Below are 286,640 nucleotides of genomic sequence, written 5' to 3'. Positions count from 1 at the left end.
GTGGGATTAGGGTTGAGTAAGAAATTGTAGTAGTTATTGAAAATCTTGAGGGAAGAGCCTTGAGGTAAGTCCCTCGGTTTGTTCAGCCTGGAGAAGAGCAGGCTGAGGGGAGGCCTCATGGCGGCCTGCAGCTTCCTCATGAGGGGAGCGGAGGGGCAGGTGCTGGTCTCTTCTCTCTTGTGACAGTGATAGGACTCAAGGGAATGGCATGGAGCTGGGACAGGGAAGGGTCGGGGTGGGTGTTAGGAAAAGGTTCTGCACTGAGAGGGTACTCAGGCACTGGGACAGGCTCCCCAGGGCAGCGGTCATGGCCACAAGCCTGCTGGAGTTCAAGAAGTGTTTGGACAACGCTCTCAGACATAGGGTCTGATTTTGGGGTGGTCCTGTGTGGAACCAGGAGTTGGACTCGATGATCCTTGTGCGTCCCTTCCAACTTGGGATATTCTATGATTCTAGGAGATGTGCTGAGAAGGATTTTAAAGATGGTGGAGTATTCAAGGTAACCATTAAGACACATCTATACTGCACTTGTAAGAACTGACTGAGTGAACTATGGTTTAGCTACATAATTTCTGGATTTGCTTAGAATGGTAGGTAAAGGAGTTCTGATCTCTGAACCTATATTTTCCCCTCTTAGGCTGGTATGACAGACTTGCAATCTGACCCGTGTGTACTCTTAGTTTCCTTGACAAGGCTTATAGTTAAATCCTGGCCATTTCTGGTACAAAAGAAATTGCAAGGACAGGAATGAGAGAAGGGTTATTTGTTGTGTTCACCCTTCATTAAACAAAACCAAACCAAAACAACAAAACACGAAAGAAAGTAGCTTCTACTCGGGCTACTGGTATCTATCTGCAAGCTCCAGAGGTGGTCTAATAGGTGACTACAGAAGAAGACCTGCTATTTGCTTTACTTGTAATGGAGTGGGAGAAAGATAATGGAAGAGAAAAATCCATACAGTGTGATAGAAAGAAAAAGCAGCCCTCAGCGTGAAAGAGCCATGCTGGGAAAAATGTGAACAACTCATAAAGATGTTGCTGTTATTTGTTCCAGTACTTAATATTCTAGACAAAGGGCTGTTCTCTGTACTTCTTTGTGTGACCTTATTGTGTATTTGGATGTATTTGCTGATGACCTGGAGTTTTGGATGGGCATTGGCTGGAAAATTTTTCCTTACAGACATTGTTTTCCTGTTTCATAATAGGAGAAATTTAACTCTTCTAAGAAAGGACAACTGGAGCCTTAGTTCTGTGATAATGCCAATAATAATAGTTACTACTTTCTTGTCCAAACATTCTTTCGACACAAATGACATTTTGTACAAAATATATATTTTTTCAAAAAAATATAAATTCTTTTCTAAATGCAGTGGGAGTTTTGACATTGATTTAATGGTTGGAGTATCAGACCCTAGAGGGAAAAAAGCAGTATGTTCTCCTTTGATCTTCTATTCATCTTCTTGCTTTTGTTATCTTCGTTTCAGTTCATCTTTTCTGAACAAGGATGAAGTTGCTGTCCTCTGCTGGCCCTCTCTCGTTTTGATGCACATGATCATCACTGCAGTTACGTTTTTGGCCCAAGCGCACAAGTAGTTGAAGGAACTTCCTCTGTCCTAGTGGAAAATAGAGATGAGGATCTCTCTTCTAACAGACATAGCTGATGAAGTGGCAGATGCCAGGTCAGTGTGCAAATTGTAAACAATTCTGGTTAATGTTCGCTTTTCTGCTTGTTTATACCTGAACTGTTGAGATAAGCTTGCACCACACATCCAAATTCTCATTTTCTGGCTGCTGGACGTGGCCACTGGAAACAATTCAGGTTCACAAGAGGAGTATGGGAGGAGAACAGAACAGTGGAGTTGCAAAAGCATATTAGATATTATTTGGCCTTGAGGATAAACTTGAAAGCCTCTCCAGGATCTGGGGAAGATGGAGATGAAAAATTACATATTTAAGGCAGCAAATCAGTGGGCTGTTTACTGTTTAAATTCCATAATCAGTATGGTCTGGGGCTTCAATTATATACTGTGGTTGAAATGGCCCTGCATGTCTTCCATTTGTACAGTTTCCTCTCAGCAGAATTCAGCTGATACGTGGTTCATATGTCTGACATGCCAATATAGCACAAGTTCTGTTGCTGTCCAGTAGAGAGAAGCTGAAAGATTAGAAATACTTACATAAATATGACCAAAAGTGCTTAAGAAAAATGAGTTTTCCTACTGGGTCACTAACAAACACTGATATGTCATGCAGCCAGCCAGATGCTGGCTGAACAAACAAACCTTGCAATATTGCACTCTTGAGCTGGTATACTACACAGGGAGTGAGGGCCAGAACTGGGGACCATTCTTGGACAGGACCCAGCCTTTCCTAGGAATTCCTCCTCCAGCGCATCACAGACAGTTCCAAGTGCTGCAGTAAGAGAGTCATGCCTCAGACCTTCCCAGATTCTATAGGAAACAGCTAGTACCATGAACCAGATCCATATGTTGTTGGGGCTGGCTAACCATTTTGTAGTCAAAACTGCAAACTGAATAACTGAAACCTTGCATCAGATCTGGAAAACAAACTATTCTGTTCTGTACCCCATCACCATCCCCGGTACGGATAGCAGGGATAACACTTCAGCTGGCAGCATAGGCCATGAGGTTTAACAGAATGCAGCTTATTCTTCCATGACTCTCAGTCCTGGAGTGCTGACAGCAAGAGACTAGAAGTGGGCCAAGGAAATTGATGCTGGATATGAGTCAGGTACAAGGCTGAATTCAGCTTGGATTTAATATTATTGAAATACCACAGGTGGTTTCTGTTAGGATTTGGCCTCATATAGCAAGGCTGAAGTCAGGTCAGCTGTTTAGTGAGATCCAGCCTTGAATTCTCATGAGCATGGTGAGTTGAGTGAGATTTCAGTCACACCTGAAGCAAAAAATAGTCCCTTTCCTGTCTGGGTGCGAGCTTGTGACCAGAAATCACACGGGCTCATGTGAAATGTACATAGAAGAGTGGGCTTAGGCGTACACACTTTAGTTTCCTTTAGCTTAAGTAGGATTTGTACCAATGAGCTGTAGCAGAGGTCTGACACTGGGTCTTGTGGCTGAAAGTTGACCCTTTACCTTGTTAATCCAAAATTGGTTGTTTTATCTATGTCCAATTGGTTGCAAAGAAACCTCAAGGTGTATTTTAAGAAAAGCCGTGAGAATTAAGATGTGTGAGTAAGAAACCGCAGCAGCTCATCAGGTTATGAATTATGTCCATAAATATGTTGAGGCTGAGCCACGTGGGTGCTAAGATGCCTTTCTTGCAGTTGGCTCTGGTTTATCCCACGCTTTTTGGACCTTACTTTTCTTGTGGCTGTTCTGACACATTGTGAAAGACCCACCAATATAAAAAGAGGGACTTTCCAAGCTACTCAGAGCTCCACTTTGCGGCTTGTCAATCAGGGTTGGCTTTTGCTGACCTGGTTTGGTTAGAAATATTCTGGAGAAGTTCCAGAGAGTGGAGCAATATGGACTTGTAACCAAGGTTAGGTATGAACAGAATAGGGTCATGCTCCCACACTTCTAATGATGCACCACAAAACAAGGGTGACTTTTGTGCTTTCCAAGACAGCGCATGTAAAAGGAGAAAAAGCATGTCTGTTCTGGGTCAAACTGATCGATCAGGAGCCCAGAGAAACCTCTTGATGTGAGATACAGGCTAGAGGTGACATCACCAAACTCTGATGCCATTACGCTCCAGTGTGTCATGTCAAGCTTGTCTCTATTGTTTGTCATGAAGTCATGTTACTCCCTTTTTCCCCCTATTTTGTCACTGTAGAAAGTACACTGGTTGGCAGTTCCCTCAGATATTTTTCACCTATACCTCCGAAGTGTTAAAGTGAAAGTAAGAGTTGGAATTCATAGCCTTTTGTACAGATAAATGTATTAGAATTGCACCGTTCATCTGTTCCTAACCCCATTTCTCAGCAATCCTCCCTCAAATCCAGTGGACCTTACAGTTGCTAACTGTTACATATCAAAGGTAGGTACGCTGGGAGGGAATGAAGCATTTCTTTGACTATTTGGACCCTGGAGGAATCAGTAATGGCTTCAGGGGCAGAGAGGTGACACCAACCACATGCTCAATTTTCCAGACTCAGTGTTTGTAGTAACTGACCTCGCTGTAAGCCTCACGTCTGCTGTATTTTTGGCTGACTCAGTCACTGGAGATTTGATCCAGTATGGTTGTTAATTAGCTGCATTTACTAGCTCATTTGCATTTTTATCCATGATTTAATAATTGTATTCTGTTAGCCTTGATTAGTTCAACAGCAGAAAAGTGTCAGTTATTTCAGGGAGAAGTCAGCTGGCTGGCTTATTCATCTCTAATCAGTAAGAAGCATAGAGGGCTGGTTTTTTGTTTGACTTTCAGTAGGGTCAGTCACAAAGGTGCAGAGTTGTTGAGCTATTTGACTCTTTCTAAAAGACTTTTCTCCTTCACACGAGTTTGATTTTACATATTCACTCTGCCTTCTCTCCTCCCCATGCACACAGGGTTTGGAGGAGTTTGAATCTCAGCATCTGGTTTTTGCAATCCTTAGCCAGTAAAATGATGATTGAATATGGCTTCCAAAATACACAAAATGTGCATGAGCTGGTTTTTACCAAAAGGCTGTTTTTTTGCAGAGTCATTTTTTGCTTATAACTACGTACTAGCAAAGCCCAGGGGAACTGTAAGGTGGGTTTGTGGAGCCAGAGAGGTGGTGGTTTTTTTTTTTTCCCCTAACCCCTTGAATTTCACCTGTGTTTCTGAGGGTGAGTCATGAACAAAAGAGTTTCTATTAAAGAAAAATGAGAAGTGCGAATCCTTCTTGCCCAGCTCTGGGTTTACCCAGGTATGCAGCAATACCGTTGTATCACTGAAACATCCATTGTACTAGAAAACCTTGTTTCTTAGCTCCTGGCTAAGAAACGAGCCTAAGCCCCCAGCTGACGGATAGAGATGTTTCAATTTCCCTCAGTCATTCTCACTACGGATTGTATATTCAAGGGAAAATCCTCACCGCAATACTGGACATGCCATGCTCTTAGCAGACTGACGTTTATTAACTAATACAAAGTTGCAAATGATGTACAAACACAGCTAAACAAAAGAGCCCAGTGTTGAGCCTAAATCAAGGTCCTAAATCATAAGCCGTGGTGTGACAAACTGCACAATGTTTGCCAGTACTTTTAAAATGGGGCTTTCTTGCCAGGCTGAGAATCCATAGAGCCCGGCCAAAGAAAACAATGGGAGGGAGCCAGGGTTCTCCCAAGCCTTGGCATGAAATCCACAATAGTAGCTTTGGCCGAGGTCCACGGACTCGAGCACATGCTCCAGAAGGTCACTTCAGAACACCATAATTACTTGGTATTTACTTCAGCGGGTTTTGCAGACAAAAATAATAATAAAGACAAAAAAGTGCCACCAACACAGCTTCGGGACTCCGTTACAAACCCAGGTTCTTGCCGTCTCTCTGCCCCTGTCTTTGGCACCACGTGGGCGAGGGTGGAAGCGCGGTCCCTGCTGCCGAAGGGTGGCCCTGAGGATAAGTAGCGCGGCACGCTGGTCCTTGGGCACTGCGAGTGGACTTTTTGTCCTGGCTCGTCCCCGAAGTCGTCAGCAGTGTTTGTCACTGCCATTCAGCGCCTGTTTACTGACCTTTGGGGGCTGAATTGGGGGGTCACTGCCGAGTTCATGTAAGGCAAGCGTTTGCTTTTTCAAATATCCTCTCTGCATCCTCTCCCTCCTGGCAGTCCTGCCGGAGAGGTCAAGATCCGAGCAGATTGTTAGGGCTGGAAAGCAGCCCCGAATCCAAAGCCTGGTTCTGAAACAAATGGGAGCATTAAAGGGGCGACCGAAAGGCCAAGTTTATTCTAAATTTCAGTGTCTGGATTGGATGGTACAAAAAATCTGTGATCCAAGTATATCCGGTCCAGAAGCTGACAACTGAGGATGCTCACTACCGACCCTGCATGTCCCTTACCCCTAGAAATGATCCCTCCGCAGGGCGCTGCTGCACTGGGGCTGAGGAGCCGCATCCTGCCTCTGTCCAGGGCTAGGTCTGCTCACAGGCATGTGGTCTCCAGGACTCAGCCTCAGCTCCCTAATGCTCAGCCTTTACTATTTACATTCAAAAAAATAAACCACATTTGATTATTCAGCATTCTTCTTTTACATTTTTATTGCTGTTTGCAGAACTCTTATGAAGGCCAGAGGAAACCTTTTTGCTTGACATCTTTAATATTTTAGCACTTCATAGTGTCTTTAGACAAAAAACGTCCAACAAGCACATGTGTTTTGGCAACTCTGCTTGTGGCCTCTGTTCCATCTCTGGCCTTGAAAAGCGAAAGAATGAAAGAAAAAAAAATCAAAACTTAAACTGGGTCAGCGCTGTTCTCTATCTTTTTGTTGATAGTTCCATTTGGGATTTATGCATTGATAGAGGACAAGTAGGGAAAAACATATGCCCCAAGCACATGCCCTTGAAAAGCAATGTCACATCTTAATTTTCTTGGGCTGGCAGTGCATACATTCCACGCTCTCTGTGATGTAGAACTAATGAAGATAGAAGTGCAAGAAAACCTATAATCAAATCCAGTACATACCAGGCATAGCACACCAAGAAGCACACCCGTCTGAAATCTCATGGTGCTGGAATTAAAATCCAGGCCGCGCGGCCACGACAGTCAAGTATTTCTCGCTGGGGATTTTTTTAGGCAGCGCTCTGCATCCACAGAAAAACAAAACCCAGCAAAAGTGCTTCCTGGCATCGCCTTGTGTCAAATACTTGTAACCAGCGATATTCGGAGAGTGGCTCAAGTACGCAGAAGTGCAGTTGTTAGAAAAGACGAAAGGCGTGAATTGAACATTTTCTTCTGGTGGTTTAGGATCTGGTTCCCTGTGCTTTAATCCCCTGTGTGCATCCCAGGAGCTTTGTGCACATAAACTGTGTATTGCTGGTGCCATGGTGATGATTAGTAACCCGAAAAGAGACCGGCCCTTTCAGCCAAGACGTTCTGCGAGCCCGCAGTGACGGGGGCAGCGCTGCCTCCCTGGAGCCAGTGCTCTCCTATCTGGCTGTTTCCACCTGTTTCTGTGTTTTAGGGCATAAATTTCCCCCAGGAGATGAGGTTTGAGGTTTCTTTTTTCTTTATTTCTTAAACAATTGTGTGCACAGAGTGATTTGCACAATGAGGTCCCGCTACCTGATGGGGGTTCCTGTGGTAGTGCCTGTAGCAGCAGCAGTAATAATAGTAATAAGAATAAAAACCTAAACCAACAGCTGGTGGGGGAAGAAGCAGAAATGTGATGTGACTTTTCAGGAGTCACGTAACAGCTCAGTGTCAGAGTCCTCAAAATAACCCCCCGTGTCCTGACCGCCTGTCTGGTGCTCCGGGCTGGGGAGGATAGCACGCGCTGGTGATGTTTCCTGATCTGGGTTGATTTACAGTCTGTGCAGATCCAGGGAGAAAGCCTGGAATGATACAGATTGTTCCTCCTGACTGTGGATTTCCATTTTTACTGTTTTATTTTAAACCGTAATCTTAAAATCCTGTTAACCTTCAATCCTGTTAAACCTAGCCCTGTAAATCTTGTTATCTTTTACCCCGTACTATTGTAACTCAACCAGTGTCCTAGCTGCCTTGTGCTTTAAGAAGTCGAGGTATTAGCCCAGGAGCTGAGAAAACTTTTTTTTTTCCCTTTTTTCCTTTTCCAAGTCCACCTCGTTTTCAGAGATCTCCTGAAAGTCACTTTGCTTTTGTGTCTTAGGTGCTAACATGTAAAAGAGGAATCTTGTCTGACAAGTGTTTGATAAATGCATGGAAATATGGGGATGCCCCAAATTTCTTAGCTTGTTGGTTTTATTACTGTTTTTATTTTAATTAATTAATTAATTAATTTTATTTTAACCATCGTGTTTTGCAAATGCTACCCATCATGTATGGCTGGTCCCTGCCAGCCCCGTGCCGGGCAGCCGGGACCTGCTCTGGCTTCATTGCCGTTGAATTGTTCAGTCTTCCATAGCGAGCTCTTTTGTCCTTGAGCATCGTGATTCCCCCACCCTCTTCTCAAAAATGGGCTGATGTGCTGCACACTTGTCAGTCCATCTTCTAAAGATTAATCCTTCAAAGTAAAGGTGATGTGCTCACCTTGTACCAGCTCCTCTCACTGTGCTACACCCTGGTCTGTGATCAGCTGGGGTCCTGCTCCCTCCGTTCCTCCCCAGCACGCTTGGTGAGCTCCTGCAGAGGTGGAGGCTTCTTCGTCTTCCCTCTGGCTCAGTCCTGAAGGGAGCCACTCTGGGGAATATCACAGCATTGCGTTACTACTGCTTTGCAGGAGTGTTAAAGTCAACACACCTTTAATGTTAGCTTTGGCGGGGGTAGGATCCTGTCTGTTGATACTGCCCCAAGTCGGGGGAGAGCCTCCACAGTCTCCAGTTATTTACCTACCACTCACCAGCGCGACTTTCCAAGGTTTACCCAGGGGAGAGCATGGAAGTGGTTAATCCGAGCTGGCTGGGCAGGCATCCCCCTGCCTGTCAGCTTTATATCCCTCCCAGATGGGACAAGTGATAGGGAAGCCGCTGGTGGGAACTGACAAAAGGATACAGAGGAGGCAGATAAGGGGTAGCATGAAATTGTCTTTTGCTTCCCTGTGAGTGCAAGGGAAGAAAGCAGCAGGTGTTTTCAAGGAGCAAATGGCTTGAACTGAACACCAGAAACCCAATTCTCATCTCTCAGGATAGTCTTCCTAAGCCTCTTGTGAACCTCACTTCTTGGCTCTGGCCGGCAGCTCAGTATGGCTGTTGAGTAGATTCAGATATCTGCACATCTGTAAATAATGAACGATAGCAATTACATGTTCTTTCTGAAAGACAAAGCAGTACATTGAATGCTGTTGGCAGGGAGCAAAGCCCAGCAGGACCAAGCTTAGGGCTGCTGATTTGAACCGTCCCCTCCACTAAAGGGGCACAATTGTCGTGGTGGACTTGTCTGAAACCCAGGGCTTCCAGCCTTCATCGTTCCTTGTACTTCTGCCTCTCCCATGGTTCTTAGTCAGGCATAGTAGGGGCTGACTGATACTGGAAGGACTTACCTTTCCATTCCTTCCTCCCCTACTTCATTTTTCCTTTCAGCACTCCTTTCTTTATAAAATACACGTAGCAGCTTTGATCTGCAGAAGACGGATGGGGAAACTGAGGCACGGAGAGATATTCAGTGCTGAAAGTGGCAGCGTGTCGGCGTGTGAAGGAGCAGCAAAACCAGGCAGAGAGCCGGTCTCTCCCGATTCCTCGTCCTGTGCTCAAATATTGGAGGTGTATGCCATTTCACTTCTGGCAAAATTAATAAATCCTTGCATGTGCTGTACCTGGCACATTTCGTACTCATTTTCAGCATGCAAAGAGCCACAGCCTGCTGCAGTGCAGCAGATTTCAGGGTCTGGCTTACCTTTTGCACATTTGGATCCCTCGTGCTTGCCCGTCCCAGGCCTTGTTTGCGTTGTACATTTAAACCCAACGGCGTGGACTAAGTCTGTTTTGGTGCAATGAGTTCATACATGGAACCATGCCAAAGCTTAATGAGCAATCAGAAAGGTGAAGGAACATTCACCATGCTTATTTGTTGCTGCTGCTGCTCCCAGGGGTGTCCTTTAACCCTCTGAATTCAACAGGACATTATGCAAGTTTTGTTTTTGTGCTTAGTGGAGTGTGTAATTGTCCCTTCGGTGACTTGAAGAACTCTAAATGTTCAAAGACCTTTTGGAGCTCTGGGGAGGAGGGGGAAACCCAAGCAGATAAGTGACTTATTTAGGCAAGGTTAACGCTGATTTCACTTTCTGTTTGGTTCGCCTGACTACTGCTGGTACGGGCACCTCTTCCTCCTGCACCAAACTCCAGAACTGCCAGCAGGAGGTTGGTTACCTTACCTCTTGGTCACTGCTCATCTCTGCGTTACGTAGGGAAGCCTTCCAGGCACCGAGCCTGATACAGGTGGAGCTAGGTTCCAGCTAAAAGAAGCTAATAAGTAAGAATAATTGACTCTTTTATCTACAGCTGGAATAAAATCCCCAGTTTCTCATTCGGTATTCTGGAATATGAAGTGACAAATTCAGAAGGCAGTTAGCTTGGGAGTAACTAAAAGGATAGAAGGAGCTCTAGAAATGAGTGTGTGCTGTGAGATGCCTGGCACCATTTCCTTGCCCCCATGTGGAGCTCAAAGCTGTTCAGGTAGCTCCCAAGGCTGGGATTTGCCCCTGTATAAAAGGAAAGGAGCAGAGTTTGACGGGGGACAATTGAAAAGCGTTTTTGCCATGCATAACAAGCTCCTGGGTTGCTTCTGCCATGCGGATGGGTGATCTGAGCTTACTCCAACTCTGCATGTGGACTGCGAACGCGGGAGCCAGCAAGATGCTGAGCAGTGGGGCGAAAGGTGTGGGCTGGTTGTGTGCACGGAGATGGGCAAGCAGTTGACCTCTGATGGTTTACCCAGTGTATGGGTGGCAGTGGTGTTAGCCGTGGAGACAAAAAACTGTGTCAGGACACTTAGAGATGTGGGCCATACAAACACGACGGGTTTGGAGAAGAAGACAGAGGGATGGGCTGGCTTGGGGACCTGGCCCAGGATGAGGAACGTTGCTGAAGGCAGGGTGGAAGCTCGCTGTTATAGACAAATGCTGCTGTGGTTAAGGTGGTTCTTGAGGGCAGTCTTTGTTCAGGCAATTTAACAAGGAACGTGTAAACTTACACCTGCAAGGAGCACTTTGGTGTGGGCCTGGGCCAAACCCTGTAGAAGTCGAGAGGAATCTTTCCACTGACTTCAATGGGCTGGGAGTCCAGGTCCCCAGTGGTTGGTCTGAAGTGACACATAGACTGTTTTTGTCTGACAGTTTTTTCCTTTCTATATTTTCCAAAAACAGTAAGAGACGAACAAGCAAAAACTTCATCTGTTTTGCTGAAGAAGAACTGAGGGTTGTATTATTCACTAGTATCCCAGGGCTGCCTTTTCAGATTGTGGGCTGTATCGCTGCAAAATTGAGAGGTCTTTCCTTTCTTTCCTTTTTTTTTTTTTTTTTTTTTCCCTAATGAGATAAGTGATCTAAAGCTATTTACATTCTTGTTCTACAGATTGAACCACTGGAATGGAAAGATCTCTGAAACATTAACAGCTGCGGGATTTCCTTGCTTTAGAGCATAACTGATTGCAGTAGGAATATGAGAGATTTTAAAAAAATAAATTTGTAGAAACTAGCAAATTCTGCAATGATCTGTGAAACCGGACACTCAGCAGAAGTGTTCTAACACACTTGCTGGTGGTACAGGGCTCACTGAATATTTCAGTTCTTTTTTCCTTCAAGTTCCCTTTACCTTGACTTTTCTTTTTCACCCCTACGTGGTGTGGGCCCTCCAGCTGCCACCAGCAGTACTGCTCAGTGGAGGCCTCCAACTACATGGTGAAGGTGTTAAGACTTCTCTGCTGCCTAACTGGAGAAATTGTAAGGAATTTGGTTTTGTGGGTGGATGGAGTTCTAAGGGATTTTACAATTGAATACCTGTAGGTAGGTCGGTATCCAAACTTTGCTGTTGCTGGACCAGGGAATGTGTAAGAAAGCACTGACTGATGTATCTCTAGAGACATCAAGCAAGAGCTTAACTTAGTCCTCTCTTTAATAGAAACTTGGATCTCAAGCACTACTCTTGTGTAATGACGGGTGAAAGGAAAAACTAACAGGCTTGCTTTCTTTAGAAATCCTTCAGTAGGCTTTGAAGAGGGGCTTTGCTAATGGCACCACGTAGAAGGGTGAAAAGATGACCGAAGTGCTGATGAAAAGCATTTTAACTGCAGTCAGAGCGGTGTGACAGATGAGTGCATCGGGACTGGCAGCCTTTGCAAGCTATGTGTGAGGCTGTGTTTTTCGAGGTCTAATGACAGGGAGTGCCCTTCCCAGAGTCATGACGATCTGGATAACCAGTGCTACCTCCCTCAGCAGGAGACAGTGGCTGCCCTTGAACCTGGAGGGGAGGCTGCGGAGCTGGGACCTGTCCTTTCTGCTCCCCTCTTTTAGCCCAGCTTAACTCCAGGTAATGGGAATCCGCCTGCATGCAGGCGTGGTGCTGGTGCCCCGGTGTGGATTCCTGGAGCAGGGGACAGCAGTGACACGCTCTCACATGACAGCAGGTCTCAAACCTTCCCTGCGAGCCCTAATTCCAGCAGGAGACTGGAAGCCTTCTGGGCTTAGAGTCTGTAGCTGCCCCCTTATAATATTTGCTAAATCACAGCCTTCCAACATTCAGGTCACACTTTCAGAAAGCTTCACACTCCATCCACAAGAATTTATCTCTATATTTAATATATCTTGTCCTTTGGTTATGGCTTCTGCTGGCAGCACGCCTGGCAAGGGATGCACCAGCTCACAGAGCAGGGTATAGGATGGCGAAAGAAGTTGTGCTCTGAAAGAGCTATTATTACTGCTCGCATTTTCAGTCACATAGCTGGACTTCTGCTCGCTACTTCACAGATTCCAAAACCATAATTACTGGCTGCTGCCTCTGCTGTGAAGCACTTTATTAAGTCTTTGAAGTCATTAAGGATTTTCAGGAAATTTATGGGAGCTCAGGTCATGTTGCCTGTTTGTTTATATAGCCCAGGATCTGCCAAAAATGTGGCCTGCAGAGTTTCTGTAGCGAAGCCCGCTCTCACCCGCATCTGCTTAAGAGACTGATGCGAGCTGCCTGTTTTGTCTTATGCTGCCCTGTCTTGGTGTGAGCTACGGCAGGCAGAGGGATGCAGCCCTGCGCTGGAGCAGCGGAGGGGTCCAGCAGCACGAAGCCCCTGCAAAGCTGCTGGATGCTGAACGGCGGCGATTTCTTGCTGGAGGCAGCAGCCTCAGTGGGAGTAAGGGCTGAGCCTAGGAGGGGTAAGAAACCTGGGAATCGGTCCTGAATGTTTTAAGGGGCTGTTGTTTCCTCCCACCTTGGATCTAAGGGAGCCAAGGGGAATTTGGGGCTCATGTGGCTGTTTGAGCCAGACAAGGTGCAGCTTTATATGAGATCATGGTGACTGGCAAGTATTAGTATTCAGCAAGGTGGCTCAGAGGTACAACTAATGACCCTAAGCCCCCAAGTCTAATTCATCTCCCTTTTTTTTTTTTTTTTTTGTTATTTTGGACAAAATTTACAGTTTGGGCTTTGTAAATGTCCTGTTGTGCCACAAACATGTGGCATCACACAAGACTTACCCAGTTGTCCCACAGACATGTCTGCCATTCTGAGCCATATTAACAGTGGAGCCTCCCAAATATATCGTACCGTGATGACATTGCACAATGTTCGGGGTACATTTGCAATCCAGTTATAAGGGATGTGGCATTATGGACGTCAGAGCTAGATTCTTCCTCCACTGTTAGAGATTTGTATTTTTAAAGCTGGAATCGAGTCCAAACCGGCAGTATTTAGTGTGAACCAATTATGTCTTGGTCTGCAGAGCGTTCATTTATTACAGGATCAAAAGCACTTGTAATGAAGAGGGCCAGTTACAATTACAGTCTCTCTATAATCGTGTGTTGCACAGTCTAAAGATATCTTTGCTGCAACCAGCTCACTTCTGACACCAGCCCAGCATGTTCTGTGCTAATGTCAGAGCTGGGGCTGGTGGCTGCTCCTACAGAAAAGGTTTGCCCTATGCTTGTGGAGCAGAAAAGCCCGGTGTTTCTGCCGAAAAGCCAGATTAGTGTGTCTGAGTCTATGTTGCCTTTGCGGCCAGTCTGCATTCCTTATCTCTGGGTGCTTCCTGGGATTTACCCAGAAGTGGTCCCTGAGGATGGAGCTGTGGGGCTGCCCTCTGCTTTTGAGCACCCGTAGCAGCGTGGATGCTGACTTGTTGCTGGTGAGCTCCGTGTCTCCCATCTGGACATGCAGTGACAGCACATTTACAACCACAGGCAGACCCAGTGGTCTGGGGTCTTTCCTGACACCTTTTGGGGTTGCCTGTTGGAAGGTCGATAGCCTGAGCTCAGCCTGAAAGGAAAATGCCAGTGTGCACCTCTGGATGCCGGGAATGGCTCAAGGTGCTCCAAACTCCCGAAAGGTAAGTTCAGGGTTGGCACTTGTCCAACAACACAGGCACGATTTCCATTATCCTTGTGTTAATGATAATTATATTTAGCTATGGCCCTGAGCCTATAAAAACTTTTCATCCTCATTTGTCTTTACAGACCAGTAGGTGTGTAATGTAGGCTCCTAATGATACTAATTACTATCTGTGAATTTCAAGGGCATAAAAGTCCATGCCAGCAGAGGATTAGATAGCTCCTGACTCTCAGACCTTTAACACGCCACTGGTTTCTTTTTCTCACCAGTGTTAATCGGAACAGCTTTGCTGACACAATGGAAGTGTCTGCAACAGCAAAGGCGGCTCTGCCTTGGCAGCGTGCCTCGGGGAGCTGCAGGCAGGGGAGGATGAGATATACCATACGCCTCCATTTCCTGATTTGCAGTGTATCAAATATAGACATATTTTTTAATTATTTTTTGTAATGTGAAAGCAGAATGAAAAACTAGGTTAAATCAGTCTTGAGGGATATGAAGCCAGTTCTCAGGAAACCTATGCAATTACTATGCCTCATCCCAGCCTTCTTGATTGGGAACATGCCTTTAAGAACATGATCAGCCCCAGGAGATCTCCCCTGTAGCCTGGGAATTCCACCCTGTCTGCTGACGAGGAGGGAGGCTGGGCCACAGAAACTCTCCATTCAGAAAGGAAAGCTTTTCCTTTTTTTTTTTTTCTTCTCCTTTTTTTTTTTTTTTCTTTTCTGGCAAATTATAAATGTGCGCTCTGGATTCTTTTGTCAACCAAATCTAATGGGACTGGCCTGAGCTGAATGGCTGGTCTGTGTGATGCTCGGGCTGGATTTCTTTTCAGGTGCTCCTTGCCTGTTTCCACAGGATGATGATTAGCATCTGCCTTTGGGCTTAGAGCAGCTGTGGACACTGTGTTGTGTTCCTGGCTGGAGGATGCTTGTGGGAGATGCAATTTGTCATGTTAGACTGGGTCAGAGGAGGTGCCTCCTCAGCCTCAGTGTTATCACAGGGGCTGCAGGGCTGTGAAAATAGCGCAGAGCCAGGAGTGAGGCTATTTTGTTCTTTTTAAAGGTGGTAAAGGCCTTCAAGGTTGGCCTTTCACGTGTTTCTTTTCTGCAACCTGAATTAGGCTGCCAGGTCAGATGGGATGAACTGGTTGTAGGGACAGTGAGTGGAGTAAAAAAGTTCAGCAGATCTAAAGGGGCAGCCCAGTTCTCCAGGCCAACACACCTGTGGTTTCCTTTGCTTCCTCTTGAAACTCCTCAGCTAGCTGGGGGTCAGCTCCTTGAATCTGAAGTTTTTTTCAACAGCATTTAGAGAACAGGTTCCCAGGTAGAGCACCTTATACACTCTATATTCTGGTAAAAGCCACCCAGGTCTGACATTCCAAGTGGAGAAAACTCCAGCCACTGCAATAAAAAGAATGTGAAACCTTCAATCTGCAACTGGAGCGGGCTTCCCTCTCATCCCCTCCTGCAGCCCCCAGCCCCAGGAAACATGGTCCTTGTGCACGCACACACACACACTCACCCACTCCCTCTCTCTCTCACAGTCTGTTCTGTTGGGAAATTTGCAGTTTGCCTTTGAGAGTGACCATCCATTACAGTTCAGTGCAGCTGTTCGCATGAAGACAGCTTTAACCTCCTCCAGAAATTGCTGGTGTACGGCTGGGGATGTCTCTTCCTCTGCCCCTTGCTCAGTCCCTCAGGGCAGGAGAGCCGTGCTGCCACCCTCTCCACCCTTGGGGACCATGAGGGAAAAGCTGGTGGCTCTGGGCACATCCTACCCACCTCCGTTGACCAATTTACCCTTGTGCCAGTTCTTTTGTGAATATAACGTCGCACAGAAATCTCCATGCTCTGCTTTCTGAACAATGGCATCAACTTTTAGTTCACGCTGCACGCTCTCAGCTCAGCGTCTCTCTTCCTCTGCACATCCGATGCAAAGCTCTCTATATGCACGAGAACATGCAGACACTTCTGCGCAATTGCTCTCCAGTCATTGCTCACTCACCTTCCTTTTGCCACTGCATTAAAGCACAAATCTTCCCCAGACTATTGCTTTTGATGGGCCCTGTGTGCCTATGGCACAAGCAGTCAGAGAGGGCACGTTAACATCCACATGCTCCAGGAATAGCCTGCTGTCTGTGTAGTCATTTCTCTGTCCCACGACTGCAGGAGGAAGGACGAGACCTAAATACTCATCTGGGTGAATAATGTTTCCCTTCCCATGGGGTAATTTTGCCAAAACTGAATTCCTGGCCTGGCAGTAAGTTCTCTTTTTCACCCTTGCCCTGCCTGGGGCACCTGTGTGGCCCCATTTGGGCAGCACCAGGCTGGTTTTACCCCTTGGCAGACCTCCCTCCTCCCCCGGGGGATGAACGTGAATTCAGAGTTAAGGCTCTGGAGAGGTCTGAAGGCAGGAATCACACCCGCACACCTCCCAAACTTCCAGGCTGGGCTGTAACCTGCTTTGGCACATGTTTTTTGGTTGCTCTTGCTTTCAGGAGACAGGGTGCATGGAGCATCTCTCCCCTTAAGGCAGAGGGTTTGGGTGGCACAGGAGGACACCTGAGGCTGTGCTCAGCTGCACGTGTCGGCCAGCCCACGGCCAGCAATGCTCTCTGCAGAGAGCTGAGCCTCCTCCGATGGTAGGCGAGGTGGCACGGGTGTGAGAGGTGGCAAGGCCACTACTACCACAGCCTGTTGAGAGCAGTTGGGATCCCAGAGTGGGAAAAAGTGGACACCGTATAGCCAAGAACTATACTTTAAAATGTAAAGCAATCCATTCATTTCCAGCCAGCGGCTTTTTCCCAGCTGTTGGTTTCCAATAGAGTATTATGATCAGTAATTGATACTCTCAGATGTCTCTGCACGGTCCCCAGAGAAGAATGGCCAGGGCAATATATTTTTTTTTTTCCCAACTCACTGGAAAATTGAGCCCCAGCTGGGGCTAATAAGTGCTTTCATTAAAATACTGATCTTAATCCAAAACTGAGAATAATGTCTCCTCTGTGCTGCAGCTCTCCTCAGCTCTGACATGGGCTATGCTTTTTAACAAGAAATGAAAGGAGGATAAATAGACACTTCTCACCCCAACATCATAATAACACCAATGTTAGGTCCCAATGAGGTCAATGTTTTTTTGATTGCACCAGTGGAATGTGTTCTTGTTTTTTCCGTGTGATGAGCTCTTTCCAGTGATGGAGACAAGGTGTATGGCCAGTGTACCCCTCCGTCCTCCTCCTGAATCCAACCTCCTCCGCTGCCCATGGGTGGTCTCATCAGGAAGAAAATGGGGAGCAAGAGTCCTTGTCTGGGTGCTGCGTGCATGCCAAGGTGCGCGCGTTGCAAGGCAGAGGCAAAACTGTTCCATGATTTCGCCACAAGCGCTCATTTTGTCCTCCCACCTCTTCATTTTCCTCCAGCCAGAGCAGAGAGATCATTGCTAACATTTACCCATCCAGAGCTCCTCAGATGGAGATGTGGTTTGCAAACCTCATCTTGGAAGGTCAAAGGCTTTTTCCCCTAATTCTCATCTACCTGCATGCAAAGCAAAAGGAGAAATCTCCTCTTTTCTTTTTATTTTATTTTTTTATGTTTTTTTTTATTTTTTTATTTTTTTTCCTAGTGTCTAGCCTCATGGCTACAGCTGAGTACACCAAGTCCTCTCCCTCGTTCACATTCATCCTGTTACCTCTCTGTCATACCTTTGATCTGAAGATGGCCCTGTCTCTGTTCACATCTTTTCTGCTAAGCACTGTTCTGAACCAGAAGGCCCCAGGCAGGGATGCTCGGTGAGAAGCCTCAGATGTCATGGGAAGAGATGTTCTCGAGATGTTTTGTCAGAAGACCGACCTGAAGTCTCAGAAGAGTCTTTCGCATACACATCAGGTTTCAAACATGAAGCTGATGGCTGGTTGAGGATGAGCTACTGTGACTGGGACGGGAACACACATCCTGGTGGTCCTGCGATGAACGCTCCGGGCATGCACAGGGTTATGGCCAGATGAAGTCCTGATAGCTGAGGTGCGTCACGAGGAACAGCTGAGCTGAGGGATGCTTCCCTGAAATGAGCCCTTGTTTCTTCACCTGCTGGCTCTTGGTGTCCAGCCTTATGGCTACAGTTTTGCTTGAGGGGGAAAATGGGCATTCCAGGTACCACAGTTGGAAAGCAAAGTGCACAAAAATAGAGAATTTGTCAGATGCATCTGAAAACCTGTAATCATTCCCTTTTGTCTCTAAGGAGTCATACAGTTCTGGGGAAACCTTTTAAGCAGTTGCTGCACCATTCATTCTCTTCTGCACTGAATCCAGGATGCCCTCTTTGAATATCAGCATGTCCTTTTCTCTCTTGACAGCCAATAAAAGCAAAGAGACGGGCTTTGATAGATTTCCTGACATCAGGTTTCCTGTATTTCATAAGAGCCGCCCTTCATTTCACTGCCACTGCTCAGAACTAATGCTCGCTGCAGTCAGGGATTGTGGAGTCTGGCAGCTGCCCATCTGTACAGCAGTGTAACACCCCAAATTCATACCCAGTGGAAGGCCCCTCACGCAACACTGAATGAAGATGGCAATAGGAAGGACCCGTTCTCCCTATCCTGCTCGTTTCGCTGAAGTGGGTTTCTCTGCTCCCAGTTCTTCCCCACACTCAGACCATTGCACCCAGCTCCGGCGTTGTGATGGCCCTCTAGCTTACAGCGTCCTGCCCAGGTTTTTATTCTGGTATGTAAAAATGTCTGCACTTTTATCTCTACCTGTAGCATCACCTTACATTTAGTCTGTAGGATCTTCAGGGCAAGAACTGCCTCTTTTTTTCTTTTTTTTTCCTTTTCCTTTTTTTTTCTCTTTTTCTTTTCTTTTTTTTTTTTTTCCTGTGGAGCACCTGACACATCTCAACCTGCTCTGCAGTGCTGCAGTACCGCTATGCACTTGCCTTAGGGTTCAGGCGTAGGATGTCTCCTGTTACCACCACAGGGTAACCTGCAGCGAGCATCCCCAGCGGCTCCACCACGCTGCTGCCAGCTGAAATGTGTTCGGGCGTTGCAGCCAGCCAGGGAAGGACAAGCCAGTCATTTAGATTGCACGTAACCCTTTACACCCCAGGAAGCCGAGAATAGCAGAGAGGGGTTGGCAGACTCCCCTGCGGGTTAAGAAGGAGCTGTTTGTTCTCCTAATTACTTGTCTGGGAGAGGGGTCTGTTTGACAGTGCTTTCCTGCAAAGCATCATGTTTGCCCTGAAGCCAAATAAAACCTTGGTGCAAACTTCTGCCCAAAGAGAAGAAAAGGCAACTCAGAGGGAGTTTAAGTGAATAAAAAGGCTGTAGCTGTTTCAAAGCATCTCTTGTGCATCGAGCAAGTGGGATGCCTAATATCTCTGATGCCTAAAAGGCTCTTTAATATCCAGGAATAGACACAAACGTGGGCTGGTTTCCCTTTCCCTTCAGTAAGGGTTTTTCACTCTGTATATGTCAGATGCTCTCCCATCTTTCTCCACTGCCCACCCTGAGGGGTTTGGACAAGTGTTTCTAGAGATGCCGGTGCTGAAAGCCCTCAGGTTCCCCACCCTGGGCAGAGCCAGGAGCTGTGCCTGGGGTCGCTGGAGGGATCAGGTGCTCCCCGCTCGCTGTTCCCACAAACACAATGGCTGGGACGGCTGAGAGCAATTTGGACAGAGCGCCTGCTGCTTGCTGGTAATTGTGGCTTTGGGGTTTTGTGTTACCCACTGACTAATCCTCGGAGATCTTCTCAGGTTTCCCAAGCTTAGTTGAAGTCAGACTGTCCACACTCCTACTCCCTTCCCGCTGTGATGCTGATTCAGCTTCTGTAGGGGAGGGGGCATTTCGCGGCACGCACCGCGTCTGCAGTGCTCCGACTGGGGAAGTCAGGCTTGCACAAGTGACTCTTGACTTCTGAGGTTTTCGTTCTTTTCTAATTTCATCAGTTTTAACCGCTTTACCGCTGCCTCCAGTAACAAATGCACCTAAGCAGCGGGTGGAAGTATCGCTGTCCCCTGCAGGGTATGGTCTGAAGTGCTCAGGCTCCGTTGTGCTGGAGGCAGGGGGGCTCAGCTGTGCCACAGAGGGGCAGGGGTGGGTTTGGGGAGCAGGCAGGGCCGAGCTCTCGGTGAGCAGCACTGGGAAGTTCACAGTAGCTGTGGTGTCTGATCCCAAGTAAGAGTGGAGGTCCTGGGGGAATGCGGGGAGGAAAACCGACTGCTGACCTCTCTGGAGTTATACTGGCTCCTGGGGGAGACAACACCTTGCAGTTTTGCTTTTTGTTGGGAAATTCTCCGTCTATGACTTGAAGACACATGGGGAGCAGGTGCTCTGTGTGGGGAAACAGCAGCTAGTGGCTAAAGGAAAGCCCCTGAAAACTGAGAGAAGATGACTTTTGCAGTTTTTCAACCTCGTTCTTGGTTCCCCTGATATTTCCTATGAAAGATGAGTTTCTTCCCTCCCTTTTACAGTGCCTGAGGCTAGCGCAACATGTGCAAATCAGGCAGGGTGCAGGCAGCTGCCCTGCCTGCACAGGGCTCTTCCAAGCCTATGGTACTTCGGAGCCCTGCAAGGGAAAGATGCCTGGTGACCTGGTAGTTATCCCAAGTTGATACAACTTCTTCTCTCCTTGGATTATTGAAATGCTTGGTGGAAGAATAATTCCTGGGCCAAATCCTGTTATTTTGCGTCAAGGTAATCAAAGTTGTCACTTCACTGGCTGCTCTAGAATAAGCTATTTCCTCTCCTGGAAAGTTCAACCTCCAGTTTTTCTCCTCTTTGAAGACCAGCTAATTTGGTGGCTGAATGTCCAGATAAAACACCTTCAGATGAAGCTGGGTGTAGACCTCTAAAGACATTTGGGCATGTAAGACTTCTTCTTGTGCCAAAGTAAAAAGCAATACTGTCAACTCACTAAAAAGGACTTGTGTATGTGTGTAATGTAGACAAAATAAAATGATGGTCCTCAAACTGATAGGCAGAAGAATTCTGAGGACCTCTAAGGATGTTTCAAATAAACGTTTAAAAGTCTGGATTAACATTTTGCCCACTGACTGTTGTACAAAGCTGATAAAATTCCCTATTTTATCATTTTTACTGTTTCCACAATCTTTTCACCAGCTTCTCTGTTTAGATTTGTTTTTGTCAATGCTAAGTTGTAAATTGTTTATCTGCATGCCCAAAAGTTTCTGATTCCCTTAAGAAGGAGCCTTTGCCTTTTTCTCCAGGAAAGGGAGCCATTTCTTCTGCTGAAGAGACCTTCCTTGCACCCAAGTGATTAGGCTGCTATACCAGTTTATTTTCAGACACTAATCGTAAGCTTTTGTGCCTCAGTTTCCATTCCTGTGAACCAGTTCTCCCCTGTAGCTGGACAGAGGTGGATACTGAGTGGTGTAGGTGCTCAGCTCTCATCAGGTGCGTTAGGATTCACTGATGGATGCTTCTTTCCAAGACAGACGTAATCCTTGGCACACCTTGGGTTATATTCTTTCTTTCATCAGAGGAGGATATACTTTGTCTTACCCTGACAGAGGACTCTTAAGAGATCAGTTTACAGTCCACTGTGCCTCTCACTATAGACCTGTAGTGCAATCCACTTACACTGCCTAGCCTAAAAGAAAGACTGGAGTTGGCCTGGAATGCTACGTTAAAAAGTCTCCAGGAGAGCTGACCGTCGTGTCCTCCAGCCTGTAAGAAACCCCTGCTTGCACGGAGCAGCCATTTTTCGAGTGAGGTCCCTGCCTTGAAACCCACAATTACTCAGAGGTGGAAAAGCTGCTCCTGGAGAGGCGCCAGCCTTTCAGAGCTCAGGTGTGCTCAGATCAACGGGACGGCTTCAGGTCTTCTGCAACCCAACCCCTCCAAGGCCACGCTTCCTTCACCCCCACAGACGCTACGCTATGAATAGGACCACTCTACACTTAGGGAATTTGGCCTTTTGTCAAGATTTATATAATAAAGGAGGCTGGAAGATTCCGGAGGGAGATTTTCCACTGTGCTGGGCACAGATGGGGGCTTGTTCCCGTGAGGAGACGGGACGGGAAGAAGAGGTGGGGCGGCTCATCGGCAAGGCGCTGCGCTCGCTGGTACGAGAGCGTGGCCTGCTTTTAAGAGGTTCACCATCGCTCTTGGGGTGAAAGCACCCAGTGTCCTTGTCTCTCACGAGGACCGGTCCTTAAAAGACCCTCTTTTGCTCTTTGTGGTCAGATACCCAGCAACGATGAGCTGTTTTGCTGTGTTTACTTTATTTGTTATGTCGAGCTGGCAGCGCTGAGTGCCGCAATTGACTGAGCAGCCAAGCTGGCAGCGGAAATGTCCAGACAGCCCATGAACAGCAGCTTAATGCATGTGCAGGTACGGTATGTATTTATATCTGAATGCATAGTCTGTGTGTGTGCACATGTGTTCCTGGGAAAGTTTCTGAGTGAGTGGCTAATGCATCTCAATTACACCCCAGTCTGGAGCAACAGCCTCGCTAAAGAATTGGAAATCTGTAAAGAATCCGCTGAAGTTAAAAACACCATTTGGTTTCCTTCGCCAGAGGGACACTCATCAATATCTCTTTCTGTTAATATCAGAGGGTTAAAGCCTTGGCAATGTTCTCAGTCGCCAGATGCAGGCAGAGTTCAGATGCAGGCAGAGCTCTTTGTGAAAGGCAATTTCATTGCTGGTGGGTTAATGCCCCGATTTTGCCTGACGCTGCAAGTTTTTGAAAAGCAGCGGAAAGGAGATCGGTGTGCAGACTGCTGGCTTTCTCACTTTGTGCATGTCCTGCGAGTGAACTGGCCTCTTGTTCTATGTGCATCAGGATGGGTTTCCTTACAGTTCGCTCTCCGCTCAGGATCATGTGAAAACTTGGGTTCCCCGAAGTCAGAGACCGCTGCTTTGGCATTTGTGCTGCAGCCCTGGGTAGCACAGAGTGCTTGGCGAGCGGCGGTGATCGCTGCATCGGAGGAGCTCAGGAACAGGGAGAAACAAATTTCCTACACCAGCCTCCATCGGTTCCCACGTGGCGAGGGAGGAGGAGATCCTAACTCGGCCTCAAGCTTTGCCCTGCTCCATCCTGCCTCAAAACCACGAGCCGCTTACCCAAGGTTACGCAGCAACTCGCTGGCTTCACGCTAAGTGCCTGAAACGCCCCTGACGGTGCGGTGGCTGTATTCCCGTCTCCCCAGCGAGGAATTTCCCCCGGTGCTCCCCAGTCGGGCGGCGTGCTGCTGTCTGACACCAGCAGCTGCCTGCAGCCCGCGCTGCCGCAGGGTGCGCGGCACAGACGGGGACACCTGGTCAGAGCAAAGCCCCTGGGCTTTGCAGCCCGAGCGTGGACATCTGCTCCGAGCTGAAAGCTGGCACTTAGAAGGGTTTTGGCTTTAGGAGGAATATATTTACTTTGTACTGCCTCATTTTTTTTTTTTTTTAAAGGATGGAGAAGCCCAACCAACTATTTAGTCTGGTAACAGCAGAGCATGGCGGTGCTTCTGGAAGAGCCCCCCCGCCCGTGCAGCTGGTTACTTGTATAACACTTTCCTGTAGCAGAGAAAAAAAATTGCTTTATTTCCTCCTCCTGTTCATCCTTGTCCCACAGCACTAAAACAAGCAAGCAAACAAACAAACAAACCAAACAAAAAAAACCAACAAAAAACACAAACCCCACGTTTTTGAATTCTAAAAACCAAAGGTATTTCCATGCAGTTGTGCAAAAAGCTCTCTCTTCTGGGCAACTTCTGTCCTTCTCAAGAGGTTCTGCCGCAAAGAGCTCTCAGTGTTACTGCCTTTTGCCAGTCATGGCTAAACTTGATCACGTACTGCTGCAGGCTTCGCTTTCACAGAGTGACTTTCAGGCAGCTAGTTCTGATAGCAGACCAAAGGTTGACTTGTTGGGAGCAAGTATGAGGTTGGAACGTGGATCTGTGCCCTTTTAACACGGAACAATGTAGCTGTGACCGCTGCGTGAAGGGACCTGGTGATGTGACCGTGCCAGGGTTAGGATGCTGGAGCCAGAGCTGGAGCGTGCGGGGTGCCTCGCCGAACGGGGGGAGCAGAGCACAGACGGTGCGTGGGGACGGAGCCGCTGTCCCCTGCGGTGAGCCCGGAGCGAGCCTCCCGTCGGAGCTCTGGTTGTGGTGGGGCTGGGCTGGGGTCCTGCCCTCACTCTGTGAACAGCTTGAGCAAGGTCCCATAAGGATAGGAAAAGCTTCCTTCTCTTTTCTGGGAATTTTGTTGGGGCTTTTAAAGTGATGTCCAGGTGCCGTGGGGAGGAATGACTGACAACCAGTGTCTTCTCTAAGAGCGGGGCGGGTTGGGTGGTGTTCCTGGCCTCCATCCAAGCCTGATTCCCCCATTGTCCCTCAGCACACCGTGGAGACCCTGAGACCTTCTGGGGTCTGGAGGCCAGAAGATCCTGGAGGGAGGAGCAGGGGTCCAGAGGGGTGAGAGGGGAGAGGCCCTCAGGAGAGGGAGGTCGGAGCCCCCAAAGGACACCGCAGTTGAGAGCGGGGAGGAAAGTGGGGCAGGGAAGACGGGCAGGTGCCTGGCTGGTCGGTCCAGCAATACATTCTTACGATAGCTGTGAAAAAAAAACACAAAAGAGAGCATGTGGTGCCTGCCTCCCCCTGTTTGGCTCTGCACAGAGCTGATGTCTGCTCGCTTGCATGGCGTTATGCATTGTCTGATAATTACAAAAACATGAACATGGGACTCCAAGTACCGAGCAGGCAGCACGAAGCCCGCAGCAGTCCCATGTGTGCTTTCCTGCTTCCCATCAGGGCATAACTGCCCCTTTGGAAAAGAGCCTCCTGCTTAGTATAAATTTCCCATTCCTTAGAGGGGGTCCTTCCTTGTAGGGCCCTTTCAGCGGGATTAATGGGCAGTGGGTGGCACAGCTCCCTCAGTACGTGGTGACCTAGCCCAAAATTCAAAAGGGCCCGGGGCTACTGCTTGTTTAGTGCCAAGTCCCAAAGGGGGTTGATGGGTGCCGGTGTAAATGCTCGGTCCATCCTGGCACGAACGTTACGGACTGAACTAGGGTTTGCCATTTGTTCCTCCCTATTATCTGTACAATCCCGGGTCCCCTGTGAGCTGCCTCCTTGGGGAAATCGTTAATTAGCTCTTACTGGGTGGCACAAATTAGTTTCTTCGCACAGCTTTCCTCTGTTTCACTGGCAGCTTCCAAAGCAGGCACGGAGTGGGTGAGGCAGCTCGGGAACGGGGTTGGGATGTGCTGCGTGCAGGGGGGAGGTGTCCCTGGGGCCAGCAGGCAGCAGGACATGCTGGCCAGGCTCGCCAAGGCAGAGGAAGCAGCACCCGACCGCGGTGCTCCAGCCATCCCCCTGCTGCCATTTCAGTGCTCTCAGTGTCAGGATGAGACCTCTGAGGCCGCTGGGGTCTTGCTCCGCAGATTTTGCACAGCAGACTGCTCGGAGCTTAGACAGGAGGCTTGCACTTTCCTTTCTTCTCTTTCCTTTTCCATCCGGGGGTAAGGAGAACAGGGGAGGGAACACGAGTGTACTCAAACAGTGGCAGGGGAGCCAAAGGTTCGGGCCACCAGCACAAGCCCTGCTGACGGGATGTGGTGAGTCCAGAAGGTGCAGAAGGATTGGCAGCCGGGGGGTCAGGGCTGCGGGTGGAATAGTCCCGCTAGCCTGGGAAGCTCAGATGATGCACGTTTTAACGCAGCCAGTGACACGGCAAACATCTGCAAAGGCACTCGTGTATCCTGGCAGGAGCGCTGTGCTTGGTGAAAAGGGTTAATGCTGTCAATGTGTGTTTGTGTGTGAGCCCCGGGTGCGTACGGGGTGAGGGTCAGTCAATTCCTGCTGATTTCCAGGGACAGCTAAACAGACACATCTGGACAAGCCTGAGAGGATTATCAGAGGAAACAAGAAGTGTATATGAGACAGATACATTCTGGGAAACCATCCAAACAGGTCAGAAAAAGGATCAAGTGAGAGTCATCAGATGGCTGCTTCTGACCTCAAATGCTTAATCTTGCAGGTATGCAAACTTCCAATCGTGGGAGAGCTACAGTGCTAGTTTTAAGGTCTTCTTTTATTTTCCCATCAATTTTCGTACCCGTTTATCAGCCTCTGTGTCAAGATCACCACTTCTAACCCCTCTCCTTCAATTTGCAATCACAGGCTATTTCCAGGGTAAGAAAAGGGGTGGGGAGCATCTTCTAGCACCACCAAGCTAATAAAATATATTGGTGCTCGTACTGTGGGTAATTTAATGAGGAACATGACCTTGCTATCCAGTTTCTTAATGGGTATTGACCTGTACAACAATTCTTATAGGACGTGTTCCTCTGTGTACAAAAATGCAGGTTTGGGCTATGAGCTGTGACTTAACCTCGTGTTCTCTTCTGGTGAATGCAGGATGGTCCTGAGGGAGCTGAAATGGAGCTGAGGAGTTGCAAGAGAACAAGGGGCTGGTTCTGTTCCATGGTCTGGAAAGCAGGAACCTTTTTTGGGTGGGGATGGCCAGGGCTGCAGTACTGAGAGCGAGAGGGCACATCACGGAGCACCACCGGGACCCCTCCTTTCTGATTTCTGTTGGCACAGGTTCTCGGTTGTCCCAGACAAACCACCATCACAACCTGCACTGGCACTGGGCAGGCTGTCAGGATACAAAAGGGGCTCCCGGGGCTGCTGAGCGCCCACCTGCAAGCTGGGCTCGTGCCTCCAAAGGAGGCGTTTGGCTTTGCCCCCAGTAGGTGTGCAGTGCCGTAGGGCTCAGGAAGGAGAACCGCAGGGCAGCGCCCAGCTCCCAGACCTTTCAGGCTGGTGTCGTTCTGAGACATGGCCTGGGGAGAAGAGCTCTCCTGAGACCAGGAGAAAGCACGGTGAAGAGGATAATTAGCTGCCCCATCCTCATGCCCATCCCATCGCTCCTGGTCTGGTTCCCTAACACTAGACAGAAACGTGGCTGTTGCATTAGGGAGACTTAAAGATTACATTTTAGGTGTTGAGGCTCAAAAAGGCACAACTAATCATGTCTTGAAGGCCGGCCTATGATACGCCCTGCCAAGGACAGTGACTGCGCAGCGTCGAGCGACAGAGGGGAGAAAATATTTGGGCAAGGAACAGCAGCATTACAGAGGATTATAAAGCAGATAGGATCTCCCCACCTGCTGGTGTAGGAAGCTAATATGTCATATGTGTGAAAGCAAATGAGAACTAGCAGAGTGTAATGACTCAAGAGAAGGCTTGGTTGTTATACAACCAGTAGTCCCAGGACCTCCAAAATATTCTAGAGCATAATGTTTCTCCCTATTGTTTCAAAAAGTAAGCAAGGTCTCCCTTTTAACGACCAATCCAGAGGTAATTCAGAGCTGTCTTGCACTTTGAAACTGCAACATATATGTTCTCTGGTCTTAAATAGCTGTCAGGCAATTTTTGAGCAAAATGAGGCAAAAAGAAATGCTGAGGTTTAAAAAACAATGTTATTCCCTGGCACTTTACACTTTCTGCTTTGCTGCCATCCTTCAGGCATGTGGGTTCCAAGAAATACGGTATCGGGGCTTTGTGACAGGCAAAAGGTGATGTTATTTTATTCCTAAGGGAAAAAACAGTCCCGAGAGACTTGTCCAAACCTACTAAGATGAGTTTGAGTGATAAAGAAAGGAAAAGTTGATTGATTAAGTGTGATTATGCACTTGCATACCACCCCTGTAAGGGATGAGGCAACGCTATTGCAACGGCACGCAGGAAAGGGATGCGATACCCATTTTTTTCCCAGAACGATGATAACTTGGGTTAGAAGAAAAATGAACTGCTTTCCCAGAGGTGGTGGATCTGCGATAAGGACCTGTGCGCAGCGCAGCTGCCGCGAGTGCTGGTTCGCAGCTGGGTGGGACGTGGCAGCGAGTAGGGCTGGAGGCGCGTCCCCGCTCGCTCCGCGGGAAGCCCTTCAGCCAGGTGCAAGGACCGCTGAGGTCTCACTTCCAGAGACAGCGGAGCGCGGTCGCTAAAGCTGTCATCGGGTGCAAAGCCGGGCGGCAGATTGCAGGGTGTGATGTGGTAGCACGAGGCACTTACTCCGTGGTGTTGCAAGGCAGGTTATGTTTAGCCTCTTGGAAAAATTCCCAGCCTACCAGGAGTCACTTCTGACTAACAGGCACCCCTTAATCTGTCTTAATCCCTGCTATAATTTTACACTTATTTGGCCTTATCCAAGTAAAAGCCTTCAGTTGCTTAAGTAACGATTGATGCGGCCTCCCGTCTCTCCTGGGAGATAAATGTTATGAACTCCAAAGGAGCAAACTGTCCTTTGGTGAGACAAAGAAATGCTCAAGTGTGGGAAAACCAGCTCTGATGGCACCCCGTACCACCAGCTACCACCGCGTCGCCTCCTAACCCCCTGGTGTGGACCCCGAGGACTGGCTGCAGCTCGGGGAGCGCTCCGGGGGGACAGGGGAAGGGGACAGGGGAAGGGGACGATCCATCCCCGCTCCCCGGCGGTGGAAATGGGAGCAGGGCTGGTGCGTTCCTTGGGGTGTGTTGGGAAACGCTTGTAAAAACAGAATACTCCAGAGATGCCACTGAGTACGGACTGTAATATCTGCAGAATCTGGCATTGTCAGCAAGCTATAAAACATCCCGGCTAGCTTGCTAGCAGCTGCTCCCAATTTAAAAGTTGCCAAAGGTACAGAAACATCGGGGCCGATCGCACGGCACCTTGTGCTGCCCCGCGCTTGAGCCTCGTTTGGTCGAAGCAGCTGGTGGCGTGGCAGGGCTGGGAGGCTTCTGCTCAAACGGAGAGGCTCTTCCCAGGGCTTTTCCAAGCATTTTTTCATCTTAATCATCAGATAACCAGGATGTAACTGTTTTCCCTTGGCGCTGGGAAAGAACAGCATGTGTTCTTCATGTGATGCTCTGCAGTGCTCCTGAGCTGAGGGACCTGCTGTGCTTTTGTGGGTCTCAACTGCGTTATCCGGAGTTGGGCTCCCATGGGCTTCAGAGAAGCTGGGTGTTTTTCACCTACTGTGAAAAATACCAGGAAACGTTGCAGGAGAAGTCCCTGCTTGGTGTTTCCTGACCGCTACAGAGCTACAGGCTTGGAAGGAAGGCAGTGAAGGCAGCTGTGCTCTGCAGCACTCACCGGGAGTCACCAAACACCGGACGGGAGCAGCAGCCGGGTCTGCACGGAGCACAGGAGCTGGTGCAGACGGCGGTCCGGAGATTTGCTGTTCCCAAATCCCAGACACAGGGATGTGAAAGATAGCTGAGCTTTTACAGATGCTCTCTGGAGAGGGCTCACTGCTGCACGCTTGCATATAGTTTGCCCTGGTAGCAGAACAAATAGTATTGGTTGGACAAGGGAGGGAAAAGATTCAGAGGCTGTCACACCTGAAACAAATTCTCCCTTCTATTTTTGTCGCCTGAATCCTTAGGTGATTAAGCTGCTTGTGTACAGCTGAGGGAGGAACTTGTCCTTGTGATAAAAATCTTTTCTGGTGTGGTGGCTTTCTTTCTACAGCACAGGAAGGATGCCAGAAAAAAGGAGTATTAAATCGATGGCTGTAGCTCGTCCTCTGCCCTGCTGGCATGCTGTGTGGTCTCCAACTGTCTCTCCCTAGCTGAGAGAAGGAAAGATGGGAGGACTGACCTGCAAGATTTTCAGGCTGGTGGAATTGGAAGCTCTGCAGCTCCTGGTGCTGCTGGGCCTTGCTGTTCTCGGAGGGGGACACCCTGCAGCCCAGCAGTTCAAAGGGGCGAAGGGATGCTCCACCAGCAGGGTGCTTGCAGAGGTCTTGGTTTTGTTGCCCCTCTTCCTCGGTGAAAGCCCACCGAGCTCTGCTGTTGCTGGTGGGCTGCACTGGGGTTGCAGCAGCACTGGGACGTGCTGGGCTGGGAACAGGGGCTGCACATGGGGATATTAGGTTTGTAAGGGTTGGACTGGGTAGGTGAGGTAGACCTCTCTTTGTCTGCCCTCGCTTCAGACATGAATCTGCTTATGTCCTTTTTTTAAAAGGAAAATACCTTTTTGATTAAAAAAAAGCGTTTTAAAAATAGTTTTTCATCAATCCCTCACCTCAAATGTTGTTCCTTTTTATAGAAGTTCTTCAACTCTGATGGAAAATACGAATACAGCAGGAAAACTCTATGTTCTGGAACTTTTCATGGAGAATAACAAAGTTGTTCTGTGGGTTTTTGGTTTTAAGAGCTTCAGAATACAAGGTAAATCAAGCGATTTGAGTCAGGAGGTGAGATTTCTCCTTGCTTTGACTCTAAAACGTGAGACCTAATTTTGTTTGCTATCATTCTTAGTGACGCAGCAGAGATGGGCACGCACTGCAATAATTACACTTGCAGCAGTACTGGGCTGGGGGAAACGTGAAGGGTGTTGAGGAGACAAGGAGCAGAATAAGACTTAGTGAGATCAAACTGCGTGAGCAGGAAATGGATTAAAAATAAAAATAGAGAAAGCATGATCCAAACTTCAAAACTCATGGCTCTGGTAGTGAGGACTACTTAGCATGGAGAGGACCAGGAGGGACAGTGTGAAGGTGCTCTGCAGCATTTTGGCTGAAGGCATGGGCACGGAGTCCTGTACAAAAATCTAGCTGTGGGCTACGCTTCTGGAGGACACAGAAGATGTGGCTGTGCTGCTCTGCCTGTGAACATCAGCTGTGAATGTGGCTTCTCTCTAAGCCGGTGCATTAAATACGTGCAGTAGTGTATTGGTCACAGTCTGGACACAGCCCTTGGCTGAAAAAGTTGAAAGGAAATTAGCTAAAGCGGAAGAAGCCGCTTCATATGGATGTCTGGAAGACCGAAATCTAATACAGGCCTAATCTCCTGCATTCCCGTCACAGTGTCTGGGCTGGCTCTCGCTGCCGTGCTGGGCAGACACCTAGGGGTATGGCCGTGCTGGGGAAGGGGGCAGCGTTTGGGGCTGTTCCTCCATTGTGCAGGGCAGGAGGGACCTCGGGAGCATCACGGGACTTGGAGGGACCTCGGGAGCGTCAGGGGACTTGGCTGAGCAGGGCACCCGCTGGCAGCACGGGAGCAACCGCTGCTGGTGGTGAAAAGCAGCAGAAGCATCGGCACAGCAAAGACCAAAACTGTGCCAGATTTTGCTGGCTGAGGCTCTTGAGAGTTATGAGGACAAGACCTGGCCTGAGCAAGGTGTGGAGGTGGTTACTGGGCAGAGCTGGTGCTGCTTTGCAGATGTGTCTTTTGCTTAGGCAAGTGCCAAGTGTCTGTTAGACCTCACAGGAGGCTCTGGCTGTGCTAATAATATATTTAAAAGGGCACCTTGAGCTAAGGGCAAAATTTCGGGTCCTGGAGAAAGGCAGAAAACTGTACGTGGGGCATTTGCAAAATTTAATAGCTGGCAGAAATGCTTTTGAGAGCATAAAAACTTGCTCTGGATGGTGAGCCCTAGCCCTCACCTAGTCTCAGGCAGGCTTTGACTCTCCTTCCCTGACAGGGACTTCACTGATTCATCTCTGCCTGGCCCTGGTGCTAAAACTGAATTTCCCCCTTTGCTTTTTGCAAACCAGATGTAACCGGGAAGAGGAGAGCAAAATTGTCATCCATTTTAAGGACCAAATTAATGCTGACAAGTCCAACCAGACTGGATTCTTCTGGTGCTCTGTGCTGCAGAGCTTGCAAAAGTGTTTCTTACAATAAGAAAGGGTGCAGCAGGATGGAGCAGGGACAAACAGGCCTGAGCTTTCCATTCACGAGAGGATCTTGGAGCCACTCTAGCATGAGTCAGTAGATCTTTTGCCTTACTTTTTTCATCAGTTAGGGGATTTTTTCCTTCCCAAAAGATCTTTGAGGTATTATACATTTCTCAGTGCCTACAGAACTTTATTTAAAAAAATGCTTTATCTGCAAGCACACAAAGTAGGTAACTCCAGAATGGCCTGGGGTTGGGAGTAGTTCTGTGTCCCGTTAGCAAGCTGAGAATTTTGCCCTTCCCGTGGTATAACATTTCCTGAAGCTATCTGGCTTACGAGTCAAGGCTGAGCATCATCTGTAGATCATCAAAGCTGTCAGCCCAGGGCAGAAGGAAGAAGAAGAAGTGCCTGGCTGGGAGCTGTTAACAGACGGGTGAGAGGTGGCTGTCCCTGCCTGCTCAGGGGGGCTGCAGGAGGGCAGGGACTTCTTGGGCGGGTGGCACGGTCAAACGTGCCCACAGTGTGTGCACGAGATACAGCTTCGGTCACATCTCAGCCCCAGAGAGCTGAGGTGTGCCTCAGTGCTGCGTGTTAGCCGCAGAAATGATCCGTTCCACTCGCAGGGGCAGGCGGGCGAGCAGCGCGCTGGGCTCTGTGAGCTGGAATGACTGCCACGAGCCAGCTGGACAATTAGTTCCTTGTGTTAACGAGGGAGGTTCAGGAGTCAGAGGGTGCGTTACGGACCTCCAGTGAACCCCAGCCACGGGTTCCGTGAAGCCATCCTCCAGCTTCCAGGCACCTTGGTGCAGCACGAGGTCCGCACCAGGGGCTGGGTCAAGGTGCCACCCTTGGCTCTGCTGCGGAAATGGGCCCCTGCTCCCCCCCGCAGGGCTCTCGGCCGGCGAAAGGAAAATGCAGCGCAGCCGATGTAACTCCCCAAATACTACCACAGTTACCAAAGTGCTCCCCAGGCTTGGGGAGAGACCATTTCTCTCTGAAACGGCACGGCGGTGGTGAGATGAAGCAGACACGGAGCTGCCGCAGAGCGCGTGGGGCTGGAGCTCAGATAGGAACCCGGCTTGGGGGCGTTATTTTGGCCTCTCTGTTGTGGGGGGGGGGGGGGGTGGCTGTTTAATCACTGACCCCCAGTGATTTATGGAGGGTTAGCTCCAGTGGCCGTTGAAGTCAACGGGAGCCTTTTGATGTCGGCAGACGTCAGTTGGGCCCGCAGCCTGCCCTTTCTTGCGGCATCTGGGTACGTGGCAAGGGAAAGGCGTGAATGATAAAGCAGGCGGGGAAAGTAAGGGGGGGGCTGAAAGAGAAAAGCCTTCATCTGAACAAAAGCCTGGCTCAAAGGTACAGTGGTTCTCAGAGCTCTGAAATGCACAAACTGTTGCTTTCTTTTTTGGCTTTTCAGTGCTCTGGTTTGTTTTTTAACGGACAGTCTGTTCTAGCTGCTGTTATTACTTTTAAGTACTGCACCTCCGTTGGTTGGGGGGGGGGTTGTAAATGACTTCATTAGCATTTATTTAGATGTCTGCCTTAGGAAGCAGCCTTGATTGATGGGCTTATTATCTGGACTTTCCAAATGACTCTGTGCCTGTACTTATCTCCGTTATTCCATTCAGTTTTAAGCAACTGTGACTTTTTTGGGTGTGTGTTGGAGCTGGTTTTAATCTTCAGAACACTCTTCAAACCTTAATCCTCGCAAAGCCGGGCTGGGGTGAAGGTTGTTGCCGCTTTCGCCTTTTATAAGTTGGGGGAATGGAAGCAGAGGCGAAAGGTTTTACCCCAAGTCAAGCGTGGCATCCCAGCTGGAACCAGAATCAGAAGAGAGGAGATCCCGGCTCCATCCTCAGCATTCGGGCTGAGTTCTGGCCTTTGTGCCTTGTAGTCGGTAGTTAGGAAACACAAAGATAACGGATACGGGCGCGGGGAGACCAACTCCCATCTGCCGTGAGTTTTGATACCGGTAACAATCTCCCCATTTCACACGTAGGTCTTTGTGGGACACCCAAGTGGACGTTAAGAGGGCGCAGACATAGCAATGCTCACGCAGGAGTCTCCTGCGGTAAACCCGCTGCCGTAGGAAGCGATACGTGTAATTGAGTGGTGGCTCTCGTGGCGGCCGAGAGGCTTGGAGAGGACATCGGCAGTCAGATGGTGAAGCTGGAAGGTCCTGGAGCTGGTTAGTGGTGCTGTGAGCTGGCACTGGCCACTGTTAACTGTGTTTCTCAAGGGATGTACGACTGAGGTACCAGGCTGCTAGCACAATAAAGATGCCACGGCATACTTGGCATGTTTGGGGTTATTACTTATATTTAACATATATACATATATATGGTAATTTCTGCTGCTGTTGTTTTTGTTTACACTCTCCTAAAATTTTGTGGTCTATTTCTGTTAAATGCCTGCCTTTCTCTGCTCCTGGAGGTGTCTGGATTTTCATGAAGGACGAAGCAAATTCCACAAAAGCAGTCTGATTCTGCAAAACACTGCAAAATGCTGCATAATACTGGCAAAATACTGGCTAACCTTGATTTTGGTGGAGAATGGCGTTGTCAGCTGCTTAGCACTTTGCAGGTCTGGAGCCTGTGTGGGGTGTTGGATATAAAAGATGCTATGAAAATAATAAAACAAAATACTTAATACTTGCAAGAGGTTAATGACCACAGTATCTGATGTGACTGTTAGTGGGAATTAGAGCAGAATTCATACCTATAGAGGACAAGAGGAGAAGGCAAGTGGATAACGGACACCTTACATTCAGCACATGGAGCACAGATAGTTTCACAGGGGATAAGGACAGCTGAAAATTCTCACTCTTTCCTGTCGCTGGATCAGATTCCTTCAGTAGAAAAAGGGCAGGCTGCCCCGGGAAATATCTCAGTAGGCCTAGGCCCCCTCTGACATCAGGTCAAATATTCCGGGTCACATAGCTGAAGGCCACGTGATGAAACTCAATATTACAATGGATCAAGTGCTCCTGCCACATGGAGCTAACGTGCCGCTGCGCTCGCGGAGGTGGCGCGCTCAGCAGATGCTCAGGGAGGGCCGAGGCTTCAGGCAGAACCGTGGCTCAGCTGGGATAGGAGGGGAGCAGGGAAATACTGCTGTGGTTTGGGGGATAGTTTCCTCTGCCCTCCATGGAGCTTGAAAAACAGCTTGAAAAACTGGGAGCCTTGAGGTTCCCCAAAAGAGAAAGTGGCACTTTCCTCTTGCCCAATGCCAGTCTAAAGTTAAAATTAAAGCCTATTAAATGTCTAGGTCCAGGGAGGGAAAAATTAACTATTGTACATATTCAGATGTGGCTGATGGGAGTTTCAGTGCAGAGAATGATCCTGCACCAAGAATGTGAAGTGGCCTGTCCCCTCTTCCAGAAAAAAACCCGGTGAATTGTCTCCATTTTCAAAGCTCAAATCACTTTAAATTAACTTTGGCTGCAGATATCAAAGTAAGCCCTAGTTTTTTAAAGTAAAAATGTCTTCCCCTCTAACATCTGGGAAAGGTGAAGTTGTTGCCAAGCACTGAGCTGTCGTAATTTGCTTTCTGAATGTTTCAAGTCCCAGCAGTGAGGTTTTGTTCTTTTGTTGCGGTTGTTGCCATCCTCTGCCAGCAGCGCAGGAGTGTGGCTGATGGCAAGGACTCCCGGGTTCTGCAGAAGTGGCACACAACGTTTTACAAACTTATTCCCGGCCTGCAGCCCAAAGCACGTTGCAGGCTGAAATCTTTAACATCTTGAAAGCTCGAAGCAATGTGGAAAAGTAAGATAGAGCAGTGAAACCCAAAGCTATTTTTACTGCAGAATCGCTAGTTCACCTAATAAAATGCTCAGAATTCCTAGAACTCTTAAGACCTTCTGAAACTTTATTGCCACTTGGTATTGCCTCTGATTTTTACTTTCTTTTTTTTTTTTTTACAAATAAAATTCAGATCTTCAGGGTGATATGCTAAGTGTCAGCTGTATTAATGTGTGTTATTTTGCAGAGGTGAGTGGTAGTGGAAAGTGCTGGACGTGAACGGATGGCTCCCAGCGACGTGCCGCTGTGGCACGGGCAGTTTCCGTGTTCTCCTTTTCAGTCTCCTTCTCCTACTCCTCAGATTTCTTTCTGAAGCTCCCTGGTTAGGGGTGTCTGTGTCCATTCGGTTCTTTTCCCTCCAGTGAAACTGCTGAAAAGCTCTACAGTTATTCCTGCTTGAAGTCTTGGGGCTTTGACCAATTCTTGTCTATGTGTCACCAAGCTGCTTTTCAGTGAGAGTGATTTAATTACTATTATGCGCCAGTATCTTGTAAACTTGTTTCTTTTGGAAGCCTTTCCCAATCCCCAAGAACATTATTTCCATGCCTTTATTTCTCTTGGATGGGATCTCACATTGCAACTGCTCTGGGTTAATGCTTGCAGAAGTCTGAACTGCTGGCGTGGCTGGGAGTGCTCCCCATTGATCCCCTTCCAGTAACTTCCAGTGACTCGGTGTCCTGCGGGCTGGGGCTGAGCTCTGCCCTTGCTTCAGTCCGGTTGTGTTAGCATCCCCTTCATTTCTCTTTCTGCAATCAAGTAGAGCACAATCGCAGAGGTAAAGGATGACATCTGTATATCTGAAAATATTACAAATTATTCGTAACAAAAAGATTCAGACTAGTAAAGAGACAGGCAGATTCTATCCTCCCTCCTCCCGCTGCCTCTCAGAGCTGCTCTCCTCCAAAATGTGAAGCCTGCTGTTCTGGATGTGAGAAGTTTTTCATTTGGGCATGACAGAAGGTGCTGAGCTAGAAAGGCATAGACCAGGGGGCTTGTATCTGCCCTGGTAGGACCAAAGTTCAAGGCAGAACTGCCTTTTTCATCTTTTTTTCGTCTTTCAAATGCATCTAGTGGTGAGATGATAAATAACCAAAGGAAAACCCAAGCTTATCTTTAGACTTGGAATCATGCTCTCCAGGAAGTGCAACGGGGCCATGTTTCTTTATCCTAAGCTTGGAAAATTTCCCTGGCTGTGGGATAATGAACATTTCTCTCAAATGGGGTTTGACAAACTGCAGAGGGACCTTCAGAGGACACCCGGTTCACACCTCCCTGAGTTTCTTGTGTCTGCAGCACTGGCCAGGAGCTCTCCTTTCTGTAGGGGCTTTCAGGGGCTTCCTGTAGGCTTCCACGTGCTCTGTGCTGCGGTGCAGGCTTGCTGGCCTTTGTGCCTGAGGACACCTGTCTGAAAGCAGTTCTTCCGCTCAGGGCAGAACTTCAGCCGTGTTCCTCTTTTGAGCTGACACACAAATTCCCGCTCTCGCTTCAGGCAGCTCTGCAGGCCAGCGAGGCTTTGGTCGGCTGGTGGGACTGTCCTGCTCTGTGCCAGCACCAGGGCCACCCGTGAGACCCTGACAGCAAAAACTTGGGTGATGCAAAACCCTGGGCGATTGAAAACCTGAGGTTTACTCACCAAACCTCCACTTTTCCTTCTGTTTTCTGCTGAGGAGCCCAGCTTCCCAAAACAGCTGATTGTGCATGAACGTGATTTGAGAGTGAGTGAGACCCCTGACCAAGGAAATGGTGAATTTTCTGCCCCAAACGACCACTGGCTCTCGGGAGAGCTGTGCTCTGGCACGACTGACCCCATTTCAGCCCTTTGCTGGAGAGCCCCGTGATGTCCTCAGCAGACCCGCGGTGAGAGCGGTGCCAAACGGCAAAATAACCTTGGGGACGGAGGTCACTGTCGGTCTGAAAAAGTGTTTTTACAACAAAAAAAATAAGAAAAGGAAAATCTCATGTCACAAATGATGCCTTGGGGTCACCCTTTTTATAAAATTTGCTTGACGTGCTTGCTGTTCCCTTTGCAGAGGGGAGCTGGGCTTTGCCATCGCCGTCTCGTCGCTGCTGCCGAGGACGTGCAGGGACCAGGACCCCCGGCGGCTGCAGCCCCCCCCCCAAAAAAGCTGTACCCTCGCTGGCGCACGTCGGCAGTGGCGGCCGGGGGGGAGGGTGAGCTGGGTTAAATCACGGCTAAGTAAGGCGTGCTGTTACCTCAGCAACCCCCTCCCCGCCAGCCGGAGCGCGGGGGCTGCCGGACCCCTGGGGCTCTCTGAGCCTGATGGGGAGCAGGGAGCGGGGAGCCCCTGCCACGGTTTAGGTTTTGGGGAGGCTGATGTAAATCTGTTCGAGATAGAGCGGCATTGTGGATGTCCCGGTACCCTCCTGATACCCCCCCAAAGAAATGATGTTGTAGTGCTGTTTAAAAAGGGGAAAGAAACGTGTCCCTATAAAAGCTGCAGCCAGACCCCCCTTTGCACCTTCATGGCATCCCTGGAGGAAGGTGGTGGGATCTTTTGGGGAGCCAGGAACCCTCAGGTATTGCTCCCGGGGTCAGCAGCCGCCAAATCCCCATTCTCCGTGCTGTTTTGGAAAGAGTGGATTTTTACATCGGATCATGGCCGGTTCAGTCTCCCCTAGGAGAAGCAGCAGCCGTTGAAGCAGCTCTCACCTTCAGGAGGTGAAACTGCAAAGCTCGACCCTGGGGGGGAAGGTGGGCAGCAGCTCAGGTGTGCGCTGGGTGCAGGTGAGCTCACTTTGCGCGGCTGAACCCCTGCAGCTGGGTGGGGAGCAGAGTGTGTGTGTGTGCCAGAGCTTGGGGTGAGAGGAGAGGGTGTCCCTCCGGAGCAAGGTAAGGTTGAACAAGACTTTTTCTGGGTTTCCTTGCAAGGTCTTCTGTTTGTGGTGTTGTTTCTGCTGGTCGGGGAGGCCAAAAAATGGAAGGCAGGGAGCTCAGGCTGGTGCTGGAGGAGAAAGGATGGTTTCTGGGGAAGGCTGTCTCAGTCGGGGCAAGCTTTGGTTTGCTGCGTTTTGGTGGTAGAAGTTGGAGATAACTTAGCTGGAGGACTAAGTCACAACAGGAGGAGCTGGTGGAGGTGAATGCTCATACATGAGGGATCTGGAAGGGGTGACTGAAGTGCTCCCCACAGGGAGTGCTGTGGAGAAGTTTTAAAGGTGGTTTTCTTTTTATTTTATTTTATTTTTTTTTTTGCTATAGAAGTGCTGCCCCCTTGTAGAAAATGTGAGATGTTCAGAGTGTTCTCTGAAGCAGGATTATTTTATCTCTCTTCTGCAGAGTTGCAATGAAATATGAAACTTGTGGATGTCATGGCTTTCTATTTCTGTTACAAATCCCTTCCGAAGTTGATGCATTTAGCGTATGAAGTTGTTCACAATTCCCTAAGGCCCCAACTCTGCAAAGCAAACTGCAGCCCTGTGCCCTTATGTGAATTCATTATAGGACCTGGACCTGAACTGGTTTGGGGATTTCTTTTATTTTACTCCTTTTCCACGCAATCAGAAACAAAAGGTGCTGATTTCCCCGTGCGAGAGTCAGCCAGGCGCAGGGGGTGATGGAGGTTCTCCCACCTGTTCGCCAGCACAGGTGGGCCGGCCGTGCTGCCTGCTGCCCGGTGCCGTGCCCTGGGCTCTGCCTGGTGCTGGAGGCAGCTTTCTGTGGGGCCGGCTCCCAGCCCGGTGGCTGAGGCAGCAGCGTGCTTCTCCTCGCCTCCTGACAGCGTCTAGACGAGGGCAGATAGCGCTGGGGCGGGTACTGCCCAGTCATGTTTCGGAGGCTGACTTGGCACCGACGTGGGCTAGGCACTAGAATTACAAAAATGCAAGAACTGAAGTTTTGATTCTGATATAATCTCACGGCACCAACATCTGGGGCCGTGGGCACTAGCACGGCTGTTTTAACCTCGCCACGTTCATGCCAGACCAGATCGGTGACTGGGGAAGGTCAGAATTTAGGGTTTCACAGCCTAAATCTGCGTTTTTGTCCCTGAGAATTCGGGCTGTTCACTTTCCTCCCTGCGCTCTCCATAATCCTGATTGATGTGTGGTTCCCTCTATTACACCTCTTGAGAAACTGAAATATTTGCTGTGTGATTTGCATTAGGCAAGTATAGTCAGAGCTCGTGGAACAGCTTTGTGAGAACTTCCTCCGCACCTTGTTGAATTGATTCACTCACGAGTCAGCGAGGGCTTTTGAGTCCTGCATCTGCTCTGGGTTTGCAAGGAGACAGCGAGGCTGAAAAATGAAGCAATGGTTTATCTCCCTCTTATGGCCAGAATCAGAATGGCTGCACTGCACACAGCTTTTTGGTAAGGGTAAAGGGAGCAGGGTCTCTGGCACCCATAAGCTTTGGTGGTTGCAGGTGTGGGGTTCACAAGGAATTAAGCTGATCTCTCTCTAAGGAAGCTCATAAAGTACGTTTTTCAATACAATATAAAAAAAGAAGATGCTGTTAAACAGTTAAAATGCTCCGGTTTCTTGTGGGTTTGAACTTGCAATCAGGGAAACTGATCTCCAGTTTAGCAAAAAGCTGGGGAATGGGATCCTGTTTGGCTGTGCCTGTGCCCCATGTGCTGTTAGAGAACTGGGCTGGGACGCAGTGAGCCCTGCAGTCATGGCACGTGGTGGCACATGAGCAGCATGGTGACAGCGTGCTGCTCTCGCCTTCCCTACTGACATGGTGAAAAGAGAATAAAATACTCTGTTAAATGTTCCCAATGTGATTTCTTGCCCTCCTGGCACCCCTTCTTGCAGCTGAGATCAAAATGATATATTGAAAATCTCTCTTCCAGGGATGCTGGCTGTGTCTTGTTAAAAACAGTGATGCTTGCCCTAAAAGCAGAGAAGTGGAGCCAGGTGTAGTTTGGGTTTGAGACTCCTGAACTCTATTGAGATCAGTGTGGATTCAGAGTACTTTGGCAAGGAACATCACATAATTACCAGCATCCCTAACTGACGGTGGGATGTCTTTAACTGCTCATGTTAAATTAATGTTGTAGTACAGAGCCTGAACCAAATGAGCCTGCTTTAATTGAAGGCTGAGGGCAGGAAATCAGGAGCAGCCATGTTATCAAGATTTCTGAAGTTGCTGCTTGTCCATTCAGATGTGTGACTGATACTGTGCAGGCCCCTCACATCTTGTAGCAATGCTTCAGATGCTCAAGAGCCCACTTTGCACTTGCTAAAGGACTAAAAGTGCATGTGCCCAAAAAAAATTGGGCTCAGGTGACACTGTGGTCCTGATGACTCCTGTGGTCAGGAGCTGCAGTGACTAGCTTGCTCTGTTGGTACTTGCTTCAGGTCAAATTCAAATAAGCTTCTATGAGGCTTGGTGCTGGTGCTTTAAAATCAGTTCTCAAACTATTATTTGGATCAGCTGTTGAAATCAGCTATTGAAATGCACACCCTAAGGAGCTGCAGCGCTGCCCATTGCTGTCAGTAGCGAGGTCTGGTTTGAGCAGAGGCATGTCTGCACAGTGCCTGAGCGCAACGGTGGTGAGGGCTGTAGGAAAAAGTTGCACGGAGACTGCCTGTGCTCTAGGGAACAATCGGACTGATGTGAAGATAGCTTAGATTATGCACCTTTTATTGCAACAGAGCTGTTTGATTAAGTGTTCATTAACAAATACGATGTTTATGGCTTCTGTTTTGTGAAGGAAGACGAATGTCCAAAGGAAAGTTTCCCCTTGAACCCGTGATCATCCCCCCCATTCCTGGCATTTGAGACTGCACTGCTCTGCTTATTGACACGGCATTGTCTCTGCTGCTGCCTGAAGGCAACTGCTTAGATGTCAGGATGTGACCAGCTGGGATTCAGACAGCCCCCACCCCCCGATTACTGTAAATGACAAGTTAGCAATTTATAATCCTCCTTTCTTTTAGGAGAGAAGAGGCACAGGGCCAAATTAACCCTTAGCCTTCCCACTCCACCCCACTGCAGCATGCCTGGAGTGAGGCTCGCCTGCTCTACAGGCTGCCATGGTCATCTGTCACTACTGAGACCTCCTCCTAGCAGCTGTACTGTTGTACAGCGTGGTCTGATGCCATTGTAGTCTTCTGAAACATTAAAAACCTGAGCCGTTCTCCTGTGGAAAAGCCAAAGGTTGATCGCTTCCCCCTTTTTTTCCCTCCTACAATTAAAAAGCAAATGCCCTTTCACTGCTCACCCTTCTACTGCTGCAATGAGAGCAAGTCCCTGGGCAAGGTCTGCACTTTGGCAGTTGGTGCGCATCTCAGGCACCATCAGCCAAACTGCTGCTCTTCCTGGCAGGAAGGAACACAGTCTAGTGCGTCCAGAAGGCTTACATTTTGAAAGGCTGCTTGATGTCTTACCTAGCTTAAAACAAAGGGTTACAAAAAGTGTGTTTAAACATTCCTCATATGTTACAGACACCTTTCCTAAACACTGTGGAAAGATGAGTGTGTACAGGAATATTTTGGCTATGTAGAAAGAAGGTATTTGTAATTGCTGCTTTTTAGTTCACTCTTACTCATGTAGTAGTTGTCACAGGACAGCTACATGGTGAGCATCTTATGGAGCGCCCATTACTTTCTAGAACACTTGCGTGAGAGGTTGCAAAAAATCATAACATATCTATTAATCACTTAGAGCAAGAATCAGTTTTACTTCAAGAATGTGCTACAAATGCATTATTCATCACTTAATTACAAGTGCTGAACTGTAGTTATGTTTTGTCTTGACTAAAGCATGCTTTTCCTTCTTCTACTGCTCCCACCCATTTTAAGATCATGATTTTTTTTTTTTACTGTATTTAAGTTGTATGGGATGTATGGTAAATCCTTTAACAGCCAAGCAACTAGAATTTCAGATACTGCCTTATATGCTACTTGGCTGCCATTGATAAGCACAGGGGTGATAACTGTACAGTCATGCAGTCCTTCTAGACAGGTTTTTTTCCCCCCTTTATAGGGCTTTCATACCTGGGTTCACTGATTCATCGTACGTTCTGTCTGCTTCTAATTCTGGAGTCATAATTAGATGCTAAATGGCATAATTAAAACCCTTAGTCTGGCCTGCCAGATGGGGATTTCAAGGTGATTCCGTGGCACGTCAGCTCTAACACAGCCCTTAAAACTTCTACAGTTTATCACAGCTTACCGAAGTGTGTACATACCTTTCGTTATTTTTTTTTTTTTGTATATTGAGCCTGAAGTACAGCATCCAGTTCCCTCCCTGTTCTAGGACTTACTAAGCTATGTACCTCAACCACCTTCCTACATAACATAGAGATTCATACATTATTAAGTGTTACTCAGTGACATAGGCAGTCGCTAGCTTCTTAGAGGACTACTGGCTGAAAGGAAAAAAATGGAACAGGTCTAGACTCTTGCCGGAAGTGCCTTGTTTTCACAAGGCTGAACATGCCTTCACCATCGCTACTATCAGACCGAACTTACTCAGGACTCACACCTTGTAACTAATGGGGCCTCCACGTAAGGTCAGTTCAGTTACTGGATACTTGACATTTCATAAGGAGAATAATGCTAATATCCATTTTACTTCATGATGACATCTACTATCAACACGGTATTGTCAGAGCTCGATTAATCTATGAACCGTGTAGGGCTGCGCTTCCTTAGCGTTCCAGCAATCAGGACTTGTGGATTTTTTTTATCCACTTTTTCCTTAAGAAAAAAATCTCAAAAGCTGGGATTCTTTTTGAAGTTTTTTATTGCAAAAGGTATAGACATTTGCTGGCAGTATACTTGATCACATTCTCTATTTGACTGTCATCCAGAGGACACTGCATGCATTCAAGCTGAAAGCATAGGGCAGTTTCCACTAGGCACCTGAGAAATTTCATGGGAAAGAAAAGTCTTTCAAGTTGAAAGAGACAAGTTTCAAACTGACCACCTACTCTGGTGCCCTGTTTCCCAGAGTTACCTGGGAGATAAGAATTAAATCAGCTATAGTCATAGCTAACTGTAAACATTCTCCTGCAATGAAACAGAAATCATTGGGATAATTGATCCTGAAGTGTTCTTTCCAGTTCTAAACAGGAAATGTGTCTTCCTACAGCAAACAGTGCAATGAGTTACCCCTGACCTAGCACCTACTGCTTGCTACTGCATTACACAGCAGAGGTGTGTGATGCTTTTTCACATTGGGCCTGTATCAAAGAAAATCTTACAACTCTTATGTGGCCTCCAAGAGGCTACCCCACTACCCCAAACATCATTTTTCTCTGTTCCCAAGTCTAGTATCTCAAACCACTTCCCTATTCCTTCCAAAGAAGATCCAATTTCACTTTTCATCCCTCCCCCCTGCCTGAAGGCATGATTAATAAGAATACATGCTGCTCTCTGTATTGCTGTTAACAGCAAAAATATCTTCGCAATTCGGCTGTCCCTCCACACGCAGAACTCCGGGTCCATCTGAATTTCAGTGCCTTCTGACAGGTCTGATAAATGTGGATCGTCTTTGGCAGATCCTGTAACAAATGGAACAAGCAATCCATTGCCAATCTAACAGGATGTATGTTTTGAAACTGCAGCTGCTTAATATCAGGAACTCACTGCAAGAAAGAAAAAGAGTTTAGAGGATGGTACCTTCAAGAGTAAATGCATTTGAATAGAGAATGTATAAAATCAGTTAACAGTAGCACTGAGCTGCAGGTCATAATGGACTTTTAACTACTTGAACCAGACGACTACAGAGATGTTTCAAAGCACTATGGCTGCAAGTCGCAGGTAACTAAATAACTCAGGATGATACTACAGGCACTTTAATTTCTATCAAAGTTAAAAATCCATGCCAGTTGCTGTAATCATTCCAAGCAGAACAGCAGCCACTGTAGGTTACTTACTGCTGTCTTAACTTTTTCCCCAATCTGCGGTTGATTTATTTTCTTCCAGAAAGCACTGGTAATTAGAACAATTCACAACTAAAAACCATACTACACGAAAGAAGTTGGTTCACCAGCAAAGCTGCAGATTGAAATTTCCCATCAAGATAGTGGTTCCTCGGTAATGCGCACGCAGGCCTCGATATTCAAACCGACGCTATGATACAGGGCCTTACCAGAGATGCACAGTCATCTGTGTTAAGACAGAGCAGCAATTATAGCCCCCTGAGGCCCCTTTAGTTATTTTAATCACAAAAGCCAGAACGAACTTGTCTGCAACAAAGGCACCCTCAGTCCTTTCAGCTGGAAAGATACAGGTTGCTCTATTTACACAACTCAATTGGAAATGAAGTTATTCACTCCCAGATCCGGTAACCTCGCTGAATATTTCAGTCACTGGCAAATCAACACTCCAGTGTAAGTTCTAAAGAAGAGCTATCTAAAAATTTCAGTGCTAAGGCAGAATAACTTGTCACCACTCCACTTTCAGATGTATTTCAGTAAAAGATATATTTTTAATCCATTTGGAAGTGTTCTGAAAGCTGTCCAGCCAATTCTATGTCGATCACTGCTCGATATGCTTTTACAGAAATAAAAGACCTTTTGGCCTGATCCAAAACCAGCACTGGCAGAGTCCACAGTGTTCCTTGATAGCTGTTTTACATCATACCTATGTCTTCAGTCCTAATATATTTTTAGCAGACGCTTAAGTGGAAGCAGCTCAGATGACTGTCTGACACAGACAACATGCTCATGATCAAAGTGTCCTCCCTGTTCAGCCAGGAAGAATACAGTGCCTTCTCTATCTTAGGTTATACAAGCTACAGAGATGAGGTACGTGAAAAAGTAGTAAGTGCAGAAATACAAGACCTTTAGGAGGCATCCTGAGATGGAGCAGGAGGATCCTTATTCTCGGGCTCCGGAGGAGGAGCTGGCACACTTTCCTCTTTCTTTTGTGCAGCCAAAAATTCATGAATCGCCCTCTCTATCTGGGGCCTGAAGATGTGGTTTAGTTTTGGATCCACCACCTGAGAAATAATTCTGTCCACTCCAGCTTCCAGCATTCCTGACCTTGAACAAAGACAAAGGAGTCATTCAGTTCCTCTGAAAAACTTCTCCCCACTCTCCTCCAGTAATTCTCCAGAGCCCTCCTGTCAACTGCAATTAGCATTAACATGGTGAGAACTGCGGCCCACTCAGTAGATCCTTAACAGGGAGTTGTTTCAACCACCTATTTCCCCCCTCACCCCTTCTCACTTCTCCCCACAGAATTAACAACTGACATCTGGTCTCTCAGGTACTTAAGTGACAGCTTGGACAGGAGCCACTTTAATAGGGCTCATGTGGAAATGAGGTCAACATGAAAGCAAACAAACACATTTTGGCACAAACAAGGGAAACAAGCTATTCTGAGGAAGGCAGGTGAGAGCAGTCTTTTTTTTGGCTGACTCGAGGGAGAAGAGGCCTTCCCCCTAATAACATTACTGTCACTCACTTCGTATAACTGTTAGTCTAGACAGCTGTGTATTAATTAAGCAAACAAGAACACGTAGCACACGGCAAAGTTTCTGGAACCAAGCACCAGTAACTGAAGTGACTTATTGCTTCGAGGGCTGTGTCAGACTCTTGGATTGTGGGGCACAGGCAGTCTAGCGGGCTTAAGTCATGTCTGTGAGGGACAGGAAATGCAGACAGTGCCTGCTGCTCAGAAAAGCAGCCACAAGACTAACAAGGCTGCGGATGCTGGTGAGTGACTGGGTGCAGGGTCACCACACATCACGTCACCTCCAAGTAACAGCACGTGTATACCTGCATCCAGCAAAGGACAGCTACCCACAGACACGCCCTGACAGCCTTCTGGGCTCAGTCTTGCACCCACAGAAGTGACAGGGACTCTTCAAACTCCCTGATGTTGTTTATTTATTTTTTTTATACTAGTAACCTACCTAAAGTGAGCACTGCATGTTCTGCTAACTACGGGCTCTTTGATGTAACATTTTTCTGTTGCCATTTCACTCTTGTGGCTGACTAACATGAAATACGAGGATGTGTGAAGTGATAGGCATGTCTCAAGGACTTCAAGTACAGGTAGGAAATTCTGTACTTACAGTGGATACCCTCTTCTGTAATTACACATTAAAAACTGAAACTAGTGTTAGGTACTAATGATCTGCAGTTTCCATCAAGCGAAATACAGCTGCTTCTGCGTGCAAGACATTCTAATAACTCTTCTTGTAAGCATAAATGCCATTCTCAAGTTCACTACTGCCCTCTCCCCGCAACACTGTTTATATCAATGACTTTCAGTCAGACAAGCTAGGGCTCATACTTCGGGCTGTGATGAGTTAGCAGCAGGAGGTGCTAAACCTAGATCTCTAAGCAGTGAAGTTCAATCTGGCTTTCCTGCTGTGCTGGAAGTACATCTTAAGTAGCTGTTAAGAAGCTATCCTCTGCTGCATGAAATCAGGCTAGCCCCGTTTCATTACTGCCTGCTAGTGGCTGGAGTCTACTTAAACAAGCTTTGGAATCTTAAAGAGTTTTTCTTTAAGTGACACCGGCTCTCCTCCTTTCAGAAAAGGAAGACCAAGGTTATTCAGCTCAGCATTTCAGGTACAGTTTTACTAAGTGGGCAGTATTGGGCATTTGCAGCAATAACTTGCTAGCTAGCAAATGTGAGTACCTCACCATGCTACCCAATTCATGAAAACTACAAATTTCAGGTAAAGCAGTAACATACGCCTTTCCATGAGAGTATGACTGCATACGCTCTTATAATGAAACTCAAGAGACCGCAACAGAAGGCGCTGTGAGAAACTTAATGCTGCGAATTCTTATTTGACTTAGGTAGTGAGATGGTTATACATTACTTATCAAATAGCATTACCATTGGTTTGCAGACCGGTGCTTACTTACTGAATCACACTCTGTCTGAGCCCATTTCGTAACTGGTTTTTGTTCATTGTTGGATTCCATTCCTGTTTGTCCAGGTGGGTCGATACAAAGTTGTCCACCTTCTGCCTCAAATTTTGATAGGCTGGCTAAACAACAGCAACAAAAAAAATCCAGTTAAACTGCTAAAAGATCCCCAACCCCCTGCCAGAATCCTGCATAGTACTTCTTTTGTTGTGTACACTACTGTTTTGTTGTCTGTATTCCCCATCCCTTCACTTTCTAAACAAAGGCAAGCTTGTTTTACTTAACAACACAACTGGTAATTGCAAAGAGCAGCCTGTCAGCATACTGTTACAATAACTGAAATAGCAGGAGAGATTTGCTTAAAACTTGTTGTCTGTTCATAATTTTACTTAGTGAAATACAAACTGCCTGTGCAGACAGGAGTTGTTCATACAGAGCTGTTCTCGTCTGGAAACCGTCTATCAGAGAATTCCTAGGAAACTCAGTAATTAGCGAGTGCTGCTGTCACCAGAGAAAGTTATTTGCTTCTGTGACACTAACATTAAAGCTAGAAATTTGAAGGGTTTTGTAGGTGGAAATTTAGATTAATTCCCGTTTACTGGAAATAAAAAAAAACTATACAGTACATACGGCCACTGAGATTATGGTACCATAAAAGGAGTGAGCGTGGCAGCACTTAAACTTCACATTTGGTATGAATACGGGGTGATGAATTAAAGTGTCGGTAACAGAGGTGCAGTGCCCATCAGGACAGCAAGACCAAAGGCCGGGTACCTCTGCCCTGGCCGTGGTGCTGTGGCTGCCCTGGGCAGCCCTCCTGGCACCCCCGACAGCTTCAGGAACAGCCGTAGGCTCCCACTGCGGCTTCCAGCACAGGCCTCGTGCTGAAACCTTACAAGTTTAGGCAGGCGAAACGCCGCCCTGACAGGGCAGCCGATGCCTTAGGAACTTGTGACTGAGAAAAAGGCCCGGGGAGCCCCGCAGCGCCCAGAGCGGCCCGAGGAGAGGGCCGGGGCCGGGCCGGGCAGGTCGCACCTTGGTGTCCACGTCGGCCAGGCAGTCCCTGCGGAAGCCGTCGAAGAGGCCGCGGCTCTTGAGCTGCTCCACGATGATAGCGATGAGCTGCGCGTCCCCGGGCGGCAGCGAGGCCGGGTCGGCGGCCCCGGGCCCCGATGCGGAGGCCGAGCCCCCGGCCGCCCCGCCGCCGCCCGCCGCCCCTCCGCCCGCCCCGCCCGGGGCGGCCCCGCCGCCGCTGCCGCTCTCCGACATGGCCGGCGGCCGCCACCCGCTCGCCCCAAGCCGTCGCCGGCGGCGCGCCGCGCGTCGCGTAGCCCCGGCGCGTTGCATCTCGGGGGAGCGAGTCCTCCGCTTGAGGCGCCCTTATAGCCGGCGAGGAGCTGTGAAGATCGGCAGAACTACGACTCCCAGGGTGCATCGCGGCGGGACGGCGGAGGGGAGGGGAGCGGGGCTTTCGCGGTGCAGCTTGGGAGTTGTAGTTCGCGGGGGGGGGGCTGAGGTGGGCCCTGCCAGGCCCTCGGGGGGCTGCCGCAGCCCCGGGGCGGTACGGGGCGGGCGGTGCTGTGCCCCCCCCGGAACGCAGACGTGGGGAGTAGCCGTCCCGTCCTGGTCATGCCCTGGGACCCCCGGGGGTGTTCCCCGCTTTGTGACTTGGGAGTGGTTTTCAGTGGGATGGTGAGGATGGCACTGGTGTGATCTGAGAACAAATCGATTTTCCTGGGATTTCGTTCATTACATCATTAACAAAAGGAAGGGTGGTCCTCAAACCAGTCCTCTTAGAGCCAATCAACCCGCGTTACAGGTGCTTTTCCTGTTGTGTGGCCTTAGGCACACTCTTAGACACTGCTCTGACTGTCTGCGAGCTCTGGGGTACAAATTACATACATTAGTTTAATTTCCCAGTCACGGTGTAGGTAAGGATTTAACACAGCAGGATGTGCCAGCCGCAGGAAGACCCTGCATGACAGCAGTAATGCAAAGACACACCCTGTAGGTGCGTCCTCGCCTCTCTGTACGCTGCTGACTGCGTACCAAGATGGCAGCGTTCTGCATGCGCTGTCCTTCTCTGCCTGATTAAAATTCAGCAGCCCTGACAAGCAGCATAAGCTGTCCCTTTCCATCTGGCACCTCTGAGGAGAGAAGAGGGGAAAAAACCTGGTAGCGTTTACAGAGCCCGAGCTTTAGTCTGACAAAAGCATCTCGTGCAAATGCTGCATTTCGTGAAGATGCACGGGCACTGTTCTGCGAGAGCAGAAGAGCAGTCCCTCCGCCCGGGTGCCCCGTCCCTGTCCCTGGTCAACTCTCTCCAAGATGGGTATAAGCCCCCTCGGCCCACCAGCAGTCCTGCTGGCCAGCTGCCCGCTGCCATTTCTCCCCGCCGCTTGTGAGCAGCTCGCGGGTGTGCTGGCTTTCACGTGGAGGCAAGCCCGGCTGGGATGGTTTTAGCTGCATGGCCGTAGTGCCCGGCCCGGGGGGTCCCCACAGGTGGGTTGTCGCGTTCAAGCCCCGCAGTGGTGCAACAAGAGGCCCCTGCATTCCTCTTTAGTTTCGCTCTGCACAGGCAAGGAGCAAAGGGAAGGCTCGGGGGTCGCCGTGTGGCTTCTTCCACCAGCAAATCGCTTTTTTTTTTTTTTTTAATTAATTGATTTTGAGACGAGGATCTGCTGTCAGCCCGCTCCTCGGTCCCACGCGTTGCTTCTCGGGCGCGGCTGGAGGCGGCTGTCCCGGCAGAGGGCACCCCGTCCCCTCCTCAGCCCAGGCCCGTCCTCTCCTCTGCCCCATCCCGTCCTTTCCTCAGCCCCGTCCCGTCCTCTCCTCTGCCCCATCCCGTCCCCTCCTCAGCCCCGTCCCGTCCCCTCCTCTGTCCCCTGCCGTCCCCTCCGCACCCAGCCGGGGCCGGGCTCCAGCAGGGAGCGGGCGGCAGCAGCCCGAGGCCGCCTCTCCCTGCCCGCACCCACCGCGGGGAGGGCCGGGCCGGGAGAAATCCAGCCCGGGCTTCATTCCCTGGGGGCTCCCGCAAGCCGACATCCCTCCCAATTAACAAATGACTCCTCGGCACGGCACGGGCAGGTGGTTTTTGGGGTGTGCGGAAAGGGGAAACCTGGTAGGTAGCAGGGCGAGTGAGGATTCGTCGTGTTTTTTACAGGTTGGCTGGCTGCGTGACCCAGCTCAAGCAGTGTTTTAGAAAGGGGTTGGGGATCTGTAGCACAAGAAAAGCCCAGCATTTCACCTCATCTGTTGGTATATTTTTGCTTGTCATCATAGCCTGTTAAACCCCGGTGTGTGACATAAAGCAGGCCGGCCCCCAAGGGGGAGAATTCTGGACCTGTCCGTGCGTCAAACCTAGTGCAAAATTTGTGCTGTCTGTGAACTCTTCCCCTTCTGTATCCCTGCCCTCACGGAAAGATCCAGGCGGTTTGCACAGTTCAGGTCAGTAGGAGACTTGGGAAGGGTGAAATCTTACCTGTTTTCTGCTGATTTTGAAGACCCAGTTCTTGTGATGTAATACATGTGTAGGGTGTTTACAGCAAAGCTGTAAGCCTGAGGAGGAAAGTTTATTTCAGGAGAAATACCTATAAAAAAAATTATTTAGAAAGCTATTTGATCAAAATCAAATCAATGTTATTTAGTCTATATTTTCCTGTGTTACAAGCCCCCTGAAATCCATTCCTTTGCTTGACCAGGGGAGATAAAAATTCTTAATCGTGGTTTAAATTGGTAAAGTACCACCCTTCCAGAGTCGCGCGTTCTGTCACAGAAGCTCAGCTCTTTTTGTCGGTGGTTGCCACCACTGCCTCCCTTCAGGTTTCCTCTGTTCACAGCCCCCACTCTCCACCCACCCCCTGCTGCTATCGCAGGAGCAGCAAACCAGCTCCTGTTTTCTTGGAAATTCTGACAACACGGGGAAAAAGTTCCCCTCGGCTCCAGCTGCCTACAAAAAGTCATGGACATGAACGTTCATGGTGAACGTTGTAAACCCTGTTTTATACTGCACTGCTGGTTTTGCATGATTGCTAACATTTCTTCCTTAGATGATGCGTGTAGCTTTTTCCTACGGCATGATTTGAAGCAAAAGCCCCTGCCCATGAGGATTTGGGGTGGGGGCAGTCAGTGTGGCTGGCAAAGGGGAAGGCTCCCTTTCTTCTCTGAGGTTTTCCAGCTCCTGTGTCAGTGTTAAGTGATGCAGACTGGACGGAGGAGACACAGTTGGCACTTTTCTCTTCCTTCTGACAACCTCCAGCCACAAAACTAAAAGCCAGTTACTGAGTCTAGCTTCTAACAGCTTTGGCCATACCAATGATCAGAAAAATGTGGAGCTGCAGAGCCCCACTGCAGGGGCGGGGGGCGAAGCTTCGTATGCACGCATGTGCTCCCTCACGCATGTCTGGGCTGCTAGTGGCAAAATTACTGAACTCTGCTTCGACTGAAAACTTGTAGTGTTTTAGCATCAGTTCTGGTTCTCTTGAAAAACTGGAGCATTGAACTGGGAGCATGATTTTCCCATTGCCTGTGTGTTTTGGGTTTGGGAATAGCATAAGGAGATAGCAAAAGAAAGTCTGTGTTAACCCCAAAGGGAGATCAGACAGAGCTCAGCAGGTATGCAGGCAGTCCCTTCTCTGCATGGAATTCTTCCCCTGTAAATCCAACCACTTTATAAATAAATAAATATTTCCCTTCTAATTTCCATGTAGGAAAAGCCCCCTAGGAATCTTGCCATGCTATCAAAAAGCATTTCAGGCTGAAGTTGCTCATTGAATTTTGTTGTCCCAGCCTAGCTCACAAAATGGGCACCTGATGGATGTGTATTTTCTGCCATGGAAAGCAGCATCAGTGCCAGGTTTCATCACCACCACCACCTTCAGTTTCCTCTGTAGGAAGGGCTTTCTGGGTTGGACATGGGGTCGCAGGAGGAGGAGAAGACCATGTGTCCCTGTGATGTGCTGCTGGAGGCAGAGCTGGTACTGAGACAGCCTTACCCTGTGCAATGCAAAACCAGCTGCTCCCGAGCAGGAGCTGTGGAAGCTGCCTCCCTCCCTCCCTGCACTGGGACCTCCAGCAGTACAGACCCAAATCTGCTTTGCTGTTCTGAGCAGGTGAGCGTTTTCCCTGGTGTGTTTGCAACCTAGATATTGCCCTGATATGGCTGTGCACGAGAACTTTAAAGTACGTTTTAGCGCAAGCTGGCTAGGAACAAAGGTGAATCTGGCAGCAGTGTCAATGAGACGAAATTTACTCTTCCCTGTTAGCAGAATGCAAGCAATGCCCGCCTGGTTTGCCTGAGATAGAGAAAATGCACGTGTGGCAGCGTGGTCCTTTTAGTGTCCAAAGCTCCGGGTTGGCTGTTTGGTCTTTGCCTCAGACCTTGAAGCAGTTAACGCAGCACTCGCCGCGTGGTGGATGGGCTGGGGTCAGTGCTGCAGCGAGCTTGCTTTGGCAGCCGCAGGAAGCGCCAGAGTTTTTAGATCCTGCGGATTTACAGAACGAACAGCTTGGCTGCACAGGTGGCAAATTATTGAAAGAGTTGAGAAGTCAAAGGAATGTTCACCAGCCCATAATTCTCTCCTGAAGAATGCACACCACGCGCTCAGCTTGCCAGCCAAAGCCCCGGAAGAAAATGTGTATTCCCTGCACATTTGCCACTCACGTTGGGCAACATATTATCCCCAGAACATATGCTCTGCGTGTGACACACTTTCTGCATCAGCCGCGACTCAGACTAAGCCCCCAGCCCCACAAATGTGGGTACGGCCTAAGCTCACAGCCAGCTTTGCTCGTGGCAGTGATTCCAGATACAGTAGGTTTACTCCTGAGGTTCAGTGTTAAGGTATTGCTTGCAAGGTTGGGCTCTGTTGCCTTATAAATATTGCTGCTGTGATGCATGACATTGCAATTCATATATGGGTTTATTTTTATATGTAAATACGTATATGTCTGCTTGTATGCATGCATAATGTACCTGCAGGAGTATCGGGGTGTTATAACGGCAGGTACATAGAGACTTTAGCCAGAGTTTGTGTATAATATGTCCATTTCCATCCAGAATGGTGGTCCTTTCTCCTTCTTTTCTCCTTCTTTTCTCCCTTTCTCCCACCGTGACCGAAACCATCAGGAACTCCAGAGCACTGTACCTTTTAGTACCTAAGGAAAACACATTTGTAAGGCCGAGCTGCTGCAGAACTTTTCAGAGTTGTGCATGCTGTGTCCTCAAACAGAAAAGTCGCTGTTGTTCATTCTTAAATCATTGTTTCCATTATTATGAAAGACTAAAAGCATGTGGGAAAAATAATATAAATATTATTGCCATATATGCAGAAGTGGGTAATTTTCCACACTAGATTGTCAACTGAAACCTCAGAGCGCATCTGTGCAACAGAATACAGTGGAGTAATCGGCTTTCATTTGAGGTTTTCACATGTTTTGTGAGTGTTTATAAAAAAAACAGAGATTAAGTTGATGAATTCAGTAACTGCCCCGCTATGCAGGGAAACAGAGGCTTTTTGGTGGTAAAAACAAATTGCTTGTGATTGCTCTGGAATGCAGCACCAGAGATGGGAATAAATCTGAGAGACCTTGGCTCTCTGTGCACGCTGCTGGACACAATCGCGTTTCTCAAACTGCAATGTTCACCTTTCCCGGAGTCCATACGCTCGCCTGAGCAGTGTCTCACTTTCCATACCACCAATTTTACTAGTGAGGGCAGTACTGCTATAAAAAACACCGTGAGAAATGGTGTGCATGGCACAGACTGCTGCTTATTTCCGATCTTTCCCTTCTAATAGCTTTGTCAGGATAACGTGCCAGGATAGCCAGTGGTCCATTGCTTATTTTTACTGCATCACCTTTCTAGAAATTCTTCCCTGCAACTCTGCAGCTTTGAACCTGCACAGGCTTTGACCCTTTTCTTCTCCTTGCCCTACCCTACCTCAGCCTGGGGAATGAAACCCCATCTTTAGAGCTGCTCAGTGGGGGGAAAGTGTGACATGCTGTAGCATTTAGGGACCTAATGCTGTCTGACAGCTGATTGGAAATAGGCTGGTGTCAGAAAGGGAACCAGCTGTTCCCTTACCTTCTGGAGGGAGGTAAAGACTGGGCTGTCACATCCAGGAGTCTAGCAGCAATTACCCTGACGTTAGAGGATGAAAGGATGCAAACAAGTAGGCTGAAAATTAATTTCTTTTGCCCCTCTGTTTCATGCATCCATCAGCAGTACATCTGGGCACTGTGAATCTAATTTAAAAGTGTAATTTCTATCCCAAATGATTGTATTTGCTGTACTTTTTGCTCTCAAGTCAAGTTCAAGGGGGAGCAAACATGGAGTAGAGGTTATCTTTACCTCTGTGCTTTGCTTTAGCCTATTTCTACGTGCACGTGTATATCTTTGCACGGACTACTAACACATGTTTTATGCTCCAAGTAAGTTCCTTGTCCCTTATTTACAGCTTGCAGTTTTCTTTCCTTCTCCAAGGACCTGCAGCTCTTGACCTTTTAGCCTAGTAAATTATTTACACGTGAAACAGTGAATCAAAATGATGGGTCTCAGGAAGATGCTGCTTATTCTCAAGGAACAAAAACACATTTATTCATGAAATCTCCTTCCTGAGGCTTTCGCTGTAGGCCTGTGTGTCCTGTCCTCCTCATCCCTCCGCGTTATGAGAAGGAGAGGCACTCCTTTTTCACACGGCTGGTTCATTTGCAAAGGGAAATGTCTTTCTGCCTCTGATTTTAAAACATCCCCTTGACGTTTTGGGGATGAGGTGAGAGGACATTAGTTTGATATCCTCCTGGAACTGGGAAACAGTGAAAGAATGCAAAAAAATAAAAAATAAAATAAAAAAGGTGTGCAGAAAAGCCCAGGTTGCTACAGAAATCCCAAAGTGAGGGAGATACCAGCAGAATTAGGGATGTTTAACACTCTGAGCTAAAATCCTTCTGCTCCGTGGACCTTCTGGCTGCCCAAACACTCATTCCTTGTATGAGGAACTCTGCTGACGTGCAGGCTGGTTGGTTACGCTGCCCTGAACATGGTGTCTGGAGAGCATGGCCAGGTGACGCGCTTTCCAGCACGTTTGCTTTTGAGGCACACCAGTAGCTGGCTGCCCAGGTGACATGCTTTGGGGCTAATTTTAATATTTTCCAAAGCCCCCAAGCTCCGTGTCAGTGCTTGCAGTAACTTCGTGCTTTTGAAGTCTGAAATAAAAAGTAAAAATAAAAAATAATTAATAAAACAGCTTCACGATGGCTATTTTTTAAAAAACGAAGTTGTTTCACATCAAGGACCTCTAAAAGAAGGTTACTTAAGAAGGTTATTTTTAATTCACTGTAAAGTACACATAACACTACTCAGTAAAGCTCTTTCAGACTCTTTGATGAAAGGCGCTATTGTAAGTGAGACAATTGTGCACATGGTGTGATGGGGAGGTTTTTTTTCGTAGAGCTATATTAATCAAATTGAGAAAATGGTGCCGTAGTCTTTGTAGCGAGTACCTCGCCGAAACTCACACAGTTTTATCTGCAGTACGGAGAAAACATACACTGGGAAACGTGAACCCAAGAAACAAAGTGGAATGAAAACAGAAAGTTATTTAAATACTTTGATTTCTTACCACATAATTTTGCCTATTGAGGGAATGTGGGAAAATCAACAAGAAGCCAACATTTGAAAAGCAAAGGTTTGTTTTGGAATTATCTCTATCAGCTTTTTTATTTTATTTTATTTTTTTCTCAACACTGTTTCCCTTCACATTAAAAGGCTGGGACATGCCAGGCACCTCCTTTGCAGAAACCACCCTGGTTCTGAGTCAAAAAAAAAAGGAAAATAAAGCTTTCTTTCTAATCTGAACATTTCAGATTAAAGTGGTTTATTTTCTCAATAGCATAAGGAATTTCATAAACCATATATATTTCATGAGGAAAATGGCCAGTTTGTGGATATTTCGTGAGAAATGAAATCTCTACATCATTAAATGGCCAGAGAATACATTGAAAAGGAACATGTGTAAGGTTCTTGAGAACTTCTAAACTTGTTTTAGTTTTAGAAATTACAGCATGGTTTGATAGTTCTGCTGTAGCTGCCACTCAAGGAAAGGTGAGTTACACCTGTCCTGCAGTGGTGTATGGCCCCAAATGGTGTACCAAGGGAAAGAAAAACTTTTGTAAAGGCTTGTTTTCATAACATGGCCACGAAAGGAAAATCAGGTTGGTAATTATCTTCTACAGATTTTAAATTTGGAAGGAGAAAAAAGCTGGGCAAGATCACGAAACCCTTGGAGAGAAAAATATCTCGTATCTTCCTCCCTATGTATAACTGCCTTAAAATTGCCTTCTTCTGAGCTTTGTGCAGTGCTCAGTGCCCATCATTTGTCTAACACGGAGTAGCCAAATGCACTGCAGCTGGTATTTGAGATCCTTTTATCCATCCTTCTCCACACACACACACAGAGACAAAAGTTAGTTTCCCTTAGGCAATCCAGAGCCCTGGGAGAGCGGCAATTTCTTTGATTGCTTATTGTAGCTGTAGCGCTGGAGATAAAAGTTTAATGCATCCTTATTGTCTCAGTGCTTTTAAGTATTCAGCTGCACCGAGCAATGCATCTTCATCCATGTAACCGACTGAATGCAGTGGTTTAAGATTAACAGATACAATGTCAGTGCTGTTACCTTTTTTTTGTTAGTGCTCAAGAAATAATTTGCATCGTAGGTGAGCGTCGTTGTAGCAGTCCCTGGCAGATGGGCAATGTGCAGCTCAGGTACGAGACAACGCAGGCAGCCGGGTTAGTAGAGGCCATAGAAACAATCCCCAGATATGATATTAGTGTAACAAACGATGGGCAAAGCAGCTTGGAAAAAATGGGGCTGGCCCCTATTCACCTACGGCAAGCTTCTGGGCTGAGCGCTGGGCCACGAGGGCAAGCTGAACGCCTGCTTCCGAAACAGAGGGGTCTGCTGGGCTGGATCCCCATCTTCATCATCCCCTCCTCTGTCCTAGAGGGAAGCGAGAGCTCTTCTAACCAATGCAGAAATTGCAATGCCACTCCCATTAGATAGGAACAAAAGAAAAGCGAGACCAAGTTTTGTGCTGTCCTAATTTTAGATTGACATTTAAATATTTCTCTCGCCTTTTGTCGCAGTGTTGGTTTCCCCTTGCAGCTCCTAGGAAGATGCTCGTGCTATTTCCCTGGCATTTCCTCTCCCCTTTCCTAACCACCATTCAGCTCCAGTTGGAAAAGGGAGGTCAGGAGAAAAATGCCCTTTAGCTGACACTCGGGTAACCCAATCCCCGCCCTGTTGGTCGGCTGTGCCGAATTCCAACTCATCTGGTTGCACCGAGGGCTATTGTACCAGCCCTGCCATCAGAGCCGGGTAATTGATATGCTTGAAGGGACTTTAATGAGGAAGAAAGCTAATTAGTTAATGTAAGGGGAGAAAAATAAGTCCAACAACCTTGTGGTCCATTTTGTTCCATTGCAGCGTCCCACAGCGCCTAGCATGGAGCCTCATTCCGAGCTGAGCGTGGCGGAGCTGAAGGATTGGCAAACCCTAGCAGCGACTGCAGAGCACGACTGGGTTCAGGGCCCTTCTTTGTTCTTTCAGGGCCCTTCTTCTGATTCTTTGCCGTGCTTGGTGAGGCTGGGGGTGTGCTGGTCTCCTCCAGCAAACATTTAGGAGCTGGGGGAGCTGCTGAAGCTGGCACCTTCCTCTAAAGGGGCTGCTGAGGACCAAAGCCCCTGTGCTGGCCCAGAAGGCTCACAGCAAGCGAGGCGAGTGCTGTTGTGGAGATGTGGTACCGCAACACGCTTACCTGGATGTGTCCTGTGAGCTCTGCTGTCCTCAGGCACGTGCAGGTTCTCTGGGATCCGTGTAGTTTGGTGGGACGCAGCCTTTTCCCAGGAATATGTCCCAGCCTTAGCTCCCCCGTCAGGAGTGGAAGGGGATGTGGAGGGGAGTGCACAGCAGAAGTTATACTCTGGTGGAGTAGGTGAGCAAAAGGGGTTAAAAGAAAATAAGGCAGAGAAGGAGAAAGCATGCAAAGCAGCTGTTAAGGCTGAACTTCACATTCCTAGTGTTTGTAGAAATTAGCTAAAGCTGGTAAAGTGACAAAGCTTCTGGGGGACTGGTCTAGGCTGGGAATTGCATCTTCTGGGCAGCGTGACAAAGGACTAGAGGTGTCGTGGTGGGGCTTAGGATTCCAAGTGATGCTGGTGAAGTGTCCCAAACTGTCCCTTTGTCTGTCTTCTCTTTTTTGAAGTTGATGTTACAACAGAAATTACAGCCAGAGTACTCTCTCCTCTCCATCAAATGGATTAAAAAGAACAAGCTCAGCCTTCAGATGTGTCTCTTCTGTGGTCTCCTGAAACCTCCCTCAATCCATCATGCACAGTCCTCACCTTTTTAGCCCTGCCTGGGAAAAAAAGTCTGAAATGCATCAGAGAGAAGGGCCTAGATAACATCTCTCCTGGCCTTCATTTTGTTCACCCGTTTACTGCTCTCCCCATACTTGGACACACCAAACTGAGATGATTTGTGTCCCCTCTCTCTGGGGGGAGAGAGGTCAGAGGGTCTGAAATGTTTCAGAGACCACTGAAGTCTGTGGGAGTCTCCTCTGACTTTGATGGATGCTGACACTGTCCTTCAGGGAGGAAAAGATAAGGAGGAAGGAGAGAAGGGATGGGAAAGAAGAAGGAAAAAGCTGTGGAGTAGGACTAAGATAGCAAAGAGATCCATAAACAAATAGGGCTGAGCAGTGTTTGTTCTGGATAAATTTTGCTTCCCACCGTGGCCTTCAGATTTGTATTCTTTGCACAGAAATCCAGTTTCTTCTAGCAAGTCCTGTAAACACCACCTGCTTCTGGTGCTTCAGATAATGAGATGGGCTGGAACGAGACCAGACCTTGGGCACAACTGGGGCTGAGGCCGATCAAAGAGGGGAGGCAGCAAGAACTTATCAATTATTTGAGAGAAAAGTCTCAATAAAAAGCCTTTTTCAATACAAATAGTCTTGCTGAATGTGGTGGGACTTTGGGGAGTGAGCAGTTCACACGAGATGAAACCCTTCTGTTTGTTGGCGATAAATAGTGTTTAAGGACATCTTTGAGGTATTGATCTATAGCTGCTGCTGTGTCCTTGCTTGCCTCAGCCGTGTCTTGAGAGCCCAGGGATGGTGCATAGTCACGCTCTGTAGGCCCGTGCATGGTCTGATCCTGCTGGTACATAGTCCTGGTACCTTTTTCCCATCTCCAAATGCTTCATTCTCAGACGTTGTTCATCCTGGAGTCCCATCAGAGCAGGAAGGCGATGAGAAGGAAGTCTCCCTGTTTAGGAAGAAAGTATCCACATAATCAAATACCCTTGACAGTGCCTTAGATAATCTGGATTTATGCCTGCGGGCAGGTCTGCAGTGCTGCGTCCACTTCTGGGCTCCCCAGGGCAAGAGAGGGAGGTGGAGACGCTGCAGAGTCCAGTGCAGGGCCACTAACGTACTTAAGGGGCTGGAGCATCTCTCAGATGAGGACAGGCTGAGAGTTGGGACTGTTCAGCCTGGAGAGAAGGCTCGGGGGAATCTCATCCATGTGTACAAATACCTGACGTGAGGCTGCAGGGAGGACGGAGCCCGGCTCTTCTCGGCGGTGCCCAGTGACAGGGCAGGAGGCGATGGGCACAAGCAAAATGCGGGAGGTCTGAACATAAGAAAATGCTTTTTCACCATGAGGGTGATGGAGCACTGGCACAGGTTGTCCAGAGAGGTTTTGGAGTCTCCATCCTTGGAGATGTTCAAGAGCAATTTGGATATTGTCCTGGGCAGCTGGCTCTAGATACTCCTGCTTGAGCCACGGGACTGCACCGGGTGGCCTCCAGGGGTTCCCTCCAGCCTCAGCCGTGCTGTGGCCGAGATGTGTGTTCATACGGGCCTGCTTCCTTCAGGACGCTTGGTTCCACCTTCAGCCACATGCTCTTAAAGGTGACTGGGGGAGAAGATCAGGCGCACCAGGCTCGATGCCTGTGCCCATGGCGCTGCCACGCACGGCGCATCCACGTGTGCCGCCCCTTGCCCAGAATCACTTGTTGGCACGCACGTGCTGCGAGCGCTCGCGTACCTCCCAGCGCCTCTCCAGGTGCTCCACGCCCACGCTCCCTGTGTTGCTAGCGCTGCTGAATGCCCGTTAGCAACCAGGAGAAAATCTCCCCAAAAGGTCCTTTTAAAGGGAAAACTCGAGAAAGGCAAGGCACTCGCTCTCCTGCCCTGTGGATGAGGTGCAACGCTGCCACTAGCGGGTGGCCGGCTGCACGGCTTGGGTTTCTCAGAGCTGCTCTGTTTGCTTTTGCACTCTGGACCTTGGCATTTGAATGGTGTCTGTGTCATTTAAATTGCAACACCCCGATGTGAATATTCTTTGCAGCAGTGTTCTGCCAGTCATGCTTGCCAGCTCCTAGGTGTGTTCGTTAAATGTGTCAGAAAAACCATCATCACACACAGCTACAAAGGTGACCGAGTATCTGGGATTTAACAAGAAGTGTGTTTTTTTTCTTTTTCTTTTTTTTTATTTATTGCAAAATTGAGGTAGTTCCTTACTGAGTGCACTTTCAGCCTGATTTTCAGACTGTGCAGCCTGCCTGTCTGCCCATCCACCGCTCCCTTTTCCCCTCCGAAAAATCTCATGGCCGGCTTTCAGCTAGGCTCATCAAATCACAAAGGGAATGAAGTTTCTACAAATTTTATGAAAACTGATGACTGGATAGCAGAGAAAGTCCAAAATTAGTCCCCCAGCGAGAGCAAGACAGGCAGAATTTAGCAACCAGCCACTGTTTGTAGCTCCCGGCCAGCAAATAAACCAGTTTATAGTTGTGCCCCAGCTATAGCTTCTGCTCCCTCTTGTGCTGCCAGGCAGAGGAGATCCTGGCTTTTGGGAGATGGAGAGGACATTGCTCTGGGGAAAAAAAATAAAAATATGTTTACGGACACAGGACCAAAGCTGGAGGAAGCCAGGCTTCATTGCTTCTGGTGCATGTGGAATAACTTGTTTTGATATGTAGTTTAGAGACCTTAAAAAAAAAATCAGTAATGCTAACCAGTGCTTCCTAGCAACCCTACAAAAACAAAGCAGTCTGTGCAGCTTCGCCTTCCTGAGCCACAGTATTTGCCTCACTGCAGGAACAGATTTCAGTAGGAGCCTTCCAAGGGGTTCCAGCAAGCAGGGAGCAGGGGAAGGAGTGCTGGCTTGTCCCCGGGCGCTGGTGTCCAACCCCGCATTCCTTGCGTAGAGGAGTTAACGGAGGGATTGGGAACGGGGAATACAGACAATTAGAAAGCTCCTCTGTTTCCTTGCCTTGCCTTGTATTTTGTCAGTGGATCACAAAAGATACAGGAACTTCATCTCATATTTAACGACTTCTTATATAATAATTGCTGTGAGTGTGCCCATGAGGTGCTCTAGTTTGGGTTCAGTGCAGGTTGCTTATCTGAGTGTGGTGCTCTCAAAATCCTCCTCAGGCTGCAACTTCCCAATGGCATTTACTAAAGGCAGATTGATCATTTTAGCAAAGTTTTATGAGATGAAGGAACAAGATTTGCTGTGGGATTGCACGTGGCACGGGGGCAGAAGAGGCAGAGCCCTTCCTGTAGCATTTATGGTTTGTAACTGTGTGGGAGCAGCGACTTTGTGTATCCTGCAGGATGGAGCAGCTCACACGCTGCCATTTACACTGCAAACAGCCCTCGTGCTTTGAGACCTAACGTCCGTGTCTGTCCTCCACGTGGGTGAAGGTGCTGCCAGTTTGCCTCGAACAGGGTGGCGAGCAGTGCAGAAGTGTCAGCTTCCTCCTCCCCATCCTCGCTGCTGGCTCCTCCTGTGTGCTGGAGCAGGTGCCCCGTGCCCTTTCCCAGGCAATGACCTGCCAGCTTTTAGCTCCTTCCTGGGACGTGAGAACAGCGAGTGCTACAGCAAGGAACTCCTGCGGGGAGGGCTGGCCTTTGGCACACAGGAAAGAAGTTGCAACGAAGTGCTGAGGCTGGATTTACCCCAGGGCTTCACGCGGCGTTTGGAAGCACGAGGCAAAAGGCAGAAGCCTTGGGGGGCTACAGTGGGGTGGCAAAATGAGAGCTTGCCCTGTGCTGCTGTGGCAGAGGGGGCAAGCACCTGGCTGCCTGGCCAGCCGCTGGGTGCTAGGGGCTGCTGGGGTTAAAATGGTACCAGATCCGATGAGCTGGGATTGATGGGAGGCAAACCATTTGCATTTCTGATAGTGCATGGCTGTATCTTACAGGCCTCCGGTGTGAATTTCTGAGGCTGTCCCAAATTGCTGCCCTGATTCAGTGGCTCTGGGAGGTTTACAGGAGTACAGGGTAACCTGGGCTTGTTCTGCTTCCACCTGCGCCACCTCCTCTCTCCTCCAGCCCAATCTATCCCATCCTCAGAGCAAAAACAAATCTCATATCTATGGACCAAATATTCAGACAGTGGTATACACACCGATATCCCACTCCATGAGAAAGCATCGTGACCACATGCTGCACAGGATGGACCTGCTGGTGTTCCTGCACCACGCATGCACCTGGCACAGCTGGTGCTGCCCCTTGCAGCTCAGCACAAGCCCCTCTCCCCTGCTTTGTCACCCTGTGCTTGAGACACTGCCTCTGGCACATGGGGTGACGCAGGAACCGAGTGCTGCAAGCAGCCGGCGAGCCCCTCATCACCCCCTGCTCCCTTCAGGCTGCGGTGATCGGCACACGATGCAGCTACAGCTTGCCAGGAGCCCCTGCCCCATCCCAGGGTTGGCTTACCAAACACGGCACTTCGTCTCGTGTCTTGGAGAATACAAAACTTTCCGGGCCTGACAAGCTTCTACGAGCTGTCTTAACAAGACGGTTTGTTAATATTTGCTAAGTTTTGTAATGACCTCTGGGCTCCCTTAACAGTTTTGGGCAAACCATGCGAGGCTTCCTTTCTGGCTGAGATCTGTTGTGTGCAGAGCAGACTCAAATCCCAGCTGAAGGGGGCTTGAAGAGGGGGGTAGGATTGAGCAACGCATGGAACAGACCTGAGGAAGCTGCTCCAGTCCTCCATGAAGGGAACCAGCTGAATTCCACACGCGCTGAGCAGCTACCGTTGTGGGCCACAAAGGGTCCCCGGAGCTGTAAAACCTGCAGATGCCATCCCTGTACCCCAGCATGACGTTCCGGCGCCGTATAAAGCTGATGCATCACAGCATACCTATGCGCCGCCGTCACCACGCCATCAGCCCCGCGGAGCTGCGGCGGCGTGTCCTCCTTCCAGCAGGCGAGCTCCCAAGGGGAGGCATCCCCTGAGCACGCTCCAAAACAGGCAGCCGGGAACAGAAAGTTCAGCGCGAGCTCCGAGCGCCTGCAAGTTCTGCTGCAGTGTCCTTGAGTGCCCTCCCCCTGCCCCAAGCCTCTGCCGTGAATGCTTTTGGCTCCTACAGCCCAATCCATCGCGTGAAACCTTCCCTTCCTGTTTCTCTCCAGCTCTGTTCCAGCCTCAGCTCTTCCAGCCTTTCCCTTCTTCCTTGCCTCTGCCTCTTGTGATCACTCTTTCCTACGGGGGTTTTCCTCGCGCTGCAGCTCTGCATCCTGGTTGTCTCTTATTTTGCTCCTCTGCTTGCTTTGTGGTGCAAAGCAGCGTGGCTGTAAGGTGGGATGCAGAACAGCGCTCGATCTGTCTTGGCACGCTCAACTATCAATCCCCAGTAAAGCTTGACAGTGGGGGGGATTTGAAAGTGAGGATGTTCCGGTTCAAAGGTACATTGCATTACATTTTAAGCTATTTTTCGCTAATGCTTATCTCTCTGGAGCAATAAGGTGCTGTTTGCTTTACTACTCTCTGCAGTATTTACAGTTTCTTTTGCTAATACCCAATGAATTCAGCATGTCTTAGGAGGTTAGGATTCCTGTGTGTGCCTTCTTAGTGGTCAGTGTATCAGGTCATCACAGACTGAGATAGAAATTGGGGTCTGAGAGCATGCACGAGACCAGGAGCTGATTTTATCGAGGGTTAGTGCAAAATGGGAAGTAACAAATACAGGGGAGCGCTGCTTCACGCAGTGTTCGGCATGAGCAAGCAGAGGGCTGTGTATTGCAGCATTCAGCACTCCAGGTGTACTGGGCAGGGAACGCTGGCTTCTCCGGGTGTGTTTGATCAAAAGTGCAACGTAAATGGAAAGCTGTCACTTGGAGCAGTATTCTCTCAAAATTACCCTAGAAATAGAAATAGGAAGCCTCGTAGTCAGAGCTTTTCCATGAAGGCAGAGATGTGCCAGGCTCTTTTTGATCTTCTTCTGTTCTCTGCAATAAAATCAAGCCGGATTCTCATTTCATTTGGACCACTGGAAATTATGAGAGCTGTTAATACTAAATACATAGAAAGTTTTCAAATAGCGAGCTGACAGTTGTCCTGAAAATCAGTACTGTTAGCAGCTCAACTTCACGGCAACTACTCCTTATTGACACAGCTACAAGTCAGACAAGATTTGGCCCTTATTAAGGAAATGCTGTTACGGCTTTGTAGCACATACGGAGAGAAGAATTTCTTTAGTGATTTGCAAATATTCATTTCCAAGGTTTCCTCAGGTGGACTTCAGTGTACACACTCCAGCCTAGTGGCACCTGTACTGGGATCACTGGAGATGAATGGTGGTAGCACAAGAAGAGGAGCAGTGAGGATATTAACATGACATTATCGCTTTCATTGCATCTAAAGCACCTGATGCACAGCAGACATCTGGGCTCTGCAGAACCTGGGTACCACTGAGCTGGGGGATTCCCCTCACAGGGATGCTCCCCACCTCGCTAGTGCTGCACCCAGGAATGCTATAGCTGCTTGGGAAGAATGCCAAAGAAACCATACAATATACGAAGAGCTGACCTTGGGATGTTTGGCCGTGTGCCATAGGCCAAGGCACCGTCATCCTGCAAAATAAACCTTCTCGTCCTTAGCACGGCAACATCTGTGAAGGATAAAGGCCAGCCCGACTGCTGAGGCTGCCAAACTGTCACCCCGTTACAGCGCTGGGGGAATCTCAGCCCCTCGTCCCAGCCCTGACGGACGTCTCCCAGGCTCGGTAATGAGATGCAAGCACTTTGATTTGCACGCCCGCAGCAGGCAGGCTCATCCCGGTGGAGCAGCCATATGGGCAAACTTCAGGTGTCCTCACCGTGGCTGCATATGCTTTAACACGGCTTTTTTAAAAATTTATTTTATTTTTTTAAACTCTGTTTCCTTTGCTGCCAGGCTACATAACGGCTTTTCAGCTTCTTCCCTGGCATCCTAGATTGTATTTGAATGGAGTTTGTCTTGTTGCCCTCTAAAATGAGATGTCAGCGGATGTCTTCTCACTTTTGTTAATGGAACAGATCCTGAGCTCCCTCCCAGCCTACAAATTGTCCCGACAGTGGTGGCTGCGGGTTCCTAGGGTGGCAGATGGGACTCAACATCTAAAAGCTGGTCCTGTTGGTTTGGATTGAGGAAACACACATATTTTGATTCAAATCCATACCATTACGCCCTGTATCGGTCTTAAAAAGCTGTACTGGACGCCCAAAGCACGTGGAGTGGCTGTGGTGTGCAGTACAGGGTGGAGTGACTCTGGATGAAATTGGCTGCACTATGAGGTTTTGGCCGAATTGAAGCTTTGGTTAACAGCAACACGTTTGGGGCATCCCCAGTCCTTACGGCCTCGGGGTGCTGCTCTGTCTAATGCAACAGCTTGAAGAAATGTCCTCTTGGCAGTGGAAAGGCAAAGCTTTGCCCGACTGCTGTGGGTTTTGTGTGCACACAACTGTGGCCGTGCCCCGGAGCCGCTGGGTTTGCTGCCCCAGGCACAGGGGACGTTTGGTGCTGGCACTCCCAGGCGATGCTGAGAGGTCGCAGGTTGAAGAAGGGGCAGTTTGCATGGTTTGCACGTAGCTTAATGTCTTTTCCTCAGTCCCCCTAAGAGCAATCCGTCATGGGGGGTCCGTGTACTTTGTGGGTGAGCTTTAAACTCAAGGCATCTAACAGCGGCGTTGACATTTCTGTGAGTTCATTGCCGCTGATCCTCCTTTCATGTAGCTCTTCTTCAAATAAAGGGTGTTTTGTGAAGGGTGATATACAATGCCGATCAACGTTGACATTGCAGATTTACATCATTTTTGAAGAGTAAAACTTGTCCCGGTGACCTTGCCACGAATTTCACTTTGCCATGTTGTCTGGCTTGCTGTACCCTCTCCCCTCACATAGCTGCGTTTCTTGTGTGCTCCGAAGGACTCTGCTGGTTTGGAGGACACAAGATTCATGTATAAAATTAGCATATTTATAGATTATGTAAATATCCATATAATTTATACCAAAGTACTGTGTGCTGCCCAAATATAATCTCTGCTGCCTCCATCACACAGGTGCACTTCATCACAACCTACCTGAGGCGTTACTGTGGCCTCAGACGTCCCAATCAATCAGTACGAGGATTTTGAGTGCAAAAAAAGACATAAAGCATCTATGGGGAAAAATCACACCTCCTGCCTTCTGTTTTTCCTTAACCAAAAAACTCCCCAAACTCATAAAATTTGTCAGTGTGATACCAACAGAAATGTGTGCTGCGTTTGGATGTGTTTAAGTGACGTTTCTATCACTCGCTGCTTTCGCCTGTCTCCCGTTTATGAAGTTAGTGCGGGGCGTGTATCATGGTGAATGCACAGAAGATTCATACTTGTGCGCGCCGTTTATGCCTACCCTCGTTTCCCGTTGTATTTGCAGCGCGGGGTGCACCAGGAGGCCTGCACAACTGAGCTCAGAGTCCTTCAGCTGCACGTCACGGGCCGGTCATGCAGGCAGAGTCCTGTTTGCTGCCATGTTTCCTAGCTTCCAAGGTACAAGGGATCGAATTTGTGTTATTGTTTATTTTTTGTTTGTTTGTTTTCAGAAGGGGCTACCCCAGGGATGAGTTTTGCCCAGGGAGGAGGCTATAAAGCAACAAGAAGCAACTCAGAGGGGGGATATGACAGCAATTAAAAAAATGAACCTGCTTGACCCTAATTTTGCAAATCTCTGGCTGTCAAAGAACTTAGCCTGACTAATTATGTTTCGATGTGAAATTGTGGAATCATTACAGCTTTGATTACACAGGTCCCCCAGCTCCTGCCTGCCATGGTGCCTGGGTGTGTGTGCTTTCTAATGTCTTCTTTCATTTCATATTTGTTTTAGCCTTCCAGTTCTCTGGTAGTAACCAGAAATAGGCCTCCAAAAAAGAAATAATTGCATCCCACATCTGAGATGTGCTATCCTCAGCTGTCCTCCCACCGCCCTCCTTTCTCTTTCTCCTTTTGGCCTTTGGAGACCGGAGCCACTGCTGCAGTCAGGCAATTATCCTTCAAAGCTGGGAACTGCGCTGAGCCTTGCCAAAAACCGCTGCAGCCAGCGAGCAGCCAGCTTTGAACGCACGGTGTGGAAGTGCAGCCGCTTCCCCATCAGATGCTCTCAGGGTAAGAGCAGGGCAGCTACATTGGAAACGAGAAGCTAATACGAGTGTTGGGTGGTTAGAAACCTGGAGTTCAGGCAGCAGACTAAGTGTAGTCTCTCTGATGCAAAATATTTCTTTGGTTCCAGGGTAAGGCCTGGGGTATGAAGATTCAGGATTTCTGGGTGTTTCTAAAAATAGCATTTTCGAATTTGGTCAGCTCAAAATATACCCCGTGCTTTATTTTTATTTTTTGTTCCATTCTCTAACACAGCTGCTTACAGAGCCCGTGCCCTTTTTCCTTTATTAGTCAGACTGCCAAGATGCTCTGCATAGTATAAGAATAATTTGGGAACCCAAACCTTTATCGGGGTCCGTGCTCTGAGAAATCAATACGGGCTGCCATTCCCGAGCAACTCGGAAAACAAACCCGTGCCTGCAGCTCCGATAATCAGGAGCAGCTCTGCAGCGACAAATGAACGTGCCCAGCCTTGCACTTGTCGCTCTGAGCCGCTGCGTCCGGGCCCCAGAGAGGGCAGCGGGGCAGGGAGGACGCAGTATCCCTCACCTCATCCTCATCAGCGACTTTCACGTTAACAAACCACCTTTCTGTGCCTGCAACAGAGCAGCTGGAGAAAACAAACAAAAGAGCCGGCTGCTGCAAAACACCACTCCCAAAATAGAGATTGTTACATGAAACAGAGCACCGAGAGGGAAGGCTGGTTCAGAAAATAGCTCGTGGCCGGCCTTTAAGCAGCTCGGTATTTTATGGTAAATAATGCAGGAAGGAAGGGAAACTGCAGCCTTGAAATGGATGTGCTGGGAGGTCTTGCCAGCACCTGAGATGTCTTTGGAGACCTTCCAGCGGCAAAGCAGCACACCGCAGGCATAACTAGTTTTTCTAACAACCCCCTTGGCCTCCCTGGCTGCTCGGAGACATGGACTGTGAGCGTTTGGGGGCGGTAGGAGCGAGGTGGGGGCTGCAGGGGGAAGCCCTGAGCTTCAGCTCTCTGCCCCCAGCAGCCACTTGCGAAGGCACAGCGAGGGCTCCGGTGTCTTCTGTGCAAGTCCAGCTGTGGATGGGTGCACAGGGAGTAGCAGAGGGCAGGATCTGGGCATTCAGGGTTCAGAGGTGATGAGAAGCCCAAACTGCCTCGCTGTTTTATACAGACCAGGGTCCTTCATTGCTCTTCTGTACCCCCAGACCATTGCAGCACCCCAGGAGTCCTGGCTGCAGCCAGCTGCCAGCCCGCGCGGTGCTGAGCCGTCTGAGCTGTGGGCATGGGGCTGCCCGCGGGCGTGGGTCTGCAGCTGGTGCCCCAAATTTCTTCTCTGGCAGCCTGGGATTGCTACCAGCTTTCCAGGATTTTGCCTTCCTGGCCGCCCCAGCTGAGCAATCATAGCTATGTCCCAAAATGACGTGGTCTGGCAGCACGGCTAATTGGGTTAACTGAGCTGATAGAGAGCAGGTATCCTGTGCTGCAACCACCTCGGCAGAGAGAAACACTGCTGTTTCTAGCTCTTGTTTGTTGGGCGTTATATATATGTATATTTTTTTCTTCTTCTTTCTTTCTTTCTTTTTTCCTTTTTAAATTTTATGGCAGTAAATTAAAAAAAAAAAAAGAAAGAAACATCTTGAGCTTTAATGAGCAGGCGGCATCCTCAAACTAGGACAGAGCTGGAGACCCGGAGGGTGAGTGCTCTGTGACGAGAACAGAGCCGAGTTAGGAACAGGGCCACATGCCCCTGACCTCTTACCACCTCGCACAACAGTGTGGTGACATGAAAGCAGCACTTCACTTGCAATGACGAGAAGACTGAAAGCAAGCTAAAACTTTACTTCCGAGGCCTCTTTGTCCTCCGCTGGCACCATTCTAGGTGGCGGATTTAAAGCAGTGCTTGCACGAGCTGGGAGAAGTGCTGTGCTGCTTTCCTTCCACAAAGAATTGTTGCTCGTTACAGAAACGAGCAGGAGATTATTTCCCGTATAGATTTTCTGCATACTGCAAATTGTTTGTAGAAGCAGGCTGCGTGCTTCATCATAGTTCCACACTTGCAAATGTATCTTCACCGAGACACTAATGTCTGTCAATGTGCGTGTATAAGCAGCAGCGTTTGCATGCTTAATCGGGCACGTGGCCTTTGTTAATTAGGCAGTCAGCTAATGCTTTATGTCTGTGGGTCTGCATGTGCAATCATTTGCCCAGAACCTCATTAATTTTACTGGCTGCCCCTCCTGTTGGAGTTCACAAATCAAGCTGAGCATGCACACAAATCCCTTTGAGTGGGTTTCTCTAATAAAGCAAATCAGGCATCAGAGGAAACTCTCAAAGAATATTGAAAACAACAAAGCTATAAGGGCTGACCTGGTGATTTTGCAAAGCGGCTTTGTGCGATCAGATGGGAGCAGCTGAGAATTCCAGCTTGCAGCTAGGGGCAAGCAGGACCGCTCTGTCTTGTAGTTACACGCCGTGCATGTTTGTATACATATATACACGTAAACACAAACGTGCTTCATCGTCCCCAAGAATTTTTGGTGTGTATTCAGTGTAGACGTCTCCTCGGAGACCTCTGCCTGTAGGACACAGCATCTGCCAGTCGCCGCATCTAAAGAACAGCCTCAGCTCACGATAACCCAGGTAGCAGGGACCTGGGCTGTACGGGTGGGCTGTGTGCACACAGCGGCACGCTCTTTCCATGTGCCCATTTTCACCAGTGACGCTCCCTCGACCTGCCCAGGAGAGAGGGGAAAGCAGTCAAGGGGCTTTCTTGAGAGTGGAATTAGAGAAATAATGCATCACTCGCCGTTCTAGGCAATGGTTGAATGCAGCAGTGAGGCCCCTGGGACTGGTGGTGCCTGTGCACATTTGCAAGGGATGATTTTTTCCGTCCTGGTGACCAACAGATTAGCAGGGTGGAGGTGTAGGATTCTTGCTTGCTTTTCCCTCTGCATTCTCTCGACTACAAAGCAATGAGAATCACTGGAACACAGCCTCAAAGCGATCCTGGGGTGAAATCCTCATTCTCACCGACTGCAGTGCAGACAGCAGCTCGCTCAGGATCTTCCGGACATCGTTCCGCGAATTTGCTCCCTCAGACAGCCTTCTCTAGAGGCAGAAAGGACAGGTGAAAATTTTTCAGGAGTAGCAGCCTCTCTTTCCCTCCTTGCTGCCGGTGTGTTACGCTTCTTTGAGCTGCTCTGCCTGCATTATACACCTCTACTGGCGGAGACACAGCACGAGTTGTGCCTGTGCTTTTGCCATCTGCACTGCAGTCCCCATTACGGATGCAGCGCTGAGCAGCTTATTTCACAACTGGCTGAGGGAAGGGCATAAGCACGTGTGTGTGCGAGGGTATTCCTCGCAGCATCCAAAACTGCTTTGGGGGTTGGCAAGGTAAGCTGCTCGCTTAAATGTTCTCTGCAGAGGTAAAAACACCTGTTACCATCTGCAAAGGACCAGCCTGCAGCAGGGATTTGGGCACAATTAAGGAACGGGTTCGCCCTGCACCGTATAAAAGAGTGGCTGGATGCTTTTTGCATTCCTAAATTGAGCTGTTTGTCTGGGCTACCCCCGCGCTAGGGGAGTGTTACTTCAGTGCTGCAAATGTATGAGAATATAGGTGGAAAAGTGGCAATGACATGGCTTGGTTCCACCTCTCCCTCTAAACTAGACTGTTACTGCTGTGCAAAGGGATGTCTCTGAAGTCATGAGGGAGAAGTGACAGTGGAACCGAGCTCTTAAAATAGAGAGGGCCTATTTTGTTTTTTTTCTTTTTCCCCAGCTGTGCTTGCATAAATCGAGACGTAGTTCAGACATCACAGGAGTTCCAATTGCCTTGAAAAAAAATTAAAAAAAGCAGTTGTTGTGAAATAAACGTCTCTCTGCCCTGGCTGGGTTGCCGGGAGGACGGCGGTAAGAGAGACAAGCTGCTGTGTTTCAGCTGCCCCGAACCAGCTCCGGAAGTAATGTTTAATCAAAGCAAGCTGACATTTGTCTATTGAATTGTTATCAGAATTGCTTAGTCATTCGTGTGCCATTGTGTTGCAGAACGGGGAGCGGGGGATTTATTCAGCCTGACACGAGCTGCTCCCGGCCGTTTGCGTTTCCCCCGCCTGCTCCCTCCATTTGGCACTGCTGAACAAGTCACCTCGAGGCCAAGGTGCTGCCGGCCCCTGTGCACAAGGCTTCATCTTAGAGCATCCCGGGGAGATATTTTCTTCCTTATTATCACTCAGCACGTCTGATCTCCAGCCCCTTGGAGGAGCCAGGGGGACGGAGGGGTCTGCCTGCCGTTTGCTTACGTGCCGCCATAAATACCGCTAAAGACCTGCAGTAAACCACCACGTCCACCTTTGCTGTAAATAGGGTTGGAGGCTCAGGAGGCTGCCTGTGGGGTCCCTGAGCTGTGAAATCAGTTCTGGCGGGCCCCTCTTCTGCTGGGTCTGGGTTTTTAGGCTGTGAGCAGGAGGAGGAGAGGGGGCGTTGTTTGGGGTGGAGGTGTCTCGGTCGTGTGCGCGCACACGTGCGGGAGATGCAGACAGACAGACAGGACAAGACAAAGCAGGCGTGTTGCTGAACGCACGAGTGAGAAAGCTGGGGAAGGCGTAGCCATAGAAACACTGTATGCTTAGGAGTGATGGCTCGGAGCGATATAGCCCATCTCTTCAGCCTGGGGGAGCCAGAATATTTCGGTGAAATTTTGGGTCTGCTCGTGTGCACCTGCCCTGGGCATGCAGGTGCATATTCTACACATGTCTGTGGCTGCTGGTGGATATACGGGTGTCCACGAGGACAGAACGTGCCTGGATGGGTGGCATGGTGCTGTTTAAAGAGGGATATACTGATCTGAGAGGAAGGAGTGGGAGCCCCAGGCTTATCGCAGGGCTGAGAAGGGGCAGCAAAGCTGTGCCAGCGGACATGGCTGAGCAGAGCGGGGAGAGATGAGAGGTGGCTACCCACAAACACGCCTGTTCCCTCTGAGAACAGAACAGTACCGTGGAAAAAATCCTCTTTCCTTCTGCAGAGAGAGGATCTTTGCACGAATGGTCACAGGGTGAGCAGGGGGTGTTCTCTGTGTGCAGGTTTATGCGTGGATTAAGCTGACCTGAGGCCGTGCTGCTGGGTCATGTGCTCTCCCTTGTGCCAAGAGCAGCTCTCCAGGGATCTGACAGGTTAGGAAGCTGATCTCTCTGAAAACTAGCCCAGCAGAAGGGGAAAAAGGCAAACAGGTAGCTTTCCAATGCATTAGTTCCTTGCCTTGGCTGATGCTCATGCCAACAGAAGGACGAAGGTAAAGACAGGAGTGGGGGCGAAGTGGAAATGCCCCTTTTCCTGGCAGTTTGAACTGGAATCATCTCTGTTACAAAACCACTCATCCCTCAGCCTCTTTCATCTGCCCAGAGAGAGCCAGCAGCTGGACTGAGGAGCACGGGGGGCACCTTCCCCCCCGGGGAAGTATCGCTCTCTTTGCTCAGTGGCAACATTGGGAAGTGAATTGGTCAGCATAGTGCCATCCCATACCTCTGGTTTCTGGCACAGCTTAAGGAGGACGATGTCCACGATCTCCACCGATTGCTCCACAGCTCCAGCAGTCCCACAAGGGCTGGGGAGGAGTCGTGGGGGGGTGAGTGGCCATATAGTGGGCTGATAAATCCTAGAATCTGGACAGGGAGGAAAGGCAAGCTGTAACAGCTCTCAGAGCACACAGCGCGCTCCAGCAGCGTCTTTACAAACAAAATGGTGTGCAGAAAATTTGGGGTCTTCTTGGGGGCATCTTTCCAGGAAAAAAAAAAGTAATCTTTTGGGGTTTGCTCTTTTTGATGCAGTCAGTCCCTGTTTCGATATTGCCATGCCTGTTCTGTTGTCTAGTGAGTGTGCAAAATGGACAAGTGTCTGTGCAAATGGACACCACACATGCACGTGGTGCCACACAGGATTGTTCCATCGGTGCCTGGCAGGTCGCAGTGGCTGATGACAGGGCCCCTGTTACCCGGACGGGACGAGCTGGTGGACCCATGCTCTTCGTCTTGAACCCGAGGCCAGGCTGGGGTTCCCAAGGCCGGACCTGGCTTTCTGCTTCCCTCTCACTCTCCTCCGGGGTCTTCTTGTTCCTCCCCTCCGTGTGCTGCAGCCCAAACCCCAGACAATAACTGGAGGAAACCTCTGGCTGCATAGTTCTCATTCCTGGGCTGAGATGCGTGCGGCTTTGCCCTGGGTGGACAGAACTTGTGCTGGGGAATGAATACAGTCGGAGGTGGGAGCTGATTCTGACCTCTTGTTTTCAATGGTAGGCTGTACCTTGTATGGCCTTGCCGTGAAATAATTTCTGTGCTTCTGTTAAAGTTACTTTTTTTTTAGTGCCACAAGCATGGGGATGGTTTTCTAAGGGAAAGTGCACAGCTGAGACCTTAATTTCTTCTGAGTGAGCAAACAGCAAATGTGCTGCTTTGAAATGTCACTGGTTCCCCTATCAGGAATAAAATGAAACAAATCCAGGGTGGGTGACAGAAGAAAATCACAGATCTTCAAACTCTTTTCATCTCTTCTGAAAAAAATAAAAGTACCTCCAGAAGTTAGCACGAGGGATAATAAAGCTGTGCTTGAAACAGCCGTGCAAGAAAACACTGATGATTTAGCGGGCTGCAGGAAATCCTTTTTCGCTACATGCACTTCTCTCTAATTGGGATGTGCGAGAACACTTCCTATCCTCTTTCTGGCAATGGGATTTATCCCGAATGAACATAACCCCCTGGTTATGTGCTCTCCGGGAATAGCAATGGGCAGGGGGAGCAGAGGCAGCCGTCCTTCGCCAGCTGCGCTTGGGCCTCATGGGAGGTTAACGTGCGAGCTGAGGAGCTGCGACCCCCAAAGCCCTGCCCTTGGTCCCGCCGTGACCTGGCTGAAGTCCTTCGTGCCTGTCTCCTCCCAGCCCTGCTCCTCGCAGCCGGGAGGCGTTACGGCATTTCATGGTAAACCATAAACCTCATTTCGGTTCGTCGTTGGATGCTGGCTGCAAACTGCTCCTCAGCCCAGCCCCAGGGGGTGTCTCTGCCGGCAGGGTGCACAGCCCCACCTTTCCCCTACTCATTCACCGGGCTGCCTCGATCAGACCAGCACGTATATTGGCTTTCTAGTGGCAAATATGCTGAGTGTAATTATAATTGAGATACCGTCTACCTTTTTTTTTTTTTCAGTGCTTCCACGCTATAGTAAAAATAACAATAGATGTTCTCATGCTTGCTTTGTTGTACCTGTTTCAGCTCTTAGCCCTCACCACAAATGACTATTTTATGCTCTGTGGCCCTGCAGCAACGTGGCGAGATCCGTGCAGTCTGGGGCTGCTGAAACGCTGGGAGAAGTGGGGCAGGTGATGCCCGGGATGCTCCCGGGTGCCTGCTGGTGAAACCTCAGGGAAAGGGGGAGCTACCGCGTGGCGCTGCCGCAGGGCTTGTCCTCACCGCCCTGCTGCTTGCTGGGGGTGGCCTCGCTCCGAGTCGTGCCCTGCCTGAAGGCACGGAGAGCCAAAGAGAGGTTTTGTTATCTCCTGAACCCGTGGCTGGGGTCTGGGTAGGATCCTGTCAGGTGGGCCTGTGGCAGCTGCTGGCTGAAAGATGGTCTGGGTGCGCTGCTGCAGCAGAAGTAAAAACCACCCCTCCCCACCCCCAAGATAAGAAATAAAATAAAGTTGGCTTAAGTGTTCTCAGTATTGGTGAACGCGTCCTTTATTTTGATGTCTCTCAGGAAAAAATGTATATGGGAAAGGCATCTTTTTTATACTTTCTCTGAAAGCCCCCGAAATGAGCTCGTTGTGTGCAGAGGGTCACAGAGGACAGGGTTTGCGTGTGCGTAGCAAAGAGCAGCAAACCTTGCCCGAAGTTCTGCCTTTACAGATTGAGACGTTTCCTCGCTTCTTCACTGAATTACCCAGAGCTTGTGGGCCTGGGAGGCTTGGGCTGGATGCTCGATGGGAACAGATGCTCTTCCAAAATTTCCAGGGCGTTTTGTTCCAGATTGAACCAGGAATAGCGTAAGAACAATCGGCCGCAGTGGCTGGCACCTCCCGGCCCTGGCCCCAGCCCCAGTGCAGGCTGATGCTGCAGTGAAGCATGCAGCACGGAGTGAGCTGGAATTCTCTGGGCCTTGGAAAAGGGCTTTCAGCCATGGGCCAGAGCCTGGAGCGGCTCTGCCAGTAATTCTCCTTCCTGGCTTTAGTAACTGGAGTTCCAGCGGGGGTGTGCTTTTTAAGGAGAAACTGGGTACTAGAGACAGGTCTTGTTTGGATCGTGCTGGGTATTTTCAGATTGGGCTCCTCTGGGGTAACGTGTTCAGCTCACCTCTTTGTACCGCATGATGCCCATGCTCTGGAGACATATTGATGCAGGTTTTGCAGCTTGGGTCCAGCTCTTCTCCAGTTCTGACTCTCTCCATCCCTTCTGTGCACGGGGAGGTGCAGCTCTTTGCCCTCAGTCTGCTCATTCACGTCCGATGCCAGCAGCACGTAATGGTCTTGTAAAAGCGTTTCAGGTCAGTGGGTGGCTAACAGATACCTTCAGTGGATAAACAGCTCTGGAAGAAACTCCCCTTTAGGATAAAGGGGGTTATTTAACATGCTACACAAGGTCGGGGAGAGCAAATGTAAGGCTGTAGCTTCCATTGTCCATCAGGGCTGCAGGTTATTTACCCGTGCCTTGTTCACTTGGGGTTCTGCAGAACTGCAGCTCATCAACTACCAGTCTAAAACACTAGTGAGGGTGTAATATCGGCACAAGCTGCAGTGACTGCCACATAGGTATACCCACACAGGCTTTTTCTTCATTGGATTGTGATGTCTCCCTCCAATATGGGTTACCTTTATGCAATGCAGTGCAAGGTGCAACAAAATGTTTCTCTGGTCCAGGCTCTGATTAAAGGATCGTGTCCTAAAGAGTGGTGGGATATTGTCACCAGACCAGGAGGATATCTTCCATAATACCCAAGCATTTTTAACAGCTTTCCAAAAGCTTCTGGGGCTGAGACATCAGAGCTGTCCTTTTTCCCATATTTTCTTTTTTCAAGCATATACGGCCAAGCCAGGTTCACACTGGCTGGTGCAGGGGGGTATATCCATTTCTCTGAGCCACAAAAGCTGCTTCCCTCCCTGAAGAGCTTTGATAGAGGAGAAGCTGGCTGCGTTTCCAGCCTTCTTCTCCCCTGGGACCCCTGGCAGAGGGGTTGGGGGTAGACCTTGCGCTCTGGCCATGCCCACTCCAGCCTGCTCCATCTGCTTTGGGACCGCGTGCACGACCACTCCTCACCAGAGGGGAGGTTGAGGCTGCCACAAACTGTTCATTTCGGCAGCTTTCTTTTTTTACCCCTCTTTGTTAGCGCTGGGAGCCCTGCACCCTGGCTCCCATTAGCAGAAGCTGGCACAAATTAAAACCAAATTTAGCCTCAGTGTCTGCGTTCTCAGTGAATTTCACCTCGGCTGATTATTTTTATGGCTTGTTGACAAAACGGTACGTGTGTGCGGGGAGGCTATTGCGGGTCCCTGGAAAATGCCAAATGAGCCACTCTGGGAATGCTGAAGCCCTCACGCATCCCTCGGCGGGCACACGTGGGGCACGCTTGTGTGCCTGTGCTTGCGAGACAGCAGGGCCGGAACGGGTCATCCACCGCAATTATTTGTCTCAGTAAATGATTTTCTTTTCTTTTTTTTTCCTGGTGCGCGTGTTCTGGCTGCTTTGTCGTGATAACTGCATCTGCTGCTTCAGGCTCATCACCATCAGCCCCCCCTCGCCCCCTCCTCCGAGTTGCCAGGCAGCGGGCGGATGGCTCCAGCGCCCATTGGGAACCCATTACTCACCCCTTCGGGTGCTCGGGATTATTCACGTTCTGCTGCCGGTATTTACGGTCACAGCTGCTGAAACGGTGTTTGCAAATTTATGCTGATTTGATTAGCCAGTTTAGTCATCGTAGCTTCTCGGAGCAGGATCTGGCCGTAAAATCGCTGTCTGCTGCTGCTCGCTAATGGCGTGGCACATGAGAGCACGAGCCCCGGCGCGGTGCAGGGGCCGGCAGGGACCATATGGCCATCCGGCGTCCCCCTTTACCATCTCCAGAAAATGTTATACCCTCTATGCACAGCAAAGGGTTATCAGCTCTGTCACACCACGAAACCACCCATCCACCTGAACGACACACCAGCAAGCTGACAAAACCAGCCCTACGCCAGCCGTGCCGCTGGGTGCGTGCGGTTCCTTGCCATGCTCTGAAGCTGCCCTGCCCCTGGCAGAGCTGTTTGGAGCAGGGCAGCAGCCCGTGGAGTTGTGCTGCCGTGGTTATACCCAACCTGCTCGGTTTTTGTTTCCCTTGGCTGCCCCGTGAGCTGTAATGCAAGCCTTGGTTGTGCTTTGGACCTTTTCTTGAGCCCGATGGGTTTGGGGACAGCTCATCATCTGGCTTTCTGTGGGTGATGGAGCTCTCCCTGCAGCAGCCACAACAGAAAAAAGCTCACTCCACCTTAAAATCCAGACCATTGCCATTAGAAAAAAAAGAAGCAAAAAAATAGCCTAAAACCTTGTTTTCCCCCAGAGAGCTTTCTAAATTACTACCTCCACTATAGATATGTTTTAACCAGCTGTGTAATTCTGAAGCCTCTCTGGGTGAAAAGGAAGCATTAGTTTAATAACAAATAAGTACTGTGATGTGCTCTTAATATTTTTAGGGCACCTTTTGCACTGGCAATGTATCAGTTCAACCTCTTCTGGTGGTGGTTTGTGTAGCCTGGAGTTGGGAAGTGGCACTGTGGTAGATGTGCAGACATATCCTCCAGCTGAACTCCCTCCTTTTAACAGTGCTCGCTCTGTAGCCTGCCATCCACCATCCCCTGCCAATGCCACCATCTCAAAGAATCCTTTCAGAGACAGTTTCCTCATTTTCTTCCAAACAATTTTTTTTTTTTAATGTCTTCTCGGACAAGTGCACTCACACACTGCTGTGCCCCAGGTTTTTTCCTTGGTTTCTTTGAGCTTGTCCTCTTCTTCCCCTCGTCCCCCAGGCCTTTCAATTTCTTTTTAATGTTCTTTTGGCCTCCTTCCTGAAGAGTGCTGCATGCATTATGTTGCCTGTGGCCCTATCCAGGCGGTCTTCGAGCAGGGTTAAAGCAGTTTCTCAGCTGGGCTGTCAGGATCGGAGTCTCTCTGGCTGTAAGGCATCGGTAGTGCTACAGCTCCTGCTGCTCCCAGGTGGGACTGCGAGTGCCAGGGGACTACAGCCAGCATCTGCTTGTGTTGTAGGTGGGGTTGGCTTCCCTGGCTGCCCTCTCTATCTTCTATCATTAAGTGAATTGTAAATCAGTGCTAAGCTCTCTGCCTGGAGCCCCTGGATGCATTTCTAGGAGACTTTGGCAGGGCCAGGATAAGTCGCGATGGCCAGGTCTGCTGGTGCCACTTGTTTTCCTGTACAACTGCCATGATTTACCACTGTGAGCTTACTCTTCTGGCTCCTGTAGCATGCTGGGGCTGGCTTTGGAAGCAATATTGAACTGAAGAGTGAAGCAATGTCCCCCCCGAGCCCCCGTTCCCCACAGCCAGCTGCATCTCAAGGCTTCACCTCCCACCCCACCAGGGTCCCCCAGCGGGTCCCTGGTCAGCAGGGGGATGTCCCACTGAAAGGGGGTGAGCCCCTGCTCAGCGCTGAGGTGGTGCCCACGTGAAGCAGGTCCCGGCTCTCTGCTGGGAGGACTGTACGGGGTGGCGGGGAGTGACGGAGGAGGAGAGAGGTCAGGGAGAACAAGCACCTCGTTACATTTTGGGAGAGGGCAGCAGAGGAAAGGGGAGCGGGTGTTTGTAGTGGAAATGAGTTCATTAGCAGTCGATGCTTGGGTTTAGGAGGGCTGTTCTAGGAGAAGGAAGGTCGTGTAATGAGTCTGTAGTGCTTTAAGCACTGAATTGTTTAAAAATGTTTAATATTTTGGGGCGGATGTGCAGCTCATGAAAATGAGGAGTGTCCCAGGGTTTTTAGGAAACTACTCAGCCCTGACGGTCATCATTTCACTAAAAAGGCAGCTGTCGTCTTCACCCCTGCAACGGAGAGAGGGCATCAGCCCTGCCTTGGGCAGGAGCTGCTGCTTCAGCCCTGGCCGTGGTGGCCCTGTGGCAGTGTCCCTGTTAGAGGCAGCCCAGAGTCCCTCTGCCAGCACATTGGGGTCTTCAGGACAGTGGCACGGCTGAAGGAGTTCAGCTTTTTTTCAGAGGAGGGAATGGCCTGGTACAATCAGACAAAGCAGGGAGGGTCAGGCAAAGCCCAGGCACCCAAGTGCTCCTGCTTTGAGAGGTGTTGCTGGGGGATTTAACAAAAAATTAAGGGGAGTGAGATAGCGTCTGTGCCCAGTTCAGTTCTTCAGCTGTCTATCAACGTGGAGGTTCAAACTAAAACCATTTTCTCCAGACTGCGATGTTCCCCTCCCGGGTCAGAGATCCGCACGGTGGTCGCTTAGCTGTGGCTAGAAAAGCCCTGTTTGGTGCCTTCATTGTGTTGCATTTCAGCAAAATGTTGTGCTGCCTCTTTGCCACAAGCATTTAACACCTTACCCAGGGCTTTGTGTTCTCTGCTCTGAACCTCAAACTGAGCGAGGGTAGAGGGCAGGTTTTGGAGAAAAGCGCCCAGCTTTGCACCAGGTTTTGATCACGCTTATCCGTTCTGCACAGATTGCTTGCCCATATGAAGCAATTCCCCGTCTTGCCCGCATTAACATTTCCTGATGAGCCAGTGTGTTAATTTTGTGCTCCGTGGCTCTGTGCTCCCAGCCTGCTGCTGGCAGCGCGGCTGCCTCCCCTTCTGCCCAACAGCCCCGGCTCTCACCGGGCTCCGGGTGGAAAGCAAATCCAGCCCCCTTCCCCTGCCGGGCAGGTGGCACCTCTTCTCCCTCAGATTTCATCCAAGAGGAGCCTTTTGAGTTACCACCTCTTTAATTAGATGCTCACTGACTTGGTCGAGGCATAAAAGCCGTCTTGCAGGAGCTCGCTGGCACGGCACCAAGCAGTGTCCCCCATTGGAGCTGATAAATTCAAGGAGAAGCCGCCCTTTCAAGCCTCTGGAAGACTAAATACCAAGCCAAGATGTGATACTGCAAGGCCACGATAAGAAAGGGACCAAATCACAAACGCTGATTGCATGGGAAGAATGAAGATAGCGCGGGAGCCCTGTGCTCCAGCAGCAGCGATGCCCCGCGTGCATCTTTTGTCCGGCAAATCCTCGCAGCTCAGGTGGGAACCGCAGCTCCTCTGCAGCCAGCGGGCACTGCTTCCCCTCCCAGCTCTGCTGTCAGAGCAGGGATACGGGAGCCAGGAGGGGGAAATGCCAGGGAGAGATCGACTCAATTAAAAATAGCGAGAAAGTCCCCAAAGCTCTGACACGGTTTTGTCAGACAGGGCTAACGACAGATGATGCTCGTGAGGATTTCTCACCCTTGGGAAACGCTTCGCGGTTTGTCATCGCTGGGTGCAGGGCAGCAGGGAAGATGCAAAGAACAGAAGAGGCCCGGGAGGAGTGGGTGTTGAGGGAGCCAGCCTCGGGCTGTTTTGTAGCAAAAAAAATCAACATGGCAATTGTATTAAAACTGCTCTCTCTCTTGCTGTTTGCTGACATTGCAACAGTGGGGGCAGGAAATGAAACCGCCTCACTACAGCCCAGGCCGGGTTGAGTCTCGTGTCTCGGCCCTTCTCCTTTCCCCCAAATCAGGAGACCAGAGGGAGAACCTCCTCCCTCCTCCCAGACAACGACACTCCGGGCTTCCCGAGCTTCAAGCTTTGCCCTGCAGCCAGGAGGGCTGTGCACTTGTTTGAAGAAAAAGGTGGAGTGCTGCATTTGCCCTCCCTTGATCCAGCAACTGGTGCTTTAAGAAGCATCCCTCCCACCCACCTGCCCCTTTGCCACACCTAAAATGTCACGAGCATTTCAGCAAGCCCACGGGGACTGGCAAAATCGCTGAAGAGCAGCGGCACTGTGATGCCATGGTGATGGTTGCTACTGAAAATCCTTTGCTAGGTGGGAGCAAATGAGGCAGGGAGCCCGCTCCCTGGGCTGGGGCGCAGTGCCCGACAAGAGCAGCCCAAGTCCTGGCTGTTAAACTGAGACTTTCCAGCTCCTGTTCTCTCCCCCGCCCTGGTTGGAGGGAGCGTGCTGCTTTTTGAAACATGTGGTCAGCACCAGCTTTTGTTCCCTTCTGAACGCCTCCGGTAAAAAAGCCAAACGCAGCGCCCAAAACGCCGAGCAGCCACGATCCGTATTTCAGCGCCTCTGCTCACGCTGGGGCTGGGCTCAGCACAGCAAGCAGAAGGCAGGAGGTTTCCCTGCCGCCTGCCCTACTCTCCCTCTTCCCCCAGCCCTTGCCACCCTATTTCCACAGGGTGAGCCCGGCATTTTCAGCACAAGATCAAGTGGCCTGGCACGTGGGGCTGAAAATCAGCCCACGCTCCGACGCAAATCTTCCTTCTCCATCGCCCGGTGCCGCTGCAGGGCTGTATTTCAGTACCGTAGGAGAGCATGGGCTGGCTTAGCTCCAGCCTGATCAATCCTCCGTCCAGGTGTAGTATTTTTACCTCACCTGTTGTGCTGCTAGGAGAGCGCTGAACTTAAGCAAAATATGCTTCTGTATTAATTTACACGACAATTCAGTGACTCGGTGACTCCCTTTTGGGTCCCTTCATTCAAGCTGCGTCTCTATGCAAATGATGTCTCCTCTGTCTGGGTAACGACAAGCTTTTAGTGAAAGGTTTGGAGGAAAGACGCTACATATTCTTTACAGTGCATCAGGACATCTTGTCACAGCAGCCTTGGTTCTCACTCATGCTTGACTTAAGCCATCCAGGCTCGCTTGCTGGGGGAAATGAGGGGGCTGTTATTTATTCCTGCCCATTTGTTACTAGTGGCAGTGCCTATCTGGGAACGCATGGGAAGAAGGAAGCTTCAGATCTTCCTCTGCAGACATGTTGGAGCAACGAGCTCTTATCAGATCAGCGGAGCTCAGATGCTCAGACAGAAAGATAGGCTTCCTTTGCTCTCGGCTTTTTGCATATCCTAATGAATCTCATTTGCTCGGCCCTGAAGGCAGGTCATCAAACGAGTCCGTCCCGCCGCCCCCAACCTCAGAGGGAGCTGCAGGGCGAGGTTAATAAATCAGCACGCCCAAGGATGGCTGCGCTCTGGCCTCCGGCCACTGCAGGGAGCGTTGTAGCACAGTCAGGAGCTCTGCGTGGTGGCGTTGCAGTGACTGCACCGTGTACAAAGGACGGGCTGAGCTCGGGGTTTGTGATTCGGACTCCTGGTCAACACACGTTGAGTCAGGCCAGGCCTGTGCACGCATGTGGCTGCGAACCTGCCCCAGCCCAGGGCTGGTGCAAGGAGGCTCTGAGTGCTCTGTTGGTCTCCCACAACAGCCACTTCTTTCTCAACAGCATTTCTTTAAAATCTGGGGAGTGGGAGGAGGGAAAAAAAAACCCTTCTTCTTCCCTTGCATTTTGCTGCGTTTGCTCACGCTCATGGGATGTAAAATACAGACAAGATGGCAGAGCGGAGTTTGGAGCAGACACGATGCTAGCAAGATCTGTGCCACGACGCCGTGACTCACACAAGCTTTGCGTTGATCTCTTGCACTTCTGTGAAATGTTGTCAGTGTCTCCAGTTCACTTACAGGATAGCCGAGGTGGAGGATTGTGCTGTCCTGCCCCAAGTCACTGAGAAAGTGTTGGCCTTGCACAGAGCTGGGGTCACACCTGGGGGCTTGCCTCAGCCCTCTTTTTGGTGCTCAGCTGACCACAGCTAACCCCAGGGAACTGCTGTGGGCTTGCACATCTCAAAGCCCACTCCTTTTTTTAACTTTTTTTTTTTTTTCTGGGCCCCTGAGATGCTCTGAGAGCACAGAGGTGGTGAAATGCCCCTGCTTTGTGGTTGCACCTCTGCGAGTTCCCCCTCTGGGCACACAGGGGCCATGGGGAAGCCTGCACTTTATTTCCGAGGGGTCACTGCTCATATCACACAGCTCTCGAGCTCATTTTCTATTTTTAAGCATGCTAAAATTGCATCCGTACCACAGAGCTCGTTGGGCATTCAGGCTCCCCGCACAACAGGCAATTTGCTGTGCCAGTTCCAGCTCTGTGCGAACTCCAAGCCCAGTCAATCAATGTTGTCTCCACAGAGCAGGAAGAAAAAAGCCACATCTATTGTACTCTGTCAGCTTCCCTAACCACTTCAAGCCATTAGCTCTGAAGGCTGTTCAGCTACATCCATATAAAATGCATCCTGCCCTTCTATTCCTGGTAATATGCTCTAGACTCATTTTTTATGCTGCTTTCAAAGTTCACAGGCGATATATCGGTACCAGAGACGTGCTGGCCCTTTGGTGGGCACTCTGGGAAATGTCTGAAGACAGCGAGCACCTGATTTCCCCCGTAACTCTCCCGAGATTTATGTGCCACTGCAATGAGAATGAGCATGGAGCAGCAAATGGACATCAGAGATGTATAGCTCTGCCCATGGCTTTGGGAGAGGATGACCTTTGCATTCTTGCATTGCGCTTGGAATAGGTGGGCGAGGAGAAAATAACCGTGGGTAGCTGCGAAGCCGAGCTAAGCAATCCGAAAAGGATCAGCAGAGCTCTGGAGAGAAGCAGGGAGTTTGGGTCATTTCTTAGGTTTGTGGTGGGGGGCAGTTGGTGACTGAGTGGTTTGCATTTATCAGTGCAGTTCCTGGGGCTGACTGCCACGTGAACACAGTGCCTGGGAGATGTTTCAGCCTGGGACCTCAGTCCTGGCCACCTGTAAGGCCCAAGGGGTGTGCTGTGGGTGCCAGGGTGCCCACCAGGGTTGGGCTCCACACTTTAGGTACGGCACAGACGAGATGTCTTAAGGTGCTTTGGGGAGCTGGACAGCAGACTGAGTTATCTGTATAAACTAACTTTCCTTTTTCCCGATTGTTCTGAGCTTTTGGGTTCGAATCGGGCAGCGATCTCTCTGCGACGTCACTCGCCTTTGGAATGAACTTTCCAGGTGAATGCGAGTCCAGGAGGGAGCCGAGGGCTCCTGGTGCATCACGCTGCTATAGCGCAGCACAAGCACTACCCACAGCCTGAAAACCGGTGTCAGCAGAGTGTGAATGATGCCAGGGACATGCACTAAAGCAATTTGTGCTGCAAGGGGAAGCAGTCCAACCGGAGATGTTTTTTTCTGTGCTATTTAAAGATAGAGCATGTGTGTGCCTCCAAGTAGATATGGGAGAACACAGGTCCACAGGGGACCTTGCTACCACGTATCACAGCTTTTAAATAGGTTTATAGGCTTCAAACTGGACCCCAGCTACTGCTGTTTACATTGCTAGTATTGTCATTGCACCCATTACTTGGTATTTGTGCTGCTGCACAGGAGGGTGAACGTGGCTTCTGTCCTGTGTGCTTACGTGGACCTCTACTTGAACTTTATTTTAAAATGCCTTAGGAGTCCATTAACTGCAAGCTTTGGTCATCTCGCAGCAATCCTGTGCCTGGGTAGTAGATGTCACATAATATCAGTAGATAGGGTACAATTTTAGCTTCCTAGGTCACTTTCCAAGTTGGAAATAGGCTATGAAATCCTGTGTGTAATAAGACAGCTGGGACTTACTCATCTGGGCTCTTGCAGAGGCTCTTTTGGTGCTGTGGTTTCTTTCCAGAGCGATAAAGCAGAAGTAGTTGGTGTTAATTTCATGGAAAGTCCCAGCACCCTCTTCCAGATGTATAAACTACCACGTACTACAAGGAGGCAAAAAGCAGGGCTGTAATATCCAGATCTGGAAGCATTCTCCATGTGTGCGTTGCTAACTGCGGCCTCTCCCAGCCGCATCCCGCAGGTAATGGTACACTGCTCGGCGTAATTAGTGATTACGGCTTTGTGCATCCCGAACAGATGATGTGGCCATGCATGATTTATGCAGCACGGAGGCAGCTTTGTACGCGGCTGGGATGTGACGTTGGTGCCTCTTTATGTGCCTCCGCAGCACAAGGCAGGAGCTTAATGAGGAGGTAATTCATGTCCTGGCCGCTCGGCTGGCTTTGCTGCCGCAGGTATCCGCGGGCCCACGGAGATGTCCCCGTGTCATTCAGCCCTCTGCTACCCACGGAGCGACCTGAGGGGAAGGGTGCTGTGCAGGGTGCTGTGCAGGGTGCTGTTTCACACAAGGGCTGAGCTGCGCAGTGGATTCACGGCCGAGCTGGGGGCTGAAACCTGCCAGCGGTGCTGTGTGCTCTGAGCTCTCCCCGAGGGCTTCCCCACGGGTAGGAGGATGAGGAGGCAGCCAGGTGTGGCACAGCCTGCACCCCCTGCCCTGCCACTTCCAGACACGTTTCTTTCTCCTGCTCTGCTGCAGGCATTTGCCTCTGGGCTTGGCCTGGCTGGTGCTTAGCTCCTCCTCGCCAGCCCCAGCAAAGAGCTCGAATGAGAGCTGCAGGAGAAGCCTCGCCGCAGCGCTGGCTGTGTACAGGGGCAGTCTGCTTCAGGAGCTCCTCATCTCCCACCCCTCCAGGTGTTCAGCACACCTGGCTTTGTGTTACTGCAGTCAGCACTAACTGTAGCAGGTCCATAAACAGAGTTCCCCTTGGCAAATATCGGAGTCGTTTGTTGGAGGAAAAACCCTCCTCATTTGGAAAAGCACCACAGAACTTGTGGACAGCTTTGCCTTCTTTGGCAGCACTGCTTGTGACCACTTTTCCACCTGTACAGGTCTTGAGTTTCCTAGGGAAAATGGGTGACCAAAGAGGAGAAAACATAAAGGAGCGGACTGGATAATTTATTTATCTCTGACAGCTGGGTGCATATGGATTGCTCTTTAAAGGGAAATACAGGGAATAATGGCTTGGACTCACGATAAGGGAGATTTATATTTTATAAAGATTGGGAATGTTGCTTTAAAATCCAGTTTGCTTATCCTGATGGAAGTTGAGTTGGAAACACCTACAGAGACACAAGGAGGGTGGAACTGGAAGACACTGGAGGAAATCCTGGCACCATTGCCGGGGTGCCCGGCCAGAGACACGCTCGGGATCGGCTCCTATCGCTGCTGTGCCCTTCTGCCGTGCCCTTTTTCTCACTGGCAGGAATAGGGCCAGACGCCCATCCTGCCATGCTTGGTGCAAGAAGGAGGCATGCTGCAAGCCCCTGCAGCTGCGAGCTCGCTCCCCTGCTTCTCGCCTTTCTACGTGCCCAGCGGAGGACCGTGCTTCCCACATCTCCTTTCCCCTTTTCCCAAGCTCCCAATGCGGGCACTCAGCAGCTGGAGGCCTCTCCCTGGCCTCTCCTCTGGACTCCTCCATGAGGAATTTGATGGGGAGGTTGCCGGGCTGGCTGGGATGGTGCCCGGGTCTCGCCGTTGTGTGGGGCTCATTGTTTCCACAAGCTGATTTCATTCCTCCCCGTGTGTGTGCGTGTTGGAAAGCTTGCTTTGTTTTCTTTTATTTTGACACTGCTTAAAAATAAACTCCAATCTGCTAAAAATTTGGCATTTCCCTCCCGCTGGCTGGGTGCTGACACGTTCCCGTGGAAGGGTTTGGATTCGGGAATTGCACAGGAGGCAGGGTCCGAGGGGGGAGAGCCGGGCTTTGCTCTGGGGGTGCTGGGCGTGCCCGTGGGCTCTGCCAAGCGTCACAGGTGAAATCCTCATCCTTCAGGTGACTGGGGATTCTCCACAGCCCTGCTGCGGCCCTGGGGGCTCGCCGAGGTGCCTTGCGGCAGGGTTTTGGTCTTATAAAATGATAGGAAACAAGATTAAGCTCCCAGGCCTGCAGGGATATCAGATCTGAGTGTTTTTTCCCAGTTCTGGATCAGCTGGAGCTGAGGAAAGAAGCCCTGTGGCTCCTGCCTTCACTGTGGGCTGTGGAAGCATTCAAGGTATGTGAGGAATAATTGGATCAGGGCTGCTCCTGATCCACTTAGTGTGAGTATTTCTAGAGATGAAGCAGTGATACTCGTGTCCTCCTTCTCTGGCAAATACTTGAGGCCCAGTGGGATGCGGGCTGTCAGAGCGGTGTAGGATACCTGCAGCCTTCTTGCTGGGCTGAGACCAGCAGCATTGCAGAGAGGAAAGGCTCTGGGGTGAAACCTTGGCTGTGCAGACCCCTGACACAAACCTCCTGTGCACAGCGAGCCGGGCTTCCTCCCCACCGCTTCATCTCTCAGCCAGGCCAGACGTGCTGCCAGGAACCTCACATCTCACTTCCCCGAAGAGATGCATTTCCCTGCCTGTTCCTCCTCCCAAGCAACCCCACCACCATACACACGCACATCCACGCTCGCTTTTTCTCTCTCCCTCTCCCTGCGGCTGGCACAGCACAAAGCACACGGCACCCTGCCTGCACCCTGCGCGCCGTGGGCAGCGCTGAGCCCCCAAGCACTATCCCCAGGGGCTTGCATGCATCGGGGCACCACCGTCGGCCCAAGGCAGGTCTGCGAGGGAGCAGCAGCGTGATGGGGAGGCTGGGAGGCAGGCGGCCATCTGAAACCCGCGTTGCCATGGCTCTCGGGAGCAGCACAAGGCTGCGTCAGGCTTGTTTTGTTCGGCTCGGCGCGGAGCCGGTAACCTCGCGCAAGGACGAGGCTTAAAACAACGCCGAGCGAATGTGCTGACAGGGGGAGAGGGATTGCAACAAAGGAAATTACTGAATTGCATCGTGCTAATCTAAGCGTTTCGGGAGAGCTTGCTGTTTAGGCTTTGGGAACAAACACCTTGTGTTCGGAAGAGACTGGTTCGGGGATTGTCAGACGGAGCATGAAGGGAGTTTGGCGTTGGCGAGAGATGCTGCATTAAGCAAACCCTTCCATCTGGCTCCAGGAGGGGAGCTAAATGCAATTAACAACAAAAGGCTCCTCCACACCGTCCTACCTCGACGCAGGTTTGGGACGGAAAAGCGAGCCTTTTCTTCTGCCACGGCCCGTACGTGGCCGTGGGTCGGAGTGCCAGCCCAGATGACGGTAACTGCCAAATGTCAGAGTGTTCCTGAGGTGCAGACGCTCGCCCAGTGGAAACTGGACAGGAGCCAAACTCATTTAGCATCAGCCATCAAACAGTCATAAGCTAATTGTGAGCTTTGACAGGTGCATCAGGGATACTTTCGGCGAGAGCGCTGCTTGCCCCGGGCGCATCTAGGGCCGTGTGGCAGCAGGGACATCTTGTCCCGCAGTCCGCAAAGCTCCCCAAACGCACACAAGTTCCTAAGAGGTGACTTGAAGGCTGAAGACCTACCAACTGCTTCCTAGCCAGCCCCTTGCACTGCACCTGAACGTGTATTTAATGTACGCAGATCCAAGGCCACTTCCAGAGGTCCTCTGATGGCAGTGGGGTGACTTTAGGGGTCTGGACCGAGCCTCAGAGCAGCTTCGTGGCTGAGGGAGCCGGGTGAGGTGATCTCACCAAGGTGACACAGCAGGGCTGTAGCCCAGCCAAGTATAAGCCCGGCCTCCCCCGGTGCTGCTAAATGTGTCAGCTGGCACTGTCAGCGAATGCAGTGCTATAACTCCTTGCCCTGTGTGCATGTGCAGTATTTCTGAATGGTACATGCGTGGACACTAACATCGGGCATTAGCACTATGCAAAGGGTATAAATCAGGTTTAGTACTGCATGTCCAAGCCAGTGTCTGCACATTGCTTTTGCTCTCCTTGTCTTTTCTGGCCTTCTTTCCTACCCAGCTCCTCCTGGTGCAGCGTTCAGTGATGTATTTGGAAAACTCTCGCCTGTGCACAGGCTGTTGATCGACTTTCGCAGGCAAAACTGAGCGGTGTTGGTTCAGTGCTCGGTGGGAAACCACTGCGGATATCGCCACTGGCAGGTTAGAGGATGTTCTGAAAGGGGCAGTGTTTGCATGACCACGCCAGGAAAATATTGACATTAACTGATTGAAAAAGACGTGTAAATCTTTGGTGATGGTGGCCCGGCTAGGACTTAGCGTGTTTGCACTGTGGTGGTTACTAAATATACCGTCTGTGGAGCGAGAGCACACGTTCACTGGTTGCTGTACTGGTACAGAACTGAGGCTGCTTCCTGACCGAGACCCTCGTGCACAGCACAGCAAAGCCAAGAAGCAGCACTTGTGTGCTGGGTGAGGAGACGCCGGGGTTACGGAGGAGGTGAAGGGGAGGCTTCGGGAGAGTTTATGCTGCCCTTTAATTTAAGTCAGTTCAGCTGCGATCCTCAAACCCGCTTCTGAGCTGCTCCAAGGCCCGGTGCTGTTGGGAGCCAGGAGCGGAGGGAAGCAGGCGTGTTTGAGGGGCCCTCCCCTGGCGCAGGCACCTGCTGCCGGGCTGCAAGTAGGGCAGCTTGGAGGAGAGGGGAAGGAAACCACAGCGCTGCCTGCCAGCACCAGGGCTGCCCGAGCTGCCGGCTGAGCAACTGCTAGAGGGAAAAGGGGGGAGCACGGCGACGGCATCGCCACCGGATCCCCGGCGTTAGCTGGAGGAAACTGAAGCCCTATTTCCACTAGGCTCGGGGCTGATGACTGGAAAAAATGTTTCTCTGTTTACAGGAATCCGAAACCTTGTAATTCTCCTCTGCTTTCCCTCCCCCTCGCCCTCGCTCTCTCCCCTGCAGCCAGCCAATCGCTCGCGGACACACTTGGAAAGGAGGCTTTATTCCAACTCGAAACCTCTGCAATTTAATAAGAAAAACAATTTAGGAACAATAGTAACTTCAGCAGCACGATAAACAAAATATTTAACGAGTCCAAGGCTGGAAAAGTTTGGACAAAGCGCCCTGAAATCAGACATGGGTGTCCCCAGGCCCGGCGAGGAGAGGACAGGCACCTGATACCCGCAGCATTGGGGACAGGGCAGAGCTGTCCTGCCTCCTGCCTCCTGCACCGCCTGTCCCCAGCAGTGCCTGGCACCTGAGCCTGCAGAGGGTGGCTTGTCCCCCCGTGGAGATCTCGGCCTGATCCCTAACTGAGGCTGGTTTAACGCCAGGAACACGAGCGCTGTGTCCCTGCTCCTGCCGGCGTGGGCTGAAATGCGGGGTGCTGCCGTTGGCATTTGCAGGGTATGCAGGCTGGGACTGTGTGCCCTCCCCGTGGTGAGCCTGTGTTATCAGAATAAAATTCCTAGGAAGGTCTGGATTCAAGAAGAATTCAGATCCTACATAAAAACCTGGCTTCTCTTTGTCTTTGCTGATCCATTTCTAGGTCGCTCTCTTCGTCTGGGCTCTTGCCTCCTTTCTCTGTTCCTTGCTTTTCCAGAGAGGTGGCTGCGGCTCCGCTCTAGAGGAAATTTCCTAAAATCATATTAAATCGTATTTACCAGATGAAGAGCTTATCTTCCTCTTTTTATAGCTGTAAAGCTAGCAGTGTTTAGGTAGATTTAGGGAAGGGATATAAATGGTCAGTGAAACAGGAGGAGGACGTGTGGAGAGGCTTCTCCAAGTCACTGGTGGGGCTGCAGCTCTGCACGTTAACTCTCCCTGCTTTGGGTAGGAGTTTTGGTACAGCAGGGGCTGGATTCACAGGCATTTGAGATTCAGGAGGCGTTTTCTCTGAACCGCCAAAATCCAGTAATTCAAAGGAAAGCCTTCAGCTTGCTTCCTCTCTGCATGTGATGTGTATTATCTCTATTATTACTTGTCAGAGCCGCATCTTGTATGCCGTCGTGATTTAATGTCTCAATGCAAACATGCGGCTGGTAGCGCTTCTAGCTGACTTGTTTCCTGTTTTGCCTCTCGTGTCCTTCTGTTTGCTCACCAGCACACAAAAAAAGGACCAAAGGTCATAAGTGCTGGATGGCGAGCTGCACGATGGAAGCCATGGCCATGCTTTGGGGATTGTTTGCAATTGCAAACACACAACTGAAAGCTCAAAATGCTGCCCATTGATATTTTTCCCTTTTTTGCAATCCTATTGCGAATCGTTTTTGTAGGCTGGTTCTGGGTTAACCAGCAGTGTCAGCCCCTTTTTGCCAGAGGCCAGCAGTTCTTGCACCCAGCTGAAGGTGGACATGAAGAAGGACAGAAGGGTCCGACAGCTCAATAGGAATTTTCCTTCCCCAGACTTTCCCCTATTTCAAAATAGATTGTGTGAAACCTTTAGTATTAATTGGGGATCGCGTGTGTTTGAATACCACAGATGCATTATTTACCAGCAGAAAATTCTGGCAGGTCTGAAAATACCCTGAGATACTAAGTGAAGCAGGAAACTTCTGAATTATTTACAACTTGGATAGACAGCAATCATTGCTGGTATTGTAGCAAGTTTATGATTTTAAATTATTATTTTCTGGTGCTTTCTTGTTTGCACACCCATACCTTTTTGTGCCTTTTTTTTTTTTTCTTTTTTCCCCTTGTGTTCAGCAGTGACTTATAAACTTTTGCAGATGTGAGTATTGCCGGAGCCCCCTCCCCTCTTTAGACAGATTGCTCAGGAAGGAGCAGTCAGTTTCCATGGAATATTTTTTTGCCATTTGACTTGAGCAATTTCTGGAGGTTGGCATAGGCAAAGTGCAAACAAAGAGGTGCTCCCCTCCTCCCCCCCAGACAAGCAGGAGGGAATTGCCCTTTGTCAATCCAGTTTTGTACTTTGGGGCCCTGGTGTTGCAAGGCTTCTTCTAAGAGATTTTCTTTCCTCTTTCCCTTTAAATCTTGTAAATAGGCTCCTCTGCTCCTTAGGTAATTGCAGTTATTTTTGGAGCAGTGAATTCACATTAAGGCAGAAAGTATTTACTGCAAAAGGCATCAGTGCAGGTAAAGACATTCCTGCACTGTGGAGAGCATCACTGGGCTGCTGCCACCCCCATCCAGGACTCTTTTTTTGGGTGCCCCAGGTTTGTCCCTGCATGGAAGAGCTACACGTCCATGGATAGAATCATAGAATCTCTGATCTGTGGCCCTTCCTGGAGCAGAACTCCCAAGGAAGCGTGTGCCAGGGGCACCAGCACATCTCCAGAGCCTGGGGGTGAAAAGGAGAGCTGGTCCTGCCAGGTGGCACATGGCTCTTCCCAGAGGATTGGGATCTCTTTTTAATCCTGTCCTAGTAGCCTGATCTCCCCTCCCAGCCACACCGTGGAAACAGATTTACTCTGGTTTTGTGCAGGCGTATCCCTCCATAATCTCTCCACCTCATTTTTCACGGATTTAAAAAGTGAATTTGATGGGGGAAGAACTGCTGTTGTCACAGCTCTATACACTGAACTCAAAAGAAAAAAATAATAACACCAAAAAAAACCCACCACAACAACAAAGTAACAAAAAACCCACCCTATTGTCATTAGAGAAGAGCTGAGGGAGCACTGTTTGGGTTGAGTTGGATCAGTCTGGATGCTAGGATTCAGCATTTGGTGCTGAACTAGGGCTGAGCCTCTTGTTTTGCAGCTGTGCAGTCCCACACGCTGTTATCCTGGGAATTCAGCTCTGGACAACAAACGCCTTATCAGAATTGCTGTAGCCTCCAGAGAGCTTCTACAATTTTAGCTGAGTTTTTGAGAGAAATGCTTTTAAGATAACTTCCACATCTGAACTTTTTCCAGAAAATTATGGGATAATTGAGGTTGGAAGGGACCTCTGGAGGTCATCTCATCCAACCTGCCGTTCAAAGCAAGGTCAACTTCAAAGTTAGATCAGGTTACTCAGGACCTTGCCCAGCTGAGTTTGAATATCCCCAAGGAAGGAGCCTGAACAGACTCTCTGGGCAGCATAAACACCCTCGTGAATTTTTTTCTGATATCCAGGCTGAATTGTCCTTACTGTAACTTATGGCAGTTGCCTCTTATCTGTCTGCTGTGCATCTCTGGGAGCAGTCAGGCTTTGTTTTCCTATTTCTCTCTTTAGCTTGTGGAAGATTACAATCACTCCCCTGACCGCCCCTCCCAGAGAAGTTTCTCTTGAATGCTAAAAAAACACTGGGTGCTCTCAGCCCGTGCTTGTGTGTTGTGTGTCCTGTCCCCCGATGTCCCCGTGCCAATTCCTGTCCGCTCCTGGGGGCCCCAGCCTGGACCCAGCACTCAGACACAGCCTCACAGGTGCTGCAGACTGGGGCATGGTCCCTGCCTTTGGCCGACTTGCTGATGCCAATACAACCCAGCAAATGGTTAAACTTCACGGCTGCAAGGGCATGCAGCTAATCTGTGTTTAACCTGATAGCCATCAGCACGCCGCGTAGCCAGGCAGACCCTGGCCTGCCTGAAATAACTCTCCGCCGGTGTCACATTGGTCATGGGTGCACTGGGATGTGACCCTGGGTTCGAGATTGTATGGCCAGTGGATCTGGGAAGTTTATGTTTGAGGGTTCAGCTCCAAGGGTTCATGTGATGGCTGCTTCACGTGGTCAGGCCAGGAGGTTTCCTCCACTGCCAGTAAAGATCACAGATACGTGTAGTCACTGGAGAGGGAACAGGAACGAAAACTGGGCTGAAGTTAGATACGTCGTTGTGGCTGCTGCTGTCTCAGGCTGAGAGGTTGCTGTCCCCTTGGATGTGCCAGTGGAACTGCAAATGTAATTGCTTCCCAGCCCTCTTCTGTCAAAATATTTGGGGTTAGTTTAAATGCAGGGAGGGAGATGATGATGTTTGTGGAAAGGATAAGAAGGAGACAAACAGACTGAAGTTGGCCTGGGGATGGTAACCTCTCTGCAGCTGCAGGCAAGAAAAAGGACAATATTTTGGTAGTGATATTTCTGACGTGCTCCTGTTTCTGCAGTGACACAGATCCGGGGCTCCCCAAAGGAGCTGTGCACCAGGTGCCCGTGAGCTGCATCCCTGGGGCTTCCAGTCCAGGTGACGATGGAGCAGCACCCAGAGTGTACCCGTGCTTCTGGGGCTGCACCAGGAGGGAGCAGGGCAGCCCCCAGCCTTGGGGAGCACCAACCCACAGACCTGGCAGGGCAGCAGGGCCTTCCCCTGCAAAATATGGCAGGACTGGGAAAAACAGAGTGCAAGGCACCGGCAATACCATGGGAAGTGTCTTACGCATCGCAGGTATTCGTAGGGTCCTGCTTCCTCCCACGTGGAGGCTTTGAAGAGGCTATTTGCAAGCACAGACGGTGGGGGAAGCCGAGTCCCACTGCTTTTTGAAGGGTACATAATTCCCTTGGGCATCTTTGAAAAAAAACACTGCTAATTAAATTAGGCTTGCAAGTGAAACTTCACTGGAATGAAGGATTGTTGTGGCTGCCCCGGTATACTGCTTAATTGCATAGAAAATAGTCACTTTGTTTAGCTTTTGCATGTAGACTTGGAGTAGGAGGGGTGCGTTTGTGTGCCTAAAACGTCAGCATCAGATCTCTTTATTGGTCCATGGCTCGTTCTGGGATTACAGTATATTTTGGGATGTGATGCTGTGAATAGAAGGCAGCTCAGGGCAGTGTTTTATGTAAGGTAGTGCTCTGCACTATTTTTAAATTTTTATGATATGGCAGCCTTGTTCTAGTATTTTAATAAAATGAGACATGCTCTTCCTTTTCTACAACAGCAGCAAAATCTAGTCTAGGGCTGCCCTGTTTGACAGCTTGTGGCAGGATTATAAAAAAAAAAGAGTTTATTCTGGGGATATATATAAATGTTATATGTGGGTGGAGGCTGGACAGAATTGTCTCAAGGGTCACATTCAGTAAAAAGAGCACCCTTTGCACAACCTTTTCCTACAGATGCTGGCTGTCAATAGCATAAGGCTCTTCGTTTCCTTTTTTTTTTTTCCTTCTCTTCTTTTTTCCCCCCTCAATGTATCTAACGTTCACAAAATGGAAGAAGGGTTGGAGCAGCCTGGAGCCTGGCAGCCCGTCAGAGGTGCACTGCACACCTGTGGGTTGGGTATCTGTGTCTCAGCATCCTGTGTCCCTTCGCCTCGGGTATTTCCTGAGAAGAGCCTGGCCAGTTTCTCTGCCTGACAGTGGTGAAGGCAGATGGAGATGGACGGTGAGGGCTCTCTGCCTTCCTGTCCCCACTGCCAGTGTCCTCCTCATCCCATGTGGACCGTGGTGCCCACCTGGAACAGGCGGCGTGCTCTCCAAGCACCAGGCACTTCTGGTCTGGAGGGTGAGATTGCATTTCAGATGTGCTATGGTTATTGGCATTGTCCTCTTACTACTTCTGTCCTCAAAATTCCTTTCTGAGCTGGTGATGTCAAAGTAGTTCATTTTTTCCTCTGCCATTTCCCCAAAAGATTGTGGTGCTTTTTGTGACTTTTTTTTCCTCAGCTTCTGCCCTCATCATGTCTCCACACAGTCGTGCCGGGTATGTTTATGGGCCGAATTCTCCACGAGTTCCAAGTCCAGAGCCACTCTGTTGGGGTTTAAACAAACACACACTCTCTTTAATCATGTGAGCTCAAGTAAAACTTGGGTAATCTTCTTAAAAGTTAACCGTGACTTGTTCAGGTTTTGATAGTTTAACTGTGTTTGAATGGGTTTTATCAGACTTTCCTGAATGATTCACCTCCAGGCTAAAAATAAAACGGGAGGCACTTCAGGGTAATTTACAAAAGAAGTCTGCATCAGGGCAGGGGCAGGAGTCCAAGCATCTCCCCACGCGTGGCTGGAGCATGGCACCGCAGCACGGGTAATTCTCTGTGAGCCTGGTGCGGGGCAGACAGGGAGATGAGAAAGACAACGAGGGGCAATGCCCATGGCTCCTACTCCATATTTTTACTGTTGCAACTGATGAGAAGAATTTACCCACCAGGGTTTTAAAAATTAATAAAATTTTTGAAAAAAAACAACACCCAACTCGTTGATGTAGGGAAAGGCAAGAGAAAATCAAAAGACCTGCAAGAGAAGTCTTTAGTGATACCAGGAAACGCTGCTGTTGTCTTTGGGCTAAATCCATCGGAGCAGGGCACTGAAAATCGAAGATTCATTGCTCCCCCTGCTCATTAGCTGTGTGTAGCTGTGACTAAGCGCTGGGGCTGGCCCGAGCAGCTCTGGACTGCTCTTGGTGCCTTCATTGAGTCAGGAGCATCGGCAGGCGGCTGTGATTCACGCGTACAGCCCGACTTGCGGGGTGCCAGATTTCCACTATTTTTTTCCAGGAGGGGGAAGATCATGCAGCCCTGTACGTCTTCTGTCTTCATTAATTTTTGCTTGGACAAAGGCAAAATTATTCGAGTGGATCTCTTATTTATTAAAGGGGTGGAATTTGCTCACTAGACGAGGCTCTGAATGCAGCAGGCAGCAGCGTAAGGCATGGAGGATACAAGCCCAGCGGACATTTTTATTTTAACAATGAAAATACACAATCTGTCTCAGCAAAATACAGCTGCTGAGCAAATTAACTCATGTTGAATGCTTATTGGGGGTCCACAGCTCATTCTTTTGTTCTTCCTGCTCAGCAAGCGTGTTTTTCTGACTACGAAATAATAGATTGTGGCTCTGTAGAGCCTCTCATCAGATGATCCCAAAGTACTTGGCAAACACTGGTGATTTGCTTGGGAGAGACTAATCCTTATCGTATAGCCAGGGGATGGTGCCTACCTTGAGAGCAGGGTGAAAAGTCCATGGCAGCTAAGAGGACTGCAAAATGGTACGTACTCAGAGCTAAATGAACGCCTGGCGCTCTTCTCCATCAGGGTACTTGGTGTCAAAGCTGCCGTATTTTTTCTGTCATTTACAGTGGCATCAAGAGGATACAATAATGAAGTTTGAATTCTTTTTCCAAGTCAAGGTGCTCGCGCCCACCCAAATATCTGGCGAGCTTCGCGGTGGGGTGTCTAAGCCCTGGCTGCCCTCCAAGCCTTTGTTCCCATGTCGCTGCTGCTCCCATGGAAAGCAGCCCCCCACCTACCAGCTGGGAATTTCCCTGACACATGGGCATTCCCGGAGTAACAGGAGGTTGGCAAGTGGTGTTGTGTTGCAGAGCTCTCCTCGTCTAAGCGATGAAGTATGTTAGGAGTGCCGGAATATTCAGTATCAAAAGGGTTTGGGCCGTAACCTCTCCGTGCTCCGTCTCGTCTGGGCTGCAGTCTGTAGGCACTGTATGGAGTTAGGAAAGCCCTGGAGCTGTCGTAATTTTAGGTAGGGACTTCAGTGGTGGCCATGCAAGTCCCAAATTCAGGCAGAGATGGTTTTCTCTTGGTCTTTGTTGCTCCTACTTCGTTGTCCTGGCTTGAAGGCCGCAGAAGGCCCAGCTGACATTGCCCTGTGTCTGCCTTTGGCTTGCAGTTTTTAGACTCCTGTTGCTGCTCTGCTGTTCTTTTCAAGAAGCGTTCCAACCCAAAGTTACAGAATTTCAGCATGAAATCAAGTATTTGCTCGCATTTAGGTGTTTTCACATAGGCCTGGACAGAGTTCTGTCTTTGGAGCTGGAGTTGCAAAGCCGATGCTCCATTTCCAGCTCTCTGAGATTCACAGAGGGGAAAAATGCAACCTTCTGTATTCAAAAATCACCCACACAGCTCCTGAACTGGTGTAGTACTCTTCTGATGCCATTCCAGGCAGCAGAATCCTTAAATAGTCATGCAAATACCACTGAACAACCCCTTCGGAAATACACTCTTGTACGAATACCTGTGAATTTTGCTAACACCGGATCTAAGCGTGTGTTTTCTTTCAGACCCAGCCATGAATTCATTTGTAATGTGATTTTTTTTTATGAAGATGTGAGAAATCTGCACACTCTCATCTTTGACCCAGCTCCAAACAAAACCTGTGGGCGCTGGGGTTTCATAAATAGTTTCACGTGGTGCTAATACAACCCAGTGGAGCAGTGGGAGGAGAATGGGGTAGGACTGAGAGCAAGCCACCAGCTCCTGAGAGGAAAAGACAACTTCAGCTCTACTCAGAGATTTACATAATGTCAGGAAAAGCGATTTAAATGCAAATAGCCTGGTAAGATTGTTAGAAATTTTGTAGTGGCTCTGGCAGCCAGGTGTGGCATGAAAAGAAAAGGAGCTAAACAAATATTTCCTTCCTTCTGTGAGTTCATTTATTCATAACCCAGGTTCATTTCTTTGACAGGTGTATTTTTCCCTTCATCTTAAAAAAAAAAAAAGGCTGGCTGCCCCCTCCTTCCAAAGCCACACTCCCTTTGCATTACAGCAAACCCACCTGCACCCACCTGCACACAGTGCATCGCCTCTCCAGGTGCTGTGTAGTACACAAATTTATTGCATTTGCCATCAGGTTCTATAACACAATGCAGACACCAGGATTTTAAATCAGTTTCTTTCCGAGTTCTCTCCTCGGATCATTTGAAACACACAAATTCGGGTATTTGGGGAAATTACAAGTATGTTTTGAAGACTTCACAAACTGTATTAAACTTGAGGCAGGAGTTTTGCCCTCCTGAACTGGCCTTTCAGAAGGCCAGCCTGAGCTGCAGAGCGGGCTGTTGGGGCAATGTCCTGGCCAGGAGGATGCGCTCAGAGCAGGTGCAGCGAAAGCCTCAGAGACAACAACCTCCTGCATGAGCACTGAAGGCAAGGGAGGCTCTTTGTTTTGCCTGCAGTAATTACCAGAGTGCCTTGTGGGGCTCTCCCAGTATACGTGAAGAAAAAGAAACCAACTGAGCAGCAAGAAATGCTGTTTTGACTATCATGTTTTTGGGCATGTGTTTGGGTTGGTGTCTTTGCATTTCCAGCATTTAGCTAATATCCTCAGGTGGAAAGCAGGGCTGATTTGGTGTGACCTGGGCACTGCTGCTCTTGTAGCCACAGCTTTCTGCTGGCTGCTGGTTCGTTGTGCTAAGACCGGCAAGGTCGTGTACAACTCCTAAGGGCAAACCTTGGCTGCACGGAAAGCCAGAGATCTTTCTGCTATTGCTTAGCATCACCTCAAGTCTTGGTGCCTCAGTTTCACCCTGTGTAAAATGAGGATGCTAATGTTCCCTAGAAGTCTGTGAGGGTCTATTTGTTTGTTGCTGGAATAATTGTGATATGGGGATAGATTGCTAAAAAAAAAAATAAAAATGAAGGACAAGATTATACAATTTGCATTAATCAGTTACCATTCACTGACACAACTGTGCTGGGTGTTCTGCTGCCTTCGCGTTGCTGTCACTGTAGAGGACACTTCCAATGGGCCCTGGAGTGAATCCTACCCCAGCAAAAGTTCTGTCTGCTAGACAGCTGTTTTCATGACATTGCAAATGTATTGGTTCTCTTCAGAGATGTTTTATTTAGGAATTTGCTGGGTCTCTTTTACATCTAAAAGTTTTTCTTCCCAAATTTAACAATGAGCAATTTCTAAATTAAAAGAACAAACTGGAGAAAGGATGTGTTTTCCTTTGGTTATCTCCCAATAGGCAAGTTTCAAGTACCATACCAGTCAGACAAAGAGGAAATACACATCTTCAGAGCTAGAACCACGTAGCGTCTGTTCAAACTTCTGCCAGCAGAAACAAACTGTGTTTCTTTCACAGGCAGGCTATCTGATTTATCCAGGACAGCCCCTACCCAGAGCACAAGCAGCCCCCACTTGCAGCAGATATTTTTGGGGTAAATAGGAGGGACTCCACGGCAGTCGGGCTGCTTGTTGGCCATGTGTCACCGCTGCAAAGGCTGGTGGCAATGGAGTGGGCATCTTGGGAGCATCTCCCTGTGCCAGTGGGGTTTCACGCTGTTGGGCAGCAGACTTCTCCTCATGCAATTTTGCAAACATTTGCTTATGCATTTGCTTGCATCCCAACCGTCTGGGTAGACTGAATTTAGATTTGAATGCAGGCTTGGGCTTGTGCTGGAAACGTTTGCTCCCTATCATAGACCTACCCAGTGAGCCCGAGCTGGTTTGGCTGTAGCCAAAAGTGGTCGCTGACCAGTGGCAGTCTGAGGTCTCAGTCTGGCTTTTGAGGAAGCCTCCAGGTGAGGAATTCGTTCAGCTTGGGCAAGAAGCCCGCTGGTGCCCTGGCTGTGCCTTCTCTGCGCAGGTTTCCTGAGGGCCATTTTGGTCATTACTGGTCCCGGCTGGACTTGTAAGAGCTCTGTGCTGCTTCCTCCATGTGATAGCCCTGTTCTGGAATAGCAAAAACTATCTACCTATCTATCTATCTATCTGTCTATTTATTATTTTGGTTTTGTGATTAGACTTTTCAGAACATTTTTCCCCCTTGTGACCCTTCTCCTTTCTCCAGTTTCCTTCTTGAACTTTCAGACCAACGGCTCCAGCTGAAGCCACCTGGCTCAGGAAAGCCTGCGGAGGTGCCTGGAGATAGGGAGCTAAGCCTCCACCTCGCTCTTAATTGCATCTTGGCATTCCTGCAGCCTGGGCAGTCCTCAGAGCCTCCCAGTCCTTTCCCATCCCTCCTCATACATCTCATCCAGAGCTTTCAGTCCCTGCACCCAGAGGACTGGAAAAATATCCATGAGCTATGCAATATAATATGTGAGCCCCAATCTAATCTAGCAATTATCTCCACTTGTGAGGCCAGATGAGATTACTCACCAACAGAAAGGTTGTAACAGCAGAGATCAGCCATCACGTGGTGTTTGCACACACTGATTGGTGTTTTATTGCTGGGTGCTAAGACACGGGAGTAAGAGTTATCACGACGCTGATGTGATTATAGGTACCTCTGCCTATTGTAATTGGATTTCTGCTGGGAACAGAAGAATGGTTGTGGAGGAATCCACACTCGATGCTGCACTTTTGCATGCTCCGTACAGTCAAAAAGCTTGCTTTGATCTCTAGCAAAACTGTGCTACCAAGAGGAGTAGGTCGGTCTTTTGTAGATCTCAGGTTAAAACAGTCAGTCAGTAATCTCATATAAAATCGTGAGGCAACGAGATCATAAAACCTTGCAGAAAGATCTGAGTGTGGGATTTGAGTGTGCTCAGTGGGATTTTGGACTGCTTTGTGTTGTGGCTAGGTCTTCTTCCTCTGTGAGGGAGGAGGGAGGGAGACATTTTTCTCGGTAATAATCTTTATAGATTTTATATATCCTGTGTTAAAAAAAAAAAAGAAAAAAGACACAAGTGAAAAATTAGTCAGGAGCAAACCATTGAATAGATAAATTACCATCCTAGGGGAAAGGGCTTCCTGCCGTGCTGAGTGGATTTGTATCGGTGCGGTGCTGCTGGCTGCGAGTGAGCACAACCACAGGATCCTCACAAAGCACCAGCTCACTGTGCTAAAAGGTGTTCTGCTACTCCTAACCCAGATCTTGCTGTCAAATATGCTCTGAAGCTTTGTTTGGTTTCATTTTCCTGTCTCTAGTTCATTGCCGCTTGCTTCAGACAGGTTAATCAATACTCCGAGGCCTATTTTTAGTTTCAGTGACAAGCTGACTACACCCTCTAGGCAGAGGAAAGTTTCCAGCCCTCGGGCAGCCTGGAGAGCTGCTCCGGAGGAGAAGGGAAGGTGACACCTCTCAGCAGCACATTTCTAACCTTGGTTTGCTGCTGCGAGAGGCTCGGGTTTTCCAATGTCTCACTGCTGGTGGATAAACACGGCTGAAGCTGCCATTATGTTGGAGGAAGCAGTTTTAGACCCCCGTGGCATCAGACAAGAGGATGCAGGTCCGAGGAGTTGTGCCTTCAAAGCCATGGGACCGACGTGCGGCCGTGCTGCTGGTGCCGTGCCTCCAGAGCAGCCGCAAGGTTGGCAGCTCTGTACTCGCTTTGGGATTTAACCTCTACCTGCTTGCTTAGCTGGGATTTGAACAGATCACTGCATCCTTGCGCTAATTGCAGTTTAATAATTAGTACCTATCAAAACGTTGCCTTTCAACTGCCATTCATTTTGCTCCTTGCTTGCCAAATAACTTCACCTTTCCCTTGCCGCAGCCACTGTGTTAAGGGTGACGGGGTTAGTGTTTCTTAATTTCACATCCAGTTTCCTCTCTCTGTCCTGCATTTTAACCCCTCAGCGGTTTCAGTTTTACTCGCCAAGGTAAAAAGTACAAATTTTTCTCAACATGGTTGTAAAGAGCAGAAAGGCTGCTGCAGATAGACCGAGCCTGCTGCCTTTCTGCTCGGCCGTGCTGCTGGTCCTCCAGCAGCACAGAAGGAAAAGAGATGGCAGGAGGCAGGTCAGTGCTGTTTTAGGTAGTGGAGATTTGTTCAGGTTTAATGAATTCTTGTAGAAGTAACGGAGAGCCAAATGCACAAGAGGGTTAAAGGAGCCTGTTCTCTCTTCCTGGGATTTCAGCTGCACTGAGATGGAAGAAAGTTGCTAGGGAATTGTAAAGTCAGAGGAAAATTGTTTCCTGACCTTGAGCCCAATGATCAAATTGGTTGGTGAAAACAAGAACTATCTGGCACTGAATCTGGTGACTTGGTGACTGGAAGGCCTGTACAACTCTCCGTTCCTTTCTATTCGCATGGCAGTAGCACTGTTCGTACACTGCTGCCTCTGCAGCAGAACGCAGTTGTTCCTGACCGACAGCGAGAGTGTATCGAGGACTTGGAGAGAAAACTGATTTTTCTGTGCTGTAAATCGTGGATCAGAAGGAAGCTGAAACTTGACCTGAATGGTTTTCCCAGATTTCTGTGCTACACCTCATTAGAGTTAATTATAAGCTTATGCCGATAATTAATCAAACATAGAGATGCTACAGACCAAGATCTATGTTATGTGAGCTCTTTGAACACCTCCACCACTTTTTGCTAGGGGATAGTTGTTTGTTCCTCTTTATTTTGCTTTGCTTTAATCAGCACAAGAGGCCTGTCATTGTCGCTAATGCTGTAAAGCCCCTTCCTACCTCCAGCAGTGGATCAATAAGTGCTCGTCTCTCCCTGCTTCCTGCCCACTCACTCATTTGTCCTCCACAACTGGAGACGTGACGACTCCTCCCCGGGGCAGCCTGGAGTCGTGTCTCTGCCTAGGCAGTGATAAACATCCAGAAGAGCTGCAAATAGGTCCTGCGCTGTCACTTTCTGTACAGCTCTAAGGTTAAAAAAAGATTAAAAAGATGTTCCAGCAGTCATTAAAAAAAAAAAAAAAAAAAAAAGAAGTGTGTCTCATGGTGCTGTAGCTGTAATGTGGATATGTAGGACATAAAGCCAAGAACCGAGCGGTGTCTGAGGCTCATCTCCTGTCCCCTCCAGGCTGCAGGGGCAGTGGGGCTGGACAGGCTGCGCCCCCCACGCTCTGCCCTGATGGCAGAAGGCTTTGTCCTTCACGTCTGTCTCTCGCCAGCACCTGAAGCCACACAGCTCCCCCACCGAGCTGCAGCTCGCAGCAGATCTTACGGGCACAGAGAGGCTGGGAATGAAGGGTGCATTTACCAGGCTTTCTTGCAGGTGCAGAGCAGCACTTGACACGGGTGTGGAACAGGCCAGTGATGGACCTGGGCTTTGAGACATGTCCTTCCTCTCTGAGCCAAGGAAAGGTACTGGGAGGTCCATCGCTGGGGGGTTGCTCTGAGTTTTCTGCTCTTCTTTTGCAGTCAGTTAAGCTGCAGCCCAGGTTAAAAATGTAATGCTTATCCAAAAGGTTCATAACCCAGAATTACATATGCTGATCTGATTCTTGTGCTCTTTTCAACCACCATTATAAACACAGAAAACTACTGAAAATGAAAAAGCACTATGCAGATGTGTTCGGATCTCAGTTTGAGGCAGGACATAAATCAGCTCACCTCCTGCTTTCATCTGCAGGGGATTGCTCAGCCCCTGCCCAGTCAGAGCTGTGGTCCAAAGCAAAGAGCTGCACGGGGAAAGGGCAGGTGTACTGTGAACTCAGTACAAATTACACAAATGTAGATAATCTAAACAGTAAATATTAAGGAGGCAGCTTAAGAAGCTCTCTGGCTCCCTGGAGAGGGGCAGGATCAGTGAGAGCTGGTCCAGGACACGGGATGCTCTCCCTGGGGTCCGTACCCTTGCAGCTCAGAGGCTGGGCGGTGCGGTGCTGCCGTGTACCCACGGGCACCCGGCTCTGCTCGCTTTTCCTTCCCTGCAGTGGGGATTCACTGGATCTCAGCTATTAGGGAGAACGGAGGGACAGGGAGGAGACGAGTCCCCAGCACCTCTACAGAAGGGAACAGATGTGGGGGCAACATACATGTGCGTTTATAATCCCCGTCTTTTCTGCAATGTTTGTTCTCACATTCGAATCAACAAACAGGCTGTGACCTTGCCTGTTGATGCTTTAAATGCCCTGTTACACAGCAAGCATGGGAATGAGTTAGTCACATGGAAAGTACTTAGTCTCACATGGGCTGTTCATGTGCAGAGGGGAAAAAAAAGCCAGTCTCACAAATACAATAATCTCTGCAGGAATCTCTCTCTCTCTCCCCTTCTATAATGATGAAATACAGGCTGGATTTTTTTTTTCTTTCTTTAAGGCAGAATCGTATCACGGTTTCAAGTCATTTAAAAAACACAGGAAGATCAATACTTTATTCTTCCTAACAAGTACCGTATTAACTTGGTCACACCATCCTGCCCTTTAAGAAGCCACATTTTTAGTGCACAGTGCTTACATACCTCAGCTTAGGGCTGTGGAGGAGTTTAGAAAGGAAAAACCCAAAGCCTCTGTAGGGCAGAAAACAGCCCAATCCATCTCCCCTCCCTGCTCCTTGTTCCCAGGCGAGAGGTGAGCTGCCAATGCATCTGGAATTCATGGAAATGCGAGAAAGAGGTGGGTTTGCTGGCTGCAACGCCTCGCTCCCAGAAACACGCACTCAGCACAGACTCAAGCCAAAGCCACTGCAATGTGCTCTGGTACGCTCTCAGACCCTTTCCTCACTCTGCTTTACCAAATAGCCTCAGATTTCCCAATTCCCCCAGAGACAACGCACTCCTACTTTAACCTTATATCCAAGGCATGAAGCGGAGGGCTGGGGTGTACCCTGCACGTGCACTTTTGCTGCATAAATCCGTCCAGAAAGCCAAGCCTGGTCTCAAGGATTTCATTCCTGTGCGGTGGCTCTGCCAGGTACCAAAGCACTGGAGGCACCCAGAAAATTCCTCCCATACTTAGGGGAACCCGCAGCAGGTGCACGGACAATGTAACCTTTCCCCAGCTGGAAAACCTTCACGAACAACTGCAGGGGTATTTATCTGGGTAGCGAGAGGATCTGGTTGTGCCTTTTGTTCCAGCTCCCGGAATAGCCTCGCGCAGCAGGACTTGGCAGCTGAGGTGCAAGTGCAGCACAGCCCTGCGGGTTGCGGGGCTTCATGGTGGGACCCAAGCCAGCTCCGTGGTCCCAGCCCTGGGGCATCGATGCTGGTTTGTCCCTTCATTTAGTTGTTGTGCCTGGCTGAGCATAACCACGAGGTTTGGAGTGGGGTACGTCCCTGCACCCTGGCCAGTGCCGTATATTGGGGTGCCTCACAATTACCAGGTGAGTCCTGTGCTGTTCCTTCAGCACTTTGTCTGCTGGCGATGGATTTGTTCGCTGATCTCCCCCAGCCAGGTCACAGCCCATACCTCTGGCAGCTTCGGGCCCCGGTGATGTTATCTCTCTCACAGCCAAGCACCAACATCAATCGTCCCTGAGGGATTTCGTGGTAACCTTTCGCTTGGCTGCTGTCTCCATGCCTCATTGCTGCTGCCTGCAGGGCTCCGATTTATGACTTGTGCGTGCACGTGTCTCCCTCTGCTCCCCACCTTTCCCACCCCTGGACCTTTGGGAACACACCAGCACCTGCAGGGGGCTGGGGTGACAAGGGGAGCAGTACACCCGCAGCCTTCACCTCCATGGGACTGGAGATTTTGGTGAATTTCTCCATGGGCGTCCTTGCGGTGCCTTTATGTTTTAATCCCTGAAAGAGTGACTTTCTCGGAAATTTGTAGTTTGAAAACGTCTTTATCTGTAATGCTTGGTGTTGCTTGTTCTTTCTGGACCAAAAGAGCCACAAACCCACATCAGCCATACAGCAGCTAGCACGATTCAGGGCTGCAGCGCATCAGAGAGCTGGCAGTCGCTCCTGCTTTCCCGTCCTGCCTAATGCCAGCTGGCCTGCAATGCTGATTTTTCTTCGTGTGTTAGAATATGATTTTAGGTGGGTGCAGGGCCTGCTCCTGCTCCTTGGCACGGATCCTGATGGCAGGATTGCAGGTGTGGGGGATGCATGCAGGCTTTGGCTGTGTACCGGCCGGGCTCCCATGAAAGATGGGAGAGCTCTGACACTGTTATCTGTTAGGGGAACCCAGACAGAGGCGTGTGCTCTTGCTGGAGCAGCTGGGCCAAAATTTCGCCTTGGCTCCACAAGCATTTGTTCAGAGGTCGTCTCTTTCCGCTCCAGCGCTTGGACCGCTAGTGCCACGTAGCAGAATTGAGTCCCGATTGGTTTTGACAGTCCTTGAGGAGTGGCTCTGACTCTAATTTCACTTAGCAAAGGCTTCTCCCCCACACAGCCTCCTTCGAAGAGATAGATGTGTTTGAGAAATGAAAAGGGGAATCTAAGCTATTATTAGCTATGATACTCAGAGGTGACATGCAACTCCCCTTCCTCAGGATGTGTTTACAGAACATAATAGAGCAAATGCTGCAAATACACCTGGGAGCCCCGTGAAGAAAGCGTGACAATAGTTGCTCGTGGCATCCATCTATTCTCCGCACATTTGCCATTCAAGCAGAGAGAATCCAGAGGGTACCTTCTAACATCTTTTTAAAAAATCTGTCATTTTAATACAATTGCTGTAAAATTAGACTGTTTTGTGTACTGAACTTGCAGGGTACCACAAAATGAGTTCCTGAATGAGCTCATGTGAATGGGATGTCTTTCACACACGATGCTCCGCACACTCCGAGAGGGTAATGTAAATGTTAACATAAAAAGGTGTTCTACCAAATCGGAAGAAGCAAAAAAAGCTCTCTTGTTCTGGGAACACGCAACGCTAATGCACACTGAAGCGAAAGGAAATTCTCCACTTTTCACAGGAGATGCGATAGTTTTCTGATTACACGTTGGAACTGAACCTGGCTCTGACCCTCTGCTAGCTGTGTGTGATCTGTGGACACCATTGTGTCAGTCCTGGTTATTTATCGGTCAGGGCATGGTGGGTCGCTTTCTGTGTAATTACCGCTGAGCACAACATGAAGCTGCATGTGTCTTTCCCTGCTCGCAGCCCGCAGATGTGGTACAGCTCTATTCACGCGAACAATGCTGCAATGGCTTGTTCTCTGTTAGCCAGTCCTGACATTTAACGTCGCCTTGGTGATTTTCTGGGTTCTGCAAAGTTAGCCTGAGCTTAGAAAACATTGTCTTGGAAGTGGAAAAAAATACCTCTGTGAAAAAACTACCTGGTAAAATCAGCCTTTATTCCTTCTTGTTGCTCTCTCCTGATCCAAATTTGCTTTCCAGATTCAGCTGTTAGGCAGAAGAGTTTGCTGAACAGCAGCAAATACATTTCGGTCTATGAATTGTTTGCAAATCCAGTGCGTTGACAATCTGTGGTGGGTGATGGGCTGCCAGAATCTCAATACTGCTCCCAGAAAAAGTGGCTACGGGCTTTAAACTAGAGAATGCTATCGAACTTTAGCAAGTGATGGATGCAGAAAGACACGTCTGTCTCAAATACAGGAAAGACATTGACTTTTGGTAGTTATTTTCGTTATACCTTGATTTATACTAGGTCCCAACAAGCTCAGAGGCTGAGCTTTGTGAACCTCAGCACTACTTCTCATACAAAGGAGCCAAAAATAATGCCTGTGCTTGAGAAGTGGTGTGGAGGAGATGATGGGACTAGGGAGAGAATCTTCTCCTTTCCTCCTCAGCAATTCCAAGGTGTCATGCCTGACTCTCAGGACACTTTCCATGTGGACCCTCCATGCTGTGCTGAGCGCCATTGGCAGCTCTGGAACGGCCACGGCCAGCCCCTGCCCTGGGCTGTGGCCTCAGGTGTGCGAGGAGCTGGGCATTGCAGTCATGCCTCAGCTCTGAGGAGCAAAATCTGGGGACACAAGAAAAAATACTCCATATTTCTTTGTCTTTTAAATTAATATATGTTAATTAGGGAGTTTCGGATAATGAAATCACCACGTTCTTTCCAAAAACCAGTTCCCTGTGGCTGGCCGCCTCACCAGGCCGAACTCCCCAGCTTGGAGCCTGCTTCATTTCCCAGGGAACCTTTTGTGCACGTCCTAATCACATGCGTAAGCGGAAGAATAAAAATTGCTGTTAGCCTCTTCCAGGGGCTGTTAACATCTAGAGCAAGCTCTCCAGCACGCTGCCAAATAAACAACAGGGCCCTTGGTAGCAGCGATGTGATTCTGTGGCTGGTCTGTGGGGATTTCACCTCAACAGGACCATTCAAATGCTATCTCCCAGCCATGTTTACATTAATGACTGTCCCTGAAGTCCCCTCGTCTCTCCTCAGAGAATCTTATTCACTCGTTAGGCTTTTCACTTGGAACCATTCAACCTTGCTGCTTTGATTTTGTAACAGGACAAACTCCAAGTCCTAGCAGGATAAACAAGATTGTATGGCTAATGATTTGTGAGCTTGGCTTGAATGCAATTTACTGCAGAAATTCCAGCCCGTGAGACTTTGTAACCTGCTAATCAAGCACTTTTGGCAGGGGCTGTACAAATGGAAAGGATTTCATAGCCTCTGATTCTGGGGTCATGTCACTCTCCCAAATTGCAGAAATGCTTCTTTAAGGCACTGCTTAAATATCTAATGGCAACTGTTGGAGTAAGATAGGATTTCGCCCCAGTGTGATTTCACGTGTGGGGTGTAAGGGATGCTCCTTTCTGTACTTTACAAGTTGACCGTTTGCAGCCAGAGTCCAAAGACGCCTTACAGGGGAAATGGGGCCCGTCCTTATCAAACAGCAGTAACAAGCACCATTACACAGCAGTACCGGGTAATCGATGTCAGGAACTGTGACTCAGCTTCGGCTCAGGTTGGTTCCCCGGGCAGGGATCACAGGACAACGGTGCAGTGTGTCACGTGGAGATAACCTGCTGCGGCAATCCCGCGGATTAGGCATTTCCTCAAGAGCCCGGGGTTGTGACTGTGGCTCTATCGCTTCGTGTTTGACCTTGGGCATGTCGCTGTGCTTGGAAAGAGGAAATAATATTTCTTTGTGAAAAGAAGAGCCCCGAGAGTCTCCGAGTTGTTGTTTCAAACTGCGATGGGTTCCTTGCCATCCTCAGGGGCTGGGCACCCTGGTGCTGTGGCGATCCCTCTCCCGACCTTCTCATCCTGCGAAGGTCCCACAGGTGCCAGGAGAAACAGGCACACACACAGCCAAATGCTGAAAATCCGGAGCCTGTCTTTTCCGCTCCTTCAGACTGCTGGAGATCTCAGGGCTGACCTGGGATCAGGGCTTTATTTGCTGAGATCGAGAAGCCGGCTCCATTTTATTGATTGCAGAGAGCCTCTCCTCTCATTCATGGGCGCACGCTGCTCCCAGGTTTCAGATGGGCTGATGAGGAAATGTCTGGTTATCCATTTCTTTGTCAGAGTCAGGAGCCCCTTCCAAACACAGCATTAGCTGACACAGGCAGACTGCTAGCTAGACAAACACTGCTCTGTGTGTCGCGTTCCAGTAAATACCTGCATTTGATTCCAAAGGGCTCCATTGATTAAAACCGGCTCTCCCCACAGACCCGGGGAACAATCGTCACAATAGGACACTGAGCCATTAAACATCGCCACACAAAAATGCTGCCGGATCCTTTCATGTTGGCGCTGTTCTTCGTATTGTTGAGATCTGGAAAATTACCCGTCAATCACTCCTTAAGCTGCTCGTGGAAGTTTTGCTGAACTCAGGGTCTGACTTTGCTGCCGAATTCATGAATACGTGCTCCTGAAAAAGAAATAAAGCCGCAGGAAGCCTGCTGTACTTACACTAGGCTGTCCCAATAGCTGTTACTGCTTGCCCACTTCAAATATACTGATGGTGGCAAATGAGATGAGACAAAAATCTCAGATTCTTTATGGCAATATTTCCTGCAGATGCCATTTTTTCAGGCTCTCCTCAGCACTTCGGGTGGATTTGCATGGTGCCCCCATTATTTAACTTGTTAACCTTTTCTTGCTAGGCCATATAGCAAATGTCTTTATAAAGCAGAAGAATAGGGTGCAGTTTCCATCAGAACAAGTGTTTGTCTAGCCTGGTATCTTCAACAGTAGCTCAGAGTGGGTGTAATGTATAGAAGAAAGTACATGAAGAAGCTGAACCGACAGCAATACCCACTTGGTATATTCTTTTAGCCTCAAGCACTTTGTGGCTGAAGCATAAATCCGCTGCAGTTAAGATGGTTTTGGTCTATGAAATTGAAAACCAGAAGAAAAAGGCATCTGTCCTTGGGGTAATTGGGTTATTAAAGCTTTTATTTAGCCTGTGGCATGCATAGCACATATGGAACCTAGCAGAAAAGTAGCCAGAGGACATACCTGGCAAACAAAATGCCTTTGGGGTAAGGTGGGTTAGCTTAGCCGTCAGACCTCAGGTACTGGGCGTCTGACATTTTAGTCTTCCATACTATGATGGGTGTCTTGTAAGAGGGTTATTAGGAACCACCGGTAATGCTGAAGGAGCCTCCCACTGCAGAGCGATGTAGCGGGATTGTGGTCCTACTGCAGCACCGAGCCCAGGGCACTGCAGCCCTGCTCAGGAGAGGATAAGGCAGAAGCGTTCACAGGTCACAAAACTGGCTTGAAGGAACTCAAAAGCATCAAAGGGAATAGGGAGAGGTGGCAGAAGAGCTGTCATGGCTTTCCCACCTCCAGCACTCACGAGGAGCTGTGCAGTGCTGCAGAGCAGCTGTATGGTTAACCTTGAGATGGAAAAAGCCCCACAGCTGTTGGAATTGAGATCAAAAGGACCTATTCGCTTTAGAGACTTGAGATGTGATTTTCTGAGTTCTGAGTTAAATCCCAAAGCAGAAGCTGCTTATTTCCTTGTTTAGATGTGGCCAAAAAGTTACAAGAACAGCCCCTCCTGTGGGAGTTTGGCTGTGGGACTAGGGAAAGTGGTGGCTCTTGTGAGATTTCCATCATTTTGTGGAAGCATTTTGCAGATCAACTGTTACGATAATGACAGCGTAGAATCTGAACCTGACTGTCAGTCTGGATTTGGTTTCAGATCTTTCAGTCATTCTAAAATTAACTTCCCTTTCCAGCTTGCACATACGTACAGGGAAGAAAGCAGAGGAATAAAAGCCATCATAAAACGTTAGCTAACGAAGGGAACGAAGCACCTGTGATCTCACACATATTATTTCTATTTTCAAAGATGAATGCAAAGTCCATTGGGTGGAATTTAAACCCCTATCGCTGAGCTAACTGTAGGAACACGGCGTTACTATGGAAAATTCCTGATTAAAGTCTGTAAAGAATTTCCTATGCAGGGGCTGTTTATTAATAGGTACCTCAGCCTCGCATCTGACATTGACAATTCTGCCCTTTAAACGCATCGTTTTGCAAGCAGCGTGATAAAATGCCGCACCACTTTTTTTTTTTCCGTACAGAGAGAGATTGTCCCAGCCCTCCCCCTTCGGGCTCCGCCGGCTGTAACCGCTACAGTTTGCTTTGCTAAGCACAGGAACAAAAACTGCAACCATGAAATTATTTTAACAAGACCATAAAAAAAAAAAAGAAAAAAAGAGAGACAACAACAATTTGCCCGAGTGATGCTTGGAAAAAAAATAAACTCCTCTCTCTAAACTAATTAAACTGTACTATGTGTCCTTGTGCAGTTCCTGGCGCTTTTCTGGTTCACTCAGTTTCAATAGATGCATGAGGACTGGAGCCAGCGCTCCTGAGTGACTAGCTCGGAACAAAAGCAGGTCTCCTGAGTATTCTTGAGCAGCCAGCAAATTGAGGGAAAGTTATTTTGGGTTAATCAATGTACTTCAGTTGCAATCACAGCTAGCTTCTAACAGAGGGGCCTGCAAACAAGGAATTACTGTTCTGAGCTCAGCTATGGATGGGACTGGAAAGTGTTACTGGCTAGACTGTGCTCTTCTCAATGCCTTTTTTTTTTTTTCTTCCTTTTTTCTTTTGCGTCCTGAATTTGGCTTGGCAGTTTTACGTGTCCTCTCCATTTGCATTTTCCCCCTGCTTATTTATTTATTAATTATTGGCACCGGGAGCATGGGAAATAATTGGCAGTCGCTTAAAAGTCCCCGCAGGGGAGAATTCTTACCATGTTCTAGCCAGGGCTACCGTATGGAGCTAGAGCAATTGTGGCCGGTGCTCAGCTTTCTGGCAGTAAATCCCTGATTTATGCAGGTTTATGCTGATGAGGGCTGCCAGTCGAAGTCGCTGAGGTGTGGTGAAGAAGGGGGCTGGGTGCCTTGAGTGTCCTGGAGGACAGGCAGGACGTGGGGGAAGCTTTTGGCATCAGGCTCTCAGCTGGATTTAATAGCCCATACTCGTGTGTGTAGATGCAAAATGACTTCTTTTGGAAATCACCTCTCCTCTTGAGGATCCTAAATGGTGGAAAATGGGATGCTCTGCCCCACAGCCTTTTGCAAACCTGGCTGCTGGGTAGGAGGTGTAAAGCCTGGGTGAGGGTCCCAGTGAAAGGGATGCCGGAGGGTGCTGCCTTCTGCACCAGTTTTGGGGCATCAGTGCCAATGCAGTACCTAGAGCAACCTCACTGAGGCTTTCTGGCCCTGGGAGCTTTCACAGGTATTTACAGCCCTGAAAGCCATCATCTGTTAAATGGAATCCTGAATTATTGCTTCTGCTGCAGTGTTTTATTCATCCAGCCACTCCCTACCGTTCATGTGTGTGCTATTACACTACAAAAATGCCAGGCGTCCAGGCGCTCAGGCTGCGCTGGAAGAACCAGTTCAATAGATCTGTATCTATTGGTTCAGGTGGAGCCAGCGTTCAGTGCAGCCCCCAAATCCAGCTCCTCTGTTGCTTTGGACTGTAGGCTCTGCTCCCCGGCAAGGCTTCTGCCCCCAGTACCAATGTTTGATTCACCCATTCAGAACTTGGTCTGTTAAAAGGTTGAGATGCCCACACCCGCCTGAATTCATGGAGGAGTTCAGGGTTCCCGAAGCACAGGTAAAAGGTCTGTGTTACATCATCTCTTGCAATTAAAGTGTTGCTTGGACAGACACAAATCCAGGCAGCTTCCCAGACAAGCTCAGATGTTTTACATCCCGTGTCCTCCAGGAAAGATATTGCAGAATCATAGAATGGTTTGGATTGGAAGGGACCTTGAAGATCATCTAATTCCCACCCCTCTGCCACGGGCAGGGACATCTTCCACTAGACCAGGTTGCTCAAGTGTGTATTTATATTTACTAGTATAGATAGCTTTAAAGTTTTCACTTCTTGAGGTTGCTCTTCAGGTCAACAGAATGCTGTTACTGGGGAGTTTTCTTGAATATAAACATGTTTTCTATCAGGTTTGCACAAGCCCAAACCCCGTGTTATTGTGCAACGCGGCGTCCAGCCACCTGGCCGTGCCTCCTTCCCAACCCGAGCCTCCCCGAACAGCTCGGAGGCTGTCCAGCAGTGGTTCAGCTCCCTCTGCATGGAAGAGGGGGTCCTAACCCATGGCTTCACATCCACACACCAAAGAACCCTGGATCTAAATCCCAGTTTTGCAGCTTTATGGACCAGCACGTCATAAATACAGTGTGCAGGGTCTCGCTGACCATTGGCCTGGCCAGGATGGGGTCCCTCAGTAGGTGCATGGTCATACCAAGGACCTTCCTTCTGACTGCAGTCATGTCTGGGTGATCTTCTGCTCCACAATCACAGCACCGTAAGGCTGGCAGCGCTCAACACAAGGAGAGTTAAACCCCCAAATTTGTGTGCTGAGACTCTCATCCTCATATAGGTAAGAGCACACAAACACATCGGCATCTATAAATGCTGCTTTTGTTGTCTCTCGTACTCCAAGGATGGATAGGAACTTCTGTGGGTGAGACCTTCTGTTTCAGAGACTTACAATCCATCTGCTCGGGAATTATATGTGAACATTTTCTAGTTCAGCTCCTTCTGTTAATTTCTGCTTTGAGGGGCTGTTTAAAAATGGCTTTATCTGGATTTGCTTGTGCCATGCTTGCAGGATTCTTGGGTGGAAGCCACGTCTTGGAATCCCATAACTTTCTCAGGCATGTTTTTCAGTGCTTACGGTACTCTGTCTGAGCTGTCCTTATTTTTTGGCTTTGAGATAATTATTTTTGTTATTTTTCCATCCTCTCTTTTTCCTCCAGTATCTTTTCTTAAAGCAGTTTTCCTCGAGCTTCTTTGATTAACTGTATGTCCAAATACCCCGCTTTCTGGTGTTGCATTTGAACCACGGTTGTAGACCTGAGTGCTAATATCAGGCTGAGGCAAAGCATCGCTCTCTGTCTTTGGTACTCGTGTTTTATGAGGCTGCTTTCTTGTGGCCACATCTCAATCTGAAACAGAGATCTGGACCTGTAAGAGTGAAAACTTGCCTACTTAATTGCAGGTGTCTTTGAAGGCCTGTTTAAAAACATTTGAAAACTGAGTGTCACAAGAGTTGCTCTGACTCGTCACACCAAGTAACTTAGAAAAGTCTCAGTGATTGAGGGAAACTCGGTTTCTTTGCACCAGGATCAAGCTTGCGATTGCCTCTAGGCAATTTTATAGGACCAAATCTGTTCGGCCTAAAGCTCACCCCCTCGGTTTTGGGGTTTTATGCTACTCACACTGAAATACTCTCTGTGACAAGGCGGTGTCAAGCCTCAGGCACTGACAGCTCTCCACAGGGTGCGAACCACACCAGGCCGTGCCTTCAAAGCAGCAGGAAATTCCCACAGCCCGAAACGCGGCACTCACGGGCGTGAAAGCAGACAAACGTCACGGCTGCCTGGAACAGGGGCATGAGAGAGGCGGAGAGCACGGAGCGACCGCATGGGCACCGATCCTGCCCCCTACACGAGCTCATGGCGAGCTGGCAGGAGCAGAGGAGCATGAGCACCGGCTGGGGTTTGCCGCAGGACCGGAGCAGAAGGCACCCCACCTCGCCGAGCCCCAGCTTTTCTAATTGCAATGTGCTCGCATGAAGCTTAAATAGCCAACACCGACAAAGCTCTCCTAGAGCCTCGATGCTTCCCGAACGTGAAGTGTCCTTAGTAGGGTGCCAAAGCTTCCAGTGGTTTGTACGGGGTCCGGGAGGCTGTAAGGGAGTGCGCGGAGGTGCGCGTCCCGCGGCTGACCTCGCCGTGCTGGCTTTTGGCAATTTAGGCCAGGTCTCCCTTCCTCTCTTCTTTATGTTGTCTTGACACAGCTGTTTGCGAGTCTTACTACAATGGGCATTTATTTTATTCCAATAAGCTCTAATTAAATTAAGCTGCTTCTACGACCAACAGGTCAAATTTCTCAACTAAAATTGACATTCACATTCTTATTGTGCCTTCCTTATTGGATTAAGTCTTGATCAAGGAAAATCATTTAGTGGGGCAGCATTCAAGGAGGGACAAAACACAATCTGCCTGTTCTCTGCTTCTGTGGTTTGAGAGGCACCGCAAACTGCAGGGGGACACAGAGCCATTTTCTGTCGTTTGCCAGCTTGCCGGCCACTGGTCAACAACATTTTTTCTGGGCTGAAAGTTGTTTGTCCATTCAGGTATATTTATTTATCGGCTTCTATATTCTGTGTCGTAGATGTTTAGGAGTTTGGCTCCTCTGTTCTTCCCTCTGTCCTATTTTGTTGGCAGTTTTGACAGAGGCCAAGGGGAGACCATGGCTTAACAATAAATTTTGTTCACAAAATATAAGGGACTCAGAATATCAGAGCTGAAATACACATTATGTATGTTGCATGATGTTTATTTATGTGTATAATATATATATATATTCTGAACACTAAAGAATCAAGATTTGTTTCTGCAGCCCCCCAGCTTCTCCCTACAAAAAAGAAAGTCTTCTGGTTTAAAAAAGTGCCATGAGATCTTGCTCCTTTTTTTTTTTTTTTTTTTTTTAACTGGGATGTTTGGGCTGAGTTTAAAAAAGAAATTATTTAACTTCTGATTTATGAGGCTTAAGGGTCATGTTTTTAAGCTTTTCTCTGCAGTCATGAGACCTAGGAAAAAATGAAAGCTAAGACTTTCGGTTAATGAGAAGAGTCCAGGAGTTTAGACTTCATGAAAAGTACCAAATTCCACGAGGCTTGCAGGAAAACTGCTGGTGTTGTCAGCCCCCGCTGTCCCCCAGGGAGGGTTCTTAGGAAACACTGCTTGTGCTGCTGCTTCTAATAAGTGAGGATCTTTTGGGGGAACAAAGGGAGCTGGCTTTGCACCTCCCAGGGCAGCGGTACCCCCAGCCTTTCCATCTCCCCATAAATGAGGTTGCGTTGCTCGCTGCAGCCTTGCAGCCCTATTCGAGGGACAGGTTCCCAGCTAGTTTATGGGCTGGCACTGGTCCAGAGATACAACTTTGTGATACCGAGGAAGGAATGTAAAGCTCTCGGCTTCCTGACAAGGTGTTTATCTGCGGGTTTCCCACAAGCCCTCTCCATCCCCTGGCTTTGGGGCAGGAGGCAGCTCTGGCGGCCCAGCTGTTTCCTGGGTGGCACTGCGGATCCTGCTCCTGCCTGCTCACCAGGACCTTGCAGACCTTTATCAGGGTTCAGTATCAGTTCTCCCGCATGGCAGCGGGAAGTGGCTGAGCAGAGGAACACCTGCGCACCCGACGGCGCCATCACCCTCGCTGCAGCATCGAGGGCTGGAGCAGGGGGCGGTGGCGGGGATGCTGATGTGACAAACGTGTCGGCACGGGCAGCTCGTCATTTCTATGGTAACGCTTCTTCTCCTCCTGTTTATGTTCCCCAGCATGTGCACGCCCAAATCTGCGTTGTTCATCCCCGTCCACTTGGACAATTACACCATCCTCAGCCCTTCATGAGTTAGTCCAAAAAAAAAACCTAAAAATGTCCATTTTCTTGCCAGGTTTTAAAGTTCTGTAACAAAGGGGAAACCTGAGCGCTTGGGCCATGGGATTTCTTTGAATTATTAATCGTGGGAACAAAGGAGCAGGAGGGTTCCTCGCCAGGAACAGGGCAAGCAGAGCACGGCTTCTCCTCGGGACTGTGCAGGAGGAAAAGGTGATGGCTCTGCTACTAACGGACTGGTTTAGCCAGCTTTTGACTGTTTTGGATACACTCAGGGATGCTGCAATGACTCAGACAAAATTGCTGCTTTGTCTGAGAGACACGTTTACTTCTCAGGGTAATGAGTTGATCTCCGCTCCGATTAGATTTCACTGCAGTCCTCGTAACCAGTGGGTGTTGGCAGGGATGGGAGTGGTGGAAGGTTTAACTCAAAGGAGAGAACAGAGAGGAACCTGCTCTGCAAAGGGATATTAAACAAAAAAAAAAGGCATTAATTGCAGCGTAAGCTGATCAAGCATAATAGCAACCTCTTCCCACCTTCACTTAGTCAGTTTCTGCAGCTTGAAGCAGGCAGATCTCTGGCAGCTCAGGAGCTCAGCAGGAAGCAAAGGTGATTTACAGCCCTACCAACGCCTCCCCTGCCCTCCTGCTCCTGCCATGCTGGCGGACGGCCGGGTGCTGCAGCGGGGCTCTGCCCTCCTGCCTGCCCACTGAGCGCACCCCGAGACCTCGGGAAGTTTGGGATGGGGTCGAGGTGAAGCACAGGAGCAGCTCCAGTTGGCTCTGCCAGAGGGGCAGCAGCTCCAGGCTGGACGAGGAGCCCACTGCAGAAAGCCCTGGGGAATATCAGCACCGTTCCGCGTCCATTCTAAGTACGGTGATAAATTACAGCACTTGGGAGAACTTCGTTCTAGGCAAGCATGACATAAGAGTACAGCTGGGTGAATAATACCAGTGACATTTTCTACAGCAATTAATTAAACTGCAATTCCAGTTTGATCCAGTCCTCTTCAAAGGCCTTCTCCAGGCATTCCCACACAGCTGAGCAGCGCTCGCGCTGGTGCGGGTGGAAGCGCTGAGCTCACGCCTGCAAGAGCTTGCAGGAGGGCAAACTTTGTACGGGCTGCCCGGGAGCCTCTGCAGTGGGAAAACTCCCAGCGGTTTCATTTCTCACGTTACAGCACGGGAACGAACTCCAGCCGGATACCTGGATATCAAACAGTGATTAGAGGGTGAAAAATAAAGAGCTTGTTAGATGATTTTGAGTAATGGAGGAGAATGCTGCCCACTCACGGGCTGCTTCAAGCCGAGGGAGCAAGGAGCATTGCTTGCCAAGGGCTCTCGCAGCCTGCGTGCGACATCCAGCACTTCTCTGGGTGCTGGTAGATGTTTTTGTCAGCTCAGATAGAAACCATGGTGGCTGCTCAGACCTTGTGTCAGGGCTCAGATTTTTGGTCAGGGCTCAGATTTTTGGTCACTGCCAACTCCCACGTGGCACCTGAACAAAATCCCTTGAGCTACAGGTGTTGCAGGTCCCTCTCCTCTCCCCTGAACCCTTCACGCCGTGGCTGGGTGGTTCCTCCAGCACCCTCCTGGGGGACCAGGAGGTCCTTCACTCGGTGCCTCGCCACGGTGGAAGCCAAAAAGGACACAATCGCTTGCTCTGGTGCCTCCTTGGGGTCCCCTTTGGAGCCAGGGTCATTTCTAGAAGCAGCACAGGAACATGCTGCTCCTGCCATCGGCCCCACACTTAACTGATAAATAACTGCTCATAAATGCTTGGCTCTGCTTTGTGAAGGAGCCTGGCACCTCCAGTAATTCCCCAACCCAGCACACATTTCTTCCTAAGGTCCTCTTTCCACCCCTCCCAGAAAACATCTGGTGACAGCACGTGGTCTCCTCCGAGCCTTCAGCAGACATTTGGCCAGGGAGGTCGGCGTCCCCTTGCTGCGCTCACCACAAACGGCCAGGTCAGCGCTCCACTCGTGTGTCAGTTTAATACTTTCCACATCAGCCTCCACAGCCCCGGAGAGGTCAGGGCTCAGCGTGAGTCACACGGTGCCGGCTGGTGCCATCGCTTCAGGTTGGAAACGGCGTTTAGTTCCTTGGGCTGAGACACGAGTATTTCGGTCGCAGACCATGCGAGATGCAGGGATCTGTTTCCCAGCTCACCGCTCGGGCTTGAGCACACCTCACCATGCCTTCGCGCCAGGCTCTCCCTTCTCCAGGGTATCCCAGAGCCTTGGTACGCTACCCCAGTCCTACCTGTCACATCTGTGAGGCCGTAGAGAGCTTAGATCTTTTGTTTTGCCTTCCTCTTCCACTTCTTAAACCATCTCCACCCCCATCCTTTTTCCTAGAGCCTCTCTAGTACCTGGGTACCTTCGAGGCTGCCCTCTCCCCTTCCACGTTCTTCCTCGAAGTCCTCCTCAGGCCAGAAGCGCACCAAAAGCCTCAGCAGCAGTTTGGCAGCTGCTGTGCTGCCCAGATACCCAGGCTGAGATGCTTTGCCTCCAGCCCAGCTGGTCCTGCTGGCAAGAAGATGTGGCAAAAATAAATAAATAAAAAAATAAAAATCTGAAAACCCATTTTGGTTTCATTTTGAAAAAACACCACAAAAGCATTCAGACCATTTCACTTGACATTTCAAACACGGCATGTTCCTTTTTTCCCGTTTTAGATTCAGGCTGACTCCTCATTTCAAAATGTTCTGGAGTTTGGTTATTGCAGAGTCCAGTGGGAAACATTTGCGTCCAGCGCCAAGCTGCCTCTTTTTAACTTTGAAAATCTCTGACAAACAAAATTACTCATTCATGTTTACAGAATTGTCAGCAAACGAAAAACTCATTTGCTCCTGTGCTCCCTTGCCTGGCCTGTCCGTGCTCACTCGCTCCTTTCGCTGGCAGCTCGCAGTGCTCTCGGAGCAGACGCACCACGGAGTGCCACGGAGCCTCTCTCATTACTGCGGCCCTTTGGGCACTGCTGTCTTACGACAACAATATTAAAGGGCTCGATCCACTTCCCTCTGAAGTCGTTGGACACCCGGCGTAGGGTTTCTCTCTCTTTCAGGTCTCCAAAATCCTCTTTTCCGGGGCTTTATCCACCTGTGCTGTGCGGCGGGGCAGCGGACAGCTTGTTAGCAGCCACCAGCAGAGACGGATGCTGACCGTGGAAAAGGCTGAGCGCCAACCTGTCAGATGGAAATGGTTTCCAATAATTCTCCAGAGGGCATTTTCTGGGAGCATGCAGTCATTTACCCGGTGGTACAGTCATTTCAGCCCGGATCTGGAACAGTACATTACCCTACCAAATCTTGCTACTGGCTCCTCTGCGCCAAGGGGAATTTCTTCTTTAGCACTTACTAAAGAGCGAATCTAGCAAGCCGTGGCTCTGAAGCTGAGTGAAAAAGGAAACAAGAAGTCTTCCTAGAGCCAGGGTAGCAGAAATGATCCCCTCCTACCACAAAGCACTGTTCCCCCAGCTCGGTTTTGCTGTGACTGTGCAGGCCCGGTACGACAGGAGCGCAGCGCCGTGCCATCAGCTGAGGGCACATTGCTCGTGGTAGGGGAAGCATTTTCCCTCTCCCTCTCCAAATGTTCTCCCCCAGCTGCAACCAGCCCCTCACGAGTGATTTTTATGCGAAAACACAGGGGATGTGTTTATTCGCCTGCAGAGTAACAAATCTGCGACTTAATCAGGCTTCGGTTTCTTTCATTGCCCGAGGAAAGCTGCAAGCCATAAATAGCTTTTCTGGCCTTGCTCTTTACATTCTGGAGGGGATTTTTGCAAATCACTGCTTTGGTGGGCAGGTCGGTTCGAGCTGCAGTATTACCAGCTATTGCTGCTGTGGTGAAGGATCAATAGCCTTTCGCACTGTGAACGTGCCTCCCCTTTTCCTTCCCTGCTCCTTTTGGCTTTGGGGGCTTTGGCTGCAAGGCAGGCACTTCCTTCTGCCTGGGGAAGTTTAGCTTGGGATTTCCAGCGCAGTCTGAGGTGTACAGGTGCACAAATTAATTGATCTAAATCCTAAAACAGCTTTGAAAAATCTCTGTCAATGCTCCTTTTATTAGTGAGTGACTTAAAAGCAAAATAATTTGGGGATGACTTCAGATGCCTCATTTAATATCTAGAATATTTTAGTTCCTTTTTTTTTTTTTAATGTATTTTGGTGGACTGGATGGATGCCTCAGTAACAACCGGGTTAACCGCTCGCTCTGCCAAGATGGTGACAACAGGATTCAGACTTCGGTTGGTGTTCAGAGCACAGCCTGAGGATTTGGTGGCACTGAAGCTGAAACGGCCACCTGGGGCTGAAAAGCAGAGCTGGGGGAAGCAGGAGGTGTATCACCTGCTTCTCCTTTGCATTGCCGTGCCTGCAGACGGGCAGGAGTCGTGTCAGAGGCTGGCACTGCCCTGCTGTTGCTGCACACAGCCTGGGGCAGGTCAGAGCTCCGCCAGGGCGCATCGGGACTCCCGTGGGCCGGGTCGGATGCAGAGGTGCAAAGCCGCAGGAGATGTTGGAGGCGAGGGCTGAGGCACAAAAGCTTATTACGTGGGTACGGCCAGATAGAGGCAAGGGCGAGCTTTACTGCTCCTGACAAGGGCGTTTTGACAGCTGTGGGAGCTGGGAACTGGCAGAGCAGGTAGAACCGTGCCAGAGCTCGGGGCCGCAGCGCTGGTACTGCGCAGGGCTGAGCCAGCGCCTGCTGCCGGGAGCTCTGCCCAAAGCCACGTCCTGCCCAAACCTCCTGGCCTCACCCCGTACCTTCCACCTTCTCGTCCATAAGCGCTGCATGTGCAGGGCACGGGTGCAAGGGCATAGTCGGTGGGAGGCTCCGGAACAGGAGCAGTCTGGATTGTTTTGAACAGGTAATACTGGTGGTGTTGCGGCACAAAGCGGTTTGCTACAGGCAAGTCACAAGGCGATGTGTGTTCGGATTAGTTTTCTCAGCGTGGAAAGAGAGGAAAGGCTAAAATTGAACGAACAGCAGAAGAAATGACAAGCACGGATGTAATGTTGAGTCAAAGACTGAGTCAAGGAGGAAGGTATGGCTAGGGCTGGTGGAGAAGGGGCCTCAGTATTTTCTGAAAAATAAAATTAAAAAATACATATATATATGTATACATATAAGAAGAGAAAGTTTGGGGGAAAAGAAGGAGAACATACATGGCTGTGTGGCATCAGAGGACAGCTATCCTCTGCTTTGACTGTGTGCTCCCCAAAAAAGAGCCCTGCTCTGTCTGATGCAGCTGTTGCGAGGGGTACAAGCCACCACTATGAGTCCCACGGAGTCCAGGCTTTTGGAGTAGCTCAGAAAAGTTATTGAGGAGCCAATGTTCCCCAAGGGACTATCACAACACTCTCACACTCACCAAATTCTCGTGCACATAACACCAGATGAGGAGTGCACATAGTGATACGTTTTTCGGAAGGCAACTGAGAAAAGGTGAGTTGTTTCAGTGGGGATCTGCAGTCTTTCACCCGGTCCTACAGCAACAACAGGAACTGAATCAGTCCCACCCTGCTTTGAAAGATGGGCTTTGGGAACGGGAACAGGGACAATACCAGACTAGAAATCATTACAGTTCCAGGTTGCATGCGTATGGTTTTAAGAAGGCATTCAGGTCAGCCTCCGCCCCGCAGGGAACCAAGCACATGCTGTACTGGGAAGGGAAAAGTCTGAGCCAACTATGTAATCATTCTCCACCTTAGCATTGCCCCAACATGACTAACGAGCTAGGGACAGTCTGGAGGGAATGAGGAACATGGAAGCAGCAGGAAAAAAAAAAAAAAAAGGTGTTTGCAACACCTCTTGTTCTGAACAAGTGCACTGAAATAATGCAGCAGTCCTTCCTGCAAAGCAGGAGTAGCTCTGGGTTAAGCACTAGCTCATTTTTTAATTTCTCCCCCAAAATGAATAGTTTTCTTCCAGTCTTCCAGCTGAGGTGGGGAGCAGAGGAGCTGTAATTTTATGTTTCATTTTTGATCCGATCTTCCTGTCTCGTGACTTCATTTCAGTTTCTGTGGCAGACCCCAGAAGTCAGAATGAACTCAGTTTCATACGCACAGCTGCTGGTTACATGCATCATGTGCTTAATACATACACATGGCCCAGATGCTTATTGCCTTGAAGACCAGGTCTGAAGGAGGTAGATTTGTGTGAGCAGTCCGCAAGCCGGGGACGTGCTCTGTCTGCCAGGCATCAGTGCTCCTTCAGCACTCCGCGTCTTTCTTCTCAAGTGGTGGATCCCACAGGTCAGGGGTGAAGATCCTCCTCGCCAGTTTTTTATAAAGTGCCTATTGACAGAGCCAGGAGGGAGGGAGAGCTTGGCTGTATTGTCAGTGACCAGAGCAAAAAAAGCCCTTGCTTTCAGGAACACTAAATTAACTGCAAAATAAATAAATAAAATGAAGAGCTCTCTCTTGTTATTCTGCTGCAGGCGTCATTTATTAGATGCTGCTCTACTGCGGAGTCCTTATCTCTCCCTCCAGATAAAGTAAATCAGAACTCCTGTAGCTGACACCCTGGGAGTGTTCTCATCTGTCAGAGATTTAGCTGCCCTTTTCTTGTATGTTTTCCCAGAGAGTGATTTTTTATTTTTACTTTAACCCTCAGCATACTCATCATTCATGGCTTACACACTCAGGAAATAAAGGGCCAAGGAGGGATGCTCCAAGGTCTTTTGTTGCCGTTGATGAACGTTTCTTTCCATCCTCAGTGAGAGGATCTCTGTCAAAGGCAGATGCTTTTGCCATGCTAAATATGCGGTGCCTTGTGCAGCGCAGCCAGGGCTCCCAGGCTGCCTGCCTTCTCCCTTCTCCTCCCCACCTACCTGCAGCAGCCAGGCTTCACCCCCTGCACTCTGCCTTAAATTTTATTCCTTTAACAGGCTTAATGATTTTTTGTGCTTCTGAAACATGAATCAAATATACAAATTACTCTTGGAGGTACTCAGGAAAAGCTGTCGTTTTTTAACTTGTGTGACTTCTCTCGTTGGGAGAATCGTGGTCACCTCGGCTAGAGATGAGGAGCAGACCCCACGTAGAGGGGTGATCCACCTCAGCCAGCAGTAGGTTTGGTGATTCATCGCCTGGTTTAAATATACTTTGCATTTTCCCTAATGACTTACTGTGGAGACTGGGGCAAAAAAATCTACTTCAGATTAGTAGCACTCAGGCTAGAGTCGGACACTCGAAAATAGGTTTTCCTCTCTGCCCAGTGGATCCCTCCCTGACAGTAAGGGACTTTGTGCAAAAAAGGCCCTTATAGAGAGCATAGACTTCATGGAGTAACTCTGCTTTTTGGTAATATTACTTAAATACTTTGATGAGCTTTCCCATCCTCCTTGCCTTGTGACTCTCTTATCTGTGCGCCTCTTGGCCTTATTAAAGTCGATGTCTTTCTCCAAAGCTGCTCCAGTGGTCGTCCCTCCCTTACCCATCATGCTTATGTCTTTCACAGCCTCTCTGTGAAAAGTGGCAAGGAAATAGTTGAGTTTGTGAAAAAAAAAAAAAAGTGCCTTGTTGTACGTAGAGTTATCTTTGTGAGTAGAAAAAAACATATTTTGTTTGCCGTGATGACATGGTTTTAGTCTGATTCTTTCTTTCAGCAAAGGTCTTGAGTAAAGCAAATTGTTGTATCTATTTTTACCCATTTTAAAATCTGTGAAATGGAGATGTCTTCAGGTTTTTATGCTTAATCAGAAGACTAGAAAGATCTCAAACGAGTATACACAAAGATCTCAAGCAAATTAAATTAATGTAATGTGTCGAGAAACAATCAAGTTCTGGTATAGACATTTAAAAGTGTAAATTAATGATATGTGTTTGGGTTGGTGATCAAGAACTATGGAAAATTAAATGGTGCCTAGCTCTACAACAAGTGTTATGACAGCTAAATGACATACATGAATGCAAAAAGAAGGTTTGTTTGTATACATTGTGTATACATATATGTATACGCACGTATCACTTTAAATATGAGTAGCAGTGTGTATTTCATGTGTGTGCTCTGGACTGAGATATTCTGCTCCAATTTTAGTGCAATTAAACAGTGTCAAAAAGGCTGGTTTTCATTCCCGAATCTCAGAGACAGATTCAAACTGCTGTTTTGTGCCCAGAAAATATTAGTCTCAGGAAACGGAGAGTCACAAAATCCAACTCCCTTTTACGGTGATTCTGATGCAGCTGTATTTAGCTTTCAGAGTTCCTTAACAATCCAAACAAAGCACCCATCACTTCAGGAGAACTTCAGAAAGCAGCTCCGAAGCCTCCTAGCAACAACTGCTCAATTATCTCTGCAGGTTGGTGTTCTCGTTTCAAGCACGGGTAAAGCAATCTGTCACCAGCCTGATCGCTCGGTGCTGCAACTCCTGGGGCAGGAGCTGACTGCTGCAACACGTTTGGAAACAGAGAGCAGCCTGGCTTGAAGGTCTGCAGAACCTTGGATGTATTTCAGCCCACAGCCTACGGTAGTAGATGACTCTGGGGCAAGCCACACACACCTCAGGAACACGGCCAGAATTAAGTCAAGGCTGCACAAGAAGTGAGCGGGTGGGTTTTTAACTGACCTGACAGGTCAAACGTACCACTTTTACTGTCCTGGAGAACCATCTATTAGGATGCCCAACCATAACAGTGGAAAGATAGCTTATTATTTCAGGTGGTAGTAGAGGACACTGAATTGCTCTGCTACAGATTTATTGGGTGAATGTATCCCAGTCAACTGGGTTGAGGTGCTAGGAGATGTTTACGTGCTTGATCACTGTTGATATCAAGACAAATTAGATTCCCAGTTCTTGTTTAGATGCCCAACTTAGTCTGTCCCCACTCCTACTTGTCAAATGTGTTCTACTCTATTGCTCATAAGATGCCAGGGATAAAAGACTGTGAGGTACCTGTTTCAGTGGTGCATATCTATTTAGAGGAGGTGTCTGCTTTCTCTGATAGGTATAAAGTGATATAGGAGGAGATCACAAAAACACAGGTTAGATTGGACTAGCTTATGGCAGATTGGGAAGTAGCTACTCCTTACTGGTATTGTCTTGTTCCATATAATTTGCTTTATTTTTTCTTTTAAAATTATGCTTCTAGTGCTGTGCTTAAAAGATTATTTTCAGAACGTAGATTAATTACATGCAGTGTGATGGGCCTGGGGCACCAACCTCAGGGATGGTGCAAGTGCACTGCAAGAGGGGACCTGCCTTCACTGTACAAAATTGTGCTGATGCTGAAGCTCAGCAAAAGTGTACGTAAACCTGTCAGCATGGTCTGGCCTGGATAATTAAGTACTAGTCGGTGAGTGCTGCTGTCACCTCGTTTAACATCAACAGCTACTAATTGTTCATTTCCACAGATTGTTGCATTAACTGTATTCTGCAGCTGAATACATGGATAAAAGAGGAGGAATGTTTCAGATGCAAAAAGTCAGCATAGTCAGCTGGCTTTAACATAACCTGGAAACACAATACGGCTCAAAAATGGGACTGTGTGGCCCAGAGGATAAAGATAGACTCTTTTATCTCTGTTAGATATAGGCTAGAGCAGCAAAGTTCACCTACAGTTTTCATCACTGAACTAGTTCAGTATTATCCAGCAGGAATCTGACCCCACCAGATATCCAGTCTGTTTGGGGGATTTTGGAGATCTGCCTTTCTTGCACACTTCCACACACATTAGATCAAGGTCCACCAGCGTGAAGTGCAGAGCTGGGTGTGGAGCCACCACCATCCATAGAACTGGAGGACGCAAATGGGAAAACCACAAAGAGCATCTTCTACCATTTTAGTAAGTGGACTTTGCAGCAATGGAAGGCTCAGTTCCGTTGCTGAAAATTTTCAGTTACTTATTATATTTATTTTTATTGCTAGTGGCTTTTAGGGCCCCCATATTTTGTGGGGTACTGTACAAATGCAGAGGAAAAAATGGTCTAAAGAAAGAAACAGGAGAGAAGGGTCAGAATGAGCTGAAAGCTCCTCCAAGGCAGAGAGAGGCCAGCAAGGAGAGGAGAACAGGTACTACTGCAAGGGAACTGTGGTGGAGGATGCTTGAGATCCCAAGCTCTAGGACTCCAGATATCAGACATTTCACATTTCTGATACTTTCTGTGCTTCTCTCCCTTTATGTGGCACACCTGCCATTTGTTTTTTTGGAATTTCAGCCGTGAGCTTCAAGTTGTCTTCATCCTGCCTTTATTTTATGTACATCTAGGAGATTCTGCGCTTCTCTGAGGGCTGATGTGCCCTCGTTTAAACTGGAGCTGCCCTGAGGATGGTTTTATATTTAGTTGCTTCTTATGTGCTGCTGTCATTTGAAGCAGCCCAGAATGGCTGATACAGTATTTGCTGTGGAAATCCCTCTCTTGCCTTTCCCTGTTGCAGTGTAAGGATAAGGCTGATCTTGAGAAGGGGCCAGTGCCTTACCCAAAGTCTGCCTGGGTAGCAAGGCCTTGCGGAACACCATTTCTAGCCCCTTCATGCCATCAGAGTAACACACAAGGTCTGGAGTGAGGGATAAAATTCTGTCCCACAAAATCTGTTGCCAGGAAAGCAAGGCTATCAGTTGATGTCACTTAGAGTATATAGGTATAAAAGGTCTGATTACATGCAACCTCTGTTTTTCTCCCCTGACAAGTATTTTCTTGCATTTATTGTGAGTGGGGTATATTGATTTGGAGGACTTAAGAGAAAGAGTTCTTCTGCAGGAGTGATACAAATGCAGAATCACCTGGCTTCTGCCATCCCTGTGGCTCGGCATTTTAACAGTGAGCTTTCAGGAATTCCCTTCTCAGCTTTTTATACTTTTTTTAGTATCCAAGTGCTCTGAGATGACCACTGCTCCGCAGGCCAAGTCCTCGAGATGGTCATGGGGGGAAGCTCTACCCCCCAGCCTTCCTCTTTTTAACAGGAAGGTCAGTGGTGAAGGTTCAAGGGACAGCAAAGGACACGCACCCTCCCCAGCCCTCACATCCTGCTGGGCTCTGGGCCCCAGCAAACGGGCTGGACCCTTATAAAACCGTCCCTATTTCAAGCCTGTGATGCTTTTAAATCTGACAGCATGTGGGTGGGCAGCAGTGTGTCAGATGGAGCACAGTCTCACTCCCAGCTTTGTGAGCCTGCAGAATAAAGCAACGGCACAACGTTGCCTCGGCGGCAAGCAGCCTTTCCTGGAACATTTGAGCAAGGCAGCAAGGTGTTAACACAGACTGGTCTCTCTAGACTGGGTTCCTGGAAAAGCCGCTCAATTATTGATAAGGGTCGTACTGACATCACCCAAAGACAATGGGGCTCTTGCTTCCCTTCAATAATTTCTTACTCAGCAGATCTTTTGCTTACAGCTCAGCAGAATCAGCACTGCAGGCACATCAGCCGAAATACAATATGCATGCTGGAAAGGCAGACAGGCGACTGCCCAGCTCTTTTATTTGCAAGCTGGAAAGGGATAAGGACACGGCAGGCCAGGCCGATTCCGCTCTGCGAAAGCCTAAATGCCATTATGGGGTTGGCACTGCCAGGCTTTCTTTTCTGCTGATAACATTTGGTCCTTGTGCTTTGTTCAGAGCTGCTCTTGAGTTCCTCCTCCCCCACTTATCACACAGGCTGGAAATGAGGATTTCCCAATAAAGGTAAAGAGAAGAGGCTGATACTAATGCTCCAGATCTAATTCAATTTAACAAGCACTATTCTAGCTCATAAAGCTGCTGCTGTTTTGTTCAAAGTATAGTGCTGACAGCTTATGCAGGGAGGAGCATTAACCCCATCAATTCCTTGTGCTAGGTCTAGTATTCCAGGAAAACTTATGCTGGAGATAAAGCTTTAAACCTAGGTGGCCCTTTAGGACGTGGGACCGATGCGAACATAGGCCTACAGCATCAGCTCCGAGCCCGAAGCAAGGTGAAGTTTCAGAGGACCTCCGTGAGGTTCTGACACTCATAAACCTGAACCCATAGCGAGTTTGGACCAGAAGCTGAATTGCCACCAAAAATAAATGCATATGAAGAGTGTCTTTTTTAACGTTTGCATTTTTCAGTGATATTTCTGAGTCTTCTGCTGGCAGCTGCGATTCACCTAGCTAATGGGATCGCTAGCCGCCTGTGATGTAAGGAGCCTAATGGTTGAGACTCATTAGCAAATGGAATAGATACGCTCTCTTATCAGCAGATCTGGATGTCAGGCAGGGCTTCCCATCAGTGCGAAAACATGAGACCTGTTACTTGCTGGAAATTTCACCCAGTGCTGCAAAATCAAAACCATACACCGGTGCCGCGCCTGGGGAAGGGGCAGCCTGGCGATGGAGCTTTACTTCAGCGCTACCATTTCATCTGAGGTACGTGAAGCCTCAGAAGCTCTCAAACCACCTGCTTTTCCACTTCCATTCTGTTTTCACAGCAAGCGCTGTGTGTGTGTGTGCTTAAGCAACCTGCTTACCGTGCAAAGGTAAACAGCCAGGTTCCATTTCCACAATTAGTCCTGTGTTAGAGAGAGATGCAAACATTGGGTTGCCAGCGCTACTGCGTCACAGATGCAAACAATTTTCATCGGGGTGAAAGCCCGGATGATACCACCATGGCAACCAATTTTACATAGAAACAATAGGCCGGCTCCTTCGCTGAGATAAAGGCACACGACCACGGGATCTGGGTCCATAGTTGCACAACGTACAATGCAATCTTTGAGCATTCCTATTTTTTGTGCCTTTGTCGCTTCTTTCCTCAGAGGATCTCAGTCTGCTGCTTGCAATTCACATGCAGTAAATACTGAAGAAATGGAGCCCTCACTGCGTGGCTTGCAGCAGTCAGAAAAAAGCATAGTGGATAAAGGAAGCTCTTGCCAACTTCTTTATCCTTCCAGCTACAGAACCTTTAAGCCCCATGCAGAGTCCAGCTTTCCCTTGAAAATCTCCAAAAAGTGCTGCATCATGCCTCCCACGCTTCAAAACTTGTGTTCCACTGAGCCTAATTATTTCACACTCGCTACATAAATCTTTGAGCAGCCTCTTCCAAGAATATTCGTGGTGATGGCTGAAACAGAAAGTCCTGACGAGGAGTCTACCATTGGGACCATAGTTCTGGTCAAACTCACTGGAACCTAATGGTGACTTATCTCATAGGAATGGGATTTTGTTTGGCACCAAACAACTTCAAGCAAACTTCAAATTTGCAGTGAGAACAGTGCAGTTAACGTGCGGCTGACTGGGTGTACAGAAACCGCAAGAAAATGTTGAACACATTTTAAAGCATTTTAGCCAGTGCCTTTGGTGTATCTGAAATGGGATGGAAATATGCAGAATTCCACCAGATCTCCCTCTCTTGTTGCAGCCAGCATGCCCTGACCTGCGCAGAGTCAGTGGATGTAGAAATAGGAATCTTCTTTCTGCTGTTTCATGGTTATTGGGGATGGAGAGTTATTTATTTTTTCCCCCTAATGATTACTAACCTACAGCAAATTCAGGAAGGGCATGTATCAGGTACTCCACAGCCCTCAATTCCGAGAAGGAACTTCAGCGCTATGGTGTTGTTTTCCCATGTGCAATTTTAACCTGACAAGTAGTATCACTTGCCAGCAACGATGTGGCTTTATTCTGTACTTTGTATTGCAATACAAATGGAGCTGAATGCTTGTCATAGTCCTCTGGGCAGGGCTCCTTACTGCTGCGGAGTTTAATATTGAGATTGGCAGCACTAAGTTAGCTGATGTAATCCCTTCCATTACAGATATTTACGGCACGCCATATTACAATACAAAGGCAGAGCTTTAGACATTGGAAAGATGTGACAAGCCAAAAAAGCCAACCCATTCAGAACTGAGGCTGACACTGTAGGGATCTATTCCCCTCACTGTACATTCACAAAAAAATCCTTTTAATGCCATTAGGAGTATACACAAAGCAAAATTCAGGTCAGGAATAAGCAAATGGAAACTCCACTGAAACTCCACTTAAGTCACTGTTATCCACGCCACATCTGACCTTAGATCTGTCTTTAACATTAGCTGGTGACTCATGATCACCAGCATGTATTGTCCAAAGTCACTCCTAGGTTTCCCCATTCTTTGGCCAAACATCACAAGCCCTGGCTGTATTGCAACGCAGGGGGAAGGAGCAGCAGAGAGGCATGTTTGTTCCTCTTTCTAGCAGCCTCGCTATGCTCCTGCAGTAGCCCAGGAGCTGACACAGTGATCGGTGAGCTATTAGAAGTCAGGAGACTATGTGCAGCTGACTTATACTTCCAGAGCCCTGGGTATTTCCTTCTTGAATATCTTGCTTGCCGTCAACCCCCAGCTGAAAGCAAGGCTTGTCAAGCAGCTCTTTTAGAGTTGAGGGTAGAGGCTGAGTGACTCCCACCTGCTTAAGAGGCCGTTTCTTTCCTGCAGCACTCCGGCAGGAGCTGGGGCACATTGCGCAGAATTGCCACTTGCCTTGGTTTCAATGGAGCCTCTTTGTGTGGAAGACACTGGAGAGGCTTTGCACGTAGCTGAGGAGTTTCTATTACAGACCGTCTAGGAGATATACCCCACGGTGCCTGCTGCTTGTAATTGGAAGGGAAAAAAAATCTGATAACGTGGTTTGAATGCAGTGCTGTGTTTCGGATGCAGATGAGCCCAACGTGGGTGCATCCTTCCCTGAATTTTTTGGAGTTCAAGGGAGGTCGGAGCCAAAGTGATTAACTGAACAGTATCATTTGGTGTTTGCTTTTATTTGTGAAGGGAGTAGTAAAAAATTGGGTGTATGAAACAAATGTTGTTTGCTATACCATTAAATCAATTTCTTGCCTTTTGCGATGGCTTCTAAGTGCTGTTGGTAAAATAATGTTGCTTTTCCAGTATATCATGTAAAGTGATTTCAGCTGCAGTTTTTCCATTCTTGACCTCTGTACTGCTTGTATTTCAGGCAGTTTTATACATTTATTGATTACCTGATGTACTATTCTAATTTCTAGGAAGTAAGAACATAGCTCTTAAATCATCCAGACTCTTTGAAATGCTTTAATTTCCTCAAGTAAATAGAGCATATTTTGCCAGGAGCCTTAAATGTATGATGCATGGATCTGATTCCACTTTTACACAGGGCTTATACTTGCATAACGCCCTTCACTTCAGTGAAATTACTCCCGATTAGCATTCAGAATCAGGTCTGAAGTATGGGGAGGAGGGTGGGTTAATGCCATTTTTTTCCTGACATTGAGTGCTTTAAAAGCACTCTGAGACTGTAAACCATTACCATTTCTCTGCAAGTGCCCTCTGAGAGGATTGGGAAGGATTGAAGGGTTTTTAACCAACAAGTCACTCCAGGTCTTTCGGAGAACAGTAGAGATGTAATTTCTCGATACTGGCTATCTGGTGACTGTGTGTCTGTGGTAAGCTGGTGGTCTCACCACGTCCAAGCGGACAAGTGTCCACACCAACCACAGCTCTTGAATTAGGTCCCTTGCTGGCAATCTGGAAAGAGGGTGAATGGAGCACGGGGCTGGTTCTTTTCCCAGCCTTTGCAAGTTTTCCTGTCAACCATATGGAAAGCATTCTATAAAAATGCTTTACAAAATTGTATTATTTGCCTCCTGCAGAATCGTCATGCTCCAGCAGCTAAATACACGGGCTGATATTCTCTCAGAACCCCGTCAAACTCCCACACTGTGGATGACTGCTGGAAGTTATAAGCGCTCCCAAAATAGGGCTGGATTTTCACAGTGATAATTGAGAGCCATAACTTTCCACCAGGCAGGCTCCGTAGGTGGAAGCAACAGCAGAGACAGCAGTATCAACGCAGTCAGGGCTTTTTACCAGGATGTTATCTAACTTTATGATAGTACGTATGCCATAATCCTATCAACGTATAGCCTTTTTTTACTGGATGTCTCCCGTACGTGTTTATGGGCCCACCTTTTGCCAGTGTCAGAAGAAGTCTTGGGGAGCTGAGAAAAAGACTTTGTCCCTACGGCTGCCCTAAGCTCTGGTTCAGAAAAATGTTCTTATTCAGGACAGCACTTAAGCTTTATGGACATTGCTAAATCCTCTTGGCCTCAGCGAACTGATGACTAGAAAAATAATGTTCCTGCCGGGTTTTGTTTTCCTTCCAAAGAACTGAAAATGTTACTTAGTGCTGAAACCTCCACCAACCACTCATTAGCTCAGATCTGATGTAAATATCAGAGTATTTAAATGCAAGTTAAATAACAAGAAGCTAAGCAGAGCAATATCCTCAGTCACTGTAAGCAATATCTGTTGTTCTTTTGGGACTACACGGCTAGAAAGATTGAATCAAAGAACACTTATGGGTCACATTTTTATCTGCTACACCGCTGTCTCAATCAAATAACACCAGAGCTTCATGGTGGTAGCTGCTGTTGAGATCAGAATCTGCATATAGATATTCTGTCTATCAGGTTCTGAAAGTGCTGTGATATTTCAAGTCAAAGTGCAAAGAAAGAGAGAATAAATAACACAATTTATTGCTGCAGATTATTTTTATGCCTGGGTGCTCCATTTAAAAGAATAATCTGTAAATGACTTATTATCAAGAAAAGTTATTTGTTTGCACTAATCAAGCCTTAAACTTGAAGGCATAATATGGATCTAATTATTTTTAACTAACTAATCAACATGTTTCATTCATAAGTTGGGATTTATCAATATAGCACATGAAAGGGGAGAACATATTATTATTTCAATTTAGATAATATGCAAAAAGCTCTGTGTTTGTAATGACCTGCTTTCACTGAATATAATCAAGCTCCAAAGCTCTATTACAGGCTGGAAATAGCAGCAGCTTACTTTAATGAGATTTCTGGCTCTGGGCCCCAGCTGTTCTACGCAAGGCTCTCCCTTTGCTCTATGACCTACCAATATGTGCTGTCACCAGTAATGAGACAGGACCTATTTCCTAACATGGGGAAAGACTGGAAAGCATGAGTTCATTCTGCTGTCGGTGGAAACACACCCTCTTTCCCCTGCAAGGCAGAAGGAGGGGAACACTGCATATGCAACGTCCCCCCTCCCTTGCCAGGAGAATATAACATGAAACCCATAAGATAGAGAACTCAAAGGTGAGACTGAAACTCTCCTCTTAACTCATCGCCCTCGCACATAGCACCAGCATTCATTAGATACATGCAGAATCCGTCTCTCCCCTGTGAAGTACCCCAGCAGAGGACTCCATCTGCGAGGGGAAGGAGGGACAGTAGCGGCCTTAAACTCTGAATTTTATGGATTTTGTGGAATTATGCTCATCTCAGAGCTGTACTGGGAATGTGCCAGGAGCCGAAGAGCTGCACTTAATTTGCCTAAAATGGAGCAGATTATCACTGCTCTCCTTTGTAATAATGGAGCTGCAGCCTGGAGACTCCAGATTTCAGCCAGCAGCACTGCACAGAGAGCTGGGCGGCCGGGCTGGGTCCTGCGGGGCTGCCTTACGGTGTGCGGTGGCTCCAGGGGGGAAAAGAGACCCCTTGCATTTGGGTCACTCCGGGTTGGACTCTTAATACTATTTTCCTTACTCTTTTTATTACAATAGCCCCCACTTTTCAGAAGTGGGGGAAAATTCTGTTCTTGAAAGTGTTTGATTAGTTACCATTTGTATTATTAGTGCTATTTTTATCCTTAAGCTGTCACTTGCAATCATTACCACTTCACACGTGAATCTGTGCTTTTTAGGACAAAAAGACACTTTTTTTTTTCTTTTTTCCCTGAATAGCATTGTTAAGTATTTCAGGAATCAGAAATCCACAAACTATTTCTGTGCCCTGAATACAAACCTCTTTGGAAAAAGCTGATGAACATTTTAGTCAGAAAATTGGAAAGTGTGTGCTTAATGCACTTTGAAATTAAATGATTTGGTGCTTTTCAATTTGTCTTTTTGCCCTTCCCAAATACCCAAAGGCACTAGCCCACTTTGTAAATGAATAGGCTATGAAATCTTATTTTGAGAAATGAAGGTGTCACAGAGTTGCTGTAAAAATTATACTCAGCACCAGTGCACTTTGTAAGCCCTGACTAATTGGCCCTTGCAACTACCCTAATGCATTCCTCCTTTATTAATAGGAATTAAGTAGCCAGTTATTTTATTTTAGAAGTGAAAAAAAAAAAAAGAAAACAAAGAGATTAGAAGCTAAGTCTCCTTCATATGAGCAGCTCCTTTCCCAGTAAAGCTACTGCTCTGCTCCTGCCACCAGACACCTCTCCTGCTCCCGTAAATTTGGGAGAGGGCACCCCGGCTGTGCCCGGGGCCCTGCCTGTGGGTCGGCGGTGGTTGTGTCACACCAGCCGGTCTTGAAAGGGGCTTGGGGCAGCCCTCGGCGTGCAGACCAGGCACCAGAGAGGTGCCTGCCTCTTGCTTCCCCCTGGGCTCAATGCCGGGATGCAGTTGTGATTAACATTTAGGAACTTTCAGCTTCACAAATCCCATTTTAGCTCCATGATATCAAAGTGCTCTGCAAAAGCCCATGGTGGGCAGACAGATACCCTCCTTGTCTCCTTTTTTCCTCCTACAATTTCAGAAGGAAAATTAGCTTTCAGATATGCATTTTAAACCTCCCTCTCTGTAGCAAACTTTTTGTCCAGCTTAAGGGAGTAGTGTTCTCAAGCGAAAAAAAAAAAAAGAATTTTCAAAGGCCACATCACCAGATGCTGAAGTACAGCAATAAGAACACCACTGCTGTCACAACACTATTTCCTCTTTTAAATTATTTATGTATTTATTGTATTTTACATGAGTCGTGGAGGCTAGAGGCATGTTTGCAGAGTCAGGTCATTCTAAAGTACATTCCATACAAAGAATAGGGCTGGAAAGTACAGTTGTACATAATATTGTTCATTAATATTACATAATTACCACACAGAATAGTTCTCTGGGCAGTGATAAGGATTTTCTTCATAAAGAATAAAGACTCCAAGGCAATGTATGCCATTAAGGGGTTGCTTAACGTATGAGGGTATATCAGTAGTATACGTGGTACCTTCACCCAGATGCAGAAATATGACAAAGCCAGCTTAGCCAAATGAAGCTATTAGCATGTATAATGTGTTTTACACAAGACTTAAATGGTTTACTGGGTTTATAAAATCATACTTTGATATCGCAGTGACCAAGCTGAGATATGATCTAGCAAACAGCAGTTGCAGCTGCATCAGCACAAAAATGAGCAGTTGGATTTTCTCTGTGGCCTAGAGAACACTTTCCTCAGTCTTTGAAAATTGCCCTGAAAAAAAAATTTTCTTTATGTGCAGGCTAATATTAGCTACTGACAGCCTGCTTGGAGTTTTTAGCTCAGCCTTTCTGGAGCGATTGTTGAGGATAAAATGTTGATGCAGCTTTTTGGGTCTGTTGGTTATCTTTATTACCATTGAACACGAGCAAGTTCTGTGTCTTGTGTGATACATTAGATCTAAGGTAATGTGGAGGAACACCTGCGTGACTAATAACACCATAAATGATTCCTCTACATTTTATTACAGCACAGTGCACTTATCCTAAAGTCTTTATTCTGTAAGTGTAGTGTTAATTTTGACTTTTGATTTAATTTAGTAAATTGTGTCCTTGTGATGTAGTGTTGTATGGACAAGACAGACCAATGTATATTAATACAGAACTGGAGATCTGGACATCCTGAGAGGGCTTTTGGCATTCAAGAAAACATCAGGCCTTGCTACAGCTTTTGCTGCACAAGATCCAGCTGATAATTCTGTTTCTAGAAAAGGGATTCTTTCTTTCTTTCTTTCTCTTTCTGCTCCTTTTTTAATGTAGAAGATGACTTTAAATTAAATTTATGGCACTGAGACTTGAATTCTGTTTCCTCACCAGCAGTGTTAAGTAGGTGCCTCAGCCTGATGTTTCTGTAATGGGCAGTGTGTGCAGTGCGAACGCCTGAAGTTCACATGTTGAGTCACTGCGGGTTCACCTTTCTTTCCAGATGACACCATGACAGCTGCAATCAGCAGATGCATGAGAGTTGACACTCCTTTGATTTTAAAAAAAAAAAAGAGCTTTGCTGGCAAGGCGTTTTCCATAAGGAGTTCCTTCTAAGCTCTGCAACTCATTTCTCTTAGCTCAATAGAGCCCTGATTTGCTAACACTGGGGTGTATCACACACCGCACATCTGCTCTCCCGGAGTCTCCCACGGCGAGCATTCTTGTTGGGGAAGCCTCTCTTTCAGGTTTAGTTTATCTTTGAGCTAATTCTATGAAATTATCGTTAATGATTCCACTTGTTACGGGTCATATGATTTTTCCAAGGCTGTGTGGCCCAGCTGACAAAGTTTTTCTGTTGCGCACTGAAGATATTTACCCTTTGCTGTGTTTTATTAAGTGTATAACGCTGAAAATTCAAATGGGCACTACATTAGATCCAGACAAACGATAGATACCATTATTGTTTCTGAGTAAAAGTGAACAAATAGATTTTTCTACACCAGTTCTGCCATCCTCAGTTTTTGCTGAGACCTAAATCCCAACTGAATGTTTATCAGGTGATGTGTTAATAGCAGAATAAAAGTGGGCAAAGAAATATAATCCTTGGCAGAGACCTGTATGTTCCCACTTGTAAGGTAGTCTCCCAAGGGCTTTGGGATCCTGGAGATTGGTTGTGGGGGGAGCTTGCGTGATGCCCCTATAGCAATCATCAGCCACAAATGCCTGATGATGCCACAGTGGCCTGGGAATCCTCTGCTGTAAGGTCACTGGAAGAGTTGCGTTGCTTCCAGAAATGAATCCATTACGTGTTGTTTGAGATTAGTGTGAGTTACCATAATGACTAAAAGTACTTCAAAGGGAAGTCAGTTTGAAAACCCTTTGAGGTGAAAAGTGTAGGATACACGACAGCCAAACTGCAGGGGTCTACTTGGTAGATGTAGCAGTAAATCTGGATACAGAATTTTAGTTGTACATGAGCAATGGCTGCTAGAAAAACTTTACCCCTTCCTTTCTATTGAGAACATTTTTACTGTAGAGGTAAAGGGAAATTTAAAATTAAATTTTTTTTTTTGATTCACATTAGTTAGATGGCCAAGAATTTTGTTTTTTATTTTTTAATTATGGGTCTTATGTTTAAAATTTCACCCAGAAGTTAGGCAGAGGAGAGCAACGAAGCTCTTTACTCTGGAGAAGAAGAGGTAGAGGGGAGACTTCACTGCTCTCGCAGCTCCCTGAAAGGAGGTTTTAGTGCGGAGAGCGTCAGTCTCTTTTCTTAGGTAGCAAGTGATAGAATACAAGGAAATGGTTCCAAGATATGCTAGAGGGGGTTTAGATTGGATTTTAGGAACAATTTCTTCATGAAGAAGGTGGTCAAGCATTGGAACAGGCTGCCCAGGGAAGTGGTGGAGTTTAGTGATGGGACTCGGTAGGTCAGGTTGATGGTTGGACTTGATGATGTTGAAGGCCTTTTCTAACCTAAAAGATTCTATGATAAGCTACAGGAAAATCAGTATGTCACCTACTACATGAAAAAGCATCCATCTGACTGCAAAATTTGAGTGTGTGGTTTGTGATTTAAAAAAAAAAACACAAAAAACCATAAACAACAGCTTACGCTTTTAGCTATATATTGAAGTACAGCAAGAAGGAAGTTTTTAGGAATGCTTGCCACTATTTTAGCATGTCTATAACAAAAAACAACAATAATAATATCTCCATTACTCCATGGAAACTAGATCGGTTTTGCAGTTAGGCAGCTGTGAAAGACTCCCCTCTAAAAGAAGGTGGCAAATGAAATTCTGATGCTATTAATAATAAAGAATCTAAAAATGTTTGACAATTTTGTAAGCTAATCATGTAGCTGACTTGATGATTAGCTTCTGCAAAACTTATGTGGCAATTCAAAAAAGACCTTTTGGTTTTCATGCATTCCAAAAAAAGCTCAGACACATTATTTGAGACTCTCATTACATCATCAATTCATCAAAGTGGCAACTTTCTCACAGGTTGTTAAATGCAGTTATTTATAGACACTACTCATTTTCTTTAGTGATTTATTCTTTGCAACTAAATGTGGTGACTGCAATCCCTTTATATTGTTCATTTTGTTGGCATTTTTTCGTCAAAGAGGTTGAATAAAATGACACATCCTGCTGGCAGCTGATACCATCAAAATGTCAGCTGTTAAGAAACCTCCCATGTTTTCAGCAAACCGTGTTTATCAAGCAAAGTGATTAAAGTCAGATTTTGGAAGTTCTGCTCCTATCTCTCCAACCGATCTGCATCTACCCTAATGCATTGCAAGGGTGTGCCTGAAATTAAGGCCATCCACTCAGTCTTTCCCAAACTACTCATGTAATAGCAATATACTGCTGGAGCCAGGTTCATAGCTTCTTGACAGAAGTGCTTGTTAAGTCTCAACCTGATGATGATGATAATAATAACAGTATGACTAGAAAAGTACAGAAGAAACTAGTACTTATTATTAGATGGGCTCACGTAGGTTGCAAACAGTAAACAAAAGGGGAAGTTATAACCCAGTAATTACAAGTCAACAAACAATGATATTTTCATGATATGTAAAGTCCATTTTCACATGTGGAAACAAGGTATAAAAAGGCAAAGAAAAAATTTATCATTTAATAAAATGCTTGAGATGTACTGGGTTTGGTAAAAATGTCTGTATCATCCAAACTCACGAGCAGGTGACTGAGCAAGTTGGAAGGAGTCTTGGAGAAAGTAGTAGTGAGCATCCCACTACTAAATGAAAAAATTTCAGGACTGTTTCTATTCTATGTTGATTCTTCTAATGGTATCTCTACATTTAGCTATTTTAATTTGTAGATGTGCGAAAAGGGCACCCATCTCTAGAAATGAACTATTTTACAGAACTGATATGTAGTAGACAAAAGTTTTGATGGCTGTGCTTGAATAATCGCCATTCCTGTGCAAGAATTAATTTTAAAGAAAACAAGTGCATGTCAGTTTTGGACCTACGATTGTGCCCATAGAAGCCAATCAGATGTGCAATGGATGGTGTTATCCCTATGGTAACCGCAGTTGAAAACTGGAATTTCACTATGTATTCTTGGCAGGCAGAAACAATCAAGACCATTGGTTTTATACAGATTTGCTAAGCAAGGTGAAGTAATAATCATTGAATATTTAGTAAATACCATAGCTGTATAAAATACATGCCAAATTGATATTTCAGACTGCACAGCTTGCTGTAATGTTTTTCAAGCACTGGAAAAGGTGGCCTAGGGAAGTAGTACGGTCCTCATCCCTGGGGGTATTTAAGAGATGTGTGGCCATGGCACTCAGGGATGTGGTTTTGTGATGGGACTCGATAGGTCAGGTTGATGGGTGGACATGATGATTTGAAGGTCTTTTCCAGCCTAAATGGTTCTGTGATTCTATGAATACACATTGACTTTCAGTCCAGAACCTCTTAAAGTATATCATACTCAGCCCAGTGTTGAGGAGTGTGACAAAGGGGCTTCTCTGTAGGCCCCATGCCATGCCTTCTCCTCGCCTGCCTTACACTGACATGTCTTCCTTTGGCTTCCTTCTGGCACGGTGTTGTTGTCTGTCTATAAGGCACTTGCCTTCAGTGAGAATAGTGAAGATTTAAAAGCTATCTATCTACATTCGATATACGCTTGTTCAGTGATAACTCCAATTTATTGCATATTTATTTGCTTCTGTACATATCTTTTACTAATTAGTTTTTTGCCTATTTTAAAATGCAACTTTCTTGGGAAATCCTTTACAATATGTGAGATAGAGTTTGAAAACAGACTTTTAGAATGACCATCTCAGATTTTTTTTTTTTAACATATTTTTAACGTAACTTTGTCTTCGTATCCCATTTCCATGTTTCAAAAACTAAAATAACAAGTAGAAGTCAGGTTCTGTGGTACGTTCTCCAGGTCAGCAGCTCTCTGAATGCTGTTACATTATTTTACTGACTTTCCCTTCCACCTGGGAGACAGCTTGGAGGCTGCAGCCTAGGGCAGGGCAGTCTGGAGAGGGCAAGGGCCAGTTGAGGGGACTCATATCTTAATTGTAAAAAACAGGCTACATTTCGGATGTAATTTAATGCTTAGATATTAGACACGATAACAGAGGAGGAAACAGCGTCAGCGGATATCGGAACGGCCCGGCCGGGCCCTCTCCGCCGCCAGTCCTGCGGCAGGGAGGACACCCTGCCCTCCACAAAGATGGCCGCTCGGGGACGGGAACCTCGCTCAGCCCAAGATGGCCGCCGCGCCGCCACCCACGGGATCAACGTGCCCACACCGAAGATGGCTGCTCGTCCCGTGGAGTGGGCGGAGGTGTGTGGGGGGGGGGGGGGGGAGCGCCCTTACCCAAAATGGCGCCGCGAAGCCGGCGGGGCGGGGCGGGGCGGCCGGGGTTGGGGCGGGGAGGCGGGGCCGGGGGCGGGGCGGGGGCGCGCCCGGCGGCGGAGCGGAAGTGGCGCGGTGCCTCCTCCAGCTGGTTGTCATTTCGTGCGGCGGCTCGCTCCTGAGGAGACCGGGCTCGGCGGCGGCCGGGCGGGGAGCGGCGGCGGCGGCGGCAGCAGCAGCAGGAGAAGGAGGAGGAGGAGAAAGGAGGAGGGAGGCACCGGCTGCGGCACCGAGGCAGGAAGCGGCTGGGGGGGGGGAGGGAGGGGAAGGGAAGGAGAAAAGGGGAGGTAGAGGGGGTTAAAGGAAAAATCATAATAAGCGGCACGACGGGGCGAGCGGCAGCCGAGGACCCGTCGCGGCCAGGCTCGCCGGCTGCTGGAGCTCCTCCCGCCCGCCCGGAGCCGTGGGTGCGTGTGGCGCTGCCCTTCTGCCGTCGCCGTCCCCCCCCGGAGGCAGCGTCCCCCCGCCCGGCGCCCGGCTGGTTTACATGAGGGGGAAGGAAGCCCGCCTGGAGCCCAGAAGACGCGCAGCAGGGGAAGGACTGCTCCGAGGAGCCGCCGCCGCCGCCTCCGGCCCCCGAGCCCCGGTTAGTCCGCACGGCTCCCCCCTCCGCGGCACCCGGCGGCCGAGCCCCTGCCCCGAAACCTGCGGGAGATCCGCTTAAACACCTTCCATGGGGGAGAGAGGAGCCCGGCCCCCCGCCGCCTGCACCTTCCCCTCCTCGCCGGAGGCTGCTCCTCTCCTGAGGTAAAAGAAAAAAAAAAAAAAAGAAAAGAAAAAAAAAAAAGCCTACCCCCGCTGCCTACCCCGACAGCAGGACACTCGTGAGGGTGGGGGGACACCGCGGGGGGCACCCCACAGCGAGCCGGGGCCTGGCGAGCCCAGCCTGCCTGCACCCAGCCCAGCCTGCCCGGCTGGATGCGGAGACCCTGAGGGGGGAAAAAAAAAAATAATCACCACGTCCACGCACATCCAGCCTGCCCGGAGGGAACCCACGGATCCGGGGGGAAGGAGGCGAGCCCGGCACCAGGAGCACCCTCCCAGCTGCAGAGAGAGAGCAAGAAAATCGCCTTCCCCTTCCTCCCGCACAGCTCGCTGTCCCCTCCCTTCCCTTTTCCCGAACGCTGAATGCTGATTTCTGAGATGAAAATCTTCCTCCGCGGACAGCCAGGGCTCATGTGAAGGACACGCAAATATTGGATCATAAATAAGAAGCGAGTCTGGCGAGCTCAGAAACCCAGCCCAAAAGGAGCAGCATCAAGAATCCACCCTTCTCCTGCACAACTCACTCCCCACCCAACACACACAGAATACTAATTTCCTGAGATAAGATCTTACCCCTTCTAAACAACCACACGCGCACACACACACACACGGAGTGTATATTATTGCTACACATAATAGGTTAAACACAGCAGCACGGTAAAAAGCCTCCTCTGCAACTCACGCCTCTTTTTCACCCCTCTGAATGCTGAAATCCTGAGGTAAATTTTTTTCTTACCCACAGCAAAGACTCTTTTTGAACAGGACAAATATATATTAGATTATAGAGATGTATTAAATTATTCGAGATTTAAATCTATTTTTTTGCTGCCAAGGGGTCGGGGGACCAGACGTCATTGTATATTTTTTTTTCCTCTTAACTCATTTATGGGCGAGTCAAGGCTGCTGAGGAGGAAAAAAACAGGATAGTTAGAATCTCTTTATCCTTATTCCCCAGAAGCTTTTTCTCTCATTGCTGTGCGTTTCATTTAGAAAAAGGAAACCTCTTATTTTGTGAACCAAAGATTTATTTTTCCCTTTCTCCTGGCTGAAGGGAGGAAACGGGCACCAATTGACACATTTAAATAGTTGAAGAAATCTATCTTTTGCAAAAACAAAAGTCTATATCCAAATCTGAAATAAATAGCGTGGAGGGAGAAACTGGAATATCTAGCTAGAAACAGGATACTTAATAATCTCTCCTCAGAAGAGGAAGAGGTAAACACTAAACATTGACTTGTTCTTACATAGAGGATTCAAACCCTAAATATAATAAATGGGGGATTACGGGTTTGGAGTGTTAGTGCAAAACAACACTGGAAATAAGTCAGCTTTTCCAGTCAGATTTCATCCACATCTGCAGCCTCCACACCATCATCAAAATGCAACCCCCAGCCCTGCTGCTTTTATAAATAATAACACAGCTGCCAATGGCAGTAGTGCTGGGTCAGCTTGGCTCTTTCCTGCTCCAGCTGCCCATAATATTCAGGATGAGATTCTGGGGTCAGAAAAATCTAAAACTCAGCAACAGGAAAAGCAAGAGTCCCTAGAAAAACAGCAGCTTTCCCCTAGTCAAAGTCAGGAAGCAGGCATGCTCTCTGAACCTGAGAAAGCTAAAACTGAAGAAAATCAGGGTGATAATTCTTCGGAGAACGGCAATGGAAAGGAGAAAATAAGAATAGAGTCGCCGGTGTTAACAGGATTTGATTATCAAGAGGCTTCGGGGCTAGGCACTTCGACACAGCCCTTGACATCCACTGCATCTTCTCTGACTGGTTTTAGTAACTGGTCTGCAGCTATCGCTCCTTCTTCCTCTACAATAATCAATGAAGATGCAAGTTTTTTTCACCAGGGAGGGGTCCCTACTGCCTCGGCTAATAATGGTGCTCTGCTGTTTCAGAATTTTCCACATCACGTCAGCCCTGGCTTTGGTGGTAGCTTTTCCCCTCAAATTGGACCCCTCTCTCAGCACCACCCTCATCACCCCCATTTTCAGCATCATCACAATCAGCATCAGCAACAGAGGAGGTCTCCTGCAAGCCCTCATCCGCCTCCATTTACACATAGAAATGCTGCTTTTAATCAGTTGCCTCATTTGGCTAATAATCTAAACAAGCCGCCTTCTCCATGGAGCAGCTACCAAAGTCCATCGCCGACACCATCTTCATGGAGCCCCGGGGGCGGTGGATATGGTGGGTGGGGTGGGTCCCAGGGTCGAGACCACCGCCGGGGACTGAACGGAGGGATAACGCCCCTGAACTCCATCTCGCCCTTAAAGAAGAATTTTGCAAGTAACCATATCCAGTTGCAGAAATATGCTCGACCCAGCTCGACCTTTGCTCCGAAATCATGGATGGAAGACAGCCTGAATAGAGCTGACAACATTTTTCCTTTTCAGGTGAGTATTCTCTGTTAACATCTGTAATAAAAGTAACACGAGTGCATTAAAATACCATAGAGGGGGTGGGATGGGGATTTGAAAGCCCGGTGTGATTGTATGACTTCTGTGTTTGCAACTAAAAAAAGCCACACGGCTAACTTGAAATGTCACAGTAATTACACTTGGAGCTGTGAATCATGTGTTTCTTGTTTTTTTAATAGTAGTGGTCATATAAATGTCTATATCCCACCAGGCGTCTATAATTAGCCAGTTTCCTTCGGCTTAATATTTATACACACGAAGAAATAACCAAAGAACAAATGTAGTTGCAAGTAGCAAGTACATCTACAAAAAGGAATAAGGAAAAAAGTGCTGCCTGATGAAGTGTGAGAGATCTGAGGCCTTCTGAAGTATTTGAAAACATACCACATCTGAGAAAAGTATTAAGCGATTGTATTTTGCTTTACAGTACCATATGGACTTGTAGTGCAACAGAATTTTTGTAGCATTTTTTGGAAACTGATTTTTTTATGTGGTGGTAATCAAAACATTTTGCTTTCCTTAGTGATGGCAGCAAATTCTGGGTACAGGCCATTAAATCACAACCAAAAATAGATCTGGACGAATGTCAGATGGTGGTCTCCTGTGTTTTCATATGGCCTCATCCTGATAGGAGATAGCTTGTCTGACATTTCACTCTCTCCTTCTAGGCTAACTTTTTAGGAATCTGAAAAGAATTGTATACTGCTGAACCTCACTTGCAGTAAAAATCAAAACTCTTCACCTGACCATTAGTTAAAACTTGTTTTTTTTGTGTGTGTGTATATGCCTTTTGTGAAGTCCTTTAACGTGGATTCATAAGCCCAAGAATTCTTTGACTTCAAATGAGGGCAAAAGTGAAAATTTCAAAACGACTGCAGTATTTCTAGCCGTGGTGTAAGAAGCAGGGTGACCCACTTTAAAATAATTTGAGAGATCAGTAGATAAGAACTGTGCAATATGTCTCATGTTATCAACCACCCTAGAGAAATATAAATATATGTAATAATGGCACGGTGGATTCAGACATAGGAAGAGTTCGGTTCTCCTTAGTAACCCGTTCAGTTTCTGCTGGGTTTGCAGGGCCAGCCTATGCAGCCTTCAGACACCAGGGCAGCTGCTGGCACTAACTTTCCATTAGAGACCTTTTTTTTCCTACTGCAGAGCTGCAAGCTGGTTCGGTATCAGGTAAAGCCTATGCAAATTCACAATGCATAGCAGTAATTGATGTTAATATCGGGATTTCTAATTAATATAATGAACCTGTGTCCAGCAAACCAAATTTATACACTGAAACCAGTCGAAAAAGGGACACAGCTGGAGTCAGTCTTTTTTCAGCCTCACTGCAGCAATACTTGGCTCGCAGTTTAATTCATTCTGTACCCTGACACGTAGCTGATGTACAGAGTGACAGAATGAGATCGAGCATGTCCTTGCTGCTGTGTGTAAGGCCCAAATGTATGTGCACCAATAGAAACACGCTTGGTCTGATATCAAGGAAATTTCAGGAAATTGACAAAATCAACCTTGGCTTTTGGGTTATGTTCCAAACATAAAATATCAGACACACTTATTTTGGTCGTGGTAAAGAAATAATTTTTGTGTAGCATGTTGGTATCTGTTTACTTAAACGCTGAGATGAAGCTGTACATGTCAAGACCAAGTCTGACACTTCTTCATGCCAAGAAAAGGAAAGTGTTGGAGTGAAGTGCTTTCCAGTCTGTTACTATCACTTCTGTGAAGAAAAGGGCAGGGCAGCAAAACAGGACTTCAGCACTGCAGACCTAGAAAGATGCTGATTAATTTTGAAGCCATCTTGGACGACTGCTTTTTATAACTTTTTTTTTTTGGTGCAGAATCTTCATCTCCTTTGGTTACTTGGTCCTTTGTATTTTGAAAGCATACTGGATTTTTGAATCACTGGAAACAAATGATGTGAAATTCAACCATTGATGTATTTTTTATTTTTTCTTGATTATGCTGATTATATGCCTGACTCAAAGCAGAAATAAGGAGTTTTGCTTACTGTATATTTGTGCTTATGCATATATATGTATATATTACATGTACTATCCTCCTTGATGCAATCATGTGCTGGACAAGACTATTTTGTTACTGGAATCTTCTTAGATTCCTATTTAGGAAATAACTGAAAGCTGTCTTTGCTGCAGCAACATAATGGGGTAATTTGATACAACTATCCCTTTCATTCAATATTTATGTTTTGCTGCTTAAATCATTAACAAGTGTTGCTGCAGTCTACTGAAAATTAGTATCTTTATAAAGCAAGATGTAAACTAGCAGTTGCAGATATTTGGGGATCGCTTTCCCCGCCCCCCTCCCCGCCCAAAAAAGTTATCTTTACTCTAAAGCTTGGTGAAACAGAAGTCTGTGTTTTGATGGAAATCTTAGGGTAACCAAGCGTAAGTGCTAATTTCCTCTTTGGAGAGGACAACATTGCATAATGTCCCCATGAGCCACTAATGGGAACTGCTGCTCACTTCAAATACTTCTGCCCCTGGCCCTGGGACGCTTGAGACGAAATGGGCATTCCAAACGGTGCAGATAAAAGGAAAATGCTGCCTTGAGATGCTTGATAATCTCGCAATTTGGTGGTGGCCTGGTTGGTATTTGAGAGTTGCATGCAAAACATTGTGGTGTTTGTCACAACTATTTTTCATTTGGAATTCTGTCTCGTAACACTTCAGAAGCAGCACGTCTGTAGGATCCTCATGTTGCAGAGATGGAACTTGAGGCGAGGTCAGGGAAGACTATTACCAAATCTGTTAATGAAATTAAGTTTCGATACTGTGTTTTAACCACTGGGCAGCCTTCCCCCTTCAAAGATATTTTGAAAAGAGAAAAGCCATTGTTCTTTGTGTATTCATTTTAAAAGGAAATGGTCTCCAAATGAAAGAATGGTTCCTGAATAAAAATTAAAAAAAATAATGTGTTTTTGGATACAACAGCCTTCCCTGGGAGTTAATAAAAGAAAATATCTTGACTGTGACTGTTACATCTTATAAAACTACAGATTTTTAAAATTATTCCTTCTATTTCCCTCCTTGCAGCACTGGCAAACTATGTGTTCAGTAATTGCATTTTACTGCAGCATTGCCCTCAAGATTGTTTTGGCTTTCCTTTTGCTATGTACTTGCACTTCCTCATGAGAGTGGAACATCCTGCCTGTTATGCAATGCATAAATCTTGCTTTGATAGGCATTTCCAGGTTTCCAGATCTCATCTTCACATGTGTGGTGCTGTTTTTTAAATCGGTCTTTGAAGGCACTAGCAGATTAAGCAATAGAGTTCAGCTTTCTGTAAAAATAATTCAAAATAATTTGCGTTTCTTCCTGGAATCAAGCTTGACGATAACTGCTCATTTCAAAGAATTTTGTACTGGAGAGCAGTTCATTATATCCACTTGTTCAAAAATGTTTTTTCCTTTCTTCTTCAGTGGCTAGTTTCCAGGTATATAACCCCTTCCAAATTCACCGAGGGGCTGTGCCAGAGGGACTTTCTCTCCCTCAGGCAGATATGGAAGGTTTGAGAAAACACATCCGTGATTACAGACTGTGTTTTAATTCTGAGCTATACGTCATGATTTGTTTGCCCATAGAAATGGGCTGATTTAATAAGCACGTTAAAACAAACAAATTCCCATGAATTTGGAATTAAAAAAAGCCCTCTTGAATGCATTTGCCAAGCTTTCCTCTTGGAGGAATTTTGCAAGGAAATTTCTTTACCATGCCTTTTTATTTTAATATCTGTTCTTTGTTGTCGAGGAGCCTTTCCATAAGGCTGGTTGCAGAAAGCGAGGCTGCTGCTTTTGCAGAAAGTTTTGCAGGCTTTTATTCTCCTTTCTAGCAGCAGCAACTATGCTGAGGAATTTCAAGCTATCATTTTAGAGTAAATACTCGAAGCTGGATTTTTAAATGTCTGTTCACCCATTTTTCTATGACTCCATCAGCTGTGCAGTAATTAGTGTTTTGTGTGCTGTTCCCCACAGCTATTGGCCTGTGGAATTAGGAGCGCTCTAATGTGGCATGACATGCACAAGTTAAGTACTGTGGAAGTTAACACTGTTCTTGTTTTATAAACTTACTACTGACGTTAATACTCCGGCTTTGGCCCTCCTGTGCGTTTTTGACCTCAGGGTTTCTTTTTAAAGAGAGCTTTTGTGAAAAGCTATTTGAATTATGTTTGTATTTTCCAAAGATTAAAAGGAGTACTCTTATTAAGCATTTTGCTTTGAAAATGAATTGCATACTTAGCAGCCCAGCACAAAGACCGAGAACACAAGATATTGTGGAAAATAATTTATAGAAGGTACATAAAAAAACTTAATATGTGGCTAAAATAGAATCAGGCATGTTACTGGAAATTTTTATGGAGGTCTGTAATTTCTAACGCTTAAAAAAAGTTCAAGTTTGACAAAACCAGAAGTGCTCCCTCCCAAAAAAGCTCCTGTGTCATCCACCACTTAACTTTTCCAGCTTCTTCATATTGTTCCCTGGTGAAGCTGTAAGAGATGCTCAGGGCAGCATCCAGCAACATCCTTTCAGGAAAAACCTGTTTACTCCAAGCCTTTAATTCACTGCAGACTGGATGGGAAGCTGGAACAGGGCCTTTGCAAGGCGGTGGGAAGGAGGAGAAGCCTACCCAGAAGTATAATCAAGTCCAAATTTGCTTTGCAATTAATAGAAAGATGTCAAACTTATGTTAGTGCCTACAATCTGCCTCTCCCAACACACTGTACTTTGCCTGTGACATCAGGCTCTTTAATTGTGGGAAATAGGTACGAGGTTTCTGAAAGTTTCAGGCTTCCTGTGCTATAATAAGGGTAGCAAATGCAGCTGTCAGTTTTCTAATTTTCACAGGTATTCTGGTTTGACAAAGATTTAAATAAATAAAGCAAGCCCCAGTTTTATAATTACACCTGCTTCGTAAATCCTGCTTAATCACCTTCAATAAATTGCCTAACTCAGTGGCAGACTTTGCGTTATTATTGATTCCTCAGTCTTCAGAGAAATCAGATTTTCTAAGATTAGGTACAGCCTTAGCTACCAGCAGGTGCTCATACCTCACCAGGCTTTACTTTTTGTACAGTTTGGAGTTTTAGCATTGGTGAGCTCATCTTGGGAAGCACTAAATAGAAACTCTGAACTTCTTGAATCTTAATTGTTCAGGTGATAATAATGCCATGGGTGCGGATTAAATATAATAGGTCTGTAATTATTAAACTTAGACCTATGTTATTTCTGATGTGTAAGAGACCTTAAATATGGGATTTCTGAGTGCCAAGCGTGATCTTCCTGTTCATCAAAAATTCATTTTTAATTTCTTTTGTATAGGAGCACATCCTATACACTTGTACGTGCTTGGTAGCACCTGCCTTTTTTTTGGAACGAAATGTCTTTGGACTTTGAAAAATAAAAACGGAATAGCACTTAAAATTCCTATGTACAAGTGGTTCCATTTTTCACAAGACCTCTAAATGTAAAATAACCTGTCTGGATGTCAGTGGGGAAAGCCCTGTGGTCAGAGAGGCGGAGTGGTTTGCCTGTGCTGCATGAATCCCATGATGGAGTTGTGACTCCAAAGTCCTGGGTTCTACCGACTATGCTTTAACAAGGAGATTGCATTGTTGCGAGCACTTTACTACTTATAAATGCTTTCTAGACAGCAGGAGAATCTGAATATTTTTTATTTTTCTGTAGACAGAGCTGGACAGGGGTTAGTTCAAAACTGGCACGTTTGCTGCCGTAGAATATTGACCATCTCGATGTTCTCCCTCAACCAGCTCTGTTAGCTGCCACCTCGTGTATTTTGTGAAAACAATGCCACTTTTTCTAAAATATTGGATGGCATTTTAAATGTAGTCGTGTATTAAGACTGCAGGGTTTTTTTGTTGTTTGTTTTTTCATGGTCTTGCGTTCAACCTGATGTCTTTCTACCTCTCTTCCAGTTTCCCAAGGGTAAATCTGTGTGCCCTTTGAGCTCTCTGATAAAGCAGATTTTTAGATATACTAAAACACACTCATGTAAAGCTAAGGTTTTGTGATCACCCTGTGTAAATAATATCAGGTTGTGGTTAACTTACTTTTTACTGGGGTGTATACACTTCGCTTTATTCAAGGGTATTCATTACCCCTATATCTTTTCCTCATAACTAAATAAGTAAATAAGAGTACAATAAGCAGTCCAGCTCCAAGGAAAGCATTGTAACTGCATTGTAACTTTGTGAATCAATCCATTAATAACATCACTACACTGTTATTAATTTTCTTTACAAGAAGTCTCTTGAAGAAAACGTCATTTTTTTCTACTGAGCACAGCGTGACTCACTTGCTTTATAACTTGTAATTAATATGTATCTGCAAATAGCTCTTTCCCAGATTTAGATACCAGCCAGTGATCAATATTTTGATTGTTACAGCTTTTTGATGTCATGGAGTTAAATGCAGAGTTATACATGTATCCAGCAATACGGCCACCACTGCTACCATGGCTTCAGTCCTTATTTTCAGATATGTTAGATATATTATGTATTTAAGTTACACGCATATTTTGGATATGTGTTCCTGATAGAATGTGCTGATCATCTTGGAAGTTAAGACTGGCAAAACTCACGCTACTGTTTTCAAAGCAGTCTCAGAATAAAAGGTCTTTAAATTTTACAGAACATCTAAAAACTACCAATACTGACTTTCCCTAGTAGCGTGGATCCTTTCAGTGGCACGATAGGTAGTCAGCTAAATTAGTGGAGTTCTTTTACAATAAGCAGCGTGCAAACTGCTGATTTCATTTCGGCTAGTTTTTATTTAGGTCATTTATAAGAGAGACATCTTTGCATGCGATAGATGTATACAGGTTTACTTATATGCCAAGTTCTTGAGTTTACTCTGCATTCCCAGAGAGGTGGAGTGCTGCATTCATTTCAGGAACATACGCAAACTCAGTTTAACAGTTGGTAGTGGTTCCTAGTGTTGTGTTTAATGTGGTTTGCTGTCTTCTAATCAGTGAGCGGAGACATGGAGCAGCAAACTGTTTCAAACAGCTGAGGAACGAGACTCATCTTCCCAAGAAATAGTACCGGATCGGCATTTTGAGAGCTCTCTAGCCTATGACAGCCTTGTCGGTCACTGTGACAGGTTACTGGAACCACTGGAGAGCAGGAATCTGAATGCAGGCCGTATTTCAGGCGTGTTCTGTAGACAGTCCTTCTTTTTATGTCATTGTTAATGGCTAAAGGTAGGAATACAACCAATTAATCTTTGTGGTGGTGCACAGCGCCGTGTTTTAAAGTGTCTGCAGTGTGGTTAGAAGCTTATGGGCCTTACGCTAAAAGAAGGGGAAAACTGTAAACTCCTCACCACACTGCTTCCGTTGGAGAAAATGGTGTTCCTATCAGCTAACCACTTCAATTCCATTTTTCTTTTTCCTCCTCAGATGTTTAAGCTCTGTTCTCAATGTTAAATACTACCCATTGCAGCAAAACCCTCTGTTTGTTACTATAGCTCTATCCAGCATAACGTGGATATTTTAGAGATGGGAGACTTTCCTAGTGCTCATTCAGTGTGGCACATTCACAGCACAGTACATCAGAAGTCATTTAGCTTTGGTTTCGCCCTTTGTTTGTCTCAGACAACTGAAATGCTAAGTGCCACAAATTCAGCAGACACCTGAAACTGCTCAGTTTCTGCACCCTGTAAAGATTTTACAGCTGTTTATATGTTGGAGTTGAGGTTAATCCCACACAAAGGAACACAATGCGATCCGAAAGGCAGAATGGAAAAAAAGAGTACCTTCTGAAGCATGTTGGGGTTTCAGAAAATGTTCCCATCTGTGTCTTAGGCTATTTTTGTCACTTTAGGAAGACTGCTGAAAATGTAGAGACTCTTCCAGTATCCATTCCTCAGTTATATAGCTGCTGGATCCCAGTGGGTCCAGCGTGCAGACCACAGGACTCAGTTCTGCTCAGGTATTTTAGTGTAACTGAAGTTTGAAAAATTCAGGGACTAGCAATGTATAAACCAAAACAATAAACTAAGTATTCCCAGAATATCGCCATATTACTAAGAAACCAGCAGGAAACTTGTGAAACTAAATAATCCAAATGCTTGCAATAGTTTCTCTAAGATGCATCAATGTAATATAGATGGCCAAGGAAATAAATGCTGTGGGCCACAGGGCCGCGCTATGCTTTTCGTAGCAAATTTCATTTTGGTCTAGACTAATAAAGTAAACGGTTCCCAACTCAGATCTTTCTGATGCTATTTGAAATGCAGCACATCCGGGTAGAAATACTTCGCCAGTTCTGTGTCAGTAATACACTGTTCCAAGGAAGGGAAAACTGTCAGAAAATTTAGTTAGAAAACAGGATTTTTTAGCAGTCGGAATGTAACTTACAAACTTGGAAATGGATCAGGACTCTACGAGCTAGTGGATTCCTGCTCTTAAAATAGTATTAAGTGGTTAAAGTCCAAGATGACTGATCGTTGTCTGATACAAAGAATGCCTCTTGCAGCACTGCCATTGATACTGCTTTAGCACTCCATTACTGGCGGTAGGGGACATCGTGGCGTTCAGCTGTGTATCAGAGGGGCATTACCTTTCTGAATTCACTGGTTTGAAACATGATCAAATCTGGATCTGTTTGCTTTGGAGAAGTTTCAGCTTCACAGCTAGAGTTAAGGACAAAAAATGCATTTTCACTGCATTAATAATGGTAGTTGCAGAGAAGCAGGTTAGACCAAATAATGTTGTAATCTCCTGCCTTCTTATGTCAACAGATACTTTCCATGCTTGATCTCAGTTCAGAGATGAATCTCATAAAACATGCATGAAATAAAACCTTTGGAAACAATATTAGAGTTCTTGGACTCAGAAAAATTAAATGTGAGATTGATTGATTTATAGAATTCCATGTAGATGTTTCTACAGATCTCCAAATCAATAAATAAATGGATAACAGGGATAGGTGAATAATTCTGTGAATGGGAGATTTTTTGCTTCCATTAGTGACCTTTGGTGATACCGTAAAGATTTCAAAGTTTGGTTATCCTGAATTTACTAATTAAAATGAAATACCAGGATATTTTGTGTTACATTAATATAACATCAAATTTTCAAGATGTGGAATGTGTTGTTTTAGTTGGGAAAGCCTGAGACATATCTGTGTCTTTGGTTAGCATGAAGAAGAAATGTGGTAAATACACTTCAAATGGATTGATGTAATGAAATGGTTAGGTGCATGAGACATCTTGCCTCATATTTTCTGAATCCTTCAATTTGAGTAATGCTTGGAATATCAAACCTGTGAATTCAGGGAATTAAAAACCAGAGGTAACTTGTTCAAGTAGTCCGGTTTACTAGGTGGCACTACTCCTTGTGTGAAATACTTTATGCAGAATTTGATTTGACTGTGCGGAATTAGATTATTTAATTTTATTGGGTAGTAGTTTAGGTGAAGAAAAAGCTGTGTGTTTCTGGAATTCAGATTTTCTCTAGTTCAGGCTGAAGTGCCTGTTTTATGACTTCTCTTTGCAACTCTCTCTCCTAGGATCTATCTTCACCTCCTAAATGTGAACTTAAATTATTTTTTAACAAAGTTTAACTGTAGAGCAAAGAAACAAAATTAAATATTGAATTGGGGTTTATTAAAGAAATCATTAGTTATGATAAATATGGGTTGGATTTATATTCAGAATATTCTAATTTTCTGTATTTGACTTCAGGGGCATATAAGCATGTGCTTTAGCTTAAGTCTGTTGTAGTGATATAGAAAAAACCTGAAGTTTTTATGCTTTGGGTAGGTGTTTTTTTTTCTTTTTTAAAACACTGTGTTTCCTAAACTGTGTTTGTTTTTATTTGCTTGCAGGATCGTACAAGGACTTTCGACATGCATTCACTGGAGAATTCACTAATTGACATAATGAGAGCTGAAAATGATTCACTGAAAGGTAAATTTAGCAAGAGACTATTTCCTGCAGTAAATAATTGGGAAGACATGCTTACTTAGGATAAGAAACTTCAGTTTTGGTTAGGAAAAGTAAAGTTATAATGTGCACCAAGTGCATGTGGGTCAGCTCGGGTAGGCCTCCTTTTGCAGTTGTCCCTAGATGAAGCGATTGCAGCACATGAGCACTGGAGTGTGTTTTGTCTTTATGTAAAACAATGCGAAACACAAACATAAGCTGATCTTTTGTGTAAGTTGCCAGTGTTGTTTTTAATAGATACAATGTGTGCAGCCTGTAAAAATGATCAGCTTCAGGAATCTTGAGCAGATCAGTGAGACATAACTTTCTGCTTTGTAGTGCTTTCCTGCCTGAAGTCATAGTTCTTTCAGTCCTGGGGAAGAGGGAGTTTTAAGTATGTCATTTTGAGAAGAACACCGAATATTTCTGACTTTTTAATCCCTTTACCTTTCTTTTCATTTTTGCCACCTTGAATTCAGAATTCTTTTGCCATTGGGAAAGGAAGGGGGATATGTTGAAATGACTTGCAGTTGGGACTTACCTTTTTTTTTTTTGTCAGATGTAAATTTCTTTGAAAATACCTCAACTTAGAAAATACTCAAAGCATTGTCTACATCCTTATCTAAACCTGAGTAGAAACTATTTATGGGTTAAAATTCAGAAGTTTAGTTTCTTATTCTGTAAAATGAGTAATTTACATCAGTTTGAGGGTTAATTGTGTAAGTGAAAGTAGTCAAACTCATATTTCTACTCATTTGTACTCCAAGGATTCAGTTTTGTTACCAGTCATGAGACCACTAAAAAACAAAGCTGGACTTGTGGTTTCTAAAAGTAAATTTCTTTTGATATCAAGGCCTGTGGTGTTAATGAAATCTGGCTTGTTCTAATAGTGATTTTTACTCAGAAGACCGACCTTTGATTAATTGGCAGTAACTTGTTTGTTGCATTCTCTTTGGTCTGAAATGCAGTTTGCATTTCACATCCCCAGTACTGTGCAGTAATCCAGGGTGATGAGAAATACCAAGAAATACTTTGCTATGGAAACGACAAGGGGAGCTCGATGTGGACAGAAAGTAATGCTGGATGAATTAAAAAAAAAAGAAAAAAAAAGAAACTCCCTACTTATGTGGTTGGGGTCAGGCTTTCATTAATGACAAGTAGTAAAGGCTTTTGTCTGTTTTATGTTCTGCCTGGAAATGGCAATATCCTATGCCCCAGCACTGTACACTGAACCAAATGTCAGGTGCCCTTCCTTGATTGCAGCACCTGGGATTTGCTCTGAGACCTGTTCAACTGTCGCACAGGCCCAACCCAGGTTTTAGCTACTCAAATCTGGCAAGGTAGCAACCCAAGGTGACAAATAAAGTCTCCCTTTAAATTTGAATTTAACAAAGTCAGATTGATACGTATTTATATTCAGCAACTAAACCAGGGTAGTGTGATTTTTAGATTAAATGCTTTGAAAAGATTCTTTGCAATTGCAGTCTTTTATTTTTTTTGAGTGCTTTCAGTGTTTTAAGAATGATGGAATAAGTGTATCAGCAAAGAACACACATAGTTCTGATAGATGTTAATTTCCTGCTTGAGCTTGGTTGTTAATCCCCTCTGCAGAGTCATCTGTGCTTTGTCTCGCTCGGGTTTTGTGGGCATCGCATCGTACCGATCAGAACACAGAGATATCAGGCTGGTTTTGTTATTGGTATTATTTCTTGAGTGCTTTATACATCTCTCTGTTTCTTGCTTAATTGTTATAAAACACTAAGATGAAAATTTTAAGTGCTTACGTGAAGTACTTCATTGTTGAGAAGTCTCTTCATTTTTCAAGGGTCTCCTCAGCAAAAGCATTAAGTTTGCTTGTGGTGAAACATGCAGTACACTGAATTGGACTGCTGCTTATCTGGCACGGCAGACTTAATGCAGTAACGTATTTGCTGTAATGCAGTTAGGAATGGATCTTTATTCAAGCTCGCATCTCCTGTGTTGTGGTAATGCTGCAGTGATCATTTGTAGGTAGGGCAGGATTTGCAAGGAGAAGAAATACCTTTAGTTAAACCAACTGATACAGCTGGGAAAAAATTGCAACTTGCTGGTACAAAACATATTTCAAGTCAAGTCTGAAGAAGGGCTCATGTGACCACAAACCTTTTGTGTTGCTTTTTTTCCCCATCAATATCAGTTGGTGTAAGATTATGTCTTAACAGACTCTCTCTCTTCTGTTTTCTCTCTTTGTCTTGTATCACCTTTATTTAAACTGTTTGAAAGGAATCTTTTGAAACTTTGGATCTAAAACTCTTAAAATATCACAAATTATGGTTGTCAGTTCAAAATCTTACTTTCCATTTCAAACACCTAGAGTTAGATAAGCAGATTCATATGAAGTTTTTTGTTCTGTGTTTTAACTAGGTTAACCTGTGCATATAATGCTTTTAAACTGAAGTTGGCTACTCTCATAAGGGAAAAGCTGCTGGGTTTGAGACTTTAAAAATAGCCTGGGCAAGACACTAATAAAGCATGCTGCAGAGAGCAATCTCAGAATGGCATGGAAATAATTTAGATGATCTAATAGGTCTCCCTGCTATCTTTTAAGTCCTTGAGAGGCTTTAATATTGGCTTAACATGAGTTTCGTATATAACACTAATACCATCCCTTTCATGCTGTAGTGGACTTCAAGAGAAAAAGGTACTGTGTTAAAATACACCTTCAGAACAAGAGTATGGACAAGGTCACAGTTTGGAACCCACTGGCTTTTGGAACTTTAAAGAAATTCTTTTTATCTTTAAATGCTATGTTCATAGTAGCAGGTTTTGGATCCTGTAAAAATTATAAGTAGGAATTCTTAAAAATTCCATTCACAATGTGTACTTCTTGACTGAGGTGATTAGCTGTCCTGGCCTTGGGTTTATAGGAGCCTAATAATTATGTTCTTGTGTTGTCTTGCTATGTGAAATAGTGTTTCCTGCTTGAGGTTCAAAGGTAAATATTAAGCACCATTGATGTACTATATTCAATATTACCATTTAGCACTTTCAATAGGCGTTTTACCATTTTTTTCCTCATTCTAATCTGTATTTTTACCCCTGTGCGAATCCTTTTCCTTTGCGGAGCAGCTGCCATTTCAATATGTTATTTTTATCCACACGAGCAAGTGTGCTGCATTCTGCATAGCCAATGACAATCTGCAGAAGCCCTTCCCTGGAGACTAATTGCATCTTCTTCACAATGTATTCGTCCTTCGTGAGCTGAGCTCGGGATCCAGAGACTGATTTTTGAATCTGGGCCTTCCAGATGGCAATTTGAGCATTACTGTAATAGTAGTAGGTTGACTAAATATTTCCTTGTTAAATGACACTGAAATGTCTTTAAATACTTTATGGCAGCAGACTGCTTTATTACTGAAGTATCCTATAGTGCAGTTCAGGATATAAGGTTGTTGCCTGGAAATTGTGCAAAATGAAATAGGTTGAATCAGACCAGCAAATCCGCTTCTAGCACTGTGAAGCACTCTAAAATTGGGGTGTGAATAGCTCAGTATCTGTCTGAAAGCTGTGTGGTGAAAAATGAGACTAGAGATTCTTATGCACAAAAAGAAAGGCTTTAGAGGTAGCATAAGGTCAGAATATACATGCAGACACTGGTAGAGCAAGTCAAACAGCAGCTCTACATTTTAGAGATGAGAAAGCCAGAACGATGAGAACTGACACCCTTCAGGATTTTTCTGAGTGACATGACATATACCTAACTGTATATTTTAAGCAATCATCAGCCCCTTAATGTTGATTTGAAAAGTTTTTCAGATGTGAAGAAAGTAGGTGAGGATTCCACAATGAACCTTATGAAGTGTTCTTTGATCAAAGGGATGAAAACTGTTTTGACAGCATTTTCAGGGTATTGGAGAAGAAAGAGAACTAGTTGTTTCTTTTCTCGTTGTATGGATTATGCAACATGTTTGTATTAATTGAGTAAAATGGGCCATTCGGTTTCCTAAATGACCCAGAAAACCAGTGAGACTCTGGTGAGAATATGGCCCAATTTTTGCCAAGGGCTAAGTAACAATGGCTACGATTCTTTTTAGGTAAGTGGTCCTTTATGCTCGCACAGGACAAACTCTGAGCTATTTTAAAAGTTAAAACAATACATTTTGAGGTTTTGTTTTGTTTCCAAACCATCTTTATGTTTTCATAGCAATGAGGAAAGCTTTAAGTTGGCAGCTAAGATGAATGTTTCTTCCCTACTGTTGTTCTGTGCGAAGAGGTACGCCATCTGTTTATTGAGTCCTGGAAGGCAGAGGCCTCTGGCAGATCTGTGCATCCGTGGCCCAACGCTGCAGGCGTCTTTATGGCTTCTGCTGCCCCTTGTATGGGAGCGGGTTCCACATGGGACTTGTGGTGGCCTCACCTCAGACCACACCAACAGGATCACAGTTGGTCTCGTTTGTGTGCCTTGCCTCAACAGTCTTAGCCACGGATTACTCACTTGCAACTTGGACATATCCACCTTACTGTAAAATGTGCAGAAACTTTCACTCGGCAGCACTGAACGCCAACAGGGTTTGCTGCAATTGTCTTTGGGATGACTTACTGTATTGGGTGTTTCTTGCTCGGGGTCTTCCTGAATTTTGCTGGCTACATTAGTAACCAGGAAAGGCCAATGGGGTATTCAGACTGGAGTGCATATTAATTAAGAGTAAAACCAGTTGCAACATTATTTCAGAGTGCTGCTGAACTGGATCTGGCAGCAATAACCTCCATCCCTAGCTAATGGGGCTGTGGTGGGGGAAACAGTCTAGGTGAGTTTTATTTGTAATCAGCAGCTCCCAGTCATGTTATAATCCACTATTTTCACTTGGGTTAAAATGGAAGCACTATCATTGTATTAAATAGGGGCGTGCTTTCTTTCCACATATACCCAATACTCATAATTTTGGGGCAATATTCAATATTTTCATTTTTTAGTCTTTCGCTATGCTTTCTTTTTCCAGTTCCTCTGCTGGTAGCTGAAGTGTATGTTGATTTAGGCCAGCCTTTCCAACGATGGGACTTTACCAGAGCCTTCACTTAAAAACAGCCAGCGAGGCGGTAGGGAGGCGAAATCCCCTGGGCAGCCGGAATTAGCAGAAATCTTCCATTAGTAAATATTGAGGTCAGGCCATAGGTTGGCCTCTAACCTTACGCAGCAGCGATCACGATGTCCGTAAGGCTCTGGTTTTACATTTGCTGCCTATTCCCGATCTTCCAGCTTTCTCATTTACGAGATTTGTTTTTGTGCCCTGAACCAAATGCCCCTCTGTAAGAGAGGCTGAATCTGGTGGGCCTACGAAGGGAAAACTTGATTTGGGAGGCAGAGCAGTGCTTCAAGCTGCCAACCCCAGGCAGGCTGCAGGCCCAGAGGCAGCCCTCAGCAGGGCCCAAGGCTTAGCAATCGGCCTGCGGGCTGGGGGCCTCCGCCGGCTGGGGCCTGGGCAGCTTCTGGCAGCCCCCTTCTGGCAGCCCCCTTCTGGCAGCCCCCTTCTGGAGGACTCCTGAGGTGGCCGAGTCCCAGATCGGCGAGGGGGAGCGAGGTGGGGGGTGCTGGGTGCTTTGGCCCCTCTGCCGAAGCCTTGAAATGGCTCTCGAATGGGAGTGGGCACCGGGTTCGGTGTCTGCAGTGAGCCAATGGGGCAGTGCCTGTAGGGTTTCTAATTTATGGTACTCTGAAATTGGCAGTGTTGAGGCTGATGGTAATGCAGCCCCAGCCTGCCCTTCCCTTGGCAGCCCCGTGCCAGCATCGCAGCCTGCCCCGAGGCCACACGGTGTCGTTGAGGTCAAGGCGTTCAGGATTTTTCCTTGATTATTCCTTGGCTCTGGCACACCTTAATTCTCTGCTATCAACTGCGAAAAGCCAACACTATTCTACTCTCTCAGAAGATACCGTACATTGCCTAATAAATAATTTAAACCATATCCATGTGCCATGATGCATATGATTTAAGGAATAAAGCAGTAGGCAGGTTACTGCTGCTTTCCTTTCTGTCTGCTATAAATCTTCATCCTACTATGAATACTGCAAAATCCCAGGACAGGGATGCAGTATTTAAGATGTTATAATAAATGTCTTTGCAATCATCCAGAGTTATTTGGGAAATGTACTGAAATGTGTGGGATTAATATTTGTTTTCAGTTACAGAACATAACTGTTGGAAGAGGTGAATTACTGTTTATAATAAATTAATTCCCCTGGATTTATTGACACTCTCAATTGTATGTATCTCAAAAGTAGTATGTAGCTTATGGTGCTACTCAGAGCTTGGGGATTTTTCCAGAATTTATTTGCTAGTGATAACATCTGCATTTCTATAGAAGTATAGCTCTTGATGACGCAGGTGTCAAAGAATTAGATGTTTATACGTCAGTCCTTCAGGATTTTGGGGTAAGGTATTAATTCAGCTAGGCGAGAGTAACACCTCGATTTATGCTGTCAAAAAGTGAGGTATTGAGCAATGAACTAGAGGGTATTAATGTAACCACCCTTTGAGGCCAGGAAATTCCTTCCCCTGCCACCACAGAGCAGTACAAATATCCCAGGGTTTTCTGATCCTGGTCCAACTTTGAAATCAATGTGAAGATTCCTGTTAACTTCATTAGAGTATGAGGCCTATGTTGTTTTTATCCAGTCTTGAAAAACATTTCTCATAGGCCCCTTGCCATGCCATCCCACCTCTGGGGTCTGCATGGAAAATTAAACACCTTTCATATTCCTTAAACAAGATGTTTCCTAGAAATATATGTCCTGCAAGTGATGAGGCAGATACTGATTTTTAAAACACTACAGAACATCAAAAATACTGCTAGAAGTTCCAATATCTAAATCAGTGATTTCATCTTGAAAAGCGTTAAAGCCAGCAGAGTTGTGCTGAATACCATGGCAGCAGCCTTGCTATTCTGAGTAAAATCTTTTCTTGGTTTCTTTTTCATATTTGTCTTTTTTTTTTTTTTTTTTTTAGTCTTTAGTCTTATGCCTTGTTCAATATTACTGTCCACCAAATGCTTTATTTTTTTTTCTTTTTCATTTCTGAATTCTTTGATAATCTCTGGCCATTCTGGATCATCTTCAAAGAAGCCTTTACTACGGAACTGTATTCCATGAGTAGTTTCTGTGCCTTGCTTTAGAAGATAGAGAGCTCGCCCTGCCTCCCTTCCCAAACTGCTGCAACTACCTGTCTTTAGTCTTTCTTCTTTGTTCACTTTTTTTCCTTGATGTTGAATTGTTAGCTCTTTGAATCCTTTGTTAGCCACGTTTTGCATACTCTCTACCATCATGTTTATCAAGTTAGAAATGGCATGAAAGCAGCAGAATGAAAAGCCTGATGTGCTTTCCCTAAATGTGAAATAAAGAAGAAAAGGGAGACATAATGAAAACGGGGATGGGTTTTAAAGAAAGCAAGCAACAAATGAGGCATAAGTATAAATGGGAACAAGACTGTAACAGCACCACACTTCAATTTCTGTGGTCTGTTACATGCACTCTTCTAGAGAAGAAAGTCAGGTAACACCAGTTAGATGTATGGTTGTCGTTTGGGACAGGCTCTTCTGAAAGTACCTTTGCTATTACAGAGCATGTGAGATCACTTGGATTACCTGTTAAAGGCTTGCAATTTCTGTGGCATATTTTTATTTGCAAAGCAGCAAAATTTCTGTAATACAGCTTCTTCCTCGTAGCCACTAGTATGTCAGTGGTTTTCTGTTAGTGGTTTTCTGGCTAGGGTTCTGCATACCTGCAACAAATAAAATTTGGTTTCTTTGTCTTGAAAGCCTGGGTGCGAAAATAAGGGAGCTGATTCTTGAATGCTTGTTGTTTCAAGGACCTGTAACACAGAAGACTTTAGCTTGCCTGAAATACTGGCTGCGATAGGGGGGTGTTCTTGCCTAGGAGGAGCAAATTAAAAGTGCACATGCAAACAAGTACAGCATTTCCCACATTTGAGACGTCTGGTTGTGTTTCTTAAGCATTCTGAAATGCTTTTTATTGGAGGATTAAAGAGGAAAAGGTAAAACTAAGTTTTAAATGCTGTTTATTTTGCTGGGAATAGAAATAGTGATTCAGATAAGTCCATGCTTAACTTTTGTGTCTAGATTTTGCTTTCTGAAGAGATATTAAGAGCCCTTAAGACTTTTTTTTCCCATTTTTGTTTGGAATTCAAAACAAATTATTTAATTCTTTTAGGATTTATATTGTGTGTCCTAAAACCACCAGCTGCTCTACCTAAAAAATAAATTCAAAATATTTCAGTTAATTTTAGTAGCCTCCTAGGAATATCACACTAAATCAAGTAATCCAGGAGCATTTTTTCCTAGTGGGCAGTCTCTGCATATACCTGAATGACTATGCAGCAGACTGAAATCTAGTTACTTAAGATATTTTGAGAGACAATTGTGATATATATAGATTTGTGTATTCTTTATTTACTTTAGTACTTAAGCATTAGGTATAACGATAAGAACTTCTGGAGAGGGAAATCTGAACATACATCTTACAGTAGTTTTATCCTTACTTGGCTTAATTTATTATTTGTTGGAGCGCAGATTGGCTAGCTGTGATGCCAGGAGGTTTGGGGTTTGCTTTCAGTATATTAAACAGTTGGATTTTCAGATGAGTGGTTCAGTCATTTGCGTATTTCTAGATAAGCAAGAGTTGAGTGTCCTCAGAGGCACACAGAGCCGAGTTCTTTCACTTTTACTTTCTTAGGAATCCTGTCAACAGGGATCCAGCTCTGCAGTCAGATTGCATAGGTGGGAGAAAAGGATGAATTTGGCCTGTGGAATGTGGGGACACTTGTGGTAGACAAAGTGTACGATACTATTCATAATAAATTAATTAATTTCCAGTTTTTTATAGTACTGTTACATAATAATATTTATCTTGGCACTAGTGTTAGTGCACAAATGGCTGGGGAGATGGAGTCAACTTTCTGAAAGCATTCTAAAAATGCCTTGGTTGTTCACGTGTGATTTTAAATTGTCGCAATAAATAGTGTTGCTGTCCGGTCCTGTATACCACTTTGAATCTAGATGGAGGAAATAAAGTGCCGACACTTTTCAAAATGCAGTTTTCTGTTAATTTTCCCCTTTGGAGTGGGGGTGGGGAAGTGTGTAGTAAAGGTTTTTTTCAAATATGTTCCTGGAAAAATCAGTGTCTTGTTTACATTGTTATTGTAAAAACAAAAACTGGGGAAATGTTTTGTTGCGGAGCCTTGAGCGTGCGTGATGGTGACTTGCTTGTGCTACTGTTTCCTTATTGTTTGGGAGTGAAGTAAGAGGATGCTTAAAAAAGGAACAAAGCCGTCACGTTGCATTCCAGGCTGCCTTGTGATCATTCCTTCCACAGACAAAAATAAGTTGCTTTGAACTTCTTATTGTACTTAAGGAACGCTGGTTTTAAATCTTGCAGCATGTTAGTATATGCCAATGTAAATTGAGCTCTTGAGAGTCACATGCAGGAATCGCATTTCAAGTTATTCATTAAAGCCTGGGCATAATTCAGCCTGTTCTTTTACATAAATTGTTAGGCTGATGGTATAGGCAGATACCAGCATCTCTAGAGGGTATGCTATATATAAAGCATCCAGGAACAGTGCCTGTGAACCACAGCCACAAATGGAAGGTTTGTGAAGTTTTTGCATCTTTTCTGTGTTTCAATAAATTCAGTAATAAGTCGTTAGAGGCTACCAATCGTTTGTTATTGTCACTTAGTAAATAAATCCTGCCTACCAGTTTTTAGCATATGGCATCCTATTGTTTCCTTCCTGCTGTCAGAAAGTCCATCATTAGTATATATTTTGGACCCTGCTGGAAGTCACATTTGAAGTAGTTCTGTAGCGGAGAACTTGATTTGCTCTTTACTGGCAAAGTTGTGCAATGCTTTTCCTTCTCCCAGCTGTAAACTCTACCTTTAACTTGTTATTTTTGAAATGAGTATAGTAATAGCTTACATGTTCAAAAGATAAATGCTGCCAATTATTCCATATCATAAATGGGGAGAGGTAGTGAGGGAGAAGATTGGATGTTTTTGTAACTTCTTATCTATTCCCTAGAAGTCATACATGAATATAAAATAAAGCTTAGTGTCAGCAGCAGTAGGGCGGCTGTTTTTCTGAAATACACGTATAATTCAAACTAACATCCATTTTGCAGCAGGGGGTTCTGCCTCATGATTTGCTTTTCTGCTTTTGATTTTTTATCTCTGACCCTGTGGGGGTTCCTGGAGGGAAGGGAAGAAATACATTCAAATATGAGTGATATTTAGGGGTTCCATTTGGATTGATTTGCTATAACCCAGTGTAGTATAATAGGAATTATGAAGAAATATCGGTACCTTATAGACAAAGTTGTAGCTACGTGCAGGATTTAAAGCAAGTCTGTTTTGGAAAAGATGTCTCTGTATTATTCCGTTTGGTGGCAAAAAAAAACTTCAAAGTTACCTTTGAAGCTTCTGTATTTTTGAGATGAGTGAGACTCGGTTTGTCACCTTTCACGCGGAGTTAAGTTGTTGTTGAAATGTGTGAAAGATCATCTTTTGAGGTTCAGCCCGCATGGCACTGTGTTAGTCTGGCAGACTACCTGAGAGCATCAGCTGTAAAAGGATAATAATGGTGGTGGTTTTTAAAACTCTCACACAAACCTTAATCCTGGTGTTTTAATAGTTACCTTTTTTCTTTTTTCCCTTTTTCTTTTTGAACCACGTCTAGGACTTTCTCTCCCAGTTGCCCAGCCTGGGAATTAGCTTGAGTTTCTCCCAGAGGTGGATTTGCATGCGTGCTGGGCTAGGCTGGCTGCTGGGGAAGCCTCTGGTCCTGCCTGGTGCAGTGGCAGTGAGTCCTGGTACCGCTGCAGCTTCTGTCCCAAAACGTAACCGCACAAGCCCCTTGGGAAGGCAGTTCTGTAGGCAGGTTAAAGCCCCGAACACTTGGAGCATATGGGACAGGTCTTGGGAACAGTAGCTTTGACTCTGGTCATTCTCAGCTTCTTCCCCTGCTGCCCTCCCAGTTATTTGTTGCGTAAAGTTGTCTACAACCAACCCAAAGTTATTACGCTGATACTCTGTGCTCTACAGCCAGGTGCTGCCTTTTTGCTTTGTAAACCCAATTGATTCAACATTACCACAGGTGAATCGTTGTTACGATCAGAAGAGCCAGCACTAGAAGGTTTTATAGGTGGCTTCTCTTTAGGGTTTGGGAATAAACGAAACTTGTTCAGCTTTTGTGTGTTGGCTGTGTTTTGTGTCAGGGACCTGGAACTGAAAACGAAGGATTCTAGTCAGACCTGTATGCTAGTGCTACCAAACACCAGCGACTTCATTTCATTAGTGGTCTCGGCAGAAGTAATGGGTAAATATTTGTCTTCAAGCATCTGGTTTTACTTGAAATAAAGCACAATACTTGCCTCTACTATAGTACTCTTGTTTTTCAGCATTTGCTTGGACAGTTTGGATATAAAGTAAAGCTATATTTCTCATCACATGCATTTTTTTTAATATATAGTGTTTGTTTAAAAGTAAATAGCATTTTTTCTTCTATTTTTTGGCATCTCTGTTGCTTAATTTTGCAGGATCTACACCCAAAGCACTTCTGTGATTTTTACAGTGCACCCAAATGTAATCTGCTTTTCTGTTCTCATGCTGACTTTGACCCTGCTAAAAGCGTGACAAATATGCATTCTCCAGACATATAGGGGTGTTTTAATTTTTCTAAGGTTATCGTAATCTCTCTTATATCCCTTTTTAGTACCTTGCTTGTGACAAAAGTTTTTAAAACAGTGATCATATTTGACAATACGATAAAGATGTCTGTGACTGTAAGATGCGAAATTCTGATACTGAACAAATTTGCTGTCAGTTTAGACTTGCTAAAAAAAAACACCTGCTCATTATATTCTGCATTGACAGAGCTTAGACCACGCATCCATCATCTGTTTTGTTCTACAGTCAACATAAACTATATCATGTCCTCTGGATGATTTGACAGAAGTGAGATTATGTGCTTGAACTGAGTAAAAATTTTTTGCTCATATGCACGTCTTATGTCATGGAAGCATGGCCTAATTATTTTTTCCTTAATGTTTTAGAACTAAAATCAAGGACTGCATAACAAGCAGTACTTTTACTTGACTTGACAGTCACATGCAGCACTTTATGACACTATCCACTTTCTGTTGAACTGTGATCAACCCCGGCTGCCCACAGGGAGTAGTAGGGAAAAAAGATAATAAACTACCCTAGTTTGTATTTAACGGTCTTGTTCGTAGCACTGTCAAGCTTGCTACAATTTCAAAATATAGTTCAGTACAGAATGTTTTAGAAATAAGTCTGCGCTGTCGAAATGTCAAAAACGATACAGGCATAATTTAGCTTTGAGCATTCAGTTGGGCTGTTCATTCCAGGGTATTGTTATGTTTATTAATACTAATTAGGGATGCTTTGTTTGGATGCTTGCTTGGTTCTCATAGTCGTGGTGTGGCCTTAGCAAGCTGGGATGAGACAGAAGATCCAGAGCCTCCTGCTTGCTGGTCCCTTTGCTTAAAGCAGTCTGCCTCTTGAGCTGGCCTTTTTATGTAAATCTCCCACAGTTAATGGCACAAAATACACCTGCAAGGGCTCCCAGTCTGCAGAGTGGAAGGCAGCAGGAGCCAGTAGAGCGCTAGGTGCCCAGCCTGGGCACAAACATTGCAGGACAAGCTTGTAGTAAGTTGGGAGTTCAAGTGAGTTAGGGCTCCTGCATGCATCCATGCTTCCTCAGCAGGATGTCTTTGTCACCAGGAATGGTGTACTTCATGCAGAATTGCCCCTGTGGTTACGCACAACATGCTGGCAGTCTTTTTGGTGCTTCCTATAGAGAGAAAAAGCTGAACACATTTATTAGGCACGTTTGTGAGGTACAAAAAAATGTTATTTTAAGAGAGAGGGAGAGGGAGATGGTCAGGAACCCATTAAGTGTCTCAGGTGAAGAGACAAAAATTTGAGAGGGTTGCTTGTTCATTAGGTTTGTTAAATAAAAGACTAAAAGCAACAGATTCTTGCAAAAATATCAGAGGCTTTTTTTCTTACACAGAAAGGAGTGTGGCAAGGAGTGCTGAGGTGGCAGAATATATGAAGCAGCTGCTAATAGCATTTCAAATTTTGGACTGATTTTACTCCATACGTTATTAATAAACAGTTGAACTGGTTGCATAAACACTTTATATTTTTCAGGTTTTGTAAAAATAATTCTTGCTCAAATATCCTGTGAGTTTAATAAATCTGTCTTAGGCCCTTGATGCATTTATCTGAAATACTAAATAAATGGAGAAAAAAAATAGATTTGAGGAATCCAGCATTGCAGTTGTCTCATTTCTCAGCATGGGTTGCTGAACATTAAATCTTTTTCTCCTGTTGGTAAAGTTACCTTAAGGCTTCATTTGTGTTGGAGCTAGCTGGGGTAAGATGTCTCTTAATATGAAATTATGAAAGCCAGAAACAGAACTGGTAAATCACAGTTAGCTGCCTCCCTGCGCTGCCAAGAGAGCATTCTTTTCTTTCAGTGCTGTATTACATTGTGCAAAATTAGTGGCATGTGATGAGCTCTGAATTCAATGAGCAGAGAAAGTTTGTATCTGTAGTGCACTGGGGTAGTTTGTAAGCTGTGGCTCCTGAGAGATGCTTTGAAATGTCAGATGTTGGGATTTGTGGGCTAGATGAAGCAAATGCAGAAAATAAGGAAATTAAGAAAAAAAAAAAACAACCAAACCTTAGTACTTAGTTCTCAAAATCTCTTCAGTAGTATTTGGCAGTGGAAATACTTCATAGCTGGTGAAGAGCTTTTTTTTGTTGTTGTTGCTGTTTTCCATGCTGGGAAAGGAGAACAAAATCCTATTGTCTTGAGTGACACAGGTGGCAAAGCAGTGAGGAGCCCGCTGACCTAAATTGTGGTCACAGATCTGCAGCGAGAATCGTGTCTGTGCCGAACGCTTTGCTGCCAAGAATGGGTGTTCCAAGTGAAGGAGATGTGCGGTTTTGTTAGTAATTTAGAAACCACAGGCAAGATTTTTATGGCTTTATAGGCAGGGCTGTTTTTGAAAGTGCTTGACGTTTTCTAAAACGTGCAAATGCGTCTGAGCTCTATCAGAAAAGCTGGAAGGTTGCTGATTGCTTTCCACGAAAGACAAATTTCTTCAAACTTTCTACTTTGAGGACTGAATGAGTGTCTTGGATTTCTAAATTTATAACTACTGTGGAAAAACTATACTTGTAAAGCCCTTTAAACTTCCTCCACGAAGCTAGTATCTATCTGTGTGAACACTCGAGGGTATGCTCCAGTCTGAAGACTAAGGCTTCGTTATTTTTGATTCTTGATGTTAATTGCGAGCTTATCAGCAAGACATCAGAGACGTAAATGATCTTAAAGATGCTAAATAATCATGAAGTAAATTAGATTGATATGATTTTTATTTTGAAAGAGGAAACTGCTTGTGTTTTGTTGTGGTTTACAAATATTTAAATGCTTAAACTAATCGTCAGCCTCAATTTTGAATGAGGAAGCAAAATAAAATGTGCGATGTGCTCAGAGTTTCTCGTAGTACTTGCCAGAAGAATACAAGTTCTGAAAACAGTTGGCCTCCTTTCAGATACAGATTTTAATGAGATTGAAACAGAAAGAATGTGCAAGTTTGATTACAAAGTTTAACCATGCTCTGACAACAGGTACTGGAAGCCAGCATAGAAAAATGCTGTATTTACTGGTGGTAGAATTGATTTGTTTTGGAAAATGAAAAGTAGGAAGCAGGGGGGAGCTGTTGCATAATTCCAGTGAAGTACAAAGTTAGTAGGGGAGATTCTGTGCTGTTGTGCATGGGCTGCGGGAGGTCTGAAAGGCAGCTTTAGTGGCCCGGACGTTTTCTCCTTGACTTTAGGTTTTTCAGCTGCCAGTAATAATTTCAACCAAGGATTCTATGGGTTGTACAAAACATTTGTTGCAACCGACTTTCAAAACAGAAATAAACACAACTGTCTTCCACGTTCCTTGTGTTAGGGCTTTTCCTGGAGTTCAGATGAAGATCAGTGTTAGAATATGCTTGATCTTGGCGAGGAGCAGAGCATGGGGCATTGCAGGATGAGTGTCAGTGGACCTGGTGCATGAGGAAAGATCGGTTTACTTACAGGCATACATCCAGCAGAGGAGGAAGGAATAGATACTACAAGAAATGTGCAAATTAAGAACTAAAATTGTTTTCAGAAAGTCTCCTTGAGTATATTTTGTCAGCTTCAAATCAACATGCTTCCCCAAGAAGTAAGAGAGGTGGTGCAAGGAAGGCATGGTATCGTGGGTGGGAGGGGAGGCCAGCTTGTGAGCACCATCTGAAATGACCAGGTTTAGAATCACTGAGTTAGTATAAAACGAGGTCTTTTGGTCCTTATAACAATGTTTGAAAGGCTGTTTTCTTTCTCATTTAACATGCAGCAAGGACATATGGGAGAAGGCGAGGTAACAATATTCCTATTTAATTTTCTAATGTTGACAATGTCTCATGGGAGAAAAACATTTAAGTTGTAACTAGAAGGCAAACTCCAAAATATAAGATTATAAAACATCAGTTTCACATAAGTTTATGTAGCTTGCATGCCGTAAATAAACATTTTTACTGAATTAGGTAGTACTCCACAATAGCGCTATGGGGGCTGAAATGATCACAGTCCTTTCAGTGGACATCATCCATATGATTTGTTATACTGCAGAGCTATGTTGCTGTTTGTGTGTATGTAATGAATGCTGGAGAAGCTTATTTTGGTTCTTTGGGTGCTGATGGTTTTCTCGACGCAGCATAGACTATAGTGAATATTTGTCCTGGCCTGTTAGCTTGAAGAACCAGATGCTGCAAGCATGCATGTTAACTTATCTCACAGCAGTGGGAATGCTAATGAACCTAAAAAAAGATATGTTTAGGTATGGAGAATTGCTCCCTTCCAACACTGCCTGCAGGACTGGGGTCTTAAGAGATGAAACAAATGGCATATGCATCAGTTCATTAGGGGAAAACAAAATAACATTGAAGTCTATACTCCAACATTGTTATCATAATACGAAACCTGGTTTGCCTAGTTACACTAGTAGGCCTTATAGATGATTGCTATTTTAATCAAAGGTGTAAAAAGATTCCTGAAATTTCAAATAAAGAAAGCTGACCACGTCTTCCGTATTTTTATTCATATAAATTCCGTGTACTGTTGATTTTATTTTTGCTTTCAACCTGTGAGCTGTTTGATTTTTGCATGGAAAATGTCTGGATATTGGAATCGGTCAAATTTTCAGTTTTCAAGATGTTTTTTCATTTTTTAAAATGAAGTAAATGATAGTAATTTATTTTCAAAGAAAGGAAACAGAGCAGTATAAATTAACCTTAGCGATACACTACTGTGATAGATTGTAATGAACTCTGAAAAAGCAGACATACTATAGCATAGCATAGGCTATGTAAGAAAATCTATCCTAAAACATGTAGCACACCTCATTTATTGCTTACTTTATGTATATTTATTCCTAAAAAACTCATTAAATGAGTAAAAATCTGTTCAATTTGTTGTCTAGCTATTGAATAGTGTAACTAAAGAGAGAATTCATGGATGAGATCAGTTTGTATGCTCTATTTATGGTATTATATAGTTGCATTTATAAATTAGAGTATCTTATTTAAAAGTAATATTATTAATGAAATCTGTGATCAAGGATTATCACAGAAGAATATTGGAGGGGAAGCATGCTTACATCATTTTCTCTTAGAGTGAGTCCATTAACGAAACTCTTTTGTAACATCTAAGTAAACTCGCTTCTAGGAATGGCACAGTATTGCCTAGTTTTCAGTCTTCACTTGCGGTAAATTACAGCGGGTCTTCCTGTTCTTATCAGGATATTTTAGTTATTTACAAGTGGGTGGCTTAGGATATGTTTTGATATCAGGTGATTTAAATGTGGAATATGTCTAGCTGGTAGAAGTCTTGTTTTCCCATCTGCACCATGAAATTTTATCTGTTCCTTGTAAGAAGCTGTTCATTGGGAAATTATATATACGGCTTAGGTTTTAGCGTCTGCTGTTGGGAAACTCCCTACAAAGGGCTTATATTCTCTTCTGTTTTGAAATCTTTTTAAAAGAAATCTAATTAGGAATGTGGAATTTATGGAAAATAGTCCATCTGAGCATCCATTCAAAATACCTTTTTGTTTCAATTTTTCATTAGTTATAGTGCAGTTATGAAGAAGGTAGGGATCTTTTTCTCTGAAATAGTACATTTGAGTTACTAAACGATACTGAAAACTATAAGGGTCATGTAAAATTGAGAACATAACTGCTAATTAAAAGGGAAGACTGCAAACAGTTCTACTGCCAACGCAGCAAGTAGTGCATATTTATTTTTTAATTTAAACAGTGCGTGCTTTGTTCTGTTAGTATGTTTTTTTCCTTCTTTTTTTTTTTTTACCCCCCCCCCATTCAGGTCAGTCTTCACTGTTTCCAATGGAAGATGGGTTCTTGGATGATGGACGTGGGGATCAGACTCTTCACAGTGGTTTAGGATCACCTCACTGCTTCTCCCATCAGAATGGAGAGAGAGTGGAACGGTATTCCCGTAAAGTCTTTGTCGGCGGACTGCCACCAGATATTGATGAAGGTATGCTCAGAAAGTCTTATTCAGAAAAGCTCCTTTTGGCTTAATGACAAAAATGTGGTGTGAAAACTTTTGTCTGTTAACTACTGAATGGTTGTTTTTCAAACTCTACAGAAAAGCTTTGATGTGTAAATGGATCTTTGTATACCACCACTTTCAGTTCATGGCAAATGTGAGATAATTCAAACTAGTTTTGGCTATAGCAATATTTCGCTGCTGAAGAACAAAAGTACTTGTTATCACACATTTATCTGACTTTTACAGTATAAATGTTACAAAAAGGAGGTGCAAAAATAAACAAGTAAATATCTCCCATTGAAACTCACAAATACACACAATACATTGCAGTCATTTTATAGTGACCAGAAGCTAGTAGTAGGAAAAGTATTGCTAGTAGATTTATAAAGTTTATATAAATCAGTAATTCATATTTGTAGGTTTATGTATAGTTTCTTAGATGTGATTTTTAGCAGTGATCACATCCTGTGGTAGTTTCTAATGGATGCATGGTGAAGGCCACAATTGTGAAGCTTCTTTTCACCAGAAATTTCTGTATTTTGCATGTGTCAAGTATGGTGGGATAATGGTTAAAAGAACTACAACAACTGTAAATCTGCAAAGCTGCATTTCCTTGATTACAGAATTGTTTTAATACCCACTTTTTACGTCAGGGAGAGTGACTGTGATACGCTGCAGTGTGTATTCCTGCAGCATGACAGCCTGACTTTCATGTCAAGCATAAGCACTACTTTTATCCTGTTTACCATAGCTTATGCTTTCAGCACTTAAAAGGTCAAATATAACACAGTGTTTACAAGAAGGAAAATCTTATTACATTTTTTTGGGTGGTGGTGATTGTTTTTGTTTATCACCTTTGTTCTTTCAACAGCAGATGAGCACAAGAGTAGTTTTGTCTGTGTGAACTGTAGTTAATGAAACATAAGACTTCATAAACTTCATAAACATTGAAACATAAGACTTCATAAACATAACATTGCTAAACCTGTGCTAGGAGGGTAGCTTGAATTTTTCAGAGTTGCTTCTGTCAGCACTTTTGTTAAATGCACAAGTGTGAATCACTTATAAGGGCTATGTAATAAGGTTTTTCTGAGAGTATTTCTAGGAAGCATTTTATGTATGTGTTTTAACATGAAATTTGTTTTAAGTGCTGTTCTAAACGAAGGTTTATTTTAAGAGGTGTGTAGTTAAGTATTGTTTTCCTTGGTTTAGATCCTCATCAGCGTGTAACCTTGACACACCGCCATTGCTGAATACATTCCTGATGATCTGTAGTTCACAAAGTGGCTGTCAGTACAGTGGCTCGTTTCTCAGTACAGTTGCTGTTTCATTAGCAATGTCATCAGAGAGTGTAAACAGACTGAAAAGAACATAACCAGTAGCACCTTTTCAAACTTCTAACTGAGTCTGAGGATGGAAAAATTCTCTAAATTGTTTATTAGGAACCCCCATTGTAGAAGGCCCTGTAGTACCTTAAGCAGAACGCAGCTAAGCAGTGTTCAATTCAGATGATGCTACAGCAAGGGGAAGTTTGTTCATTTTGTTTCCATATTTAATGAAAAATTCTTGTTAATAGAACTTTTAACTAGTGGTGGTTGAAATGTTTTTGTGGAGAAGGGAATAATCACTTAATTTCAACAAGAACAGAATTGTAACTAGTGGACTTCTGTGGGACTAGCATATAAAAATTTTTACCAGCAATTTTAGGTGAAAGGCAGATTTGAAATGGAAGCAAAAATTGCTTCTTGAAATAGTAATACATTACTTGCTATGTCTCCTATAGCATTACATAACGATGTCATGTAAGTTTACTCTGTGTTAGTTGGAGGTCAACCTCAGATAGTATTTGCTGATGTGGCACTGGCATGTGATATGAACAGGCGTGGCTGGGTCCTGTGATAATCCCTTCGTTTTTCTCCCGTCAATTATAAGACACATTGGCAGAGCTGATTGCTTACTAGCAAGTCAGCAAGTTGTCTTTCTGCTTTCTGGGGGAGAATAGGTGAACGGGGGTTATGATAGCTGTGAAGATGCAGTGACTCAATTTCTGTAACCCCATTAGCGGGTTACAAACTTTTGTTTATAATCATCAGTAAACAAAAGCTTGATCTTTGAACTGTCTTGTTTTCTAGCATTTATTCTGACTTGTCTTAAAGATTTCCCATCAGCAAGAAAACGTTGCTGTGAATTGGTGAACTGTTAAAGAGTCACAGAATATTTATTTGTAGGATGAAGCTACATGAAGTCTGTGTTCTTCAAGTGTCTTGCATTCAATTGATTTTAATTTCAGTTCATGCTTTTTTTATACTCTCATTATAGATGAGATCACTGCTAGTTTTCGTCGCTTCGGACCTTTGATTGTAGACTGGCCACACAAGGCAGAAAGCAAATCTTATTTTCCTCCTAAGGGTAAATATCTGATAATTAATACCATATGAGAATTCTAGAATTCATTTTTCTTAATAAGGCTCCATTTTAAGCATTTTATTTCTTTTTTGTGATGATGACCCAGTGTTTAGGGGAAAAACAGTTGAATCCTGGGGGTTTATAAACTGATGGATTTTAGAATGTGGCTTTGTAATTATTCTGCACTAAAATGATTCTTCTGTAACTTCCTGTTTTTACTTTATTTGGTTTTCTTTTTTTTTTTTTCTGTTGTTACTTGTTCTGCTTTACTCATGTTTATAATAATAGACAAAGCTAGTCCTCTGTAAAGGGGCTAAATGCTGTCCACAGAAGCCAGGGAAGACTTATACTTTGTATTAACAACTGTTGTGGGAAGTGTGCCTCCACAGCTGTGGCTTTTGTTCAGTTCTTACTACTGGCTTATCCTTCTCAAAGGAAATGGGGAGAGGATATGCTGATCAGCAATCTCCCTGCTTTCCGTCATGACTGCAGAGGGCTTGCAGAAAGCTTGGTTGGGAATGTGTGAGAGCATCTTAAAGTTTGTCCCTTACTGTATGGTAGCATGATGACATGGTGCCAAGCATAATTTTGGGTTAAATTACTGTGCTATAGGTGAATAGAAGAAAGAAACTGTGTTTGTTTTCCCTTTTGTAGGATATGCATTTTTGCTGTTCCAAGATGAAAGCTCTGTACAGGCACTGATTGATGCATGTATTGAAGAAGATGGAAAGCTCTATCTTTGTGTTTCCAGCCCCACTATCAAAGACAAACCGGTAGGTAGAATTTTCAGGGCCCGCACAATTCCTGTGTGATAACCAGAAATCATTCTCTTCAGATGCCTATTTTTCGGTCTTCAGAGTGCTAATGTTTAAATTTCCTTAAATCAAATTAAGTTCTCCAAAAGAACATCAAGTTACATATTTTTAAAGTAGACATCAGCAAGTTTTTGTCTAGTTACAATTCACACTTCTGTTAGTAAAAGGTTTGCTAAATTTCATCTTTGATATAATAAATATATTGTCAGACAGGTGTTCTATGCTTATTTAATAAAATGTAGAGTTCATATTGTCTATAGTGTTGTATGTAACTTGTTTTTACAGAGACAAATCCAAAAAACATAATTTGGCATGGAAGTACAAGTTGTTAGTACAAACAGTCTTGTGGCCAATGCAAGTTTGTTAATAGTTGGAGAGACTTCTGCTATATTCCTGTACTTCAAATTTGGCCAGCTGTAAGCAAATGTAAAGCAGCTAGTTTTGCATAGTAAATAAACATACAACTTTGCACATTGGAGCCTGTTCCATTGAGATAACGGTAGTCTAGTGCTCACACTTGGCTAGAACAACACAAATTCTGTAGATACGTATGCAGTAGTGTGGTTCATACAGCACAGTTCAGTCATGATTAAGTAAGTGCGTAAGTAGAGGGTGAGTTTCTTCCCAGAAATTTGGGTAACAGGGAAGTGGTGAAATTTGGTACGATTAAGTAGTCTGTCTTTAACAGAGCTTATTACCATTTCATTCTGAGAAACGATTGCTGAACAAGTAGAAAGCGAGTTAAAAAATAGTGTCAATTAAGAGGTTTTCTTCTGTGTAGGATACTGTTCTAATTTATATTACTGAGATACTTTGAATTGTGAATGGTTAAAAAAAAAAGGCTTTTTGTCCATAGGTTCAGATCCGGCCTTGGAACCTTAGTGATAGTGATTTTGTTATGGATGGTTCACAGCCTCTTGACCCACGAAAAACCATTTTTGTTGGTGGTGTTCCTCGGCCTTTACGAGCAGGTACACTGCGTGTTCCGCAGCACTGGGCATGTTGAATATGCAGTCTGATATGGGGAGCAAGGGGGGAGAGAAGTTGGTTCAGCAAAGGAACTATTACGTGTTCTTGATGCTCACAGTGGGGAACATGAATACAAATGGACTGTCGCATTTGATGCCTTTTAAAGTGGAGAAAAATTTACCAAGTCTACACTGTTTCGTTTTCCTTTCTGGTTTAGTGGAACTTGCAATGATAATGGATCGGCTCTATGGAGGGGTGTGCTATGCTGGAATTGACACAGACCCTGAGCTGAAGTACCCAAAAGGAGCTGGGCGGGTTGCGTTTTCTAATCAACAGAGTTACATAGCTGCTATCAGTGCTCGCTTTGTTCAGCTGCAGCATGGAGAGATAGATAAACGGGTAAGGTCTTCAAGCATATTCTATTTTTGTTCAGTGCCTTCTCTAGAAATGGTTTTCCATGTAAATGTGTGTCATTGTGAAGACTGTAAATGTTATATCAGATTCATTGCATATTTAGGGCTAGATTGTGCCACTTAGATACAACACAGAATAAAAATGAAGGAGTGGTGCAAAGCTATTGCTTCTGGAACGTGGGAGGCAACTGTGAAGCAGACTTTCTCAAATTGCTTAGCATAATGGGAAGCATGTCAGCTGCCTTCCCCTTTTATAAGAATATTGCATTCGTCATATGCTCCCACTGCAAGTTTTTGCACTTGTAGTATTTGCAGAACGTCAGGGAGGAAAGTATCTGCCAAGCGTGGAGCAATTCTTACTCCTGTTCTGCATCTTTTTAGAGAGTGGACAGAATCTAACCCTAGCGTTACACATTGTGTGCTGAGTGTTCCTAAAGAACACCATGGTAATGCATTGTGAACTCCTTAGTGCATTACAGCCTCACAGTCATCCTGCACAGCTTATGTAAAGACTGTGCTCAGTTAATTGTTTCAATGATAATCTACTATAATTATTTCTTGCTAGCTTTTATTAATTTGTTAATATAAATTAATGGAATATGCCAAATATATCTGCCATTTGCTTGCGTCTGCCCTCTCATCTATATAAAATGTGACTATGCCAATTACAGCGATCTTTGGGCCACAGTTTTGAGAAACTGGGATCCTTACATCTAGTGTTCTTTCTAACTCACATTCTTTGTCTCTGGATTTTCCTTACCTGACTCATTATTGATTTTAATTTGATTATTACTACAAAGGAACCCCCCACACGCACACTCGGCTGATGATCTGATTATCATTTCACTTCTCCTTTGGCTATAAAGCTTGGGTAGAAGAATTATAACAGTTTGACTCAGGGCCTGCGAATTGGAATGTCTTTGTTCCAGTCTTGGCTCTGAAATAAGTTCTGTATGGCTTTGAACAAATAATTTGCGCTGCCCTTGTGCAACTTCTGCTTGCATAAGAAGACACTTGGGTGAATAGGTCCATTGAAGCTGTTGGGACTAGAAATTGAAGTAAGTACTTGTGAACTCCGGCAAAGATTTTGCAATCTGTTTCCTCTTCCTTCTCTCCTCCCACTCCTTATTTCCCCATTCTGTTTGTAGTTCAGAAGAAATGTGGGGAGATAAGTGCTCAGAGGGTTCATTATAAGAGTAGTTGGTCGCATGAAGCATAAAAATGCAACAGTTGCAATACTACTTTTTACTAATAAGATGCTATTTATTATTATTATTTTCTAATAATTTTTTTTTTGTAGAAATAAAAATGAAAGTAGTAACAAGAAGGATTTCCTGTAAAATTAGGCAAGGAAATGCTGCTAAAGGGTATGCTCTTCAAAGAGGTAATGCAAGCTAAACGCTCAGTGGCCTGCAGCACCCACCACTACAGAGCTTCTGATGCATGCCACCATCCTAGAGAGTGCCTGATGAAGTTGCTGTAATTTAAGCTACTCCTTGGGAAGACTCCATATAGGTAGCACAGGTAACAGTTGCAGGACATGTTGGGCATATGCACTTCAGCACATACCGAATGAATGTGCTGAGGACTCTGGCTAATACCTATGCTTTGTAAACTTGCACAGAAAACAGTGGAGTAGTAACAGGCTAAAGCAAGCAGATACGTAATTTAATTACCTGTGCTGTAGTTTGGCCTTTAGGTTGCAGCCTAGACCAGCTTCTGAATACATAGGCGCAGATGTAATAGAGTTGCCACGTTAAGGATGCCTGTGCAGCATAGCTGTAGTTTCTCCTCTTAGCACTTGCAGAAGATGCTCGTCATTGAGTACCTGACCTCAGACTGCTTAGTAAACTAGGTGATGAAGAGAGAAAGTGATAAGATGTTAGGAATATTTGCCTTTGCTCTTTTACATATTCATTCTCCTGAGCTGGCACGGAGGGGTGTTTGAGAAACAGAATTCTGGCAATGGAAGAGGGGGAAAAAGGCTGCTGTATTGTCTCCAAGCAGCTTGTTTGTACTGTTAGCACAAATGGCATCAAACTACTGCAGTGCCCTGCCTGGACTGTGATAAAACTGGGTAAGTTTAAAAATACGGGAACTTGTGAATGCCCTTATTTGAATGAGCTGGCACATCACTGAGATCTGTGAGATGTAGAAGGGCCCATTCCTAAGCCAGATGCAGAAATAGCAGGATAACATAGAGACACCAGTCACAGTCTGTATATTTGGACATGGTTGTGAAAATACCTAATGGCACAAGCTTCAGAGAAGGCTCACAAACGCTTCTAGGAGAGGAACTTGTATGTATGCTTTTTTAAGGGGAGGTTTTGTGTTGCGCTTCTGAAACGTCGCATAGACCTCTCATAGTCCTAGGGAGCAGAGGAGTGGGAGTGGAGGTGATTACTGGTTATGAGGTGCAACGGAGCCTTTAGGGGATGGCAGTGCTGCAGCTGTGATTTAAACACGTAGGCATGTCTAAACGAGCTGTGCTCTAGCCAGCTTGTATACCGAGGGTAGCAAGCATTGCCTTCCTGTCACACAGTAAGCATTCTGGAGTGCTGTGGGCAGGGTTTTGTAGCCCACAGTACAGCAGGCTTGTTTTTGGTATGCAAATGTCTAGATTAAAAGCTAGTAGCCTGCAGATGTTTCAGGGTGGATGTATCCTTGGAGCACCAGCTGGTAAGTTCCTGTGAGTCATTATCAGTTAAGAACTTGAAGAAATTTTTCTTCTCCTTTCTCTTTTGCTGTGCTGAATTACTTCTGCTCATCTGGCTCTTAATGCCAACTGCATTAGGTAGTCATCAGTCCCATTTTAAGCTTCATATTTGACACCAGCAAGATTAGATGGGTCTCTTTTTGCTGAGTGGACTAAGCCACAGAAAAAAAGAAAACAGAAATGTATGTTAAAGGTAATGATTTATTTTTTTTAAGTTGAGAATTCAGGCATTGCAATTTGCAGACTATATGCATATTTAATCTGCAGTTACAGTGTTGTGTAAACAGTTTACATTCCTACCTGAATGGGAGGAGCTTAACTGTGCATCACCATACTTAACAATAAACCCCCAGAATTTTCCAGTAGTTTGATGTGAATCTGTGTATATCAGCCTTGTAACAACACGTTCATTGTTCCTTTCTGTAAATAAATGACAACATGTGTGAAACTGATGCTGAGCATTGGTTTCTGTTTTTTTTTTTTTCGTCAAGGAAGATGGTGGGAGCAGAATCATTCTCAAGTTAAGTGCCCAGGGTTTTTGGTGATTAAGGGCTATGATCAAGTGTAATGAGGAGGATAATTCTCGTCTGTGTTGTTCCCCACGAGAGAACTGTGATTGCAATCCTGCTAGAATACAGACAGTATGTATTGTGGAACTGTCATCATCTACATTGTGATTAAGAATTGTAAAACTTTCTTCTCATTTTCTGTATACAGGTGGAAGTTAAGCCATATGTCTTGGATGATCAGCTTTGTGATGAATGTCAGGGGGCCCGTTGCGGTGGAAAATTTGCTCCATTTTTCTGTGCTAATGTTACCTGTCTGCAGTATTACTGTGAATATTGCTGGGCTGCTATCCATTCACGCGCTGGCAGGGAATTCCACAAGCCCCTGGTGAAGGAGGGAGGAGATCGCCCAAGACATATTTCATTCCGCTGGAACTAAATGATCACTGCAGTGCTCATATGCAGGCCTCAAATTAAGTGCACTCTTCTGTTATCCTGATTATCCCTACCCCACCCTGCCCTTTCTCTTATTCAAGATAGCATGTCCTTTTGTAGTAGTCTGTAATTTAACAATAGTATAATGAAAGAATGACCTATAATATGGGTATTTTGTAGAATCTTGTCATTGAAAACTGTATTGGGAACTCCTTTTCGTATTGATAACATGTTGCAAGTGAGTTGCATTCTCTTGTCTTTACTACGGAGAGAACACTTAATTTCATGCAACATTTTCTTAGAGGAGAGAAAAATATTAAGAAAAGAGAATTGAAACAATAGAGTATTTTGTTTTTTTAATTAAATTATTGTTAATAAAGAACATAAGAATACTTTTATTAAAATAACCGTGTAACAATAACACTATCAGTCTGTTCTGACACTTTCCCCCAGGGAAGCCTGTTTTTGCCTCTCTTTTTGTTTTGACTTCACATTTTTCCAGCAACAGATGAAGTTAACATTTACCTATCAACAGGAAAGAGCATGTTTAAAGCAACAAAAATGCATGAGCAAAGTTGAAGCAGCATTATAGTAATGTTTTTTTTTCTTTCTTCCTTTATTTCTCTTTTTCCTTCTTTTTCTCTCTCTTTTTTTTTTTTTTTTTGTTAATCTTTTAAGGGTTTTGAGGCTGAAATTTTTGCTCGGTATATATCCGACCTTGCCTCTGACTACCACCCACATCCAAATTAGTAATGAGATAGGCAGAGCTTATTATATTTTCATCAAAATTATTACATTTTAAGAATTCCTGAATGTAAAAGTTGAGTAAAGTTACTACTGAGGGGGGGGGGAGTGCACTTTTTATTTCCTTTAAGAAATTCAATTGTCTGGTTACAGCCCTAGAAATCCTACCAAAGCTAGAGTAATGACAACTAGTTAACTGGCATTTCCTCTCCTGAAGGATAAATATATAGATTTTATTTTTGATGGCTATATATAACTCTATATCCTAATATACTAACATTCATCAGGGGCCAGCCTTTGCTCTCCATTTTGACATGAAAAAGTAGAAAACCTAAAGATACCTCAAGGATATCGCTGATTTTTACTGAAGTTTTGATATTCAGATGTGTCACGCAAAGTAAATTGGCTGCTTATTGGTTTCCCATCTTGGATGTAAAGTTAGTTTTAAATACCCTCTAACTTAGTTGTAACAGAAGGCATGAACCTAAGTAGTTTCCAAGTCTTGTTTTGCACTGTTTTCTGAATTTTTGCATGAAACGGTGCGAGCATGCATATGCCTTTCTTACTCTTCCTGTAGAAAGAATTCCAGCTAAGGTTCCTCCTCTTCAGAACTTAATATGGAGAAATAAAGAAACACAGGTATTTGAAGTGCCAAGATTGCTAAGTTAATGCCTGCTTTATTATAAATAAGTTCTACCTTGAGAAGCATTAACACAGTACATGTTAATTGAATGATAAAGAGTGGGTGCAGGGGTTTAGTTTGAAATAGTTGAATGAAGGAGTAGTTCTGAAAATTATTTTTGTTACTTTTGAACTAATGCCCTGGCCAACTTCTGAACTGATTATTTAGCAGTGTGCAAACAAATTCAGTGGCAATCTTCTAAACTGCCTGACCGGCATGGTACCATCCTAGATTCTCTCAGACCAAAGACTTGCCTCAGCACTGCTCGGAAAACATCTGCTCCGTTGAAAGCCTTTGTCAGCCCCCTCATCCTGTTCCCCCAGCCCAGATTATCTTTATGAGAAGTAGTTTTTATTTTCAATACAGGCTTTAATGAACTATACCTTATCGAGTTCCAAAGGTCAAAATGGAGACATTTGCTGTCTACTAGTCAAGTATAGAAAGGGAGCTGCTTTTAATGAAATCCCTGAAAATATTGACAACAGTAATGCAAATGCAGAGTGCTCTTGTGTAGATTGTCAGGGACTTTTTTTTCTCTGAAGTACATAATTATAGTTGGAATGTTCCTTTAATTTTTTTAATGCTTGTAGGTGGCTTGGGGTGTGCTATTGTGCCGATCCTACCCAGTAAACAGGTGAGATGGGTTACCATTACAAGAAATAACACTGTTTGAGAACTAGCTTTGAATAATAATTTTCCCTTTGTACATGACCTGCTGAATTTCGGTACAGTGTTTTTGTAGCTAACTTATTTTGTCATGCACATAATGTATATTTGTTATGCACTACTTTTGTATATCTTGTTTTTCCAACAGTGAGCATTTTTAGGCACACTTTTCACTGACGGGATATCTCTTTATGCAATACCTCAATTTTTCATATTGCAAAGAGTAGCTTTTTGTACTTTTATTACTGAGAGATCTTCATATACTTCATTTTTTAATATAAATAATTTTAATAAATTTTATTTTCTTATATTCTGCTTTTTATACATTTCAGTGCTCTGCATACATTTTGAATTATGGATGTTGTGCACTGGCAATGCTATTTTAGAATCTGCAGAGAAAAGAAAGCATGTTGCTTAAACATCTTAGCCCAGCACCAGGTATTTGGTGTACATATAATTTAAGAAATAGTATATGTAAAGTTGAGAATTAAAGAAGAAAAGCATGAAAGTGACAAATGACACTGTCTTTAGACCCTGAAATTTAAATGCATAAATATAGTGTAGAATTTAAAAGTAAAGAAACATCAGAATTGTCTACCGCTTCTTACTAAGTTTTTAAAAATTATACACAAATGCAGACGTTTTTGGTGAATGTTTAGCCATTTTTAATATTAATAAAAAATTGATGTTAGGTGTTTGATGCAGAAATGTGTCTGCTCTTTTAAATTATATTTAAAGAATAAAAGAGAGCCTGCTAGGTGGCAGGCATGTAATGTTAGTATGCATGACTAATGTAAGAAATTGTTATTCTACTAATATTCACTTGTGATTGTGTGACAAGCGTGTTTACAGATTATTTGGTTACACTTCGATTTACAGGGCATAAACAATTATATACATTACTCTGTACTTAAATAGTGATTACATGTCCTTCTGATTACATGGGATTTGTAGTTGGGGTTACCATGTAGCTCCAAACATAATTAACATGTAATTAGTTTACCAGTCTTAGGGTATCACTTCAATTTGCAAAGGGGTTAATAAGCATGTAGTTTTATCACACTAGCATGGCACTGGCCATGTATTTACAATGTAGTTACAGAGTAATTACATGGTTATTTTTGCAATGTAAAATAAAGTGTTTCTGATTATTTTATATGTAAAGGAACCCCACTGCCCCGTGCTTTTTGGTATAGTATATACTTCTCCATACACAGACCTCTGCAGAATGCAAATTTAAAACTTGCAGTGAGTGAATTTAGCGTTTTATAAGGATGCTGTTGGAAAGACTTGATAATTCACCCCTTTTGTTTTTAGAAGAGTTAAAACCTTCTGTTATAAGGTGATTTAAAACTTGAATGTGATGAATTGTGGCAAGTTAACTTCAAGTTATGTGCAATACCTATTTCAGACTTCTGGAAGATCTTTGCAGTGTAATTCTTTGTTTTTAATTGCAGACATTTAAAAATGTCATTTTCTACTGTTCTAGTAAATCCTCTTTCTTGCTGGTGTTTCTAAAGAAAAGAATCAGAAATCAATCTTTCTACTAATGTAAATTTGAGATTATTTTTAAAAAAAATGGAATAAAAGGTTTTGGTCATTTGCTTTATTTTATTATCTTATTTTAAAGCTACTGTGATAGCATTGTAAGAATTGGGACAATATTGTATTCAACTGTTTTATTTTTTATATTTTTAAATTTTAAAGTATAATTAGTTTTTATAATTTTCATCAGATTTTTTTGTTATATTTTTTGGAAGTGAAACTTTTAGCAAGTGGGTGTCTAGTTTTTACTAATCCCTAATATGTTTTTCCCCCAATGTATTGCTCATATTATCAGAAGGAAAAGTTATTTAAGTATGTCAGTTAATTGTACTACTTGGCTGAATTTCCATATAGTTTTTACTGTGTATGGGGAGGTTGTAGTATTTATTATAGCATTTTAAATAAGGGTAATTCATTTTTTATTAAAGTCATTTTCACGTTTAAGTTCATATTTTTGTATGTTCTACTCTAAGTTATATAACACAAGTTACTTTTTTTAAAGAGTTCATTTGTTGAAGTGCTAGTGAAAAATTAATGTTATTAAATAGTTTGCAAATGACTATTTATACCAGTATGCATATAATTTTTAAATATTTGTAATGTGAGATGTTGAATGAATAAAACTTTTAACTCAATGCTTCTTCTTAACCTTTTTTATTTTAAGCTTCCTGTAGATACATGTTCCTTTGTGGCTGAAGCTCATGGGCCTTGGGAAGTGATTTTGATGAAGTGTATGGCTCACGTCTGACTATGTGATGTGTAAAGTGCTTAAGGCTGAGTTCCGTGGCCCTGTTCTGGTCAAAACCTAGGGCATGGTTTTGTAGGGGACGTGTGAGGGAGGTTGTAACCTCTTGAGAGATGTTGAGTGCCCTGTACACTGCATTAAATTGCTGCAAAATAAATGTGCGGTGCTGCAGAACTGGAAAGGGCAATGTCAAGGGGGCTGTAGAACTGCTGTCTGTTGAATCAGGCTGTAAGAAGAACCATTTTTACTGCTTAGGTCCAGATGTCTTTAGGGAATGTTGAACACTATCTACTTAATTTTGTGAATTTGGTGCTTGTTGAGTATTTGGTGCTTGTTGAGAAATCTTTGTGTAGCTCTGGAAAAGCCTTCCAGCAGTTTCAGCACTGCTGTTTCTGTTTTTTTCTGCTGCCTCTTAAGTGTACCGGCCTAGCCAAGAATTACGGTTTGATCAATTTCTTCTACTCTGTGCTGTCTGCTGCTAATTCATAGGGACAAAGATGAAAACCACTACACAGCGAAGACATCAAGCTACCTGGGCAGGTGACATATTTAATGAGAAGAATACCGCTGAGGCACATGCAATGCATGACTTGACGTAAGTCAGAAACCATTGTGCAGCTGGGACAAAAAGATAACTAAGCCAGGGCCCGTGAAGGCCAAACATGGCACGGACAGACAAGGATTCTTTTTTACTTGTCTCACAGTTGTAATCTGATACTCCCAGAAGGAAAAAGTCTGGAATTTTCAAGAATGTTCTTAGATGAGCTTGCTGGTGTCAGCCTTTCATTTAAAGTATCTCAACTTGATATGTCTGAAGGGCCTTGTGAAGCGTTGCCACCTTATGGATCTGCCCTTCGGGGACTATTCAAAAGAGTTTTTCATCCTCAGTGGCTGCCAGTTCCCCAAACTTTTTTTTCGGTTTCCATATTTTGATACAAATAGCTAAGCTTCAGCGTAGCGTAATTTTGATTGGTCTGGTAGCTGCTCCGAGTGGAACTGTGAGTTGAAACATGCACGTGTACCTTGTGAGACAAACTCTTGCCCAAAATACAATACTGGAGTCAAAATTGGTATATTGCTGCAGTGGCCAGCACTTTGTTATTGGCATCTGAGCTACTAATTTCTTGTGCCATCATCTGAGGAATGGTGTTGTAAATGTTTGATAGATGTTGAGTATAATTCTTTTCCATGGGTGTTTCAGGAAATGCAGATCTTACAGAATTGAGCTGTAATGGGATTAGTTCTGCAAGATGCTAATCACTTGAATTACCATTGGCTTCAGATGATGTAAACTTCGAAGGTAATGCCTTTTTAACAAGAATAAAAAAACTGCTGGTGACTCCATGCATGTATTTTCAGTCCCTTGAAATGGTTATTTAAAAATAATCGTAAAATGCTGGTAAGCTTTGGATCAAAAGTAGAGGCTAGATATGGGATGTCTGCGTAGCAAATAATGATAATATATAGACAATATTGACCAGTTACTTGGCTGGTAATGGAAGTCTTCTCTCTCTATTCTCTGTGTCAGCACTGTTAGGAAATAGTTGTAGTTTGGCCTCTCTCAAAGTGATAACATGTTCTTGATATTACTTTCAAATGCATAGTGGTCTCTCAGAAAGCATGTGCTTATCAGTGTTTTATCTGATAATGGTTTCTAACAAGTACGATAGGCCTGAAATTTGGCCCATCGGTATGGGCTTTTCCATGATGGTGGCACAGTGATGTCTTCCACAAACAAGGCACTCCCAGACTGATTTCAGTTCACAAATGATATAAACTTAGAGGTGTTTATCAGGATAAAGCATCTGATTTACATCTGGGGGTGTGTAAATTAATGCTAAACTTTTTCCCATCTGAAGACTGCAAAATACTTTGTGAATGTTTAATAAATGAAATCTCATTACACAGGCAGAGTCTAAAAAATTCACCTCAGAAAAGGTGAAATACCACAAGTCTGGAGTGTTCAAAACTGAAAATAACCACTCTTCGTAGTGAGGGCTTTGGCCAGTTCTGAATTGCTGAGGAGTAACTTTCTAGGAAAGCTGATATATCGAATCCCTTTTGGGTTTCAGTTTGTCCAGAAACTATAAATAAATGCTAGGGGCAGACTCCAGAAGGTGGAGATATGCCTGCGGGGTAGAATTTCAGAATTTCCACAGTACATGAATCTCAACTATTTTCTTTCAGCACAAACTGCTCGCTGAGCACAGTCAGCCACCAGCTTTCTCTTGGGTGCTGCTTTCACTAAATGAACTGCTACATTCCACATCAGTGAAGAAACTCAGTTTGGGTGGAGATGGATAAAACCCATCTAGTACAGAGTAAAAGGCTAAGGTATATTTTAAAGAGAGTCTCTTAGCTGTCAAGTTGTTGTTGGACAGTTTCTACTGTCTGTCCTGATTCTCCAGCTGCTGTTTATTCAGTGCTATGAAAGCCTGCTCAGGCACAGTCCAAAATGCACATCGCTTGCCTACAGGAAATCTAAGACAAATAATAGCCTCAGAAAGGACAGATGAGGAAAAAACACTGACATCTCTTCCTCTGTGTAAAATAAGCTGATTCAGTCTGCCAGCATGAAAAACAGCCTCTGGGATAAGAATATACTTGCAGCTGTCTTCCCAGTCATAGAAATTGAAGGGGGTAGAGGGGCTGAATCGGTGCTCTAAATACGTTACTGAACTCCCTGTTTAAGATGGAGAGAGAGTCTTTCCGAAACGTGATGCTCTCGTTAGGGCTATCAGATATCACCTGCTTTCATGCCACCCAAACTATAATTCGCTGACTTTTTGTAGGGCTTGTTGGAGAGAGGCTTTTGAATTGTAAATATTAATTTATTTGAATGTAGCCATTATTAAGGAAAGCCCCCTCACTCATCTTGTTTACTGAGCTTGGGAAACCATAGTGTATTACTACTCTGTTCAGGTTCCTTTCCAAAAATTTGCTAGTCAAAAATTCTCAGTTCTCCTTGTGTATATAAAATATGGAAATATATAAGGTTTGTGTTTGTTTTTTTCTTCCTGAAATTTAATTTTAGTGAGTCATGAAAGCTGAGAGTAAATCCTCTGAATACAACACAGGTACTGGGGAACTGTGAGAACAGGTTTTTGATTTTGCATGAATGTTGATGTTTAAAATGGACTTAGTTTTGTTGCTCTTGGTGATGTGGCATTTTTTTGATTCCAAATCTGCATAGCAGAGTGAGTTGGTTTGCTTTTCATGTGAGTGAAGAACATTGGTTTTACTTAAATGGCAGACTGATGGTGTAGATGCAGTTCACACATGCTGTGTGCCTTAGTAACTCTTAACACAATTTTGTAATCTGTGGGGGATATCAATTCACACATAGAGCAAAACATTTAAAAAAAAAAAAAAAAGTCTGCCAACCTTCTCCAACCTAATGTTTGAGAAATTGTTTGCTTGATCTAAATCGCCATCTCACACTGCTGCTGACTCATGAACCAAGATCAGTTTGCTTAGTGATTGTTTTTGCCTTGCTATGCATGTGAAAGCATTAAGTTGTCAGTTTAGCAAAGTGCCATTTTTCAAGACAGTGCTTGTTGCTTTAAGCACTTGCCCGGTATTGGTTTGTGTATGGAGTACATTCTGAATTTTCTTTCAGTGAGCTAAATGTGATTTTTAGGTTTTTGAAGAACATTCTCATCGTAAGCAGCAGGCAGTAGCCCCCAGCTTTGCTTCAGCAGGCCAGCTGTTCACAGGCAGATGCTGCTCTGTACACACTGGCAAAATCAACTCAGTTCTTCAGTCAGTAGTGAGGAAATTTGCTCAAGGGTTGCTTTCACAGGAGGATGTGTTTGGAGGAATTTAATGGCAGAACAAAGCAGGGACTGCTTCAATTTTCTCTGCAGAACTGGCAATCCCTGGAGACAGAAGCCCTGCTCTGTCCCTCTCCTGGCAGCATCCTTACGTCTCTGGAGCTAGGGAAGGGAGTGAATGTTCAGGGACTGGAACAGTTGTGCTAAGGCCCCAGTACCATTACAGAGTGCACCCGCTGCTGAGGAATGAGTATGTTCAGTGGTATTTATACTGCAGTTACACAGAATTGTCTCTCTTAGACAGGTGCATTGGTGATTACGTATTCTTCCACAGTTTGAGAAGACAATCTGGAGTTTTATCTCAGGTAGGCCTGACCTTTCCCATCTGCTTGTTCATGGAAGGTCTGAGTACACATTTCCCAGAATTACAGTAGTAATATTCAGTATTATAATTCCTGCAGCCTAACATTTGAAAGAGCCAAGGTAAAGTATTCTTATCACTGAATTGGAAACAAAGGGTGTCATCATTAAATAAAACTAGTTTGCACATTGACATGGAAAAGATACATCAGAAAACTGAAGTCCTTACCTGCCTTTTGTGATATTCCCATGACAACGAGTTTTTTCCAGTAAGAAGGCTGTTGTATTCTGGTGTTACTGCAGCAATCATTTTGCCTTTTTTGAGTCACTCTATAGTTTATATTTCAGATTGGGAATCTTTATTTAAATACCCTAACATGAAGTTCTTCCAAACCAAGTGTTTCAGTCTCATTGACTTGGGTTTTGGTTATAAAGTCCATGGTTCTTCTCAGTGACTTGAAAATCTCTCAAGGGGGTACTCAGGCTTTTGTGTAACAAACTTAGTTTATAATGTGCTAAATATTTTTATGTGCAGCATGGATAAATGGGAAAATATGCCTCTCCTTATGAGTGGTGAGGATGAAGTGATTCCCACATGCATGGTTTGTAAGGCAATCTGAGATATGCAGGTTCATTAATATGAAATGCAGGTGTGTTAAAATGGCAGCTGGCCATTTTATGCCTCTGCTGCACTGTGTTGTTGCTTACATAATTAACTGAGATCTATTGTAAATTATGAAATGTTACAAGTAAGCAAAAACTGAAGGCATAATGCATTGCTTAGATTTACCAGAAGTGGTGAGTTTTGTTTTCATAATGATTCCTAGTTATACTAATAAATGGTCTCCAGTGTGTTCTGTAAAGTAACCACGTTCTAATAAAATACCTCACTCCAGTGACTCTTACTCAGGCTTCTGTGAGAACGACAGATACAGTAATTGTTTGTTCTACTGGTGAGGATATAATTAACAAGGTTTGTCTGTAGCTGTTCTCAGAATTAGCATATTTTCTACATTAAAATCTTGGTTTACAGTGTTAAAATTCATATTTTAGATGGATTCACAATTTGAACATGATAATGTAGTATTTAATCAGCAATCTGCCTTGCCAGTATTATGTTGAGTAATTCTTTGCAGTCCACAGCAAATAATCCTCACAGAGAAACAAATCTCAAATGAGAATGGGTTTCCTTTTTGCTGAGGAGTAACATGAGATAAATCACTAAGTGTGCATGCAGCAGTGGCCTGTTGGCTCTTTCCTTCCTTCTTGGCATAAATTGTGGGCAGGCTACCACCAAACCTGTCTCGTTTTAAAACGGTATTTGAGGTTAATAGAAGATGATGCATAGTTTACCAAGTAAAACTGAAACAACAGAATGCAGGAAACAATGCACATTCTGAGCTGGAGAAGCTGACCTCTGAATACAAAACAAACTGTGATGAGGTGCAAACTGAAAGCTACAATTGGGTATATTTTTAACTAGACAGTTGAAGATGTGGTGAAAAGCTGAGAGGTTTGTTCAAAGTAACAAACACAGAAGTAGCTGGTAGTCAGTTCACATGTGGAAAGGAGCGTGAACAGTGTCCAGTTCTGCAGATTTCTCAAAGACTTCAGGGAGCATTGGTTTTTGTCAGCAGTAACAGATTCTACAAGGGATCTGAGCTGAATTTGCTTTTGAAATCCTGGCAATGTGCTGTTGAGGAACGTAGACAAAATGCGTCACACAAGGGATGCGTATTTGTATTGTAAATCACAAATTGTGTGGAAGAATATGCCATAAATACAGGTGCTGAGAAAACCCACTGATGTGGCAGCCCTGATGCCCTGAAAGGGCCGCAGGACAGGAGCAGCCAGGTGGCAAAGCGAACTCCTGGTCGGGATCATGCAGCAGCAAGTGGTCATGCAACGTGTGAAGAGTCATGTACTGAAAATGGGTGCTGTTTAGATTTATGTGCGTGCATTTATGTTCTCTGGGTGGTTGTGGACTGAGACCTGTGTATTTCAGCAAAAGAAGCACTTTCTTAAGCAAGGCTTTGTGATTAATGGACATGACAAAGTTTGTACTCTGGATCAGTTTTTAATGAAGCTATTTGTTTGCCTCCCTCTGAGCTTCATTCCCTCAAGCTGAACACACTGGCTACCTCTCTAGGCCAAGCTGTCCGCTCTGGTCTTTGAAAAAGAGGGAGTGAGTCCCTGGTGCCTTCTTTCTCTCTCTCTCTCTCGATCTCTTTTTTTTTTTTTTTGTGTGTGTGTGTGTTTGTGTGTGTGTGGGGGGGGGGGGGTGGCGGGGAGGGCACAGTCTCAGTGGTTATATTATATAACTACGACCTCCTTTTCATTCCATGTGCTTTGGATCCTGCAGTAGATGTCCTTTTATCATTGGGACATAACAAATTACTCTGGCAAACCGTCAGGCTGAGCCTCTGGAAGTTATTTCCCTCTTTTTCAACTGCATACACAAGATGCCTTTTTCTGACAGTGTATAAAATAACTGAAAATCCTGGGATACTTCGCAGAAGAGTGCTGTGGGTTTTTCCTTCCCCTTGGCTCCCCTGCCTACATCTCAGGTTCCTGCGGGGACACGGGAGCGCTCGTTTGGTAGGTAAGGCTGCCATCTCGTGGGGTCCTTCTGCACAGCACCCTGCCTTGCCAAGGGGACAAGGGGACGGCAGCTCTGGAGACCTTGAGGGCTCTCGGTCGTACGGTCTCTGAAAGCTGGGGAAGATTCCAGGGTGACAAGTTGCCGGTACCATTCATATGCTCCTGTTGATGAGTCAGAAAAAGTCTTCTCACAGACTTTAATTTGTAATGCTTTCCCTCCTGAGAGCTAAGGGTGCTGAAATGCTGAGAATACAGAGCAGTATTTCAATGCCAAAGCAAAAATCAATGAGAGGTGCGCTCTTAAGTTGTTTGAGAAATCCTGCTTGTCACTGACAATATGTCCTAACCCCAGTGCTGGCCTGTCCAAAGAATGCCTTGCTGTAGTGGTGTCACATGGCACTCACGCTTACCAGCTGTTGCTAGAAGGACAAAATGACAACAGTTAAGATTCCATAAATGCTGGTGGCTGGAAACCCACCCACCCGTGACCCATGCACTGGCAGGTAGGCTGTTATTTTGGGGTATACTGGTGTGAACTCATTGTATCAACACAGGAACTGTAGAAGGGCCCACATGAAAGAGGTGCCACTTGATCCTCTTCTGGAAATCGCAGCAAAGATGGGTAGTACATCACTGCCTTCAGCCTGGAGCCCTGTATATCACTATCACTTTATCAATAATTTGCATCAAATACGTCAATATATGACTTCAGGCTGTGTCTTTTGTGCTAAACCTTTACTGAAAGAGGGTAGATTGAGATTAGACATAAAGAAATTCTCTACTATGACAGTGGTGAGGCAGCGGACCGGGTTGCCCAGAGAAGCTGTGGATGCCCCATCCCTAAAAGAGTTCAGGTCCAGGTTGGATGGGGCCCTGGACAACCTGATCTAGTGGAAGGTGACCCTGCCCATGGCAGGAGGGTTGGACAAGATAATCCTTCAGGTTTCTACCAATCCAAACCACTCTGTGATTCTATAATGCTGGCCAAAGGCATCCTTGCAGAATAGGTTGCTATCTCATCTGAGGAGTGAGTTATAACCAGCTGGTAGTGGGCTCATCAAACCAGGGGGATGCTTCCTGAACTGCTGGAATTTTGTGAGAAACCATTTTTCTGTGTGCGTGACTGGGTGGCACAAGGCCCACCCTTCACTAAGCTTATTGTTCCTTCCTGCTCAGAAAATAGTTACTTTTCCTTTTTTCCCTCACCAAGCCAGAACACTGAAATGGGTCAGTGGTGAGCAGACGGGATGGGGCAGGCGGGGTGCTCTGCAGGGCCCCCACGCCATGCCCACGTACCCCACAGTGCAGCAGCTGGGCGCCCACTCCCTCAGCCCCCGCCTCCCCAGGCTCTCCTCAGCGCCCTCACAGCCGGCCTGTCCGCCAAAGATGGAGCCTGGCTGCAGCCAGGGGAGGCCGCTTGTGCCACACATTTATGTCAACAGCTTCGGCTCCCACCGCTGCGGTTCCCTCATCCGCTGTGGCAGGGGCTACAAGTGGGCTGAGGTGGGCCAGTCTAGGACCCTGCTTTCCCAGCAGAGCCCCGTGGGCAGGAGCAGGGGGCAGAGGGCAGCCAAGGCGCGTGGGGACAAGGCTGACCTCAAGCCATCGGCCGCTGCTGGCAGGGCCCAGGAGGTGGAGAGCTGTGGTGGGGTGAAGGATACCAGCCTGTGCCATGGTACGTGTTGCTGGGACTGGGGACCTCCATGCCTTGGGAGAGCATGGGGCTGAGGTCAGGCCCCTGCCATGCCCTTCTCTTCTCAGGGGACACCATTTCTGTGTGGTGCTTTGGGCTGGCACTTTGTCCCAGTCAGACTGTGGATGTTGCGAGGTGAATGTGGCACAAAAGTTTTTTTAATGTGCTGTGTACAGTCAGACTGGGTATTAGGGAGGAGTTGGATCGTGGTGTTAAACTCACGTGAGTGAAAAAATTCAGTCTTTTTGCCCCAAACTCTTACTTTGTTGAGCTGCAGTGTCTCCAGCCTGCAAGGTGAGGTGGCTGCAATGCAGCACAGCCTACCTTGTCCTTTCCTGGGATGAGGCCAAAAATAACCAACATCTGTGGAGCTGCTCTGTTACACATCGTAGTTCTGTGCCCTTTCTGCCTTTTCTCAAGAGATTCCCATCTAACCAACGTGTCACTGTGCTGCTTTCTCCTTCCTTGCTGTAACAGCCCAAAGATGTTTCTTAAATTTCTTTCTTTGTGGCTGGGACCAAAGAAAGTTGGGATGGGCATGGGTGTGGGTGCCTTTTATTTATTTAAAGCACAGAAGAAAGATTAGGCAGTTTCCTACTGTTTGCAGTCTGTTATGAAACAGAGCTCTGCTGCTCAAGATGAAATGGAGAGAAAATGGAGAGCGTGACCTGGCTTCTGGAGAAGAATCCAGGGCTGGGGGGTTGGAAATGCTGGGTGACAGAGAGAGGGTGGTCCTGAGTGTTGCTAACTTGTTGATCTTCAGCTTTATTTATTTATTTATTTTTGTATTTTTCTTCTTTTAAAAGACATTTTTCTGAAGATGACAAAGGGAGATGCTATATTAGGCTGTAATTAATAGCACCAGTTCTGCTGGTTTTTTTAACTGGGTGATGCCAACCAGTGGCTCAGAGACAGCCTGTAACTACTGGTAATTGGAAGTTCTGCTGCCACGATGTGACTGGCAATGGGGCTGTGGTGGCCTGGAGAACGCTGGTTTGCCTAAAGCTGTGCTGCAGGAGGGGATGAGCCCACAGCTGTGACTGAGTTCAACATCCCCATGTGCGTTCACCCTTTCACTCATCTGCACGCCTCGCCTGCCTGTCCAGCAGCTCCTGGGAAGCCTGCTGTCCTCACCCTGCTGGGAACTCATCCCAGTCCTTCCTCCTTGTGGCTGTGTGTCTCAACTCCAAAAGCTCAGCCTGCTCTCCTTGCTTCTGTTTTTTAGCACTAGCAGAGGCGATTATTGTGATTTCTTGCCTCAGTGTACTCACCATTTCCTCTTTCAGCTGAAATTTTTGTAGCTGCCATACTGAGGGGATAAAAAGGGAATTAAAAGCTAGTTGTATTGCCCAGAAACATGTTGTCTTCATTTGTGGTTGCTGTACTGTTTTGAAATCTGTTTTGTGAAGTTTGTGAGACACCCACTTGCCACATGGTTATAATGCAGAAATGGGCAAGATGATGGCATGATGTGAGGACTGATGTTCTGTAACCTGCTGGGACCAGAAATAAGCATCTCTGGAAGGATGGGATGCTGCAGCTTCCTCAAGAATTTGTTGTAAACACTCAGGATATGCTTTCTAAACTCTCTTCTTAGATGACCTTCAAAAGGAGAAGCCTGACACCTTTGACTTTCCCTGCCCATCAAGAAATGTTGAAAAAGTAATTAAACGAAAGAAGAAAAAGGTATGAAATGTGGGAGCTGATTAGCTGCTTTTGCATTTGAGAAAATAGCTTCCTGCTTGTTCCATATATGTCTATGTGAGAGCATAAGGGAGATTAAAAGATTGAAGTGGTAGTCTGTTTCTGAAAGCCTTACTCACAGAAAAGAAAAATGGAATTATTTTCCCTCTTTGGGGGCTTTAAAATTCTGGCTCTCATTCAATAAAGCACTTAAGTATGTGCTTACCTTGAAGAATGAGAGTATTCTGTTGACTTGAAGCATGTACTGAAATGCTTTCTTGGATTGGGGCCAAGGTGCTGCACACCTTGCTTGGTGAAACCTGGCAGGAAAAAACTTCTGCACCTTCTCTTCCTCTTTTGTTTTAAGCAAAGAAATTCCACAGGTTACAAAAAAAAACAATGAAGTCGAGAACAATAGGTACTAATACTATAATAGTAGCAATATGAAATTACTTTCTGTTTCACAGATGTATTTCTGTTCCTGTTCAGTAGTTCCACAAATGCTTGAAATCTAAAAAGGCACATTTATTAAAACAGTAACCCATTATGAGATTTTGTAATGTGTGAGGTACAAGTAATCAGCTAGACTGTAATATAGTAATGTCACAGATACTTGATTTAAAACCAGAAAAATACTACTGACTTCAGAGGAACAGCTAATAACATACTATAATATCACTCTTCTAGTACATTAAATAGTCTTCAAAAAGAATGAGGAAAATGTATTATGTTTTAGCAATAAACGTCCATGAGAAAGGAATTATCTTTAGATTTAAACTAGTTTCACGGATGGGGTCCAGCAAAAGTCATAACGTTAGCATGTTAACAGCCGTTTATATTTCTTAGTCTGTTTCTCTTCCTGAATGCCGTTGTCAACAGTTCCAATTTAATATTTTTAATGCACATTTGAAATATGCCCACTATAGTTGGAGTTTTATGCCTCTAAAATAAAGGTCATCAACATCTATAAAACAGATAAATACCGACTTGATATCAAATAGTCCAGGCCATTGCTATGCTGGGATGTGGCATGGGGTCTGAATTATGCTGTTGCTGAGGGATTAAGCAGAAAAGCTTTTTCTCCTGGTAAAAATGAACAATCTTGTCTTATTCTCATTTTTTCCCCCATTTTGGATGACTTTGAAGATAATTTAATGGCTCCGTGCAAGTTTTCATAAGTTCTTCTTATCTAGAAGTCCACAAGTCCTGGATAAACAAGAGTGCTAGGCCAGAAAGTAGGGCGATATCTCATGTGGAAAATTATGGTGTAATTCAAAGTTTTTTGACTTTTAAATAAGAGATGACTTCCAGTATATCCCATGTATATAGCCTTCCTCCACTTTTCCTCCTTGACATCCGCACCTCCAGTCCTCTGACTTCATAGTCATGCTGGAGAAGTCTGCCATATAGGAGATGTTTTGACAAAAACTTTTTATGTGCTTCATCGAGAAAAATTCAATTTTATCTTTCAGTCCAAAGTCTGGCTTAAAGTCTGGAAAGTAATTTCAAAAATGCTTGAAGAAAATGAAAAGTTCAGAAGTCGACTGTTGACTTGTAGTCGGCTTAATGGAGAAGGTAGGTAATGAACTGAGAGTATTTGCTGTCCTAGAGAAAACAAGTTAATAATGCAAGTCCTCGAGGTTTAAGATCTCGAGGTTTAAGGTCCACTAAGCTGTTTGTTTTGGGTAATATGCTTTACAACTCACAAATTACAGAAGTCATCGCATACTTTATACACTTCTAGCCATATTTGAACAACTCTTATTTTTCATTGAGGGCCTTATAAAAACTGTATTACTTGGGAGGAAGGACATCAGAAGTGTTTTCTGCAGTCTTTAACATTAAAAATATGAACATAAAATATGTGCAAGTTTTCCTGAACATGTTAAGTATATAATTAAACTGTTATTCACAGACAGGTCTAAGGCAGTACTTGGATGAATAATAATTTATTTCTTCACACTGGAAAATTGGAAAGTAGTGGTTGGTTTCATATTGACAATAAATAAATTAGATGCTCCCCAAAGGTAACTGTAATACAATTTAACATAACCATCAAACATGTCCTCACACTGTGCCCTCAATGCAGCTATTTCATTACTGGAAAATGACTAGGGAATTAAAAGTGGTGCTCTGTACTGAGACATCTTCAATTAGAGACATTGTAGTTGCTGCACAATTTGAGATAATGCAGTGTATGCTTACAAATGTAATTGGAATATCTGGCCTCACAGTCTGATGAGTTTTTAGGAAAGAGAATATACTAATCTGTGAAGAGTTACCAGGTAAGTTAAAAATAGCATATTCATGTGCAGTGCTTCTGCTTAGTTTACACTCATGTTGACAGAAGTTTTCCTCACACACGTATTAAGTTATGTACCAAAATGTATGTCCATTGTTGCCAATATTTTATGTTCATAACATGTTATGTTGTGGACTGATTAAATTTACACATACATAATAAGAAAATACTCCTTCAAAATTTTTCTTCATGAGAACAAAAGAAGTGCAATTTTGGTTCAGAATAGAAATACATATACCCCAGTGACCTGTTCTCTGCAACCTACGGTGTATGTAATTGAAACAGTAGAAGAAATTTGACAGCATGTCACAACAACATATTCTGTGATTGTTCTGTAAATATTCTGCATTATGTGGAAAAGCACTGCTGTTTAATTTAAAATCATTTTCTGATTAATTTTGGTATAACAAGATGCTGAACATTAATTATATGGTATTTATATTCTTTATACCAATCATGATTCCATTGGCCTTTGCCATATTTCTACATAGCTCTCTCTCAAGCTGAGAAAGTCAAGACTACTAAATCTCTCCTCATATGGAAACTTTTTCTTAGCTCTGATAATCTTTACTCTCTTATCTTGGTCATCAACTGAAATGCTTTCTCTCTGCTTCTTTACGTTCTGCGTAGTTCATCCATATTGCTCATTTGTTTGTGGTGATAAGAGACAGCAATTATTGGCAAGCCTAACACTGTATCTGACTTTTGCCTGTACAAGTAAATACCTGTGATATCTAAGAACTCCACAGGGTTGGGAATAGGTACCCTTCCTCCTGAACTCAACAATTCCTGCTAGCCAGGAGAGATGTTCCTGGGCAAGGGGGGTGTCTTTCACATCAGAAGTGTCTTAGGACTTTTTCTCTCCATAAACCTGTTGCAGAAGCCATTGTAGAACTGTGCTTTACTACCTAACTTAAAGGTTTTGATCTAGCAGCTTCCATATATTTTCTCGTATGGCTTAGATCATTGCAAAAGTTTCAGTGTAGTCATTAATGTCTATGTGACACTTAGCAGTCAGTGAAGAAAAAAATGTCTTCTAGGATTTTTGTTTGCCTGCTTTTAAGAAAAAGAAGAGTGGGAGACAAGGATAAAGGACTAGAAATCATTTAGAAAGAAACTAGAAATGAAACCATATAATGTGTGATTGCCTCTGAAATTTCAAGATATTGTAAAAAAAGTCAAGATTTCTGCTGATACAAGATCTCCTAGGTGGATTTACCATCTCAACGTAATGGTTGCTAATCTGCTTTTCTGTTTGTTATGGATATGCAAAGTACTGGTTTGTCTAGCTTGTATTTATCTTGGGATTGAATAGACAAGGCCCATTCCCTTTTCAGATACTTACCTCTTTTTGTCATCAGGAGAGAAATCATTAGCTATATATGCAATTTCCACTGATTCATTTCTTAAAAAAGAAACAAAAAAGAAAGCAAGCAAACAAAAAGCAGCCAACCATACAACCACCACCAACAAAAAGCAGCCAAATACCTATTCTATCTTTAACTGTAATTGTACCTCATTTTTCAGGAGCTTTAATTGAGAATCTACTATTAAGCCCTATTTAGCTGAAAACCATCAATTCTAATACCTTCTCGTTAATTAGCAGATTTTACACAACACCAAATCAAGGAGATAAGTCTGCTATTGATCTGAATTTTTCATTAAACAAGAAGCAAATGGAATAATTCTGGAAGACATTTAGATATGGATCAACAAATCTGAATAAACTTGCTTCATTTTTTAATTTTCAGTACATTAATAGAGCTAGAAAATTAATGCTGCATTTTATTGCCTCTATAAATAGTTCTATTGAGAGAAAAAAAAATGTATGTGAATTCTAATGCTACCTATTTAATCCTTGAAATGCTGCATGATTAAATTCAGTGTGACTGAAAATGGTGATGATTCTCCCACAGGCAATGGCATGAAGCAAAGTTCACAGAATGAGACATTCTCCCTGGACAGGGTATGTATATAGTCCATTAATTGGCAAGCAAGCTTAAAATGGTAAACAAAAAATTAAAGAGATATACTGATTTCGTTTAATGGTATTAATATGTTCCAGTCTTACACTTCAGTATTACTGATGTTGGGCTCAAATATTTTTCAAGATTTTGGTCATGTTTAGGAAGCAGAAGGGGTCTGTCCTCAGCAGGAAGGGGTTTTGCCCTCACAAAGGCACGGTCCCTGTTCCTGCACTTCAATTCTTTGTGCGTGAGTAGTAATGACTGTTCTCACCTGTTCTGACCCAATTCTACCCTAGGGCTGGTCCCCTGATCTCTGTAGCTCATTAATGGCTTTCTCACTGGAACAGGGAAATGTTTCATCACATACTTTCCCTCCTTTAACCCCAAAAGATTACTCATAGTATGTCTAAAAACTTGGATCAATGTACATAAAAATATACTGAAGTGTGCTGTCAACTTATATTGCTTTCCACAGGTTTTACGTCTCTCCTCAGTAAATATTAGAGGGGAGATACTCAGTCCGTAGAGGACAGAAAAGTACAGCAGTTAGAAATGCTTTAATTTGTAAGCTGTATGGTCACGTGCTCTCATTTTTTAGTTCTATGGGTGTAAAACATTCTTTTATGATCCAGTGAGCAGTGCTGGTTGTTGGCGTTAAGAACACTATCAACAGAAATACATGTAGGTCTGTTCTGGAAGTGAGAGCATAGCAGCTTGGAGAAATAGCAAAGCTTAAGGCTACCTTTATACTTAGATACTATGGAAGCTTCCCATGAGCTCTGACTAGCCACTTAAAGAAGTTCCATGCACATAGGGAAGTGGCCTATGTCCAGGCTGCCTACATGTGCAATGTGTGCCTTAATGAACAAAATCTTCATGTGATGAAGTACAATCTAAAGAGAGTCTATTTGTTACACTTCGTATATGACTTTTTTTGTGTTAAATGGAATGTACCACTTCACTTTTGTTGTCTCTTTTCCTCTAGGAAGAGTCCATCTTCGGTTGGGTATAGCAAGAAAATAAAGGAAGATTCAATCCAAAAGGAAATATAAAAGTAGTGAAATTGTTTGTTAAGATCTAGTTCTTAATGAAATTGGTGGTAAGACTACAAGTGATTTCAGTGAACGCTGTTTTTCTATTGTTTGTTTGGCATATGTGTTTCTGCTGTTCAAGAGGTTTGTTTTTAGAGTGGCTTAAACAGCTCTGTTGTGAAATATTTATTTGAAGTCATTAAGTCTAGTGTTTCACTTAGTTATTAGATTTGAAAGCTTTTTAATGAGCATAATATTGTGACAGTTTGCTTGCAAAAGAATAGAGATACACATTTAGTGTTGACTGTGTGTTTTTATTGAGTGTTTTTTTTTTGTAGCTTGTCAGAATCATAAACAAACATAAATTCAGTAAAGCAGAACTCCACACAAGATATATCAAAACACTTTTGTTCCTAGTGATTTGAATAATTTTGATTTTATTATAGTAAAATAACACACAATTACCCTTCTGTTCATTCATCCATTTATACATGAACCTCAGCAAGTATTTTGAATATGAAACCAGGTGAATATTTTCTGTCTTACTGTTCATCACGAAGCACGTAATAATATCATCATAATCAGAAAGTGCTGTTTATCTAGCTGACTTCAATAACACAATATAATTTTCTTCTGTTATGGAGTTTTATAGTTGGAACCTTGATTGACTGTTAAAACCTTTTAAACTAGCAAATTGTGTAAATGGAACACGAAGACTGCATAAAAATAGTATGTATACAGATTTCATCTCTATAGCTAAAACATTCACCTGTCACAATTAGACATCTTTGGTTTCAATAAAAGGATGGTTTTCTCATTGCATAATGTCTTAGTGTTTGCAGATATAATGACTGGAATGTCAGAGTGTTGAGCTTTAATAGTATGCCAGTGATTGTGTCATTAAGCAGCAAAGCATTTGGAAGGGTTTAATCTTTGTTTACTTAATAGTAAAACTGCAAATATGGAACTGGAATGTGCCCTTCTGATGACAGTTTGGGCATCAAGGTTTTTTTCTGATTTGTGGCTGAGTAATATTCTGATTTTACTTGAAATAGTTGACATTTCAGCTTGGAAAAGGAAGTGAGAAAGCAAAGTATTCAGTCAAGATGTGATCATTTTTCTGGCAGAAGAAAAATGTCATAGTTCTTTGGTATTTTCAAATTCATGTTTAGAGTCACACATTTATTTATTTATTTTTAATAAAGGAGATAGTCTTCCTGGTCCCCCACAGTTGTATCAATGAATTGTTGGCATGAAGAGTAGTTATTTTATAATCTCAGATTGTAAATTGTAGAGCTACTGCTCTAATGTTTCTTTTCTTGTAAACTGCAGCTGCAGTTGGTACCTGTATTAGCACAGACTTAAGTGGCCCTGGAAATGAAACTTGTGTGCTTCTGCTGTGCTGCTACTTTTTCATCCAGGTGCAATGGTGATTTGAGGGGAGGGCCCATGCAGCATCAACCTTGCCATATGACTTTATACTTGTTAACATGCTGCTGATCAAGAGAAAGAAATGTCTACTGCCTTCCTTATTAATCCCAGCAATCCGTGTTCTTACCTGCTTGTCTTAGCCCTCGTCCAACATGCCTGTGTTCTGCCTTCGTCTCGCTTCCACCTCAATCAAGAATGCAGCTCATGCCCAGAGCAGAAGGTGGTGAGCATCAGTCCTTCTCAGCCTGTGAGGTGTGTGAAAGTGCAAGCAAGGGTCCAGCAGCCCCTTCCCCCAGAAACCCTGTGGTGGTGGCTATATAATTAAATGGTTGCGATCCACTAATAGAAAAGAACCTCTGATTGGCAGTACTCTGAAAGGGATCTTAAATTTGAAATCACTTTGGGTTAGATCAGCTAATGCATCAGGGCAAAAAGATAGATGGTGATTTAAGTTCAACTTCTAACTCCTTGAGTAATTTCCTACTTTTCTAGGTTTGGTTTCCAACTCTTTGTCTAGCTTTCTACTTTAGTGACCAGATTTCAAAGGTACTGTTATAAACAAGGGTAGTTAGAGCAGTTAAGCTACTGAGAAAAAAAAAAAATTTTTTGAAGAAGATCTAGCTCAGGATGTACAAAGTAGCCCAGCTGACACGTACACTATCATCATCCACTCAAATCCCTGCTGCAATTTTTTTTCCTTCATAAGACCAGTTAAATATAAACTGCAGAAGACAAAGTAATTGTTGTGTTGCATTAAAATATGCATATACAATCCAAGTAAGTAGCATCTTCAACACGAAAAAAGGGAATTGTTTATACAGGAAGAACTTTATTTAAACCCTCTTTGTTAAAAGAAATCAGAAATAAATAGGGGAGCCTCAGGGCACTAGATCAAACACTTGAGATTCAGAAAACAACTGACCCTCCTCTGAAGTCCTTAATCATCACTGCAGAAGCAAAACCAAGGGTCATACTGTCCTGCTGTGGTTCCTGGGTAGTGATGGTGTTCTTTCACATTCTTCAAAACTCGTATCAGTTACCTGAAGTTTTTAATAACAAATCTCACTTGGAGTGTGAACTGAAGCAGATGTGCAAATATAGAGGTCATGATTTGTCTTTGCTTTGCAGCCTTTTTTCCCAGTACATAAATTACCTTTTGCAGTACAAAAATTCTAGTGAATTCTAAAAGTTCAAGAACAATTTTTAAGCTCAACCCTGAGAACATATTGCAGGAGATCTGAGGAGGTACGTTGCGGTACAGAGGTGGGAGGGAGCAGCCAGGACTTGCAGAGTAGCTGAAGGCGCTGCTGCTGAATTCCTCTGATCAGTAAATGCTAGTGTCAGCCACTTGCCTCAAGTTCTTAGAGTTGGTCTGAATAAGTATTCTTTTGTAGCACATTTTTATAAATACAGATGACTCTATAGGAAGCTAAGTAATGCAGAGTAAGGCCTTCAGTTAGCAATTTGCTGGTAAAACAAAGTTTAACTGGAAATAACACATCTGCTGGGTCTGAAATGTTTTGATTGAACGTTTTCCCAGATGGTGAATTCTTGCCAAATGAGGTCCCCTGGCTCCTGGAGCACTTCTTGGCAGGTCAGCCCAGGATACACAGCCTCTTCTGTCTGCCCAGTGACACCAAGGAGTGTCCAGAGCTTGGGGGCTGGAAACTCCAGCCCTTGGTGTTAGGCTACCACTTCCAAACTGCTGTAAAGCTGTAAAAAGCATGAAAATCCTGGGGGCTTGAACTCCACTTTGATTTCCATGTCTGGAAGAGCTAAGAGGCTTGGCTGGAGGCAGGACTGCTGGAGCTCCTGCGCACTCTGACGCGGAGCTGTGACTTTGGGCAGGCTTCCCGGGACAGACCTCAGCAACAAGACTGCACCAGAACCAGAGGGTCCTCGGAGCTCCCCCAGCTACTGCGCTGAGCTGGCGTTTGCAGATGCTGCCCTACTGCCAGACACAGTGCCACTGATCAGCTGAGGCTTGGTAACTCAGGGAATTGTTTTCTGGAAGTATTTTGATGTTTCTGAAGTGACCTTTCTGGGAATTTCCACTTTGCAGGCATTTTCAAAAGCGGTTGTTTCCTGCCTGATTTGGACCAAAGCCATGGATTCAGATAAAACCCCATTTCCTGCAAACTGGTGGCTTGGCTTGCCAGGCAGCTAGCTCTTCAGCTCATGACCCATCTGCTCTGGTGTTGAGATGAATCAGATTCCTCTGCCCTAATCCTGTGGCCTGCGAGGTTATAACTTGGCCATTACAATCACCAAAGCTAATAATGTTTCTCCGTTGATTCATTCCATAAAAAAAAAATTCAGCTTTTAAGAAAACTTGGGAGCAGGATGCGGAGTTTCTACCATGATCGGATTTCAGGAAAGTATAAGGTGATCTTTGTCTTCACTGGATGTTTACATCCAGTAAATGTCTTTGTCTTTAGGGCCGTTGCTAGTAGTCAATGTTCATGTTTTAACTTCAAAGCTCCTAATACAATTTTGCATGGCCTCTGCCTAAAGGATAGCCTTCAGCAGGCAGTTCAATTCTATTTTTTTTATCTTTTGGGAAATGACTTAAAGCAAATTTTGGGCATATGTGACATTTTATGTCTGTGTGCAATAGGTCTTTATGTATGAAACAAAACATGATGCAACTTTGATTTATAGCTCTTGTAAATCTTGGCGACTTGGGCAGATTTGTGTAATATGTATATTTTCATTGCATAAGCACTTATATAAGTACAACAACAGGAATTTCCATAAAACCCAAAGCGTCCATACTTCAATGAGTTTAATAGTATAGGCTTTTCTGTAAATGGAAGTAGCAGGGGAACCTATCATATTAAACGTATTAAGGACACAATGAATTTTAATAAACATTTATAGGAAGCTACCCTCTTGTTAGTGACATCACAGACATCTGATCTGATGGGAAAAAAAATCATGTTTGAAAGTTTTTCTGCTTGCTTTGTAGCTGGTGAAAATCGAGGTGTGTAGCTGCAGTTTCATTTTGTTAGAAGCAAAATATATGGAGGCCCCTGAGCAAGAAGAGAGTATGCCTTGATGCAGACAGAGAGAGGCCGAATACCTACTGGAGGATGCTGCATACTTTCACCTCCCGTTGTCTGTGGCCCCTCTTAGAACAGGCTGCATCCCATCTTCCGTGCTCTATGTACAGGGCATGTTAATGAGAGCATCTCTTCTTCTTGTTCTAAATTGTGAACTCACAGGTGTGTCTCATCTGAGAGATTTTGCTGAATTGCAAACGTTGCTGGGCTGCTTACAAGTATATGTCTGATTTGTGTAGTCTTCCCAGAGATCACGACAAGAACGTGTTCATGCTGTGAATGTGTGAAATTTATTGCATGCCTGGCATTCCTGCACAGATGAGGAATGGAGGCAGATTAAAAGAGCTGTGCAGGAAGGTTCTCTAAGGCACTGACAAATGCTTCTTCTCCTCCAGAAGCTTTGTAAACTCTTGTATTTTGAAATGAATACTAGATTAACATGGCTTTTTTTTTCTTTTTTCTTTTTTCTCCTCCTGTTCTACTATATGCTTATTTTATTGTTCCTAATGTGTGTGTGACAGGACGTCAGCAGTGCTGATGTAATTTCACATAATGGATGATCTCCTCCATAGCAAAGGCTACAAGTTAACCCCAACTTAAAATATACATGATCAGTTTTTACACCCCTTGGTATTTTAAATTTCTTTAACTCCATGTAGGATAAAGATTCTTGGCTATGATAGCAATTTATCTGTGGAGTGATCTCCAAAGGCAAAGAACAGAAATGCACTCCTCGCTCAGCTCTGTCATCCCAGACTGAGCAAACCAACAGGGGATGTGCAGTGAGGAGCAGTTCGGAGCATGGGCTGGGCACAGGGACTTGCCCTTTTATAACATCCACAAGTCTGTGGTTCGTGCAGGCAGGCATTTTAGTGGGAACAGTTCCGTACTCGGTTTAGGTTGAGGATGTGGTGAGATTCCTTCCTGTATTGATGTGCTCCATCTAAATGTTACTTTCTATCACATCATGGTGTCTTTTACAGGAAAAGACAGATGTGAATTTGTGACATACCGTATTTATTAAGTTACAGGACTCAGATCAGGGCTGGGTTTGGATTGAACTGTCACCTGAACTGTGCTCCTCACTGCTTGTCACTGTTCTATTGGACTCATTTTGAAATGAATTAATGGGAATGTCTGAGAGACAAACCTGATCTTTCATGAGAAGAGTCTGAGGTGGCTGATGTTCTTTCTAGGCTTGCCCTGCCTTGACTGGTCTGATTTCCTGAGACTTTGTCCTCATTGTGTGCTTTCAAGTTCTGCAGTTTCTCCTCTTAGTAATTTCTGCCACCTGTCCAGATGCTTTCAAATACTTTTATTGAGAGCCCAATGTCAGTTTTTCAATGTGTGAGAAGAGATAAAAATAATATGATACTTACAATAATATACAAGAACACTAAAGGGAAAGCGCATGATGTGCAGGAAATATGTTTTATGAAGAGATTTAATGGGCATAAGAAATTTGTAGATCATGGAGCAAGTGAGGAAAATAATATTCATGAACAATGAAGTGCAGTTGATTTATATGTTCAGGCATGGAGTGGGTAAAAGTTGGACTATTTTGAGTGACATTTTGTTTACGAGTTGCAGAATTTACAATACAGTGAAATGTTATACCCAAGCCCTGTTACAAATATCAAGCCTCTTAAAGACAGCCAATAATCTTCAGTGTAAACTGATAATGAAAAAAGTAATTCTACTCTGATTTGTTTAACTGGAAATAGAAAATAATACATCATGTGAGTCTTATTAAATGAAGAAGGAAAGGCATATATTTTTGTTGACAGGAGAAATACATTGTTTATTCCTCTGGAGTCTCATGTTGCTCGTACTGCTGCTTTGTCTTATTGCCAGTCACTGATCTGCTCTGTGTGGGTGGAAATGTCAGAGTTTGTATTCGCTCCATAAGAAAAGCTGTACGATACTCTTTGATTTGTTGTATTCACTTGGGTTTGCTTTAATGCTGTCTCTAGAGAAGGTTTGCTTTTAGGATCTTGCTGGCAACTTTAAGCATCCGTTTTTTTCCATAAAGCATTCTGCTCTGTAAACTCACTGCTGGTAGTTTGTGTCTGTCTGTGAAACTGGTATTTTGCAAAGAGGTATTTTCAAACTGAAATGGAGCATATGACCTGAAACAGTTACAGGGCTAGTTCGGTCTCATGGAGGAAATAAAGGAAAGTTACTGGATGTAATGCCAATGACAGCTTAGAGGGAGACAGTATCTCTCTGCACATCTCCATCTGCCATGCTGCCAGAATTCTCAGATGGTGCCGTTGAGACGTTGCTTAAAATGTGCTTCTGTTCTGAAAAGTCGTAAGGTAAAAGCCGCATCTGCTCACTTATCGCAGGTTCTCGCTGCTAGTACTCACAACTAAAAGCCTTCCAGTGACAAAGTGGCTCTAACTGCCAGTGCTCGAGTGCTGGCAGCATTGCTCTGTGCTCTCTGGGTTATACAGAATATCCCCAGCAGGATTTAGTTCTGTTTAGTTATCGGTAGATTCACAGATTTGTATCTAACAGCAGAAGTAATGCACAAGAAGATATGGGATTCACCTCATTGCTCCTTAGCTATGTTACTGTGAAGACCATTCAGCTATAGCCAACAAAGTTTAATATATTAAACTCTGCAAGCATGTCAGTGTATTTATGTGAGTAGACATACTGAACAAGCAGGTGCCACGTTTGCAACTTTATTTTTCATGCTGTAACCACGGATTTGCACAAGTGATTCTGGAGATTTAACATGACCTTGTGGAAAGTGCTGCTTAAGACATTCTCTTAAGTAAGAGGACCTATCTACTTATTGCTAAGATCATATTTTGGCTAGCAGAATATGCATTACTGATGTTGAAGTGCATGAAAGTGATTTGGTTTAATTATCACACAATGTATTTGCAAGCTTTGCTTTTTAACAAAGCACTCTCATGTCCCCTTGTAATTGCCAGATGAAGGTAGAAGAACATTACACCATTTCTATGGAGTTACAATGCAGTTGTTTCCTTTGGATTTTTTAAATAATATTTCCCAGTTCCTCAACTGAAAATAGCCATTTTGCTGAGAGAGGAGCTAGAGTAGTTCAAAAGTGTATGTTCAGGAAAAGATAATGATGGAGTCTGTTAGTCTCTTTGGATAGTCAAATCATATGATATAATCTGTAGTATACTGAAAGTTGGGGGAAGAGTTGCTGCAATTGCTTTTTTTTTTTTTTTTTTTTTTTCACTTGGAGCATTTGCCATATGGGGAGAGGCTGAGAGAGTCAAGATTGTTCAGCCTGGAGATGGCTCAGATCAGAGCCAGCCTCTTCTCACTGCGGGCAGGCCAAGGGGCAATGAGCACAAGCTGAAACAGGGGAAATTTCTTTAAAAAAAAAAACAAAACTTTTTTTGCTTTTTGGACTTTGTGCTTTTAGATTTCCTTACAAACTCTGCATTTTGAAGGTCCTCAAGCCTGAGCCAAACTATCAACATAGCATTCATCTCTGAGCAGAGCATGAGAAGGCAGGTTTTGCAGGGTTTATAACTTGCTATATATTTGCACAGATCCTAGTCCAGATGGGCATTGATGGTTGATTTCTGGTAACACTGCAATATTAAGTTATTACTTGTACTAATTTAATCAACTGTCTTTAGTGAGTGGGTTTATGCTCCTCTTAAGAGGCACATTCTCCCATCTCTTAGGGATGCAGTCTGCTGGCTTTCTTTGTAGGTATCTGTTCCTGGGCAGACTGCAGCAACCTGGAGTTGTAGTTACAGGGAAAATCTTGTCGAGTCGAGCTGAACATGCCTAACGGATGGATCTGGGGAGGATTCTGCTACTGAGCTTAAGACATTTTTTTCAGAGCAGCATGGATATGAACTCCCCAAACCTTGCGCTGTGGTCAAATTTAGCAGATGATTCTGAGCACATCGAAAAGCTACCTGCCGACAAATTTTAACACACTGAGTAAGAGTTACTTGAAGTGAAGGTTTATGCGTGGCAGAACCTTTCTTAACTCCTTCGGATGGGATTTTCTGTGGAAGTTCGGCCTTATGCAGGAAAGTGGCACAGTAAATTCCAACCCAAGCATTAAAAGCTGGCAAAGCTACGGAAGACAGATTCTTGAAAGGACTGTGCCAGGTGATGGTAGCAGCGGATATTTTCAGCTGTCCCACCCCCCCTACCTGCCTGGGACCCTTCTCGCCCTGGAACTGCAGCACCACGAGTGAGCTCCTGCCAGCGCCTCGAGCACTAGGCCTTGCTCTGCCAAGTCTGGCTTTAAACGCATTTTCACCACTTTATTACGGGAACAGCTCACGCCTTTTAGGGGTATATTTAGGGCTCGAAAAGATGCCAAACTGCCAGCCCGGGGGGCAAACGCTCTAGTTACAAACACATCAGGCTCCAGCCTCGCCCTGCAAGGGGCTGGGTCTCACCGGGGAAGGGGGATGGAGCGGGGGACCCCCCCCCTTGGGCCCAGCGACCCCCCAAAAACCCTTCCCGACCCCTTTTTGGTGCCCGCAGGGGGCGCCGGGGCGCGCGGCCGTGCGCGGCGGGGACGCCAGGGGGTGCCCGAGGCCGCGCGGCGGGTGCGCGCCCGGCGGGGGGGGGCTGAGGGGAGGAGAAGGGGGGGGGGCGAGGAAGGGAGGAGGAGGGTGGGAGTGAGGAAGGGAGGAGAAGCGGGGGGCTGAGGGGAGGAGAGGGGGGGCTGAGGGGAGGAGAGGGGGGGCTGAGGGGAGGAGAAGCAGGGGCTGAGGGAAGGGAGGGAGGTGTTGGGGGGGGGGGGGAGCCGCCCCGCCCTCAGTCGCCGTTGCGGAGCCGAGCGCCGCGCAGCGCTGTCCCTTCAGCACCGCCGGCACGCGGCGGCCGCCCTTAATTACAGCGAATCGAATAAATTAACCGAAAATTTCCGCCCGCCCCGCCTCCCCGCCGAGTTTCCCCCCCCCCCTCCCCTCCCCCGACCCCGCAGCAGCGCCCGGGCCGAGCCGCCGCCAGTGACCGCGTGGTTTGCAGTAAGTAAGGGCTGGGGGGCGGCCGGAGGGGCGCGGGGTGCCCGCAGCCCACCCCCCCTCAGCACCCCCGCACCGCGGGGAGACCCCCGCGGGAACCCCTCAAAGCGGCCGCAAAAAATTTGGGGGGGGGGAGGGAGGGTGTGAAATGCACCTGGGGCCGGGAGATGCGCCCGGTCCCCGGGGTGGTGGGTGCTGGTGGGTGACGCTGGTTGGGGTGCTGGTGCCGGTTGGGATGCTGTTTGTGGTGCTGGTGGGCGATGCTGGTCGTGGTGCTGGTGCCGGTTGTGTTGCTGGTAGTGGTGCTGGTGCCTGTGGGTGATGCTGTTTGTGGTGCTGGTGCCAGTAGGTGATGCTGGTGGTGGTGCTGGTACTGGTGGGTGATGCTGTTTGTGGTGCTGGTGCCGGTTGTGGTGCTGTGCTGGGGCTTGCAGCAGATGGGGGGGTTAAGGAGTGTTTGTGGGGTGTCTGTGTAAGGCGAGGAGAAATGCATGTGTGAAGTCAGCCTTGGCGTGGCATGCTGTGTGGCTAGAAACCTGGGTGTAAAACCCAGGAAACCAATACGCCAAGGCAAAGTGAGCCAGACAGGGCAGAAGTCCTCTTCCCACTACCCTTGTGACAACGATCGTCTTGCTGGTTTTAGGTCTGGAAAGCAAGGTCCGAGAATGGTGAAGCTGGGGAGTAATTTGAACGACAAGAACAGCAAGCCACCATCCGGCGAAGATGGTTTTCAGACAGTTCCTTTGATCACGCCTTTGGAAGTAAATCACCTGCAGTTCCCGGCTCCGGAAAAGGTAAAACAAAATCCAACAGCACCCCTGCATGCTTGTGCACACGTACATGCCTCTTGGTTTTCCTGCCCTTGTCAAGTAGTGGTCTTTGATGATATGGGCTGTGGCATAGTGTCTATACAATAAATAAGAAGGGGATGTCTTTCTTAGTGTATTTATCTGCTTGTACGCAGCAAATGAGCACACAACTGTCCCCCCAACTCCTTCCCTCCTCAAAAAAATACCTAAATATTCCTTCATGTATACAACTGGAAAAGGCTTAGTGTGTTTCTCTTATAAATGCTGGAGAAATCAAGGAGCAGTTTACAATGCATAATTATTATCAGTAAGATAAGTTGCCTGCATTGAGAGTAATGTGAGAACTCTTCCGAAATAAGCGGCTATTTTAATTATCTCACTTAAGGTTTATTTTCTTCTCTGTGGCTATGCAAAGCTCATTTGGGCATTCACGATGCTGGCTTCTCTGAAGAGAGCGACTGAATTCCCCCATGCACTGGGTGGTGATGGAGCAAGCCTGGGTTTTGTTTCCCCGATGGGCTCCTGCCAGGGGACAGCTTTCTCCCCTGCCCACTCTCAGCGCTGAATGCAGCACTAAGATGTCCAGAAATGTGCCTCAGTGATTGGCTGAGGTTTGGTGGTTGGGGTTTTTTAGATGCGGGATACGGTTGGAAATCTTTTGTCTATAGCGGCGCAGTGACGGTGCATATCAAAATAACCTGGTGAGGACATGATGAGATCGTGAAAATCTGTATGCCCCAACAGTCCTTACAAAAACAAAGCCTGTCTGCAGTGTAGTTCCCAGATACCACAGAGATGGAGCCAACTCACCCGAAAGTACAAGACGGAATGATTAGATCTCACAGGATAATGGAATAATAGTAAAATTAACACTGATGATTATTGAACATACATCCTGTTTTTACTGTAGTTCAAAATGAAGTTTCTCTAAATACATTAGGAGAACATGATGATGGATGTGATAAAACTGTCAAGATAGACAAACTAAGTTTATTTTATGATAGATAGAGCTGAGTCAACTGCCTTGACATCCTGGGAACCAGCCGTGCCAGACAAAGGACCTAGGTTCATTCCCCATGGGCCTCATGGCAATCAGGAGCAACTTCACTGCATTCAGGAGAGTTACACTTCCATGAACCATTGTGAATGAGACGATAAACTGGTCTGTATCTATGACTGATAAATAAGGTTAAGCAAAATACCTTGAGCAAAGCAATATGATTTATGACACGTCTGAGAAGCTCAAAGGAAAGTACGGATGTGTGAAAATAACTCATATGATGCTAGACAAATGGCTTATTGATATCACACACAGACATTGACACATCATGTGAAATGTAACTGGCTCGTGTATCAGGTGAGACATGGAAAACCTAACAAAAATCCTTTCAAGCTAATAAGGTGGTAATGAGTGTTCTCAAGACCACCACGTTCCAATTGCCTGTTGGTGAACAAACATTGGAGTGTATTGGTCTAGTGTGATTCCTTGCTGATTTTCCTGTTTAAACATGCCTGCATCAATAATTCACATGTTGTTAGGTTACATTACCTTCATTAACATACATTTCTGTCAATGCATCTACTGACATCCATATCTCTCTTTGCTGGAAGAGTGGGATGTTTCTCCAGGAGTGCAAAGCGTGATTCAGAACTCATTAGAGTCAATGGTATTGATTTCTGCAGGCTGTGGTTCAGCTCCTGTGTGCAGTAGGCCTGGAGTTAACGGCGACAGAAGGTTTGTTACAAGGAGAGGTTATTTACGATAAAAGCAAAATAATTCACAATCTGTTTCTTTTGCTCTTTGTAGAACAGATTCTGTTGGGCTGAGTTCACCCTGGGGCAGAGTAAAGACCTGCTAATAAGGAGAGGGGCCTCAGGTGAAGAGCTTGGGTAAAGGTTAAGTGGTGGGGGAAACTTCAGCTTTGTACTTGGTAAAGCAAAGCTGCAACTGAATCCAGCAAGACTGTGAGCCTGAGGAAGAATAAACATAGATTTCAAGTCTTTCAGGGTGGGTTTTTGTTTGGACTTGCCTTCATGTCAGGAGGCAGCGTTAAAAAAAAAAATAATCTAAAATCAATTTTACTTTTTTTCTGTGTATTCCCCGACCCTGCCAGCAGTAGATTTTAGCTTGTAAGAGTCGAAACAAAAGCCGGGGCACTTTCTGTGCCTCTTACATGGGATGTTGCATAAATCCCCAGAGCCCAAACCGGTTTGGTATGGGGGTCTGTGTGTATGAGCTCAAGGGCTTTGCTCTCTTTTTCCTAAATGCAAATCCACTGCTGCTTGCTTTTAACCACAAGGAGGCAATGCTCCCAGCCTCCACACTCCCATCAGGGAATCATAACGCCTATGCCACTGCAACAAAGAGCTGGTGCACCCTGGCATTTTCCTGTGATTGAAATCTAGAAAAAAAAAATGGGGGAGGGAGAAGAAAAGAAAACCTGCTTAATGCTCCCTTTTCTGGGTTTATCTTGACCATTAGAGGGTATCTTCATTCAAGACACTGTGAGCTCTTAACCCAGATCTAACCTGGATTGTCCAGGGGCAATCCAACATGCATCAAACTGAGAGCAAGGCTCTGTGTATTTGCTCTAGCATCAGTTTGTCTAGTAATTTGGAGTGGTACAGGCTTTGGCTCGTGATCCAAGAGGAGGCTAGGTCTGTGCTGGGCAACCCAACTGCTGTTGTTCTCAGTGTGCAATAATGCCTTCACTTGGTGCATGTATCTTGCATGGCAAAGGTTTGCAAGCACTGTCCGTTTATAGGCACCTATGTTTTTTTTCCAGTTTAGTCTTAGACACCTGCATGCATGTCGAAGAAAACCAAACCTGTTGTATGGTTTGCATTTGCATACTTGCCTTTGCATCTCCTTGAAAGCCACCCACAAAGCCCATGGAATCTGCAGACTGAAAATAATTTTTAATGGCTTTAACTATCCTTTTTTTTTTCTTTGTTTTAAGGTTATTATTTTAACTGGGACACTAGAGAATACCTCTAAGTGACTCTCAACATTGACCCCTATAGGTGTTTCACCATAGCTGATCTCTTTCAAAGTGTTTTTTGTTTAGCTCCACTTTCAGAGAAAAGATACATAGAAAGACTATCAAAATGAGGCTTTTGCTCATGTGATGTAATTCCTGAAGCCCATCTCTTTTCAGACAGTTCCTTGACTATAAGAAATCATGTGGTGAGGGAGAGAAATTTTTAAATCCATAATCTTAATGGCTGTCCTTCTGGGGATGCTTTACTAATAGGTTTGCTTTTCGAAGTGCTGTGAGCTTAGCAGTTCCCTCTGACATCCACCTTGATACTGCTGGAAGTGAGGATGTCTCCTGCAAAGGCTCATGTTATTCCTCCTGCAGCATCAACATTCTGGTTGTTCTCTTAGCGATTGTACGGCTGCAAGGGGAGAAATGTACCCAGGATGGTAATTTCTCCCCTAGGGTGTTAAGCTCGCTGTGTATTTATATTTATTGACTATCTTCAAGCTTCAAGCTTTTTTCCCTTGGTCCTGTTCCCCCCCCCGCCTCGGTTCCCTTCTCTTGATGGGGAGCATTTGCAGAAGGCAGGGAAGGCAGAGACAGATGCTCTTAAATCATTTTTGCGTGGCTGTTTTGCTGAAATCCACCCATGCAGCAGGAATAATAACAATCACTGGTGACAAGCCCTTGACCTGGCTTTTTATGTTTCTGAATTTAATTTCTTTTGTATTCAAAAAGAAAAAAAAAAAGTATTTTTCTTTCAGGAGCAGGGGAGAAAAGGCTAGCTGTTCACTTGTTTTCCTAGGCGTAGACAAAGTGCTTTAGCTGTAATTGTTATGTGCGTCTGCAATAATAATGCTAAAAAATACACAACTTTTCACAGACCATACTGTTTCACTGAAATTTTGAATGAGACCAACAACTGGGGACCCCTTGGTCTCATAGGCTCGCTTCAGCAAAATCCAGCAGGAAATGCCTCTGTTCTGGCAGTAAAAATCTTAATTTTACATAATACACAAGTGCATGAAAGCTATTGTCAGGGCTGGAAAAAACATCCGGCATGTCTTTTGTGGGGAAAGCTGCAGAGGGCTTATCATGTGGCCCATTGTTCTTTATTTTGAATGCATCTGGAGGCTCAAGAAATAATTTCTCTGGTGACAAATTCCTGCCGTCAACTGAAGAAAGAAAAAAAATAGATATAAGTGCTCTCTTCAAATACTTTTCCCACCCCATCCTCCTTATACTCTGTGGCCGCACCCTGCTCTGAGTGCCTCAGACCATGCTTTTTTATACAGTGTAATCAAGAAATCCTGAAAATCAGGAGTGTCCCTTGAGCTCACAGCCTGTCCCTCTTGGTTTAGTAGAAAATAATGTTTTGTCCTGGCCAGCTGAGTAGGCATAATTAATAGTGCGCTGGATGAGTGCCCTGGTACCTAGGGGACTACTTGCAGCTCTGTCCTGAAACACCGCTGTCAGCCTGCCCTCTGCCCTAGTAGTGTGCTGCAGCTCTGGGCAGCCTCAATGCACGCAGACAGGGCAGCCTGGAGCTGGTTTTGGGGGAGCAGCAGGGTACAAAAGGAAAAGAAAGCATGAATAAAAGAAATTTTCTTTCTTTTATTGCAACTATGAAGGAATGGGCAAGCTGTCCTGCCCCATCCTTTCCTTTCTTCACCTGGGAAATGCTGCCTAATCCCCACAAATACCAAGTCTGAGCCTTCCTCTCCGGTGACATTTGTCCTCTAAATGCGTGTTTGGATGTAAACACCACCTCTGCTCATTTAAGCCACAATAAATATTTGCAGCAACGCTCACCCTGATGGTGCAGTGTTTTTGGGGTAACCTTCTTGATTTTGTTTGTGTGTCTCGGACAGCCTTGCTGGAGGTTCTTGGCAGTTTGTGCTTCTCTTCTTCGGATGCGCTTCTGTTGGCCTTGCCCTCGCCTAACAGACCAAACAACTCTGGTCGCCCGTGTCCGCTCCTGGCAGGGCTGTGCTGCAATCCGAGCGGGTGCTCGCAGCCTGCGCAGACACCCAGGGTAGCATTCAGCTACCTCGCTTGCATACAGATAACACGCTGCTGCTGCCGCTGCAGCTCTAGAGTATGGAACAGCTCGGGATTCGTGTAGCCTGTGCAGAAATTTCTCTCCTTAACTGCAGTGCTACGGGTGCCTGAATTAGGTGGTTTAAAGCTAGCTCATGCCTGTTCATGTGAGCTCCATTGCCTCTCTTAAACCCAGTTATGTCTGCCCTCTGTTTCTTAGAGCTACATTCTGCAGAAACAGCAGAAATAGACACAGGAGAAATGTGTTAGGGTATGGCTGTTTGGCTAAGCCTGTTGAAATCCGTTCTTTATTTCAACATGAAATGCCATTGCTGCAGGTGGAACTTATTTCAGCAAGACCGTGGATTGAACCCCACATCCCAGTTGCTTACTGGTCTGTGAAGTAAGACTGGGAAGGATTCTTAACTAGTGTAAATCTGTGTCATTTGGATGAAATCAATGGAGCTCTGCTAATTTACCCTGGCCAATTTACCATCACTATTGCTGTGTGATTGATTCTTTTGTCTGCTTTGCTGTACCCTTCCCTGGCTGAACCTACTGAAATCAGTTTTTACACCCCTTCACAGCCTCCCATGGGCTCCTGCTGGTTACGGGCACCTGGAGATTTGTAGTGCGACTTAACTGAATAATTTTCAAGCTGTCTTTGTGTTTGTGAGCTACGCTTTTCCCTTCTCAGCTGCTTTCAGCTCCCAATGCAGCTTCTGCATTCTGTGCTGCCTTTCATCGGTGGTGCCAGGGCTGATTATATTTGCTGTCTTTGTCCTTTTGTGATTTTCCTTATGCCTGGAATATCCTCCTGGCACTGATTCAAGAGACCACTTTTTTCTACCACCCTCTGTGAAGCTCATTTCCAGTACAACACCCATTAGATGAGCTGATACAGGAAAAATACAAAAAGCAGAGTGTTTCCACTGACTGGGGCTTTCTCCATTGACTATGGAGACTATGGATTTGATCCCAGGACATCCTTTTCCTTTTTTTTTTTTCTTTTTTTTTTCTTTCCTTTTTTTTTCCTTTCTTTCTTTTTTCTCCTTTTGTTGATTGATATTTCAGGCATTTCATGTATTCCAATAATGAGTAGGGTGTCCTGGGGACTACCACTACATACATCCTAAATGCCAATTTTCTTCTTAATCTCTGGGAAGTCTGCCTGCTGAGATATGTTCATCCTGTAGATTTGGAAGCACTGCCACCTCTCCCGTGGGATGTGACGTAGTTTTAATTATTTGGGAAAGTTTTTAAAGACCGAATTGTCTGAAAATCTGGGAATCTGCCACATGGTGATTACTAGGTAGCCTCAGATTACTGATCTGTCCAGTCTGATGTGTCCTGTTTCTAGCAAGAGCCAGTGCAAGACTCAGAAGGAGGTACAGGCAGTAGACAAGGAACTGCTCTGGTCCATGAATGTTTCATCCAACGCCTGTAAAGAAAGAGATTGTTCTAAGCTCTGGAACTTGATTTTTCCATCTCTTTTCCTACACTCTTTTACTGCTAAATATTTTAACTTCAGCTGCTCTTGGCAATGCGCACAGCTCATTTGCCCTTTGAGGCTGGCTGTGTGTGAGGATTAGAGCTCGGAGGTCACTGGAGATTTTTGTGTGGGAGCAGGTGGTGAATTTTAGCCATTCCTTGGCATGTATCACATAAGCATAGAAACAGCCTCAGTCACAGCAGATTTAGTGCCAAGGCTGGGGGTCACCATTTTGCTATCATCAGTAACCTGGACAGCATGCTGCAGCTGGGACTTGGTCAAAGGTCTTTCTCAGATACTGATGCTCTGTTGGGTAATGATGGCAAAAGAAACCACGATGTCAACGCCAGTGCGAAGCTTTATTTTCTCTTCTCTCTTTGCAAGGAATGAAGAAAGGCTTGTCTTTGGAAGCTGAGAGTCTCATTTTCACTTAAAAGTGAGCATGACTAATCCAAACGGAAAGTGATGGGTGTGTTACAACCATTTTGTGGGACTACAAAGGCCAGCTTTGAACCTGGAAGAAACCTTTCTCCTTGGTAGGAGAAGCACATTTTGTTTATCTCTTCTGTCAATCTGAAAGCCACTCTGAGTGAGAGACTGTTCATTATTAATAATCCTGGGAAGTAGTATTTTAAATTTTTATGGTCTGCACTTTGCAGCACCTGAACCACAATATATTACATGCACTGTGGCAGTGAAGTGGGAATTACAGCAGGGCTGCATGTCCTTTTCCAGATGAATAATTTAAAGTTTTCACAATGCCAGTTATGTTAAATATTATTACTCATTTCTTCAGGGAAAACCATTGAGCTCAAACGCAAATATAAAGTGGCAATAAATGATGTTACATTTAGCCAGGCTGAGACAAGACTCAGAATTCATATCAGTTCATTTTCTGAAACACTTACTTCATCCCATTGCAGGAAAATCCTTTTTAAGTTTCCATGCTTAATGTGATATTTTTCCATTTGTCACATTTCATGTCTGTGCTGCTCCTTCTCCCTGAAAGCAAATGCTTTCAATATAGTCCATTTGGTGAGAAGTTGCCTTTCTTTCTGTCAGCATCCAAAAATCTCTAGATTTCCCAGCACTCTCCTACTGTTTACTTTCTCAGGGTTGTCAATGATGGATTTCCTGCTGGTATATGCAGCCTCTGAGCTGTTGTTTCTCAGCTCAGCATACCTATAATTTTCCAAAGCATCGCTACAGAGAAGGTGCCTGGTCCTGCATTCATTACAGACAAAGGAAAGGTTTCCTGTTAGCTCCAGTGGTCACTAGTGTTAAACCTAGAATAGTAGTACATTTAAGTTTAGTACTCAATAAATGTATTAGCAAACAGCATCATTAGAAAAATTTTGCTTGTGTGGACCAGCATGATAGATATGTCTTGTTGTCCTGTTATGTTTGGGTTTTTATAACTTTTACAGGCTTCTGTGTAGACTGCTACTGAGGTCTTGTAGAAGGGCATTTGAGGGACTGGAATGAAGAAGATGCAAGAAAGTAGATAGAAAGTGAAAACCTTTCAAGACATGGAGTGTGTAATTGCATCTGCTAACCTAGAGTGATTGAGGACAACAATTCTGCAGAGAGCTGCATCGGACTTCCTACCCAGCCCAGCCATATCACTTGCCAGCCCCTAATCCCAAGAATGTTTTATTTATAGGGAGCTACTACTACTGCTCAGTTGATGAAAACCTGAGCAAAGAGGGTGCAGAGTAAGTAGCAGCCACCAGTTGCTGGTGTGACTCAGCACATTACTCAGCTTTTATTTATTTATTTTTCCGTGCTCTTCCTTCTCTAATATGGGGATACTGGGCCCATGCTGCTTTGAGTGGTCTTGCTGAAGAATGCCAGAGCAGCCCTAAGCCTTGTTATTATAACTGGCTGTGGGAAGGTGACTGAAGCAGGCTTAAGCTCTGATCTGGCCAAAGCACTTAAATGCACACTTAACTTGAAATATCCAACTAATCCTGCTGATGTTAATAAGATGACTTCCAAGTTTAAAAACTTCACTGAATTGGAATTTGATAAGTTCAGCTGCTAGATAAACTTAGTTTTGGAGGAAGCTGCAAAGACTAGGAGTGTGGATTCTCCTAATTAGAAGTGTCTTTTTGCTACTCCATGAAAGCCCTTTACTCTCATCTTGTGTTCTTGTAATCTGCAAACTTCATCTGAGAAGCAATTTTCAAAGAACAGTTTTATCTCAGGTGTAAAATGAAGAAAGTCCCACGTCATTTATTTGTGTCCTCTTTATTTTCCCTCTCATAAACAACATGGTGTCTCTGCAGTTAAAGGTGGAGCGTCTCTGGGAAACAGTGTGAAAACTTTAAGAACAGGTTATAGCAGCAACCTAATTTGCAGGGAGATACCCTGAGATGGTATTCATCTAAACTCCATCCACAGTAGAGGCTTTAAAGGTCTGCAGCTGGGCTATACTGAGCTGGCAGGGAGTCTGCTCTCTGGTGGACGATCACAAGCCACTAAGTGAGGCGTAGACATAAGCTGGTGCTGGATCAGGGCCTAGAGAAAGGAACGGAAAGGCTGACAGGTGTCCAAAAAAGTTCAAAGGGTATTCATCCAGCAATCACAAAGTCTCAGTTAATCCAAAAAGCTGATTGATGGGACTGTTCTTGCTTTTTAATATTCATTTGCAGGTGTGCAGGTTGTTTCGTGACATGAATAAAAATAATAATTCACTGCCCCAGCAAGCTCACAGAGTTAGGGATGTTGACCCAAAACAGCCAGACCCTCCTCACTGTGAGTTAAGGCAAGGCTTAGGGAGTGTGCAGAAGGAGATGAGAGCTCAAGGAGGCAAGGGGAGAGAATAGGTAGAGCGATGTTGCTGCGTTAGGGATGGCGAGGGGGCTAATTGTCTATTTTGAGATTGTTCAAGAGACTTCTTGTCCATTTAAGCACTGATTTGATTGTTTGCATATATGGTCTGTACTCATGAGGCCAGAGCACAGCCAAGCCATGCTGCCAACTCTGGTATTTACCCCCTTACTGCAATCCATTTCCACTGTAACAGCGTTGCAGAGAAGGGAATGTGGAGATTGCCATTTCTCCCACTTCAGTTTGCTTTGAATTGCAACCTACACAGGACCCCAATTGCATACTCCCTTTCACTGGTTTCAATCAAGAACAACCGTACTGGAGCCAGCAAAGCTGCAAAACGTATAAGAAGAGGGAATCAGGATCATTGTGATTGCTATGGTTTGTAATAAACGCCAGTACCTCTCTGAAGAAACCTGCCACGGAGCGAGATGAATGTGCCCTGTTTGCACAGGAACAGTAGGATCCTGGTCTCTGAAGGAACTGCTCTTGGGCAGCTGGTGATAAATGAGCTCTGATCATTGTGCTGGCTGTGGAGGCAGTGGGGTTTTTGTTACTGTACATCCAACAGCAATTTGGTTAGAATTTCTGGAAGACTGAACTACCCCTATTTTTTTCTTGGTAACAAAATGGAAAGAAAAGGTGAAAAAGCAGCAAAGGCAGGGAACAGGGGCAAGGCAAATCTTGCCCACCCTAACAACCCCAATCAGAAAGCTGGAAAGCGAAAACAGAAATAACCAAAACAGCAACAAACAATGATGCTAAAAATGTAGCAAAGATTTCTTTATGAGATTTGTTATTCTTTGTGTGTGTGTGTGTGTGTCTGTGTGTGGGTATCATCTGACAGTGTTCGCTCCTCTTTCCGGATGCTGCCGAGGTAGCCCTGGCTGGGGTGTTCTCACTAGTGCAGGAGGCACAAACAGTTTGATGAATGCAACTCAATTTCTAAAAGCCTTTGCGTGGGCTTCCTGATGGCAGCTTGTTGGATGGAGGGGGTGAATGTTGCTGCAAAAGTGGGATCTGTACTCAGGCTTATTTATTTAGACTGTAGGCGACTGAACAAGAGGTAGGTCTTTTCTTCTAAATGTGCACCCAGTGCCCTCAGCAAAATTGCATTTTTATCCTTACTGCCACAATATTGAGTGATACCCCCACACTACAGGTTTTCAGTTTTCTGTTTGTCCTTTGTCATTTTATTTCCGTGCTCTGCTTTAAAGAGGAGACCTTACTGACTGCCCTGTCTTTCTTCTGCTGAGTAATTCCAGCAGGTGTCTGGCAAAGATACTTTTAGAGAGCAGCTATTTAGCTTTTGCGATGCCAAAAGGCATTTAGCAAAGGTATGCCCTCTACTAAAGCCTGCAAATTTTTCTGCAAAACACTGACCGGCAGGATGGCTGTGGCTCTACACACACACATTTCACTGCTGGCACAGTCAGCGAATTGGGTTTCAAGTGGCCTCTGCTCTGGCTGAGGACTGATCTTATTTATTTATTCACAGACATGATAGACATTGCTACTGGACTTGAAGGCGATGCCTTGTGCACGGTTGGGTGGGTTTATTTTCAGTCTCATGTGTGTATGGAGACACATATTTCAAATGTCCTACTTACAGGATATTGATTGAATGTAATGACAGTTAAAAAATACCAGTAAGAAAGCTGGGGTTAATGACAAATAGTGGAAGAAAATGTCAACTATATATAGAAACAAGTAAGACTTAAATTTTTTTTCTCTTATTTTCTGGTTTCATGGTCCTTCATTAAGACCTAATGCTAGTGCTCACGGGAAAACCCTCTTTATATATATTTAAAGATTTAATTGGTGACAACTTTGTGTATCAAGCAAGAAGTATGGATTTGTGACAATTGGATATTGTGGCTGGTAAGTTTAAAACCAAAATGAGTGCAGTTTCTGAACTGTGGTTGGCAGGTGTTGATGGCTTACACTATAACTTACTGTACTGGGTTTACAAGAGGCCAGCAAGGAGACTGGAAAGCTAGGGCCCAGCTGTGTGTAGTCCTAGCACACCTGGTTTCTTTTGAGCAAGAGAGCGACGTTGTTATTTGTTCACAAGTCAGCACTAACTTGGATGAGCTTGTCCTGACTGTAGAGAGAACTTTGTTTCATTTGGTCCAAAGTGTGCTGCATTTTAGAGCATGATAGAGGTCAGTTCATTAGTAGGGTATTAGTAGTGTTAGGGTTCATCCCAAACCTGCTGAAGAAAGCTTGGTCATGTGTCATATACAAACATCTGTGTTGTGTCATCAGAAATCCCAGGTTCCAAAATGCTAACATGAATACATTTGAGTGCTTTTTTATCTTGTTCTTCCCAAGTCTTAATGTTGCAAATACTACTGTAATAAATGTTATTGAGAGGGATTCACTGAAGGATGTAAATATTCATCAGTCTTTAATGATTTGCATTTGAATCCAGAAAATTGGCTTATGACTCCATGCTGATTTTCTCTCACTCTGATTTTCACATGGCATTAAGTGCAGGAGAATTAAATACCTAGGGTTTTCTCTGCTCCAAACCAGACTTTACTGTCTTCATTTGGATATAAATTCTTCATTAGCCAATAACTCAATCTTGTATATCACTTTATAATCTTCCTACAGACCTCCAAAAGTTTGTTTCTAACAAAGGTCTTTAGGATCAGTCTTGCCACACCCATGTGAACTCCTGGAGTGTTTTATTTTCACCTTGGCAAGGCTGACAACTGCATAGTCGTGCAGTTCAGAATGGGAGGCCAAAAAGTGGAAGTGTTGGCCCTGGGATGGAGATTTTCAATGTGCTTTCTGTTCTTTTGTGCTTAACCTCTCTGAACCTTGAAAGTCACACCAAACAGTTGTATGTCTTGAGGACGTTGGCTGATTTGGGAATCACAGCCACAACCCCAACTCATCAGGGATGAGCTCCAGTTCCTTGCCAGGGCTGAGGACAGGGCCATTTTGCCTTCTCTGGCATTTCCGAGCTAGATTTGGACAGTGCAGCTATACTGGCATGCTCTCACACTGTTTACCTGTATAGGCTCATGGATGGGCAGTCCTTTAGGATTCTCATGTGTAATGGGATGGACACGCTCACACCTCAGAAGGGCTATTAGTTTCAGAACACATTCCTTTTGCTAGTCCCATCTGGGAGTTGGTATTAAGTGTTATATTTTCCATGCTTATAGTGGGTGGCTTTTACCCAAAATAGTTTACATATATATTCAATATAGATTGAAAATGCATTTTTGGTAATTTGTCCAAACCCTTTAAAAGCCACTTACAGGCTTTTCCGTTGGTGTAAGCCACCTCACTTTTACAAGATCAGTAGGAGCTGGATTAGTTAGCAAATGGCGATGAGATCTCCTGAGAAAAACCCAAGGTGATAGTATGAGATTAATATTAATAAACTGGAGCCTGAATAAATGAGAGGCCAAATGGCCTAAATTTAAATTGGCTTCAGTGGAACTTTTTAGGATGGGGCTTTTAATAAGTGAGGATCTTCTGATGGATGGACTGTTTGTTATTCTACATGTTTTACCCATTGAATGTGATACAAAAAATTACGTGCCTGGCCTTAAAAGTGGGTGTTAAACATTTTGCTGTCAGCTACTTTAAGAGTCAATGTGATAAAGAATTTATCCTAGGTCTGTATTATCTGCTTGCCTATTTATCTTCTAATACAGCTATTTATCTGTCTCTTTTAGTTCCTGAAGGTATGATGAGTTTGTGTTAATTTATGGTTATAAGATACTTCTGTAGGTTCAGGGGAAGGTTAGAATAGAAAAAGCAGGGGCTTAGATAACAAAAAAAGTGCATGCTATGTGCAGGAACCTTAAAAGTGTTGATGTTTTCCAGGTAATTGTGAAAACAAGAACAGAGTATCAGCCTGACCAGAAGAACAAAGGAAAACTCAGAGTGCCCAAAATTGCTGAATTCACAGTCAGTTTCACTGATGGCGTAACAGAAAGACTAAAGGTAAGAAATGTTTTTTTTTGGTGCCTCCTGATGCAAATGCCATTCATTTTAAAATAACTGAATCAAAGGGATGGTAAAGACACACCAAATTTAACACTCCAGTCATCACTAAGGTCAAAGAGATATTTATCTGCATGAGTATGAAGCTCTTTTATGTTGTTTGTTTTTTGTTTTGAACAGATATGAAAATACATTCATAACAAGATATACAGTAGGAAATGATTTTCTTCTCCCAGGAAAAGTTATGAAAATGTTTTCCAGCCCAAAATGGAAGTGAAAAAAGTTTGAATCTCGTTTTTTCCCCTCAAACATTTGTGTTTAACAGAAAAAAAAAAAAAAAAAGCAGTGAAAATTGATGGAAACAGTTTGTCATCTTTCAAAAATTCTTTTTGTGTGTGTGTGTGTAGTCAGGCAACCCTTTTAATATTTAAAATATTTTATTGTTATGTAATTATTTTATTATAGATGAAAAGTCATTTCAAAATGGATAAAAGAAGTTATATTAGAATGTGTCCAAGCATATCCTGTTCTGTAAGCAGTTTTGGTTCACAGGAATTGAAATTTTCTGATGAAAAGTGGTTCCTTGAGAAATTTTCAACAGGCTCTACTGAAACATGGAAAGAAACTCATGAATTATTGAGTGCTCTCAGTTCCTGTTGACTGCAGCAAATTAGAATGGCTCAGTTCCTCCTAAAATTAGACTCCAAACATGTAGCAGCTAGTATTTTCTCCCTTTTCATTGAAAAGATGATACTTTTACTAAACCACAGAGCATGTAAGTTGAAAAAATGCAAGGTCTGATTTCACATTTCCAAAGTCAGAGGAAATATCAACGATGTAAGTAGAAAAGGTAGAGACTAGGCAGTACCTAATTAATAGCCCTGCTACTTGAAAAGCTGAGATTGGGTTTATAAATTTTTACAGAAGGGTATCATCCTCAAGAATTACCAGGAATTGACCCAAGTAACTGAATAATTGACTCAAGTAACTTCCATTTGGCCTAGTTCTTAATCTTGCAAGACGTAGAAAAGTTTATTATAATTAGTTTCTGACAACTTAGAAGAAAACTAGTACTTTCAAAATTGTAATGTGATCCAGGAAAAATTGTTACCATTCTTTATTTCTTGGAAGATGAGTCTTTAAGACCCAAATCTTCAAGACCCAAACTTCAAGATGAGTCTTGTTCAACCTATTGAAAGGAGAAATTTTCAGCTACTGTTTTCTGAAATTCTACAGAATAGTACTGTTTCTGTTTTTTTTCTGGAAACTCGTTAATATATTTCACAAAGACAATTCTGTTGCTTTTAACCAGGATATTTAAAGCCATGATTTATTCTTAAGATGTCTGTAAATAAATGTTTGTAGCCTTTTTTTTTTTTTTTTAATGCATATCATGTATTTTGATCTAAATCACTTATCAGGAGCTTACATGATGCTGATTTTGTTTTAACTTCTTCACTGATCTTATTGCGTGCATAGTACCTATTTACCATTAATAGTGAAGCTTCACTTGTACCACTAGTAAAGTAAACAGCTAATTAGCCACATTTAAATCCCTGGTCTTGGAAACCACAACAGACATTTTCTAGTACAAACAACTTACAAATCAGAACCAGACACAATGTGCCTGAGAAAAAACAGTAAAATGTGGAGTCTCCAGGAAGTGATGTGTTGGGTGGTGACCTGCAATAAATGACATTATTGTTGATATTGCAAGTGACAGTGCATCATTAGGTATTTAAAAGTTCTAGCCCTGCAATCTCATCCTTACACACTGTGTACTGTGGAGGCACAGAAGTTAGAGGTGTAGCTCATCTATTGCAAAGGATAAATTTCCTTTAATTAGCTCCTTCTATGAGGTTTCTTATTTTTCCCATTCTTCAACCACCCCCCCCCCAACTTGCTCTTGCATTCAAACTGCTCTTTTTGATATATTTTTCCCTCTTCCCCTCCTATTTTCTGTACTGTTCTGCCATTGCTTTTGTCCATGTGAGGACTGACACAGCAGCAGGCACAGGGGAGTGGGGGGCTCCAGCAGCATGCACTGCACTGGCACAAATTTGGAGGTTTAAGCACTGCCAGCCCCTTTGCTGCATGGTGGGGATGGCTGTGGAAGCTGTGCCTCTTCTAATACAGCCTGGCAGCATGACAGTTTCGTTTTTAAGCTATTTCCTTTCCCTAAAGTCCATACGATTTCCATTCTGTGCTCTTCAATGTCAACTTATTAATCACTCAGCCTCTAGCCTAATGCTGGATAAGACGATAAGCCTCTCCCTGCCTGCTTTTCATAAGGCTTCCATGTATCGTATTAAGTTTGTAGTATTATTTCCTGACAAAAATGAGCTGAGATAATAGGTAATATTTCATTACCTTTTGTACTTTTTTTTATTGCACCACATTTTTATACCAGTGCATATTTTTAGTGAAATTATTAAAAATACTGCCCTCTGGTTATAAGCAGGGCTGTTATCTGGTACTGATGAAATCATTATACATTTGTTTTTTGTAAGAGGAAATCACAGTAAATACTTAACTTTTATTATCTCAGTTTTGATACAATTTTACAAGCTTAAAAAATAATATAAATGAGATCATCGTATTTCCTGTTGCTGGCTTGTTGCTTTGTATAGCTTTCCAGTATATGGTGTGTTGGAAATATCATCCACACTTTCTTGCTAATGCCCTGATTAAAGTATTCATCTATACTTGAGCCAGGCTATTGGCTTAGTGCACTCCGAATATGTGAGTTCTGTATCCAGTAACGTGTATGGGTATGAATGTTCTTCCACACAATGTACAGCTAGTGTTAGTCCGCAGTAATGCTTAAATTCAAGGGTTCTGATCGGGAACCATTTTGATACTACAGTTCTACTGACCTGTGTATGAGGAGTGAGTGTCTCAGCATCTGGTACCTGTATGCTGGGGAAACAGACAGGACAGTATGAGAGTGTGAAGAAATAGCCAAGAGATCCTCTTCTATCTGCCATTACACTGCTTTGGCATCTTGGAGAATACAAAGTGAGATGTCTTGTACTTTAATTTTCACCCAAAGAGTAAAATTGTCATCAATTCAAACAAAAATGTGGTAAAGTAAATCTCTGTCATTAAAGAGTGTGTGTAGAAAAATGCTGCTGGGACTCCATATGTATGACCTGTGCTCCCCACTCACCAGTATCCCTCTGGAGCAATTTTTAACATCTTTCCAGTTTCAATCTATGAAGTACTTTTCTTCTCACTCTTCTGGTCACTTGGTATGGGAACATTCCCAGGGAACTTTTCCCAAGTTTTTTTTTTTTTGTGAGCTGTAGCTGCATGACAAAGAAGAGCTAGATCTCTTTGGAAAGTAAGGGACCTTATGAACATGGCAGTCAAATCCACAGATGCCCTTTATTCTGCTTTCTGGATATCTTTTATTGAAGAGGCTAATAAATTATTAGACAGCTTTCTAGCATGAGCAAGCCAAAGCCAGAATCTAAGCTTATGCGTGCATATTTTTCATCCATCCAGAACAGTACAGATCTGAGATCTTTAATTATTGTAAAGAAGAGACTGTCCCTAGGCAACGGTTCTTATTTCACACTACCTCTTCCAAGAATTTTAGATAGCTTCTGCAACTTGTCACATCTCCTAATAGATGAGAGTATGATTCTCTATAGCTCAGCACACAGTGCCCTGGAAGTTTGACCAATTAGGCTTATTCTTCAGCTGGATGAGTCACCCCATACATACTTTATAACAAATGTTTAAATAGTTGTGTGTAGATGGGTTACAAGAAAACGATGTTAAAATAGCATTGTGGTTGAGCCATCCATACATAAAAGACATTTCTTTTATCATTTGACTCCTCCACAGAGAAGCAATGACAACAGCTTTTCTAAGCTGACTGGCAGCGATTTGTAGATGTTACCTCCTCCAGACTGTTTATACTTTTGGAGTGTGTCCCTCTAGGAAGTGTTTGAACTGCAAAGATCTTTTTTTGCAGTTATAATGCATACCAGGGTTTCTCGGTCTGAAGGGGAATAGTTTCTGGTGTTTGCCTTCCATTTTGCATGTTTTCAAGGCAGTGCATGTTGCCATGCTTTACCATCCAGTAGCGACACCAAGATGGACTAGAAAGGATCTGCAAATGTGATGACTCTCTTGTGTTCCTTTGTGGAACAATGCATCTAGGTCTACGCAAGTTGAGGTAGGTCTTACTGCTTCTTTTTTGCCAATGATACCCTACATTACAGTTTTGAGAACAACATGCAGGTAACATTAGGTTACATGCAGGTAACATTATTTCAGTGAGTTTCTGCCCTTATTTCTTTTTATCAGTGTTGAAATGAGAATAAATGCACCTTTGGTTTTCAAGCAGATTATCCATTGAATCTAAAGTCTTGTTACTTCTGGAGGACAAGGTTTCCAGTCACTCCCTTTGTCTTCCAACTACTCAGAATAACACAGAAACCAGTCAGAAGCATTGATGTGAGGAGGGGGTTTTTACCTACTGTCTTGACTGTCACTTAGGTGGTGCTTGGGTTCAGGACATCAGCATCCTGCTTAAGAGGAAACAAGCTGGAGAATGGTTGCTAATGGGTCTTTGCACTTCACTTACTCAGACCTCCAGAGTGTCAGTAGGCCTGTGCTAGCCCAGGGTTTGCCCAGATGTATCTGTCTCTTAGTAGCACCAAGGTCTGGGCTCGAGGGGCCTTTCAGCACAGGGTTATTAGAGTTTGCAACACAGAGAATTGGGCTGACACATGTAACTGTTTGCCAGCTGCTTGCTTGTGCAAATGGCACTCGTGAAGTTCATGTGTAACCAGTTTGACCTCTGTTATTGCTAAAAGCCACCAAGTTATCCAATACTGCCCTTCCAGGAAGACGGTGCTTTAATGACCATTAGCTGGGTGATAGTTACCTGCCATAGTTTTATGACTTACCAAGTCTTCCACAGTTCTTTCCTTTTTATGGATTTTTTTTTTTAAAGAAAACTGAAGTTATCAGTCCCTCAGAGCTGGAATAATTAAATCATGTACTTTCTTCAGCAGATGAAGTTGGTAGTGGGTGTATGGGGGAGAAATTGAGATATTTAAGAAGATATTTTCTTGTGAGCAACTTATCTACCTGGGAAAAATCCACTGCAAATATCGATCCCTGCTTCACTGAAGAAGACTGGAAACTTCACTCTTTTTGCTGCAAGTTGGCAAGATTCATTTTCAGAGTCACTGGCTGTGTAATCTGTTCCTGTTGAGTACGCAATGACAATATATTTCTTATCTCTAGATCAACCCTCTACCCTCCCTCCACCCTGAAACTGCTCTAACGTACAGATCCAATATCCAGTGGATGTAATGATTCAACAGACTTTTCATCAGGTTCTTAAAATATAGTGGAACTCATTCAAATGTTTCTGTTACTGAAATGCTCATACTGAAGCAATTATTTTCCTCTGACCTAATGTGAAAGATGTAGAACAAAATCTGTTTGTCTCCAGCCACACCCTACAAAACTGACTATGATGCAAGAACTGTTCATTATCAAAAACAAGCCAGTATCTGAAACACTTGGCTCTTAATTAAGAAAGATTTTTCTGGGCCAGGGCCAGGGCTTGATTTCCTGTTGGTAACAGCTCTGCTGGAATGGAAGATGCTTTCTGTGCTTGCGCCACTAGAATGTGACCCATTGAATCCCCAGGGTATTCAGCTGCATCTTGTAGCTGGAGGATCCTCATGTGGCAAGCACTGAAATTCAGAGGGAAAGGAAGGTCCTGGGCTTGTATGCCTGTGGAGGAAGATGGTGAGTTTTACTCCTGAGCAGGAGCAGGTCTCGATCACTTTATTTTTGTAGGTAGGATCTGCTGAGCCATGAGCACTACATGTCTTTTACAGTGTGGTGCAGGGCATTGCTGTGTGGCCTCTGCAGATGTTCTGCCAAATGACTTCACCTTGAGCATCGCTTTGAGAAATGCATCATTTCCCTGAATGCATATATTTATCTACCTGTCCATCCTGCCCTTAGTTTTAAAGGGCATATCATCATTGCAGATGGGTAGATGATAATTCTTCCTTGCTCTGCTGCTCCTTCTGAAAATGTTGCATTCCTCTTTTTCTGCTTCCCACCTCCCCCCCCCCTCCCCCCCCCCCGGTTTCCCAAACTGCCTTTCCAGCCTGATCCTGCAAATTTCTCCACAGGATGTTCTGCTTCCACCTGTAGGCTACTGCTTTATGCTCATGGTTCTTCCTCTAACCTGCAAAGGAATGAATCCCAGGAAAATAGCATGGGGCATTTCATCGTGCCCATTCAATAGCTAAATAAAATTAAAGGTTCCTTCAATTGTTAAGTTACCACAGGGCAGGAATAACTCATGGAGAAAGGGCTTCTCTGAATGCGAGCAGGACAATTTTCCTTACTGCTTTTTAATACTAACAAAACAATGTTACCATGGTGACTGCCACATCACATCAGTAATCAGGAAGATGCAGAGTGGCTGCTGAAAGATCCCATTACACTGACTAATGCGAGTGGTGCTTGAGGGAGGGAACACGCTCTAACACACAGAGATTTTTCTCACTTTAGTGGTAATTGCTAATGTGGCTGAGATGTTTCTAGGCTGCACAGCTCTCGGATGGGCTGTGTGATCCTGGAGAGCAAGGGACAAAGTGGAGGAAAATTGGAAAGGGGGCAGTTACGGGAGAGCACGTGAGCACTGACAATAGCATTTGGGGGTCTTATTGCACTGGCACCAGCACAGGGGATGCTCTGTGGGTTCCTGTTGAGCCTTGTATTCAAAGAGGGGCTTGTGGAAGACTTTACCTGTCTTCTCCAGACAGTGATGGAGTGACTTATCTCTGGAGCCTGAGCTTTGGGGTGGCTTTGGAGGTGGAATATTTTTCACTGCAGTGCAGAGGCTCATGGTTTCTCCTTATTCACAAATCCACTGCCTGGCCTTGTGTCTACTTATATCTGATGCAAACCAGCACCTGCATGGATTCAGACCCTCACTTGTGGTGTGTATAAAAGGAAATGAGAAATGTTGCTCATCATCTTTCTGCCTCAGCTCAGCAATCATTCTTCTCCTCCTCTGGCTGTAATAGGAATAGAAGAGGCTAGGTCATATCTGTCCTAGCTAGCCTCACAGCTTGCATGGAGATAGATTGATGGAGCCATTTGTGATCATCAGTGACAATTCAGAGCTGTGAGGATGAGCTGAGTGTGGATTTGTGGCTCTGCTGGTAGAAAACAGATATTTCTGATCACATTCTAGGTATGGTACTATAAACCCTGCAAGTTTTCCATTCTCCTGTCTGGGTAAAAGTCTGAGATTTTTATGAAAGTTTCTAGCTAAGACCTTGCTTTCTGGTAGAGGTTAGATCCGAAGAAAAGCTAGAAAGAGTTTCCATGTCTGAAACACACAAAAGACAAGTATATTTTGATTTAACTAGGATGCTCTGTAAGACCAGGCTGAGAACTACCTACAAAATAAAGAAAAAAAAAAAGAAAAAGATATGGCTTTTGTATGAAATGGATCATTCCTTAACATATGTTATTGTTTTGTATTCTTTGTTAGACACACACACTCACTCTTTTGCAAAGTTAGAAAAAACACCTGAAATATATATTTTTTTGCCACCTGTGAGCACTGACAGAATAATCAGCTGAAGAGAATTTTTCAGGGTTATTTTTTTTCTTTAATTGATTTTTTGGAGAGAAAAAAAGCTAATTGCTATGCAGAAACTGTCTAAAAATGGAAGTCACAGAGAGTATTCACATGACTAAAAGCTTGTGAGGTAGACCTGCTGAATCTAGATTTTCTAAACTGTGTTGTATTGGAGGAAAAAAGGAGTTACAGAGCAAAAGAAAGAGAAACCTCAGCTGACCCTTTTCTTTGGAACAAAATGCATGACAAAGATTTTCATAAGGGACTGCAGGGAGTAATTCTGCTAATTACAAAAAGAAATCGCAGCTTCCATTTAATTCAAATGATTTCTTACATTGCATCTTTGTCTTCAACAACACAATGCCATGGTACCTTCTGGTATCTCTGCTGCCCCACTGTAAATCCTATTTGTTGTGTAATTTTCTTGTCAGCATTTGAGATGGAATGAAAGATGCTTAATGCTAGTTTGGCTATTGTAGCAAAAGAGGGTGGAATGGAGAGGGAAGAGATTTCAGCTGACTGAATCCAAGGCAAAGTTTATTGACTGTTGTGAAGTGCATTCGGAGTATTGCAGCCAAACCACAGAATGCTAAAAAAAAAAAATAATCAGGGAAGTGAAATGCTTCACTCATATATTTTTTCCATGTAATGTTTTAATACTCTCTATTTATAAAGCAGCATGGGCTGCTGATTGAATGTTAAACAGACCTGAGCTCCCTCTTGTTAGTACTTGCAGATGTATTAAGCCTGTTGGGCCACATCCACAGTTAATGGAACTGGCCTCATGCCTTTGAAGGGATCATAATCAGAAAGATTATTCATTTTTGTTGTTTGTTTTTAAAAGAGTAGCTTTTATAAGTCATTTGCAGCAATAAAGCTTCACATTTCTAATTTAAAATAGAAAGGCTTTTAATTCATAAGTTACCTAGGGAACACTTAGCTCTCCAAGTCCTCACTTTGTCCTTGTCTGAAGCACCCACATAATAGGAATAAGTTTTTTAAGATAAATGGGTGTACTGGACCATGAATGCTGCCATATTATTAGCTTTATTTCCTGACCCATGATGATAGACATAGATGCTGAAGTGCATGTGATTATTTTGACCTTTTTGAAAGAACAAACTTTCAATTGATTTTTTTTAACCACAAGGGTGCACTGAATGAATATGTTTCAATATGTGCAAGCTTGACCTTCTGTGGGACTGGGGAGTGGAAGGGGAAAGTTATCTTGTTCCCTGATGTATAAAGAGCTTAAACTGTTCCAGGCATTTTTAAATCCAGTCTCCTGTTGTGGTGGCTAATGTGGAAAATGGTAGTGTCACACGTAAAATCAAAATACAGAAAAAAGATTGGAGAGGCAAATACACAGGAAAATGTGCCTGGAGGAATACCATTTTGTGCCTTAGCCTTAATACGTCAATACTGAAAGGTTTGCTTCAAGAATTGTCCTGTATGTCCTGCCCAAAAGGGATATTTTGTAAAGGAAACAGACCTCAGATTTTCATTAGAGCCTGCCCAATTCTCAGCTGTGGGATGGTGTCAGTGCTTGGGTGGTTTTGCAGACGGGGGCCCAGAGAAGGCCAAGGTTTTGGAGACAAAGATGCTTGCAGCTTTGGGTGGATCTTGTAGAGGGTCTGTGAGTACCAGCGGTACTCCAGCAAGCGGTGGAGCTGGACCTGAGTGAGTGCCAGGTCTCACAGAAAGCTGGTAGTGGAACAAGGAACAAAACCAGCTTTTCCCAAATCTGTTGCCATGTGCTAATCCCTGGACCTGTTCTTACTCGAGCTCCTAGTACTTTCCCTGTGCCAAATCCAGTGGAGGGAAGCAGGGAGAAGGGAAGATTTTGCATGCGTGAGACTCTTCAGAGGTTGAGTCTTGGCAGGCAAAGGGTAGGCAAGGAGACATTTTATTGATGACTTGATTTATTTTGTATTCCTGTTAATGCATTTAAAAAGGGCTCTTGATGAGCTGAGGCATCCATTGTCATGTTCTCCTTGCAATGACCGGAGGAAATGTCACAGCCAGGGCTTTGCACAATGCAATGGGAAATTGCAGTACGTCACTGTGGAGGGGCTAGCTGTGGAGATGATGTGGCTGTCTACTACAATCCCATTAATTGGATTAAAAATGGGAAAAAAAATAAAATCTCAAACTATTAATCTGAAAGGAAGCCTCTTCCAGAATTGCTCAGATCATGTTTCCATGAAATGGCGTACCATTTTGTGAATAGGACCATGGGCTTGGGAAGAAAAGCACCATTACAAGCAGTGGTTCAGCCCACTTTTTTATTTTTGTGTGTTTGCTTCTCTGTTATGTTCTTCTGAAGGGATCAGAGTAATACAGATGAGAAGGGAAGGCTCATGTGGTTGAAAAAGGGAAAAAAAATCTTGTAGGGGGAGGGAAAAAAGACATTTTAACACCTTTATGTTCTGCCCAAAAGACCATGTATTTATTTGGTGTTCCCAAAAGCAATTGTATAGCATCTCAATATACCAGTCTATTCTGAGCATAAAGGACTGTGCTTCTCCTGCTGTAAGGAGAAGGGCTTTACATTTTAACAGAAAGAGCTCAAAATATGACTTTGTTTGCACCACTGCGGCTCATGAAGAAGTCATCCAGTCTTCTGCACACAGAACATGGTTTGAATGCTAAAAATCTGTGTGTCATGTGTAACATGGGACATGTTGGAAAGTTCTTGTTGGCAAAAAACCCTGTTTGGTTTGTCTTCCAATGAACTTATATTAAGGTAACAGATGAAACATTTTTAATGGCAGTAAATGGCAGAAAAGAAAAAGCAAAACAAATGGAGCTTTTTATTTACCTAAGTGGAAATTCACTAATATTCAACAGTTGAAGCATCCTCATTGAAAATGGCATTTCAGAGCTTCCATAAGGAACAGGGGCTTGTAAACTGAGCCATGAATTTTCCATTCAAGGGGTTTAACTTGGCACAGAAAGGCATCATGCAGACCGCAGCTGGCACCAGGCACAGTTAAAAAGATCTGAGGCTATTAGTGCCTAAACAGCCACTAGAAATTATATTACATGATGGAGACTGGCTAATATAATTGAGCCAGCTAGTTATTGTGCACATAATTTAATTATTTGACAAATTGCTTAGAAACATGGTGTTCTTGTTCCACACTCGTGCTGCACTCACAGCTTTACAAGGCACAGAGCAGAGGAATTGCTGGTGGGTACCTAGCCATCTCAGCAGATAGATGCTTCTTTTAAAGATTTGCAAACATGAAGAGGTTCACAGGAGGGGATGTGGTGGAGTGGTGTATGGAAAAATGGGTAGAGCCAAAAAGGACATGGTGGAGATAGCAAACTGGCTTGGAGATAACTAATGATTTTTCAAGTGGATGCCTTTGGAGCTTAGGGTAGTTGGAGAGATGACCCTGTCTTTTCTATGTCCTTTCCCTGTAAATCCTTTGTATTTTGATTGTTGGGCTGTGTGGACTGAAGGAAACCCATAAAATAATGGAACAGATGTGAGATGGTTTTGCACCCCAAGCTTATAACATCCTCCTGGCTGGTGTTCAGTGGTCTTAGGAGAATTGGGGCCAAGTTGTTTTATGGTCATGGATTCTAAGATACAGGTGTAAAAATCCAAACCCCAAAGCTTCATGTAAAAAGCCATGTAGCATGAAGGAGTATTTTCCCATAGTTTTGACAAAGCATCTCTTAAAGGCTACTTGAGAATCTGGACACCATCCGGAATAAAGCTGTGCTGTTATAATGAAGGACAAATCCTACATCTTCTTGAACAGCACCAGGCAAATAAAGACCCAATTGTGCCACATTTTTTCCTCTTAGCCTTTCAGAATTCAGAAGTTAAGCTGTTCTCAGAAAATCAGCAAAACCAGCAACTTATTACAAAAAGGTTGTTATAAATCAAGACTGAAATGCCGTTTTCGAAGAAGTGTAGCCAAATGAGTTTTACCGGCAGAGCAGATCAGTCTGTATAATGGGGTGCAGTGCCCTACACTGCCTTGGCTGAGTCTAGACAGTGGAGAAACTCTTCTTGGGGTCCATCTGAGTAACCTGTCACCTAGTGGCTCCCTCTGTGCCTATGTTTGTTTTTTCTTACAGGATTCAGATTTTGGGATGGTTCATATTTGAATTTCATCTAGACTTACAGGTGGGAGGCAGCCAGGATAGACATCTGAATCTGGAGCTGGGACGTGCTCCAGAGTCTTTCACTTTAGGTGTAGCTTTCATGTCAAGATTTAATGTTGTCAATCTTATATCTAATTATCGGATAGAAGAAGTTATAGAATGAAGGGAAAAAAGTTGCTCTCCTAAATTTTTCACTGTCAGGCATAAATTGTTATAACGAGATCATGAGCATATGATAGTGTAGTGAGATGCCCTTGGAGCTCAAAAATTTCTACTGAGCAGCAGGAGCTCTGGGACTGGCTCACTGGCAAATTGATTGATGATTTTGCGATTTTATTCTAGGTTGTTAACTAGGTTGTCAATGGGTTGAGAGATTTCCAGGTGGAATGGCATTAGCATAAACTACTGAAAGAGCCTTATAGCTTTTCCAAGCATAGCTCTTACACCCTCGTATGAAAATAATCTTGATGGAATTTCTGCCATTTTTGTTTACAACAAATTTTGCCTCATTCAGAGGCAAAATTACTTTACAAAGAAAAAAAAATAAAAACAACAGAATTTCTTCAGCTGAATTGCCTATTAAAGGTCATGAAATTTCCCAATACCCAGCAACACTGAGTGTATCCTGGAGAACCAGACATGGCATCTGCAGTGGCATCGTTTCCGGACAAACTTGACTGCAAAGACAGTGAGACTGCAGTGCAGGAATGGACAGAGGCATCTGGCTCCCGAGGTCCCCTATTTCCATCACAGCTGATAAGATTAGGAAAACAGTGGAGAATTTCCAGGGATTTTTCCATGGTAAATAATCTTTACCCAGGAATTAAGCTCAGATCTTCTTGACAGTAGCACACCACTCTGTGCACTCTGAGAGCATTAACTCTTCTCTGGGTGCTGCTTGTCTGGACAGTTCTGTAGATAGCAGTGCTTTTCCTGGCTGTGGCTTCTTCCTGGCTGCTGTCTTAAGCATATATAAGCATATATATTGAGTGCTCTGGGCAGTGGGAAAGGTATCCAGAGTCAAACAGCTATGTGCCAGGTTTAGAAAAAAACAGATATCATGTTTGATGATATCCAAGTCCTATCCAAGTGGATGAAAAGCTGTGCTCTCTAACCTCATACACCAATTGCATGAGCACTGGAGAGATTTTCTGCAGCTTTCTTCAGACAGATTGATAGAGATCATGTTGTCTGTTTGCATTCTGAGAGCTGCTCCATTTTTGTGACAAATGGAGGATGGATTTAAACACCTGGACACCTGAGGCTTGTGCAAACAGCAGGAGGTTCTTGCTGAGTTCCTCCAAAGCTGGACTCGGTGCACCTGTTTTCCCCCCAGAGAAATGGCAGCACAGTGATCTTCAGAATGGATTTCAGGCAGCAGATGACAAGGCTGCTGCCTGAGCACGGGCTGTGATAGGACTGAGCCTTAGTGTTGGAGCACTGGAATTGCAGGGCTGTACTAGACGAGCTGCCCTTCTGAGTTGGAAACCCAGTTTAGTGACCCAGAACCAGAAATGTCAGAGCAATGTAGGAAAGCCCAGAATGGACCATTTCTTACCCCTCTGAAGACACCTACAGATGGTGCCGAATTACTACTGCAGTGTAGGAAAATAAAGGAGATTTAGACATTCAGCTGCTTTTGTGGGTCTAGATCTGACTGACTGGTTCAATTTATCAAATTTGGGAACTTGGTGGGGCTGTTCCTTTTGTTTTATTGAGCCCTAGCTTAAGCCATGTGGAGGATCTCCATATAAATGCCTAATCTTTCTGGAATCTTACTGAGCTCCCTCTGCTGACCATATTGTACAGAGCAAATCTTTTAGATTAATTATGACTGTGTTTTGAATTAGAAAAAACAGACCTTTCTTTCCTCAGTAGGACAGTTTTGTAGAACATAATTTTCTGTGTCTCATTGTGAGATGGCTTGCATTTGAATGCTCATGTTCTTTTCTCTCCCTAACCATTTTTTTATTTTTTATTTTATTTTTTTTACTACCTTTATGCTGAGTCCTCACAGGGTGTGACATCATCAGCAGAGCCTGTGGGGAAAAAAAAAAAAAAAAAAGGTGGAATGAGAAGCCCTGACACCAGAGCCATGATTATAAGTTATGTTCCTCTAGCTGGTAATGCAAGTAATATGTGGCTTATGTGGAAAAAAAACCCACACCCCCGCAACTCACCAGCACAGGTTGGATGCTGAATACTAACAGAGAGCAGTCTGCATCCAGTCCCCACTGGGAAAAAAAATATTTGTCAACTCAGTTCAAACAGTGCATAAATTTGAGGGAGCTGCCATCTGCTGACAGCCCCTTCCCCCACCTGCACTGCCTGAAAAATGTTCCTTATGAATATCTGCTCTATGCAGTAGTAACCCCATCAGCCTCAGCTCAGGATCTGCCTTTCTCTGCTTCCTTTTTTTTTTTTTTATTTTTCCCCGGTATGTCCAGAGGATGTAGATTTCCCAGGACTCAAGGCTCCTCACTGGTCTGCGTGGCAGTCAGTACCAGCCCAATGCCAGTGTGTGGCTCTCTGCGGGCTCGGTGGCTCAGCAGGTCACCAGTAGGGCTGGCAAACCCCCCTGTGCAAGTCAAAGCCCTTAAGGCTTGGGTTTTGGAGGGACCTGCTGCTCTTTGATCTTGTTGATTCCCATAGGGAATGAAGGGTGCGTATCCTCTCTGCAAACTAAGGCCACAGAATGGATATTTTTTTTGGCTAAGAATAATACAAATTTGGAAGACAATATGGAATAAAAATGTAGAAGGGAAGTGGCTATTAAGGAATGCCCTGCTGTTTGGATGTGGCATTGTTCTCTGGTTTGCTTTTAAATGAGGCTTTTTCACTGCAGCTAGAGTGGAAAAAAGGAAATTTTTGAGGCAAAAAATAATAATGGGCAGTCGCTGAAATCAAAGAGAACAGGAGAGATACTTCAACGGGCAGTACGAAAAGCCAGGTTGACAGGAACACTGCTAACACCATTACAATTTATCATCTCACTGGAGCAAAACCTAGTGGCAAACATGTCCTGTTGCTTGATGAGAGTGTTTTTTTTTTTATTTATTTTTTAATCTGTGCTGTTGTGAAAATGCAGTACGTACTTCATCTATGGAAGGATGGGGAAGAACTGAGCTAAGTGCGCTCTTCTTGATGAGCAAATGAAATCAGCCTTCATCGAAGTCAGGGGCCTTAGATCAAGCCTTTTTCCATGTTTTCTGGTGGATGGGGAGTTCCTCAGTGTGGTAGTGATGTTCTCTCTGCAGCACTCCCTTCCTAAGGGAGCCTTTGGGAGCTGTATATGACTTTGGGGAAGGGGTGGGCAAATCCTGCCCTCCAGCTACCCACTCGAGCAGTCACACGTGACAGATTCATGCCTGCGGCACTTCGAGGTTTTATCTGCTCACTAAATTTTATTTCCCCTCTGTGAGTGTTTATATTGCTTAGGGACTGCCAAGGTTCATGTTATTCATAAAAAAAAAAAAGTGTAGGTTTATTAGGTATTGCAGCCCTGTGATTCTTTGGTGTTTGAATGCTAATGAAGTATTCCCTGGAATAGAGGTGGATCTTAGCTCTGGCTTGGCGAAATATCTGGGGGTGGTTTTTTTTCCCTTCCCTTTCCTCTGGGTTTTAACATCTTACATGACATTTCATCCTAGAGCAATTTTACACTATGTATCATCATGTGTAATATTGTGTCACACTGTAATTTTGCAAGTGCGTGAAGCGGCAGGAGGGAGGTGAGAATGGGCTCAATTACACCCGGGAGGGAGGGGAAAGCTGAGCGGAAGGGACCTGCTCCCGGGAGGTAATGAATTGGGTGTCAGCACTTTGCTGGAACAGAGCGCCAGAGCAGAGGGGCATTTATTATTTTTAGGTGCTCAGTGGGCAGACAAGATGAAAGGAACCAGTCAAATCACATTACTAATGGTCATTTCCATAGGCTGTGCGTGTACAGGGGATTTAACAAAAAAAGGGACATTATTTCTTGCTCCAGACAGCTCAGTTCTTTCCATTTTTCAAGGCTAAAGGAAAAACGTGGCCATTTTATCTGGCTCAGAATGAGAAGCATTTAAAGCCACTTTCGTGGCAGCTCATGGGGAAGGCAGACAGATCTGTTCTGGGTGAGGGAGACATCCCACAGCCGATGGGACATTCCCCTTTCACATCCTCTTTAGGTGCAGTCAGCCCCATTTGGAGGAAACTGTGATGAAGAGGAGGAGGAGGAAGGTGCCATGCAGACATTAGGGCAGGAGGAATTGTGTGCACAGGGTGTGCAACCTGCAGGTGTGCATCTCTTGCTAGCCCTTGTGATGAAGGCTGTATTTGCTAAAGAAAGCTAGAGGATGAACACCTTCGTATTTCTCAGAAACGAGAGGTACTTCCTCACTGAGTTATGCCCTATGCATTCCTGGGTGGTATTTGGTGTAATTTCAGCTCACTTTGTCTCTTCCTTTGATGTGAGCCCAAGTTTTTTTCTCCAGGTTAACCCAAGCAAGATTTCTTCATTCACTGTACATTGTAATTACAGCAAACCAAACTGGAGAGCTGAGCATTTCTTACTTGCTGAATTTGTAGCCAGGACTGCCCTCTAAACACTGGCTTTGGTAGACCAAGGTGTATGTCTTGCTTTAGTGCCTTCAAACTAACCTCAAAGGAGACCTGTGTCATTGTCATCTTTGCATTACTACTTAAACTGTTACGAGAGGAGGTACTAGGCCTACTATGCTCCTCTTTTAAATGGAGAAGAGTTGATGGACATTTATTTTACAGAGGGAAATGCTCTTCCACATTGGCCTGCCAGAGCTGGGTCTTTCAGGAGAAGGATCTTTTTTGCAGCTCTGCTGTTGGATAAGGTTGAGTGTTGTCATACATAATCCAGGAATTCTCTCCTTTTGACTATACTTCTTCAAAGTGACATTTTTTCATTTCTTTCAGGTGTAGTATGACTTCTCTTGGGGGCAGAAATCATGGAAAATTCTATTTCCACCTCCTTTGAATCCAACTGAGGCTTCTACCTCTTCACTCCTATGAAAAGGGACATGGCTTCCCTGGGTTGGGAACCCATGGGCTACAATAAAACTGGTCTGAAATATTTCCATTCAAACTTGCAGGCAAATGTGCCTTGCTGGAGAGGAGGTAGAGCCCATATTTTTTTGGTCAGACTACTGAAATTCATACAACTGTACTTTTTTACCAGCTACCTCTTCAGCACACCAGGACTCTCTTACACGTGTTTTCTGATGAGATCCAGCAGTAAGTGCTTCTCCTCCTACGGCTGCCTTATGCTTAATTGACCCATTTTGCAGCAGATTAGGCCCCAAGGAGGAGGTTAATTTGGGCAGTCATCCTAAAAGGAGAGTCAGGGCTGCAGTGAACTGGTCACCACTGGAAAAGCCCATTAGCCCCAGTCTTACCCAATCATCGTACCCTTTTACACTTTTATTCTAAGATATTCTGACTTAACAATGAATTTATGAATTTCTCTTGCTAGATATAATCTTCATACCTCTCTCTCCTGAGTTTTGAACTGTATGTGTTGGGTCAGATTTGACATCATACATGAAGATTTAAATTCACTCTTTTTATTTTTATTTTTTTTTGGTCTTAAAAGAGACACCAAGATTGTAGTTCTGGATCTTCCAGCATTGGCTAGGGTTGATTTAGCTTCTCTAAGAAATAGTCCCAATGTGCTACGTGCGTAGGAATACATCTCACCAGGCAGTGCAGGATGGATGAGGGAGAGAAGTCCCTTCCTGCACTGCAAGCAATTACGGTGGCCCCTTTGAGTCTGTGCAGGGACTGCATATCTTACAGGTTCTCAGAATTACAGCTATGTTAATGACCAAAGGAGAGAATTTGAGCAAAATTCAGTGTGAACTAATATTAAGCAATTAATATATTTTATTGATATATAATATTGTTGTTATATTAGTACTACTATACTGATGAATTCTGAGATGTGTCCAGCTTATTCTTTATTACCTGCTGTTCCTGACAAGCTTAATCACTATACTACAGGAATTATCTCTGAATTTCCCCACTTTCCACCATGGCCAAATCAATCTCCTATACAATTTCTGCCTGTACCTACTATTGAATTTCCTTGGACACCTGTATAAGAAAATAAAGATAATTGTGACATAATTTTAACAACAAAAAGAGGTAGGGTGGAACAATAGCTGAATAACTAGATAGAAATGAAAAAAGCGTTGCTTTTCCTTGCTAGGGCAGTAAGTGATAATGATCGTCTTTCATACAGGTGGAGGCAGCCATGATATTGAGGAGAGGGCATACTTTGGAGGTCTGTTTTGGTTATGAGGATAAGCAGATGCATGGTACGGTGGGAACGTGCCTGCAGGCAGGGGTGTTAGCCAGTGGTAAGCAGGCAGTCCCTTCCTGGTCCTACTGTTGTGGTTCTCCAAGTGGACCGGTTTTGATGTGACGAAGGAGAATTTGCAGCCCTCGGCTCAGCTGCTGGTGCTGTGGTGCAAAAGTGGGGTTCAGGGGCACACAGATTGAAGCTAGGGGTAGGCAAAAGCCTCATTAATCCCGGTCCCTCCTGTAAATCCATGCCTCGGTATTTTGCTGTAGCAATTTCCTCAGCGAAAGCTCCCACACAGGCTCATAGACACGGGGACATTGCGGCACCTTCTCCGTGCAGGCAAACCTCCTGTACGATCCTGGCTGCTGGTGTGCAGTGCCTGCGAGCCGGGGGAAGCTGCTGAGCTGCCTCTGCTCACTGCCCACGCTGCTGGCTGTGCAGCAGTCTTAAATGATCCTCTATTGCTGTTCCCACCCTCATCATCTCAGTAAGTGAGTTCATTTGATTATGAGCCCCAGTTTGCATGGTAACACTGAAGCCCCAGGGATTATGATTTTTTCGTGCCAATCCGGATCAGTGTGAGACAGCAGTCTCAACAGGATGGGTTGCTGTAATTTAAGCAGTAAAAGTCCAGAGCCTTTTACATGGCATTTGCTGAATTACCAGCTGGAACCAAGAAAGCTTTGAGGAAGGAAAGAATGGAGATGGGGCTGGTACTCATCCAGGTGTTCAAACCAAAATATACACCCAAGTGCAACTTCCCTGATGGGATGATTATGAACTTGAACCTCTTCCTAGATGAACAAGAGTGCATTTGGGATTCTTACTCAGTCCTGAGGGAGGACACAAGTTTTAGCTCAGCTACAACCAAGGGTCAGGGTTTCAATCCAGACATCTGAATGGGGACAGCAAACTAGCTGTTAAGTGAACAATCCATGAGGGACCTGGAAGAGCTGGAAGAAGGGAGCTGCAACAAAGAAACAGAATGGTGCAGCCTGCTTGGGAGTGAGGAGAGGGAGTACTTGGGCCTGTTTGTGTCCGGTAACTCCAGCACTGAGATCTGGAATGCTTACAGAGACAGCGGCCACAATGCCTGCGTGCCTGCTCTTGGACACGCGGTGGGACATACATGCTGGCCTTTGTCAGTGGTTGGCTGTTCTCCTTTTACAGCTTTGATAGATTGAGAAGGATTCCCTTCTGTAAGCTACTCGAGGTGCAATTTAGCCTTGAAGCGTCACCCAGGTAGCACAAAGGGACATGTTCTACAGAGGCTTCCTTCTTCCTACCTCCATCTGCTATCAGAAAAGCATTTCTTGCCATGGCTGTAAAGCAGCTTATCACACAGATCAGGCCTAAATGTGGAGTCTCTGGCTGCTGGTGAATCCTGCTGAGCCAGCAGAGATCTCAGTTGAGAGCATGGGAACACAAAGTCTCTGAGAAGACCAAATGCCATAGGAGAATCTATTGCAGTGGGTTAAACACAGGAACGTGCACTCCTGAAGGTCTGTAGGGGGATAGAAATGATGTGACAATTCGGGGCTATTAGATCTAGCATTCATTCAATTACCATGCTTAGTTAAGTACTGCACAGTGGAGTGAAGACTGCAGTCTGTTAGGATGGATGTTACTATAAGTCATTTAATTACGAGGTTGCTCATATGCCATTTTAACATATGTAGAGTAACATTATCCCTCTTTTGTAGGTCACTATTCTCATAAGTCTGGCTCTTGCATTCCTTGCCTGCATAGTGTTTCTTGTGGTATACAAAGCCTTTACTTACGACCACAGTTGCCCAGATGGATTTGTTTATAAGGTAAGAAACTTCAGATGGATGAATTGCCTGAGATAATGATATACTCTAATTGACTACATGGTTACAGTCTAGTCTGCTTTTTTGACCAGGCCAAACAGAACATTTGGCAAGAATGTGTTGAAATGGGAAAAGTGTTATGGGAAATTTGGACTTGCATCTGCCTCCATCAGCTACTGTTACACTGTAATTGTTGGGATTAGCATTTGGTGAACACTACAGACAGATGTTCAGGAACAATCCTTCATATTTGTGAATGGATTTATTGCAGATGGAATCCTGTGCTTTCTTCCCACACATTTAAGCGACTGAGGTTTACTGTTGTACATTTTAATGCAAAGCAAACTCCCAGAGTGCTGGCACATGTGTCCTTTGTCAAAGAAATCCAAATTTGCCTATGGGGTTCATTTTCTGATGTGCTTTTGAGGTCCATCAAGAACAAAACCATGTAACCTAATTGCTAAAAACCTGCTGCCCAGTGGTTTTGTATCAAATATTTGCAGAGAACTATTTGTCTACTCTGTTGAGATTTAAAAAACAACAACAAAAAAAAAACACAAAAAAAACTTTTGCAAAACAGTTCAATGACTCTTTGCTGCAAATAAACTCATAAACACGTAGGAGTCTTGACCACACCGAGGTTATTCTGCGAGCTGGAAAATAGAGTAAGCATGTTTGTGTGTTAGTCGTTGTGAAATATTCTCTTAGGTTATATAAAAGCGAAGTTGGGACTCAGACATGAATTTCAGAAACAGATCCAAACCTGAACTTCTAAAAAGATAAAAGGCTTTGAACTCAGATTTCAGCTAGTCACATTGATGTGGGAGTTGAGGAGCCTCATCATTTAATAATAATCATACCTGAGGCCCTTTATGTCATTGGTGCTACTTTGAATCTGGTGAATACCAACCTGTCCAGCATTTTTACTATTTCATTGCTCTTTTACAGCTGTTGCAAAATGAATTATTTTCTCTGTGCAGTTCTTAGCACACAAGTGCCCACAGTAGCGCAGAGGAGATGCATTGGCAGTGTCTGCACAGACGAGAAGCTCTGACAAGGGCTGGCCAGTTGGGCTGTGCTTCCTACCATCCCCATCCAAGGTGGTCGTCCTACAGGTCAGGGATAACACACAGTAACAGAGCAGCCTCTGTCAGTCCTCTGCCTGGTTGGGGATTAATTCTGGACTTCACTCTATGGAGCTTTCAGTCCAGCACAGGGAAGGAGCTGCCCCATGTACTCCACTAGGACACCAGCAAGGGGCCTTGATCTCTGTATGTGCCAGTAACATACCAAACCCCTCAGATCTTTATTTTACAGTCTTCGTTTCCAATCCAGCAATGAAATCAGCCTGCAATCAGGGTTGCCAATAGCAACAGGTTTGGAAAGCTGCTGCCTGAGTCTAAACTTTGTGCATTCCCACGTGGCTGGTGGAAGGCAGTAGGGGCTGCGCAGCAGATGCTCTCGCTGAGGCATATGAGTCAAACATCATACATGCAAACACCTAACCCAGAGATTTTTAAAGGGAGAACCTCAGGCTGGTGGGACCCTACTTTACTTCTCTTGCTTTCTCCCCTTTTCCAGCATAAGCGGTGCATCCCGGCCTCGCTGGACGCGTACTACTCCGCACAGGATTCCAACTCCCGGGGCAGGTTCTACACTGTCATCAGCCACTACAGCATGGCCAAGCAGACCAGCTCCCGGGCTGTATCGCCTTGGCTGTCTTCAGGGTCGGTAAACCATGAAGCCAAGGCTGCCAAGACAGAAGGTCATTAAAGTTAACGAGTGGTGATGGGCAAAGTGGGAGGGTGGGGGGACAACACCATGTCTATACTGCATTGCTCTAGTTGAGAGAGGGTGCTGTGCTAACAGCACGGTGGGAATAAATAGAACCCAAGTGCAGGAGTCATCTTAATGGATATTTCTTTTCGTGCATTGTTCTCGTTGATTTGTAACCGAGTCGAGCTCTTGTACAAAGGCATGTTTGATGTTGACTGTACCTTACGATGTAAAAATATTTTTAAATCATTGCTTAACTATTTGTTAGAAAAAGAAATTAAAAAACAAAAAAAGCAAATTAGATAAACAGCCAGAGAGGATAAAAGCAGCAAAGAGAATCCTGCAAAGTTTCATCATTGCTGGAGAGCTGTGGCACAGACTTAAGATGCTGAAAAATAAGCTGAAATCCTTTTGAGAGACAGGGTAGAGAGAACCTGTTAGACACTGCAGTGTTGTTTAGCTTGCCAAAGGGGGGATATTTTGCTGTCAAATCCAATCTAGTATCAGTGTGCATTTGCTGATAAATGCAAGCATCCCCCCCTCCTCCCTCACACATACACACATGCAAAGACATAGGCACACACCCCTGCACAGTGGCCTAAGCAAATCCAGGCAGATCTCGGTATTTGTAGAGAGCTGCACTGTGCTGGTGATCTTGGCTGGGATCTGAGGCTGAAATCCTGGCTGGAGTGTGGATATGGAGCAGGATGAAAACTGCTGTAGAGAAATCATGGGTATACTTCTGAGCTTAGAGGTAGGAGTTAGGAGATGACTTCATTTCTGCTTCTGGCTTGGCTTTCCTGCATGACCTTTGGTAAGTTACATGAGGCTTCCCTCCAGAGGGTCACCATGAGACAAAGAAATGCCATTGTAACATGTAGAGCCTTTCAAGAGTGGTGATAGTATAAAACAGCATTAAACCTCTAACTTCTCAGCCCCTAATTTTCCTCTCACCCATGAAATGGGATGCTCCAGCTTCCCTCCTTCAGCTTCAGATATGTCAGCATAGAGTTTCATTCCAGATAATCAGAGAGGGGTGGCCATAGTGTACTCTCAGATTACAAGCGTCCCATCAAATCTCTGCTTGCATACACAGACCAGACCCCAAGCTTAGTCCAATCCTGGCCAGTGTGAAACATCCTCTCCTCACAAATGGCATGTACAACTAGAACAGACTGATGGGATTAAAAAATTTAAAAAAAGGATTCTCTGTTTTTTAGAGCCTTTGCTTGGCCCATTTCTGCAAGGTGGTTCTGCTGCTCAGTAGTGCAGGCAGGGAGAGGCTGAGCAGCAGGATCAGAGCACACATGGAGGGCAAGATTCACATTGTACTAAGGCTGCTTTTTCAGATTTGTGGCTAGACTGGGATGGAAATTAGGAACTGACCCCTTCTTCCCCCGCATTGGGCAGTTTTGTCCTTCATTTTGCATACATAGACACTAGAGGGTGTAAATGAGGGCAGAACTCCTCAGTCCTTACAGGCATCATGATAAATAACTGTATAGCATAGCTAAAAATGTAGTGCCAAATGCCATTGTCTGATTTCCTATCCTTCCTTCTCCTTCCACCTGTAAATTCATTTCTTACCCAAAATGTACAAACCACTCCCTCCAGCAAAAATCAGAACTCCAGCAAACCACTGAACAGTTTATAATTTTGTGGTGTATTTTTTGTCAGTAGGTAGCAGAGACTGAAGTATTTTTTGGTGTAATTCTTGAACTTTTCTGACGGGATTAAAATAAAGCTAGATGTGACCGAGTGTCTCTGTGGCTTGGGCAGGTTTCTTTGGTGACGTGCCGGGACGTGGCAGTGGTGGCGGTGGCGGGTGAGTGTCTGGAGCTGCAGAACGTGGCTGCAGCAGAGACTGCGCCATTGTGTGGGGCATGAGATGGCTCTGGCTTTCAGGAGGCATCTTCAGAGCTTTCTGTTTTCTGCTTTAATCACTGGGGGGTTATTCTCTACACCCCTGCCCATTTTTTAATTGAAAACAGAAAAATTGCACTTAAAACCAAGCTGATCTTCAAAGCAGGCAGAGCACAGAGCGTGTTGCCTAACCACAACTCCTGGATCCATGACTCTCTTAGAAGCCTATTTTGCTTTTCCCTAAAATTTTAACATGAAAACTAGGCAAAAATACTTTTCTTCAGCTTGCACCATGATGTGCTATTTTGTGGTATTCCTATCAGAATGTCAGCACTCGCTTGGAAATGTGGCAGTGCAGGCGGGGTGATGGAGAAGAAATGTAATGGGTGCAAAAATGATTCTCCGTGGGTCCTTGTGGAGCAGGGCACATTTCTGGACTGTCCTGTGACCTTGAGAAAAGACCGGATGGGTTCTGATGGCCTCAGAGTAAGGATGTAGCCAAGGCATCATCTTGTCTTAAGAGCAACTTTAATCTTTTCTCCAGCATCCTCTCAAACACAGTGATAAAATAGCTGAAAATAAGGGCTAATGCTTTTGATTGGTGATTCCTGACTTTATGGAGGGACCTCTCCTCCTCCCCTGTTTTAAGGCCAATGACTGACTGATAGAAATTTTGGCTAGCAGCAATGTCTCCTTTGTCATCTACTCCTGAGGCAAGTATCCTGTCCTGCTGGAGCAGGCTTAGAAAGGAGGGCTGACACAGAAAGAGCGCTGCAGGAAAGTACAGCTGACAAACCAAGAGCTGCTGCTGAACTTTGGAAAAGTTGAGCTCTATATCCAAACTCTGCAGTCTGGCTTCTAATGAAACCACAACTGTATTCATCTCACATTGTTCAGAAAGCAGATTGTGTTTCCTCAAATCCTTCAGCTCTTTGAAATGGAATGATACCCTGGCATTAAATTGGCTCATTCCCAAAGGCTAAAGAATGTTTTATAAAAATCTTTGGATGGCTTTCCTTAAAAAAAAAAAAAGTGTGTTCAGAGTTGTGAAACTGAGCTACTGCAGGAGAGAAACCACTCTGGTGTTAGAGGTCACTACTGAGTACTTGTGAAATGTATTAAAAAGGATTCAGTGTGCTCTGCAGAATTGAGTCACAAGATAATTTGACCATGGTATTTCTACTGCCACTCTCCCAGTAATACCCTAACCGTATGTTTACTTTAAAAAAAATAATAAAAAAAAACCTCAAAGGATTCAAATCATTTGAATTAAAAGGGTCTAGCTATTATTAGATAAGTGAGTCAGTGGGAATAGCTATTTCTATTTAATAAAGGAAAGATCAAAATCTATGTGGAGCAAAGTGAAAAAAAAAAAAAGACTGAGGAAGACTCATGGGAGAGCGAAAGAAAACAAACAACTCAACTCCAGCTGCAAGTTCCATGACTGCAAATGTTATTATGGTTTTTGTACAATCTGCTGTAGAGCTTCCAAGATCAACCATGGATTTTAATCACAGTAACAGAGAGAGGGAGATGCTAAATTGAAATCGTAGCACATCTTTTACTTATTTCAGTCTTTAAAAGCCTCCTTCAAGGTTGATCATGTGTTTTCAGTGCTGATTAAAGTTTCGTGTTGGTGATAGTGCAGTCTCATATGGCTGTCATCTCTCTGTGAAGTCTGAAGCTCCAGACTGACTCTACAGAGCCACATTTTTGCAAGCTACTGTCTGGACTGGGGCTCCATCTCAGCTCTTAATGGAGCGGACTAAAGAGAGACTTTTCTGTGCATCTCCCAGCATTTATGTGGTGGCCAAGACAAGTCAAATCCTAATTCCTTTGGGCAATCCCCTCCCTTATACCAGATTGCTGCAGTGAACTCAGCTCCTCAAAATATCTTATAGAGTCTTCTCTATAGATGTTCCCTGGTTGTCTCTGGCTTGCGGGAGGCTCCTTTTTTTTTTTTTTTTTTTCTTTTTTTCTTTAATGGAGACATTTTGAATTCTTCACCAAAATATGTGTTTGGGCCAGTGGGAGTGGGAGAGTTGATTTCTCTTCTGAGAGAGGAGATGGGTGCTGGGACTCTGTTTGTCGTAACCAGAGTGGTAGGAAGAGATGAACAAGATGTGTCAGCACATGAGTGAGCTCCTCTGGAGGGACAAGGGCATCCTGAGCAGGCAGTCATCCTGTAGAATTACTGGCACAACATGTGGGAAAAAATAGCATAACTAAAGGTGTGGGGATGCCACGATGGGAATTCAGCTGCTCTCAGCCCATGCTCAGGAGGGGAAGGAAGAAATTGTGGCTGTTTGAGCCTGAGAAAGGTTGAGAGCAAGAGAAAAAGGGATTGCTACCAGCCAAGACATGGAAGTCAGCATTGCTTTTCTATTGTAACCTGATGACCCTAAAGCACTATATCCTGCTTGACTAATACAGATTGTCTTGTTTTGGAAAAGCTGCCCATTGTTGCTATGAACATCTGCTGACTGCAGCATGCCCTGCGGGGAATAATTCCACCACTACAGCAAATCCTCTTGGACTGCCTGGAAAAACAGTGTCACGAAGAGAGGGGCGGGCGCAGGACCCTGCTGGCTGGTGGGGGCGCCCCTTCCAAAAAACACAAGCATCTATCAAGGGTCTTGGAGGTGACTTCATGCTGTGGATCTGCGTTAGACAGACAGCCCAAGGTGCTGGCAGTGCCTCGCTCTGAGATCAGAAAAGGAACAGTTCGTGTCCCTACGCGTGTGCATTTTTTTCCACTTTATCCTCCTCCTCTGTGCTTGCCAGCTGTTTCTGGTTTGTAATAATACCTCAAGTGATAAGTGTAAGGGTCGTGCACTGAACTGTCTACAATCACATTTTATACGATTAGTCAGGGTTTTTTTAAAGCACCCTAATTATTACAGTCAAACCGGATTAAGCTATTGCTCTAATAGATTTCCAGTTCCTGTAAAATAGGCCAAGAGGATGACTTACGGGAGAGGATGGGGGAAGGGAGGCTCTTTCCTGCCATCTCTTTTGCCTTGTATTCTTTAAAAAAAAATGCTGTAGTGGGATGTCACTGGAATCCCACTGGGAGCACTGGGTGACTGCCCAGCAAAGTCAGGGATCTCTCAGGTACCCTTCTGACCTGGGCTGGTGCCCTTCTGGGGCAAAAAAAAAAAAAAAAGGTAAAAATCCTTTTGATTGAGACTATTACTTTACTCAGGAGGGTGCCTGGCAAGTCATTTGATGAATTTGGGGTTGCTCCATCATGGAAAATAATCTATGGCAAGCTGAAGTACCGGAAGGTGACAAACGCAGTGGCATTATGCCTGAACCACTCTTCACCAGGAAAGGCTGAGCAGGATCAGTGCTGAAGAGGCTTTTGTCCCGCAGTAGGCAGACTATGGATGCTAAAAGTGTAGCAGGAGGAAATGGAAAAGCCTCTTAGCAGCAGGTTACACAGTTGATCCTGGCACGGCTGGTGCCCTGCTATGCTCTGACCTGACGGAATTGCCTGAGCCTGCGGCAGGAGCCGGCTGCTGTGGCTGTGCATCACCTCCCTCGCTGCTGCCGACAGCCCCCATGAGCGCAGGGGCACGGGTGGGAAACGAGACACCCCGTAGTGTCCCTTGCTGATAGCACAGGGTGTGAGTAGTAACAAAAATGCTGAAAGCTGAGCTAGCCATTAATAAAGTATTTACACCTCGGGGGCAATGGTGTTTTAGATGAATCTTGTGCTGAGGCTTCCCCAAGGGAATTGATGACTTTATTTACCTCTCCACTGCCCTTTTCCATCAGTGTGCTTACTGTAGACCAACATTTGCAAATCGTAAAGGAGAGTCCAACAGTCCTGAGGGTTAAGAAGAGCATAGCTCATGCTGCATGGGGAGGAAAGTCACAGGAGGCCCAGGTCTCCCTTAGAGTCAGCAGGTTCTGAGCTTGCTTTTTGGATGGCCTTCAGCTTCGTGGAAGCTCTCCCGGGCTGGTGGTTGTGCCCCGGGGCAGCACATCCTCAGTGCTAAGCTCTGTTTGTACAGCACCACGTGCAGCCGTGCAGGAGTGTGCTTTGAGCAGCGGCAGGGTGCCCAGCCACAGGAGGTACTGTGTGCTGTGGCAAAAGGAGGGATGCCCAGCAGCAATGCCAGCAGCTTGCCGGACACTGCTTGAAAGCTCTGGTGGCACCGGGTCTCTGCGTGTTCTGGTGCTGGGGGCTTCACCAGTACCCTTCTCCCTGCTGGATGAGTGCACTCCTAGAGGTGGCCTTCGGATAACCCCAAAACCAAGCTCCTGAGACCAGTCACCAGATACCTTCTCAGCAAGCTGCTTTGCAAGCCTAGGGGTGAACCCTGCTCGGCTGGCCAACAGCCAGAGCAGGTAATTAGCTCACCCTGTCACTCAGATGGAAGCAGCACCGCAGCGCTGCGCGGGTTTCTGCTGAACACTCGCTTGCTCTCAACCCCTCCAGCCGTGGCTACATTTCAATGGCGGGTAAATTGATTTCTGTGTATATTTTGTATGCCAGGTTATTACAATTACTCTTCGGGATCCTTTGGGATGAAAGGCTATTATAGAGATGAAAGCTCATTAACAATAAATATAAGGGGTCAAAACTCCCCATAAAAATGTATTAGAAACAGATTCTAGTTTGGAAATGTAAATATAGCATTTGGCAGAGGTCTGGACTGGCTAGTCTGGTGAGTAAGACAGCTTAATCCACTGGGAAGATGTGGCTATTTTAATAGCAGCGAGCAGAATTACTGTGTGAATTATGGAGTTTTGCCTCACTGGAAAGACAACTCCTCCCTGCCAGAAAGAAGAAAATAAATTGTTTTGTGGTGGTGGAATAGGATCAAAAAATAAAAAGAAAGGTGAAGGGAATTTTGAAATGATAAGAGATAGGAATGAAAATACCTAAAGGGTGACCCCCACCCCCCTTTTTTTAAGATTTCTTTTCAGAAATTCATAAATGAAGGGGAAGCTGAACTTCTCCGTGGCTCACCAACGTTCTCCAGCTCCCTCCGACACAGAGGGATGTGACTGAGCCCACATCATGCCAGCTTGTGGCCACCCCCCCACAAAACACAATGTATTGTAGGTGCCAGTTTGGTTTGCAGAGTCTCAGCTGTTACTGTAGAGGATCCGTGGTTGTTTCTGTGATCCTATAACAAAAGGAGGATGCAAGGAAACACTCACAGCATGATGGGGAGATAGAGACGGCTCCATGCATTTAAGCAGGACCAGTGTTTCAAACAGAAGCTCATGAGCTGTCAGGAGATCAAGCAGAATGCCTAAGAAGAGGTTGCAGGTTGCTCATTTGAGTCAAGTTTTGGTTTGATGCTGCAAGTAAGTTTTTTTTTCACAGGAGCCATTTTCTCAATCTGATCCTCAGGCTGAAGGTCTAGAAGAGAATAACGGGGCAAGAGCAGTGGGTTTGTGATTTCTGTTGAAGAAGAGGCAGCAGCAGCAGTGGGCTCCTGCGGGCTCCGGCACTGCTCAGCAGGAGCTGGCCCAGCCTCAGCACGGGGAGGTGTCACCTCCTCTTAGAGGATGCAGCATCCCTCTTCGCTCCACCTTATCCCCTGAGAAGGTATTTTGCTGGTGGTTTTGAGACTGAGACTTTAAGATGAGGAATTAACACATTAAAGTACAAACGATATCAATCTGTGCATGCGCCATGTCTGGGCTGTGACCCCAGCTTGCTGCATACCCCATTATCTGCTTACTTCTGTGTCTTGATCTTGCTTAAAAAACTGTCACCAAAGGATTTTTATTTATTTATTTATTTTAAATAATGAGTGAGGCTTGTCACTTTAACCTTCTCAAACTAAATAAACAAAGAAAGGGAGAAAAATCTATTCTTTTTCTCATGCAGCACAACAGTTTTACTGCTTTTCCCCCGCTGCATTCAGTCTGCGTGGCAGAGTGCTGACTGTCTATAAAGAAGGGATGCCTGGCCCCCTCTTCAGCCCTTCTATTTCCAGTAATATTTTGGCATGTGTATGATGGAAAAGCTGTTGATTTTTGCACAAACCCATATTAATAACCTGCCTGACAGAGGGAGCACAAGAAAGGGCAGGAGAGTACAGAGAGTAGAAGGAAATAAAACATTCAGGTTCCTGCAACAGCTGACATTTAGAAGGTATCACTGGTTGCTTCTGTGAAAAGTTATTATGAGGCCCATTAAAAATGCAGCAGGACTGGAAGGGTTCAAGCATGCCGTCAGAGTCTGACAGGAGGAAATGAAGTATGAAAGGGCATACCCAGGCTGCTACCCGGCGTCTCTGCCGACGTGTGTGAATGGCATGCGTACACCTATCTATGTCTCTCTGCCTCGCTGTCTAGCTGGATATGTACAAGTACTCCCCACAGAAATCCACATACGAGCAAGAAGATTAAACTCTGATAACCCATAAGTTTAAATCATTCAGGAAAACATCTCCTGCCATTACTATTATTACCCTTTTAAGGGACATACATACCGCCATAATCCACCTGCTACAACTAATTCTGATTCAAGGGGGATTTACTATGATTAAAATGCCATCACCCTTCAAGAAATGGGCCCTGTGCTGCTTTCTGAGGGCCCCACGTATGCATTATTGCTTCACAAAATGAGACCTGGAAGTCCTAGGCTAGCTTGGGGTCTTGCAGCTGTCCGAGGGACCCCACCACCAGCCAGCAGAGGTGCGCTGCAAGCTGCACCCAGCGCCTTCAATTCCTGCCTTATCCAGGGAGCCTCAGCAAGGGTTCATCTGTGTGAGTCCTATTCTGCACAGGGGTCATTCTCGTGGTCAAGTACTACAAAGAAGAAATAAACTGTGCAGGCACAAAAAGCCCTGAATACCTGACTTCAGACGTGTCTGTGGCCAAGCAGTGAACTGAAATGTCAGCTTAGGAAGTAAAGAGTATCCAGGACTGTTCTCCTTGCTTATCACCCCACCAGCACTGGCTCATCTTCCACCCAATTAAAATCACAGACCACAGTTATCTGTAACAATTTGCTCTTGTTTATTAAAATAAATAAATGAACGGCACTGGATGAGACAGAGCCGCCTGGTAACTGGTTGGGGTTGCAGGGAACAGTAAGCAGCCTGATGACACATTTTAAACACCAAGACTAGAAATAATTCAGCCACAGACCACATTGATTCTGGTGCAAAGCAAGCTAAAAAACAAATGGGTTTTAAAAGCAAAAGACAAATAAATTGGAAACATTTCCTCCTCCTCTCACCAGGTCAAAGAGAGCGAGATGCTAAATGGAGCAATGAATTTATTTATCCTTCCTCTTCCTTTTTTTTTTGGGGGGGGGGGGGGGGGAGGAAAGCTGGGTTGTTTCTGAAATGGGGGCAGGCTGCATGCCCACCACACAGTGCTGGCTGTGATGGGGACAGTTTCACTGCGGCGTGACGGAAATGGATGAACTGCGCTGGGCTTTGGAAGGAGGATTTGTTCATGGTGGTGAGCCATATGTAGAGGACTGAAACACTGGAAGACATTGCTGTGGGCTTTGTGTAACGTCAGTGTGTGCCTGTGGGAAGTAACAAGGAATTAAGGAGCTGCAGGTTTTTAGGAAGCACCGTGTAGCCTACAAAGAGACAGCAAAGTCCTCCATAAGCTAAGATCAAACACCTTTTTTCTAGGCTTTTGCACAAACACAGGGTAGAATAGATAGCATATTTCCCCCAGACTGGTTTCTTCTGAATACTGAACGTGTCCATCAGGAAGTTTTCACTTTATTTCTGCAGGTTTCTCTACACCCGAGCTGCTGTATCCCCGCACCAGTGAGGGCTCCTGCCAGCAGCACACGGGCCGGGCAGAGGCAAGACATGGGGCCAGCCCCCGTGGGTCATGCCGGGGCTCTGGCACTACTGGTGGGGACATCCCCAGATCTCATGCATGGCCAGGCCACACGTGTTACCCCAAAAAGCAGCAGCAGCTGGGAGCCATGCCCAAGCTGCACACAGAGAAAAGTCCTTCAAAGAACATCAGAGGCTCCTGGAGCTTTTCATCTCCCAGCTGGAAGTCAGGAGCACTCGGCAGCTCCTCTGTACTTCCAGTATCTATTGACTTCCCATTTGTTCCTTGGGTTATTAAATCCTTTCTGTCCCAGTCTCCGTGAGAGAAGTCTTTATTAGAGATGTGTCGCCAGCAGCTAGGGCACCGTGCACGCAGCATTTGCTGAGCTTTGCTGCCGGTTTCAGTGGTGCAGGAGTTGAGAAATGCTGAAAGTCCCATGGCATCCCCGACCCCTATGGAAATACGTGGGGCTGAGCACACATTCCTGCTTCACCACCAAGCATCACAGCCTGCCATGCATCATCCAGCTCATTAAATAGATTTTCCCCTCCTTCCCTTTAAAGTCTGTGTGTCTATGAAGGAAAGGCACCAAATTCAGTCCCAAAACCCTGCGCTGGCTCCCTGCAATCAGGCCCTCTGGGAGAGCCACGCGAGCAAAACGCACAGCCCCATGGTGGAAAAGGGCCTGTTCTGGGAATCTGAATGACAACCTCAGCTGAGAGCATTTAAATCTGCATCTATGCTGCCATGGTAATAAAACTGTTCCTTTGGGAACTCTTTAAAATTGGCAGAGGATGGAGAAATGAAGGAGAGTGAATGAAGTTTTGGGAATAGAGAGAGAATAGGAGAATGACTGGAGAGCAGACCGGGCATTATGGAGCTTTACATTTCAGCATTATAGATGTCAGTAAGTGAGGCGCCAGCAATGCTATAGAGCAGAGTGTGCACAGCCTTGTGCAAGAGATGCAGTCTAAGGGCCCTGCTGGCTGCCAGCGGGGATGGATCCTTGGGCTGGGGGCATGGCTTGGTTCCCCCTGCCCATCAGGACTGTCTGGGCTTAAATTTACCTATAGGTCTTCTCCCAGCCCTCCCTTGCTCACTTATGCCTGTAGGAAGGGCTCACCTTCTGCATGGACTGGGTACAAACACCTGAGTCCAGAGCCAGGCATCGGAGGTGGAACCACAGCAGAGACAAAAAGGCACAGACCCAAAATGTGACCCAGAGCGAGGAAGCAGAGCCTGAACCATGCCAGCAGTGCTGGTGATCTGACCACCTTTGTCCATGTGGCTCTTTAAATCAGAATCACTTGCCCCCACGAGAATATAGGCATTTAAGTGATAGCCCCTTGGGTGTTTTTTCCCCTTTTTGTTACCGAATGGCAGTTGTCTTCTGCTCGTTCGGAGCTGCCGAGGCAGAGCGGTGCCCTGCAGAGTGGGCAGTGCAGCGCACCCGAGGGCTGCTAGTCCCAGGCTTTGGTGCGTGCCCAAAACTGAAGAGGACAAACAAGATCTTGAGGCCCCAGCAAGGCAGCTTTTATCTGGGCTGTGTCTGCTGTGAGTAATTCCAGCACTCGCAGCAGCAAGATCCTCTCTGTAATCACTCGTGCAGGGACTAAACAAGACAACCTAATTACTTTTAGAGAGAGCATTTTGCATCACATAGCTGGGCAGAAAGATGAGAGAAAGTCAGAGTGGTTTGGCTGTGGGTTTGGGATCCCTGATTATCTCTGCCTGTAACGCACTTTGTGCTGGGAGCTGCCTGCTGCAAGAAATGGAAATGGTCACCGTCATTTTGGGGACGGCGCCTGATGCCACGTTCCTTGTTGGTTGATGGAGAAATGATGCCTCAAGATGAGAAGCTTGTGGGGCCATGAGAGGCTGCTGCTCCTCACTCCTGGGACCCCTTTGTAAGGTGCAGGAGCCAGTGGGCTGCAGAGCATCCCCACACTGCGCTGGTAGTGTGCTGTGAGCAGGAGATACAAAATCTCTATTTTATTTCTCTGGACTGTCTGAAAGTCATTAGATTCAGCTTCCGCTGGAAAGAAGAGCATTGTCATTGAGATGAACTGCTGCTCTGATTTTTTTTTTCCCCTCCCTGTACAGCCTAGCTTCATGGGCTTCAGCAGAAACCACTTTGGCATTGCCATCCCCTAGCTTCTGTTCTAAAGTCTGTTCTTTATTTTCTTTCCCTCTATTAAGGGTTTTGTAATGGCACAAAGAAAGCAAGTTGAACAGTATGTTTCAAACCCAAACAGAAGGCCTCCCAGTCACCAACTCCTTCAGACACAGGGGAATGAGAAAACACAAGCTCACACCCCACGGCTGGTTCCTGCAGGCTGAGCTGCCCTGGGGCTTTTGTGCTGCCAGGCACAGGCACACTGCTCTTCCCTGCTGAAGACAAGGCGTGATCTGGTGAAGGATCTCACCTAAGGCTGCCTTTAAGGTCCAACTTCACATTTTTACTTCTGTGAGATGTGAAATTAGTCTGTGAGGCTGTAGGTTGAGACCACATAAATTGTGATGTGTTTCCCCGCGTCCCCCCTGCCCAGGCAGGCTGCCTGATGCTTTGCTTCGGTTCAGGCACTTGGTAAGGGCTGGAGACCCCACTCTCTGCACCTGCACTCTCTGCTTTCAGTAAAAAGCCGAACTCTCTCTCACTTATCTTCCAGCCCATGGCCCAGTCCGCTTGCGCTAGGAATGCTACTACCAGCCATAAGAATTAGGTTAGATTCCACAATTGAAAAACCACATTAAAAAATTAAAATTCTGGCTATAATCTTATGCCAACTGTGAAGTCTGGCTGGAAGGAGTTAGTAAAGTTTAGGGGAGTTTCATCACTGCTGTAAGACAATGAATGGTGAGGTATGCTAATGGCTTGCTGCTCTGGCTGCATGTTCCTCTGAGATAACAGCAGACATATAGGCATTATCGGATTAATTATCATTGTAATGGGTCTGTACTATAAAAAAAGACCTGATACTATATAACCCAGGATGAGTGCAAGCACCTGCTGACAAATGGCTCTACGGAGAAATAAGAGGATGTAACTGTCTGATCCCCCGGAACACAGAGCGTGCCCAGGCTAGCAAATGTATCCTAAACTAACCCTGCCTCCAAATTGTCATAATGGAAAACGGGTGGGTGCAGACTGCCAAGGCATGTAGGAAAGAGAGAAGTGCTGATGCCCGGGGATTTTTGGTGTAAGCCCTTACGGTGTCCATCAGTCAGCTCCTAATTTGAATTCAGGCTGGCAGTTCCCAGGGTTTCCTTGCCGATGTGTAAAAGGCAAGCCCCGTTGGCAGCAGCTTGCTGCCTTGTGCCTGTGGGATCATCGATGGCAACCCTGAGTCCCTGGGCTGGCTGGGGAAGGTGTGCATCCCCTCTGCTGTGGCCGGGACTCTTCTGGGTAGTATCACTGGGGTGATAACCATGAACTGATAACCAGTGAAATGGTGTTTTCTTCAAGACATGACACTACATTTACAGGCAATTATCTCACATCTATTCTCAGTTTCAAAGTGGGTGTCCACGTTTTTTGAAAACTTGAACCACCACGTTTAGACCTGATGCCACGTGGTAACTGAACTCTTTGGAGAAAGCCTCCCTGTAGCTCCATCACTGGGGGAAGGTCTCAGCTCCCTGAGGAGCTGTCAGCCACCTCCTGCCCTGCCACGTCCACCCTGCCAGGGCTGCTGCCTCTGAGCATTTTCCTGGCTGTGCTGAGGCTGGCAACACATCTCCCATTGACTGGAAAGACCCAGATGTTTACTTAGGTAACTTGCAGATATAGAACAGCTATTTTAAAGTAATTCAGGTGTTTCAAATGCTTTTCTCTGAGTCCTGTATAATGCCAAGAAACCTTGCTTTAGGGTTTAGCAGTAAACAGCACCAACAATATATTTTTAGCCTTCTAAAATAGTTCTCAAACTGCCTTTGGTACAACAAACAATATATATGGTAGAGCAGAGTGGCTTAAGGGAATTTTCAGCTTGTTCTTTTATCAGTCAGAATGATTTAATCCCAGCTTTACCACTACTGAATACTATACTCATCCCAAATTAGAATGAGAGAGCTTTTTGTTTCATCGTTTTACTACCTTCGAAATTGTCTAGCTAAACGCACTTACAGTTCTCTATATACTCCAGAGAAGCTAAGAACCACACCAGTTATTAATGGAAGGTCTGTCCCTCTGTTTTTTAATAATTCACACCCCTGACTTTTTACCCCGTCTGTATTCCTGCAGTCACCTGCAGGTTTTGGAAATTACGACGTAAACCCAGGCAGTTGCTTTGCTGGGCTGCACCAAGATCTATTTTTCCAATACAGTTCTATCATTTCTCTCCTCAATGGTCTGTTTATGCCAGCTATAACTCTCTTTAATAGTCTTGTCCATTTTCAGCAATCTTCCTACTCAGGAGCTAAGCAAACTGAAAGAAATGATTTAATTTAGGGAGGCACAGAATAAAGAACAACTATTTCAGCTGTTCATTAAAGTATTTTATTCTTCACTCTCAGCACCTACATTTTGTCAAAACGTACAAGGTACCAGAGTAAACACTTTTATCCCACCTTAATTGTACTAATGTTCAAGATTGAATCTCTGGCACTGTGGAAGGGAGGCTTGGTTAAAAGACTGCTGATGAGACCTGATTCATGACATGTTTCCTTTGACCTTGGTCTGCTTGCTACAACCATGGGAGTGTCAAACCAACCGTCATCTCTGCTCCCCAGAGAAGATTTCCCAGCATACAGAGTCTTCTCTTCCCAAGCTTTGGTACCATGGCAAGTCAGGTTGTGCAGTCTTAGCTCAAGAGTCACTGCTTTTGTAAGAACATCTGTTTTTTTCCTTCTGAAGATTATGGGGGGGGGGGGGGGGGGGGGGCGGGGGAGGCGGTGCTGGGAAGGACAAAGTCAGAGGAGGAGCTGGAAATGGAGGATGTTTTGGTAACACTCCTTTTCATATAATAATTCCCCTCTTTCCCGGTGCAGGTAAGTTTGGCACTTCCACCCCTGGGTAGGGGCCTTACGAATGAGAGAAAGATTTTGTTGATGCCTTTGTTCCAGCCAACTCTGCCATGCAGACCTTATCAGTGTTAATGTCCCCCAGCTGTTAATCAGGGCGATACACAGGATATTAAAAAGCATTTGTGCTGCTTGTCACTGTGGGAGGCTCCCCACACCTTCGGACCGCTGTATCTCCCAGTTATGCTCCGCAGCAGCTCCCAGCAGCTGGTGGGGGCACAGGGACACGCTGCTCTGACCAGGGTGCGAGACAGAGCTGGCAGAGGTCACCTCGATGGCTTGCCTAGGACAGCATGAAGCTTCCTGCCCTGCTCTGCCTGTCCCTTTGGGGGAGCTGACCTTGTCTGGGGAGGTTGTGCCCCAGCGTGTTGGCATCTGGTGGGATCCTCCCCCAAAAGGCACACTGGGCTACAGTGATATTGCGCTTGATTAGGGAGGATGGAAGGGAAAATATGCCAGATCCTGCTTTTCATCCTTCAAATGTAGTGAGTCAAATGCAGAGGTTTGCTATAGGGAACCAAGTGCTTCTGTCATGTGTGGCTGTGGGAGCACAAGAAGTGTTCCCATCCCCAGGAAGAATCCTGACCCATGCAGTCCTGCCTTTGGCTTTTGGTGACTCTGCAAGACAAGGTGACGTGCTCTTTTTGGAGTGCACGATATACCTCTTTATTAACCCAGCTTGCAGCAAAAGCCTGCCATTTTTGTACAAGCACATCTATAATTTAACAGAGTCCCTTTCAAAATAGAGTGTGCAATGGGAAGCCCTGACCCCCAAAGCACTTGGCTGATATTTATAATCCAAACAAAGGATGCACCATCACTGCCCTTTTGTTTACAAATCAGACGTTAGTGCACCTCACATAGGATGCTAAATGTGTCTTTGAGGATAAGGCTGCAGTAAATTGTACCAGCCAGCAAAATACAAATTGCTGAGCATGGATTCTCATGATATTTTTTTTGTTTACAAATCAGACGTTAGTGCACCTCACATAGGATGCTAAATGTGTCTTTGAGGATAAGGCTGCAGTAAATTGTACCAGCCAGCAAAATACAAATTGCTGAGCATGGATTCTCATGATATTGAAGCACGAGTCTAACAGCTTGGCTAGGGGCAAAAGGAATGACTGCAAATATATACTGTGGCAACATGCTTTGGATGCGAGATCCTCCAGTGATGCTGGTCCTGACATTCCCTTTCCAGTTTGTGACATTACCATGACATAACCATGAGGACATGGTCATCATCAGTCATTGATTTTTACGGGATGCACAAGGATAGGGCAAGCCACAAGATCCCTTCAAATGTTTTTCCTCCAAATTTCAGACACTGCCATCAATATAGTTCACAGAAGGGCTTGGTAGATCCAGTTTCTCAGTTGTGTGATACCTCCTCCTGGAGATCCCAGGCCTCTGTGAATAAGCAGTACAGTTTTTAGACTTCTCATCTTTTTTACAGTCCTTACCAGGTTACACTCATAGCTGCAGATTTATATATATATATTCTGTTTCCAGTGAAATACGCACACTGAGTGGCAAAGACCACAGTGAAGCATGATCATACTTATGCTTAAGCTAAACTTGCCAGACCTTTAGGAAATACTTTAAGAAAAGCAATGAACAAGAAATTCCATTATTCTTATCTTCTTATTCCTCTATCATTTTGTCAGGCTCGCAGTGGAATATGTATCTCATAGTGGCAGAGTGTCCACTGTTCAGTGCTGCTATTGTCACATTGTGCTTCATCCCTACCTCTGGCTTCCCTTGTACATCCTCCTGTAATACAACTGATATGCCCTGCAGCATGGCTGCACATTCAGGATTACATCTCTCTACCTTTTATCTTTTCTTTTGCATGTTGGTGCCGACATGACTATACTTGTAGTATCTCCTTTTAATCCAGCTTTGACAAGACTCTCATTTGCCACATTCTTTTCTAACATGATCTTTTCAAAGACAACTATCACCACCGTTTTTTCCCCCCATTCTTTAATTATGTATTTCTTGCCATTATCTGTCTAATGACTGCCTCAATTACAATGTAGTCTTCATTTAGTTGTGATATTAGAGAACCAGTCAGTCTCACGCCAGTCTCTTGCATAGCTTACCGTCACATTATATGGTCCTATTCTGCAACACCTGCACACGCTTTCCCCTGACCTTCCCATCAGCATAAAACATATCTTTGTATAACTTCACAGCTGTGATTTTAAACATTGCTAATTTCGTCCTAATCCCTCTGTTTACCCTGTCCAGTTTACTATTGCATTTGAATATCGTATATATGCTTTTTCCCTTGTCAATGTGTATGTGGAGCTGAACTGAGTTTAACTAATGTTTTAACCCCAACATTTTTCTTCTTTAATACTACATTTTATTTTACTTCACAGTTGTTTTCCTTCTGAAGAGCTTCTAAATTATTACAGAAATCAATTCTCTCACTGTCTCTTAATACCCTGTTAATCGGTCCTATCCTCCATCACATTGGTGAAGGTCTTCTTAATACCTCAGAATACCCCCACTTGCTTCATCTCAATACTATTTCTCTATATTTTAGAAAATAAAAAGAAAGTGTCTGCCGTTTTAGCCATAAAACTCACATCAGCCCTGTAATTCCCGATTCACTATTAAAAGAAATGCAAAATAGGCCCTTTTAGAATTAAATACTCTTCCTTTGCATGTAGCAGCACTGAATCTCGTATTTAACTTTGCACAAATATTGCTATTATGAATGCTGCTGTGGTTGTTATTTCCCACAAGGAAAGTCAAGAAAAAATCCTACCCATTTCTATTCTTGGTATAATTTACCTCCCTTTCAGTGAGAGCCCATCACTATGGTAATGGCACCGGGAGTGATGTGCTATGGCAAGGAGACAACATGGAGGGGAAAAGGCATGGCCCCACCGGAGCAGCTTGCTCTGACCCAGCTGCCTTGGGAAAGGTGGTGAGCAGCAAAGTGGGCACTGCATTTCCCCATCTGCGGGCGCTGAGGGACAATTTGCACAGCTTTAAGAAGCCAGTCTCTTTAGATGGACGTCTCTCTGGAAACTGAATTAGCTTAATAATTGTGATTGGTAATGACTGCTGCTTGCTGGGGACAGTATGAACGAGTTCTGCTTATCGAGGGTACACCTAGGCACTGCCCTACTGGTGACAGTGGTGTTTGCTCAGTGGTGCAGAAAACCAGCCCCACTGCTTTGTAATGTCCCTATCCCACCGCACCCAGATGTTGTGCCAGACCCCCCTAAAATAATAGTGTGAAAACAGTCAAACTGAGCTGTCCAGCACAGTTAGCCAGGGAGGTTTCAGGGATGGCTTGTTGAAGGAGTAAAACCTGTGAAGAAATGATAGCTTAGTTTGATTCCTATTTATAATCCCTTTTTCTCTCTGATTTATAGGTTGTTGGTTTTGTTTGTTTGTTTGTTTTTTAGTTTGCTTGTTTTTTTCCTGTGGCCTAAATACTGCAGCTTTTTAAAGGCCTCCTCTTTCAGGCTCAGCAAAACCTCACAGTGCATACTCATCCCTGTGCCTGAACTGAACACACATTTAATACAGCGCTGAAGCAGATTCCTAACCCAGAAGAGGAGCTGGGGCTGCTGCAGCTGCTGGCTAGCTGGGGAAGCCAAGGACAGGGCATGATGTCTGCAGCAGAGTGAAGTCCCGAGTTGCCGCCCTGTGCTGTGCAGGGTGGAGCATCCCCCGGCAGAGAACCTGGGGTCCTGCTCTGCAGTCTGGAAAGCAGAGTGGGACAAGCTGCGAGGCACCACATCATTGCCCTCAGGGCTGGAGGGGAGCCCATTACTGTCCTCTGCCTCTGACAGATGCCAGAAGGAGTCCTGGTTTCTTTGCTTTGGAAGGGACTGGGGAGGAAGATGCTCTGGGTGGAGGATGCAGTGGGGACTGTGGGAGCATCCCATCAAGTGTTTCATGCAGCAAGGCACCCCACAGCAAGAGACAGCTCCAGCCATGTTCAAAGGAGGGGAAGAGATGTAAGGCTACGAGAGGAGGCAGGCTTGGCATCAAGCAGAAATGAGAGCTGGTGGAAGGTCTCCCTACCTCGTCCCTATAGGACACTGTCCTGGTCATGAAATAACAGTGTCTCCTAATGCATGGCTGTACTCAACTGCCTGTAAGTGTGGTTTTCGTGCAAGATCTGTTTCAGTTTGCCTGTCAGCTGTGCACTGATGGTTGCTGGACTTGCAGCCTGAGGCTGCTGATTTCAGCCTGCGGGTCTTGGCTTCTTGCAGAAGCAGAAACTTGCTATTTTAGAAGGTAATGGGAAATAGCTTGGGCTGAAGAAAACTGTGGCATTGGGTTCAGGGGATGGGAAAGTGAGTGCCTCCAATCAACTGGTATTTCTGTGAGGCAGGGATGAAAGAGGAAAACTCAGACCTCAGTGAAATATTTGTTGCAATGCCTTTTCACCCATTGTCTTTGAATTGTGCCATCCATTACTGAAATATCATTCATTCAAAACCTCCTCTTGCTCACGATGACTCCTCTGGATGAGGAAGAAGACGGATGATCTTTTACCACCTCAATTCAGTTGGTGCCTGCTTTTCACCCCTTCCGAGCCAAGCACCAGAATGGTCCTTATAAAGAGAGGGAACGTCAAAATTCGTCACAGTGCTTGGAATACAAAATGAAAAATGTAAACCATTCCCCTGCAACTTTCAGGACAGTTAACGATGAGAGCATGGATTTATTGCTGGGCCACTTTAATTATTTACTTCACACACCGTCTCATCCTGCACAGGGCTGAACGACTCCTGCTAGGAGCAGAGGACCTTACAGTCCCTGTGCGGTGCTGAGGACACTCAACATCACACAGGGAAGGGTCCCCAGAACTAATTTAATCCTTACAACAAATTCTTGTAGAGAAATAGCCCTACAGAGCTCTGCATGCAATAAGGTAATTAACAGATCATAGGACCACTTGGGACATTAAAGACTCAGAGAACCCAGCAGACCAAAGGGCCGTAAATTCTGCCAAGGCTAATTCAACTGTGATTCTTTAAAATATGAAGTGAGAGACTAGAAATAAGTAGGTTTAGAGTTTCTCACATAGCAGCTCTGAGCTATTGTTTTTTCTGCCATCTGAAACCTTATTAACCTATGAGTGATTTTTCTATTTTTTTACATCCCCTCCCACCCTCCCTTTTTGATTGCTCGGTTTGTATCACATCCAAGAGACCCTGGGGTGTATAACTTCCAAGAAAGCTTTTGAAGTAGTTTGTAAATGGGGAGGAAAATAGTTGTAAACAGTAATTGAAAAAGGTAAGAAGAAAGCACCGCCTGGCTTTTTTAAAAAGCATTGTTCACTAGGCAGCTCAAATGTATATTCAGATAATTTTGCATGAAGGACTTAGGAAGTTGGGGGGATCCTCTCGGTCTGTGGGCTGCCTGTCCAGGTCAGACGCCCCATGATGCTGCCTCTGCTGCTTGTTACAAGCACGTAGAGGGCTGAGCAGAGTGGAGCTCTACTTGGCATTCTTGGGCTAGTCACCACCATTTCAGTTAAATAAGTGGAAAAGTAGCTGGCTGAGAGCTCAGCTTGTGGAAGAACGACCATGGGTTGGAAAGTGTGGTTCTGCTGGAGGTGTTTGAGGGATGCTGAGGGGCCCCACGCAGCTGCAGCAATAGGCAGCAAGGGCACTCACCTAACAGTGTTTCTGTTGTCCATTTGTCACCCAAATTGAATTCCACTGACTGGAATTCAACTCTCACTTCCTCAAAATGGCACCTCCAGATGCTCGTCCTCTGCCTCCAGTACCCTGCTTCAGTGCCTCCTGCTGTCCCTATTTCCCCCTTCCCAACAGCAGGGCGAAGTCACCCAGAGCTCTTGCCATTTGATATCCACAAAGTCACACATCCACATCCACAGTCACACAAAGCAGCATTTGGGTCACCAGGATGCCAAGAACTGCCAGCATCTGTTAATACAATATTTTGCAGTGATGTATTACAGAAGTGTCAGGTCAAAAGAAGCCTTAAAATGAATGTTTTAAAGGGGTTAAAGGATATTTTCAAAGGAAAACTCTAGCAGCTATAGACCCAAGTCATGATGTGCCAATCTTGATCAAGCCCCAGATTTCAATTTTCCTTAGTTCTCATTTAACCCTTTTACGAGGAGCACTGTTCCTGCTTATTTTCCAGCACAAGCCCTTGCTCAGTGCCTCCAGTAGAGCCAGGCTGGCCCCAGAGTCATAGAAAGTCACTGGAGACCTTAGGAGGAAATACATCAGGCTAACTTCTTGCTGTTCATGTTACAGCAGCATTGAAAAGATCCAGATTTATTGCTGCTAGGTACTTCAGTCTTGTGCAACGTGATAAAACGGAGCAGGGACAGAGAAAAGGCGTTTTGGCTCTTTCCCATCATTAAGCCTGGGCAACTCACATCTGAAGAGATGCGGCAGCTTTAAAGGTCAGGGCAAGAGTGAGAAGAATTTGTGAAGGTCTCCTGGGTCCCTGCTCAGGGATTTCTGCCTGAATGCGCTCCTGAGGTAGGTGAGGTGCTCACACAGAAATTCCTGTCTCGTGGGATCTCCCTCATGTTTTAAGGAGACCAAGGAGGGATTCTCTCAAACTTGCAGCTGTCTGCAGGGAGGTCATTAACCAGGACTGCTGCAGGCACCCATCGGGCTCTGGTAGCCAAATTGGGTGAAGCTTCCCTAGACTGCTGCCACTGATATTCCCACTTGAGCGAGGAGAAAAAAGCCCTTCTCTCTTACCATCCACTCAAGCTGATGTATTGCATTTTTTGTCACAAAAATATTTTCCAGCTCTTCTTCATGCACATCCTCCTTGCAGCCCCATAGCCACTGCTTCTGCCGGAGAGGTGGTCAGATGTTTGCTCTCAAGTCTGGAGGCATGAGGAATAGGCCCAAGGGCAAATGGATCATGGAGGAAATTGTTTTCCCTTCCTGACATCTCTATTTTCTCATATGAGGCTCAGGCAACTCGGTGCGTTCACTGAGGACATCTGTTTGTATGAAATACTACAGCACACACCTGTCTCCTGGCAGGCGTGGGTGCGCAGGTGTCATGTGGTGTTAGATTTGCTCAGCCATCAGAGATGCACTTTGTCATCCCCCTGGGGACAAGTTGTAACTTCCTTCATGTTAGAACATACTAGAGACTTAGGGCCAGATTTTGCATTTCTATTTTTTATTTTGCTGATGCTGATCAAAACAGCTTTTACTGCTGTCAGTGGACTGGTTTTCTTTGGTAACATGTCAGCATCTGAAGCTGCATAACTTCCAAAAATGGGATGTGGAAGAAGGGCCAGTTGGCAGGAGAACAACAGTGTTACCTTAAAAATAAAAACCAAAGCAGAAATGTTGGCTCTTTCTTTGTTATTGGCTTTCCAGTGATGCTATTGTGCAATGAGCCTGCATGCTACAAGATGGAACAGGCCGTGCATTTTTAATCTGACAAATAATCTGCTGTCCCAATTTCCTTCTGCAGAATGAAAATCAGTAAGTCTTTTAGGATCATTCCTAACTGAACATCTCTCTATAGCTTTTCTAAACCTCCTACCACTGTACTGTCCAGATGCCAACATAAATAATCCTTTCTCCAGAGCATCTTCATAAGACTTCAAACATTTACAGAAATAAAGAAAATAAACCCAGTTATTGTCTGAATAATCACTTGTTTATTGATGGAGACAAGTATGCTCATTTTTCTTGCTCACTGGTGATTAGATTATGATAAACTGTGACATTTAGTGATAAACTTGATATGGTTGGTTACATACAGCTTAAAAAAGTAGCTATCCAATTATTCTTTCATGTGCTGGTGGAATGCATTAACCACTTCTGAAGGGTATTGCAGCGGTTATGAAGCAAAGTGAGAACCCTCTTCTCTAAGCTGCTGTGACAAATGCAAAGGTCACACATGTTCCCTGGCCCACAGATATCAAGTTTTGGTGTATCCCTTTACTTTCCCAAGTTCCAGCAGAACCTGAAGCCCGAGTCAGAATGGTAATGTTAATGGTAACGTAAAGGGTGCTGAGGCACAGGAACAGGTTGACCAGAGAGGTTGTGGATGCCCCATCTCTGGAGGTGTTGGAGACCAGGCTGGGTGAGACCCTGGGCAACCTGATCTAGTGCGTGGCATCCCTGCCCATGGCAGAGAGGTTGGAACTGGGTGATCTTTAAGGTCCCTTCCAAACAGAGCCGTTCTATGATTCCATGATTCTGTTTCTCAGCAGCTGTGGAAGGATGACTCCAAAGCCCCAGGACTGGAAAGGAGATGACCCTGGACATGACTTCCCATTTTACCTGGAGAACATAATCTTCACAGTACAGGTTATCTGGGATTAAAAAAAAAAAAAAAAAAAGAGACATCCAATGACAGGTGATCCTCTGGCTTGAAAGCCATCTGACACTTTCCTGTGGGCAGGCCTTTCCTTATTTCCTTATTGCTCTTGTTCACTGAGCAAAATCTTCTGTATAATCGGGAGTCTTCTGTCATGAAACTGTGAATTTTAGACTACAACAGTATTTTGGCAGAAGCGATAAGGCATCTGGGCCAGCCAAGGGGTTGAACCATCCAGACAAGTTGATTGGGATTATTCTCAACGAGGAAAGAAATCAGCAGTCTCCTGAGGGAGAAAGGTATGGGCTAGATGAAAAAAAGATGGCACAAAATTAAATTCTTGGCCATGGGCTGGCAAGGTTTAGAGGCAGGTTTGTCCTTCTGTGCTCCTTCCCTGGGGCAAACAGCCTGCATGGGAGTTTGTCTGCCTTGGCTGGTGCTGAGAGTGGGAGCGTAGGGTCTGGTCCAGAAAGATCTTTTGGGAGACAACTCCTCATTCCTTGGATTTGCTGCTTTCCTGGCTGTGTTTTAGTGCTTAGACCATGCACGGCACTGGAAGATTAGGGGGCATACAGAAACAAAGGTATCTGGCTCTGCACCATGTTCTTGGGCTCCTCGCTAGGTCCCTGCTCCCCTTCTCCCTCCACTGTTGTGGGCAGCTCGCTCTCCACGGCATCGCAGCCTGCCAAGGCTCCCTGCCTGATAACTGGAGATATTCAGCTCCCCTGCTGTTCCCCCACCTGCATTCTCCAGCCTTCAGCCTGGCACCTGGGGGATCATCCATAACCCCCTGTCTGCAGGGAGCTGTCCTTGCTCACGCTCCTGCTGCTGCTAGCTGGAGGTTTGCTCCCAAAGCAGGATCCTCTTTCTGCTCCTGGGGGTTTGCACATCCCCTCGCCACGTTCAGCTCCTCCTCAGCAGGTGGCTCACGCTACGCAGCACGTTTTGGTTTTACCTGCAGTTTCCTGCAGAACTGCCTTCTGCTCTGGGTAATGGGGGATGTGCCAATCAGCCTGGGCTCAGTCCCTTGCAACCAAAGCTGCTGCCTTCTCTGTTTTCTTGTTCGCCTGAGGAGACAAACCCCAGCACGAAGCCAGCCTTGGAGGCCCAAATGTATTTAGGAGACCCAGCAGGGCAGGGAATGGCAAAGGATTTGAGAGTTTACTTTCCTCCTAACTTCAGTAACTCTTTCTGGCATCATGACTTACAAATAAGCATCAATAGCAGGTGCACTTGCTGCGGGTGAGGATTTGAGTCCTAAAGCTCAGCAGTTCCCTGCAGTGAAGCATCGCTGAGCAGCAAGGTGTGTGATAGAGCAGAATACATTTAAGACCATAATAAGGCACTTTGTTGTCCTAGGATAACTGCCTTCTTCCCTCCTGCACTATCTGCAGTCAGCAGGGGCAAAGGCAGCTCTTCTCTCCCTGCTCTTTAGTTTGCCACCAGAAGGGTATCTTGATGAGGTGAGATGCTGCTGCTAAGGCAATTTGGGGTCCCACTACGTGCACGGAGCTGCTGTCTCTCACAGGTGATAGGTGTCTGCCTCTGCTCCTCCTTTGATACAGCCCTGAATATCCCATCTGTGAGACTTCCACTACCCCACAGCACACACCACCCTGGAAATGTATTTTAACATATTGCATAAGAACACTGTTACTATATTTACAGTTCACTCTGGGTTTGCACATAGGATGTATACTATTGCTTTGCAGCACAGCATAAGCTCTAGCTCAGAACACAGCAACATGTTACAGCGCATGCTTTCCTGCTCTCGGGCCGGATTTCTGACACCCATCTTCAGTTCGCCGAGCAAGGGCTGCACAAGCAGGAGCAGCAGAGAGGCTGCTCGGCTCTCTCTGAATGCAGCATCGAGAAGCACCGAGCATCAGCACCTCACCTGCTGCTGCTGCAAACGCCCAGGCTGGCTGAGCACCTCCCCACACCACACTGCGATGGTGTGACAGCTGGGGCTGGGGCTCCATGTCAGATCTGGTTTGTTAGTACTCCTCCCCAAGCCAGCTACTCCAAATAATATTAATAACAATGAACAATTCCAATTGCATATCAGGAAAACATAAATTAGTCTGTAGAATACAAATAATTTATTCTGACTCACTGGAATATTAACTCATTTTTAAGACAGGTATAGGGGCTTTGATTTTTACTTCCAAATTTTTTGAGGGATGGTTTGTTTTTGGTCTGTGCCGCTCTGATTTTCTTTCAGCTACTTATGATTTCTCCCTTTCTGTCTCCCAATTTAATATCTAATTTTAATTCCTCTATTTCTCCCAGTATGTTTTGCAGCTCTGTATTTCTTGTATATATCTCACTTTAATTTTCTCTTTCCTTTCTCTTCTATTCTATTGGACTACTTTGTTTTCTTTCCTCCCACATTCTTTATTCCTCAGTCCAAAAATCCACCAAACCATGTAAGCTTGTTTAGAGCTAAGCTTGTGATTAAGTACTTCCCCTAAGAACAACAGATTCAAATACTCATTTCCTGAAGGAGAATCACTGTGTGAAACAACCGTGAGCTGGACCTGCTTCAGCCGTGTTCCTGGGAATGCTGCTCTTCTCTCTGTTAGGCAGCTAGGGAATAAATAATCAATATCCCCATAGCTGAGGCTGAGTGGTGGGGCCATAACAGCCTCTTGCCAGGTCCAACAGCCCAGTGAGGCACAGCATGGCCAGTTCAGAGGTTATAACACACCAAGAAGCTGCTAACAATTTTACTGGCCATCAACAGCAACACTTTGCAAGGTCTTTTTTAGGCTGCCAGAATATGGGAAATATATGATATATATAGCTGATATAGCTGATATATGGTAGTGTACTGTTTCTAGTCCATTGTCCAAGGAACTATACAGTAAGCTGCTGGAAACAGTGATTGATTCCACTAGGTTTGTTAATTATAAGACGAACGGGAAAACAGAAACATATTAGCCAGAAAAAAAAAAAAAGAAGAAGAAAAAAAGAAGAAAAAAAAGAAACCACTCTGCAGTGACCATATGGTCCTGAAATTTATTCTTAACATTCCTAAGCTATTCAGAACAATGCACGTTTGATTTTTTGAGTGTTTATGGATGTTCTTCCAGTGTAACCCCAGTTAAACACATGCCTAACTTTAAAGAGGAGTTTCACTGCCGTTGTCTGGGTTTGCTGTACATATGCACCAAGGATTCCAGAGTTTCATTGACATGGCAACTGCAGTAATGCAAGCACTTCCTTAGCACCTAAGCCCCAGATATAACCAGATTATAAGATTACCTTCCCTGCTCTGTATGTGCACAGCTGTGAATTTTCCCCCTGGAGCCACCTAGGGCAGCATGGACTCAAGACCCAGAGACTTGCAGTTCCACGGACTCCCACTGCTAACCAAGTGTACATTCTTTTTCCATTGAAGCTTTTGCACTGAAAACATCTACTCATAATTAATGTTTTGTTTTGGCAGTGACCCATAGCATGCCCTCTGGCAGTACATAAAAACGGTAGTGGAAGAGCAAGAGACATTTGTTTGGGGATGTGTTTATGTCAGAGATTTAGGAAGGAGTTAAGATGTCAAAGAGACGCCACCACTAACTATAATGGCTTGGCTGCTCTCAGCAATGCTCTGCAGAGCTAAAAACCCAGCAACACCTGAAAGTCTAAGCAATAGGCTTACTGTGTGTACTTAGCTCTTTAGAGCATAGCAGCAATCACTGGGAAAACACAGAAGCTTAATAATTGAGACATTGACATTCACATTTTCCATCTGTTCGGAACTGTCACACAGATCCTATTTCAGATCCTGCCCATGGTTAAAGCAGGAGGATATATGAGCACAGACTCTCAGAGAAGCAGATTTCCAGCTGAACATGTTCGGATCAGACATATATGCGAACGGCACGTAAGAGAGGGTGCAATTCTGCATATACATTAACTTGCAGCTTTTGACGCCTTGCCAAGATGACAGACAAAGGGAGTGTAAGAAATGGCAAAACTGACATCCAGGCTTTAGCTCACCATTGCTCATTTTCTGTTTCTCATGTGTTTGTCGCTGGTGGTGTTTCACAGCATTGCTGATCATGGCACAAGGCAACATCGGAGGGACACCCCCAGTTTCCTGGTTAAAGCATCTCTTGTATGGCACTGGGCTCGGGTAAGAGTTCTTAAAATTAAAACTTACAGAATCACAGAATCACAGAATCATCTAGGTTGGAAGAGACCTCTAAGATCAACGAGTCCAACCTCTGACCTAACACTAACAAGTCCTCCACTAAACCATATCACTAAGCTCTAAATCTAAATGTCTTTTAAAGACCTCCAGGGACGGTGACTCAACCATTTCCCTGGGCAGCCTATTCCAATGCCTAACAACCTTTTCAGTAAAGAAGTTCTTCTTAATATCCAAGAGGAGGGCATCTGCACCAGCCAAATTCATGCATGGTGAGCTTGTGGCCCTCGAGCTGTGCTGGGGACTTTCCCGTGGCATTGATTGATTCCTGCGAGCTTTATTAGCAGCAGGATGTGGGGTTGATTATCAGTGGAACAGGTCAGCAGGCTGCTGGTCAGACTCCCCTGTTTTTAAGGTGCCAACAAAATGTCTGACAGGTTTAGATTATTTTGGAAACTGTAGTATGCTGGGCTTTGTTAGCTGTCTTGGGAATAAGAGCTCTCGCTGCATTGTGAGGAATAGCTGTGTATGTACCCTTAGATCGTATTGTGCACTTAACCTGGGATTACACAGAGGCAGGAATATCTGGTGTTTGATGGTCTGGCACTGCTTACTGTGAGAACAGAAAAGGAAAGAGTTTTGTGAAGATCTCACAGGGGAAAAGAAGAAAGCACCTCCTTGTCCTTGACTCTGTACAAGGAAAGGGAACACAAATCCCCAGCTCTTAGCTCCTGTCACATCACAAAGCTCGGAGCTACAGCACTGGGTGTGGGCTCCGGCTGCAATGTACACCAGCAGCACCCCGGGAGGGGGTGTCCTGTGGGGTATTGTTCCTTTCTGCCATGTTCCTCACCTGTCGGTGCCCAGGTGCTTTGCCTGCCTTTGGGTAATGAAGTCACAGGGCGGCAAGTGGGTGCAGGCAGGAGAAAGCAGGTCCCATGCTCTTGGGTGCTCTGCTGCCCCTCGCTCCTTGCAGCTGTGGTGGCTGACATCAGACCCTAGCCCTCCCTGCCACATGTTCCCTAACAGGGCTCTTAATTTTGCCTCATGAGCATAGTTGTTGATTTAATTTGTTAAAAAAGCTTTTCAGCTTTCCAGATCCTGGCCCCTTACATTTGCTGGAGAACACAAATCCTTCTTGCAACATGGACACGTGAAGGGATCCAGTGGCGGTGGGGACAGTGGGGAGAGGGTGAACAGCCAGGGCAGGCGTGGGAACATCCCCCGTGGGATCCCCTGCCTGGTTTTGGAGCATTGGTTGGTGGTGAGGAGAGGGAACACCTGGCAGGGAACTTACCTGCTGCTGGCTGAGGGAAACAGCAGCCCTTAAAATGGCCATAAAGAGGGAAAAGCAATTGTAATTTGTGAAGGTTATAATAGATAACCAGGTACCATTTAATAGCTCTTCTAAGATATCATGGAGGATATCTCCTCTCTCCATGTATCTCAGAATTTATTCCATTTCTTTTATTGCTCAGATTCATTTTGAATTCAGTGCCAAAAGCACCTTGTCACCATGGAAGACTTTTAATATTTTGATTTGTCATGTCATCAGCCCGCTTTGGAAATGAGCTTTATCTAAGAAGGCAGAAGACTGATTCTTTGCCACATTTTATTATTTTTTTTTAATAGAGGTAGAAGAAAAAGGGGAGCAAGGAACTGGGGCACTTCTTTGGTTCCTGTGGCTTTGGAAAATCAGTTACCAAGAGGTGGTCCTTTTGGGGAGATTCAACTGATGCTATGGTGTTCAATTAGACTTATTGAAAAGAAGATTAAGAGACAATTTAACCACAGTTTGTGAGTACCTACACAGGGAGAATATTTGATACAAGAGGGTTCTTTATTCTAACAGACAAAGACATTAAGTTGCTGGAAGTTGAATTCAACAAAGATTAAATCAGAAATAAAATGATGTATATATTTTTTTCAATGGCAAGGGCACTTCATCATTGGAACAAGTGATCAAAAGAGTCAAGAAAATCTGGCTTTAAATCAAGATGAGACAAATTGATATTCAATATTCCCACCACTGCTTAGGTCTGGGGTTATGAAGTGTCCACCCGGGTGCTGTGTGCCCATGAAGTGCAGTAGGTCCTCTGGGGCTTTTTCCTCTTTGCTGGGTGATGTGCCTGGGGACAATGCTGGTAACGAGGGGCCGCATCCTGCCTGTGGTGCGCCTCAGCCTCCCAGCCACAGCTGGCAGGCTGGGAGGTTTGATGCACATCATACAGAAATTGGATTATTCCAGGTTTGGCAGAAAGATAACACTTTCTAGCACTGTAGATTAAAAGACTGTCCTGGCCAAAAACACTGACTGTAAGGAAATTAAAAAGAATGTGCCAAGCCTTTTTAGTCAGGGTCTGAAATCCTAAAATACTTTCCAACATGAGCTGTAAAAATATAAGATTCCTTTTCAAAGCAGTAGAAGCCACCTCACACCACAAAACAACTGAGAGCCATAAAACTCCCAGAAGAGAGCTTATTTTTCTCCTAATTTTCGTGTTAGCTGCATTCCACTGTCTTCCCATTACCAGTTTTGGCATCTAGGTGTAGTCGTGATGTAAACATCAATATTTTAACGTCAAAGAAGAATACAAAATGAAATTGAATTCCAGCTAGTATAACAGAAATATAACAATGGCTTTCCTATTGAATCCTCTGCAGATTCCAGATAATGGATTATTCATAGACCTTCCGCTCAGAATAAGGTGCCCTTTATTCCTGGAATTTGAAGCATTTCTCTCTTAAACTGCGATTATTTTCTGATTCCATTACTAAGTTCAGTTTTGACACAGTGGAACAATTTCCTTATCTCTCTCTTAAAAGTCACTGCATTATACCGTGTAAATGAAAACAGCGACATTTTCCATGTGTATGTTTTTCCATATGTGTGATCTTTATTAAAAAAATCAAAGTGATATTTCATAGCCTAGCAATACGTTGTGCGATGGGAAATGCAGTTGTACCTTGCAGGTGCTTCTAGCTGATATATAATCAGCGCTGCTTGGCCACACACAGCAATGACTTTTAACAAACAGCGGAAGCATCTGTAACTCCAGTACCAGCTACCTATTTGAAAAGACAGCAGAGATGAAGAATATCTGTAACAGGTGTGAAATGGTAATTGATCCCAATTCAGCTGGGAACACCAGCTCGTGCCTGACTCGAGTGCGTACCTGACCATGCGTTCACCCAAAGTCAGGTGTGTACAAAACTTCCTGCTGATTGTGGCTTTTGTTATTGGGGATGAAAACATCAGCTCTGAGGGTTTTGATCTTTTTTTTTCAATACAGGGATCTATTTCAGCTTGGCTATTCCTTGTGAAATTCAGCTGTGAAAACATCGTGCAACTCAGAAGTCCCCTGCTAGCTGTTGAAAACTGTACTGTTATACAGAAGGTAGAATTTGTCTTTCACAGATCAAGAAGTTCCCTAATTACTCTACCCGACACGGTTCCCCACGTTTATATAGATGTTTTATTTCTCTGGCGTTTTCTAGATATAAAACAAGGGTACAGATTGATTTCCCAGTTAGCACCATGCTAAAATCACCCTAACAGTCTTAATTTCTTTTAAAATGAGATTTTAAAACCTCTGCTGCATTCAATTCAGCCTGTTATTCTTTAAGAATAATCCTGCATTAAGAGGGAAGTGACCCAATGTTCTCATAGGTTTTCCCCTCTCTGAGTGTTATGATCTTTTGCCACTGATGTTCAGACTGGCTTTAGACAAACTGAACTCTGAAGGTTCCATTTAATTTTTTTTAATGCCTACTAATTCAACAGGGTATTGGATGGCTTAATTAATATGGTAAAGCTTTGATAGGTTCAGATGTTAGACCCTGCAGAAGAGCTGGCTATAAGGCAGATAAAACCATAGTCCACCATCAATGGTTCCTTTTTAATGAACTTCAGACCCTGATCACAGACATGCAAAGAGATTTGGTTGCCTTATTGTTTGTCTCCAATGCTGCAGTCCTCTGTGATGCCGATGACCTGTTAGTGCTGCTTTGAAGAAAAAGTGCAACTAAAGCAACTTTCGCATTGAATAACCGCCTTTTTAATAATAGGGTTTACCAGAAGCAGCTCACTTTGCAGGAGAACTGTAGCACAAAATAATTGACCTTAATACAGTTATGTGCCTTTGCCTTTGATTTGGGCCATAGAACTAAATTTGTGGTCAATTACAGAGCCTGCAAGAGTGAGCATGAAGGCATAATTAAAGGTTAGTAAGAGGTGGACACAAAAGGAGTAGCTCTGAAATTAAACTCCACTAATTCACTCTGGTTACAGGGACATAAACAAGCCTTCACCTCTGCAGAGTTCAAAAAGGCATCTACACAGGTAGCCCCAGTTTTCCACTGCCAGAGATCTTCATGGCAGCAGAGACACAGCATGCCCATCTCACTAAATGGATGAAAGAATCCCTTTTAGTATGACTAAGTTTTCTTTATGTTAGTAAGTACGCTTTCAAATAAAGAAAACTCCTTTCTGCATTTCCATCCATGGAGCTTGTAGTCAAGACACAGAAATCCAACCAAGCTCTTCATGAGGGTTCATAGTCATTTTGATCCTCATATGTCACAGAAAAAAATCTCCAGTGGTAGCACATCAGTATACAGTCCTCTGAATAAGAAGGATGCACCATTTACATTTTAAATTAACGAAGTGAGATTTACAAGGACAGAGCTATATTTGATTTTATGCTATCTTATTCTCCCCAACACAGTTCCATCATGACCTTAGGTATGTCACCTTGCCTCCTTGTTACTCAAATTCCCTACCTGTAAAGTGGGAATAATAATATTGATATATTTCCAAGGACTGCCACAAACCTCATTTGGTAATGTACCTTTGGAGATCATCATATGGAAGTTATTACAGTAATTACAAAGTGCTGTAAGGAATCTTTCAAAAGAGGTTGCTTTTCAGGATTTTGTGATCAAAAATAACCTAATGAAACACAGCTAAAAACAAAACAAACAAACAAAAAAACTGGCAAGGTCTGGGTGTGACACTGATTGTTTCTCAAACGGCTCCAGTCCATGAGGATAAATCGAGGCTTGATGAGAATTCACAAGCCCACACCTGCCTGAAAAATACACAAGTACTGCATTTAGGAGAGATATATACCTGTTCTGGGATGATTGCTTGTTGCGATGAGAATACAGAAAAAGCAATATACAACCCAAATGATTAAAGGCAAGAAGCAGAAGTCCACTATAAAAGCAGAAGCTCAGAATGTGTGTCAAAAGTGAATTATGAAAATAGCCTTGTACATCCATGGCAATTTCACAGAGCCATTCTGATAACAATGAACACGACAGCATGCAATAGGAATAACAATGCCTAGAATTATTTCTACCAATATATTTTTTAAGGACCATCACTTTAGCTCTCTCTTTGTGGCTGTAAATGGTAGCTGAATTAATGATAAATATGACTCAAGCAACAAAGGGCTCTGCATTACACTCTATTATCTGCCCCCCTTCCTGCCTGGAAACAGCATGAAGATATTCCTTACAACTGAACAGCAGATGATCTTGTTCCTAGCGAACCATAGTTTGTTCAGAGAAACGAAGAGGCTGGGGAAGAACAAAAAGCCTCACAGGTCACTTGGCGACTGCCTGCAAGGTTGTAGGGAACTGTGTACTTTAATATTTCACTGTAAAGCAATTTCCCTGCTGGGGTCTCAGAGCACTTCACAAACATTAACGCTATGTTTCGCACACGGTTATTAACTTGCATAGGTAATTTCCAGGACTGAGTTTTGCTGCTGTTATTAAGGCAGAGCAGGGCTGGGTGCCAGTGAAATAGGCGCCTTGTGTGACCACTGCGTGTCAGCAAGGGTAGGCACGATCAGCCCGAAGTGAGACTGACAAAGCATGTGGCTGTGTAAAAGGAGAAACTGACACTGGGCAATTTCGACAGGAAGGGGGAAAAAAACCAAACAAACCACACTTCTACCTGTGAGCTATGCCTCCATCAGACTAACGAATTGGAAGCACAGCAAGGGCAGTGAGGAGCAGCAGCCTCAGCATGGCCGGAGATATTCTGGGCATGGGTGATGGCTATTTCCTGGACACAGCTGTGAGTGGAAGGGGGACAGCAAAGGCTGCCCTAACACTTCCCTGGTGGGTGTGAATGGGTGTGCACAGCCCTCCCAGCTCCCCATCTGCTTACTAAACCAGCACCATACAGGAACACAACTCTGTGCCTTGAGGCAGGCAGATACTCAGTGCCTCTAGCTGTTCTCAGGCAGCTCTGTATTCCTCCTTCTCCCATGGCTTCATTACAGAAGTCCGTGCATGTCAAATGGTATCACCCTGACAGCATTTTCCCTACAGGCTCTTTCCTAAAGAAATTTAGTCTTCACTAGTGCTTCTGCTCATCTTGGCTTTGGCAAGAGGCAAAGTCACACCCTGTCACTGCAGGTGCCTTCTCCTTCTTCCAGGTTTATGATAAGATCATGTATCTGTTTAAAAATAAAAATAAAATAATAATAAAAAAAATCTAACTGGGCAGACAAACAAGCCCCAAACCAGCTCATATGTAGGGGGGCAAAACTGCTGTGGGCATCATACAAGATGCCAACAGTAGAGACTGTCTTTTACATCGGCTTCACCCCTCTACCTGTATGTTCAGATTGGGTTAGGACCCCTCACTCCAGAGCTTTGTTGCAATTTGTTGCTGTTCTGTTCAGATCCAATTTTACCCAATCTTGTGGGGAACAATCTGCAGTCAGCGAGTGAGCAAGGGCATTACATCACTTTTACCAGTCTGCTTTAAACAAATATTAGAGAGCAGTGCTCCCTTGGGTACCATTACCGCAAACAGCAATTTTCAAGCAAGCTCCAGAGTAGATTGCTCCTGAGATGTTCTGTATTTGTAGGATGTGCATTATGCATTTATGGCATTTGTGAGGAGGACAGCAATGGGGAAGCTCTTACTGACCTTATACAGGAACAACAGTGCACCAAGCTGATAAACCCTATAGTTTCCTCAGTGTCTGCAGGTTTGTGCCCGTTTCACACAACCTTATTCTTCATTTCCTTTCTGAGTGCAGAACTAGAGATAGGGCTGCTGATACAGACCCCTCTACACAAAGAAGGGAGCACGGTGCAGGGACAGAAGATGTTTGCTGCTTGCATGTCTGTCCCTTCCTGTGACATATCTACTCACAGAGGTCCCTGTCCCTGTGGGACAGGCCCAGCCTGGAGGGCAGCAGCATTGATTCACCCCAAGCAGCATTTCCCAACCCCCTACAGACAGAAGTGTGGGCAGTCAGGAAAAGTCTCCCATGATGGGAGCGAGCCAAAACAAGGAAGGACCGGGTTGGACAATTCCAGTCTGCGCTCAGCAATGCTCAGCACCATTTGGCTCTCCTTCCCCCAAATTGCTTTGCTTCATTTTCACTCCCCACATGGCTTTTTGCTCATCTCCTCACATGGCTCTTGCCATGGAAATCATGATTTCCATCAGACTTATTCCTTTCTACACATCCTCCCACCCTCACGCTCCCAGGCCATTTGCCTCCATGGGTCCTGCAGGGGTGGCCAGTGTCTGTCTGTCCTGTTTGCTCCCTGAACAGCCACACCGGAGGGACACCTCTCAGTCAAACCTGCTGCAATACAGGCAAGGAAAATACAGGGATTACAGTCCTGCTCCCACCACTAAGCAATGGGTAGGTATCTATTATACTTTAGCTCACATCCTACATCAAGGATCTCCCCAGCAGAGCTCAAAGGCTCTGTTAACAAATGTCTGGGTGAGGAGACCCTCACACAAGTTAAACAGGCTCCTTTTTATTAAGCTGCGAAGCTGTGCAAAAACCCCTGATGTGTGCCTGTCTACACAGGTTTCTGGTCATGACCGGGAGAGAATTCCAAGTATTTCTGATTTATCTCTCCAGAATAAGAGCTCACAGAGTGACCAGATGTTCATTAGCTAGCGATCTTTGCTAATGCTGGGCTGGAACTTGGAGCTGGGCACGTTGCGTGGTCCATCTCTTCCCCACGGCAGGGATGCACCAGGCAGCCCTGGTTTTGCTTGGCAGTCTGGGCTGCAGGGGGATTGGTGTGCAGGGAGCAGTGATTCCCTGTGTGTACAGTGAGGGAAACACAGAACTGGCGGGGTCTGCATACTGCCTAATACTGGATCAGACCAGCTAGTGAAAATAGAGTTGCTGTCTCAGATGTACTTCATTGGTATTCTGAAGGCAGCGGGGCTAGAGACTGCACGAAATTATTTTCAAACAAGAATTACAATTGGAAAGGCAAAAAGAGAGAGACAGAGAGAATTTTGGGGGCATTTGTCAGCTGAGAGCCTCAAGGTTGCATTCAAGCTGCCTTGTTGATGACAGAATAAACACAGGAAAACCTGAAACAAATGGTGCTTCAAGGATCAAAAAGACGAGATTCTGCCACAGATACTTAGCATTAAAAAGGTTTTCATTGTGAAAAGAGGGAGTGGGACCAATCTGAATCCATGATGAATGGAAAAACAAGACTCTCTTATGCTAAAAACAAGCTAGCAAGGGAGTGCTGGTTGGGGTAAACCCTGCACGCCCTTCTAAAGCCAGATTTATGCAACCGAGCAGCAACCCTTACATGTTGAAGCACCATTCCCCCTCATATCTGTTATTGTGCTGATAGACATGATGCTTAATTCTGCTAAATTTGTCAGTTTTGACCTGCAAGTCTGATCTTCGGGAAAATCTATTCATTGCTGAATAAATAATGCATGGGCAGTCATGCATTTTTCATGCTAAGACTCTTAAAGGCCACTGTAGTGATGCATGTAAATTCAATTCCCACCCACCCCTCTCTGCACACTCAACTGCAAAATAATTATTAACATCTGACTTGCAGCACGGTGAGCTGCTGCACCATCCAGAGAATCCACTGTTGCTTTGACACCGCTGCCTCCTCTCCACCCCGATAAAGTCGAGGAGAGATAATGCCAGGCAACAGCAAAGCAATCTGTCTCTTCCCCCCATCCCCCCCCATTTATTTATTTTTTTCATTTCTTTTTTTATAAACCTCAACAAAAACACGTGTATGAAGTGGAGCAGAATAAAAGGACTGGCTTGTGGATTTGATATTCTTCTGGAAGCACACTAATCCCTTCCAGAAAAGCAAAGCTGGTGCCTTTATTTGTAGCTGTTGGCTAATCTGTGTGTCAGGGAACTGAGCGGACGACAGGGCTTGGGGCAGCTTTATCAGGCCAGGAACCGAAGGGCTGTAACTGAAGGAGGCAGAAGCAATGCTGCTAAACAAGGGCTTAGAAAACAAAGCTAGAGAGCAAAGCTGGCATGATGGAGGTTGGGAACGGGGATGGTAAAACCCTGCAGGTTAACTCCATGCACACTGGCACTGGCTGAGGATGAGCTCAGGACAAGAGCAGGGTCCTTGGTGGGGCTTGGGGTTGATGCAGGTTGGAGCAGCATTGAAATATAGGGCAGCTCTCAGAGGGTCAGCAAAAGGGCTGATCCAGATGACGCTGCTGATGTGGAAAGGATCAGGAAAATCCCCCCTGTGCCATCCAGCGTGCTGGATGAGATCCATCAGGCAACTCTGGTCCTCCTTTCGGGAAGGGGATGAGGCAGAGAGCTTCCAGACCTCACTTAACTGAACCAAACTGCAGCTCCAACCAGGCAGAGCCTTGCCAGACAGATCACTGAAGTAATAAATATGGAAAAGGCAAACTACTGAAATGCATTTCAGTCTTTATCCCCTGGGAAACAAACAGCACTTTTACTTAAGACTTCAGGATTTCCTGCAGCAGAATCAAATGGCCAGCAAGTACGAGGGATGTGCAGAAGACATCTCTTAAGGTGTAAGAAGTAAAAGGTTCACCTGGATTTTGAGCACCTGTCAGACCCATTCACAGGACCAAAGTGCCCATAGAGTTGCCACAATTGCATCTATACTTGAGTAATTTCCCCAATTAGAGCTTAAAGATGATGAATTTTGTATACACTTTCCTGTTTACACATTAACATTTTAGGCTGCTAACTCTGCAGTCTGACAAAGAACTTTTTCCACCAAAATGATGTTTCCATACACACTCAGTGAGATTATTCGTATGCTTAAAGTGCACGATTAAATGCTATGCTGCCGTTGGGACCTAGCTTTGTCATTATATGCTTAACTTGATGACATTTCAGACCTAAAATCTGATGTTAAATCAGGGTGAAGCACACTGCAGAACTGTCTGCTTCAGTGCTTTTTGGGCTCTTTTCATGAAATATATGCGGTCATTCCACAGGTCAGAAGAGGTGAGCTTGCTTTTTCAGAAAGTCATAGCTGCTCTCAAGAGAAGGGCACAGGATGGGCCATTTGCATGGAGAACTGTATTGGTTTTATCCCATGGCAGTAGAAGAGAGGAACTGGGGAGGAAGGAGAGACAAGAGAAGAGAAGATGAGCTGAGGTCTCAGTGGGAATGGAAGAACAACATGTCACTTGGAGGCATCCACTGCTCTTCTCTTGGGGGATTTCATGTGTCCAAGAGAGCCTGGTTTTGTGTATTATCAGCAAAGTGAAGAAAAGGAGTCCATCCAGAAGTAACCCAATGCTTACAGTAAAATATCAGCCTGCATTGAAAGATTCTTGCTGAAGCCCCTCACAACACACATACATGTAAGCCTTTTACAAATTCTCCTGCCTGGGTTGAAGAAATTAAATACAGATGACAGCTGACTGCAAAGACATCTGGAGAACTCAGAGAGAAACCTATCAGAGACAAATTATGGAAATGAAATGCCCATCTTTACAGATCAATGCAGGGGAGTCCCTGGTGAGGAGCGTATAGATTGTTTAAAAGACCTCTTATCCTGTTCACTAGGACTCAGCTCCAAAGTGCATTGGCTGATGTAGGGTGTTATTAAAAGTGTCAGCATCAGGGAATCAGTCCCCTGTACATTGTCCATGGACTTCTCTTGTGCATTTCATTTGAAACTTTGGGCTGGTAAAAGATTTGCATTTAGATGAAGTTAAAACTGATCACAGTAAGGATGGAAATGGAAGATGGCCGCTTATTGATCCTGACAGCAAAGCCTTCTCCTCAGCAGGCTATTTTAATTGGCAGTGAAAATGATAAATTGTCTAATCTTCCTAGAAATGGGACCCCTCTCTGCGGTTTGAAATCCCGTGCTGTGTCACGGCTCATCCCGCTCTCACGCCGCTGCTCTGGCCATGTCCCCACCCTGCTTCTGCAGCACAGTTGTGCTGTGGTTTGTGCTGCGTTGTGCCTTGCAGTCCCAAGAGCTGCTCCAGCACATCTTTTCATTCCCACCAGCGCCTTCCTGCATGCAGAATTACACCCGGGAACGAAGGTCCCTCATCAAAACCATCCCTTTGCCAACGTGCCAAAACTCCCCTCCAGCCGAGACCTCTTCCCTGCATCCTCCAAGCCACCCTGTGAGGAGGAGCTCAGGCTCGTTTCAGGAAACCCACGGGTTGTCTGCTCCTGCATTCAGCACAGTTGTCAATCCTCATAATGAAGAGGCTGAGGACAGGGGTGGAAAAGCTATTAAATAAATCATAGTCATGCTCTGCATTTTTATAGGTGTTTTTCATGCCTCGCTCGCAGAATACCTCATGAAGGGAGGTAAATATCATTGTTCCTCCTTCACAAATGGCAAAACTGGAAGCCAGAGAGATCAAAGAGCTGACTCAAGGTCACCCATGAGCCCGTGGCAGAGAAAAGGCTGCAGACCTCACCTGTTGTTGCCCAGTTTTATGGCCGAGGAGGTACGCGATGCTACCTCTGCTGCAGGCTTGAAGAGCTGATCATTTAAAAGAAGGGCCAGATGTTATTTAAGGGGCACTGAATCGTTGCCATGCAGTCAGTTTGAAAGGGCAGCCCTGTCAGGATGTGACACGAGGGCTTGATGAAGCACCGCTGAAGCTTCCAGCAAAAGCCCTGCGGGCTGTGAGGATGCAGGCTGAGACCATAAATTGCAGAAGATTCCCTCTAGTTATCATGTGAATCTTGTCTCTGTGTGCATGAAGGATGTGCTTAGAGACAAACTCTCCTGTTAACACAGAGTATATAGGGACCATTATAAGATCCTCTGACAACAGAGGCATTTTTCTTCAGGTGTAACCCCCTCTCCCCATGTCCTAACACCTTTCAGGTCTTGCTTTCCATCCCACAGATGGAAGTGGGCTGCTAGCACCCCCATATTCACGTGAATGAGCTGCATGTCCTTCTGTCCTGGAGAACAACCGGCAGCAGGATGGAGGTATAAATGACCCTGGATACAGCCTGCTCTTTGGGCATTGAGGCAGAACTTGCGGGCATCCTGCTACTGCCCCTGCACAAGGAAAGTGAGTCCCGCTCTGCGTTTTGCCTGGACCAGCCTCAAAAAGCTGCACCCTGTTGCTAGGCTACCCGGCTGCCTCCTGCAAATCCCCACAGCTGCTGGTAACCTCGCATCAAATTGCAGCTCACACATTGGGCTATTTTTAGCCTTTCTGGGGACATGGGGGACGGACGGTTCTTATTCAAGGGCTAAGATCCTCCGGTCATTGGGTTGTTTGGTGTGTGTCTGAAAAAAGGTTGTAAACATGAGCGTGTGTTTCTGATTCCTTAAATGGGTAGAAGATATGCTGGACCATAATGAAATATCTGGCTGACTAATGAATACCCAATGACACCTTTTGTGCTATTTTGAATCCTTGATAATTTGTCTTGTGTCCTGCAAAAGCCAGAAAGGGGCTGGAAACAGCTCTCACAAAATGCACTGATGCATCGGAAAAACGGTGAAGGGCTGGCAAGTGTGGAATAAAAAGCTCCTGGCATTTACACAGACACAAGATCTTACATGTTGCTTGGATTCAGATGATCTCATCAAAAAGAAGGCAAGAAGATGGGTAGGAAAGTGAAAAATGGTTGCAGATAAATGATTTTCCCCCAGAAAAAGGGCTGAAGTCCCTTGTCCTTAGACACCTGTGAGACCCAGCCCTGAGCGAGGCAGGGTAGTTCCTGGGCTGCTGCATGGAGCAGCCTTTGGGGGCTGCGCTCTACAGCAGATATAATAGGAAATTTGTGAGCAGGCAGGATCTTATGCACTACCTTGTAGGTACAAAGAACCTATTTATACTGCTACTAATGTACAGGATTTTGTATTCTTCTTTGCTTTATTATTATTATTATTATTATTATTATTATTATTATTATTATTATTATTACTTTTCACAGATGGGGAGACTAGCCATCAACTGTCCACTGAGGGCTGGATCCCATCATGGTCCGTGCTACATCGAATTCAAAAGGACCTTTATATGTATAAATGTCACTTCATTTCTGTGTTGCTTCTAGGACTGGGGGCTTTCTGTATGGGCCAGGGATAGACTGCAGGAAAAAGTAGTTAGGTTTTTCTCTACCCCCTTTTCTGGGTAAGGAACCTAGTGCAGCTCAGACCACTATCACTGCTAGATGCTGGATTACCCCCATGGCAGGGGGGTCGGAATTAGATGATCTTTAAGGTCCCTTCTGACCCAAACCATCCTATGATTCTATGATTACAGGAAAGGCTTTTGATTCTGCTTTCAAGTCTTTGGAAAAAGAAGAAAGAAAAAGGCTTTAAAAGCGTCATCTTCAATCCTTTCTCCCCTCC

General features: G+C 45.3%; 4 protein-coding genes and 1 long non-coding RNA gene across 8 annotated transcripts; 4 read left to right on the top strand and 1 right to left on the bottom strand.

Annotated features, from left to right (window-relative positions):
* Positions 1-33,749: 33,749 nt before the first annotated feature.
* LOC308177665 lies at positions 33,750-62,586 on the top strand. The gene is made up of 3 exons (XR_013939293.1): positions 33,750-38,378; positions 57,016-57,090; positions 57,812-62,586. It is a non-coding gene; the product is annotated as an uncharacterized lncRNA (long non-coding RNA).
* BOD1 (biorientation of chromosomes in cell division 1) lies at positions 43,219-48,610 on the bottom strand. 2 transcript variants are annotated; one of them, XM_080555279.1, is made up of 4 exons: positions 48,362-48,610; positions 47,324-47,448; positions 45,281-45,481; positions 43,219-44,080 (listed from the first exon to the last, which is right to left on the bottom strand). In XM_080555279.1, exons 1-3 carry the CDS (start codon positions 48,593-48,595, stop codon positions 45,283-45,285), a joined length of 558 nt encoding a protein of 185 aa, XP_080411405.1. In that variant the 5' UTR covers positions 48,596-48,610; the 3' UTR covers positions 43,219-44,080; positions 45,281-45,282. The 2 variants fall into 2 exon arrangements, with proteins under 2 accessions (XP_080411405.1, XP_080411404.1); XM_080555278.1 differs by having other exon boundaries at positions 43,219-43,996.
* Positions 62,587-141,985: 79,399 nt separating the features above from the next.
* On the top strand, positions 141,986-185,096 carry CPEB4 (cytoplasmic polyadenylation element binding protein 4). 2 transcript variants are annotated; one of them, XM_080555268.1, is made up of 9 exons: positions 141,986-144,883; positions 154,788-154,869; positions 170,349-170,372; positions 172,376-172,549; positions 174,884-174,973; positions 175,625-175,743; positions 176,642-176,756; positions 176,972-177,153; positions 180,601-185,096. In XM_080555268.1, exons 1-9 carry the CDS (start codon positions 143,762-143,764, stop codon positions 180,826-180,828), a joined length of 2,136 nt encoding a protein of 711 aa, XP_080411394.1. In that variant the 5' UTR covers positions 141,986-143,761; the 3' UTR covers positions 180,829-185,096. The 2 variants fall into 2 exon arrangements, with proteins under 2 accessions (XP_080411394.1, XP_080411395.1); XM_080555269.1 differs by lacking the exon at positions 170,349-170,372 and having other exon boundaries at positions 141,988-144,883.
* A 6,444-nt stretch (positions 185,097-191,540) lies between these two features.
* Positions 191,541-201,436, top strand: LOC308177658 (uncharacterized protein C5orf47 homolog). Of its 2 annotated transcripts, XM_080555275.1 has the most exons (6): positions 191,541-193,615; positions 195,231-195,319; positions 196,789-196,891; positions 199,535-199,584; positions 199,730-199,828; positions 200,571-201,436. In XM_080555275.1, exons 1-6 carry the CDS (start codon positions 193,225-193,227, stop codon positions 200,595-200,597), a joined length of 759 nt encoding a protein of 252 aa, XP_080411401.1. In that variant the 5' UTR covers positions 191,541-193,224; the 3' UTR covers positions 200,598-201,436. The 2 variants fall into 2 exon arrangements, with proteins under 2 accessions (XP_080411401.1, XP_080411402.1); XM_080555276.1 differs by lacking the exon at positions 199,730-199,828 and having other exon boundaries at positions 191,542-193,615.
* An 8,299-nt stretch (positions 201,437-209,735) lies between these two features.
* NSG2 (neuronal vesicle trafficking associated 2) lies at positions 209,736-247,640 on the top strand. The gene is made up of 5 exons (XM_080554930.1): positions 209,736-210,097; positions 210,738-210,888; positions 224,098-224,217; positions 243,998-244,108; positions 245,687-247,640. The coding sequence occupies exons 2-5, from the start codon at positions 210,760-210,762 to the stop codon at positions 245,876-245,878; spliced, it is 552 nt and encodes a 183-aa protein (XP_080411056.1). The 5' UTR covers positions 209,736-210,097; positions 210,738-210,759; the 3' UTR covers positions 245,879-247,640.
* Positions 247,641-286,640: the final 39,000 nt, after the last annotated feature.

This window comes from Anser brachyrhynchus, assembly GCF_964034855.1.
Source record: "Anser brachyrhynchus genome assembly, chromosome: 14".
NCBI classification, from domain to species: Eukaryota; Metazoa; Chordata; class Aves; order Anseriformes; family Anatidae; genus Anser; species Anser brachyrhynchus.
The sequence above is the reverse complement of the archived record's forward strand: the minus strand, read 5'-3'. Positions and strand labels throughout refer to the sequence as shown.

Excerpts from the sequence above, each read along its gene's own strand:
- NSG2 (XM_080554930.1), top strand. The coding sequence starts at position 210,760 with ATGGTGAAGCTGGGGAGTAATTTGAACGACAAGAACAGCAAGCCACCA. Across the intron at positions 210,889-224,097 it reads AGTTCCCGGCTCCGGAAAAG|GTAATTGTGAAAACAAGAAC; the intron begins GTAAAACAAAAT and ends GATGTTTTCCAG. Across the intron at positions 244,109-245,686 it reads CAGATGGATTTGTTTATAAG|CATAAGCGGTGCATCCCGGC; the intron begins GTAAGAAACTTC and ends CCCCTTTTCCAG.
- BOD1 (XM_080555279.1), bottom strand. The coding sequence starts at position 48,595 with ATGTCGGAGAGCGGCAGCGGCGGCGGGGCCGCCCCGGGCGGGGCGGGC. Across the intron at positions 47,449-48,361 it reads TGGCCGACGTGGACACCAAG|CCAGCCTATCAAAATTTGAG; the intron begins GTGCGACCTGCC and ends GCTGTTGTTTAG. Across the intron at positions 45,482-47,323 it reads CTCAGACAGAGTGTGATTCA|GTCAGGAATGCTGGAAGCTG; the intron begins GTAAGTAAGCAC and ends TCTTTGTTCAAG.
- LOC308177658 (XM_080555275.1), top strand. The coding sequence starts at position 193,225 with ATGCCCACGTACCCCACAGTGCAGCAGCTGGGCGCCCACTCCCTCAGC. Across the intron at positions 193,616-195,230 it reads GGATACCAGCCTGTGCCATG|ATGACCTTCAAAAGGAGAAG; the intron begins GTACGTGTTGCT and ends CTCTCTTCTTAG. Across the intron at positions 196,892-199,534 it reads TAGTCGGCTTAATGGAGAAG|GCAATGGCATGAAGCAAAGT; the intron begins GTAGGTAATGAA and ends ATTCTCCCACAG.
- CPEB4 (XM_080555268.1), top strand. The coding sequence starts at position 143,762 with ATGGGGGATTACGGGTTTGGAGTGTTAGTGCAAAACAACACTGGAAAT. Across the intron at positions 144,884-154,787 it reads ACAACATTTTTCCTTTTCAG|GATCGTACAAGGACTTTCGA; the intron begins GTGAGTATTCTC and ends ATTTGCTTGCAG. Across the intron at positions 177,154-180,600 it reads ATGGAGAGATAGATAAACGG|GTGGAAGTTAAGCCATATGT; the intron begins GTAAGGTCTTCA and ends TTCTGTATACAG.